Source organism: Pimephales promelas, chromosome 20, assembly GCF_988280905.1.
Source record: "Pimephales promelas chromosome 20, fPimPro1.hap1.1, whole genome shotgun sequence".
NCBI lineage: Eukaryota > Metazoa > Chordata > Actinopteri > Cypriniformes > Leuciscidae > Pimephales > Pimephales promelas.
The window spans coordinates 17,670,817-17,908,858 of NC_142788.1; the positions used below are offsets into that span (position 1 = coordinate 17,670,817).

General features: G+C 37.6%; 11 protein-coding genes across 29 annotated transcripts; 10 read left to right on the forward strand and 1 right to left on the reverse strand.

Annotated features, from left to right (window-relative positions):
• The first annotated feature begins 684 nt into the window (after positions 1-684).
• camkvl (CaM kinase-like vesicle-associated, like) lies at positions 685-43,560 on the forward strand. Of its 6 annotated transcripts, XM_039651511.2 has the most exons (12): positions 6,696-6,927; positions 27,132-27,156; positions 34,992-35,098; positions 35,296-35,427; positions 35,798-35,872; positions 37,475-37,613; positions 38,455-38,575; positions 38,672-38,747; positions 39,101-39,237; positions 39,351-39,429; positions 39,508-39,595; positions 41,169-43,560. In XM_039651511.2, exons 1-12 carry the CDS (start codon positions 6,716-6,718, stop codon positions 42,492-42,494), a joined length of 2,517 nt encoding a protein of 838 aa, XP_039507445.2. In that variant the 5' UTR covers positions 6,696-6,715; the 3' UTR covers positions 42,495-43,560. The 6 variants fall into 6 exon arrangements, with proteins under 6 accessions (XP_088980456.1, XP_039507445.2, XP_088980454.1 ...); XM_089124330.1 differs by lacking the exons at positions 6,696-6,927; positions 27,132-27,156 and adding an exon at positions 685-716; XM_089124328.1 differs by lacking the exon at positions 27,132-27,156 and having other exon boundaries at positions 6,831-6,927.
• A 1,396-nt stretch (positions 43,561-44,956) lies between these two features.
• Positions 44,957-63,517, forward strand: uba1 (ubiquitin-like modifier activating enzyme 1). Of its 3 annotated transcripts, none has more exons than XM_039651507.2 (26): positions 44,957-45,170; positions 51,145-51,261; positions 51,505-51,563; positions 51,673-51,841; positions 52,565-52,699; positions 52,822-52,928; positions 53,005-53,095; positions 53,214-53,346; positions 55,001-55,098; positions 55,193-55,339; positions 55,513-55,689; positions 55,808-55,915; positions 56,072-56,152; positions 56,541-56,693; positions 57,363-57,528; positions 57,614-57,810; positions 57,917-57,981; positions 58,071-58,266; positions 60,291-60,365; positions 60,468-60,669; positions 60,761-60,849; positions 60,935-61,027; positions 61,116-61,307; positions 61,398-61,499; positions 63,020-63,120; positions 63,233-63,517. In XM_039651507.2, the coding sequence occupies exons 2-26, from the start codon at positions 51,145-51,147 to the stop codon at positions 63,366-63,368; spliced, it is 3,189 nt and encodes a 1,062-aa protein (XP_039507441.2). In that variant the 5' UTR covers positions 44,957-45,170; the 3' UTR covers positions 63,369-63,517. The 3 variants fall into 3 exon arrangements, with proteins under 3 accessions (XP_039507441.2, XP_039507440.2, XP_039507442.2); XM_039651506.2 differs by lacking the exon at positions 44,957-45,170 and adding an exon at positions 48,808-49,025; XM_039651508.2 differs by lacking the exon at positions 44,957-45,170 and adding an exon at positions 48,808-49,025 and having other exon boundaries at positions 60,468-60,657.
• A 2,219-nt stretch (positions 63,518-65,736) lies between these two features.
• On the forward strand, positions 65,737-74,209 carry arhgef3l (Rho guanine nucleotide exchange factor (GEF) 3, like). Of its 2 annotated transcripts, XM_039652477.2 has the most exons (13): positions 65,737-65,921; positions 66,099-66,156; positions 66,273-66,335; positions 67,493-67,537; positions 67,762-67,869; positions 68,458-68,622; positions 69,086-69,148; positions 69,222-69,318; positions 69,397-69,473; positions 70,169-70,426; positions 71,913-72,083; positions 72,197-72,389; positions 73,577-74,209. In XM_039652477.2, exons 1-13 carry the CDS (start codon positions 65,866-65,868, stop codon positions 73,822-73,824), a joined length of 1,602 nt encoding a protein of 533 aa, XP_039508411.1. In that variant the 5' UTR covers positions 65,737-65,865; the 3' UTR covers positions 73,825-74,209. The 2 variants fall into 2 exon arrangements, with proteins under 2 accessions (XP_039508411.1, XP_039508412.1); XM_039652478.2 differs by lacking the exon at positions 66,273-66,335.
• Positions 74,210-76,622: 2,413 nt separating this feature from the next.
• usp21 (ubiquitin specific peptidase 21) lies at positions 76,623-83,230 on the forward strand. Of its 2 annotated transcripts, none has more exons than XM_089124542.1 (13): positions 76,623-76,812; positions 77,903-78,095; positions 78,462-78,515; positions 78,603-78,720; positions 79,627-79,741; positions 79,855-79,977; positions 80,063-80,127; positions 80,791-80,894; positions 80,983-81,069; positions 81,148-81,226; positions 81,823-81,930; positions 82,034-82,148; positions 82,385-83,230. In XM_089124542.1, exons 1-13 carry the CDS (start codon positions 76,724-76,726, stop codon positions 82,473-82,475), a joined length of 1,341 nt encoding a protein of 446 aa, XP_088980668.1. In that variant the 5' UTR covers positions 76,623-76,723; the 3' UTR covers positions 82,476-83,230. The 2 variants fall into 2 exon arrangements, with proteins under 2 accessions (XP_088980668.1, XP_039508414.1); XM_039652480.2 differs by lacking the exon at positions 76,623-76,812 and adding an exon at positions 76,915-77,352.
• A 966-nt stretch (positions 83,231-84,196) lies between these two features.
• On the forward strand, positions 84,197-100,159 carry ccdc30 (coiled-coil domain containing 30). 2 transcript variants are annotated; one of them, XM_039652931.2, is made up of 29 exons: positions 84,197-84,220; positions 85,705-85,848; positions 86,857-87,036; positions 87,203-87,323; positions 88,275-88,465; positions 88,759-88,827; positions 88,994-89,068; positions 89,566-89,719; positions 90,522-90,593; positions 90,758-90,873; positions 90,975-91,049; positions 91,168-91,232; positions 91,326-91,518; positions 91,603-91,692; positions 91,799-91,924; positions 92,033-92,170; positions 92,295-92,473; positions 92,588-92,810; positions 93,215-93,337; positions 93,500-93,670; positions 94,468-94,677; positions 94,756-94,913; positions 95,667-95,832; positions 95,918-96,039; positions 96,702-96,843; positions 96,922-97,058; positions 97,127-97,244; positions 97,343-97,407; positions 98,176-100,159. In XM_039652931.2, the coding sequence occupies exons 2-29, from the start codon at positions 85,834-85,836 to the stop codon at positions 98,387-98,389; spliced, it is 3,708 nt and encodes a 1,235-aa protein (XP_039508865.2). In that variant the 5' UTR covers positions 84,197-84,220; positions 85,705-85,833; the 3' UTR covers positions 98,390-100,159. The 2 variants fall into 2 exon arrangements, with proteins under 2 accessions (XP_039508865.2, XP_088980798.1); XM_089124672.1 differs by lacking the exon at positions 88,994-89,068 and having other exon boundaries at positions 84,198-84,220.
• A 3,483-nt stretch (positions 100,160-103,642) lies between these two features.
• znf362b (zinc finger protein 362b) lies at positions 103,643-112,087 on the reverse strand. Its single transcript, XM_039652428.2, has 9 exons — positions 111,980-112,087; positions 109,417-109,483; positions 108,917-109,163; positions 108,116-108,220; positions 107,714-108,035; positions 107,381-107,605; positions 106,972-107,050; positions 106,295-106,453; positions 103,643-106,219 (listed from the first exon to the last, which is right to left on the reverse strand). The coding sequence occupies exons 2-9, from the start codon at positions 109,477-109,479 to the stop codon at positions 106,103-106,105; spliced, it is 1,317 nt and encodes a 438-aa protein (XP_039508362.1). The 5' UTR covers positions 109,480-109,483; positions 111,980-112,087; the 3' UTR covers positions 103,643-106,102.
• LOC120463382 (tumor necrosis factor receptor superfamily member 1A) lies at positions 111,996-121,290 on the forward strand. 4 transcript variants are annotated; one of them, XM_039652431.2, is made up of 11 exons: positions 111,996-112,088; positions 113,883-114,121; positions 114,896-114,974; positions 115,094-115,198; positions 115,304-115,429; positions 115,568-115,676; positions 116,458-116,513; positions 116,625-116,789; positions 116,914-116,954; positions 117,109-117,238; positions 119,167-121,290. In XM_039652431.2, the coding sequence occupies exons 2-11, from the start codon at positions 114,092-114,094 to the stop codon at positions 119,484-119,486; spliced, it is 1,161 nt and encodes a 386-aa protein (XP_039508365.2). In that variant the 5' UTR covers positions 111,996-112,088; positions 113,883-114,091; the 3' UTR covers positions 119,487-121,290. The 4 variants fall into 4 exon arrangements, with proteins under 4 accessions (XP_039508365.2, XP_088980799.1, XP_039508363.2 ...); XM_089124673.1 differs by having other exon boundaries at positions 116,917-116,954; XM_039652429.2 differs by having other exon boundaries at positions 112,000-112,088; positions 113,883-114,019.
• Positions 121,291-121,955: 665 nt separating this feature from the next.
• ttc34 (tetratricopeptide repeat domain 34) lies at positions 121,956-129,361 on the forward strand. The gene is made up of 8 exons (XM_039651443.2): positions 121,956-122,570; positions 123,254-124,976; positions 125,152-125,374; positions 125,482-125,674; positions 126,410-126,576; positions 126,965-127,238; positions 127,381-127,595; positions 128,089-129,361. Exons 2-8 carry the CDS (start codon positions 123,319-123,321, stop codon positions 128,623-128,625), a joined length of 3,267 nt encoding a protein of 1,088 aa, XP_039507377.2. The 5' UTR covers positions 121,956-122,570; positions 123,254-123,318; the 3' UTR covers positions 128,626-129,361.
• A 573-nt stretch (positions 129,362-129,934) lies between these two features.
• Positions 129,935-135,894, forward strand: LOC120463684 (uncharacterized). Of its 3 annotated transcripts, none has more exons than XM_039652960.2 (14): positions 129,935-130,151; positions 130,569-130,671; positions 130,759-130,843; positions 130,930-131,003; positions 131,155-131,214; positions 132,164-132,271; positions 132,360-132,416; positions 132,496-132,626; positions 132,933-132,987; positions 133,095-133,187; positions 133,858-133,992; positions 134,086-134,187; positions 134,877-135,038; positions 135,143-135,894. In XM_039652960.2, the coding sequence occupies exons 2-14, from the start codon at positions 130,579-130,581 to the stop codon at positions 135,275-135,277; spliced, it is 1,290 nt and encodes a 429-aa protein (XP_039508894.2). In that variant the 5' UTR covers positions 129,935-130,151; positions 130,569-130,578; the 3' UTR covers positions 135,278-135,894. The 3 variants fall into 3 exon arrangements, with proteins under 3 accessions (XP_039508894.2, XP_039508895.2, XP_088980262.1); XM_039652961.2 differs by having other exon boundaries at positions 129,935-130,146; XM_089124136.1 differs by lacking the exon at positions 129,935-130,151 and adding an exon at positions 130,334-130,464.
• Positions 135,895-148,050: 12,156 nt separating this feature from the next.
• On the forward strand, positions 148,051-153,481 carry errfi1b (ERBB receptor feedback inhibitor 1b). Of its 2 annotated transcripts, none has more exons than XM_039652762.2 (4): positions 148,051-148,224; positions 150,466-150,648; positions 150,749-150,831; positions 151,143-153,481. In XM_039652762.2, exons 2-4 carry the CDS (start codon positions 150,593-150,595, stop codon positions 152,087-152,089), a joined length of 1,086 nt encoding a protein of 361 aa, XP_039508696.2. In that variant the 5' UTR covers positions 148,051-148,224; positions 150,466-150,592; the 3' UTR covers positions 152,090-153,481. The 2 variants fall into 2 exon arrangements, with proteins under 2 accessions (XP_039508696.2, XP_039508697.2); XM_039652763.2 differs by having other exon boundaries at positions 150,490-150,648.
• A 5,526-nt stretch (positions 153,482-159,007) lies between these two features.
• Positions 159,008-217,630, forward strand: pax7b (paired box 7b). 3 transcript variants are annotated; one of them, XM_089124284.1, is made up of 9 exons: positions 159,008-159,171; positions 166,776-167,011; positions 167,273-167,417; positions 167,650-167,778; positions 185,641-185,837; positions 192,999-193,164; positions 193,725-193,921; positions 211,661-211,910; positions 215,657-217,630. In XM_089124284.1, exons 1-9 carry the CDS (start codon positions 159,138-159,140, stop codon positions 215,770-215,772), a joined length of 1,470 nt encoding a protein of 489 aa, XP_088980410.1. In that variant the 5' UTR covers positions 159,008-159,137; the 3' UTR covers positions 215,773-217,630. The 3 variants fall into 3 exon arrangements, with proteins under 3 accessions (XP_088980410.1, XP_039509071.1, XP_039509072.1); XM_039653137.2 differs by lacking the exon at positions 159,008-159,171 and adding an exon at positions 165,302-165,834; XM_039653138.2 differs by lacking the exon at positions 159,008-159,171 and adding an exon at positions 165,302-165,834 and having other exon boundaries at positions 167,273-167,402.
• The last annotated feature ends 20,412 nt before the right edge of the window (positions 217,631-238,042 follow it).

The following is a 238,042-nucleotide window of genomic DNA, read 5'->3' on the forward strand; positions in this document are numbered from 1 at the left end:
CCGGTATAAGTAGGAAATCTCCGGGAAATCTCGATGGGTCACGTTGGAAGCTGAGTAGCTACTATTTTCAGGCGCTGTGTCATAACATTACGCCTGCTGCACTCATGGTGTGGTACGACAGTGAAGTTTCCTGATTATTACGCAGGAATGAGAGTATAGTTCCTAGTCATATAAGCCTAGAAAATCACAACTTTACATTTTCTGTCTGTCTTAGTGCACGGTGTAACTATAGAAGAGTCAAGTTTTAAAAAGTAAAAATATCGAAAAACTTTGGTAATTTTTTAGGAAGAAATGCTAATGGTCTTGTGCACTTCACGAAGTGCGCGAAGTTTAGCTAGCTAGCGCAAAAACGTAAAAAAAAATTATATGTATTTTTTTTTTCTCCATTTCGTAGTTTGCCATCACTGTGTCCCCTCAGGGACTCCGTAGAAAATTGCTGAAGACGCTTCTAAAATCACCATTTACGATGCAGTGAAACGAACCAATTAGAAAATTGGCTTTTGCTGATATAAACTATTTTACATAATATAATTTAAAATGTCATACTCGAGGTTTATTTTTTGATGCATGTCTGCTGAGTGTAAGTTACATTTTTCTCATTTCTTTTTTTGAAATCATAGCCTAAGTGTCGGTTGTTTTTTAAGTATGTCTGGAGTTTAATGTGTTGGAGTTTGAATTTATCTTCGAAGACGAAGAGACAGACGACCAGGGACTAGGTAAGACAATTCACTGTGCTATTTTTAACACTCAACCTTTCCAGTTGTGGGGGAAAACAGTGAGCAATTGATTTAAGGTGTATCTCTTATTATGGGTCTGAATCGGTCTGAATGTAAGATTACATTATCATTTGCTTGAATAGTGCATGGATGTGTGATATTGTGGATTTTATGTATATAGTGTCTTTTTTCAAATGCATTATAATTGTTTAAATGCTTATTTGTGCTTTAAAAAAAGAAGAAGAAGAAGAAGAGTGTTATGTTCATTTATTAAATTAATTATTTTCGCTCGCCATAGTGATGACAGTTACGACAAAGGCATCACTGCAGCCTGTGTTAAATATTTATCAATCTTTTATTATTATTATTCAGCTAACTAACCACCTCAGTTTTGAGTATAAACATTGGTTAATTAAATACTGATGATTTGTGTGTGTGTGTGTGTGTGTGTGTGTGTGTTAGCACATTGTTTTTTCTAAATTTAGTGTGTCTGCCTGAGCACATGGTTAGCATGGATGTTTCGCGACTAGCCCGCTACAGGAGGGAGGGGAGGTAATAATATTTACGTATTTAAAAGTTCATTATGTTATTTCAGTTTTTGAGTTATTTTAAACTTGCAAATTTGGGAAATTAACTCCATGTCTGTGAATTGAGTTATACATTGCATTAGTCTTCATCAGTCTTTTATGTGAATTTATGGTAGACAATATATCAGAGACAATGAGTGAAACATGCACTCATAATAAAATGACTTGAGTATTTGTTATACATGAGTAACGTGTTAATTCTTTATCAATCTTTAGTTTTTATACTTCTTCTTCTTCAGGGGTATTACATATGAAACAGTTAAACTGTTAAACAGTTAAAAGAACTTCCACTCTGACCCAGTTCATGCGTTCTCTCTTCTGGGTATATCTCATTTTATAGTGACCTCTAAAATCTGGGGGAAAGACTGCTCTGGGTCTAGATACATTCATTTTCTAATACAACCTGTGTCTTCTGCATATCATAATACAGATTAATAAGGAGATGAAACTGGAACAGAGAATTTCCAGAAGGTAAAGTTATCAATTCAGTAATTCTGGGGAGGGAGGTGGGGGTCCTTCTCAATATTTATGGTGGAAGAGGCCCTGGTAGAGTTGCACATGTAACTTAAACTTAGGCCTATGTGTTTTTATCTTGAAATAGACTTTTGGTCCTCATTGTTCTTTGCATCTCATTTAAAGAATTTTTGAAAGCTTTCTTCTTTCAAATCAAAGTCATGTGATGTGACCAGTATGCAGAAATATAGGAACATAGAAACATATCCCTACTATAGGTGAAAAACAGTATGCGACAAAAGAAGTTTCAATTCACAGCACAGGTGAGATTCTGAAGTGTGGTTTCAATTGACATTTTACAATCCCATGGCATGAGGCCATGGGAGAGGATTTGTAAATGGCATGCAAACAAAGTGACACAATTATTTCACATTTATTGCTGGTAGGTCGTGAATGTAGTGCCCTCAGATTATATTCAAATTACACACATTCATACTATATGGAACATACTTTTTTAGCAGTCATGAAGTAAATATTTACTAAAAACAAGTACCTACTCAAGAGAGTATGCGATTTTATTCCCCGAAACAGACAGGAAATATTTTGATTGGTGAGAATAAGGGTACATCTAGCTCCTATTTCAGATAAAAATATACGTGTGTGACTGCGTTTGTGTGTGTGTGTGTGTGTGTGTGTGTGTGTGTGTGTGTGTGTGTGTGTGTGTGTGTCTGTGTCTGTGTGTACTCCGAAAACTAGATTTCAGTGGCCTCCAAGAGGAAAGAGCAGGCTAATTGGAGACCTCTGTCTGAAGATAAGACAGGTTTTGTGCACAAAAGGTCTTAAAATAGTACCTATGTTTTTGGTGCTCATAGAAATCCCAATAAAGTAAAAAAAAAAAAAAAATCCAGTTTTCAAAATAAATTTCACCTTTTTCCAAAATATCAGCCATCACAGAATGTCCCATATTTCTCCTCGCCATTATGTCCACTTGATTAATGAACTTCTCCGACTCACTTCAGTCAATGTGTGCTGGGACAGAATCGAATCGCTTAAATCAGCTTTCACAGGCCAGCCAATTAATGACTTTAAAGTCACACTCACACAAACACTTCACTGTCAGTGTTTTCATTTATTGGATCAATGACATTCAGACACAGATGCTGGACTGGACATATCACTTTATGATTTACCTCTATACTCAGTAAATGTCAGAGTAATCCCTGTCCTACATCCCCATTCAAATATAGCTTCATAATTAAGGCCATTTAGTACATGCGACCGATAACCCATTAGCCAGGGAACGATTCCTTTTAACCGTATTGTACGATCAGAAAACCTGTACCAGACAAAGCACACTGCGTAACTAATTCTGCATCTTTTTAGATTAGAAAATAGCCTATTTCATATATTCTCTGTAGAAGCTTTGCCTTTAACGAAGTTAATTCAAGGACCTGTCCTGCAGTTTCTATTTGTGTTAGATTTGTATTTGAAGGCAGTTAGTTTTACCCCGTTTCAATGGAGCATATTGTTGAGAATTACATCCGTCTGCTTTTGATCCCTGCAGCACACACCATTTCAATATATGTTGCATTTAAGCACATCACAGTTGCTGCACATTTCTATTAGATATTTTTGAAGGATATTATTTTTCTCTGAAGAAAGCTTTGTCACACAAACCCAAGGCCACAGTGTGAACTCATGTGGGCGAAAGCCAAATTTCACCCTGAAAGGCTATCTGAAAAAGACAAATGCGTGTTAGTTCCAGCACAGAAAATAACCGTATGATGTATACTATTGCAACCGCTGCCTTCATCCTTTGATCGCTAAGTCAGAAATGCATGAACAGATGTGTGTGTGTGTGTGTGTGTGTTTGTAAACCACTGCACAGATTTCTTATTTATGTGCATTGAACAGATTGTCGTTTACGTCGTGATCTTCTTCGATTGCAACTACATTTGGGCAATATAATGATTACAATTAAATGATAATGCATGATGCTGGGACACTGTGTGGCTGGTTCAATGGGTGTGCCTGTGGTCCAATTATAGGTTGTCTTACATAGGCCTGTGCCAGTGGGGCCATTTCCTCCCTTCTTAAAACCCAATAGCTAATTATAGAGCTTTTGATTTTATGGATCATGGGTCAAAGAAAAGTCTGACGTTAGGCTTTGTTATATTTTATTCTGGTGTTTTATGTCTGTGCATTCAATGGAACCACTAAAGAATAATAGGTCACACTTTATTTTACCGTGTTCTTGTTATGCATAATGACATGCAACTAACCCCACAACAAACCTAATCCTAACCATAGCCCTATAGTATAGTACATTACTTAGTATTACTCAGTGCTTAAAGGTACAATATGTAGGATTTTTCACCACCAGGGGTCGCTAACCTCTTACAATAATAAGGCGTAGTTTGATGACGCATAGCATTAAGCGGAATTATGGATCTTGTCGTCATGCCGGTGGATCTTTTATGGATGAATGAATACAATGATGTTTTTAACATGGCTGTGGCATGAAGCAGGACACGATTGCTAATGAGAGACAGATATCAGGAATAAAGGAATAAGGACTTTTCATTCTGCCGAACTACACGCAAGTGCTGAATAAATACTCACACAGGTCACTCAGTTTATTAGACAAATTAAATTTGAGGTAACACTGTTTCACTTGCTCTAACAGTTCCACTATCACACTAAACAGCATGTGTTGACTGACAGTGTTGAATGTTGTTAGGTAGATTGTTTGTTGGATAAATGAGACTAGCAGTAAGCTAGCTGTTATCAACATCAGAATCACACACAGATCACATATTTTCTTACTTCACTTAAACACAACTGCTGCCATTTTGTGTCTCAGTTATTGAATGAAGTGAAGATAACCTCAGAGGACTTCACTATTAATGTTATTGTCATATTAATGATTGTTTTGTATATTGTAGGCCTAGCTGAATCTCAAATTAATATTATTTACTGGTATAATTATAAAATATTTTGAATCAATATAGCATGTATACATGTTTATGTATATATTAAGTGTATTTATCATTATTAAACGCAGCAAGATAATGTACAGTCAGTTGGTCACATTATCACAAAATAAAATACATTACATTATCCCTTACATTTACAGTTATATTAGTATTATATATCCATATCGTAGATGCTACTGCTCTGTGTTGCTAGCCATAATGAACTCCTTGAGGCTAAAAGTGTGTTTAGCACAATGAGCTTTGATGTTGAATTTCTTTCCACATTATGTTGCATCACCATCTAAATTAGAGCACATTAAATTTTCTGTTCTGATCTGTCATGCAATTATCATAGAATGACAGAATAGTTGTTTTCTTGAGAAAACAAGAATAATTGAGCATATTCGCATTCGAAAGCTATATGTACAGGGTTAGTTCCTGCGTAATTACACAGCCATCTGTCCGTATCCCATTGGCACACTATAGACCTTGTACAGCATCGCTGCCTTGATCTCTGTGTGGTTCAATGGTTCACCCTATCAAGAAGAAACTTGCTCTTCTCATAGAGATATAATGGCTATAGACTGGAAGAAAGGGCTTCTCATTTCCCAGTCCGACTGATGAACTTCATAATAGCGTGAGAACATGCAGATACCAAACTCATTGGTACATGCTGAGAATGATGCCAGTATTAATTCGTTTGTGGCTTTAATGACTACAATAAACCCCACAAGAAAGTCCAATATATTACGCTTTCCTGAACGAGACTGGACACAGTGAGAGATTTTCACTAGCCCACCATGCTTTTCATCTGATGCGTAGATAATGAAATGATGTTTGTTTCAGTTTAATCCGATGTAGTAATCCTGTCGCTTGCAATCTGCTAGTGCTTCTCAATCCTGGAGGGCCCCAGCTCTGCACATTTTGAACGTGACACACCCAGTTCAGGTTTTGCAGTCTCTAATGAGCCAGCCACTGGTATAAATCAGGTGATAAATAAAATCCTCAGGTCCAGGATGGAGAACCAGCAAATCCGTTTGGAGGCTACTTACAAACCTAAGCATGTTGTCCCATCGATTACAGAAAAGCAAACGTAGTCAATTCAGTCAAATAGGGCCAAATGTGTGCAATATGGATAAAAAGAATTGATCTATGGATTTATTTATTTTTATGAAGGCTCTACTAGATTTTGGGGGCTCACTGATGAAGGGGCCCAAAAAGGTCCAATAGAGCACACACAGCAATGCCAGACTCTTAACTCCTCACTTTTAATATTGTTTGTGTTAATATGAAAAGTGCAGGCCTCATTTAAGGTTGTCATTGAAATGTGACCCAATTTCGATTTTTTTTTTTTTTTTTTTTTTTTTTTTTTGCTCATATGTGACCGATCGGATGTGTTCTATGACAGTGTAAACAGGAAGAAAATAAAATGCAATCGGATATTTCGAGATCGGTTTCAGGTTCTCATTCATATGTGGAAATAAATTAGATATAAATCAGATATGTGCCAATTCGGGTTAGGGTTAGGTACATATGTAGTCCTGGGCCATGTGAATTTTAGTGATGGCTCTGGCTGCAAGCAAAAACAGCTGGCTCTAAAATATCATCCATTTTGGGGACCGGCCATGCTTTAAAAATAAAATGGCTAATTTACATTTATCTGACGCTTTTATCCAAAGCGACTTATTTGCTATATATGTCAGAGGTTGCACGCCTCTGGAGCAACTAGGGGTTAAGTGTCTTGCTCAGGGACACATTGGTGTCCCACATTGGATTTGAACCCAGGTCTCTCACACCAAATGCATGGGTCATATCCACTGCGCCATCACCACCCCTAATTATTTTATTTTTTAAAATTATGATCTAGAAATGTTTGTGGGAGGGTTTTGAGAAAATATCAACAGCGTGTGTGACTGTAAGAGAGAGAGAGAGAGAGAGAGAGAGAGAGAGAGGGTGGGGTGGAGGGAGCGATTCAGTGATCCAGATGAAAGCAGAGATTATTTATTTCTCTGGGGAAGAGAGAAAGAGAGAGGGAGGGAGGGACAGACAGCAGTATTGCTCGCATATCTTGTCAGAACTGCGCCGATCTAATGCGTCTCTCATAAACGAGCCATTAACAGCCGATCAAGGGCTCGCAGTCTTCAAAGTTTGGATTTTCTCATCCATCCCGTGCGTACTCTGTGCCAATCCGAGCAGGTAAAACAACTTTAGATGCTTTGGTAACCTATATTGTCTTTGATTTGTTTTATGTCTTTTCTCTAAAGCGTTTTCTCTTTATCAAATAGCACCGCAAAACAGGCGGAACATCTGTTGAAACAAACTAGGACATCATGATTTCTTTCATTTCGACCCATGTTCAAGTTTATAGACTGCGATAGAGTTGTGAGGTGAGGGAACAGTCGCGAAGATGCCGAATAAAAAATCTACCTGTCAGTGAACGTGTGAGGTTGCGATGCTGTTTCTCTGCGCGCGATTGCCTCAAGTGTTGCGTGTTTTAATTATTCCTGTAGTAATTAGAGCCTTGACCGCGTTTACACCGAAAAGTTGTTTAACACGTGATTTTATGGATACTCTTTAAAGGGGAAGAAAGGAGAATAGAGCGCAACAGAAACAGTTTTGCGATTATGTTGCATCGTTACGTGAGATTTTTCGAAATGTTTTAAGGTGATAGTGGCGAGCAATGCAACGAGTAACGAGAAAAAGCCATCAAAATCAAAGCGAGGCGGGTTTGAAATAACAAAAATAGGTAGGCACATATGACATCACGTTCCCTAATGGGTTTATGAACTTGTTTTTGTGCTTAGTGATCATTGCTCTTTTGTGTTTTTGTCGCATTTTTTTTCCTATTGTCATGTGATATATTCATCCATTTATTGTACAAGTAGGCTTAACTCGAGAGTGCTTGTTTAGGGCTGAGAGAAATTCAGGGTCAGTAAAGCCTGTGTACAGCTTTGCTATACTTGAGGTTCAAATGAAACGACCTCACAATAGTAGTGACATAACATGTTGAACACCAAGTAGGCCTATATTTTAAGTCTTCTAGTAAAGTCAACCTGTTTATAGTGTAGTGTGCAGGTTATGATTCAATAATAGATTCAAAAGTCTTTATGTGTGTGTGTGTGTGTGTGTGTGTGTGTGTGTGTGTGTGTGTGTGTGTGTGTGTTCTGAATGCATAATTAAATATCCACAAGCACACACTGGCATTTTGATGACATTTTTAATTTTTAAAATAAAGTTAGCCTAGCCTACTTTTCCAAAACAGTTGCAACGCCAATGGAATATATGTAAATATATATATATATACACTAATTCAAATGTATTTTTGATCCCATGTAGTGCTATATTGTTTTCATTCATTTATAATAAGAGGTCTTCAAGCTTATTCATGCATAGGGCTTGTTGTTTACATTGCAAAGGCATTAAAATACTCATTACTGCATTTTACTTTTGGTCTAAGTTGTTGAGGTTTTATTTAATCATGATGTGATATTTTTATTTATTTTTAAAACTTAATTTAAGTAATACAAAATTGGGAGACCCGGTATGGTGCATCACTACTTTAATAACATACTCCGTTTAAAACCTCTGGTCTAATTATTATTATCCCATTGGCACATCAAATTCTTTATTAATTGGTTCTGTCAATTGCTAGACACGCTGAAAGAAATTCAATGCTTTGTAGACGGAAAACATTAGACAAATTACATCTGAGATCTTTTAACATTTCAGCTAAACTTCATAAATGAAATCATGAAAATTAGGGATTTGGTATGTGTTTAACATTTATATGCAGAGCCCATCTATTTGATGGCAATACTTCTGTTCTGTAACATCCTGCCTTGCTGTTTGAGGAGGCAAAGCAAGGCCTGCCTTGCTGTTTGAGGAGGCTCTGTCAATCCTTCTAGAGCTTTCAGCTGCAGGTCGTAGCTGCTGAAACAGAGCGGTTTACCCTGTGCCACACTTAAATAGCCTTTGTAGCCAGAGAGGTGTTTGTGAAAGTGACAGACGCACCCACAGGTGAGCTGTGAACTCGACAGAAATTTTGCACATCCTTTTAACACATAGCAGCATGATGCTGGAATTCCTAGCTAACACTCATTTACAGGATTTCACAAATGCTAAGCCTCAGAACAGATCTGTAATAAACGATTAATGGCCATGACAGACTCCAACTCAGAATGTGGCAAAAATAGGGGGTTGAGTGGAAAAGCAAATGGGCCACAGTGGATTAGCAATAGAAATAAACAAAACAAAAAAAAGTTGGTAGTGTGGATACGGGATTGCATTACAAGAATGAAACAGGGGTCAGCTACGGGGTGGAATCTCTGCCAGGATATTTTTTGGCCTTTCGGACATTATTTGAATTGGATAGTGGATAAGAGAGGAGAATAAGATCAGGAAATGACCCTGAGCCAGGACTGGTGACAATGTTTCAGTTATTGCAGGATGGCATATTGTACACTCATCGGCCACTTTACCTGTACTGGGTTGGACACTTTTTTGCCTTCTGAACTGCCTTAATTTTTCATGGCATAGATTCAGCAAAGTGCTGGAAACATTCCTTAGAGCTTTTGGTCCATATTGACATTATAACATCATGTAGTTGCTGGAGATTTGTGAGCTCCACCTCCATAATGAGAATCTCCCATTCCACCACTTACCAGAGACGCTTTATTGCATTTGGGATCTGGCGACTGTGGAGTCCATTTGAGTCTTTAGTGAGAGAAAGTTTATTATCGAGAAAATCGCCTTTAATGGGTTCCATTTCTGTTGGCGATTGTGCTGTATCCACTTACAAAAATAAAACTGATATATTTAAGCTAGGAAATAAATATATTTATTATAGAAAATATTTACTATAAAAAATATTTAAATATCTAAATATCTTCATGGATCATGATCTACTTAATATCCTAATGATTTTTGGCATAAAAGAAAAATCGATAATTATGACCCATACAGTGTTTTGTTGGCTATTGCCACAAAAATACAGTAGCATATCCGTGCAACTTAAGACTGGTTTTGTGGTCCAGGGTCACATATGGTTTAATTGGACAAAACTGTTAAAATACATAATATAAACAATCATCTGGGAGGTATGACGGTATATTTCGTTAAAAAATGTCAACCATTTTTTGTTCAGTCTATACAGCAACATGTAAATAAGTGGGCTTAGTTAACACCCGTGCAGCGTTTGTGAGACTGTAAATTATACACACCTTGTAACTGCATCATTATTTGACCACAGCCCGGTGAACACTGACACACTGCGCTCCTATTCGTTCTCTATAGACTCTATTCGTTCCGGTGAAATCACAAAACAAAATGCACACAAACGTGTCCCTGCTTGATACCTTTGACAAGCTTGACAAAAGTTCTACCACACGACTATGAAAGTACGCAAGCTATATTCGCGGGTCTATAGATTTCTTCACGTGAAAATTCTCGGCACAAACAATATATATTTAGCCTGGATGCCAGCCCGAACTCCGCCCACAACATTTTTTGGTCGGGAAGTTCGGTCTGGACTCAATCCATTGAGGAGTAGTTATGATCAGACAAGAAACGTTCGGGCCAATCAAATTGCCAGGGCGGGCTTTATACGATGATGGACAGATGGTCCTGTCAAGTACCGACTACCGACTTCTATTTACCTTCAGTCTGTGAGGTAAACCAAATGCTATTGGCTCTTTGAAAAGGGGGAGGAGCCATTCAATATGTCCCGCCTTAGATTCCTGTTTCAGTGGAAATTACATCAACGGAGATGATGGCACAACACTGCATTTTTCCCAGTAAACCTGTTTGCATGGACATTGTAAAAAGTCAGGGGGGACAAAGAACAGGTTGTGCTGTTTCTACCGTACATGCCCTTCCGAAGCTCCTGACGACAGACAACCCCAACCCACCGAAATTCAATGAGGGAGGCTCTTTCTTCTCAGGAACAGGGCACAATTTGGCACCCACACCCAGACCTCTGAAACACTCCAAAAGGTGGCTATATGCCTCAAAGTGCCGTCTCTTCGCGGATGGGTAGTTGGATTAGTGCTTCATTCCTGCAGTAGAGACTGGAGAAGTGGCTGTCCTCTCCACCCTAAAAGTGCATATGGCTGCTAAAGTGGCACAACACAATGCAGTGGATGGTTAGTCCTTAGGAAAACTAAAGCTGATTATCAGGTTCCTCAAGAGGCGCCAGGAGGTTAAGTCCTCCAAGAAAAAAAAGCGATGCTGCCTTAGCATCTTCTAGTCAGAGACTGACTCCACGCTGATTCTGAGCAGTCTTTAGCCTGATCATTGCATGGGTAGGGGATCTTTGGGAAAAAACTGGTGGCTGCCCCTTATTCCCTCCTGGGACCTCTGTAGACTTGATGGTCCTACATAGAGCCCCCAGTTGAACCCTCTAGAGTCAGTCGAGTTATGCACCCTCTCATTGTAGATGTGCTCACTTCCATCAACAGGGTTGAGAACCTGCTGGAGTCCTCTGTCAGCGAAACATGCCTGGAGTTTTGGGGTACTTGCCCAAGTTTCTCACTACTCCTTTTAGCGGTCAGGTGGTGAACCTGCAAGTGCTTCCTCATGACAAGACAGACCCAGCCTTATCGTTGCTATGTCCGATATTTTCCCTGTGTACTTGGACCGCACAGACACTCTGAGCAGCTCTTTGTCTGTTTTGGGGGACAGCAGGGAGAGCTGTCTCCAGACAAAAAGAGAGATTGGCCCACTGGATTGTGGATGCCCCCTGGGTCCACTAGGAGTGTTGCTTCCTCCTGGGGACTGACAAAGGTGCCTTTCTTGATTTTATCATATAAAGCTATTCATGGGATAGCACCAGAATACCTTTGTGTTCTAGTTGTTCCTTACTTTCCAAATCGTCTGTCCAAGTCTAGCCCTTTTCACACAGCGCGTTGATCCCGGGAAATTGCCGGGAAATTGCCAGAACGCCTTCTGTGTGAACGCAAACACGACCCGGGATTGATACCGGGACTGATCCCGGGTTGGGGACCTAGGGGAATCAGTCCCGGGACGCTCGCTGTGTGAACAAAAGCCAGGACCAATGCCGTAAATGGTGTGTCATTGTGATGACGCTCGTGCCATCGCGCGACTCTGTTGCTCTTAGAAGAAAGTTTGTGTTCGTCATCAACAAAGAAAGGATGAACAAATACCTGCAAACTGGAGCGAAGCAGAGACAGGAGCTCCTCACCATCCGTACTGAAGCTGAGATCGTTCACCAGCTTTGTGGAACGGTATGCGCGTGTACATGTTTTCGACGCGTCCGTTATACGTCTCATCCAGACGTCATGTGTCTTCCCGGGATTTTTACGGGTTGTGTGTGAACGCACTCACAGATCCCGGCGAATCACTGGCAGTGTGAATGAACCGAAATCAAAAAATTCCGGGACAAATGCTGGGTCACATTATCCGTGTATTTTCTGGAATCTCTGTGTGAAAGGGGCTTCTGACTCTTCTACTCTACAGTAGCCCACATTCAAATTAAAGTCGATGGGTGGTCGCTGCTTTACAGTTACCGCCCCACGGTTGTGGAATAAACTTCCTTTTGCGATTAAAAATTCCCCAACTTTGGACTGCTTTAAGAGGTCTTTAAAGACCCATCTTTTTTAAAATGTTTATCGTCTTCGAAGTGTATTATGCCTTGTATCATCTTGTATGTTGTTTGATTTTTCTGTTTTTAATTATTGTTTAATTATCTTATATTTGTTTACCATACTGTGTAGCGCTTTGGTTTGGAGAAAAGCGCATTGTAAATAAACTGAATCATCATCATCTCTAAACATACATCTGTATAGCTATATATATTGCTATGTATAGCTGTATACCTATACAGATCTCAACACCTAATACCTTGCGAGATGTTACAATAGGTTGAGCCGGTTTCATGAGTATTATCAGGTAACGGTTAAACGGTTAAATTTTGGGCAACTGGCCAGGACTAATGCTTACACACAGTTCCTTTCCCCTTATAATAGCGTGTACTTTTTTGGTCCATATGAGTTTCCTGTTTGGCAAACCCTGTACATATTTCTAACCTTCAGCACCTATCAGTAGCCAAACTCCAACTAAGCCCATTAATTATGTTATACCCCTTTTCAGGTGAGTCTGCGTAATTGAGCTAAGTGCTCCAAATGTGCTGAATCCCTAGCGGTAATCCCGTATAATGTATTCTCCACTGTTCGGCTTTCCTGTCATAAACCCTGTCTTCCACTGGGCAGAGCCTCACCCTACCATCAGTCTCTGAGTCTACAGAGCTCATCCCTATTCAAGACCTGAACAACCATCCTTTGTGACTCATTGATTGTCCATACAAATTAATGATCAGTAAAGTATGCTAAAAAGCCTTGAGCACTTAACTTTGTGCAAGATATAACAGCAGACAAAGCAAATCCCAAATTTTAGTATGACATTTTTTTTCAGCCGTCTCACTAAAGATGCATATCCTCCCATCCAAAAGGGTTAATATAAATCTGTCTGATCGGGCGACTCTCACAAAGGTGGCAATGAAATCAAGTCAAGACAAGCATCCAGACAAGATTAAATTCCCAGCTGAGTTTTCCAAGATGCCTATGAACGTCACTCCATCTTTTTACAGTCACTGACGATTTTGGTTTAAAATTAAATTAGACTTGATCAAAACAAATGTAACATCTTAGACTGTGCAAGACACCCTTGTACTGTTATACTGACACAATGGTGCATTGAATTCATATAAAAGAACCCCAGAGTCTGCTGATATCCTGAATGTCAGCATCATTATATGTTTTTCTACTGGATGAAGCTCTGAATCATTTCAGCTTTTTATCCTGGGTTCTATTACCACCAGCCTCTCGACAAATTACGCCACTTATGAGAGTAAGTGCTGGCAACCTTGAGCTAGACAGAATGGAGAACCTCTGCGAGGAACATATGCTAGCGAGTTCACATTTTTCAAATGGCTTGTTGTCAGTCAGTGTGGAAACATTACATACTATAGTCTCCATAACACTAGTGGAGGGAAATCACAATTAATGAGTCACAAATGAAGCTCTATATGCAATTGGTTATTTATAAACATGTTAATGCCCATTATCACTGTGACACACAACGTTGTTTTCACCTCTTGGATGCTGCCAATTAAGTGGTTACTTAATTTTGGAGTCTCATCACAGCAGTTACCCTCAAGATCTGACATCTGGGTTAAATATATTCAGAGAAAAATAATGCATACACGTAATCCACAATATGAGCATTAAGCCTTTCTGTTGAGTTTCTAACCAGTGAGCATTCAATCTGACTCCTGTGGGCCACCTCGATGCTAGACTACATATAGAAAACACTTTCAAGTTAGATTCATACCTTTTGCCCACACACAACACACCTCCCACAGATGCGTTTTGTAAATGGATGGGTGTATTTCAGTACTCCTGGTGTCTAAGTCTCTTGTCCAACACTCAGCTCATAAACTCAGATGTGCTGTTTGCAGTTTTAAGCAAAGTAAGTAAACACGTTAATCATATCAACCTACAATAAATGAGCTATTCTCCTTGATGGATTTGTAATCTCTATAAACACCCTCCCTTAATGATGAATGAAATAGGATTCATAAGAAGCTTGTGAAACATATTCTCATAGGTTTTATCGCTCATATCTAATGAGCTTTACAATAACTATTAAATTGTGATTGGGACTATTTTATGTGCAGTCTGAATAGACAGACAGTGTGCTTTAAGAATAAACTTAGACAAGCACACGTCCTTCTAATCTCATTAGTATTTTTAGGTATTCGTGCGAAATGGTGACATGTATTGTTTGGATTCATATAATGTCTTTAGGAATGTCAATTTGCCTCTTTACAAATCCTTTATATTATATTTATTTGTTAATATTATTTAATTATATTTAAATGCTTGTGAATATATTTCTAGTGTACTAATATTTAGATACAACAATAATACTTTTATAATAATAATAACAAATTGTTATATACAAATAATAAATGACAAACAAATAATAAATTGACAATAATTTTTTACAATATACTGTACATTTACAGTATTTACTCATTTTTAAGGAAATAAAATTAAAAATAATTTATTCAGTAATGTAATTTGTTTTAAAAGTTAGGCTTGGGTAAAGTGATGGAATCCTTCAAAATGAGTTACACTACACTTATATTATATTTAGAAATAAATAAATGTGTTAAACAAGTTCAATATTCTATTAAACTAAAATATTCTGCTGTCAATTTAGCGCTTTAACAATATAGATTGTTATAATATACAAATTGGCACAGGACTTTTTCATATTTTTGTCAGTTAGATGCTGTCAACACATTAATAATGTAAATATATGTCTGCTAGAACAACACTTTACATAAAAATACCTATGAATGCTAATGCCATATTATAAACACATCCACTCATTTACACTTATACACACATTACCAATTAGCGCGTGTTAATTAATGGACACAAATGTATGTATGTTTTAACATTCCTCTAGCTCAAACAGTAGCATGTTGCTAACAATGCCATTGACATGCGTTTAATTAAAGGCCTTATAACTGATAAAATATAGAATAAGTGTAAGTTAGGATATTGCATAGAGGCCAAGTAGGAAATATGTTTATTGATCTTTTTAGAAGATGTTAATTGTTACTTTTAAGTGCCCCATTACCCAAGCAAATGCCCTCATTCATGCCAGCTGCGGTTCTTCTAGACAGTTGTTCAGTGAACCCTCTCTGGGAGTCATAAAGTGTTAAGCTTAGATCTTACAGCACTGCTGAGATGCCATGCCATGATCTGCTGCAGCCGCATGTTGAACACCAATAATTTTCACCCCCTGTAGCACTCCTCACTATATTAAAGAAAGATAATGTAACATAATTGTTTTTACTAATATGCATATAGGGTACAAGCAAAGGTTGAGTTGCTCCCCTGAAGACCACCACAGCCAAGCCATAGAAATGTCATGATAGCCCCTTTAGCAGAAATTAACACAGGAACAGAGTGGCAATTATATTGTAATTCGAGATATACTGACAACTAAGCCATTGTGAGGGTCATGTGAGTCTTAAAGCTCAAACATTCTCTTTCTCTCCATCAAATTTCTTTCATCATCTACATTATATAATTTGAAGAGCGCTTTCCACCAACTCCACCTTGTTTAGGCACCTTTTTCAGCATAATTTTGTTTTCGATTACATTGAAATAGACAGAGCAGCTTCCACTTCCCCATTTGCCATAAAACAAAGCAAAAAAAAAAAGAGCGAAAAATAATCGTGGATGTTGGGGGTGCGGGGCTTTGTGAGCGAGATATGCAAGTTGAGGCTTTCCACATTACAATGAAGACTGGCGCTTTTGTGTGCGCTTTTGTGATGGGCGACGCTTTCTATTACATTCAAAGTGTGGTAAATACATTCGGGACACGGGAGCAAACATAAATCAGTGATGAGGACCCTTCCCTGTCTCCTCGTTTTGTCCACCATTACTCCAACTTAAGGATAAAGAGAGATGGAAAAAGAGAATGGAGAATGAGATGAGGAACAAAAAGAGATGAAGCCTTTGCCATTGAAATCTTTATTCTCATTATGAGATGCGTTTCCGATGCACTTTACATAGGCTACTCTTGTCATTTTAATGATGCCCCACACTGAGCCATTAATCTTCCTCTTTCTGTTTATTTGTCTAGGGAGGGGGAAATAAAAAACACTGCAGAACTGGAAATTTAATTACTGCTGTTGGTGTCATAATATAACTGTCTGATAATCCAATTCTATTTATAATAAAGACTGTGATAAATCACTGCTTTTTTTTAAACTTATAACTGAACTGGCAAGGTGTCACGATTTGGTTTTGTTTCATGTTCCTGTTTCATGTCTTTTGTTTTGTGATTCCCTGTCATGTGATCCTGCCATGTGTTTCCTTGTCTGATGTGTCATGTTGTCATTGGTTCATTGGTTCATTGCTCACAGATGTCCCTTGTCTCGTCATTATTCCTTGTGTATTTAAGGCCCCATTTACAAGCAAACAATTCCGGGTGAAAACGTAAAAATATTTTATTGGATGTGTCTTTCGTTTACACGGCGACTGTGTTTTTGAGGAAAGAACATGTGAAAAGAACACAATTTGGAGCCTTTGTCCATGTTTTAAAAGAAGATTTGGTAAATTTTAAGCCTTTAAATTATTAAACAGCAGTACAACTGAATTTGTGTGTATTTCTGCACCTTTGTTGGCACCAAACAGAACTGACATTGCCTTAAAGGGATACTGCACCGTTTTTTTTTTCTTTTTTTTTCTTTTTTTCACATTAAACGCTTTAAAAGGAATAGTGAACATTCATACCTCATCAACTGTTGCCAGACAGCATTTACTTTTTTTATACTTTTGTTCTGTGATTTAAAGGATTTTTTCAAAGATAAATGGGGCCCTATTTTAACGATCTGAAACGCAAGTATCAAGCACAAAGCGCAAGTAACTTTGTGGGCAGGTCTTGGGCGCTGTTGCTATTTTACCGGCGGGATAAATTACTCTTGCGCCCAACGCAAATTTAAAAGGGGTTGGTCTGAAATAACTTCATTATTCATAGGTGTGGTTTGGGCATAATGTGAAATAAACCAATCAGAGAGTCATCCAACAAACCCTTTAAGAGCACGTGCGCATGTTGCATGGCGAATTGTTGTTAGTATGACAATGATTTTTTAAAATCTGTTATTGGTTTTAATGTCTATATATTTTTATTTCAGTTTTAGTTCTAGATATGTTAGTAGTATAAATAACTAAATGAAAATGAGAAATGTTGCTTTGCCAACTAGCAGAAATTAAATTTAAAAAAATAGTTTTTGTAATATTTTTGTTTCAAATAATAAAAAATTATTTTATAATTTTTAGTTAACTATAATAACCCTGTCATTATTGTAGGAATCATTAAGAACAATTCTGTTGTTATGACTGTTACAGTAAATGTGGTTGTGCTTTTATTAAGCAGTTTTAGTAGTGCAACTGCATAATTTAAAATTATCAGATAAAAATTCTTTGCAATGTCACACTTTATTAAAGTTTATGTCAGAATACTATACAATATACTTTTACCATTTTATGAGCACATTTTACGTGAAACCATGCAGAAACCAATGTTTCTGTCCGGCTGGTATGGATGTTAAAATAGAGCATTTTTTATGCGTGTTAAAAATGAACCGAACCAAAGCATATTGGGTTACTAATACTTAGAAAGTATTTAAATCAACAAAATTACACACTTTATTTAAATTTCATTGAGTTAATGTTGCAACGTAGCAGATGAAAAATCACATTCCTTTTTATTCCAACCGTAAAAATAAATGTTTGATGTTTTATTTTAGCCTAGCTGTACAGTCAAAAATGTATTGTTTTTGAACATTTTTCTCAATCTGACTCATGTGTTCTGTCCTCCTACAGACGTTCTTCGTATTCTGCCCTTTGGCTTCTTGTCTCCTTGTTTTTGATCACTTTGTTTTCCCTCCTTCTCCTGTCCTCCTCTCTGCTGTCTTTCTCGACCAACTTACCCATCCGTGATAGCAAGTCGAGTGCTGTAGCATCATACGTACAGTCATGCGCACATACGCTCTGTTGTTAATGTATTCTGTTTAAAGCCCATTCACCCCTCAACACACTTCTACACTCTGTCCCTCTCTGGGCATTCTTTAAAATAACCAAACCTTTGATGTCTAATCTAATGTTCTAGATATGAACGAGGCTGAGACTACAGTACTGACAGAGAGGAGAGCTATTGCACAACGCATTATTGAAGTATCAAGCGAATACAATGGGAAGTAAAGGGAAATGAGCCTGCAATGTCTTTCACTGACCTGATTTTAGATAATCCACCTACTTAAAACTCTGAATCGTCACCCCTTGGTCCTATATTTGGCTGCTTTGTAATGATGTGCCTTAGGTTAGAGTATAGGAGATGACGCTAATAGCTAAACTGTTAGCACTGTTAGTTTTTGTGTTGGTGTGACAGACAGCAATGACAGTTTACAGCGAGAGGAAGCAGCCAAACTCTCCAGATGGGCAATTTTCAGTGACTTTGGCCTGCTGATTCACTTTCCTCTGCGGTCGGGACTTCTGATTTCCAGTCAATGTGTTTTTCTTCATTGAGGTAGCAATGTGCTATTTTGAATATGAGCTGTAGAGGCGAGCATTTCATAATGTATCTCTTGAGGAGGCAAACATCAGAATCTGTATTAAAACAAATTAATGAGTTAAGTACCCTTTGCGATAGTGTGGGAATTTTTTTTTATCCCAGTGGTTAATTTCAGTCCGTGAGCACAAAGAGGATAAATGACGTTGAGAGTTTACGCAACATGGCCACCATAATCAGATGTCGCTTCGCAAGGGAGCGGATTTCGCTGCTTAATATTTTACACTGCCTTTCATTTTCCCGTTCTGGTGCTTTCTTGCTGCTTCTCTGGTCTTCGATCTCTGAAGCTGATGCCTTTAGCAGAGGACTTGTCCCTTCATTATACAATCTCCCAACATGTGACTTCTCGAAAACATCTGAGTGCAGTTAAGGAAATTTACTGCAGAAAACGAATTTGGCTGCCTGGTGATTGACATATGATGTACAATGGTACAATGACACATTAGGACTGGGTAAAAATATACATTTTCCAGTTAATCACATCTTGCTTTGAACAGACAAAACGTCCATCTACTGTGAAATTATGGGCATAAAACATGGTCTTTCTATTAAGTTGTTTTGAATGGCTGCATGCAATATTATAAGGGTCGATTGTAATCCGATTAATGACCAAATGACTCTTTTTAACTGGTTATTTGTAGTGAATCAAAAACATACAATATGAGCTATAGCAGTATTGTACAATATAGACCATATTCACAAACAAATAAATATTTAGTTCAGTCATGAAACTCATGAAATCTGCAAACAATCACATCATTACCACATGATACAAGCTGATTGGAATTGGCTGATCCAGCAGCCAATGAGATTGCTTGCTCAACATTTAAATACTCTGGTCAGACCTGTCTCAAGGCATATCGAGAAAATATCAAGTATCGAGAAAACACCTAGCACTGTTTTTCAGGAGTTTTCAGATTTAAAAACGTTTAAAACATCTAGAGATAAAGTAGACCACACTCGTGGCTATGCTTTTGTAACTTATTAGTGTTAAATAAAAACCCTTTTTGCGTACCGTCAGATGAATATGAAATTGTGTAATGTACCAACTTAGAAGGTTCCTTGCATAATACAACATTAGCTGAGAATTGTCTTTCATATATTAGCAAATCAAATATGCTCAAATGAATCAGAACTGAATCTAATGGAATCATAATCAAGAGCTTGTGAATTTGAATCGAATCCTGAAATCTGTAATGACACTAATCCCAAGGACATACACGTTCCCTGTCATTGTTAATTTTAGTACATATTTCACGTTTTTCTGCTTGGCACATTTAAGGCCAGCAAGATTTTCATTTGAAGTTGGGTCCCTTTGGAAGTCCCTTAATATTTCATACGTCTATCTATTCCAGCCACTAACTAATTACCCCAGTACAGTGTCAAGCCCTACAGTACAGAGCGAGAGATGAAACTGTGCTTTTGAATGACTGAGGGGGGAGGGAGGAACACATCGCCGTTAGTTTAGCTGGAGAGCTGTTGTGGTGTGCACAAGATTAGCAGTTTGCTTTTGAAAGACAGTACAAATGTCGATACTCTTGTGTAAACTTTAGTAGTGTAGATTTTTCTCTTTGTTTCATCTTTCAAATGTTATTCCACATAAGCATCTCTGCATCATTCTGATTTGTACAGATACTTTCAGAGTCTATTCAGTAAAAAGTGTTCATAAACCTTAAATGATTCAAGGCAGTAGTTTGCATATCTTGTTCTGAGTTTAATTCAATTGATTTATTCTTTTAGGTCTCATTATGTAAAATCTTCCATAAATGACCACACAAGAAACTGTAAGAACATTATTTCTAAAGCCAGCAATATCAACAACAGTAGTTGACGAAAACTGACAAATGGTCAGTACAACCATATTAATTATGTATGTCCCAGTGCATGCTGGGAAGAGGATGCACGGGACTGAACTACTGTACAAAGCATTTTTTAGATAAGGGATATTTGACCTAACAAAACAAAACAAAAAAAATTTATTATTATTATTATTATTATTATTTACGTTGATAGTTGTTCAAAGTAAACTGAAAAAAGCCTATATTGGTGATGTTTCATAATTAATTAATGCATTTTTTACGTGATCTATGAATCATTTTTGCAGTGTACATGTTTTTTTTAGTTCATTGTCGCAAAGAGACTTGAAGGCAAAGCATTTAAAACAACAAGCATTGCACTTATGTCGAGCTGTTTTCTCTTGGTACCTTCCACTTAAATCCTTTCAGGTATTTCTCTCTCTCTCTCTCTCTCTCTCTTTCTCCTCTCTCTCTCCTTCATCCTTTACTTTTAAACTTCTACTTTGTTCCCTTATCCCCGCTGTCTTTTCTATTTCACTCGCTTGTTCTTGCTCTGTCTCTCTCTTTTCCCTCTGATTCTCCCAGGAGCCCAACTGACCTAATTCTCCTCCGAAGACATGGCTGCACTCGCATGGGCGCGCAAGGCTGTTTCTCACACTTGCATCTTTCATATCCCAGATTCACCTCACCTTGTGAAAAAACAATATTTTTTTTATTTCATCAGCTGCAGTAGGTCCATGCAATGTCCTCATTAACTACCACAGAGCCATTTTTTCCATTCACAGCAACTTTAGCAAAGGTGTTAGTTGTATAAAACTTTGTTTCTGGTGTGAGCTTACTTCCTCAGTGGACCCATTACTTATGTTTGTTGCCAAGTTCTTCATTAGCTTGAAGACCCTTCTGATAGGGAGGTCTGATTAATAAAGATTAAAGTTCTAATTCGGTGGGTGACTTACAAACCAAAATGGGTCACAAGTCTGTTCTAGTTGGTTAACTTTAAAAAATGGTGTTATTGATGTCAAACCCATGTGTTCATTCAAACTCAGATTCACTTTTCACTTGGTAGAATCAATGATGGGCAGCAGCGTCGCTAAATTTCTACATTTCTCAGTACTGTATCGTCTCTGTTTTTTAAAGTCACCATGAAATCAAAATCGACAACTCTTCTTTTATTACAGAATGTTGCAGTGCTTATAATAGGCTAAATGGTTTATATATGCATATAAAAAATTCATGCACCCTCGTAATCTAACCTCCCCTTCCACTCAAAACGACATCTGTTGTCTTCATGACGTGTCTCGGCGGAGGCTGGGGTGTATCCTCCATAACTGCAAAATGGCATTCAGATCTGACACCATTTAGTTAGCAAAGCCCAACTTCTTACGATCCAATCAATTTCCAAACTTAAATTTTTCTCATTCCAAGGCTGTGTTTAACTCCACTTTTAGACATACACTTACAAACGTCTTTGAGCACTTCCCCTTGGGGGAATCCCTGCCGCCATTTTGAAATGTTTTCTAAACATTGTGGGCGAGGGAAGTTTATTTAGATAGACCCTTGACCCCTTGCATAAGTAGAGGTCTGGCGCGTAAAACAAATTCATAAGGAAAAAAAACTGTAAATAATAAATCAGCTCCATATCGCATAAAAGCAATGATGTACTATACATCCAAGTGAACGAGACAGAGGGAAGTTAGTGAGACCTGAAGCCGTTTCCATTTCATGCTGACTTGAAATCATGGAGCTTTTCAGTAGCCAAGCTATTTTATTTCATAGTTATTAAACTCTAAAGTGGAGTATGTATAGGAATAGTTCAGCAATAAAGTGTTCTCTTTATGGTTGTTCAGAATTAGAACAAGCGATGTCCGATTCAATAATGGATGACTCTTTTGAATCTGTTTTATTTAATGAATCGGTCGATCCTTTCTGAATCATTGAAGTTATCAGTTGGAATTTGAATCGATTGGATGGAGCTGTTCTAGCATAAGTGACTCACTCAAATGAATTAGTTGGGACATCTGTCACAAAACAACTGTCTTTGTTTCCACAGTATTTTCAATTTTGATGTTTTTAGGTCAAACCGTTGTTGTCTGTCAGTCAGTCATATAATTGAGGTTTAGGGGGTCCACCTCAAAGAGCATGCACAGAGAAGTCCAAATTAAACATGATTTAATGACTCGTAATGTAAGTACACATTGATGGCCTAAGACACGAAACGAGCGGTTTGTGTGAGAAAACGAACAGTATTTATAATGTTTTTACCTCTTGTAATCACAGTCACGTCCAAATGATCTGAAGGCATGGGCGCTTCTGTCTGCCCATGTGCCGGAAGTGGTCGCTTGCGTGTACGTCACTCATTGTTTACACAGAGATTTCGGACGTTTTACCTTTCACTGTGAAGATCTAAACATATTTAGGTCTTTGTGTGTGGTTTTTGGTACTGTGTTGATGTCTAATGTAAAACTATGACTTTGGATCTATATGATCTTGAATCTATGATCTATATTAGCATGTTCAGAAGTCATGCTATATACTCCTATAGCAAGCAAGCCTGAGGCTCACACTGGAGATGACCAGCTTTTTGAGATCATGGCATTATAATGGCTGACATATAATGAATGAGGCATTTACAGTATTTGACCTGTATTGACCCTATTTCTAAATTTCTGTTAGTGCATCATATAATTAAGCATTTTTGTGATTGTTACAAACAATGAATGACATAACAATTTTTAATTGGCTGTGTGCATAACAGATGCTCTCCATTTCTGTTGCCAAATTTGACTTGACTATAATAACATTCTACACAATGCCTTTGTTCAATTCTGTTTAAAATCTGGTTGTGTCTTTTATTCGCTCTTTCTTTTTATGCGTGTTCTTTTTTTTCCACATTTGAAAACAGAGGCTGACCACGAAAAGGGGGAGCTGGGTAAAAGAACAATAGTATAAAGGATCAAAGCTTCATCAGAATAAAGAGATATAGCATGGAGACAAACTGTTTAGAGTACAATCGCCAATTGGGGTTTGAGGGGAAAAGAATAGGCTATACCCCAGCTTCTGTAATGGTTCATTTTACATGAAAATAATAAAGTAGTGCAGAGTAGCTGAGGCATTTTTCAAACAGAACCTTGAACAGTCTGCAGTGTTAGTTTAGCATCACAGCTGGTGAAAGAAAGTGCCAGAAGGATGTGTGTGTGTGTGTGTGTGTGTGAGAAACAGAGAGAGAGAGGCAATACATGAATGTAGGTGAGCTGAGTGTTTTGTGATTTTACTTGCACATACAGTATGCAATTCAGTCAGTCAACCTCAACATTATATAGCAGATGAGGTTTTTACAAATCGATAATTATTACACCATAAAGCCTTCCTATTCACCACTAAATTGATCAGCTGACAGGCCAATTTAATGACTATAGTAAACCATGAGAGGCTGAACCAAAAATACTGACACATTAGAAATAAGCCATGAGAAGCTGAACCAAAAGAAAGCAGAGCACTTTGCATAATATTATTAAGCTTCAACAAAAAACATTTTTTTTATGTAATTAAATAAAAAATAACCAGATGAGAAAAATAATCATGCTCCCTGACCTGTAAGCAATTTTTGCATTTTCCTTCCAAGTAGCACCTTCCTGTTTTTGCGGGTCTGCAATCTGTTGGGTTGCACATGCGGCCTTGCGTAACATTAGAAACGAGTAGGTGAGATGTATTTTTAAAGAAATGATCTGGATTTAACAAGTTCAGATTTATCGGCAGCATTTGTGTCTCTCTGTCTCTGTCGATAACCACAGACAATTTTTACTCATCCCTCAGCATGTAAAACTGGTCTAAATTATTTTCAGTTTTAATTGACAGTATGTCACCAGTGTTTCCGATAAAGCTTAATTTGTACTAAACCGGAAACTTTCATTATAACAAGGTGCCTGATCGCATCAGTCTAACCTTTACAGTTTGTGCGACACATTTCAGTGTGGTTTGTTTTGTGAACCTGTCACCACTCATTGAAAAGGCTGTCTTTGCTATAACAACTATATCAGACCTGACAGCAAACCCACAACCCATAAGAATTGTTACTCACATCTATGTAAAGGCTCTTTTTAAATGTGACATAAAACAGAGAAGCAAAAAAAAGGCCCATTAATATTTGGGGTAAAGAGTTTATGCTTCAGTTTATAACTGGTTATGTATTATTAATATACATAAATATTTTGAATTATCTTTATTTTTAATGTTCAGTTTTCGTTTAAGTTTTAGTAATTCTGTTGTGTGATTGTCATTTTTCTCAAATGTTTCTATATAGCTTCAATATATTTTTTATTTCAGTTAGTTTCCGAAGCAATATTTAAAATTTGTTTGAATTTAATTTTGAATTAATGATTACCAACTAATATTTAGATTGTATTTCAGTTTCTGAAAATAATTTTTAATTTATGTTTGCACCGTGGAAGATGTTTGGAGTAAAGTGTAACAAAATCAAACTACCATGTTTTTGGTGCAGGAAACCTTAACATTGTAAGTGAGCATAAGGTGAAAACATAAAATGATTTAAAAAAAAATGTGTATATTGGATATTAGTGACAGTGAGTGGTTTTAATTTTGGAGTCACAAACCCCCTTCTTACAAACATAACCATTAGATGTTCAAATCATCAGTGTGTGTGTGTGTGTGTTCAGCTGAGAAAGTGCATCTCAGACCAAAACACCGAGCAACCCAAAGGTTTGTTCGTAATGCTGAAATAAAGTCAGAGTTAGTTGGTAAGCAAGTGCATCTTTGCTCATTACAGCAACAAACATGAGTTACTGCATTTCCTTTCATTGATAATCCACTCAATGCTAATGCATAATTCATAAAAAATAGCAAGCGGACAACGGACATGTATTAACCCTCTCAAGTCTATCACAACCTGTTTTTGTTCCTTATTCCAAATGTAAATCTGTTAATCAATCATCAAACAACGAGACATTACGTTTTATTACACCGTTATCCTAGCTGTTCCTCACTCGTCAAATAGATTTTGGCTTGAGTCAATCGCTGCTTTTATCCGTAGGTGTCCATTGACCAGAGGTTGCACACACCAGCTCCTGTTTTAGCTCCACTCTCTGCCCTCTGGGACATAGACAGTATCTATAGCTGAAGAGTGGCCTGTAGGGAGACAGAGAAAGGTAATGATGCGGATGTCTTGTATGTGGCCATGGCTGTGCGAGACCCCAGGGACCTCATTTAGATTCTGCTAGGACACAGGCATCTGTGTTAAAAAAGCAGCAGAATTGCTGAAAGAAGGCTCTTATGAAGGGTCCTTTTACCACAGCTGCCAGCATGCTTTAAAAACTCGTTATACAGAAAACCGGAGCAATAGTCACATCTCCTGCTGTACCGAGCCGACGAGAAGCCTAGCTTCTTCTAGCTTTAAATGGCTTTGGTTATATTTGATTTCCGCTAATGGCTTTAATGTAGCTTGGAAAAAAAAAAAAAATGTCGCAAAGACCCATTCACAGCCCTGTGTTTCTGCCGCAAAGCAAATGGCACGGGCATCATTTCATCGAAATCCATTTAGAAAGCTTCATTTGCATTTGTTCTGGAGCTTGGTTTTAAAATATGTCCATAATTCTGACCAAAAAAAAAAGAAATAAATACACCCGCTGTTCCTCCCTCAGACTGATGTTGTAAATTTACATCGGCGCACTGAGCAAAGTTTGCTTATTAAAAAGGCGGGTGTGAATTATTTTCTGCTCTGTTGTTGCTCGCAGACAGTTCAGTGATGAGGGAACTATGAACGATGTGGAGATCGCTGATTGTAATTGGGAGGAGAGTTCGCTCATGCAGCGAGCAGGCAAACGGCTTAAGAAGTAGATGCAACATTTGCATTGGCTTCTCAGACGTAGAAAAGAGTACAGTGAGCAGCAGGAGTGCCTCATTATTGTGGCAAAACCACAATGAAATCAATTTGTGTCATCAATGGTAATGATTCCACTTAATGTTAAAGACAATAGGAGCAGATTGAAGCCTCAGACAGAAAGATGAATTAATGCTTTGATGGCTTCTGTCTTTCTAATGGATAAAATCTGTCTTGTTGTACCTGCGGTCTTTTAATACAATGAGCTCCTCTCCTTCTGCCTACACAAGTCTGAAAATACATACCATTATGGTTACTTTAACATTCCTTATGAATCACTGAACTGATTTTTAGAGTAGATTTAGAGATTTCATATTATTTTTCATTCCCTTCCCACTGGAGTAAGAGCGCCTTTTGATATCAAGGGAGTGAGGTTTACCTGCACAGCTCTTACTAGCTGGCCTCAAATACATATACAATGAAAGTTAGCGCAGACCAGTGTTTGTTTTTTTACACCATTGTCTTTCATTGTACATTTCATTCATAGACAGTTGGAACATTTCTCAAATTATCTTTTTTTTTCTTTTTTTTTTTTTTTACAGACGACAGGTTTGGAACGACATGAGAGTGAGTAAATTATGGCAAAATGTTAATTTTTAAATGAACTACCCCTGTTTTGACAGTGTAATCAGAAAATCGCTGTAATGTGGAGGCACTGCCTCCTTTCATGTGACTTTTCACCATGCTTTAGGACATTCATTCTTCTCCAACTTGTGCTGTTGATTATTTTCTCATCCAAATCTTACCCCCGGTAAACATTTGTGTATGTCCTAAGTGGTCTATTCTCTCCCTAGTTATTTTCAATCTATTCTCCTTTTGTGTCTTCAACCATGTGCACTTAAGCTCAGGGATCAGGCAATCATTCTTGTCATCATGTATACATCATGTATGACCTACAGAAACAGACAAAATCACCATCCATGTCTTCAGCATCAGTCTTGGTCAATTCGTAGCATTCCACCTGAAGGGTAACAGATTGATTTAATCCAGGCCTTCACTGCCCTTCCTGTATGGAAGCTGTCCTTTTGCATCAGCTCCAGATTTCTGAGCCTCCCTCCTGAAGAGCAGACAGTTTGGATGAGCATCTTGTGTTTGAATGAGAGCATTTCCCTCCTCCCTCCCCTGATATGTGGAGCATCCAGCTGCTCCAAGCAGCAGCCCAGCTGGACTAACTCAGTCTGGGTGGGGTTAACACTGCCCCCTTTGCATTCATGCCAAAGTCAATTCCAAGAATTCACCACTGAAGTCCGACATGTTATTGATTTTGGAGTCAGTCCAAACCATGGATGGTTAATGAATCCAAGGCTGTATTTACACTTGGTATTAAAGTCTGTCTCGGGTGATCCGTTCACAAGTGGTCAGAGTCAGACCAAGAGAGGTCAGTGTGTTTCTGTATGTTGATATAGCAGAAAAAAGTCTAAAAAGTAAAGTAGATTGAATGTTGCTTACAATATAATTCAAAAATGTTATCTCACCACAAATTTGATGTTTTAAATGTAAATTGGTTGTCTAAATGAACTTGGGACATGAGTGTCAGTACATTATGCCATCTTTTTTATAGTCTCGTGTATGTTTTAGCAGACGAACAAATGACATTTTGAAGAATTCTCTTTTTCAGAAAATTAAAATGAGTAGGGAAATTGAGCTTTCAAGCTTTAAAAGGACAAAAATATGGTAAAAAGTGTCTGTCTGTATACGGCTCATGAACTATACTTCTAATCTAAAGCCAAATGAAAGCTTTGTAAAACTCAGTAATATCATCGACTGCACTGACACTATCAGATGAGGAAAAAACTTGAACTAAATAGTGAATCTGCAGAGCTGCCTTACAACTACATTAAATTTGTTTCATAATTAATGGGTTTGGCGACATTAAAAATGTTATTTTCACAATCTGTATGGTTTGAAGCAGCACTATATAAATAAATGTGACTGACTTGACTTGTGTGAGGAGCAGACAGAAGTCAAGTCTTTACCATCAAATATTCACCCTAGTTCTCCTTGGCATGTTTATGAGAGAAGTAGCAATGTCCAATTTGTGAAGTAATCATTCTTATGAGTCAGTGATTCTTATGATCATTTGATTCAGTTCACAAAAAGGCATTTTTTTTGATAGGTAAATGAATTTGCATGTTTGCGTTGACCACTTGATTAAATCAGATATCGGAAGTTGGCATGGAATGGAAAATTTTCTTAATGTATGTTATTCATCTTATTATGAATGATTGATCCATGCTTGTTTCTTTTTTTTCCTTTTTTTTTACCGTACAATTTTTAAACAAAATAAATCTCTGGTGTTATATGTGTGATTTCTCCAATCATTTACTTTACTTAAACCCCGCCCCTTTCTTACGGCTTGCATTCGTTTTGCCTCCATCCATTTAGCAACTGATAAATTGAACCAAGTCACCTCCAAACTTTTTCCTTTTCGAAAATTCGGATTTACGTCACAATAAGGAAGTAAATATCTGTCTTTAATTACATCACAACTTTAATACTAACTGAAACGGGATCTTGTTTATATTTCTCTTTAAAGGAATCTTCCGAAACTCTGTGAATAAAATTTTTGATTTCACATGAAATGTAATTGTAACGGTATATTTGCTTTACTAATTCGGATGAGTCTTCTCTCAATATTTTCACTACATCTGAGGCTTCATCCGAGGCCCTGGCAAATATTGCGCTTAGTAGTGCCAAAACTCTGTTTCAGAACACCAAATGCATAATAAACCCAGCAGGATGATAATGATTATGGTGTTTGTCTGTGAGAGGTGGACGTGAAAGCGGGACTGCATGCTATAATTTAGCACCAGATTAAGCAAGGGGGGAAATGGAGGACATCAAACTTCTACGCTCCATGCTGTGACTTTTGAACTTGTTGCTGTGCTGGATTGTGAGGAGGTGTGTGTGTGAGTTTGGGTTCAGATGTGTTTGGAGAATAGCACAGCTCCTCTCATCCATCCTGTGGGATTGGCTCTGGTGTTTAATGTGTGTGCCTCTGGAGATGAAGATTCATTGCTTTAATAAGAGCAGTACAGACAGGAGAGAGAAGAGCGTACCATTACAGAGAAGTGTCTTGGGAAAGGCTGATGGCGAGGGTCTTATGGTCTTTAATGATGGAGGGAGAAATGTGTTGCAAGCTAGTCTTTGTTGAAGGCACCCCTCAAACCCTTTGGTGATTCCTCGTCTTTTGTCTTGTATCTTTCTTGAACTCTCCAGGCTGGGCGATTGTTCAAATGCTAATTTCGGATTGTATGTAAGGGGTGGGCGTGTGCAAAAAATAGCCATTATGAATATGCATGGACCCTCAATTAAAACAACATACATTTTTGCCTGAGCTGATCTGAGAAATCACAAGCTCTGAGACAGCAATCCTTTATCCCACCCCATCCCATAATGGCCATCTCTACAAGATATCCTTTTTTCACACGTGAGATAGAAGGATGTGCGATTCCATACGTGCGCACGAGTTCTGTAGCACGTATTGAGTGTAACTAATGAGCGAGGACTGTCAAATGTGATCCAAGATGCTTCCAGTGCAAGGTTCCCATCAAAACATGCACATCACTACCCTAACGTAAGCATGTCACCTTCTGTATTTGCATCCAGCTCCAGAGGGAATCCAAGCTCGTTGTGCATTCATACCATACGGAAAGAGTGTTAGAAAGTGCCTGTAGGAGTGAAGTAGCAACTCTGGCTCATAACTTCCTGCACTACACAGTGGTCTACACTACAGTCATCCAACAGTGACATGTCAGTCATATTTATTCAAATTAGCTATTTATTATCATATTATAAATAAATGTTTGTTTGTTTGTTATAAAATGATCCAAATATGGGTAACACTTTACAATACGTGTGCACTAATAAGCATTAATTCATGCTTAACTAATGCACAGATAATAAATATGATTATTTAAGCTATTCATTAATGATTACCACATTAGGAACTAATTAAGAGTCTGTAAGGTTAATGTATTAGTTCATCCATGAATTGTTGTTAAATAAATATGTAATTGTGGATTAATTCAATAATAACTAATTTTTTAACTAATAGCGTTAATTAATATGTTAATTACCAGAATGAGCCAAAGCCTTGTATTTCAACTTCCAGGTACACTAATATGCATTAATACATCATTAATTACTTCATTGTTAGTGCCAATTCATGTGCAAATTACTAAATGACTAGTTAACAATGATGTGCCCCAACAAGTAAAGTCATAACATAATGATACCTTTGCAAATCATTAGCTAATGATTAATTAAAGCAGACAACTGGAAGCTGAAGTGCATAGCTTTGACTAATTGTGGTAATTAACACATTAATTTACACTATTAGTTAATATTAGTTACACAATGACATGTTGAATTAATAGCAATTAATGTATTACTTAATCTATTAATCATATTGACTCTTTATTAGTTGCTGATGCAGTAATCATTAATTAATGGTTTAGTTCTTCATGAGTTATACATTAACTCATGATTATGTGTGCATTATTCAAGGATGAATTAATGCATATTAGTGCACCCATATTGTAAAGTGTTACCGTTGCACCTTGCTAATACTGGGTTGGACCCCATTTTTCCTTCCAAACTGCCTTCTTCGTGGCTTAGATTCAACAAAGTGCTGGAAACATTCTTTAGAGATTTTGGTCCATATTAACATTATAACATGATGCACTTGCTGCAGATTTTTCAGCTGTACATACATGCAAGTCTCCAGTTCCAGCACATCCCAGAGCTGCTCTATTGGATTGGGATCTGGTGACCGTGAAGGCACTGTTGAGTATAGTGACATAAGTGACTCATTAACATGTTCAAGAAACCAGTTTCAGCTTTGTGACATGGTGCGTTAAGGCCAATTTATACTTCTGCATAGGGTGCTCGCAGTAGGTACGGCGTAGCATACGCACAGAAGCGCACCATACCGCGTACCCTTCGCCGTAGCCTGACGCGCACCTCCTCAAAAATGTAACTACACGTCGCGACAACGCGGACTGCAAGATCTGTGATTGGTCGCCTTGGTAGGATCGCATTTCCTCCTACGCATTTCCGCACGTACCATCTTACGCTTTTCCGCACGTACCATCTCCTCCAACGTCTTCTCTCGTTTCTGCCTTTTAGTTTTAGTAATTTCACTAAAATTAACTGTTTTTCCACCTCAATAAGCTCCAACTCCAACATGATCCGCTCTTTTTCAGTCGCCATTGCTTGTAGTAACCTATCCGCGAGGAATCTAAACACAGTAAAACATTGAAACCCTCCGCCGCCAACTAGTGTTTTGGAGCAGTACTGCAGAGCAACCAAGACCTGAAGGCAGAAGTCTACGGCGTCGCCTACAGAAGTATAAATTGGCCTTTATCCTGCTGGACGTAGCCATCCTTTACAAACCATTGATACAAAGCAGGAAGGATCCATGCTTTCATGTTGTTTGGGCAAAATTCTGACCCAGTCACCTTAATGCCGCAGCAGAAATTGAGACTCATCAGACCAGGGAACGTTTTTCCAGTCTTCTATTGTCCAGGTTTTTGGTCTGCAGCCCTTTATATTTCAGAATTGACGCACTACCCTCTGTGCCACAGCTCTGAAATGAGTGTTGCATTTTTAAGATGAGATGTCAGGTTAAAAATAGTTTAACTTTTTAAAACACGTTCTGTTTCACTGTGCTGCGCCCTATCTAGTTAATTTTGAATGAAAGAAGACATCTTATGTAAAGACCCCCTAAGAAACGTGTCTGATTGGGGTCAAGTGATCCCGAAACCAGCCGATTCAGGAAACTAGACGATTTTATCGAGTTTTCATTTGCCTTTCCAAAGAAATCTGTCCTTAGCAGTTCCTTTTAATTTTTGTGCATGTTTATAAAAAATAAATAAATTAAAAAAAACTCTGCTGCAACATGCACATGAAATATTGTCACAACATTATGTTCTCATCTTAATTTAGACACAAGCCCCATGACTATCTGGCGCTCTTGTAAAATGTTTTTAGTGTGTCATATTTTATTTATTGAAATGCAGAAACTTGCTAACAGGCCTGTCACATACAAATCATTGTGGCACAATTTTGTTTTAATTAAATGTTATGGAGTTGTTTGCGTGGTACCAGAAGGCAGGTAACAGAAATAGCTATGCAAATATAGCAAACATGATATCTCAGAAGTATGCGTGACAATGCCATGTTGACTTTGCTGTAGGATGAACAGCTGTCTAGCAAAAACTAAGACGCATGCCTCGATGATTTGAATGTCTTCACTTCCTTTTCTTAGCAGACAAAACCTCACGATTTAGATAATAAAAAGATATCACAGTATTCCAGTTTATCACTTCATATCAGATTCTCAGCATAAAGTCCTTCACAATTTTCCATTTATGTAAAATTTCACTTGTTCCCGACCTCTCCTACTGTATCCCGACCCCTCCCGTGCATGGATCCATGTGAGGGATTAGGGATTAGGGGCAGGAGCCGGAGCTGGATTACACAGCTGACAGTCCAGTTCTCTCTTTTCTGATAAAGATGATGTCACTCTCATCACGCTCTTCCACACTGATACCATCAGTCTTAAAGATCAACTGTTTCCCTGCACTGAGAAACATGTCCGCCCAACCATCTGTTGAATTATTTTCACATGAGCACTATATTTCTGATTTTTTAATTGTGTGATACATCAGAAACACCTTTTTACAAATAAGATTTTTTTTTTTCGAAACACAATAAAGATACAAATTGTGTTGTTTGGAGTGATAACAGTTATCTATTATCAACCAAAAACACGATGTCCTTGTTACTGCATGATTTTCTCCCTATTTAAAGTGTATGTGTGTGTGTGTGTGGTCCTGGTAAACCCTACCCCCACAAAGATGGCAATATCCGATATCCTTGTCCTTGTGGAGACATTTTTAGTCCCCATGTGGAAAACTATAAATCCTAAATAGTGTTTTTTTGCAGAAAGTTTTCTGTGATGAGTAGGTTAGGGGATAGAATATACAGTTTGTACAGTTTACAAACAAGGGATGCGCGATATATTGGCCACAATATTGGTATCGGCCAAAATATGTTCATATGTTATCATGTACAGTACATATGATATATATCGTTATTGGGCCGATAAGAAAATGTGTCCTATATCTTAAAGCAGATAAATAATGTACTATTTCCTTCAGCTGAGACACCTCTAATGTGCACTGTTTGCCATGATGGTTTTGAATTTCTTTAAATATGTTTGGAAGTCCGACAAATAGGTTACATATTATGATGAGAACATTGTAATTGTGTGCTTGGGACATGGCTTTCAATAGTGAGACTTTTACTTTTGTAATCAGGCTCTCAAAAAGTAATTTTAACAAATTGGATTTAGATTTATTCGCCAATATATATATATATATATATATATATATATATATATATATATATATATATATGTATTAGGGATGCACCGACATGAAAATTTTGGCCGATACCGAATCCGATACTTCTTTATATTTGAAAGCCGATAACCGATATATCGGCCGATAAACTTAAATCCAAATTTTTACCTAATTTTGAGAGCCTGATTACAAAATCAAAAGTCTCACAATTAAATCCATGTCCATGTTATAGTGTTGTATAACCGATATGACAGATTTGCGCTGCACATGTTGTACCGAACCGTATTTTCATTTTTTGAAGAGATTTCAATCATTTCAAAAAACAGTGCTCAACAAGTGTCTCAGCTGAAGGGAATAATACATTATTTTTCGGCTTTAATATATCGGCCACATTTTCTTACCAGGCCGATAACGATATATATATATATATCGGTTATCAGCTTTTAAATATAAAGAATTATCGGTTAACAGTATCGGTCAAAATATCGTTCCACCCCCTAATAAAAACCATTATGTCCATGGAATGTCCCCAACTTGTGTGTGTGTTTGGCAATTGTGTAAACCTTGACTAAACAGTTCATTATTAACTACAAATAGTTACATGGAAAATATAAGTTAAATAAGTATATTAACTAAAAACTAACAATTGGTCCCAAATTAGCCAGCCACTAGTGAGTAACAAATACTGATAACCCTGTCATTCATTGATTGTTTGTTTATTTATTAATTGATTTGTTTATTCACTTGTATGTTTAATTTAAAATATCTCACTCAATTTTTAGTTACACCTCCTTTAAACGTGATTAATTTCTTTGTAGCAAATTGTTACATTGCATTTAATGGGAAGAAATGGACTGGTCTCCTTTCAGTCATGTTGAAACTGCATTCATTAGCATTTCACAATTTCTGTGTAAAACCTGTCTTGGTGAGGCTAGTTTGTAAAGACATGCTCCTCCAGAGTGAATGCCACTAGTTTTATTGAGATTGATAGTTGAATGTGTATGTGTACGCTTCTTTTTCTCCTCTGGACAGGTGGATGCTGTCATGCCATTTGGGTGCCTTGCTCTGCGAGATGGGCGGACATACAACAGCCTGTCAGATGTCACTGACAAATACGAGATCGGACAGGTCCTCAAGGCGTGAGTGTGCATAGATTTGCCATTATAGCCTTAAGAAAGCCAATCGATCAATTACAGACATGTGGTCTCATTAAACATTAATTCAGAACACTTTTCTCCCAATACATAGGTGTTTATCTCAGCAGTGTAGTTCTTAATATAACCGACTCACAAACATAAACATAAAATGCAGCATTCAGAATAATTTCTCTCTACAGGAAAGAATTTTGTGAGCTGTGCCTGGTGAAGGAACGACAGACGGACAAGGTCTATGTGTGCAAGAAATTCCTCAAGAAAGATGGCAAGAAAGTGCGGAAGGCAGCCAAGAACGAGATCATGATCTTGAAAATGTACACGGTGACTCAAAACATCAACAGATGATGTAGTGAGATGAGTTGTGAGAGTGCTGATCTGAAAGGACAAAGAAAACATTTAAAGGGATAGTGCGCCCAGAAATCATTTCAAACATCAAATTCATCTTTCATCTGTGGAGCACAAAAGTAAAAAATATAGCTGTATGTTTTCATTTTTGGGCGCGCTACTCCTTTAAGGATGGTGGGGTGGAGAGAAAGATGGAGAGGGTACGGGAAGCTGAATGTATCACTCGTGGTGGGATTATTTCTGTCCTTTCTCACTCTTTTTGAAGCATTATTTTACTCTTTTCATAGCGCGAGATGAAGAAACTATTCAGCTTTTTGCTGTCATGTGTCATTATTCCAGGCTCAAACACCCAAACATCTTGCAGCTGATTGATGCATTCGAGACCAGGAAAGAGTTCTTCATCGTACAAGAACTGTGAGTCTGACCTTGCGTTTGTCGTGATCAGTCACAACCCCTTCCCTGCATGTGCCATTCAGTAGACCAAGGACACATCTCTCCGCACCATAACATCACTCCAGAAAATCCACATCTTCTGACTCGCTTCCTCACGCAAATATCCACATCTAGCCAGAGCTAAAAATCTATTAAAACCCTGTCATCTGATTGTGCATGAATGACTTTGACATGCTATTACAGCTATTGAGATTAAAGTAATGAGTGTCTATAATAGAACATGCAGTTTCTGGACATTTTGTCATTTACCTTTTTCCGTTTTCATCTTAAAGATATTTTAGAATTATGTTAGCTTGATAGATTCCGCTTGCATTTCTAGCATTCTGCAAATAAAATATTTGAAGTGTTTGAAAAGGTTAAAAAGAGAAAAGAGTTACACCAAATTAGGCACATACGAAGTCAGGTGTAGAATTACATACATAGGTTAATATTATGTTTACTTTGGGGTGTTTTGTCGAAATCACAACATTTTTAACAGTCTGAGAACATATTCTGAGATTTTACAGTTTCACATTTGTGCATTACTGTACACATTGGCAAAATATTCCAATCCGGATTTAAATGTATGACGTTTAGTTTTTAATTTGATTTAAAATATAGATTTATATAACATTTGAAAACCACTAATTTTCTTAACGATTTAGCAAATATGGGCAGGTCTTTATGTAACGGATCATCAAAATCCTTCTAATATAGTGATATTTCAGTATGTTTTATGTTTGGTGACTAACCACAAGAATGCATTTTGCTTGTTTTTGAGGCTCTGGATTAATCCTGAATTATCCTGAATTTACTGAAATAATCCTATAGTTGCCAAAAGTGATGTCCAGAGGGGATTTTTTTTTAACGATCCTACAAGTTTGAGTAAACCAACAAAATATATAATAATTTAAATATTAATTATAACAATTTAAATATGAGGGAAGAACAAAACTTACTTGGTTAAGATATTTATCTGATAAAATTATTTGGCAAAAAAGGGTCAAACTACACCTACAGTTTTATTTATATGCAAAAAAAAAAAAATGCTTAGAAAAACAAAACGTTCACAGAAAAAAAAGGTATACTGACTTGAACATAGTTATTAATATTTCATGAATTCTCTCTAGTGGCCAAAAATGCTTTACACACATTTTCATGTTTCAGTTTCATTGCGACGATTTCATTTTATCACAAATAAAACTATTTACTTCAAGCACAACTTTGCAAAAAGCTTACAAAATCATTAACAGATTTCTAATAAAATTTGAATAAAAGGTAAAAAGTACATTTTCCTTGTTGAGACATCACTTTTGGCCACTACTATACAGTATGTGTCATATATATGTATATTTGAATATGCCAAATATACATGTGTCAAACCATTACAGGGCTGTTGTTCTATCTGTATCAGACTTATGTTTGGAGTACCTTGTTTCCAGCAGTTAGTCAAAGGCCGGGAGCACTGGCCCCATCTCTGACCAACCTTACTACCAATTAAATACAGCTTAAATTGGAATTACACACTATACACACACATATCCCCTGCTTTTATCTCATGTTTTGACTGTGTGTTCATCACAGGGCCACAGGTGGAGATGTGTTTGATTGGATCTTAGACCAGGGGAACTACACAGAAAGAGATGCCTCCAATGTGATCCGTCAGGTCTTAGAAGCAGTGGCGTACCTTCACTCCCTCAACATCGTCCACAGGAACTTAAAGGTTGGTATGCAGTCATAATATGATCATTTGTATTTCTGGAAAGTCCAAATAATGGAGAGCAAAACCATATGCACCATGGGCCGGTTTAATATCTGAGCATGTGACTCAAAGGATGTAACTCTGTTTTAAATCGTGCTAATGTGCATGTGTGTGCTGAGGATGTTTCTATTTGTGGAGCATTAAATGATAAGCATCAGTTAGATTAATCAAATGCCAAGTCCGCTTTGACTCATAATAACACTGTACAACTGTAATATTGCAGGTGCTCCCTGTGGGTGTCATTAATGTTCAAAACAAATATGAAAGGCATAAACAGCATTGCCAGCTCCTGTGGTTCTAATGCTTCATCCTAAAGTCATTAAGGTTATGATGCTGTTTGTCATGAGACAACATGTGTGTATAGTGCCCTCTAGTGCACGGCAGCGACACGCTGTGCAGGATATTAGCATCAGACTTGCTCTATGTGTATATATGCATCTCATTTGCTCTTGTCAGTAATGCATAATTCTATGTTGCTTCCTGGGTGTTTTTAGATTTAGCTTTGATGCATTTCCTTTTAGGGTTTGTGCTTGAAATATCACAGACTGAGATTCATATAGGTCAGCTGTGAGTTTTCAGATTTATCTTTTAAAGACAGAACTCATCGTTCACATTGAGAGCAGGTGAAGGGTGTGTCCTGTCTGGTCTCTACTGGCCAGAAGAAAGTCGAATATCAATATCATTTGGGACACAGCAATCTTTTATTCAGTCATACTTGGGCTTAATGCCATGTCTTTCCTTCTATCAGTACTTATATATTAAAGTATTGATTTTTTGCCCTCTGCCTTTTCTGTAATTTCAGCTGGAGAACTTGATGTACTATAGAGAGAGTAATCACAACAAAGTCGTGTTGCGGGATTTCTACCTGTCCAGGTTTGAGAATGGCTCAATCACTGAACCCTGTGGGACACCTGAATACCTTGGTATTTATTCATCACCACGATCTTTATTTTAATTTACGTTTAGTATGCGAAGCACTGGTAATAATCTTCACATTTGTTCGACATATTTCCTGTCAGCTCCTGAAGTGGTGGCGCGTCATCGCTATGGAAGACCAGTCGATTGTTGGGCGGTGGGGGTCATTATGTACATACTGTAAGTTGATGTTAAGATTCAATTGGTTTGTCAGGGATACTTTATTTTCTTTTTGTGTTTGGTTTTTTAAAAGAACGTTTTTTGTATGACTCCCTGGCCAAAAATTATGTCCGCACACTTTTATAAAATATATATATAAAACACAGTATTAATGTGGTTTAATAAATACGAATATATCTGCCCTTATATTTTAGGAAGGGGGCCCTTTTTGAAATTTTGAAATTGAAACCCCTGATTTAAAACACTTAACAGTAATTTTACAGCACTTTTATACCTAAATTTTATACCTAAAGGGAAATGTAGTACAAAACAGCAGAACATAATACAAATTGTACAAATAATCTCATTTGTAGGTTGTCTGGAAACCCTCCCTTCTATGATGAAACTGAGGAGGAGAACACCGACATGCACAACCGGATCATCTTCTGCCGCATTGTCGGTGGAGAATTTGAATTTGATTCACCGTACTGGGATGACATTTCCCCTGCTGGTACTAAGATCAGGAACTGAGAAGCTCCTGATCCAAACTAGTAATATTTAAAATGTTTATTTTATTTTATTTTGATGCTTTACCCCTCAGTCTCTTTCTTCCATGTCATGAAGCAAAAGAGCTGGTCTGCAGACTTATGGATGTTGATCAAATGCTGAGAATTACTGCACACGATGCACTTTCACATGCATGGTAAGTCTACACACAAATAGTTGATTTTCTTTCAGGGACAACACCTTTACTTTTTTTACTTTTTTTTTTATTTGCTAGGATCGCTGGAAATGGGGCTTCGGAAAAGAATCTGAAGGAAGGAGTCTGTGCTCAATTTGAGAAAAACTTCGCAAAGGCAAAGTGGAGGGTAAGAGGAATTGCATTACTCACTTTTCTAGCAAACATCACAATAAATAATAATTTAATGGATAAGGACAGTATCTGTAAAGATGATAGTGGCAAATTAAGCTGTTGTTTTAAAAAAAGGTTCTGATGGTTATTTTATTAATGTTTGCTTTTTCCTTGCATGTGATACCCAGGAGTTGAAGGTACTGTTGATATTTGCGGGGCAGCCTAGAGGCAGAGATTCTTTTCTCTGTATAACAATCTTTGACTTGGGCACTCATATTTCCTCTCGCATCATATCTAGTGTACGATAATCTCATGGCCTGGCCTGATAGCTACGATCATTCAGGAAATATGTAGTTTAAGTCGGATTGTTGGAAAGACTCTCGCTGTTCTTAAGCCTCCCTGTATCTGCACACCAGTAACTAACAAATTTATCACTGCCCAGCTGGTCCCATGTGCATTCAGTCATATGCCGTCTGGCTTTTACTCACACAGTGTCCTTAAGATTCCAGTTTGAATTCCAGTTAGCCCTTCATTCACTCAGACAAATCTCCAGATTGACTATTCATCGTATTGTATGTGTATGAAAAGTTGTCCCTGTGTTTGTGTGTGCTAGAAAGGACCAAAGTGGTTCTTATGAAAAGAGAGAAAGAGAGTTGTTTGTCCTTTGACAAAGTGGTTTGTCCTCAGATGACTTACTGTAGCCCTGATTCATTTATTCACATCATGCTTTTTGCCAATGACACATACATATCAACTTGGGGATCATCCTGTATGTGTGCTAGGGATGGGGACGAGCAGCAGAGCATTTGAAAGATGGCAATTATCGAGAATGAGAATATTTGCGGTACTTTACTTTTTTATATATAAATAGCAATGGTTGAAAACAGATAAATGACTAAATAAATGTCAAATAAAACACACAAAAAAACATCTTAAATTCTACAAGTAAATTTTAGGCATCAGAAGTTGAAAATTTTGCTAAATATTACATTTATATATTACATTTATTATTAAATTAATAGCGGGGTTTAAAGATTAAGTTTAAGTGAGCTTTAGATGATGGCAAAGCTGAAAATGAGCATTATAGGCAATATCCAATATCAACTGATAACAATAAATATCGACAAATAATCAATAAGGCTCCGTAATATTCTGTGCATCCCTACTTAAAACATTTCACTCTGATCAACAGCCAGTGACAACTAATTTCATTGTTTGGTTCAGACATAATTTATCTTGCAGTTCTTGCGTAACTTCGCAGTTCTTGCATTCTCACATTCGAAAAAAAGCTAAAACCAAACATATCAGAACGGGGATTTGAAAAGTTGAACTATTACACTAACTTTTAAAAAATTTGTTGTTTCGACATTCTGAAAAAAGCGATATAATGTGACGCCTCGCTCTGACAATAAAATTACTAAAACGCCCTTCTGGAATGTGTATGTCTCATTAAAGCGATAGAGGGGAAACTGCTACCACCGATTGCCACACTTTTAACTATGCATTTCACCTCCATAGCAAAGAAGACCTTACATTACTTGATAATCTACCGGGTACTAAGTGTTGCGTGCTTTTCATTTCACTTTCAGAAAGCGATTCGTGTTACCACATTCATGCAGCGCCTCCGAGCCTCCGAAGCTGGATCGTCTGATGGTGCGGTAGAAGCCAAGGGCGAAGGGGTCGGAGCAGATGGATTAGATGGTAAGGGGACACAAAAAGACTCAGGTGGCGTTTCTACTGTGAGCATGTCCCATGAGGTGTCCGTCGAAAGCAGACCCGTGAAGAATCCAGAGGAAGACGAGGCAGTACACAAAAAAGTAGAAGAGAAGGAAGCAGAGACCCTTGCCCAATCAAACAGCTCTTTAAAAGTACAAGCAGAGGAGCCAAACAAGATAGAGACTAACAAAGGCACTTCTGAAAGGGAGGACAAATCACCAACACAAGCGAGCCAAAAAGCAGCACCCATCCAGCCAATCAAGACCTCAGACAGCCAAGGGAACCACATCTCCACAGACCCAGAGGCCACAACTGTTGGGAATGTTGAGAAGAAATCACATCTCCCTGATACTCCAAATCGACGCAAGATGGCTGCAAATCTCTCGATGGATCATAGCTCATGTCCGGATGCCAAAACCGTTACCTTGTCGGTGGAAAAGGAAACACCCCTCCAATCAGAAGACAAGAAAGACACGGCCCATGATATGGCCGCAAGCAGTTGGTGTCAAACACAGCTCCCAGAAGCAGTTGCAGAGAGGCCAGCAGAAGTTGGGGCCACTTGCGAGGTCAACCCCAATAGCAGAGAGTTGAAGAAAGGACGACCGGACAAGGGGAACCAATCGGCGAAAAACATCCAGTGTACGTATGCGGGATTGGGATCTTCGAGTCTCGGCCATGATAAAACGGTATTTGAGCAGGAGCTGCAGGAGATGGTCCATGGTGCATCAGGGTACGGGGGCCCATACTGTCCAACCTACTCTGTCGGACAGTACAGTGGTCTAGAACCAGGAAGTGGAACCAGCGCGGACTGGCAAATGGATTGTGTAATCGAACAAATTGAGAAGCAAATGGCCGCCGTGCTGGAGAAGATCGAGGGGGATATGCCTTCTTTGCTGGAACAGATCAGCGATCATCCTGAGACCCTTCCGAGAGCAAAAAGCGCCAGCTCTTCCCCATCACCCAGACCTCGCTCGTACCATCATTCGACCCCGCCACCCCTTCCCACCACACCTCGCCCAGCAATGCCTTCTCTACCACACCTGACCATCCCGCCTCCCTCGTACCCGCCACCTTCCCCACCCAGTCACGTCCAGGGTCACAGCCATCCGACTGGTGACGAGGGTAACAGCGATGGCCAGAAGTCTACAAAGCGGTCTGGCCAATCACCAAGGGGAAGTGTGTCAGGAAAAGGCTTGTAAATATGCTAAGAGGATGTGAAGGCTCAAGAATGAAGTAGGTGCACCATGGAACAATAAAATCTTTGGGATATGGATTTTATGGATCCATGAGTACAGCATACCTTTTGGGTCTGTACATTGATTTTTGGGGCTTAAACGCCAAGAGCCTTGTTATTGATTGTATGTGACGGATAAGGAGCTTTTTTAATGTGTAAAGACGAGAGTAACTAAGCATTTTGTATTATTAGAGGAAACTGGTTGTCCCAATTGTAAATGGTTCTGCTCTACACTACCAGATCATAGCAAGCTGTAATATGTTTCCTAAATAACAATTTCACAATTGTAATGTAGAATCTGTGGAGAGTTTGGATACAAAAGTTTATATAACTTGAAAAAAAAAACACCTTTAATGAAACTTGTTCCCTTAAAACAAGTTGGCATCCTGCTCTGTTTTGGAGAACCGCTGTGCATTTGGTTTTCACCAGGTTCTGACTTTGGAGGGTGTTATGATTTTTGTCTCTTCATCCATCTTGGATTTTTGCTCTGAGATAGTGAAGTTGAAGCAGTGCATTTGTGTCCTCTCATCAATCATTTACCTTCTGTAATATTTCCAATAAGACTAGTTCATTTATCATTCTTATCGTATATTCTCACATTGTACAGTAGTTTCTATAAGTCTCTGCCAAACATGACAGTCTTTCATTGATTGAGAATGATATTGATAATACTCAGAATGTGATAATTGATGATAACTTTGAGACTACTTTACAGCTATATTCTTTTTCCTGGCCCCCTTTGTTTCTGTTGTATATGTCCATATACACGTTTGTTTAATTCTCATTCTCTCACTCTCTTTTCTCAATTTATGATGCATACTAGTATATCTTTACATTGTATAATACTTTTGCTAATATATCTTAAAGTAAGCTCTAATGTCTATATGTAAAGTCATTGCAAATGTTTGTGAATTGTAATTGTGGCTTCCACCTCCTGAAATATTATAAAATTTTTGGTGATGTGAATATTCTTCCAAGTTATTTTTTGCACTCTCAACACAAATATTTCAATAAAACTCAGATCAAACCAACTTGTTTTATAGGCTTTTCTTTTGGCATGACATCTTGGATTGGTAAAAAAAAAAAAAGAAAGAAAAGAAAAAAGACATAACTAGTCTCGTATTAAATATTACAATTCCATAATGACTTTGCATCAAGTATGCTAAAGTTGCTTAAAATAAATTGTGAAAGGGTAATTGCCATTTATCAAGTTTGTTAACCTAAGTATAGATGTTCAGCAAGGATATTCCAGCGGTATAAACTGTATTTTAAAAGTATTTTATATGCAATTTAACTTTATTTCCAGACTCTGGGTCCATTAGAGAAGAAGAAACCACAATAGTCAGTAAAAAATACAATACAAAACAGACTTTTATACCAATATTTTCTCATAGGTGACTGGTATTGCACCACACTATTGTTAGGGACAACAGCATAATAGCATTCTGTGAATCATCCAGCTGACAAATAAATTTAGGCTAAACATCAAATTTTAGCCAGAAACTCATTAAAGGGGTCCACTTTTTTTTTTTTGAAAATAGGCTCATTTTACCACTTGAGTTTTACCGTTTTCGAATCCATTCAGACGATTTTCTGATATTTAGAAGAATATCAGTAACCAGACAGTTTCTGGTTTCATTGACTGTCATTTTTTCACCATTGTTTAGCAGATTTTCAAAATGTTACATTATTTACCTTTGTGTTTCGCATAATCTGTGTCTGTGATTTGTTTGCATAATATTGTTTGTATTGTTAATGCCCTGCAATCTGAGCCTCCTCAACACCCAGAAAACCATTGAAAATGACAAATTGGCTGTTGACATAAATTTTTTTGACATGCAATGTGGCGTGACATGCTACAGTCCACCTTAAACTGTTTTTGTACACATTTGCATTGCATTATAATGCAAGTAGCTTGTATGAGCTAATTTCTTGAAAAGCATTAGAATTTGTTGCAAAACATTTCATGCACGACCGTTTCAAACGATAGCGAGAAGGAAAGGAACGATATACAATTTTTTAAACATTTTGTTTTAAATGAATTTTAACCTAAAATCTTGATGTTGGTAATAAAAGTATCATGTTCAACACAAAAGCAACTTGTCGCACATTTCAACGTTTAAAAACTACTATTCCCATAGTACATTTCGCTACCCAAGCTTTGGGCGGGTCTATTTTGTAACTCCATGGGGGGATATCAATGGTGAAATTATGATTTCGACAAACTATATAGAAGTTTTTTTATTATTACCGAATTACGTTTCTTATAAAATATTACTCGAAACGTTTGACATTGGGCCATCTATGCAATGCATGTATCTGGGAGTCTAATATGAACACGAGTTTGTGCTATTTCCCTGTATCTTGAATAATAGCACAATCTCAACTCAAACTCTGCACATGTTGGTCGTTCTACTACGCTCATGAACTGAAGAATACTTGCCGAACTGTTAACGGTACTGGGAATAGCCGGTCAGGCAACCGTCCAGCCTCCCCTCACACTGGAAAGTCACGGAGCTCCCGCCACTTCCAGGGATAAAGTTACCGAAACGGTTTTATTTGACCATTTTGTTGTTTATCTTTTGTCCTCGAGGTATTTCTGTCTTCAGTACCGTGGAGAGGCCAAGTAATATCGGATGTGGTGAGTTCTGCATACTTATGTGCCTAGCTAATGCTAACTTGCTAACGTGTCCACAAGAACACAGTTACAGCTAGCCAAAGCCAAGTTTTAACGCTGAAGTTCAGCTAGCCAGGCGCAACAATTTGCCTGTAAAATCTTAACTGGCCACTTTAGGAACAGCCAGTTAACTGCATGCGCGAGACAATGCGCTCCATGCGCGCATCACGAGCCGGGGATGAAAGAATCCAACTCATCCTTGCGGAAAAGTTGGCTAGCGTTAGTTCTCCCGTCATATGGTTTAGGTTATTTTTCAGAATTCCTTTATGCTCTGCAAGAAGGTTGTGCTAAGCTAACAAGCTTCGTTTTTGCAGGCTAACGTTATCGCAAAACGTCCTCGCATCGTTTCCAAGAAAGCTAGCCTGGATAGATAGCGAGATAATCTTGACTGCCCATAAATCTGCACAACTGCTTAGATTACATTTTTTAAAACTATCTCAAGATTCGCATTAGGAAAAATAGACCAAATACTGAATCCAACTTGTAAGTTAGGGATGTGGGGTACCCGGTCATTGCTTTGCTTTTCTGGTTAGATCACCGACCATTAAACCTCAAGCCGTTTATGTAACCCTGTGCATTGTTAGCATCGATTTGCTACACTGTAAACTGCAGCTTCTTTAAATCCCACGTAGCCCTCTTTAGTAATTACGCATATTAAAGAGGGCAACTATCGTTTTGAGATGATGTTTTGCAGCGAGCTAACTGGCTCAAGCAACGTGTGAGGTTTTGACTATAAGTGCAGGTGCGTGAGCGGCACAATGATGCGATGCGTTGGGGGTTGTTTACGTTATTTGTACCTGCTGTAAAGGTAACTCACACAGGGGACATTTGCTGCTTTTATGCACCATAGGCGAGAATAAGCGGCCCACTTGGGCCTTTGTTATAAGTATCATCCCATCCCCCAACGCTTATTCCTCTCATTTACAAGAAAGCCCATGCCTAACCCCTCATTTTAGCAGTCATTGCTTTGAAAAGACATTTTCTATGGGTTTGTTGGTTTAGGAAAGGCAAACTGATCCATGCAGGGCAATGAGGGGATGTTCTTCAGAGGTTACGAAAGCATCATCATTACCTTTAGGTGCATATAAACTTTGGATAAGTGTAGACATTCGTATTATTGTCTGGTCGTATATAATTGCATTATTTTATCCCCATCTGCATGGGTGAAATATTGTACCCACATGGTTTACAGCAATTATGTCTGCTCCTTAGTAAAATATTTGTGACCTACTTAACCGTGTCAGCTGTCAACTAGCAGGTTGTAAGTTGAAATGTGAATAAGTGCAGCACCTGCATTAGTGTTTTGGTACTTGATGTCTATTAAAACATCTCATATATCTCGCATGTTTCAACTCCATTAGCCATTTTAAAATAATCTACAGATTAGAATGATCATTTATAGCAAAAAAGGTTTCGTATGGTTCAATGTACTGTAATTACCAGAATGCTGTTTGTCTGACCTGACGGTGCTTTCCATGACTAGTAATACATATTCATTGTTATCATCAAATGTACATTTAGTTTTGGCTATTATATATATTTACATTTCTGTAGCCTAAGTGCCAGTGAGAGACATTTTCAAAAGTCACTTTTATGAGCATAAACCATCCACAACAAGGTTATAATTGTACTGTTTGCATATAGCATTTGATGGATAAATGAGCAGGGACATTAAATGTCTTCGAAAATGCATGTTATTTTGCAGCACATTACGACTCAGATAATACGTTGTCATATTTTTCCTCAAAACATTGCTTTTACATTCAACATCGCTTGTATCTCCCATGTAAATCGTTTAGGATATAAAACCCATTTAAAAGAATAGTTCACCCAAAAAAGAAAATTGTCATTTTTTTCACACTTCATGTCATTCAAAAATTGTTGGGCTTTCTTCTGAGCACGTGAGTAACCAACATGCTCAGATCGTTGTTGTTTTCGTTATTTGTTTGTGAGTTAGATGATAGCAACAACAAAACGTAATCAGAGTCTGATGTAATATAGACACAATTTAATATCTGGTTATTGCCGTGGTTCTCACCTATGGCTTTAATATTTTGCAAATAATGTCATGGATTTTATGTTATAAGAAATAAAACCATTTTTAACAATGTCAACATGCATTATTTCTGGGGATATCTGAATGTTTTGAAGTATTTGACTGGCTGTAGCCACATTATAATAAACATCCAGTTTAATATAATATCTAACAGACCTACATTACTCTGCATTGTGAAGAGCCAGTGTCAAGGTCCAGCACGCTTCTGGATGGGAAAAGCTACAACCAACAGAACATAAAAAAACTGAATCAAAAAGTTAAACAAACATCTTTAAGATGTTTTCTTTACATGTGAAATAAAGAAAACAATTACAAACTGAAACAGGAAGTGTTTCTGGACCAGTGTTGTTTACATCTTGCAAAATGGTCTATAATGACACCTATGGCATTTTCTCTCATGGTAGTTGACAATATAAAATGCTTAATTGGTAAGGGTCAATTTGTGGTGGCTTGTTTCACTTTTGTGGCCACCTATCTAAATAGTTTTATAATTCCAAATTAAACAGATGAACTGCCAATCTTATGCAAATAGAGAAAACAGGTTGGGTTATCAACAACTGTGTATTTAGAATATGTATTAAATCTCTTTTTATTTATTATTATAAATCTAAATACAGACAATGGGCCACGAGGCAGATATTAAGTATGGAGATGGTTGTTGTAACAATACATTCTGGGATAGAATAAACCCCATGTTTGAAAGCAACCTTTAAATGTCACCCTGCAATATAGTGCATATGTTACACTATCTACAATGCATGGCAGAGAGTGGCATGTGACACTCGGCCAGGGGTTTTCAAACCTGTCCTGGGGCAGCACTGCACATTTTATGTCTCCATGTCTAACACCTGATTCCAATCATCAGGTCATTAATAAATTGGGGCTGCAACACATGAATGGGTGTCAGATAGGGGATACATACATAATGTGCAGTGCTGGGGCTGCTCCAGGACAGGTTTGAAAACCTGGGCACTGGGCTATTAGAGGTGTCACAACACACTGTGACATGCTTCGCAACATTGTCAGTGGCACATGACGCAATCCATCGGCATTTAACACGGTTTAGTTGCACATGCCACGCCAGTGACAACTGGATGTGCTACTAAGCACGGCGGCATGCCCCAATGTCTTCTGTGCCCAAAATGCCATGCCACTTAATGTTAATACCACTTCTCAGGGGGAAAAAAACACATTTTTAAAAATAGGAACAACATGAATGGGGAATAAATTGACAATTTTTGGGTGGCTATCCTTCTGCAGCATCGGGCTCAGGGCTTTATCCACAGGATCTTGACAGTCAGGATAACGTGGTTCAGTTAAAGCGAATCTGAAAATCAATTACAGAACCTTAAATCCCGGCATAAACCTTGTACTTACTTGAAGTGGGCGGGTTTTTCCGTAAAGTCATATCATAGGCAGGGCAGCCAATGGGCGACTGCAGAGGATTGCAGCACTCTTGGCGAGCCCACCTTTTCCTGTTCCTCTTTATCCGAGCAGCTCCGCCCCTGTGCCACAGCTGCCATTTTGGTTTTGTTCCGTTCTCTGAAACAAACCCAGAAACGAGTTATACAGGCAGGCAGCAGACTGGACGACACAGTGACTCGACAGGATAGTGAAGGGGGCTTTCACACATCATCTCGCCCAGCGCTGTTCCTGTCCTTTTTTCCTCGAATCTACATCATCACACAAATCCGCACCATCTAAATTAGTTTCACACGAGGAGCGGTTTGCTGACACTGAGAGTGGACTGAGAAGGATTATTGGTAAGAGGCAAATATGCTAACTCGGTGCAAGCAGCTGTCTGCTTGAATAGAGCTTTGTAGAGAGTGATTCCTCGCTTATGCTCGTATAATTAAGCGCTTTTTGATCGGCATAAATCAGATCGTTGTGTTTGTGCAGGTGCGGCGTTCTTTCATTCACTGGTTATCATGCGAACTTGTGACTGGTGAGTTAGGCCTCAAGCTCAGGAAACTGCCTGCACCAACTATTACAAAGCATGTACGTTAACGTTAGCAGGCTAGCAAGCTAGGTGTATAAAACATCCTGTCGTGTTGCCTGCTGACTTAAGTTATCACCCGGTTAAAAGAATCACATCTGATTAGTGTTTGTTTAATTTAACTTTTGATGTCTTGACATAACGTTACTGCAGATGATTTTTTTTCTGTCTCGTCGAAGCGGAAGTGAATAACGTTAGCAAAGTAACGTACAAAGCAGGTGAAACCGATGGTCTTGACGTGATAATCGAGATTGTAGACATTGTATTCTCTACTTAACGTTATGTCACGCTCGGATTTATTCATGTTTCGGTTTTGCTTTGGTCATCCCAAACCTCAATCTGTCTGTACTGTAATTTTGGTGCGAAAGATTACTTGTGAATTTGTGGGCTTTCTTCTGGTTTTATTAAAGGGACAGTTCTCCCAAAATATATTTAACGTTAGTCGTTTTCTTACCATCACGTTGTTCTAAACCTGTATGACTGACTTTCTTCCGGGTGGGAAAATTGTCAGGTAGAATGACAGCCTGAGTCATTACTATGGAAAAATGAAAGTGAATAAGTGCTATTATTATTATTTTGCCTTATAACTCAGTGTTTCACCGAATTCATACAAGTTTAAAACAACTTGAGGGTGAGTAAATGATGATAGTATTTAACAATTTTGGTGAACTATCCCGGTTAAATTGAAGTAACGTTATTTTCAGTTGACAACGGCACGATTGAATGCGGTATTTCCGCTCGAGCGCAGCTCGCGAGTTTGTCGTCTTTCTAGAATAAACGGTGTGATTCGAGGGCCGTTGAACTCTATGCATCTAATTAAATAAGCCTCAATACAGTTTCTTTTCTTTCCCAGTGAATCATATATCTTAAAGCAAAACACGGTATTTTGGATGGATGACCAACCGTAATACCATGAGTGTTTGTGCTTACACGGAGCCGGTGTTCTTGACATTCACTGCAGCTTTGTTTTAATGAATCAGCGGTTTTGTTAAGGCAGTGGGTGAGCCAGTAAATACACGAGCCATTCACCATAAACAACGCTTCTGTCCGCGAGGTATTTATAGACGAAGAGCTTAATCTTACTGCAGAAATCTGGCTCTTCTTGTGGTGTGGATAGACCACTTGATTTTTAAGTAAATCCTCACATAAGTGATCTGAATGTAGTTTGGAGCCTATGTTCTTTTCATAGAACAAGATCATTTAAATCCATTTATTCGCAAAACATTATTAGTCTTGTTATAATACCTCCGCCTTGGGTTTATAGACCAGATTGTCCTTTCCCCCTTTTGATTGACAATGACTTCACTGCATTGCTGGTACCATCGTTTTAATACTTTTAAAGGAACTGTCCAGTGCTGAAATGACAATTTATCTGCGGCATATTTCAACATTCTCCTGAATGCACACATTACATACACAGATGATAATTTCGCTGTTTTCTTCTAGAAGTCTCAATGTTGTGCTCTTAACCATCTTGGCTATATACTCTGCCTGATCTGAAAACATGTTTCTTCATTAATGAATAAAAGTATAATCAGTAGAGCATTTTCTTTTTCCCCAGGTGTTTGCGCATTAATGTATTCAAACCATCTGGATGTTGCTATTATTGCTCATTTGCGCTACTGCTTTCTAGTTGTTTGTGGGAGTAACACAAGAGCTTTTGGCAAGAGCTATTAGCCTGAAGAGGCTTTTAAGCCTCTACTAAGATATGAATTCATTCATTTGTTTAATTTGGGAAACTGATGTTATTCCACCCAAAATTAAGTGACCTGTAAAATAATTTTCTGTCTACTGTAGTTGTTTAATGTAATCCTAATATTTAGGCACTTCAAGCTCATTATATTTGCTTGTAAAACTCAGAGATTGAGTTTTCTTTCTTTTTTTAGATGTCCAGCTCGCCGCTGTCCAAGAAGCGTCGCGTGTCAGGATCAGAGACGAAGACGGGATCCAACTGCTCCTCCTCTAACTCTGTCAGAACTGAACTGTCTCACACACCAGCTAACGTAGGTTCAAGTCAGGCTTTTTTTAAGCCATCTTGTTTGGATGTAACTTGAACATCTAGATGATCTAAATTTATGTTGATTGAGTGAATTGATATAAAATATTCAGATGTGCATTTTTTTTTTTGGGTCAAAATCTTCATTCTTTCTTTACTGCGCCTGGATGTTGAAAGGCAGCCAGTTTAATAAGTCATGTGCTTGACTGTCTATTTATAGTCCGTTAACTGTGGTTTTCGGTCTCTGCAGGGCATGGCTAAGAATGGAAATGATGCTGAGATCGACGAGGGTCTGTACTCCAGACAGCTGTGAGTTTGGCCTTCATTTCAGTTTGATGTATCCTTGTAACGTTCTTTTTAAGCAAATTAACTGACTTGATCATGTGAGTAGTGGCTAAATTTAGGATGTGTCTCTCAGGTACGTACTGGGCCATGATGCTATGAAGCGAATGCAGAGCTCCAATGTTCTGATCTCAGGCATGCGAGGTTTGGGTGTAGAGATTGCCAAGAATGTCATTCTGGGCGGAGTCAAGAGTGTCACCCTGCACGACCAGGGCATGGCCGAATGGAAGGACCTTTCATCACAGGTCAGTGGATGGGGATGACACATGAGAAATGTAAATGTCAATGCAACACAGCCTTTTCTTGTAAGCATTGAAAGGGAGCTAAAAAATAACAAACTTAAACAACTAAATCTGCATTTTATAGCACAAACAACAATTGAATTAGTTTGTGGTCAGTATAAAAAAGAAATTAATGCTTGTATTCAGCAAGGATGCATTCAACTTGTGAAAAGTTATAGGAAAGACATTGTTACAAAAGATATCTACTTCAAATAAATGTTGTTTTTTTATTCATGTTCTGTTAATCAAGGAATCCTGAGAAATGTATCTCAAAAATGTTAAGCAGCACATCTTTTCAACATTGATGGTTACAAATGTTTCTTGAAGCAAATCGACATATTAGAATGTTTTCTGAAGGATCATGTGACTTGGAAGACTGGAGCAAAGATGCATAAAATTCAGCTTTGCAATCATAGGAATAAAAATCTGTGTTGATGTAAAACAATTAAAAATTTCAAATTGGTGTAAAATGTCACATATTACTGTTTTACTATATTTTCTGATAAAATAAATGCAGCCTTGGTGCGCATGAGATTTAAAAAAAAAATTGAATATGAATGTACATTAACATAAGACAGAATGAGTATGTATGAGTGTTCAGTGAAGTAAACATATGAATACATTTGAAGCATAGCAGTGTAATATTAGTGGTAGTAATAATAGGTGTTTGTTACATGTCTGTCTTAGTTTTACCTGCGCGAGGAGGATCTTGGGAAGAATCGTGCAGATGTCAGTCAGTCTCGACTGGCAGAACTGAACAGCTATGTGCCTGTAACTTCCTTCACTGGTACCCTCACCAACGAATACCTGACCCAGTTTCAGGTACCGCCATTATTCTCCACTGGACTACACCCATCAGCTGAACACATGAACAAAATCCTACTTTTCCCACATACTCGTGGAACTTTGCATTGGTTAAAGATTTGATGTTTGTGTTTGACCAGGTTGTTGTACTCACCAACTCCAGCCTCGAGGAGCAGGCACGCTTTGGGGACTTCTGCCACAATAATGGCATCAAGTTTATCGTGGCAGACACACGTGGGCTGTTTGGGTAAGCTGTTTGGGTATTTGTTGAGCTATTCATGTTTTTTGGATCATAATCTAATTTATGTTCTGTGTTTGATTAGGCAACTATTCTGTGATTTTGGAGAGGAAATGTTAGTGTTTGACACCAATGGGGAGCAGCCATTGAGCGCTATGATTTCAATGATCACAAAGGTAAGAGCCTGTGTCATGGTAGCATTAGACCTTGTTTATTGTTTTAACAAAGTTTCACAATGTCATTAGTTAAATTTCTTGCTGTCTGAATTTGTTTGCTTTTTTTGTGTGTAAAAAGGATGGCGCTGGTGTGGTTACATGTCTGGATGAAGCACGGCATGGATTTGAGAGTGGAGACTACGTTACTTTCACAGAAGTGCAGGGCATGACAGAGCTCAATGGTTGTGAACCAGTAGAGATCAAGACACTGGGTAAGTTATCAGGGGTTTTCTTCCCGTAACAGACCCACCCAGATACTGTCAGCCCAGGAACCTCCAGAATACAAAATGGTGAAAAAAATGTAGTGGTACTCAACCTTTTGAACTTCAAGCCCTTCCAATTATTGGATTCCAAGAGTTTTATAATACTGACCACCAGTTACACAGACAAGGCTTAAACCTAGTCCCAGACTAAAATGCATGTTTGAGCTGTCTTAACTAAAAGGAGCTTGGTCTGACATATCTTAAAATGTCAGTGCCATTGTTTTGTTTCAAGATGCACACCAGTAATTTCTTTTTTTTAAGGCATGTATATAAAAGCTACTTAAATGCCTCAATTGATCTTAAAGGAATAGTTCACTTAAAAAAATAAAAAAACTTTTGCTGATAATTTACTCACCCCCATGTCATCCAAGATGTCCATGTTTTTCTTTCTTCAGTTGAAAAGAAATTATATATAGTCCATATAATGGACTTCAATGGGAACCAAACAGTTCAAGGTCCAAATGAGAGTTTCAGTGCACCTTCAAAGGGCTTTAAACGTCACCAGATGATGAATAAGGGCCTTACCTAGCGAAACGATCGGGCATTTAAAAAACAAGCAAAGTTTAAGTTTATAAACTGAAATGCTCGCATTGATCTGTTCTGTGATGCGCGTTCGTGACTCTCCTGTTCAAACTCGTTCATCAAAATGAACAAATCTTTTTTCGAGTCATGACTCGAAGGGTCCTAGACAAGACTCTTATTCATCGTCTGGTGTCAGGTATAATTATATGACCGCTTACTTACTTTTTTTTTTGTGGTGCCGTGGTGGGCAAGTGATAAAACCGGTTACCGGCTTAAGCCTTGTCTGTGAGGTTAGTGTTCTGAATTGCTAGAAAAATGTGTATTCGTTATAAAACTGCACATAGCATTTTACGATTTTATTAATGTTCATGACAGATCTTGAAATTACATGTAAATGTAGGCTCCCTCATATATCCAAGTTTTACCAGACCGTGGGAACCCTGGTTTTTCATGGTGTGAAATAAGATATATTTTTAGTTTTATTAGCTTGAGGCGAAACAATTCTTTAAATTTGTTGAATAAGACTATATTAAATAGTCATTCTGAGGTCCCAATGGAAGTTTAGCATTACTACAATATAATACTTAGAGCAAAAGTTGGAAAGCTAGATAATATATATTGTAGATGTAAAACAGGTTATTCAGTTATTTTGCTAAGTGACATTCAATAGTTGTTTATTTTGCTCTGCAAAGAGCTTGTTGACAAACTGAAGTACTCAAACTGTGTTGCCTCTATCATCTTCTTTACTGTCTGTCAAAACCGTATGCGTCTTCATCCTGGCAAACTTAAAACCGTTCAGTTGTCTAGAGATGTCTGGTTGTTTGACAGGTTTTACTGCTGTTTATGTTGGCCTGCTTTTTAAAATGTAACTGGATCAGCATTGGACAACATGTCAATCACTTAAACGACTGATGATATCAGTCAACTACCTCTGTCCTAAAGGAACAGGATCTGATGAATAACAGAAATAATATCCTGGAATCTAAGGCCAAAACATTTTATCTGTTAAAGTTTGCTGTTAACCGTACACCATTTGAAGGGCAGTGAGCTGTTTTTTGTGACTGATGTCCTCTGTCATCAGGTCCTTACACCTTCAGCATCTGCGACACAAGCTCATTCTCGGACTATGTGAGAGGTGGTATTGTCACACAAGTGAAGATGCCCAAGAAAATTGCCTTTGTAAGTGGATGTCCCTGCTGCAACTAACCTTCTAGAACTCGTGTAAAATGAATATTCTACTAGATTTCATATGTGCACTTCTTTATTTTCCCAGAAATCCCTGTCCTCCTCCATGGCTGAACCAGAGTTCATACTGACTGATTTTGCCAAATTTGATCGTCCAGGCCATCTGCACGTGGGCTTTCAGGCACTGCATGCGTTTGAGAAGAAGCACAGTCATCTTCCGAAGCCCTGGAGTCAGGTGATGACTTTTTTTTGTTGTCAGATTTCTGACTGCGTATGGATCAATCCCAATTCAACCTTATTCTGACCAAGAACTGCCTAAAATGTTCTCAACCAATACAATGTGTTGAGTTGTGGGCCTCAGACTCTGTTACTCGGCAGTGATGTCTTTCTCTCTCTGCACTGCCGCAGTCGGATTCAGACGAGCTTGTGACTCTTGCTGAAGAGGTGAACGCTGCACAGACCGGATCTGCCAAGCAGGAGCAGCTGGACCAAGCGCTCATCAAAAAACTGTCCTATGTGGCTGCTGGAGACCTGGCACCCGTCAATGCCTTTATTGGTGGGCTTGCTGCCCAGGAGGTTATGAAGGTAATAGTCTCCCATTATTGTCTTTGAGCTTCAAATCAATGAAATGTATTAGGAACGTGTTGCGTTAGCCTCATCTCTCATGATCTGTTAAATGTTTCCCTTTTTTTTGTCTGCTCAGGCCTGCACAGGGAAGTTTATGCCCATTATGCAGTGGCTGTATTTTGATGCTCTGGAGTGCTTACCTGAGGCTGAGGAAACTGTTCTCACCGAGGAAGAGTGTGCACCTGTGAGTGCCCCTTGTCAATCACCTTCATTTTGCAAGATATTTCCATGTCTTCAGTATTTGTTTGAGATTAGTGAAGACGGTCAAATTTTGCCGTTCCCTCTGAAGATTGTGGGTTTCATACAAAGCATAATTTATTCATTCATCTGTTTTCTACAGAGGAACTGCCGGTATGATAGCCAGATTGCTGTCTTTGGGTCCAAGCTTCAGGAGCTGTTAGCCAAACAGCGATATTTTCTGGTGAGGAGCTGAAACTGGCCTTGTATCAAAATGGGAGACAATTACACTACTTATTTTTAAACTAAATTTACAAGAAATTTTAGTTTATTGAAGTTTCAAATAAAATAGAAATAGAAAAATATGATGGCTAATTTTAGTTAAAATTACTAACTGTAAGTAAAATTAAAAAATTTCAAACGGTTTAGAAATATGAATAAAAAAAGTACATAGTAATTACACAAAAGTACATAGAAATTACAAAAAAAATGAAGCTAAAAAGAAATCTGAAAGTATAAAAACACAAGCTAATTCAAAATATAAAAAATTCTAATGGTTTAAGTTATACTAAAAAAAAACACTGCTTCACTCTCTAAAGTGTTAATTTTTGTGACTTATTTCCTGTGTTCAGGTTGGTGCTGGAGCCATTGGCTGTGAGCTGCTGAAAAACTTTGCCATGATGGGCTTGGCCAGCGGTGATGGCGAGGTCATAGTCACTGACATGGACACCATAGAGAAGTCCAATCTCAATCGACAGTTCCTCTTCAGGCCCTGGGATGTCACGGTGAGATTGACCTGAGACATTATTAGACTGGAGGAGAGAGTTTTGGGGAGAGAACTTGATATTTGCAAAAGCCAGGTGCACACTGTATGATTTTGGCCACGATTTGGCTTTCTGAGGCAAATTTTGTGAATACTAAAACATTCCTCTGATCCTAAGCCAAAAGTCTTTGATCGCTAGTTCAGCCAATTACTAACCATTGCCAGAAATTTGTTGGAGGTCAAATTTTCCCACAGTGTCAGAAGTTTAGAGGCACAGTCCTGCAGTGTGATGACAACTGTCAAATCAAAATTCTCACAATTAGTGAGAACAAGAAACCACCTCTTGCTCCACACACACGCACATCTTTGATTTTATTTTTTTTCCAGATGTCCTTTCAAGAAAACCCATGATGAAAATTAACCCTAGAGATTGTTTTTGTTTGCTAGCTGCCATTTCTATCCCACATCCAGATTACAGTCCTTGATGTGAAACGCTTTTTGCTTGCGTCCAATGTTTCTTCACTGCCGTGCAGTCTTGACATTAATAACTGAGATCTCACAGCGTGACGTGGCTTACTGCAAGGGTCATGTTGGTACATTCTGACAAGCAACAGCTGTAAAGGACTATTCTAAAGTAAACACTGCGCACCTGGCTAATGGTTGTTGATGACTTTGATCCTTTTTTGAGCAGAAGATGAAGAGCGAGACTGCCGCTGCAGCCGTGAAGCAGATGAACCCGAAAGTCCGCATTACAGGCCATCAGAACCGTGTAGGGCCGGACACAGAGAAGGTTTATGATGATGACTTCTTTGAAAGCCTTGATGGAGTGGCAAATGCTCTTGACAATGTAGATGCCCGTAAGTTAGAGTTTTAGAAAGTAAAGTGACTGGTCATGCTCTCAAGCTGCTTGTGAAATTGACTTGGCATGCTTTGATTTGCCAGGTATGTATATGGACCGGAGATGTGTGTACTACCGTAAGCCATTGCTGGAGTCTGGTACTCTTGGGACCAAAGGGAATGTGCAGGTGGTCATTCCCTTCCTGACAGAGTCATACAGCTCCAGCCAGGATCCTCCAGAGAAGTCCATTCCTATATGCACGCTCAAAAACTTCCCTAATGCAATCGAACACACCCTCCAGGTAACGAGTAATATTATGTTGAACTTCTGTTGTCTTCTTGAGCCTTAAGTACTTTCATTGACTTGAAGTGACTTTTTACGCTTTGTCCATCCTCTCACTCTCTTAGTGGGCTCGTGATGAGTTCGAGGGACTTTTCAAGCAGCCTGCTGAAAATGCCTTGCAGTATCTGACGTAAGTTCCCATCACCCTGAACAAACCTGTAAGTTTGCCACTCATGGTGCTGTCAGTTATTTAAAAATGTAATGTTTATCCCTCCCCAGAGACCCAAAGTTTATGGAGCGCACCCTAAAGCTCCCTGGAGCTCAGCCGTTGGAGGTCCTAGAGGCAGTATACAAGAGCCTGGTGACAGACAAACCACGCAACTTTGACGACTGCGTGGCTTGGGCTCGCAACCACTGGCAGTGTCAATATAACAACAACATCCGTCAGCTCCTGCACAACTTCCCCCCAGAACAGGTGAGACCTGACTGTTCTCATTTTATTGGATGTCAGTGGAGTGATTGAGGCATAAAGTCAAAATTGTCTAGATAATACAACTGTCCTGAGATCTTGGAAAAAGTCTAATGGAAATTATTATTATTTTTTTTATGGTTGGGATGTGGACAAGTGTAGGTGTTTCGTATCAAGCTTAGATTTGTTTTCTATTTTGATTTGTGAAACAGAGTTCGTGACGAGACATTTTATCTGAAATGTGACGAACAGATCCGTGAAACGGATTTAAAAAAAAGAGTGGGGCAGGGAATTTAATTAGAGGAAGATCTGAATGCTAGCTTGCAGTCAATTATAAGAAAGGGGTGGGAATTTAGCAGACTAAAGGATTGGAGAAGTCTAGTACATTACCCAGATGGTGAGGTATAACATTGACAGAGTTCTAACATTACAAGGTAAAAAAAAAAAAGACTTGTGCATAGACGAATCTTTGATAACAGTGGTCCCTTTAACCTTTTGTGGGCCAATGCCTTCTGCCCATTATCTAGGTCTCTTATTATATTTACACTACCATTCAAACGTTTGAGGTCAGTAGAATTCTTAAAAATAAAGAAAGAAAATGATACTTTCATTCAGCAAGGATAAGTTGATTCAACAATAAGCGTAATAAATTGATTTATGAAAGTTTAATCATAGCATTGTTGATTTTCACTGCTTTGGCCTTTGGCGATGTTGAGGTGTCTTTAAAGTTCTGACATACCCTGTTGCTCAAAGATAGAGATTTGTTAAATCCTTTTTCTTTCCTGAAACTTTTGAAAGGCCTTTTTTTACTAGTGATTTTACCTATATTTTTGATTAAATTTGATAAGTATTAATTTAATTTACCAATTAAAAACATTTATAGAAAATATAATCATATGTATGCCTTAGTTTTAGAAGATATCCTGTTTTGAAGAATATGTTGAGTCCTTTCTTTTTGAAATCTTGCTTTTTTGGATGTTAAGTGTGGTGTGTCTTATGATACAGGTATGCTCTCTGTCCAGCTCTGTAAATGTGCAAAAAGTGCAAAAGACATTCGTTTAAAACATTAATTTAAAATAATTCACATTTCGATTTTTCCATCTCATATTTCTATTTCAATCTTTGTTCATTAAAAATACAAAACAGATTTGATTCGACTGGATAGTTGAAAATATCAATAATTAGTTTGCAAAGAGCAAACATCCATGTAAATAGAAATATTGAGTGTTAAATAAATGCTTAGAAATTTGGCATTGGAACATTAATGGTGTAGATCATTACTAACAGCAGAAAATCAGTTAAACAAGAAGCATTCATATTCATTTTTCCAGTGGAAAACAAAAACAAGAAAAAACATTGTCATGTTAAATACTGTCTAAATGCTAGATGCAAGTTATTTTCACTGAAAGTTTGAAAGTTGGGCTACAGAAAACTGACATACTGACACTGAAGTAAATAATCATTGCAATAGAAATGATACACTGTTGATTCTATATGCATTGGTTTAAATTGGCAGGTTACACTGTCTACATCGGATGCGAAAGACATGATGCATCGCATCAAAAGCACATAAACCTTTATAATCAGTGAAAAAAACACTGGATGTTTTCTAAACTGGATGTGCTCCAATTCGCAGACAGATCAAACGCATCGATCGATTCGCCTGCTTGCCCTGCTGAAAACTCATTTGAAGTGTCTGCTTTATGACCAAGGACGTGCTGGTGCAGATGTGTGCCTGTTATGATGTTGCAGACCATTTTCTTTTGCAAATAGTAACAAGTTTTATCTCTTAAATCTTTAGCATTTACACTCTTTAAACAATCGCCGCCCAAGATCACTTCAACCCATCCCTTGTAGATATTGCTTCCAGCTCCGCGATGTTCTCCAAACTTCCCTGTTGAGAAATGCTAGTTTATAATAAAGTCTATTACATGCATTTAAGAAGTAGGCTACTTTCAATAAGTGGGGTACATTTCCATGAATTTACAACTTTGTTGAACATTGTAATATCTTCCACTATCTTTGTCCAGCTCACCAGCTCTGGTGCACCATTCTGGTCGGGTCCAAAAAGATGTCCTCATGCATTAGAATTCAGCACTGACAATGTGAGTATTCACTGTGTGAAGGCTCAAATAAAACTGACTCCTTTTGAAATTTCACAATTTCATGGTGAAAATGAGTGATCGTGATATTATTGTTATTGGCAGGATCTTCACATGGACTACATTATGGCAGCGGCTAACTTGTATGCCATTTCATATGGTCTGCCAATGTCAACTGACCGCCCGGCTTTGACCAAGCTGCTGCAGGAAATTAAAGTGCCTGAGTTCACACCCAAGTCAGGAGTCAAGATCCACGTGTCTGATCAGGAACTGCAGAGTGCCAATGCATCAGTCGGTAAGAGAAGAGGTGATTGAGAACATTTAGGTAGACGTAGATTCAAAACAGTTGAACGATAGTGAAACGACACTATTATTGATTCAACTCGGCCTCTTTTCAGATGACTCAAGACTTGAAGAACTGAAGACACTGTTGCCTGCTTCAGAAGCGACTTCTCAGTTCAAGCTCTGTCCGATTGAATTTGAAAAGGTACCGCTTATAACTCGACCCCAATTTCCCTGCCACTAGAACTTCTTAACTTCAGTTAAAATGCTAATTATTTTCTCTTACTCAGGATGATGACACAAACTTCCATATGGACTTCATTGTAGCTGCTTCTAATCTGAGAGCAGAGAACTATGATATTCCTCCTGCAGATAGACACAAGGTGAGAGGGCAACTGAAATGGTTTTTCAACTGTCTTGGGCGTTAAGTCCCATCATTGCAGATCCTCACCTTTCATTTTATTGTTTCAGAGCAAGCTCATTGCTGGGAAAATCATTCCAGCCATTGCCACGACGACAGCTGCCGTGGTGGGTCTGGTGTGTCTGGAGCTGCTGAAGATCGTTCAGAAACACACGAAGCTTGAGTCCTACAAGAACGGCTTCATGAACCTTGCTCTACCTTTCTTTGCCTTCTCTGAGCCCATAGCTGCCCCCAAGCACAAGGTACGTGGCAATGTTCTCCATTACATGCGAATGATGTTGGCATCCCTTTAAATGACTACGGTGTTCTCACACTCTCGCCGCCTTTCACAGTACTACGAGATTGATTGGACGCTTTGGGACCGTTTCGAAGTGAAAGGCATTCAGTCCAATGGAGAAGAAATGACACTCCGACAGTTCTTGGACTATTTCAAGGTAATGTTTGATGTTGGTTGCATTTGAGTACTCGACAGATAAATCAACCGATTTATTTATCCATGACCATGAATGACATGTTTTTAAGATGAACAGTTTTGAAGTGTTCAGAACCGTTCGGTATAACTTGAAGAAATTATGACAGAATTATATTTTTATTGTGTTGTAAAAAATGTATAATTATATTATGATTCTGAGAAATACAAGGAATATCATACAATCAAGACATTTTATAATTATATAAGGATAATCATACAATCCAGACAATTTTTTTTATTCATGTTTAATTTACACTGTAAAGTATACAAGTAATTATTTTTTTTTTTACCTTACAAACTAAATGCTAGTTATTGTAAATTATTTATTTTCATTTCAATACTCAAAGCTGCAGTCTGCCATTTTTCCTCTTTGTCGCCATCTCTGTTTGAAATCTGCAATTGCAGTCATTTGCGGTATTATTAACTTTACAAGAGTTATACTTCAACACCCTCGGATGAACAGAGGGGATGAACACAATGTTTGTGGCTGTCGGTCACTGCGCCGGTGTCAACACTGGCATTCAGAAAAACAGATTATTCTTTTTGAAATAACATAAGAATTTTAAGAATTTTCACCAGAAAAGGTCATCTAAACTAGTAAGAAACATCGACTTTTGTTCTGATTCTGACATTGCAGTAAATCGTGCTGAATATATCTTACAATCACTTATAAGTTATCATATCACTCAAAACCTTGCAATTTATACTTTGTTCTTAAATTGTTAATGTTAACAACGTCAGCATTGCGTGACTACATAATGTCTTTCCGATATTATCCTTGTTTCCATATGGGTCTGGTTGCGGTCTTGTTTTTTCTATAGCAGCTTGGAAGTCCGAGCAAATTCTTTTGCATTTTACATGGGGTGAATCTGTTGTCACTGGTGATTGTCGTTTGAACCTTTCTGGGTCCGCCATTAAATTGATAAGTTTAATTATATGAAGTGCTGTGAGAAAAGGCTATAAATCTCTACCTCCAACATCCTCACACACATCATCACTTATACTAGCCGAGACTCCTTTATGTGTACAGATATTTCCTGTGTATCGAATCTCCCGTGGATATCCACCAGTACCACTGGAATTAAAAACATTATTACAAGCTAATCCCTTTGAATCGAGATAAAGCAAACGGGTAGTTTTGAACACTGGCAGATTATGTATTTTGAATAATTTTTAACCCAAAAAAAGCTACGGACTGCAATTTTAAAACATTAAATTAAGAAAGTTATGAATTCATTTCGTTAGATGCCATTTGATTGTTTACATTAATTCTCGAGCAAATGTGTGGAATGCATTTCCTTCCCCATTAAAAGTATGACATGCATATTGTGATTTAAATATGGAATGACATTTCACAAAAAATATTGTGAAATTGGGCCATATCGCCTAGCATTATTTGTGCCCGTCCCTAGTTGAAGCAGGCAAGGTAGGGTATTTTTAATCTTGTGTACTCGTGGTTCACGCTCTCTGTTCCTCCCTCAGAATGAACACAAACTGGAGATCACTATGCTCTCTCAGGGAGTTTCCATGCTCTACTCTTTCTTCATGCCTGCGGCCAAGCTTAAAGAGAGACTGGAACTGCCGTGAGTTTGTTTTTCCTATTTTTTTTTAGATATACTGAATTATCATATGGGCTGAAGTGAGGCATGTAGAATTGCAGAAAATAATGTTTTGCCTCCGTTTTGCTCTTCATAGGATGACTGAGATTGTGACCAAGGTGTCCAAGAAGAAACTGGGGAAGCATGTTAAAGCACTAGTCTTTGAGCTCTGCTGCAATGATGACACAGACGAGGATGTCGAGGTCCCGTACGTCAGATACACCATCCGCTGAGAGGGCTGTTGGGGTAGGGAAGGGGACATGTCAGAGGAGGGAGAGGGCGGCCCACTGGGGATGGGGAGCATCAGTATGCTTGGAGAGCCCAGAGAAATCAATCTTTTTTTTTTTTAATCAGTTACTGAATATTGAGTATTATATCTCAACACCCCTCTTTCTCTATTCGTTGAGCTTTCTAGGGTGTGATTCTTTCAGGCTGGTTATCATTTGGAATATGGGGAGCATGTGAATCTTTGGCTGTAACTTATTTGAACTGGTTGTTGTAACACGGCTTCAGTGAATGAATTAACCTGTACACCGATTGTCACTCCCTCCCTCTGAATAATCTTTCACACTGATCTCTGTTCCTGTCCTCATGATACATTTGTGGGCCATCTTGCTTTGTATTCTGGAGTAAAATATTGACTAATGCCAAAAAAAATGAGTACTTAGGAAAAATATCAGTTATGTTTGCTTTTTTTTTTATTTCAAATCGCTGCCTTGGCTTGATGTCACGTTTAAATGTATCTTGAAATGCCCTTTTTGGCCAAGGTCTTAGAGCGAGTTGGTCCCACTTACTGAACTCCTGCTCTCCCATAGGCCCAGTGGGAACATCCCTTTGCCTCTCTGGCGAGTTGGGTTGGGTTCAGGAACTTGCACATATTTTTATTTTTATTTTTTTCTCCCCATTTTGTTTTTGGGTGAACTTCTGGTGTACACCTTGTAGAACATAAACTCTGTATTCTTTCTACTTTGTTAAACTCCAAAAAAAAAAAAACATACAGTACAAAAAAAGTGATTTTACTCTGTAATGGGAGCACTTAGTGTGTTAGTGAATAAAGTTGAAAACATTTCTTTGCTTAATTGTCTTTTCTTTGCTACTGTTGTTTTTAAAATGTATCTAAGAAGTTAATAAAAAGTATCTGCAGTTAAGAAAAATGGTTATCAGGAATATTTCAATGTTTCTGTCACGTTAAGTTGCGCAGTACACATTCAATCCATAGGATTTTATTTTTTTTAAGAGCGAAAAAAAGACAAAATACGGAATCTCCGCCACTTGATTTTACCACTATTTTAGAGCAAAAAAAGTGTCAGAAATAACTTGATTAGGATCAAGGCTTTGTCAACAATTGGAAAAATATTATCTATATTCAACTGACTTTATGCACAGCTGCACTACTTCCTGAACTTAAGCCAGCTCCTTGTTTCCTGTCTGCCATTATTGGCCAAACTTGATTTAATTCAGGTGTGTCTAATTATTATTGCTGTGACTACTGAAGTCAGGCACACCTGAATTAATCAATTTGACCAATAATGTCAGACAGGAAACAAGGAGCTGGCTTAAGTTCAGGAAGTAGTGCAGCTGTGCATGAGGTCAATTGCTTGAGGTTTTTATATGCTGGATTGTGAGTCACTCAACTTAAACTGGGATGTTTCATGACATTAAGCGTTTTGGTTTAAAGTTTGTGTCAGCGATTGTGGGTGACGTCACTTCTGTTTGTGTTAGAAGTGAGATCCCAAACAAACCAAGTTCGCTTGCCCCTCCCTTACATTTCGCTAATAGTACAATGTTATGGCTACACATCAAAGTAGCCGCAAAACAAGCGCAACTCGCACACTAAATCCCTACAATCTGATATTCGCTAGAGCTATCCAAGTTTAGCTGAGCTTCACTCATATTTTATAAATAATTATAGTTTCACACACAGTTCACATACATAAGTCAGCATGAGAAGCTACTCACCTGTCCAGAAGAAACAGGGCAACCTCAAATTTATGAGTGACCACTAAATTTAAGGCTACATTTTCAACCATGTCTTAATATTTTTTTATGTTCATTTAAATTTATTGCTAGGAAATACTGAAATTGGATTCATTGTTTTTACATTTTTAGATGTCCTAAATTTTGGTAACTCAAACCTGATTTAAATGAACAATAAATGAAAATATAGTATGTAGTTTGTTTCTAAAGGTTTTCAAAGAACATTTTAAATCAGCCTATTTTTGTATAAAAAAGGCCATAATTTCTGTGGATTCTTTTTTGAAAAAACACTTTCTTCCTGACTTTGACGAGCCAAATTTGACACGTGAGCATCTGTCACATTTCTCTGTCATGAACTGTGCCAGTCATGATCTAATCAACCGAGCAGTAGCCGCCACTGTCTCATTTTCAGAAATGGGTCAGAAGATTTGGTTTAACTTCCGTCCTCTTCAGTGATGGAGTGAAGTATGGCTGGCGTAATTACACAGAGACTGTCAGAGACGTTAAAGAAAGGTGGTTTGGCTTCGTTCTGCCTGACAACAGGAAGTGCACATTTTTTTCTTGCACAGGATGTGGTTTCAGACATGCAAGTGTAAGAGGAAGAGGGGAGGGCTGGGAGAGAGTGCACATTAAGAGTTTTGTCTTTTCTTTGAAAAGTTGGAACAGGTGCTTCTAAGATTTCTGGTCTGATTTTTTAATGTAATACTATTTTATTCACCGGCGTTTCTATTTATAAGCACGTCTGAAGATGCTATGAGAGAGGAAAAGATGGAACCTGAAGAGACGGAGGTTGATTCATCACCTTCCTGGTATGACTTTTTTTTTTAGTTGCTTAAATTAAACATTTAAGACATTTTGGTGTCCTCTGATCAGATATTGTACCCTATAGATTCACTATAGTCTAATATCCGATGACTAATGAACTAACAGATGATATATTCATGTCTTTTCAGTGTCATTAAACTACTTATTTGGTCATTTCTCAGGTCTCCTGTATCTAGAGAGAGACTCCTCACATGTGCCAACTTGTCAGATTTTGCAGGGGTAAGATTTGTTTCTGTCATAAATCTTATACAACAAATTTTGATGGACAGACCTTGTACTGTAGGTCTTGCTCCTTTGAGGGAGACCAATGTGTTATCTGTTGGTTTTCTGAGCAGAAGAAAAGAAAACAAGACCCAAGTAGTGATGCTGACAATTCAGCCCGAATCTTGGAGGACTGTGTAAGTTGTTGTCTATGATATAAGATACAACGTCTCTGTTGTAAAACGTTTCCAAATTGTCTTATGGAATAATGGATGTTTGAATGTGATAATTTGAGCATCTGTTACAAAACAGCCGCGATATTTCCTGTTAGTCCGTCTTTAGGTGATCTAAAAATGATCTACTCAGAGGTTAAAGCTCCTCCCTCTAAGCTTGAACCTAATCATTGATTATTTAAAAGAAATTTAATGTGGTGAAAGTGGTCTGCCTGTTTGTGCTCTACTACGGAAACTTGTTAAGATAGACCAGGTGACTCTATAACAATCCACTTTTTACTGCATTATTACACAAGACTTCTAGAGAAGATAGCATATTCATAGCCATTTGTTCATAGAACTGAAGGAAGATTACAGTGAAAGAATGAAGCAACTTGTTTTCAGCTGCGAGTAAAAAGCTGACAGGAAAAAAAGCTTTACAACTCAGTTTCCTGTCTCAATCTGCTACATGCACACACATTGATGTTTGCATTTCTTCAACTACCGGTACTTTAAAAAAAAAAATCAACTCTCCTTAACACACTTGATGATCCATAAAAAAATAAAGATAATGGCTGTGGGAAGTGCGCAGGTGGAATATAGCAGCTTTTGACCAATTAGCATCTAGACTCTGAATTGAGTCAGATCATATTCTGTGGTAGAAATGGCCCAGTTTTTGTCTGGCTGTGGCTAATTGTATAGTTAGAATTTAATACAAGCTAAAAATACTCAATTTTCACACATTTGGAGTAATTTGGCAAAATTACAGCTTTATTGGAAATGACGCACAATATAAATATTTCTTATCTTCTCACATGAGTTCATGTCTGGGTATGAGGTAAGGGTTAAACAGTGAAATCAAGCAAAAGCTCATTATAAAGGCTGTTAAAAAGTGTCCAAAACCCTTGTAAAATCAACTCCGTGTAGCAAAAACAAAACAGTTTTATTTAAAAAAAAAATGCCTGGAGGTGAAGAAACAGCCACTCTGTGAAAGCGATTGTCTATCTTATTGTTCTCTTAATGATACTGATGTATTTACTGATATTTGTAATAAACTCTTTATATATACCGTATGTTTAGTGCTTTCATCTGGTTGTGGTTATTCGCTCGTGCTGACATGCTATGCTTCGCGCCTCTTTCAGGAAGACGATGACTTTCCCATCAGTGACCACATGCAAGATTCTGAGGTACAGAAATGAATTGATATGCATCTTTGTTCCTAGTAGCTTTCTGCTGAATACAGTAATGATACATCGACCTTTATAGTTATCAAAACATCACAATCAAAGTCTGAGAAATCTCAAATTTCTCAGTTTTAGTGAATTTCTTGGTGATGTAGGCATTTCATGGTCCACGTAAACATGTACATTTGAACCTTGACCCTCATTCTCTGTTGCTGCCCTCATATTAGGGTCCATGTAACAAAAGAGTCAAACCAGTAGACAAAAGTGCTTCAGTCACTGGTATCATAACACCGGTGAAGACCCCTGCATTGAAACGCTTGGGCCAGTCCATACAGGTGAGTTATGCACACATACCGAAACCAGTCAGCTCTTTCTCATCCGTCTTATTTAGCCAAAATCTTTAAACCTTTCTTAGCTATCACCAACAATAACAATGAGAACCGCATTTTTGTTTTGCTAGTTTTTTTTTTCAGGGCTTTGCTAGGTGTTTGTGTACATATATATTTAAATCATGTACACACATACATATATATATACAGTAGACCATTTTGCAAGATGTAAACAACACTGGTCCAGAAGCACTTCCTGTTTCAGTTTTTTAACACTACATAAAAGCTGGGATAAAATACAACCAACAGAACATATAAAACTGAATCAAAAAGTTAAACAAACATCTTCAAGATGTTTTCTTTACATGTGAAATAAAGAAAACAGTTACTAACTGAAACAGGAAGTGTTTCTGGACCAGTGTTGTTTAAATCGTGCAAAATGGTCTATATGTGTGTTTAATGAATCATATAAAATATTTATATATAATTTCAACATTTTTAATACAGTACATTTTTTTACATATACACACACTCTCTCTCTCACTCTCAATCTCACACACACATTTAAATATATTTGTGGGGTTTTTTGTTCAGCGTTCAATCAGTTTCCGCACAGAGGCCCGGCCCTTGCCCCCAATGCCAATAAGAACACGCCAGAAGGCCTCTTCATTTCCGCGGCGGCGGAGCAGCCAGCTGTGGAGTGATACAGTGGACACTACGAGTCACGAGCTCAGCACCAAAGAGATCAAACGACAAGAGGTGTGATAAAGCAGCTTGAGTTAACGCCACAACACAATGAAATGCTTCACACTCTAAATGTAGTTTTGCATGATGTAATTCAATCTTAATTCATTCAACTTTTACTTAAAGATACATTCTCGTGACTGGGCTTTAGTTCAAAGATTCAAACTGGCATTCATGTACCTTGATAGCGTTTAAAGAGCTTTCAGCTGCCCAACTACCACACTACTTTAGTTGTGAAACAGGAAGTGAGCTGGTATATGAGGCCATGTTCTCTATTTCAGTGTCAGAATTTCCTCTGAAAGACACTAACTCTACCACACTTTAGCAGTTAGCATAGCCAAAACTGACTGGTAACTTGTGCACAGTTATAAATGTGTGTGTGTTTGCAGTATCTTCTACGAGGCCTCATGAGAACTACCTGTACACTTTATAGCCTTCATTTATGTATGGTTTACCCTTTTATTTTCTTCACCTGTAGGTAATCTATGAGTTAACCCAGGGAGAGAAACAGCTCATTGAGGATCTAAGTCTAGTGAAAAAGGTTTGTCCAGAATTCAATAGGTTCGTGTCTTCTGTCTTTATTGGGTAGATTTTAATTTCAACTGTCCTCGCAGGTGTACTATGAACCAATGCTGAAATTAGACATCTTGACAGAAAGTGAGCTGGGACAGATATTTGGAACCCTTGATTCTTTAATACCCCTTCATGAAGGTAAATGTCAGTGAACTCTTCGTAGGCGTTTCTTTGAAGTGTAATGATGTATTCACTACTATTTGCCTGTGCGATCAGATCTTTTAGCTCGTCTTGAAGGTCTTCGTGGAGCAGAGAAGACTGTGCAAGAGGTCGGCCCAACCATGATGGATTGGGTCAGTCTTACATTAGATAGCTAGTCCATATTTCATCCTTAAAGGAGTAGTTCACTTTTAAAAAAACTTTTGCTGATAATTTACCCACCCCCGTGTCATCCAAGATGTCCATGTCTTTCTTTCTTCAGTCGAAAAGAAATTAAGGTTTCTGATGAAAACTTTACAGGATTTTTCTCCATATAATGGACTTCATTGGGAACCAAATGGTTCAAGGTCCAAATGAGAGTTTCAGTGCAGATTTAAAGGGCTTTAAACCACACCAGACGATGAATAAGGGTCTTGTCTAGCGAAAAGATCGGTCATTTATAAAATAAATAAAAAAGTTTACGTTTTATAAGCACAAATGCTCGCCTGATTCGTGACTCTCCTGTTCAAACTCGTTCATCAAAATGAACAAATCTTTTTTCGAGTCATGACTCGAAGGGTCCTTGATAAGACCCTTATTCATCGTCTGGTGTCGTTTAAAGCCCTTTGAAGCTGCACTGAAACTCTCATTTGGACCTTGAACTGTTTGGTTCCCATTGAAGTCCATTATATGGAGAAAATCCTGGAATGTTTTCATCAGAAACCGACTGAAGAAAGAAAGACGTGAACATCTTGGATGACTTGGATTTTTTTCATTCTTAAATCATTATTGATGCAGCTTCAGTTTCACCCAAGTTCACCCACACTTGCCCTTTGCTCTCCTTTCATAGTTTCCCTGCCTGGAGGCGTACATCACATACTGCTGCAACCAGGTTGGGGCAAAAGCTCTGCTCGATCAAAAGAAGCAAGACCGGCGGGTCGAGCATTTCTTGCGGCTGTGTCAGGAGTCATCCTTCAGCAGAAAGCTGGACCTGTGGAACTTTCTGGACTTGCCCCGCAGCAGACTGGTGAAATATCCTCTGCTCTTAAAGGAGATCCAGAAGACCACCCCACCTGAACATCCGGACGAGGAAGCGTTGCCACAGGCTGTGAGTTTAGATGCTTCCACGTACAAACTGGAGCTATTTCAGCTGACGCAGACACTAATAAACAATTAAAATGTCTCCTTGCTATATTTGAAACATTCATAATCATTACTTTTGCTGGTTCCTTGTGACAGTTTTTGTCACCCTCTGGTTACATGAACACAGTGTCACCACCTAATCAGCACCAAAAACATCGGGATTTTTTTAGACAATAATCGCACGGCCTATTCGATATTCTATAATTAAATCAACAAATCGAGTATTCAAAAATCGTGACTCATCCCTACTGCTTTATTAATGTATCCAGTGTAAAACTCGGACACCCCCACACAAATGTGACTTTTTGTTAATGACTGTCCTACTACAGGATTTAAATTCAGCCATGAATTTTTCATCAATTCATTTCTTAAATTGTCCATTGTCTATGCTCTGCCCGCCATCTAGTGTAAAAATTTTTTTTTGGCCCGATGCCAACTATATTTGCCAACCCCTGGATCGTTCATACTTAAAGCTAGTGGCTTGATTCTGAATAGCATACCAGCATATTCTTACTATTTGCACCATCTAAACATTTGGTAGAAAAGAAATGCTAATATGCTACTTGAATTCAGCCAGCCACTTGTTTGGTTCATTGAGTTGTTATTGTAAACTAAAATTGAAACTATTTTAGGGAGGGAATAAAATGGTGGGAAAATTGGAATAAAAATAAATTTAAGCTAAATAGAAATATGTATTTAAAACTAATACTAATAAAAATGACAAGATCATTACAAAATTACTCAAATTAAAAATAAAACTGAAAAATAGAAATATAAAGACTAATTCACAATTTTAATAAATACAATAATAGCATATAAATAATACTAAAATAACACTAGTATAGTTAATACATTTTTTTTAGCTTTTTTTCCTTTTGTTCTTTTTTTAAAGAGTGCTTTTGTGCTCCAGAGATGATCCTCTTTTTTTGTTTGTTTTTTGTCCTATTTACACAGCCAGGACTATGTACAAACCCAATACTTTTTTATTTGCACATTTTTGTGCCAAATCATCTGTGTGTGGCTTTGAAACATACCTTGCAAACGAGCAGGAATAACGCAAAGAAAGAGAGAGAGAACAGACAAATATTGTTTAGGTGATTTAAATTTTCAACTGTGTTTTTTCTGAAATAGCTTAAATGAATCGATGGAGCGTTTCAAGTATTCACTCATAAATACAGTCCCTTTTTTCACCAGCTAACAATGCAACCAGCTGAAATAAAAGTGTCACTAAAAAAATATAACCATGCACTTACTGAGTCTTTCAGCAATGCGCAAACAGGGAAAAGCGGAGTGATACAAACTGTGAAAAGGTCTACAGAGTTGTTGGATTGTATAGTAGTACTCTTGGAATGCCAATCAAATTCAAAGACTAGAACTAACTGTTCTAGAATGCAATTTATCAATGAAATTATCTAATTATTAATGCATGCTTTGATTTCTTGTTACCTCAGATGGAACTTATCCAAAGGATTATAACAGATGTCAATCTTAAAACTGGGGAGGCTGAGTGTCAGTTTTACAGACGTGGTCTGAGCTACTCAGAAGACGGCCAGAGGGTTCCAGAAATACAGGCCTCTCGTTTTTTGTACTGTCACGGTGAACTGAAGAGTACTAAAGGACAGGTACCTCATACATTGTAATCTGTTTACAAAATGACTTTTGAATTAACAAAGCAGGTCTAATATAACTAAACACAACCCACACGAATATGCTAATCTTCCTTTCTCCTCTGTAGAAGCTGCATGTGTTCCTCTTTGAGCTAGTTTTGGTTTTGACTCGAGCAGTGGCACAGGACAGGGAAGGGCCGCTCATGTTCCAGGTGTATCGTCAGCCCCTCCCAGCTGCTCATCTCCATCTGGAGGACCTTCCCGATGGAGAGCCGAGCAGTTCTGGATCCTTTCGTGGGGCCTTTACAGGCAATGATAAAGGTAACGCATTGCTTCTTACACTTATAATAATTTTAAATAAGGTGATGCAAGCATATGACACATACAGGGTGGCAATATGGATGATATTGAAAATATTTGAATAAACTAATTTTGCTTGAATATGATTTATTTATATTTACATTTACATTTATTCATTTAGCTGACGCTTTTATCTAAAGCGACTTACAATTGCTATATATGTCAGAGGTCGCACGCCTCTGGAGCAACTAGGGGTTAAGTGTCTTGCTCAGGGACACATTGGTGTCTCACACACCAAAGGCATGCGTCTTATCCACTGTACTATCACCACCACTAAATTTATAATTCATCACCGCTACATAAATTTATAATTTATAATATAATTTTAAAATATTTGATTTTTAAGAATATGTTTAAAATTTTTATATATCAGTTATTTAGTTTGGCAATGAAAATGTCTAATTTATTTATTTTCGGGCAACATACCTAAATTATTATATTTTTCTATATTAATTTATATATTATTAAATTATTTATACTATACATTATTGTTTTTGATTTTTAAAAATAAACTTTTTAATATTTTTATTTTTAATTTTGTTTAATTGTTAACTTTTAAAACCAAAAATTAGGGACATGATTCGAAAAAGCTAAATGGTATCTGCCATAGAGCAAAAAAAAAAAATGAAATAAAAAATAAGCAACTAAACAGCCCTATATTTATATATAGGCATTTAGTGGTCACAACATTACATGATTTATTTATATGTATATAGTATTTGTAGTTGTTCCCACCAGTGGGCACTAACCTGCCTCTATTCATTGGATTTTAAATGTATGTTTCTCTATTTTTAATTTAAATAGTGCATAAATGCTTGAAAATGTTTGTCTTTTCTAGAAATAATAATGGACATAAATACATTATTTATTGAATAAATGATAGATCTATATTGTTTAGGACTAATTTTTTATGAAAATATTCATAAAAAATATTATGGAAGAAAAATCGTGGTGAACCCCGACAAGTGTGAGGCCCAAACGAACAGTACCATAGAATTATAAAATGCTTTTATGATGCATGCAATGGATTCAAAGTTTGAATTGTTTATTTGTCTTTTTTACATATCCTTTTCATTTGAGATTGGAGACTTTCTAATTGCTTTTTCATCTCGTTCTAATTCCACATTTTCTGCTTCTACCATCCCCAGTGAAGAACTGTTTCCGTGTGAGCACCACAGGCCGCTCCAAGTCTCAATCCCACAGCCTACAGGCTAATGACTCCTTCAATAAGCAGCAATGGATTTCTTGTCTTCGCCAAGCGATGGTCCAGTCACGAGACAGACAGGCTCAAAGCAGCCACTGCAAACCCTCCGAGCGTTTAAGCCCTGACCCGGCGCTCTATAACAACATCGCTGAACTGAACCTTAACTCTGATGTGGAGATGCCGGACACATAGGCCAGGGCTACCGGTGCACCCCCAGGTCACAAACACAGGATTTCACTTGTGGCCATGACAGCTGACTTTCTCAGGACAAATGAAATCATTTTGATGAAATCTGTCTGGAAACTGTGAGAATAATGTCATGTAGCCATATTAGTGTACTTCATATGTGAATGTTTGTTGCTGTCAGGTCTATTAGATGGAATATTTTGGATTGCATTTTTGCTTTTTGCTTAACCTGTTTTATTTTTTCACATTGAGAATTATGTGTGATATCTGTTTAATGTATGTGAACCATCTCTCAGTTCCTCTTTCCTTTAAATTTTGTTTGAATTGCGTATCATTCCTCTCCATCCGATCTGGTTAATAAACAACAACATTAGTGCAATCTGAACGGTAACTAATCTTATGTGCGGCCAGGCTTTTTCTCATTGTACTTTGGCAGCATTAGGGCAAATAGTAATGCAAGTCTTTTATTGATATAACCTGAATGTAGCCTAAATGCTTATTTTGCCATTTCTCTTATTTAAAGGTACTCTGAGACATTATAAAAAGGTATTTGTTCCCATTTTCGTTTCAGTGCATTTTGGTTACCGTTTTGTTTTCAATAAACTGACAACTTTCATAAACGTGGACCTATTTAGTTTTTAACAAAACAATTAAGATTATTATCTGTTTATTAACCAGTGTAGGCAAGTGTCACCGCTAGCAACTGAACGCCAGTGGGTGTGATATTCTTCGATGTCTTGCTCTGGAGACAGGCATATGCAAATCTGCAAATAGCACAGTATCCAAACGAGCCATTTTTAGAGCTTGATTTAATGAATGGCTTGTTTATAATGAGGAGACATTTTAAGTTATTACACTTCAGGATGTTTTAAAGACCTCTTAAATGTCAAAATATCAAGGCAAATTTGATTTATCTTGTAATTACCCCTTTAATCGTTTTTTTTTAAATTGAATCAAAACTAATCAATAGGGATGCACCGAAATGAAAATTCTTGGCCGAAACCGAAAACCGAAAAAGAGGAAACCAAGGCCGAAAACCGAAAACCGAAACACCGAAAGAAATTATGCCAATTATTAGTATCATTGCATTTATGGCTATGACTGTGTACAAACTTTACTAAAATCAAGGCATTGCAATTGCATAAATTAATATAACATTTTCAAAGAATAAATCAATTTACAAATTATGCAAATATTTATTTAGCACAATGCACAGTATAAAATAAAATTCAAACTAAAATGTTTAATTTGACCCCACTCATGTAAATAATAATCTACTGGCCTGCAGAAAGGTTTTAAAATGAAATGTTCTCTCAAAAACAAAGCCGAGCAAACTTCTCATCACACTAGCACCCAGTTTGCATGTCTAAATTAGTTACATTTTAAAAATGTAGCATACAATAGCATAAAAAGCCTTTTTAAATGAACAATGGTCCATGTTTAAAGTCCCCGTGAACCGGAAGTCGCAAACGATTTTTCTCCAGTGCTGTGACGTATTTCCAAGTGAAACGGAATATTGAACAGAGGGCAGGGTTTTACTCTAGCGCTCCTCCTCTCCATCTCTCGCTCATTGTAAACTAACGGTTTGAGGGGAGTGGTTAAGCGTTTCCCCACCCAAACTGTGAAACCTACGTCATCAAAAAAAGAAACCGTTCCAGACCGGAAGTAACTTTTCAGATTTTGATTAAAGATTACCAAGGTAAAACATTTTTTTAATATATTTTTACTTGCACGGATTAATTGTTCACCACAAGACTAGTAATATGCGCCAACAAAGTAAATAGGTTCAATTTTGATTTCACAGGGACTTTAATATGTACATGAAACTTAATGAAACTTAGTGAATGTAGAAAATATTTAAGAGAGCATTAATTTAGTTCTATACATACATGTCCTCATGTTCCCATATACATATTTTTTTGTAATGTCACAAGTAATAATCTCAGGGTTTACTGGGTTTTACATGATTATTTTTGTATTGGTGGTGGAATACTAAAAAATAAACATTGTCATGTATTTATCTGTCTTCTTCTCACCGATTCCTGATGGTTAGAGGACAGTTACTTGAGTCGTCGTTTCAAGGAATAGTAGCTACAACGGAGAGCGCGTCAAGTATAAACGCCTCGACCGTTTGGAGCGGTGCAGGCGCTGTCTGTGGAGACTCGCGCTGCCTTGTTCACAATCGCCTGCCTCCGCAGCGCGAGTCTTATTTATAATTTTTAATTGTGTCATCCACCTATATCTGCTCTAAACAATGCGTGCCGCCATGACAACAACTCCGGTTGCGAGCGGGTCAAGAGCGGTGCACGCGCTGTCTGTGGAGACTCGCACTGCCTTGTTTATACTTTCGCCTGCCTCCGCAGCGCGAGTCTCCACAGACAGCGCGCGCATTAGAGCAGATATAGGTGGATAAACAAGGTTTCCGTCTCATCGCGGGTTCAGATACACTGAAATACGTCCACACCACAGACATGTTGCTTCAGACAAGCACGTGCAGGTCGCGGTTTCTGTTTGCGTCATCACAACATTTCGGCCGTATTGTTTCGGTGATAAAAGTCTTTCGGCCGAAAACCGAAAATGCACTTTTGGGCCATTTTCGGCCGAAAATTTTCGGCGGCCGAATATTCGGTGCATCCCTACTAATCAAAGGTTTTTTTTTTTGTTTTTTTTAATAGTCTCTGGGCTCACAAGTTCACCCAAAGGGATAGTTCACCTGTTATTCTTTCCTCTGTTGAACACAAAAGAAGATATTTTGAAGAATGTTGGTAATTAAACAGTTGACAGAAATGTGCGTTTTGCTAGATAAGACCCTTATTCATCGTCTGGTGTCGTTTAAAGCCCTTTGAAGCTGCACTGAAACTCTCATTTGGACCTGAACCGTTTGGTTCTCAATAAAGGCCATTGTATGGAGAAAATCCTGGAATGTTTTCATCAAAAACCTAATTTCTTTTCGACTGAAGAAAGAAAGACATGGACATCTTGGATGACATGGGGGTGAGTAAATTATCAATAAAAGTTTTTTTTTTTTTTTTTTAAGTGAACTACTCCTTTAACAACATTCGTTTTTCACACAGTCTTTAGACACAACCTGGTATTGGCGTAGGACGTAGATTGTTACAAAGGCACATCATATGACATCAACAAAGGCTGTGATATTCTTACAACCATCCTGTCTCTTTATAAACATTGATACTGGCATGCTTTCCAGAATATTTTTTTAAACATGTGCTTCAGTTTAATAGTGACTGTGAGTTGCGTGTAGACGCTACTCCGAGTGTCAAAGCTGTTCTTAAGCAAAGGAGAAGACATGGCTAATTATAGAAGGTCCTACAGAGAGAGAGAGGAAAGATTAGCCATGATTAAAGCTTGTTCACAAACACAGCGACAGGACAGACAGGTGAACAGCGGCTGTAATGAGAGGACAATAACGTTTAAATGCTTTAAAATTGGGCTTGATGTTTAGACAGAAACACTGGCGCTCACTGACCATCAATCGGTAAAAAAGTTTGTTGAGACGATACTGGGTTTCTAAGGGTGAGTACACAAAATGTCTGTGTGATCATTTTATCCAATTAAAGCAAAATCAACGAGAAATATACCTTTTAAATAATTTATTTTATAAATGGTTATGCTATTTCAATTTAATATTTCTAAATATAACAGCCAAGCATTGAAACTGCTGCATTCTTTATAGTCAAGTGAATGATCATCTCTCTTTATATTCACTCAATTCATAATTTATTAATCAGTAAAAATAGATGACGTAGCAGGCATTGTAAAAAAAAAAAAGTCTTGACTAAACTTAAAATGTCATGTTCCCATCACTGCAAAACTGACACGCTGTCAAACAATGTGACCATATTACATTTTTAATGTTCTAGTGCATGCTGGGAAGAGGACTGAATGAAAAACGAACGTTTTCAGCAATATTTACTATCTAAGAATGATTTGTTTTATGATGTACACTCTTTCCATTTTGATTTAACACATGTATGGCACACTGTGACAATCCATACAGCCGCTTAAAACACTTAGTAAACAATGTATTCAAAATAGTGTTCATCATTCGTTATTTCATTCACAGATTCCTTGGTGAGGTTGCATGGCGTGAAGACGGAGGAATGCCAAGAGCTGAATCCACTGCAATGGATAACTCGTGTCAGGCCCTGTGCCGCACCTTAGTCTCTCAAAAAGGCCTTCATCCAGAGAACGTTGACATTTCACAGTCTGTACTATACACGTCCATCATGGGACTTCTGCTGGTGACGGACAAAGAGGTGAGACAGTGCTGTGCCATTCACGCAATCTGTTTTTATTAGTTTGTTTGACACATGACACAGATTATTTATAGACCTATCCCGTCAACACATGTTGGGAACCAAAGGCTTAATTAATATAAAAAAAAGATGTGTTGTGGCACCTTTAAAGGTGCTCACCGCCGTTTGAGTTAAGTATATCTGGTCTTAACCTCAGTGTCATATGTGATAGTGCCTTCTCTCCCTTTTTTAATTGGATCAGAGATCTATAAATGGACACTCAATCACTGTAGGAGGGACAGTAAATGTCATACCTGTCAGCGCTTGTGATGTAATCGAGGAAGTCACACTGACAGTCATTTGCTGTCACTGTTTTTTATCCCACAGAGAGAGCTGCAACTGGGAAATGGGCAAGTTGGATTGCATAACGTTGGAAATACTGTATGTTTTAATTAATAAATATGATGGTATGAAAAATGGTATTGTTTTCCATACATATTCACACAATATCTATTCTTTTGTTTTAAGTGTTTCCTCAATGCCATTGTGCAGTGTCTCTCCCACACTCGTAGTCTTCGGGACTACTGTCTGATGAAAGCCTTTCTTCAGGACAAACACTCGAACCAAGAACCTGTGCTTATGAACGGTAGAATAATTTAAACATTATTTTTTGGGGTCTAGTGGTACAGAAATTCTAAATTTGAGTGGCATGGTTTGGGTAGCGTGATTATTTAAAGAACACAAATGTATTTATTATTGTAATTAATTATGTATTTTTATTACATTTTATTTGGTAACACTTTACTTGAAGGGGTGTGCATAAGACTAACATGACACCTTCATAACCATGACATGACATATGTCTTGAATATGATGTAGGGTTTATGCATGTTTATGACAACTGTCATTAAGTGTCTTTCACTCAATAATGACATTTTGAATGCAAATATGACATTGTTTGAGATGTCTTTGTTATGACATCTTGACATAAACCATAACATCATAACCTGTCAGTGTCTTTGTCATGACAACTTGACATTAAATTAAGTTAAACTGTCATGTGGTTGGCGTTGGCTTTGAAATTGGCCGAGGCCATTATAACTATCATGAATATTTTTTGTGACCTCAACTACAGTGGTACTAATTGAATTTGTCATTAAAAATGTTACAATGGCCACATGACAGCCAATGTCACCAACCATGTGACAGTAATGTAATGTTAACCAATAAAGCTAGGTGATTTCTTAAGTTTGATAATTAATCTGCTATTAATCATGTTTATGACAGGTTGTGTTGTCTTATTAATGTCAAGTTGTCATGACAAAGACACTTAAAGGTTATAATGTATTGGTTTATGTCAAGGTGTCATAACAAAGACATCTCAAACAATGTCACAACTGAGCGAATGACACTTAATGACTGTTGTCACAAACATGCATAAAACTTCTTTCATATAAATAACACATCTCATGTCATGATTATGAAGGTGAATGAATTTTAAAATCAGACATTTCTTTTAAAGCACTCTCTTTTTGTTGTGACTTTCTCATAGAATTCTCTAAAGTTTTGGCTGGCCTGTGGGAATGTGATGGTGGGGAAACCACTGTGAATCCTGGGAAGTTTTATCGTGTCTTTAAAGAGTCTGTGCCTTATTTCAGTGGCTATAGGTATGTTCAATACCAATTACCCAAATAACACAGTATTGAAAATATGTGTTAGTGTATTAAGTGTATTGGTATTTACTGTATATAATATAATCCCATTTCTTTTTCTCACACAGTCAACAAGATGCTCAGGAGTTCTTGCGGTTCCTCCTGGACAGGCTACATACAGAAATCAACCGCCGCCCATCCAAACGTCCTGCGGTTATTCAAATGAAGGAATCAACATACACACGATTCAGGTACTCCATGAAGAGACAGATCCTGTGAGGAACAAACTGAGCTGGAGGCACTCAGATCCTCTAAATCCCTCATTCTCTCCTACAGGATTTCAGATGAGGCCTTTGCAATGTGGCAGAGGCATCTTGACAGGGATGACAGTAAAATTGTTGGTAAGTAGCAGCGCTGTTAATATAATGAGGTATGTTTTTGGTTCTTTAATAGCTTTCATTTTAAATGCCATCTGGAGGGCATTACAGCTGTACATCACTGTGCAATCAACAGTAAAATTGACTTAATGTATAAATATTTTGGTTACATAAATTATACAGTTTTTACTTCACTGATGACATCATTTATGCTAAAGTGGACATTTTTACAGAAACATTTGACACACATCTTGCAGTCAAAATTCCAAAGTAAAATAAGATAAAATAACAAACAATTAGACATTAGACAAATAGAAATACCGGTAGTCATTTACTGCATACTGTATTCAACTTCAGGCACCATATTATTATTATCATAATCATTACATATAAAAAATAAAACAATAGAAAACCAATAAAATATAAAAAATACATAATTAATAAAATAAAAAAAAATACATATAATACAATAAAAACACAAATATATATATTTTAAATATTTTTTCACAAAAAAAAAATATAATTTTATTGTTTAATGATTATTTGGAGTTGCGAAGTCTCTTATATTATGGAATCTGCTGTAAACAACAAAAAAATACAACACTGATATGTTGTGCTATGTTTGTATCTTTTTTCATTTCTGTCCATCTTAAACCCTGATGCCTAAACATTTTTCCCTTGTCACAGATTTGTTCTCTGGTCAGTTGCGCAGTTCCTTGCACTGTTCAGTCTGCTCCCATTACTCCAACACCTTTGATGTGTTTTGTGACCTGTCACTCCCCATCCCAAAGGTAACAATCTCAACAATCACGTCCTCACCTTCTCTGGTGGTGTGTGGATGATGTGTCATTCTTTTGTGTGTGTGTGTGTGTGTTGCAGAAGAGTGATTATGGCCGAACTGTCACTCTGAAAGATTGTCTTGACCTCTTTTCACAAGAGGAAAAACTTGATAAAGAAAACTCACCGGTAAGTAAAAAGCATGGCTAGTTTGCTTGCATTGAAAATGGTGTTTTATGCTAATACGTGTGTATTTTTATGTCTTAGATGTGTGAGCGGTGTAGCCGTCGCACTGAGAGCACAAAAAGACTGACCATCCAAAGGTTTCCAAGAATCCTGGTAATACGTATCCTTTTCAGTTTAGTCAGTGCTTTCTTCAGATACACACAAATATTTTAAAATCGAACTCTTTGAGTCCATATAATGCAAAAATGGGTGAGTAGGCGATTGTGACGGTAATCCATTTGACCCTAGTGGATGAATCAATGTCTTATGAAGTGAAACAATTGGTGTGTGTAATATTTGTAACTTTTTTTAACTGTAAAAAGCTTAGAAGTAGCGGTTCTTCGACACTTACATCACGTGTCACAACATCCCTCCCATGATTGTAACAGTAGACCGGAAGCAACGATTAATGGTTTAAAAAGTGGCAAATATCAGTGTTTTTCTTACACACACCTTTTGTTTCGCTTTAGAAGACATTGATTCATCCATTGTGTGGTTTTTCAAGCATCAAGCGAGCGACACCCATTCAATGGTATGATATGGATTTACAGGGATGGTTTATTTATCAAAATAAAGTAAGTCATATACATCTGGATGACATGAGGTTGAGTAAATGATGAGAGATTGTTCATTTTTGGGTGAACTATCCATTTAATCAGAGTGCATGCTTTATAAAAGATACTTGCTTATGAACATTGACTTAACCTACCATCTCAGACTTAAATCGATTTACCATGTCAAGGTACGCAATCTCTAAAAGCACAGTGTCCGTTTCCTTCCCCCTGACCGGGCTGGATTTGGGGCCATTTGGACCTGTTGACTGTGGTGAGAACAAGAATGAGTATAATGTACTAACTTTATACATGATAAAGTTTGAATATTGTTATGTTTAGTGGAGTATGCAATATGGCTGAATGTTTGCTTTCAGGTCCAGTGCTGTATGATCTGTATGCAGTGTGCTATCATTCGGGAACAGTAAATATGGGTCACTACACAGCCGCATGTCGAAAGGAGGAGGGTTGGTGCTACTATAATGACTCCTGGTGGGTGCAGGCAGTTTTTGATCTGACCTTTTCTATACAATAAAATAATGGTATTTAAAGGGCAATTCTCAGAGAAATTTTCTCACATCACAAAAATAGGACCTTTCTTCTATTAGAGATAATAGAAAATTTGTATTTCTTTGTTCAATGACATTCAGAATTTTTTTTATCGTAATAATGAATTAGTAGTTATTTTGATTCACTGAGCCGAAGACAATGTTCTGTTCTTTTCACAGTGTTGATGCAATTTCAGAGGAGAAGCTTCAGTCCAATCAGGCATATGTTCTCTTTTATGAGCTCAAAATCTGCAATATCACCAGAAAATGAGGGTTAGAGAATGTATGTTATTATGAGAGACTTCAATGATTATTTGGCAATCTTCCACTGAAACAAAAGTTGCACTGTGATGCGGGTTGAAAGCTAATGAGCAAGTGTGGTCATTTCACTTCTTTGTTAAATATCATTGCCACATTGAGGTATTTTTTTTTTTACTACTGTAATTATTGTTTATTGACTTATTAACTTAATGCACATTCTTTTAGACAAAAATGTATGTTATAAATGTAAATATAGATGTGTTAGGAATTTTTGTTTGCATCAACATTGTTTTTCTTTGACTTTTCTTGCATGTTCTTCTGCAATTAAAACCTGAATTGTTGTTTCAATAAGAATGCAAAAGCAGGGCAAAACTAAGCAGGGAATTAATAGTAGTGGATGATATAAAACCTTTGTCTGACTGTGTGAGCACATCCCTGTACTTTATGACTGTCTTTACAGTATGAAGACTTCCATCATTTGAAAGCTTTTATTCTTCTCTCATGGAATGACATGTAAAGTACTGTGCCATAAAGGAATGCCCGATTCATCCAATTTAAGCCTGGCGTAGAGGTGACCGTAGTGTGCGTGCGTGCGTGCGTGTGTGTGTGTGTGTGTGTGTGTGTGTGTGTGTGCGTGTGTGTGTTATTTATGTTATACATGTGTAAAAACCACTAATGCTTGTTTTACTTTAAATGTAGAACAATTAGTATATGGAGTACAGTATTTTACTGCAGGCCACACACATATAATTTAATAAATTAATATTTAATACATTTGTCTCCATTCACTTATTTTTATTTACCGTGGTACTGCATTAAAGAAATCTGAATTTCAAATATGAGTGATTTTACAATAATAAAATCACACACACACATAGGTTGGGTTTTCATATGGGGAAGTTACATAGACATTTTAGCGTTTATTAGGACCACTAACAAACACACTCATGTTTACATTATCTAAATGGGGACATTCCATAGACGTAATGTTTTTTATACAGTACAAACTGTATATTTCTATGACCCTACTACACTTAACCCTACCTCTAAACCAGCCATCTTTAAGTATGTTTTTAAGTAGGAACAGTACACAAACAATCAGTCAATCAATCAATCAATCAATTTTTACTACAATATTTGCAGCTTGTAATATTGTTGTGGAAACTGTAGTACACGGCCATTCAAAAGTTTGTGATTACTTAAGATAATCCTTTTATTTATCAAGGACTTATTAAACATTTTATTTTTCAAATACATGTTACTCTTTTGAACTTTATATTAATTTAGAGAATCCTGAAAAAAACAACAACTACGGTTTACACAAAATATTAGCAAAAGCTGTTTGAACATTGATATGGTTAATGATAATCAATAATAGTTGAGCATCAAATCAGCATATGAGAATGATTTCTGAAGGATCATGTGACTGATGCTAAAAATTCAGCTTTACCATCACAGGAATAAATAACATTTCAAAATATATTAAAATTGAAAACAGTCATTTTACATTGCAGTTTCACGATATTACGGTTTCATATACGAAATGAATGAATTAATTGAAAAAATAAAATATGAATTGAATAGTTCAGTCATTTACTGCGCATTGATTTATATAGCAAACACTGCCATCTGCTGGGATAATGTGTAACGTCTCTACGCAGCTTTCTCTCCCCTCTCTGTCCATAATGGTTTAACCCGTTGCCTAGGCACTCGGTCCAAGCTATTGAGAGGAGAGCAGCTGCAACAAAACACTTGGTAGGCCTCATGAGATACGACTCTCTACTGTTGCATCAATATTTACAAACAGACAGCCTTCGTTGACAGTGTCAAATCGATGTTTAAGGATAGCGACAATCTTAATTTGTTTTATTTTTAATAGCCACCTGGAGGATATGAAAAGAGGCTCGTGCGTAATAACGTTACCTGCGAACTAGCCCGCTAGCCAAAGTTAGCGGACTGGGACTCTGCTCAGTGGTGGAGGAAGTACTGAATCTCAGTACTTAAGTAAAAGTACAAATACCCAGATAAATATTTACTTTAGTAAAAGTAGAAGTAACACAATGACAACCATACTTAAGTAAAAAGTAAAAAGTACTTTATTTTAAATGTACTTTAAGTATTAAAAGTAAAAGTACTTGCATAACAATTTATTATCTTAATGTCTATTTTCTAATGATTAATAAAACATTTAATTCTAACTCATTCAACCTAATAGCCTACTCCTATAATGATGTTCAATAATGATGGAAAAAAACGTCACCATTTCTGAAACAAGCTTGCAATTAGGCAATATCATGCTTATCCTTACTATATGTTAATATGTTTGGCAGTAAACGCGATTCATTTATGGTGTAATTCTGAACCTCTTGGCTTGCCATAATCCTAACCAAACCAAACATATATTACACACGGTGTGTTTCCTATGCACGTAAAAACAAATTTTCGCGTATGAGTTGCACGATAAACACACTGCGTGTGAGACGCATTTAGTGTGACCGGCCGTGCTGTTGATATACTGCCGGGTTGATATACTGTATCTATGGCAACCAAACGTCACTGGTGTAAGGGTTAGACCACTAGGGGGCGCCATCTGCCCAAATATATCTGCGTCTCATTTCACGTTAAAGGGTGCCATGTGCGTTGGATATTTACGCTTTTGCAAAAGCGTCCGATATGGCGCTTTAGGATGAGAACGGGCTCGACGGTCACGGTCAGATTACGTTTTGGCAGGGGAAAAACTGATCAGAAAATGTAACGAAAATGTAACAGAAGTTGTAGAAATGTAGTGGAGTAGAAAGTATAATAATTGCTGCAAAATGTAACGAAGTAAAAGTAAAAAGTAGGCACTATTTATTGTACTTAAGTAAAGTAAAGATACGTGAAAAATGTACTTAAGTAAAGTAACGAAGTATTTGTACTTCGTTACATTCCACCACTGACTCTGCTAAGGTTAGAAAACTTTTTTACATTGCAGTAAAAACCCAAAGAAACGTTATTCCTGTCAAATACGCCCGTTTCCGCAGATATATTGTGAATACGAGAGAGTAAGAAAAGATGAGTGATGGTAGCAGTGGATTTTGGATTAGGCAGAACATCATGTTTAGTCATTTGTTAAAGTTGTAACTTCAGTTATATATAAAATTTGTTGCTTAAAGTTGTATTGTGTTCATTTACAGACATGAAAACTACTGTAACATGTTGAGTTCTGGTTTATGCTTTTCTTTATTTTTATAATGAAGTAATGATTAGGTCAGATATTGCCATGGGCGGACGCAAATGCTGGAAACCACAATCTAAACTTTGTTCTCATAAACACTCTTGGCTAATTTGCAAGTGATGCACGGACTCCAGTTCAGCACTATCCGGCCATGGAAAAAAGAGAGGTATGGTGTCGTCGTTTCTGTACTTATAAATATGATAAAAGTAGGAAAGGTTAGTAAATTGAGACCATGTAATATGTTTAAAATGGCCATTGACAGTAGGACTATGTGGCAGTTATTCATCACACACACAATATTTCCTCGTGCTTAAATTGTTGCAAAAAGTAGATTCCCTTATACTATTATCATCAGATATTAATAATCTCAAGATATTTTGTGCTTTATCACGTTTTCCTGATGTAATACAAGTTCAGTGGTTCTCAACCTTTTTGTATTGATATGTCTGGTACTTCCACTGTAATGACAAAGGTGCTTGTTTTTAAAGGTTTTTTATTCACAGAAATTACACCATCAATCTAAAGTAATTAAAAGGAAATTATATTTAATGTTAAAATTATTAAATTCTGTAATTTCAGTAGAGTCAAGAACTGGGTTTTCTTCAGGTTCAATAATGAATTTAAATGACTATGATTGTGGGATAAAGTTTTTAAAATATATATTTTTTTTACTTTATGGCAATTTCTCTGCAAATCCTACGTATAAGAATTTTCAACATATTTCTATTTTACTTAATATAAAAATAGATGTTCACTATGGAAATTTCCATGGCTTCATGAGTAATTGCACAGAAAGATGTTACCACCTGCTGATGAAATTAATAGTTTTCATAACTTTTCCATGTCTAGAAATCTCACATTCAAAATATCCTCATATGCACCATGGGAACCCCAGTTCTTAACAAAAAAGAGAGAAAAATAATGAATTAAATTAAATTTATTTTGACGCATCTAAAAATATTTTGCAGCACCTTAAGAAGTTTAGATGCCCCCTAGTGGGCCCTGGCCCCCCATTTAAAAACTGCTAATGAAACAGCCACCTTCTGAGACAGGGTTCACACCAAAACAATTAGACACACTGTTAACAAGGTGACCGAGTGTTTTAAGATGGTGTCGGGTAACTCAGGCCTCATTACACTGTTCAAAAAAAGTCTCTTGTTTGTCTCCCCTGAAGGAAAAGGAGCTGGACGAGATCACCCTGCGCTTGCACAGGGACGGTGTGTCCCCTGAGGCTTCAACAGTAGAGCGTGAGCAGCACCTGTGGCGTTTGCTCCAGAGCAGTGAGTGCAGCCTGACAGCCGCCACTGAAGACCTGCAGAGTTTGCGCACACAGCAGGCCAGCGAGATGAGAGAGGTGAGCCAGCAGATGGCAGGCTGGGCCTCCACCCCAAAGAATAGCTAATCATGGTCTCCCTCATCAACATTGTAACATGACGACACTGTTTCCTGACCAAAACAAGCTCCTTCTGTAGCTAATGCGTTTGCTGTGCCGACTGGTTGTTTGATGGGTTTTTTTCAAGGTGGAAAATTACGTGGAGCATATTCGAAACATGCTGGAGGAGCGGGAGTCTCTTACAGCGGAGTACGAACGTGACAACGAACAGCTCCGTGCTGAACTTGCTCTAATGAAACACCAACAGGGTGAGGGTTTTATATTAATTAACTCATTTGATCATACTTAAGTTTGTGTTCGTAGTAAATGTTTCGAAGAGCATACTACTCATTCTCATTTCTGCATTATTCATACTTTTCTGTATCCTTAGAATAGTTTTCTGTAGTCTCTGCATTTATCAAATGTGCAGTATATAGCATACTGTGTAGAATCCTGTATCCCGAAGTTATGCTACAAAGTGACATCGCCACCTACTGGGATAAAATAGGATTTTCAGTCATTTCCGCGAATCCGTGTTAACAGGGATCGTTTTGACAATGTTTTCGTCTTTCCGTTTCCGTTTTTAGTATGTTGTTGTGTAAATGTACTCTTAGAATAATTTATATATTATTATAGTATTTATTAATATTTTGATAATCATACAGTTTTATGTTAATAAATATTTTATCATTTTATTTAATATTAGCTATTGTATTATTATATTTTCATTTTAGTTTATTCATTTTATTTGTTTTTGTCATTTTATTAGTATAATATTTCCATTTAGCTTTAATTTATTCTTATTTCAGAGTTAGTTTTAGTAATTTTAGCATTTTCAAGTTAACACTTATTTTATTTATTTAGATGCCAGGGCAACATTTAGAATTTCCCTTAAAGTTTAGAATTTGTTTTTAATCTAATATTTTCTGTATATTTTATTTTAGATTTTATTTTAGCTCTATTTCAATTAAAAAAATGATTAAGTTTTAATTTTAAATAAACAGTAACACCACTTTTTCTTTTCTTCTTTTTTACAATTTTTTTTTTCATATAATTTGATTTCAAATGTAAAATAATGTTTCTTGCTATATTTAGTGCATATAGCACTAAGTAGTATGCTAGTCTTCCATTTGCAAGCCAGCTCTTGCGTTCTGCTCAGTGCTCAACTTGAAGCCACTAATAGTCCAGTCAGTGGTCCTTACGTATGTTGTGTTTGTCAGACTCCCAGTGTAAGGAGGTGGTGGAGATGCTGGAGCAGGAGGGTCTAGCGGACATCAGCCAGAGCAGTGCGAGTGAGCAAGTGGCCTATCTGCTGGTGGAGAGAGTCACTCTGCTGGAGAGACTTGAGGCTGCTGAAAGAAAGCTGGACACCCAGACCCTCACCGGCAACCTCAGAGAGGTGCATCTACAGGTATAATGAGAAATAAACCCTAACTTCTGTAATAATGTTCTTAAAAGTGTAGGTCAACAGGTAGACCATTATGCAAAGGCTATATTTAATTGCATTTTATATTTAAATATTATTTAACTGTGTGTATTTAGGATACAGAAAAGGCTTGAAGAGCACAAATGTAAATATGTATGCGGTATAATGGCAATATACTGTGTGTTAACACATGTGGAGTCTTCTCTTGATAGTAACACCTCGCTTGTGGCTTATCAGTTTGATAGTCATTTTAATATCTCTTCTTTTATGGAAATCAGGAGGAGCTGGATCATATCCGTCACGCATTGGAAGAGGAACTTAGACAGCAAAAGGAAAATATGAATGAGGTGAGACGATCTCAGAGTGTCCCATAAGCAGGCAGCAATTTCCAAAGCAGTGTGCTGAAGTCATGGACTCAAAAATTTGTCCCATATCAACAGTGTCTCATTATGTGTCTCTGTATGTTGTGCATCATAATTAATCCTGATCCGTTGTCCCTCCCTAAATGGACAGGAATCTTCAGTTCAAAGTCCTTGGAGGAAGTTCTTTGGTGCGCGCAAGGCGACACTAAGAGCACAGAACCTTCCTGTACGTTCCCGTACCTTTCATAACTTGATTGGACTCATAAAAAAGGCATCACATGAAGGTTAAATCAAGAGAGGCGGAACTTTCCGTATTGTCCTTGAGAGGATGATCCAGTTAAAGCAGATTAAGGCAGCTCCATGAAATAATGCATGCCTTGGTTGAACTCTAAGCACAGAATAACAACGTGCTGAGCCTAGCATGATAATATTAACACTTCTTATTTTCACTCTAGACCCTAACAGTACTATGGAGCGCTTTCTTTCAGGGCGGTTACTAACCAAAGGCTGTTTGTCCCAATGTTACTGTTGTCTCTAATGGTTATAAGGGAGAGAAGGCACATAAACTCCTGTAAACTTCACACTGGAACATGATCCACATTCAGCTTCACCTGTGTTCTGTGGCTCATGCATGTTAAAAACGCATGGAGGCCGACATGCTTCTTGCTTGTCCACCCACCCAGTGCAGCCAGGTTTATATTTATGAAGCTCTGTCCCCTGTAGGCCCACAGTGAAGAACTCTGCAAAGAACGCACAGAGCGGCAGAAGCTGGAGAGGGATCTGGAAGAGGCATCGAGTCGTCTTGCTATGGCACATGAAGAGATTCGCCACCTGACAGATGAACTAGATCTCGCTCGGAAGGTCCAAAACTTGTCTGGTATGTGAACAACTATTCAGATTTTGATATCATTAAGCTGATAATTATTTTCATGTTACGGTAATATTAAAATAAATGTACATGCATAAATTAAAAATAAAATACTAAAAATTAAAATAAATCATTTTTAATGCTACAAGTGAATTTAGGCATCACACCATTATAATGGACAGTAGGCAAAATTATTATGAAATTTTCTGTGTCCTAGTGTTTTGAAAGGCTGAAGTATTATTTATATACTATTAATATAAAAACATTTTGAATTCAGTTTTATTTTAATTTTTTCAGTTTTATTTATTTTTTCCTTAAATTAATTTTTATTTTATTATTATTATTTATATTTATTTATATTCGTTTCAGTTTTAGTAATTTTAGCACTTCATTTCAGTGAGTTGCCTTTGGAAAATGCCTCATTTTCATTTAACTTTTAGTTTTTCTTCTAATTATTATATTTTAATTCAATTAACGGCTCTAGTCAGATGATGGTAGGTGTAATTTAAATGTAAAAAAAATAAATAAATAGAAGAATTCAGTACGGAAAATTAAATATCCAAACTGATTCCGATTGACTGATTAACTGATAATTTTTTTGTGCATCCTTGCTTATTTGTTATATGCAACTAAACGGACTATTTTCCCCTGTCGAATGATAAAACAAACGAAATCACCCTGAACAACCTGGTAATGGTGGTGGTGAACAAGCATCACTCATACGGTCTTTAGAAAAAATATCTAGTTTTAGATTACCTATTTCTCTAACTGTTTTGTCTTAATGCATAATGTAAACCACATTTTTTTTCAGTACCTGACCTGCAAAAAACTGGAGAGGAAGTGGAACTGTTAAAACAGGAAGTGGACAAACTTAAACAGTGTGGTGAGATTTTGTCTGCAGCAACATTTCGCGTCACACATTTGCAAGCTTAATCATAGTCATTTCAAAGAACAACAGCGCAGACCAAAGTACTGAAAAGTAAGATATAACAAACCATGGAAACATTACAAATGATGTCTTCTGAATGTAAACCCTATGTCTGACAGATATGGTGGAGCTGCATAAGGCCAAGGAACGCAATGAACGACTGGATGGGGAGATTTGTGTGCTGAGGGATCGAGTTCGCTCATTGGACACAGAGAGGAGGACTCTTCTTAAACTGGCAAGAATAATTATTTTTAACATTTAACTTGGTGTCATGACATGTTAGATATTTACAATATCCAAACAAAGAAATGTTATGCAATGTCGGTTGTGCCACAGGTTGATCAATCAAAGCTGCACTCGGTTCAAGGGATCAACGAGACGTTAGAGCACAATAAAACATACTCTGCACAGGTAGATATACATTCAACTACAATCCTCTCTTGAAGGTGCTAGTTTGCATGTATTGCATGACACAAGTCATTTAATGTTTGTAGTTTCCTCTCAGAGCTTACAGATGCTTTTTTGTCAGGGTGTTGGGAATAATGTTAATCCCGATTCATCAGTGGCTCCAGATGATGAGACACTCCACAAAAGGTGAAGCTTTGCCCTCCTTTATCTAACTTTAAGTTGAATATGTCATTGCTTCCACACTTTAAAGATGCTGATATGGCAGTTGTATTTTGGCAGGTGTCGGAGAGAGTCTGAAGACAAGGACAGCCGCCTGCGAGAGCTGGAGAGGAGGTTGCAGAAGCAGCAGCGGGAACACGAGGAGTTGGTGGAGAGGAACGAGGAGCTGGAGTCACTCTTGGGGGAAGCGCAGAACGCAGCGAAAGACGAGCGAGAGCATCATGAGTGTGAGATAGAGGGGTTACAGAAAAAGGTACGTTTTTAGTTGTGATGTTATGGAGCTGAATTTGATAAATAATCACCTGAATTTTGAGAATGACTCTGAGTTTGGTTCTAGGTTAAAAGTATTGAGGAAGAACTGAGTAAGAGGCATATCAAGAAACTTGAGAAGAAAGACGAAGATCAGGTTCGAGGAACTGACTCTGAGGTAAAAGATCAATGGCCTGGTTACACCAAGTACCATAGAAACCACATAAAAATCACTTGCACTCTCTGATTATGTGGTAGAATATCTTTGATCTTTTAATCCAAAGCTTAGTGAGAGCATTCAAGAAAGACTGAAGTTCCTCGAGGGTCGTCTTGCTGAAGAAAAAGGGTGGAGGAAGCAGTTGGAGGTGGATCTATCTGTAGCCAAGGCTGCGCTCAAAAAGGAGAAAGAGGTAATATCTTTGTCACACGTCATGAAAAGTCAATTTATCATATTTTATAGTAATAATAATAATGTTATCTGAAACCATGAATTACACATAAATGGAACATGTGGACAGGTCATGCAAAAGGACCACGAGGAGCTGAAGAGATTACGTGTGGAGGTCCAGAGTCTAGAGGTAGAATGTAGACAAGGAAAGACACTCAACAAGAACCTCACGCAGATTAAAGGAGAAAAGGGAATTTTGGAAGAAAAGGTAATAAAAATTGTTTCATTAAATGTTTAAATCACAAAGAAAGCAATCCATTTATTGTTGGGATGCTGTGATATTCCTTCTGTTGCTTGCAAATACTCACTGAGGCTATGTTTGTACTCTGCAGGTGGCCCAGTTGGAGCGTGCTCATACGCGGCTCCAGGACAACCTAACACTTCAGACAGAGAACAGCCGGGCTGAAGAGGACCTGAGAGACAGCAGGGGGCAGGTGGTAGAGCTTAAGTCCATGGTGGATAAACTGAGAACAGAACTGACTCGACTAGAGAAGGAGCACAACACTCTAAGGTAAGGCAGTCTGACACAGATACAACAGATCAACTCTGTATGCATTAAAATGATAAATAATTAGCTCCTGGACTCAGTAGAAAGCATGTGGTAAGGGGCACTTTGCCCGTTCAGGGATGAGCTGATGGAGAAGCGTGGGCAGGTGATGCAGCTACAGAGAGAGCTCAGCGAGAAAGCCCACGAGAGGCTTCAGACTGACGGGGAGAAAGAGAGACTCAGTCTGGAGCTCCTGCATGTGAGACAGCAGCTCCAGTATACCAGAGAGCAGACACCCAGAGCATCACAGGAGCAGGCGGCCAACCACAAGCCTTCTGCACAGGATGGAGGGGTTTGTCAGGTAAGGCCTGTTTCACTCTGGATGCGTAAGCAGCGCATATTTTTTCAGGGCCCATATTAACAGATTAGAGCATTCACACTGCAGTGCCGCGATTGTTTCGGCGCTGACATCATTCTAATATGCTGATGTATTGAAAAATAAATATTTTTATTCATTATCAATGTGGAAAACAGTTTTGCTGTTATTTTTGAATGAATAGAAAGTTCAAAAGGACATTATAAGTGTAAATAAATTGTCAGTTTCAATCAATTTAATGCATGAATCTCAATGAGAATGTCACTTTTGATCAATTTAATACATTCATCCTGAATAGGATTATACCCCAGACTATTGAACGGCAGTGTACAGCTGTCAGCTGAAGTTTTAACGTATAAACTGCTTGATTTTATGTGCTGCTCCTCTAGCTGGCCTGTGTGAAGTCAGAGATGAGTAAGCTACACTCCACCCTGGAGGAGGAGAGACAGCTGGCTGGCCAACACCAGCTGGCCTTGCAGGCCCAGATCAGTGAAGCTCAGGCCCGGGCTAAGGTCAGCCCTGCTCTCCAATCTTTACACACCCACACAAACATATTCACATTCATTTTTATTTTCATTTATGCACAAACCTTTTGTATAATCTGCTTAAGTGAATAATAACAATATTGTTTTTTGAATTTCTCTGTTATGTGGCCATTATGTGGTTGTGCACAGGCCCAGGACTCACTCCTAAAACAGAAGGGAGAGGAGAATAAACAGCTGAGACAGGACCTGCAGAGAACTCAGCATCTCTTCACCTCTGCTGAGCGAGAGCTACGCTATGAGAGAGAGAAAAATCTGGACCTTAAGAGACACAATTCACTCCTAGATCAGGAAAAGATCAAGGTAAAAAAAAAAGTTACATTTGAAATGAATGCAAGTTATTGCATTAGAATAGATACTAGGAAATGAACCAAGTGACATTTGTTTTAAATAAATATAGTAGATGACATTTACTTTAATATTTATTTACATAACTCATGGAAATGCATGAAGTATGGCATAAGTGTCCAAATAATTGTAATTTTAAAAAAAAAAAGTTTTTGAAAGAAGTCTCTTGCACCGTGTCCTAAATACTCTCGACGCGCGATAAAAGGAATGTTTTCCGTGTTAATCAGAGTTTCTGAGAAACGTGACGTGACACGCGGCGATTCTGTTTTAGAAACCGTTTCTATCAGTCGCAACACGTCACGTCTAATGTAGACTGACAAATTATTTGTCGTGTAATCTTATCACATCGCGTCTGGTTAGGACAAAGCTTAAAATAACTTTTAAATTGAATTTTAACTCAGAAATCATTCTAATATGCTGATTTGCTGCTCAAGAAACATTTCTTATTATCAATATTGAAAACAGTTGTGCTGCTTAATATTTTTATGGAAACCATGATACATTTTTAAGCATTCTTTGATGAATAGAAAGTTCAAAGTAACAGCATTTATTTGAAATAGAAATCTATATGTATTAGTTTAAACATCTTTACTGTCACTTTTGATCAATTTCCTCATACTTTAGAATGTTATTGAATTTTTTTTAGAAAGTAGACATAATTTTTAGTTTTGAAATTATGTTGAACATGGGTTAGATTTACACAGGACTATTCTTGATGCTCAGAAACCTTATGTTTCTGCTCTGTTCTTTAGCTGTGTGCGGAGCTGAAGCAGGCCCAGGCCAAAGTAGCCCAGCAGGAGGGCAGCGCAGCAGGACAGGTGGCAGAGCTGGAGAGACTCCAGCAGAGAGCCAGAGATCTGGAGCTGGAGATGGCCAGAAGCGCTCAGAACCGACAGACTAACAGAAGCTTAATGGAGGAGCTCAATTCAGAGAGGGCACGTGTGATTGCTGCTGACAAGAAGGTGTGTGTTCAGAGCAGGCTGAAATTGTCTTGTTCAGTAGTATACCAATTATGAAGAATGTCTTCAACATGTCTGCAGGTCATAGATCTGCAACAGCAACTGAAGAACGCTCTGCACCAGATACGCTTGGAAGAGGCCAGAGCAGGAGAGACCAGCAAACTAGAAAGAGACACCAGAGACATGTCCGATAACCTGTCTGCTCTCAGAGCCCGACTGCAAGAGGATCAGCTACAGAGGTCAGACGGGTCACTGCACCACAAGCCAATATTAGTGGTCGACCGATAAATATATCACTTTTTTATCTATATAACACCATGGTATTGTGGCAGAAATGTGGGATATTTATATGGAATTTTACTATACTATCAATGAACACATGTATTAAAGGTATTATTGGAATATACTTTTTGTGGTTAAGCTATAGCATTTGTGCATTTGTGCATTTGCTAAATGCTAAATGTATTTAGATTACAGTTTTTTATAAACAATTTTACCATGGTAGTGAGATGCTATATGTGTGGTTTTTACTATGGTTATCAGGATCCAAATGTATTATACTACGGAAGACCAATGGTTAATTTTAATAAAACTCAAACAGTCATACAATTTTTATTTTAACATAAAAAAAATATGGGTGTTGCAATTTTTTCAGATGTTACTATTTTTTCAAGCTACTGCTAAATGTTTGTCATGTTCTGGCAGTAAAGAGTAGCTTAAAACCACAATTAACGGTCTGGTTTCTACAACTTTCACTTAGGAGCAAAAATCTGCCTTTAAAATAAAGAAATAAGTATTTGATAATTATCAATATCGACCTATATGAAAAAAAAAATATGACAATTTTTTTTGGCCTTTTCGCCCAGCCCTAACAATAAGTATATTGTACCTAAAAAAGATTTATGTAAGTGCATGGTAAGTCACTTAATATAAAATGTGACCTTACTCACAATATAGTGGACTTTTCAATGACTTTCTGTGTTTTCTGAAAGGAAATTACTTGAGCAGAAAGACGAGGAACTCCAGCAGCAGGTGCGCTCATTGCGGGTGAAGGAGGCGACATTGACACGCAACAACTTGGAGATGTCACACCGCACACAGGAGCTGGAGACGCGGCTGCAAGTGTTGGAGAGCGAACTTAACACAGCTAGAGAAGAGGTTTGTGAGTTGAAACTATCATACTATTTGCTGAGATGATATACAAGTGGAGCTACTGACCATGAAATACCAATGTTTCCTGCAGCAGAGAGGTGGTCAGAAGAGCTGCCACAGGCTGGAAGAACAGCTTCTGTCTTCCCAACATGAGTCTGAGAGACTGCAGGAGGAACTGAAGCTGGTTGTTCAGCAGCTTGACACTCACATTAGGTATCATTATTCACTGGGTCGACATTATACTATTAAGGCCTGGAATACAAGACTTTTGCTCAATTTTTGCCCTGATTTGCAGTCTAGATGAGTCTATGCTAGTTGCCAAAATATTTTAGGCAGTTGCAGTTCACAGATTTCATAGATGTATCATTAACAAAGTTCGAGAAGAAGCACGTTCAGGTAATCTACCCAATCAGCACGAGAGGAGGCCTATATAGACAACTTACCTCTGTCCCGTGACGGTTTCCCAGCTTCCCTCCTCCACCCCAGCTCCTCACTCTCGATTGTTCATCCCAGCCAGGGATCCGAGGGAGTAATCTGTGTTCGGACCAAATTCCGAGCCCTCTTCTCGGACAACACGCCTAATATGCATTATATCTGGTTATATGTTAATGTAAACTTGTGAAAATCGTGCAGTGTATGATGGACAGGTTTTTTTAAGCTTCAGATTTTTTATTGCATCCAGTCAAAGGATATCAAAAGGTTTAATATTTTGAGCCAATATTATAACATATTGGTTCCATTTGTCTCCTTGTAAGAAGGCGCATGTTTTTGCATGTTCAAAACGACTTGAAAGTCTGGTAGTGTGTCTGTGAAGCTCAGTCGTTTACATTACATGGAATGTGTTAATATGAAATCATGAAACTCGTGTCCTGCAGGAGACACAACGAGAAACAGTCTCAGCACAAAACCAAGTTGCGCAGAGCTAAACAGATCTTCATGAAGACAGTCGCCCAACATGAGCACAGGATCCAGCAGCTGGAAAACGATCTGGCTCTTGCGTCAAGTCTCTCAGAGAAAGTGAGTGTTTTCAGACCCGACCTTCAACACTATGTACTTAACATGAACTTCACCAGGAGTGTTTTCCACTATGAGCAGGAGAAGGACTGGATTAGGACTGTGACGGAAGAAAACGACCAGCTCCTCCTGGAGAGACGAGAACTTCTGCAGCGAATAAGTGAAGCTGAGGAGATGGGAAACAATGGACTGAGAACTGCCTCTACCATCCAGCAGAGGTAAACATCTAAATCTGACAGGAAAGCACAGAAACATACTAAATGTCTCTTCGCCTTATTTCTCTTAGAGTTAAATTTCTGGAGATGGAGAATAAAGAGCTGCAAGAAAAAACTCTAACATTGGCCAATCAGATTGGAATTTTAGATCGTGCATTGAGAAACCTTCAGTCGATGTGTACTGTTGAGGTACACATTTATTTAGCAATTGTTCTTTTTATTATAATTTAAATAAGCATTTCAAATGTGGATTGCACTGATGCTTTTATTTTGTGTTTTTGTCTTAGGAGGTCAAGAAAATGTTTCCTTCTGGAGCTCATCATGATAGCCTGTTGCGAACATCAACACCAAGGTATGATTCAGAACTTTTTTCTTCCAACCTACTCAATATTTCTGTTTTCAAATATAGTCAAAACAAAAAATACATGACACACAAAACATGGTGTAATATAATCTATTTTTATCAATATTTTTCTGTAACTAATTTAAAGTTTAGTGTTCAATATACACTTCCGGTTGTATGTATGCGGTTAGAATTGTTTTTTTTTTTAAATAAATAAATACTTTTGTTTGGGAAAGATGCATTGAATAGTCAAAAGTGACAGAATTTTATATTGTTAAACAATATTTTTCAAAGAAATACATGAAGTATATATTTATATATCTTTTTTTTCCCACATAAATATTAAGCAGCACAACTTTTTTTCAACATTAGTACTAATAAATGTTTCGAACAAATCAGCATATTAGAATGATTTCTGAAGGATCATGTGACTTAATAATGGAGTAATGATGCTGCAAATTCAGCTTAGCCATCACAGGAATAAATTACATTTTAAAAATATTAACACGAAAAATGTTTAAAATTGTAATACTATTTCACAATATTACTGTTTTACTGTATTTCTGATCAAATAAATGCAGCCTGGGTGAGCTTTAGGGACTTCTTTTCAAAACATAAAGAAAATCTTGCTGGTCCCAATTTTATAAAGGTAGTATGTATCTTGTCTCATCTGCCATTTAGATTTATTTTTCCGCTGAGGCTGCAGATCAGTATGGGATTATTTTGCTGTGTCAATGAACAAATGGTGACGTCTTACATTGCAACATCTTGCTCTAGTCCACAGCCTGGGCTCTGTGACTCATGGGGAATATTGGATGCCATTCGCAAAGTCAAAGTGGGTGAGTCTGGAGTGAAGAGCCTAGAGATCTCCTCGTCTGTGCCCGTTTTACAGTCCACTGAGATAGGCTACCTGAACCTGACCTCACCTGTGGCTCCCAACAGCAGGTTAGAGCAGGAAGAGAGTCTCAGTGCCACAAGCGATGAGGCCTGAGGGAGTTACAAAGACTGTGAAATGCCATTACAGAGTTTGCCAATCTGAAAATTCACTGGATCAGTCAAGGTTTAAAAATAAGCGAGTGTAGAAGGGTAAAAGTTGTTTAGATGGGTAAAACATAGACAACTTGCTCAAGAAATAGTTTCTGTGGCACCATGACTGTCATGTTTGAAGTCTTCAGTTCACCTTATACGTCAATTTTTTTTTAAAGTGAGTGTGAAGAGATGTATTATTGCTCGGGCTCATTTCACCTGCATTGAATTCAGTTGCATTGCCTTTGTGGCTCACATAGAGTCAGATTAGAATGCATGAGATTTTATATCATTCACAAACATGATACTTCATTGGATACTATGGTCAATATAGCCTTGTCACATCTGTAAGGTGCCATATGTATTTTCTTATACATTTACCCTGTAATGGTACAACTGTGGGAAAGCACTTAAAGCACTATTAACTATTATGGTACCATCTGTGGGTCTTTACAACTGAAATACACTGTTGCCTTTGGATAAGCAGTAAGTATTTGAGATCAAGTTGAAATCAAGTGTTTGCATGTGTCAGCAGACCTTTTCTCGTATTCTGTGCTGATTTTAGGTGAAAACTCGGTAAAATGTTACATTGAGCGCAGAGTACTACACTCCTTTTATAGCTCAAAGCTTTTACACTACAATTTTAAAGTGGTAGGGTCAGTAAGATGCTTTTTAGTAATATTATTTGAAAGACATGGATACTTGTATTCAGCAAGGATGCATTACATTTATCAAAAAAGAAAGTAGATTTTTACATTGTTATAAAATATTTATATTTCGAACAAATGCTTTCTATCAATCAAAGAACCCTGATGAAAACATGTCACGGTTTTCACATACAAAAAAAAATAATAATAATAAAAATTTGTGCTGCTTAATATTTCCGCATATTAGAATGATTTCTGAAGGATCATGTGACACTGGAGTAATGATGCTAAAAATTAAGCTTGCCATCCCAGGAATAAATTGCATTTAAAAATATATTTACAATAAAAAACAATTATTTTACATACAGTAGTTCACAATATTACTGTTTTTAGATCAAATAAAAACAGCCTTAGTTTGCATAAGAGACTTCTTTCAGAAATATAAAAAAAATCATACTTACCCCAATATTTTGAATGGTAACAAACGCTGTTAAGACTTTATCTATGTCGATAGTCATCATCTATGTGTTGTTACTTTTACATGTCCACTGTTATTTTTTATTTTTTCAGTTGGAGGGCAAAAACTTCAGCCATGAAATGTCAAAATATTTATTTTGACCTTATTATATGAGTTAGTTTATGCTGGAGAAAGGTTGGTCTGCTGGTATTATGTCCCTCTGACAAAAGGATTTGGCTACTGACAAGAAAACAGACCGGGTAGCATTAGCAACCTTACGGTATTGTTGTTTACTAATGAAATTGGAGTTTTTAAATATTCTTTTATTTTGCACTCCCTTTGTGTTTTGTATTAGTCCTTAGAGACTGAAATTACCTGTGATCTGGGAGTAAAATCAACTGACAGATGAGAAATTTTATCACTTTGAACTGTGGCAAAAGGATCAAGATCCTGCAGTTGTGCCTGTACATTATGAGAGCACCGCACATTGTGTCCTGCTGCTATATATTAGGATGCAACTTTCACGAAATATTCGCATAGGGCTCCTGTCATTGAAATTGCGAAAGACTTCAGTGTACACATGGTACACACTGACAAAGCATGTATTTTCTTAATAAACTTATTTTCATGATGCCTGTTTGATTGGTTATGTCAATCTGAGATAAAATTATTACTTCATACTCAGAAAACATTCAAAACTACTCTCAGCAAACAACAGTGTTTTACTGAACTTATTGTACTCAAAGCAACACACCAATAGCTGTTGTTTATGAACAAATTATTGGCAACATGATCAGTGTTGGGACTTGGGAGTAACATACTACAAGTGAAAATGCATTTCCTTCTGACTGAGGCTTATTGATTTCACTTTCAATGTGAAAAGGCCTTTACCATCCATCCATCTTCTTCTGCTTATCCGGGGCCGGGTCGCGGCCGGGTTGGGTATCGAGAATCGAGTATCGATTGGAACCGAGACTAACTTTTTTTTTTCCCGGAATCGTTCAAAAGTTAAAATTTCAATTCCTAGTTTCGATATTCACAGTCCGCCGAGCGGAAGAAGAAACCGCTGAACAACACCAACGAAGAAGCGTCTACCGGAAGTGTTGGCATAACCGCGCGAGTCGAACATGAGTAGCTTATGTCGGCGGTCCAAAGTGTGGCTTCACTTTTCTAAAAATTAACGAAATCTCGGCAAAATGCAAAATTTGTGACAAGTAATTGTGACAGTAGGAGTATTTCCTTCAGAAAGACCGTTGGTTAGCAAGGTTAGCTAAACTTTTTTGACCCTGCCTCTTAAAAAAAATTCGAAATCGAGAATCGTTAGGAACCGGAATCGAAACAAGGAATCGGAATCAGAATCGTTCAAATTCAAACGATACCCAACCCTAGTCGCGGGGGAAGCAGTCTATGCAGAGATCCCCAGACTTCCCTCTCTCTAGACACTTCCTCCAGCTCTCCTGGGGGGACACCGAGGGGTTCCCAGGCCAGCCGGGAGACGTAGTCCCTCTAGGCCTTTCCCGTGGTCTCCTCCTATTGGGACGTGCCCGGAACATCTTCACGGAAAGGCGTCCAGGAGGCATCCGGAACAGATGCCCGAGCCACCTCAGCTGAGCCCTCTCGATGTGGAGGAGCAGTGGCTCTACACTGAGCTCCTCCCAAGTGATCAAGGTTCTCACCCTATTTCTATGGCAGGGTTCCTTAAAATCAGTCCTGGATGGCCACTGTCCCTGCATAGTTTAGCGCCAACCCTGATCAAACACACCTACCTGTGAGTTTCTACTGATCGCGAAGACCTGGATTAACTTGCTCAGGTGTGTTTGATCAGGGTTAGAGCTAAACTCTGCAGGGACAGTGGCCCTCCAGGACTGAGTTTGGGGAACCCTGCTCTAAGGGATCGCCCAGCCACCCTGCAGAGATCCCTCAATTCGGCCGCCTGTATGAACATAGATTGACCGGTAAATCGATTCGCTTTGCGGCTCAGCTACTTATTTACCACGATAGACCAGTACATCAACTGCATTACTGCAGAAGCTGCACTGATCCGTCTGTCAGTCTCCCGTTCCATCCTTCCCTCACTCGTGAACAAAACCCCAAGATACTTAAACTACTCCACTTGAGGCAGGATCTCTCCACTAACCTGAAGTGGGCAAGCCACCCTTTTCCGACTGAGGACCATGGCCTCGGATTTGGAGGTGCTGATTCTCATCCCAGCCGCTTTATACTCGGCTGCAAAACGTCCTTGTGCATGCTGAAGGTCCTGGTCTGAAGGGGCCAACACGACATCATCATCTGCAAAGAGCAGAGACTAAATCGTGTGGTCCCCAAAACTGACACCCTCAGGCCCCTGGCAGCCCCACAACATCCAGAGACTTGAGGTACTCAGGGCGGATCTCATTCACCCCCGGTGCCTTGCCACCGAGGTGTTTCTTGACTACCTCGGTGACTTCAGCTAGGGTGATGGACGAGTCCACCTCCGAGCCCTCAGCCTCTGCTTCCTCAATGGAAGACGTGACGGCGGGATTGAGGAGATCCTTGAATCCTTCCGCCGTCTGCCGACATTCCCAGTTGAGGTCAACAGCCGCCCATCTCCACTGTAAACAGTGTTGGTAGGGTACTGCTTCCCCCTCCTGAGGCGCCAGACAGTTTGCCAGAATCTCTTCGAGGACTGATAGTCCTTCTCCATGGCCTCACTGAACTCCTCCCAGGCCCGAGTTTTTGCCTCCACAACCACCCAGTCCGCTTGGCCTATCGGTTCCCGTCAGCTGCTTTGGGAGTCCCACAAGCCAACCAGGCCCGATAGGATTCCTTCTTCAGCTTGAGGGCATCCTTTACTTCCGGTGTCCACCACTGGGTTCGGGTATTGCCTCCTCGACAGGCACCGGAGACCTCACGGCCACAGGTCCGAGCAGCCGCTTCGACAATAGAGGTGGAGAACATGGTCCGCTCGGACTCAATATCTCCAGCCTCCCTCGGGATCCGGTCGAGGCTCCGCCGGAGGTGGGAGTTGAAGATCTCTCTGACAAGAGACTCTGCCAAATGTTCACAGCAGACCCTTACAGTATGTCTGGGTCTGCCGAGTCTGTCCAGCTTCCTCTCCCGCCATCGGATCCAACTCACCACCAGGTGGTGATCAGTTGACAGCTCCGCCCCTCTCTCTACCTGAGTGTCCAAGACATACAGCCGCAGGTCAGATGAAATGACCCCAAAGTCAATCATCGACCTGCGGCCTAGGGCGTCCTGGTGCCACGTGCACTGATGAACACCCTTATGCTTGAACATGGTGTTCGTTATGTATATATAATATTAATAGGATAATATATTTTTCAATATTTAAGAAGCATTAAAAGCTATCTCTGTTTCCTTGTTTTAGAATCACAAATATAGGATTATGCACTCTTTCAGTAGAAAAAATACATAAATATTTACAATATAAGCCTTGCCAGTGACATATGAGAAGAAAAATAATAATAATCGTTCAATAATCGTAATCGAGGTAACTTGTTAACTTGTAACTCCAGCCCTAAAGTCGCCCTGCAGAACGACAGAGTCCCCACTCTGGGCGCTTTCCAGCACCCTTCCCAGAGACCCCAAGAAGGCCGGGTACTTTGCACTGCTGTTTGGTCCGTAGGCACATACGATAGTGAGAGACTTATCCCCGACCCGTAGGCGCACCTTTACATTTGCCAAAAAGAGAACCTATTTTTTGTTATTAAAAAATAAACAAGGCAAGCTCAGCCCAGGTGAAAAAAGTAAAGTAGTAATGCAATTAGTTACTTTTTGGGCTATGTCAGTATTGTAATGCATTACTTTTAAAAGTAACTTTACCCAACGCTGTGCGTGATAAATGTTTATGTAGGTATGTTATCACAAAAGTGTTGCCACATTTTCTATTTTTTTTTTTAATCTTTTTATATACTTTTACTTTTATATAACTTCATTAAATGAGTCATGCCATCCTTCAAAAGACAAAATCCAGAAATCCGTGTCATGGTGTTTTCTCTTTCTCTGTATTTTACTCTCAAGAGTCCCAGAAAATCAAGGTTCAGTCTAAAATCCTAAACAGGATCACAAATGATTTTTTGATCTCAATGCGTGTTTAAAAAAATACAAAGGCTCAGGTGTAACAGTCTGAATTTATTAAACAAGATAGAGATACAAAGTGTTCTTGACATTGATATTTTCTTAATTCACCTATCAGTCATGTCTGTGCATATTAAACAAAATCATTATATGGAACCACAATGCAAGACAAAGGAAAACGTGAATTATTTTAGAACATATGTAACAATGTCTTACATAATACATGTTAACAGTTAATTAATAACGATTACAGTGTTCCATGCGGAAAAAAGGCTTAAGAAAAAATGGAAAAACATCAACATGGAGGAAGGAAGAGAAAGAAACCGGTCTTTCAACGATGATAAAATTAAGGCGTACATGTAAAAATGACAAGGATACCTATAAAAACAATGATCAGTACTTACAGAAAAACAAATATTAATAAGTTGAAATATACTAAACAGATACAAAAATGAACAAAGTACAGTATCTAAACCTTGCAATTTGCACTATTAATGAATACAGGGTATATTTTATAGTAAATGTACATGTCTTACTGATTTAAAGTGGATTTGAGGCTGAAAAAGCCAGGATTATACTGTAATGTAATAACCGATTCCTGGCAATGAGCTGAGGTTTTGTAGAAAGCACCAAGAAGTAGATCCTCATCAAATTGCTGTTATCTAAAATGGCGATATTGTTCATATTTCCAAATATTAAAGAACAAAAGTCCGGTTTGATCCAGTAAGCCATTGCTGTGTAATAAACACATACTGTATATATATAAATCAATATTATATATATTTTGGGGAATTTTGAGCATTTGAGAGCAACAACTTGGTCCTTTGCAAACAGAAAAAAAAAAAAAAAACTAAATAGACATGAATTGAACACAATAAGCTTAACAAATGACTGGTATGAATGACCACTAATGTAAATGAATGTTGTAGAGCTGCAGTGTTGTGGCCTGTTGATGTAGCATACATCACATATGGCAAATATGATCACATATGATCAAATTTGGCTGGAATAATTCAATAGAGCAAGTGTGCTTTAACCCAGTAAGTAACATTTTAGACTGCTGCCCACTCTGTTAAAAACATATTTTACCAGCTAGTTAGCTGGTTTTGCTTGTCAAAGCAACAAACAAAAAAATAGATAAACATAACGGATTTAGAGTTATTTCTTTTGGATGACCTTGTGTTCATTTCAACCAGTGTGTTTTTGTTACATGACTACATTCAAAATTAGATTTTTGACTTCTATATTTTCTTTAAACAGCATTACTGATATTTTTGGTGCACAAACTTCCAATTTGAACAATAAAAACATTTCAAAATAGGTCACTGCAATTAGATAATGTCACCTAAAAAACGAATGAAAACTTTCAGCTATCCATCGGTGTAAGTTAATGTCTCAAGGTGCTTTTGTATCGCTTATCTCGGAAAGAATAGAGGGAATAAACACTTAACGGAGTTTAGAAGTCACGTTACACTCTAAATGTGTAATTCAGTTAACACCACTGATCCCATGTGACACTTCTTCTGTTACATCACAAGAAAACCCCATTTAATGGACATTGTCATGATGCAATTATGCCATTTAATAAAAAAAAAATGACAAAAAAGGACACTTTTTCTTCAAAATACTGTGATTGGAAAGCATGGCATTTGCATTGCACACAAAAAAGGCCTTGTCTGAAAAAGTGAAACTAGTAAAACATCTATGATGCAAATAAAACAAGCCATTATTTTAGAGAGCGTCATATCATACTGACCCTCTTTTATGTAAACGAATCGTCTGGGGGATTTTATTATTATTATTTATTTTTTTTACAGTTCCTTACTTGGGTCTTTTTTGCCAGTGTAAAAATACTGGGGCAAAAACCATGCTCATAAAATCGGACCTCAACTCAAACATCATTTTTCATTTCTCAACCATGACCTAATACCCCTTATAAAAGGATAATACAAGCTTAAAGTGGAAGAAGTGTCACATCCACAGTAAAACAACACAATATCCTGTTAAAACAAACGATAAAGAGTAGAAGTGGAGACGGAAACCAACAAAATCCCCCCGACTTTCTAAAACTATGCTTGAACTCTCATAGCTGCCCAAAGCGAGAAGCTGCTCCCATTCTAAAAAAATCATCTTACTTTGAGCGAAACCACGAGGCTGAAAAAGTGCTTAAAGAGTATCTTTGGAAGTCTCCCTTACACACCTTTGAAACAAAATGTAAAATGATCACAACTGTGACATTCTGTTTTTGAAATAATCAATCAAATCCTTTTTGAGTGGTGTCTGTAGTTGAATTGAACAATTCAATTCAGTTCAGACAGCATTTCTTGAGTCTGTAGCCTATAGGCTTAATATCACTAAGAGCTAAAATGGGGAAAAGACAATATCAGACTCAAATGTCCTCCGAGGTCTCATCACATTCTTCTTTTTTCTCAACGGAAGACCATCGCGGCGAACAAAATACCTTTTCATGGAAGAGAAACGTGAGGAGGGAAGCTCAAATTAGTGAAATGCGTATGGGGATGCTGGGAGACTCTGTTCTCTGCGGGGAATGGTGGCTGACGAGATGCTCCACCACGGTGTGTTTGGACATGTGCTTCATAAGGTAGGTTTCCTGAAAAACAGAAGATGGTTTTATGATAGGACAAGAGAGGTATTTTCCCATACGTTGAGGAAGATCGGTACTCACTGAGGTGTATGCGCGGCCACACATGCTGCAACAGTATGATTTAGCGTTCTTGATGGCATGTGCGGAGAGATGGATCTGTAAGGAGGCGGAGTCTGTGTAGGCTCGGTAGCAGTTTGGACATTTGTATGGCTTGTCTTTGTTATGTTGTCTCTGGTGAGACTGAACAGGAGAAAAAATAAGGAAAAACATTGAACACGTATTAAGGCGGTAGTATAAAGTATTGACAATTACATTGACAATTAAAAAAAAAAATATATATATATATATATATATATAGCATTTCCTGTCTTCAACAGTTTCAATGTTGGCTCCGAAACTCTGGAATAGTTTGCCTTTGCATATTAGAACTGCCTCCACATTGGTATCTTTTAAATCTCTTTTAAAAACTCATCTTTTTTCTCTCGTTTTTATGTCTAACTCTAACTGCTGATATGTTAGTAGCTTGTTTGTTTTGTGAGAGTTGTTAGATATATGTATTATAATACGTATTGTATTATGTATTATCACTGTATAAATGTTTCTCCAAATTGTATAGCACATTGGTCAATGTTGTTTTACAGTGTTATACAGTGTACAAGTTATTGTATAATATTCATATATATATATATATATATGAACATTATTTACATTTGTACAATGTACTTTTAATCCAGCCCTTATCTTTAAGCTGTCCTCACCTGTAGGTTTGAGAGTTGTGTGAATGCCTTTTCGCATCCAGGTTGGGCACATTTATATGGTCTGTCACCAGTATGAATCCTTAAAAGCAAAGAGAGATATATTAACACTCTAAACTGTTTTTTTTTTTTTTTTAATATATATATGAAGAGTTCAGATGCAAAAGCCTCTAAGTGCCATTTGAAATTTTCTTCTAGAATGATCATTTTTATCAAGCTTGTATATTTAAGTTCAGTGATTTCACTTAAATGGCAATGATAATTACCTATTAATTGTTATTTAAGTGAAATGACTGAACTTAAATATACAAGTTTGATAAAAATCATCATTAAAGAAGAAAATTTCAAATGGCATTTAGAGGCTTTTGCATCTGAACTCTTCATATAGTTTTCAGTTTAGAGTTTTTCAGACCTGGTGTGCTGTTGGAGGTGTGATAGCTGGCGGAAAGAGTTCTCACAATAGGAGCAGTGGTAGGGCTTAATGCCTAAGTGAATCCGTAAGTGCTGTGCTAGGTATGAGGCGTTGGCGAAGGACTTTGAACAGTGAGGGCACTTGTGGGGTTTGGCCTCCGTGTGGGACTTGGAATGAATCTGCATCTCTGACTTGTTGAAGAAAGTGAGTGGACACACTTTACACCTGTTTGAAATGCAAAAATGAAATAACGAATAACTGAAATTAAAGTTTATGCGAAATATGAGATGTAATACAGGTCGTAAATTGGTGTGATTCATTATTGACAGTGACCTGTATGTTTTTCCTTCTTTGGCGATGGTAACCGCCTGGTCAGGGCCTGAGGCCAGAAGCGGGTAGGGCAACACCAGCAAGGGGCCCGTGTTGTTCTCTGCTTTAATCTTCTTGCGGCCCCGTGGAGCTTTGGGCTGTGGTCCCAGCATCCCTATCAGACCTCCGCTTTTCATGTGCTCCATGCCAGGGCCGCTGGCCAGGCCGGAAATGGTGTTTATGGAAGGTGCTCCACCTAAACGGTTCTGACTGCTAGATGTCGGGGTGGTGGGAGTTATAGCCTCAGAGGTGTTGTGGCTTTCAATGCGTGAGGACAGCATGAGACCTGTTTTTTTAAAATCAAAAAGAAGGTTAATAACTTGTCTATGGCAAATGGAAAGTTAATGACTTTTGTGTGTCTACCACCTGAGCGATGGTTTGATCTGGAGGCTTGGTCCACTGCTTGTCGCATATGCCAGTCTTCCCATAATCCTTTTGCCTTCACCGCAGACTTGTCATCAATATTCAGCTCTGAAATCATGTAAGAAAATAGCACGGATGTCACTACAGGGTCAGTGACATACAAGAGTGTGCATTGGCCAAATTCTTAGAAATGTACACTTTGTATTTATGCTGGTTTCACATGGTTTTGGTAAGTTACATTTATTTGACGTATAAATGTATGGAGTATAAAAATGATTGTGTGGTGTAACCATTTTTTTTTTTTTTTTTTTACAGATATCATGAATTATTCATTCAAAAATATCATTATGATTTTGGTGAGTTTCGCTAAATGACTCATATTGGTTGGACCACATGACTTTATTAAATATTAATTAAATATTAGTGAAGCTTTAATTATATATTATATTATAATTTTACACCACACAATTTAAGATTTTCTCTGTTTTTAAAAAAAAAAAACAACCCAAAAACGAATTATTTTAATGAGGCATTTTTTCCTTATGATTTCAGGACAGGTCTAAATTGATTCACAATCTTGTTTACAGAGATCTCCTATGATTCTGAATAGACAGCTAAACAAAAAACATGTAATTTCCTAGAGGTTCTGTCAAAATCGTAATTCCTGCAGAAGATGTAAAAACACATCACATTGTTGACCCACATAAAAGATATCTACATCCACAAAACTAAAATGTACAATACACAATGATGAAGTGTGAAGGTGAACTTTGTCATGATAATGCACGGGAGGGCTATCGGTACCTGCAATGGTGCTTGACGCTGGGCGGGCGTGCAGGGCGATGTCAGGCTGAGAGGAATTGTGGGCCTGAAGACTCGCTACCTGCTGCAGTTTGGGGAGAGACATTAAATGTTGCCCAACGTCTGTAGGTGGAGAGGCCACCAGCAGGGTCTGCTGAGAGGGAACAGTGGTAGGCGGCAAATGCGAAGGTCTAATCTTTTCTGCCATCAGTTGCTCTTTGATCTTGTCGATAAGAACCAGGTTATCCAACTGTAAAAATTCATCGGTTAAGTTAGACACGAGACATCAAGCGACAGGAGACACTAAACCATCCGAACAAAACATGGGGGGAAACTTTTATCTAGGTTTCGTTGCATGTTTTGGCAAACCACATCGAGTTGTACAGATTTGCAAAAATGCCCATTGTCATGTTTTCTTACATTCAAATGCCACAGTTTCGCTCTGTAACGAAAGGTACAGTATGACTAAGTAATCACACTGTACTAAAAAACACAATACTCACTTGGCCTGGCATAGATGGAGGTGGTGGCCAGAAATATGGGTTATTGAATCGAGGCTCTGCCATCCTTCTAATAAAACAGAGTGCGGGTCAAATCACAGTTTAAAATCACACATCAGCCTAAAAGCTTTTAGAAACATATTTCTCAACTAAATCTCAGTGTTCGTAACACAAATTGAGTCTAGTTAGGAAGTATTACTAATGAGATGTAAATAAATCACGTTTATTTTAGTTTTGCTTTTTAGTAATTTATTTAAAAACAATACATACCAGTGCAAAATCTATAATATAAAGTAATTTTTTTGTACTAAAAATAAACATAAATACTCAGATCTTTATTGTTTTCAGTCAGATGATTTATTGAATTTATTTCAACTGTATGTGATATGCTTGTTTCAGTTGTTCACAAATTGATGAAAATAACAATTCTGTCCTCATTGACAGGTCCTTCAAATCTAGCATGTCTTTTTTATTTTTAAATGTATTTTTTCCTTTTAATGAAAGTGAATGGTGACTGAGGCTGTCATTCTGCCTTTTGTGTCTAACAGAAGAAAGTCAGTCATAGGGGTTTGGAATGGAATGAGGGTGAGTAAATGATGACAAAAGCTCTTCCTTTAACACTTTTCCAAAAAGTTTCCTGTACAAATATTCACACTGTAATTACTTGAGTTGTTAACGTTACTACTGTAAAACCAAAATAAATTGATTTGGGAATTAAAGGGATAGTTCACTTTGAAATTACTTTTTGATATGTTTTAGCTTGCCTCAAGGGCATCCAAGATGTAGGTGTCTTTGTTTCCATAGAATTTTCAATTTTGATAATGGAGTTTTATGGGGTCCACCTCAAAGAGCATGCACAGAGAAGTCCAAATTAAACATGATTTAATGACTTGTAAATGTGAGTACACATTGATGGCCTAAGACACGAAACAAGCGGTTTGTGTGAGAAAACGAACAGTATTTAAATTGTTTTTACCTCTTGTAACCACAGCCACGTACAAAAAAAAATCAACATTGTCTGTTGATATATCAAAATCGTCTTCCATTGCAATTTCCTGTATATCTAAATATGTTTGGATCTTCACAGTGAAGGGTAACACTTCTGAAATCTCTGTGTAATCAATGAGTGACGTACACGCGGAAGAGATCATTTCCGGGGCTTTCCGGCACTTGCACAGACAGAAGCGCCCTCGCCCTCATACTTGGACGTGACTGTGATTACAAGAGATAAAAATTATATAAATACTGTTTGCTTTCTTACACAAACCGTTCGGTTTGTGTCTTAGGCCATCAATGTGTAGTTTACATGTATGAGTCATTAAATCATGTTTAATTTGGACATCTCTGTGCATGCTCATTGAGGTGGACCCCATATACCTCCATTATATGACTGACAGACAAGAACGGTTTGACCTAAAAATATCAAAATTGAAACAAAGACACCTACATCTTTTGTGGTGGATTAATAGCCAGGTAAGAATAACTGTAATAACATATATTGTGTTAGAAACTATTGTTAATAGTAAAAATCGGGACAATTTCTATAACCCTCAATAATCGTAACTTAAATAAACACTCAATCTCAATTAACAAGTAAAACAAAACAACATTTGCTACACATTCGACAACTATTTTTAAATATCAGTTATTTTTGACCCATTTCTGACTTTGATGGTTAACATAGTGTTTTTTTCTTTTTAATTGGTAACAAATTGAGTCATCAGCTCAAATGAAGTGTCAAGAATTGTAATTGCCATGTGACTCATAATCTGACTCGTGTTAAACATCCTGGCCCAATGTTAGATTTCAAATTTAAAAGCATAATCAAAACTATTTAAACAAGTAATTCAACAGATCAATATCTAAAGTAGAAAAAAAATCCTGACGCCTCTTTAGAGGAAAACAACAGTCACTAAACTTTAGTGATATGATTCCCCATACAGCAGCACGTCGTGGTTATCTCGGTATCTACTGATTACATAGAGTCTCGGACTAATTCCTGCACAATTTCACCAAAAACATTTCAGACAAAAGAAAAAACAAAACAAAAATGGCAGCCTGTTATATTTTCATAAGGACGCCATATTCTGCAGAGCCTAATGATTCACACTGAAGTCGGTCAATTTTTTTTCAGGGAGGAACCGCTCGCTCAACGAGATGTTTGTGGTTTTAAGTGTGTGTGTGTGTGTGTGTGTTTGTTTACGAAGACTAGCACCTTTGAATTGCCCGGCCCCCGTGAAAAAAACTGACACTTCCGACAATCATGCCGTGCAAAAATGTCTTACAATTGGAGAAAGGCTGTGCGCGGCTGTCATTTTTTACAACATCTGCCGTCCCGATCGCTTTATAACAGCGTTATAGCGAATGCATATTTAAAACATAAGTACATGCATGTACAATGCATTTAGATAATGCCATTTATGATGTTATATTCCGCTTTTTGCAACCTGTGGTAGATCAAAGGCGATAAATCGCTCCCGTCGAACACTTATCTCTCGTACAATGCTGTAATGTGCACGATTGCTCAGTGTGGGCAAAAGGAAAAAGACGATATGAGTGCACAAACCTTTTATATCGATCAGTCAGAGTGTTTTTTTTTCTCGCAGGAGAGGCTTTAATAAAGCAGTGAAGAGGCTGAATGTTCTCTATGCGCCTCCAGACAGCACAGCTTCCGGGTCAGTCTGTTCACTTCTGGGTGCTGTACACCAAAATCTCTCATTTTAGCTGGTAGCCTTCATCTGAGGCTGTTTTTGCTTCCTACTGATCATTGCTTTAGGCTAAAGCAGTTGGTCAGGCATCTTTATCTGTTTAGCTCTGCGCAGCTGCTTCTATTTATGAAAGAAGGGACACAGAATTGAGACTTCCCCATGCAAAATTGACTGTAGTAACCAGATTAACTATACTTAGGTCTATAGTTCCATATATGAATTAATATTTTTAACTTAAAACATTTTTATAAGCAAGTTAACCCAGATTGTTTTTTTTTTAAATTATTATTATTAGTAGCTAGTTTGGTAGTCTGTGGTTGTTTTGGGAAATTTAAAGGTGCAGTAAGCGTTTTCTGAGAACTGGTGAAATAGAATGGTGCTGGTATGGCATCTCTTTTTTGGGGCCAAAATGCAGAAATGAGTTAGTATTTTAGCACTTTTGATTCCATCGTCAAAGTCAATGTTTTTTTTTCTTTGTTAAATGGCTTAAATGAAGTCTTGACACTTCCAAGTTTTATTCTATGACATACATCGGTATTACATCACTTGTGATGTGATTTGAAAAAGACAGCTGACAAGTGACTAAGACTGTCAGAGACTGTCTGCTTTTACGACCTCATTATGCTTCTAATTGTGCTCTTATAAACTATTCTAACTCAATCTTTCTGGGAAAATGTTTTTAGATAAAAACTGAAAGAGTGACTAGAGTCTAACATTTGTAGACTCTTTATTAACATTAATTGCCATTAATTAAGCATTTATTAATGGAATTTAAACCTTATTGTAAAGTGTACACTATTCAACATTAACTGCTGCGTTACTAACATTTGTAGATGCTTTATTGACATGACTTACCATTAGTAAAATATTTATTAATGGAATTTATAAACCTTTTTGTGGTAACACTTTACAATAAGGTTCCATTAGTTAACATTAGATGTTAGATGCATTAGTATATGTATGAGTTAAAGGGTTAGTTCACCCAAATAAATTTAGTTTTATTATTGCAAATAAACGTATTAAGGTTGATTCAGTGATGTGAAATAATATTTAGACTTAGTCAAATCGTTTGGACAGTTCACAACAGATAGTTCCTGTTCTCGAATCTAATTGGCTTAGCGGCGTTTCCTCAGCACTCAGACTCTTCGCCGATTGTATCACTCCTCTTGTGACGTTAGAAAGGTGGTGAGGTTTCTCTCTTTAAGTTTCCTCTCTCTTTAGACCCAGGACTCATGGAATCATACATTCAGCATATTTGTATCCAACATTTTTATACATTTAAATGTTATTACATGAAGCAAATTTTAGGCCTAAAGCAGACACCAAGCTACAGTGAGCTAGACCAAGAAGCAATTAGCCCACAACATGTTTGCAAGAGACACAAGAGAACTAATTTGTCTTCTTTGCTTAGCTACAGTATAGGTAGGACAATCTCAATTGTACTCTATGAGTATCACAGAAGTGAAAACACAGAACAAACTAGCATAGTTTTACTTCATCAAATCAAAATTCTATTCCCCACCATTCAAACTATAAATATTTAACTGAGGAAAAGTTAAAATGATCCTCCACTGGATGTCAATATGGTAGTTCATAATTTCATTCATTTTATTAATGTTATGGAATGTGATATAGCTTATGATCAAATTAATGACTGTGTGGGATAAGTTTATTAACCAAACGATCTGATATTCAACTGTACCACGCTGAGGTTATTGGTCTGACGTGTTTTCCTGTTTCTCATCTGTCACTCTCTCTTAGATCTTGTACATAAAGCTTTCTTGGTTGGTTACTCACTTTCCTGTCTGCACGGATACTCTGTCAGAGTGAGGCAGGTGGTGGATGCCACAAATGCTGACATGAAGCAGAGTCGGAATATTTCATGTCCTCTTCAATTTGTAAGTCTATGAATTCAAATCATACTATTACTCGACATTCATGACTCTTTAGCTGAAACTGAGCATCTCATTATGACTGTGTCAACACTGTGTTTTGATTGGGTAAGTCCTTTTTATTTACCAGCATTGCTTTTCCTTAGACATATTTTGTTGAAAATTTCAATGAAAATAACAGATATGTGTAATGCAGACTTATGTTAAATTAACATGGCTAAGTATATATATATTATAGTGATATATTTAACAAGTAACAACATTTTATTTTTAAATTAATGAATCAAATGTGGGTCTTTAAGCCTGAGGGTTTAAGTCCTCAATGCAAAACATGGATTCAAAGGGATTGGGTATAAGGAACAATATTTAAAAAAAAAAAATGTATTAGATTGTTAGAATTAATATTTAAAAATAAAAAGATTTTAAAGTCCACTTTTCCCAACTTTGGAGGGATCTTTCTGTCTGTATTTATTTTTGTCCTCCCTTACTCACCCTCAAGTTGTTCCAAACCTGTACTACTGTATTTTCTTTCTTCTGTTGAACATAAAAGATGTTTTTAAAGAATTTTGAATGAACGAGACGGAAGCCATTGAATTCCATGGTTGGAAAAAAATTAAATGAAAGTCAATGGCTACCATCAATTGTCTGGTTACCAACATTCTTTAAAATATCTTTTGTGTTCTACAGTGTTGTATCTTTGTATATATGAAAATTCACAAATATTTGAAACATATATCTATTCAGATATATGATGTTGGGTAGATATTACATTCAGATGCTAGGTACAGTATATACGTAAATATGATGGTATTTAATATGTTCAGAAGGTTGTTAAACCACATGTTTGATTTATTTGATTGCAGTTAATTGTGTTTATTTCAGGTATTTATACTATTTATTGCATCCCAATGCCAATGCCAAAATACAAGAGCACTCAATGCAAATGGAAAATGTTCAGCAGGTAACCAGATCTGCCTTGCACTGCTTAAAATAAAAGGAATACTAAATCCACAGTGAAACACACATAAAAGATGGACCTCCTCCACCTCTCTGCAATAAGTATTGTATCATATTTTGCAGGATTTCACAAAAAAGAAAATTTCTGTGTAGAGTGTCAGCACGATCATTACATGGACATTGAAAATGGACTGACACATTGCTTAAAATGTGAACCTTGTAGTGGTGGTAAGTAAAATATTAGAATACGCTATTTTGTAATTTATGTAATTGTAGCAGGATGACCTTTAAATCTGGATATACTGTAAGACAATGACAATCATGGTTTTACAGTCAATGAAGTAGAGCTTACCACCTGCACATCAACAAAGAAGCGAGTCTGCGTTTGTAAACCTGGGTTTTACAAATCAGATTATTTTTGTAAACCCTGTAATTGCCAAGACTGCAGTCCCAATGAATGTAAGTACCACTAAAGGAAGTTTACAAACTTTTGACCAAGGGACACAGATGATGCTTTCTATTGTAATAAAAAATGCTGAACATCTTGTGGCCAGGAAACCATGACTGATTATTTTTCCCCCTTATATCGTCACTCAGGTTCGAACTGTAAAGAGACATGTAACCAACAAATGACTACTACAACCACAGCAGTAACTTGTAAGACTGGCGATTTTCTGGATGGTGGACGATGCCAAAGCTGTGTAGAGTATGTGGCCAAATTCACATTTTTCTGTATTTTGAATCTCAATGTAAATTACTCTATTTGTGGAGAACAAGGATTTTTGAAAGTTCCTGTTTGATTATTATAGGCTTTAGCATGTAGGTTAATGTGTTGTGGTTTTCCTGTGCATATGGTGGAAATTCAGCATCAGAATTTCCTGCATTTGTGACTGTTTATTAAGGGTATGGACAGAGCGGAGCTAGTATCTGAATTGGTAATTGTCTCAAAAATTATTTGTATCTATATCTGTATTTGGATAAATCCGGAAGTGAGTTGGGCTTTAACCGGAAGTTTGTCAAATTACATGAGTAGGCCATTTTAAACGAATATAGATTTGCTATCGCAAGCTCTTTTTTTTAATTCATTCATATAGTAACTCATTCACTTACACAGTAATTATTGTGTAGTGATTTTAGAGGTTTATGCAGCTATAATATCGTGCTAGCTAACCTGTTATTACTGTGTCGGCCGAATAATCTTTTTAATTATTCGGTAGAATTCGTTATTCGTTTTTGTAGCCATTATAATGTATTCGGCTTTGGGCACATCACTATTGTATACCCATGATTAGCAATAAAATACTATTTCAGTTTCCACCTCACCAAAGAATAGAATAATTTTTTTTATAAGCTTGTAAAATTGTTTGTGGTAAATCGGTTGGTTGTTATTTTATAGTTGAGCCTACAGTTTGGAGATATTTGTAATGAAAGTGATTTAAGGCAGAGTAAATGTTAATCATCCTATTGCTTAATGTAATTTGTTTCAGGTTTGGCTGCAAGAACGAGTCGTGTAAATCTTTTTGTACCACACATGAACCACAAGGTATCACAACATCCTAACATGCTCATAGAAATATTTATGCAAACCATAAAAAATACTAATCTTATTTTTGTGTGTGTGTGTGTGTGTGTGTTTAAATAAATTGTCCATTAGTCTTAGGATTTCCAAAGCTGCTGTTGCTGGTGTCTCTCATCATTGTGGTCTTATTGGGTGGTCTTCTCTGTCTTCTACTCATCCGGTTCTGTAGATGGAAATGGCTTTGCTGCCCATACAAAACCTGGCAAATTGGCAAACAGTCAAACATTCACATTCAACCAGGTTCATATACTGTCACATGTACTTTTTTTTTTTTTAAATAGGAAATGCACTTTGATTTAGAAGATCTGTATGTTATATTCCAGATAATCTATGTAGTGACCAAATATTTTTTGTTTTGTTTTAGCAGACCAACCTAATGATGTAATCAACATTCCCATAGCAATGGTTTGTAATTTTTTTTAATTTATTATTATTATTATTATTATTTTTTTTTTACATTTTTCTATTATGCACAATGAAATTACAAGGTGGAAATGTTGATCTCTGACATGTTCTAGTGACAGTCATCACCTTGATAATCATTTGTTTGTCTTTAAAGGAAAGATATACCTCAGCCTGCGATGAAACCTCTATCAAAACTTTACCAGTGACCAGCTTCCCACGCAGTGTCTTCAGTGGAGACTTACAGAGCATCATGACACCCCTGATAGCAAATGGAAACCCAAAATGTAATTATATGAAAAATGTATATATTGCAAATCTTAATTAAGTGTAGCCTAGGTGTACTTTGTTTTAAAACCATTTGAATCTTTTGATTCCTTTTCTATTCAATTTGAGTCTTTTACACTCTAAAAAATGCTGGGTTGTTTTAACCCAACTTTGGGTCAAATATGGACTAACCCAGCCGTTGGGTTAAATTTTTACATTACATTTTTAACCCAACATTTCGGGTTTGTCCATATTTGACCCAAAATTGGGTTAAAACAACACAGCATTTTTTAGAGTGTAGTCTTATCCCTTTTGCGACTCGTGTAGGCGTATGAGATATTGTATGCTAAGCCTGGAGGCTAGGTGATCACAATCAAAGGCAAAGAACTTCTGAGAACTGTCTAATCAGATGGTAACTTCTAATGACTCGCACACTTAGTTGCTTCCTTGGCGGTGTGGTAGGAGCCTCACAACTTCATGTTGAAAGGGCGTTAAAATGGCTGATTAAATGCAGTAGATGATTTTCAGAGTAGATACGAATAAAAAAGGAGGGATTTTTGTTTTAGATCTCATTAAACATCCTTAATTTTATTTACCATTGGCACACATTAAAAAAAACTGTATGATAGGCTACAATTGCATGTTAAAAGTTCATATCACACGGCTCTCTGAAATACTGAATTCGGATTGGAGTATTGCACTATTCAGCCGTCTAATATTTGATAAAACACTATGTATCAGTCCCCTCATGCGGCGCTACTTTCATGTCTTTTGTATCACACTTTCATAAAAACGTGCTTTTCTATGGCTTATTTATTGTATATCCGTAGAAAAACAGAGAATTGGTTTTGGTCATTTTCTGTCTGGGGATTTTTTAAGATTACTTGTATTTCATTTAACCCTAAAACACTACACACTAAAATACATTCAAACAGAAAAACTCTTAACACACTCCGCGGCCGCCCATCCGCACAAAACAGTGCCTGGTGTCTCGAGAATGCACTCCCTGAAATTGGTTCGAAGTTGCAAACGATTATTCGTAATCTCATCCTAAACCTCAAAAACGCAAACCCTAGAAAACGCAGACGGCGTAAACATGCAAATCTTGTATTCAGTCCAAAGGTATGCGTGTTTAAATGTGTAGTCATTCACAAATCAGCACTCAACAAACTACTTGTTTGTTCTTAAAAATGCGTAATTCAGAATTTTTTGTCACGTCTGCATAGCCACACAAACCAGAATTATCCCGACAATCTTTACAGAGGTAAAGGGAAGTGATGGAAGCCTTCACAGGGGAGAGACTTGACACTTCAGGACTGCGTTGTCCTTCTTCAGATCTGGATACGGCCTGGATCCGGGCGGACTGTGGCAAACCTCAGGATACTAATATTAGAGAGATTAATATTAGCGTAGTATTAGCTTCATATGATGTACCAAGTACATCAGGATTTGTGGGAAGAGTTCCCGGTTCCGGCTGATCTAAACTATGTAGCCGAACATTGAACTATATGAGTTTATAGTGTGTTATGTGTAAACTAGGTCAAAGAGATGTGTTTTTAGTCTAGATTTGAACTGACAGACTGTGTCTTCTTCCCGGACAATGTTAGGAAGATTGTTTTGGTGCTAAATAGGAAAAGGACCTACCGCAAGCTGTATTGTTTGTCTTGTTGCTAGACTGATTGTTATCTTGTAATGGACTATTTGTTTCAACAACATTTCAAATCTCCGAAAAGCTTTTTTTAATGGGACTTTTAAATTGATGTTTTGACTCGCTGTTTAAATGTAGTTACGTAGTGTACATTTAAGTATTTTCAACTCAAATATCAAAATGAACCAACAGGAGATTTTACATGACAGCTCGGGGTTTCTTGACCTTTTAAAAGCATTTTACTCTGTTTAATCCAACTCTGTATCTGTATCTAAAGGCCATATCTACATATTTCCCCAGTGATGCAGGTGTTGCAGAAAGAGACCTGGCCAGCACCAGTGCTCTACACCATCATAAGAGAGATTCCTGTGACACGCTGGAAGGAATTTCTGCGACTGCTTTCCGTGTCAGATGATCAGATGGAACGTATCGAACTGGAGGCAGGGCCGTCCTATCTAGAAAAGCAGTACCTGATGCTGCGTCTGTGGAGTCAGAGCAGTGGAGCGAAGCTGGAGAATATCTACTCAACATTACACTACATGAACCTGTCTGGCTGTGCCCAGGAACTGCAAGAGAAGCTAGAGCAACTGCAGTCTAGCATGAAATCTGCCTCATCTTGACTCCATCTCCTCATGTGTGAGTGCTGCAGTTGAATTTCACAATCATTTACAGGGAACTCTGCGAGGTCTTCTGTACTTTTAACAGGAAACGCTCAGTCATGGTTAAAAATGTGTTGTTTTATTTAAGCACACTGTAAAGTAGAATAAATATAGAATAATTGACTGGTTCTAACTTTGAATTTAAAAAAAAAATTTATTGCCTGGTTTCACAGGCAAGGCTTAAGCCTAGTCCCAAACTAAAATGCATGTTTGAGCTAATTTAACTGAAAGCAACTTGCATCTCAAGATACACACCAGTGATGTTTTTTTTAAGGCACGATTATAAAACCTACTTAAATGTCTTAACTCAACTAAGGCATATATGGCTAAGTTGAAGCACTGTCTGTGAAACCAGACCTTTATCATCCACTATTAATTTAAGGACGTACTGTACTGGTTTTCAGGATAAACATAGGTGCTTACTGTGTTATGTTTCACGCTAAAAGTTATATTACAATGGGCTATTACTTAATTCACATTGTCACACCAGTGTATATTTGTAACTTTTTTTAATAAAAACATAATTGATTGATTCGTATGTTTCAGATTCAGTTGTTATAAAAATAAAAAGTGTGACAGTGAAGGTGTCCTTGCTGTGCAGAAAGAGAAAAGTTCTGACATTAAGTTTAGTGAATGTCAGCAAACAGGTGCTGTGGCCTCTGAACAAGGAATTTCCCCTGCTGTGGAGATTCATCTGACTATTGTATAAACCACATCAAAAGCATTTTTTTTATTTTGTTTTTCCAGGCTTGTATATTACCATAACCCATTTGCTCGTTGTCAGTTCAAAGAAATGTACTGTATGTTCTCTGAGAATGTAAAATGCCATCCCTCAAACCCACTTTGGTGATTCCAAATGACATTATTTATTCATTTTTGTGATTATTAAATAAATGGGAGAATATTTCATTATTAGGCCTATTGGATAATGTATTATTTTTTCCAATTAGTAAACAGTAATACTTTTAACTAATCAAAAGAAAAAACATTTTACATACAGCATTCTTAAATACACCGTAAAATGTATTACCATGTTAAAATTAAAAACAATTTAGTGTTCAGAAGGTTCTGTCAAAGTTATGAGCAAACATTCTTGCTGTAACATCACATAGTGAATGCAGTCAAACTGATTCAAACCGGTAAGTTACTCGTCTTTTTGAGCAATTCAGTAAAATCATTTTTTGTTTTGTTCGTGACTATACTTGCCCTGCATGTTTGTTTTTCTATGCAGGCCGAGATGAAAGCTTTATTGTAATACTTGTTATTTTCCATTATTTTGCGATGCATAACCCTGTTAGCCTTTTATATGGAAGTAATATTTCTACATGGTACTTTGAAGTACTTTGGATTTGTGTCATGATCTGCATACTGACATAACCAGACAGGTGCAGAAAGTGATTTCTGAGAAACACTGTTGATATTTGAAATCATCAAAACAAACCCGCCCCCTAAAAAAATCACACTCCTATCTTGATAGCTCCTCTGCTCCAAAATTCTGGTACATTTCAATCTCATGTGTGGACACGCCCCTTATTGCTGATTGGCTACACGTCTGTTTTGGTGCTTGGTCAGATCCACTTTCAACAGCTTTTCTCAGAAATTGCTTACTGCATCTTTAACTAACATGCCCTGTGCCGCCTACTATTTTGAGTATTGCATACATTAATATTAATAAGTATTGCAGGTTGTACATAAATCAGTCATTTGTCACTGTCAGCGATGGAGAAATCTGACATTTGACTGGTGAAGAAAAATAAGGGGGAAATACAGAAATAGTAACCATTTGTTCGTGTTCTGGAGTTTTATTTTGTCCATAAGCATTATAAAGACAGATTTATAGATAATCAGGTCTCACTGATACTTAACTCCAGTGTTACATGATTCTTCATCCTGTTTGTCTCTATTTCATCAGCACTTCTCTACTCTCTGTAGCCTGAGGACCCATTCACTGAATGACCTACCAAAGAGCATTATAGTATCGAGATATTACAGTTTTTATTAATATTTTTAATGTTTTTTTATTAATGTAATGTTTTTTAGCACATTTTTAAACTTAATTTAGAGTGTTCCATTATCTCTACTGTTTTCATTATTTTATGTTTACAATTGTTACTTTTGTCTAATCCTCTTTAAATGTTGCAATTTCAGTCATATTCAAGTTTGTGTATTTAAAAAAAACACTTTTGTGGACAATTTTGGTGTAACAACTGGGAAAATAACAACAGGATGTACATGACAAGATTTGTGTGTTTGATGTTGATAACGTTTTCTAGAACGCTTTATAACCTTTTCTAGAACGTTTTCAAAATACATATTTTTTTAAAGTTTAAAAAAATTCCTGACTTTTGGGAAATAACGTTTCTATAACGTAATGGTTAGGAAATTTCAACTTTCTTAGAACACACATTGTTAGTTGATCGTTTCCATAGCAACTAGTGAACACATCATAGACTGTGGAACACATGCAGGGCGAAGCGTGTTTGCCTAGAGCCTAGGTTCTTGGAATTTGGATGTTACAAAGAAGCGCAACAGGACGACTGAATAAAGACCCTAAAGACTTCATTACATTTTTGCCCTATACGTTGCTAAGATATTAGAAGATAACTATTTAATTTAGAAGAATGTCGCGTTGTGTCACAGCTAGTCTAAAGTAGGCTAGTCTAATTATTAGTAGTTCTTGCTAGAGTAACGTTAGAGCACCTGCCCAAACCTATCACTTCCTTAACGTTTTACATTTTGTGTTTTCTCTGTTTTAAAGTGTTAGTTTTCTTTGTTTCGTCTTCCTATCGTCTTTCACTTATGGGGTCGGCATATTGAGTTTCAGCAAGATGTTTTTTCGTGGCCAAGCTTTTCTATAACCAGACAGTCGCACCTTTTGACAGTTATTTTGAAAAAGAAGAAAAAAGCCTACGAAGATTCATATGTGGTTTATCTAAATAGTGTTTGCTGTACAGCTCAGGAAATAATGTTTAACTCGTTTAAGATAAGACAGGAGCCGACCAAAAGTGAGTGGACCCCCTCTCTCAAACTTGCAGACACAGAAAGGTGAGTAAATCATCACTGATCTCGATATAGTGCCTGCTGTTTTCATAAAAGTCTGATTTACATTGGTGTCTGCTGGAAGCCATGTTAACATTTATTGCTTAGAACTGATAAGCCATCATTGATACTGACTAGTATCTGTAGTATTTGTAGTACAACAGTTCATTAGATAGCCTATTGCATATTCCTATTTTTTTAGTGAATCACTAGCCTACTTATGGGATGTTTGCTCTTCATTTGCTGCTAGTCACTATCCGAAATGGAACTAGTAACATTTTTAATCTTGTAAAAGCCTGTAGCCAAAAATGGGATGTTAAATGGGATAGATATAATTACAAGCTACTACTATTTAATAAATAAACTAGTAACGCTGGAAATGATACTTCTCACTGGAATCCTAGCAACTAGGGAAGTAGCCTAGCTGGTACAAATGGACTAATTTAATAGGTAGCCTAGAAAATACTATTGTCTATGAACAGTGTTACTAGTACTACAGTTACTACTTTAAAAAAAATTAACTTGTAACAAAAAAAGATACTGTTATATTTTAAAAGACATTTTAAAACAGTAATTTAGTGTCATTTATTTATGCAATTCATATTTACAGTTACTCATTCAATGCATGATATTAATAAGAGCAAGAGAAAGATGCTTTTTTAGTAATTTGCTTTCAAATTCTTTCAAAGATCTTTGAGGACCCTTGTGGAGGAAATGTCCAAATGTTCGCGAAATAGCATTACAGAGAAGAGAGATGAATGGCATGCATAAAGGTGCAGCTGAATTGTGCAGAGAGGGAGACAAAATATTGTTCTCTGGGGACCCTGGCAGAGCTGCTGCTCTGTACACCCATGCCTTTGGAAATCATGCAGGATCCACCATAGGACACATGCGTGGCCTTGACAAAGGTTTCTTAGAGGAGGTGATCTCAACTCTGGAGGCCTGGCTTGATGGCGTCTCGCACAACTCAATTGACGGCCTGAGCAAAGGTCTTGTTGCTGTATTTCTGTCTACATTATGCCCCAATAATATTTCTGCTTCTCTTTATAAAATGGAGTCTGTCCTGCAGGGGACAGGTCATGCCTCGGACGAGATTTTCGCACGGTGTTCCGCTCTTCTAGGGGGAAAACAAATTCCCCAACCTGAAGGTCACACACGGTTAGTTCTGGAGTTAACTAGAGCTCTAGCCTGCTTGCTCTCAGACCCTCAAAATCCCAAAGGTCCTCAGCTTTATCTGCAGGCCTTTAATGGAAATAAAGCAGAAACTATTAGACTTGTTAAAGAAAGGCAAACTAAACATGTGGAACTATTAATTAAAGCCTTTTACCAGCAAATGCATCTGAGATATTCCATACTTCATGCTAAAGGGCAGATAGAGAAAGCATCGAGTTCTCCACAAGCAAGTGACGACATTGATCCCACTAAAACGGTTGAATTTTTACTTGCCATTTCACCTAATGACATCCAGGTGAGAGAACTTCAAGCTGCAGTCTTGTTTTCAACAGGAAAGTTCACAGAAAGTGCAGAAGCTTTGTCGCTGGCCCTTAAACTAGATGAATCACAGACTGAACATGTAATGGCACCAGAGAAAAGAGCTTGTTTACTGGTGGGCAGAGCAGCTGCTCATTTTTCAGTAGGAGGACGGGCAAGAGAAGTCTGCAAAGACCTGGGTGACGGCTTTGCACTTCATCCGGCGACAGCAAGACAGCAATTCCAAAGCCTTTTCTCGGACAATGGCATAGGGTTGGCTGCTCGCATCCAGCTGCGCCAACAGGCCGAGAAGGGTGTCTTGGAGTTCAGGGAGGCCGTTCTTATAAGGCCTGACCTTCGGTCTTCAAAAGGAGTGGAGTTGTTGGATCCCGTTATTGCTCAGCTGCGAGCTCTCTGTCACTTGGAGTCAGACGGAGGAGGTAGGGAACTGCGGGTGCGTCTGGCAGACTGCCTCCTCTTGCGTGGGGAACATAAAGAAGCCCTTTCCATAAGTAGCCAGCTAGCCGCTGCAGCTCCAGCCCAGCAGAGCTACCAGAACACCGTGCAAGTGCTCAGAGGGTTTTCACGACTCTTCACCGAGGACCATAAAGGTGCTCTGGAAGATTTCCAAGCAGTCATTGAGCATAATACTCCTCACCCACCCAGCTGTGTCCGTGCACTCTGTGGCAGGGGTGTCCTGCGTATGATGGGGGGCTCACACTACCTTACTGCTCTAGATTACGTTACGGCGAGCCGATTACAGATGCAGGACACCGCTGTAACTGTTCGGTGCCTGGTGCCGTGGAACTACCGTGGGTTGCTGTGCACTGTGTTGCTGGAACAGGGAAGGGTTATGCTTGAGGGGACTGAAGAACAAAAAGCTGACTCAAATCCCACAGCAAAACAAGAGAACGAGGAAGGTCACACCAAGAACAAACAGAGGTACTTTTGCATTTTTCAGATTCTGAATGAAACTTAAAGGAGCTGTATGCAAGAAATTTATTTCAACTAGAAATACAGTAATTATGACATGGCTTGAACGCACCTCAATACCATTGGCCCTCCCAAAGCATGATTGGACACCACTGTCATATTCTTTTTCCTGTGCTTCCTTTAGGTCTTCCGTTGGAGTGCACGCTCTTGCTCTTCTACTAATGGAGTTACAGCCCGGTGACGATGGACCCCAGATTCTCACAGCAGATGCTCTGTACCAGTTGGGTCGTGTTGAGGAGGCTTACCGTCTTCTTCTCAACATTGAGCACACAGCCCCACGTCCACCGATTCTCGCACGTCTTGCAATTCTGCAGCTGCATCGAGGTTTCCTCTATGATGCCTATCAGGTGCCAGAATATATGACTTAGTTCTAAACATTTAAATGATTAAATATTTCTATGATAATAGTTTATTCATTTTCTGCTTCGTATCAAGTAATATCTCTGTCTTACAGCTACTGAAAAAGCTGATTAATTCAGGAGACACCAGCTGTCTACGACCCCTTCTCTCTGTGGCATCTTTACAAGACCGAGCACTTCTAGAAAAACATTGTCACACCGCTTCAAAACGTATACTGTGTGGCCAACAAGCGGAAAGTGCAATAAGGGAAGCTGTGGCCTATTTGTCCATTGCCATTATGGCTTCAGGTAACAAGGACATTTTAAATTCAGACACATGCAGTAATATATTAATTGACATTACAAAATATATATGGTTTTAGGGTCAAATGTAGAGGAAAATGTGCAAATGCAAACAGGAATTCACACTATTGATTGTATCTGATCAACGCTGTTCCTCTTCAGCTGTGCAATTTTCATTTACTTTCTTAACTGATTTCCCACTGTAAAAAATATTTTCAAGATTTGTTATCACAACAGATTTTATTTTGTCAAATCAACTTTATAATAATTTATTTAGTTGAGGTAACTTATTATTTTGAGTTTCTAATGGTTAAATTAATCTACTTCATTGTATTAACTCACTTTTTCCAGTTCAATCAACTTAAAATTTTAAGGCAACCCAGGTTACTTACTTTTTTAAGTTAAACCAACAAAAATGTTTTACAGTGTAGAAATCACAACATTTTTTCTTTTGTCAAATCAGCTTAAATAATTTATTTAGTTCAGATAACATATAATTTTGAGTTTCTGATGGTTAAATTAATCTCCTTCATTGTATTAACTCACTTTTTCCAGTTCAATGAACTTAAAATTTTAAGGCAACCAGGTTACTTACTTTTTTAAGTTAAACCAGCAATATTTTTTTTACAGTGTGGCCTTTATGTTTCATGTAACTCTCATAATCACTTAGAGCAATTATATTGTAAAGAAAGAGATGAAGGTAACTTAATTTTCCTAACTGAGTTAACGATTATTCTTTAGGTGGTGGCGCAATAGATTCCCTGCTGGAGAGAGCAAAATGTTATGCTCTATTGGGCCAGTGGAAGACGGCTATCTTTGACTTCACGGCGATCCTTAAAGAGCACCCAAACCATGTGGAGGCTTTGTGTGGAAGAGGATTCACTTATCTTATGCTGAACCAGCAGAAGGTGTGGTACCAGAAAACAAAGACCTCCATCTATGGGAGCCAAAAAGTATTTTTAAAGATGGCTTCATGATTCAGTAACACATTACAATAAGGTTAACGCATGGTAAATGCAATAGATCACACAAACAAAAAAAAAAACGTTTAATAATCTTGGTAAATGTTAACTTCTGCATAGACTAATATATTTTTTAGACATTTAAATTTAGATTTATACATATGACATTATTTCTATAAAAATTACTGTAATGCATTATTTAATGTATATGTCAAGTTGAACTCGATTGTAATTTATTACCAATATTTGAAGATCAGTGGCTGAAATAACAGACACTTAAAGTAATATTTCCTATGCTTGTAAACTAACACTATTAACATCAATAATTCACCAGGAATGCACACTAGACATACTAGTTGCCCTTCAGTGTGGTGCTGAGGAAGTCACTCAGAGCATGCTGTCACTTAAAGAAAAAGCAAAGAGACTGGTCAGTGAATGGTTGGGTCAGTACTGTCGAAGACGCCTGTCAGAGACTCTGTTGGCTAACCCTGTACCCTGCCGGGAGGAGCACCTTCGAGAAGCCTTTTTGATTGGTGGAGCACTAATGAACACTGACTGCAGGGAACCCAGGTGGCACCTCCTGTACATAGATACACTATTTGCCAAAGGTAAGGGAGCAGTATATAGCATAAAAGAGTCAAGTGTGTGGGCCGGTAGGTTGTTTATTTCACATCAAATGTGTTAGTTAGACAAATTAAAAATGTATACATTAGGTCTATGTAAAATGTGTGTGAAACGATGTTTGTAAAGGGGAGGTGAATGCTGCAGGAGCGCATCTGAAGCAGGTGTTTGGTCAAGAGCCTCGAGATGTCGCAGCTAAGGCCAGGTGGGGTGTCGTGAAGGCCTGGCAGCAGAACTACGAAGTGGCAACCAATTATTTGAGTGTGGTGGCTGAGAAAGATCCAGCAACTCTAGACTTTCTAATCAGTCTCATGCAGTCAGCTCAAAGAAAACGCTTGGCACAGGTAATCACTAGTCACATGTTTGTACCTGGTTTTCCCTACGTGATGGGGAATAAATATCGTCACAAGGATAGTAATACCAGTAGATTTGACCTCATGGGGACATTTGTTTTGGTCCATATGAGGAAAACGGCATATAAATCATACTAAATTAAGTGTTTTGAAAATGAAAAAATGCAGAAAGTTTTCTGTGATGGGTAGGTTTAGCATAGTGTATTTTGTAGTTTGTGTGTGTGTCAATGGGAAACCATGGTAACTTATATGAACACAGGAAACAGAACTTAAACACATGCGAATCCCACCCAAAATGGGCACAGATACAGATAACCCATTACAGTTAAATTGCACATAAATTACACATTTTATCCTTGAAAACGGAAATTCTATTATTATTGTTATTGTGCAGGACTGGCACTGTTCTTTTTCTATTTTCTTTTCGGTATTGATGACTTTACTTAACTCTACAGTGTCTCATGAAATGATTCTGTGCTTCCAGGCAGCATCCCAGCAGGCCGGCATTGTGTCTGAAAGTGGCCAGTGGGAGCACGCTTTAGCCCTCCTCACGCTAGCAGTGCGAGCGGTCAGTGAGATGAAGCTTCAGTACCTTAGGCAGCGTGCAGCCTGCCTGGCCCACCTGGGCCTCCACGACAGGGCTGTGTCTGATTTAAATAAGGTTATTCAGGGCCACAATGCAGATGGGAGTGAGGAGCCAAAGGTTTGGGCCGAGGACCTTTGCCGCCGAGGCCGTAGTCTGCTATTGTGTTCCCATGAAGAATCTGGCTTACAGGACATTTCTCAAGCCCTGGATCTGCATGAGGGACAGGCACTGCTGTGTGTGGAGGCTGGTCTGGGAACACAACGCCTTGCTGAAAAGTTCCTGCGCTTTGCCCTGCAGAACTATGGAGAGCAGAAACTGGACAAAGCTTGGCTTCTGACAGAGACCGGGCTTAAAGTGGACAGTGGCCATGTAGAACTGCGCAGACTGAGGGCTAGAATAAAACGAGAGGTCTCTGGTCCATGTACTGTCCACTAGAGATGAAACATGCTCAAGATGTTTAATTATGAACTGATGGTGAGAATGACTTTAGCAGAATGGTTCATGTATTTATATTGATTTGTTTAATCAGGCAAGAATTTTTATAGGGATTTTGTGTTGGAATTTTTATTATCTAAGTTTTCAAAATTTCACATTTGGTGTAGTCTTGTCAGACATGTATATTACTGCTTGTTCGGGGCAGTATGATTTTTTATTAAATTTAATTATTTAGCATGGAGTGACAGTAAATACATTTACAAGACATTTACAATGTTCCAACACAAATAACATTCAAATAAATAAATAAATTAAAAAGAATTTTGAACACTTTCTATTCATCAAAGAATCCAGATTTTTGTTGGTCTTCAGAAATCATTCTAATATGCTAATTTGCTGCGAAGACAAAGTCTACTCAAGTTGAGTCATTATCCCTTTCTTTCTTGTCTTTCTTGAAAGAGATTCCACTCTCCACTCACCTCTTTGTACGCTCTTTCGAATGATGAGTTTCACAACCACTGTCTCGTCAGCAGATTTTATAAAGTGGCTGCTTGGTGTCTAGTGAGTGACACTTGTGGGTGAGTTGTGAACAGCTAAGCGCTAAAAGAAACCCAGTATATGGTATAGACAGAGAGTACAAAATAAATGTGCAGTTTTTTTTTAAATTATTGCACCTTTTGTGTGTGAATGGATTTTTGTTAAAAACTAAATTAAAAGTCATTAAACATCACAGATTCAATTTGGAGAGCTGTATGTATTCCTACGTCCACAAGAGGGAGTACTACCTCAGGTGAAATTGATGCATCTCTTACATAAAACCGATACATTCATCCAGTTCACAAATGAACAAAGTGAAAGTAGAAGTAGAAAATACTCTAGTATCAGATATGCATTTGCTGAAAAACAGTTACAATAATATTTTAAAGAATAATTTAAAAACCTATAAACCCGTATGTTGAGATGTAATAAATCAATGCAAATAGAGGTATATATATATGAAAAAAACTAAAAAAAAAAAAAAAAACATTTATTCGTTAATTTAGCATTACTATGTAAGAACATCAATATTTTTCTTAAGATTTCTGTATCGGTCTGTCAAAGACTGACTCATAATAGCCTATAGGCCATAAACCGTGTATCGAAAGTGCTTTTATGGTGTTTTGTTGTAATTTTAGGCCAGGATGTTCTTAAAACCATAGATATCATATAGAGACGTATATAATGTCTATGCTTAAAACTGCTCAATGGAAAAAAATGAGTTGGTACATCATGGCATGTTCTTTCGAGCGTTGCTCTTGCGTCATTAGAACGTCATCGCTCAAACGTAAACAAGGAAGTAACAAATGTGAATGAGCCGTCTTCAGAAAAAGATGCCGTCAGCCTAAACTGTCTTTTTGTTTTAGATATATGCATATATGTAACCACATGCGAAGTTTGTATTCATACACGTAATCAAGCACATATATGACCGTAATCCGTTTCAGGACCAAGAAGTCCGATGTGAGGCGCTGATAACTCGATGTAAGGTAACGCATGAAAACACGACGCCCGTCCCTTATTTCTTCAGATAATATCTCAAAGCGTTTGATCTGTTTACAAAAGACAAGTTCACTTTAATGTCTCTGCCATTTAGATTCACAGTCTATTGTTTGTCTCTGCAAAGATTTGATTTATCAATACCATGCAAAAATGCCTCTTTGGACTTAATAATTTACTGCAATTTGGTAACCAGTATCTCTCACAATGACCTTTATAACCCTGTTAAGTTAAAGCAAGACAAACCTATAAAGCAAAGTCCCAACTAACGTTACAGATCTTCAGTCTTGGGAATTTTGCATGGTAAGATGTCAAATGCTATGCAATAGGCTACAGATCTGCATTTTTAGTTGTAGGAAGAATGAAACTATGAAACCTAAAAAAAAAAATCTATATTTTGTCTGCAGATCTGCTATAATGCCATCGCCTGTGGATGTTATTGTGGTCGGAGCTGGTAACAGAGGAGAAAATTATTCGGACTATGCTGTGATTTATCCTGACCGCATGCGGGTATTATTTGTGTTTTAATCTCATATCGACAGCCAGCAACTCTATTATTTCAAAAAAATAACCATGCCTATAACTGTTTCCTCATAGGTAGTAGGAATTGCTGACCCCAGAGACTTTGCTCGAAAGAAGCTTCAGGCTCAGCACAAAGTAGCTGATCTCAACACTTTTAATGGTACGTCCAGCTTTGTTTCCCAGCTTTATGTTACAATAAAAGTGTTGGTTTCTTTTTGGAAGTACATTTGTTTGCTTTTTACGTAGATTGGCGTTCTATAGTAGAGAGAGAGAAATTTGCAGATGCTGTATTGATCTGCACTCCCGATCGTCTTCACAAGGTTTGTTTGGTCAGTGTTCAATGATAGAGTTGTTTTTAGCTCAGCATGCTTAGCCACTTTTTACTTGTTAATGATTATGACAAAACTTGCACTTGAAGTTGTCTGCTTTAAATGGGTTCAGTCAGTGTCCAATCATTGTTTTGTTCTTCAGGACCCTGCTGTGGCTTTAGCTAAGAAAGGCTACCATGTATTGCTGGAGAAACCAATGGCTGTAAGTGTCTTTTTGCCAAAAGGCTCCATGACTGATTCATTTAAAACGGCTTATTCATTCAGGAACGAGGCAAGTGACTGACTTTACGAGTGAGTCATTGAATTATTCACTCAACCGATTCTTTCCAAACGCCCATTCATTCATGAATGAAATACCAGTGTGTGTTGCTCAGAGATGCACAACGGTTCTGCTGTGCCTTTGTTTAGAACTATTTTCATAGAGCAAAAAAGGCAATATTTGATCTAAAATTTAAGAAATGTAATATTATCTTCTTGTTTATTGAACTGTTGTAGAAAGTCAATATCACATTTGCAATTGTGCTTATATTTGGGAAAACAGCTTTTTTGCTCTGTTGATTGATTTAAAAATTAAAATGCATTTCATACACTACATTCATTATTTGAATACACCTCTTATAGTCATTTCTGAATTAAATTAAACATCGTTTGGATATTTTTGGGGGATATAAAGTAGAAAAATGGTACAAATATCCTGCTATTATCATTAGAAAAAAAACTATTATCATAGTTTATAATATAATATTATTATTATTAAGTAGTTTTGTCATAAACTTGTATTCATTCCCCCCCCCCCCTTTAAAAAAGAAATAATAATAATTCACAATATTTGCAAAAATGTGTTCTAATTAAAATATTTATTATACATCATCATATATATTAATAAGTTGGAAAATGTGTGATTTTATTTATTGATTTTACACCACATGACATTTTTTAGAGTCGCTAAATTTAAACCTCTCGAAAATAGTATACTTGGTTTTCAAAAGCATATTAAACAACCTTTGATAAAGAGAGTGCATAAACAAGATTTTTCACTCAACCCCCTGTGGTATTGTTCATAATTTGTTTATCATTTTATGTTGTTATTCAATTAAAAATATGAATATTTGTATGAATATTTTATTATTTATATTATATTGATGTCTAAGGTTAAAGAGGAGGACTGCACAGAGATTGTAGAGACTTGCATTCAGAGTGGTGTCATGCTCACTGTGTGCCATGTTCTCCGATACGACCCTGTGATCCACAAAATAAAAGTAGTTACACTTTCCTTTAAATCCTAATAAACAACCATATTAGCTCTCAGGCACAAGAAAACATACTTTTTTTCTTTCTTTAATTCAGATGCTGATTGACAGCGGAGTGATTGGAGATGTCATCCACATTCAACATTTTGAACCGGTAGGTTGTGTTTAAATAAACTTGCAGTGTGCGTGTGCTGCGTGCAGTTGTGTTGTGTCAGCCCTGTCTTCTCTGATAGGTGGGGTTCTATCATTTTGCTCACTCCTTTGTCAGAGGGAACTGGAGAAACGAGGCAGAAAGCTCTTTTGCTCTGTTAGCCAAATCCTGTCATGATTTGGATCTGATTCATCATTGGGCAGGCGGACGAAGGTACACTTAATCTAACATGATTTGCGCACGTGCACTGCTGAGCTGAAGACAAAGTAATAGTGAATTGATAGAAAGAATGAATGGAATGTCTTATCTTCGTTTATCAGTGTTTCTCTATATGTTCAGACTGATAGCATGGGAGGGGTCTTTTTTAACCTCATGTTAGTGGGTCACTCATATAGAAAAGGCTCTCAAGTCTAGCTCGGTATTTTTCCACAAAACATAATTTTTCCAGTATCAATATTCGTGATGTTTTAAGGTCAGTCTTAAGGTTTAGATGGTTTTGAAATTAATTTTATTTTACAGGTGTTTAAAAGTTTCATCATTTGGGTCACTTAGCCACTTCACAAAAGAGAATAAGGTTGGACTTTGACTATTATGTATTGTTATTTTTTTTTAACTATTCAATTAAAAACATTGCCATTTTGAGATCTCTAAAATAATACAATTATTTCTCGATTTTCCTAGCCAACAAAGGCTGCAAATCGCTGTTTAGACTGTCCTGTAGAGGGGGATTGTGCGTACTCTGCTAAGAAAATCTACCTGGATCGAGTGAAAAGAGTAATGTGTTTATGTACACTACCACTCCAAAGTTTGGGGTCAGTAAGATTTTTTAAAGAAATGAGTCCTTTGATTCAGAATGGTCACATTAAATTGCTCAAAAGTGATAGTAAGGACTTTTATAATGTTACAAATTATTTATTTTTCAAATATTTTTTTCTTTTAAACTTTCCATTTATCAAAGAATCCTGAAAAATTAGTTTTTACAAAAATATGAACCATTTTCATGATAATAATAAGAAATGTACAGCAAATCAGTATATTAGAATGATTTCTGAAGGATATTGTGACTCTGAAAACTGGAGTAATAATGCTGAAAATTCAGCTTTGCCATCACAGGAATAAATTACTTTTTAAATTGTAATAATATTTCACAATATTACTATTTTAAATGTATTTCTGAATAAATAAATTCCTACATTTCTGAAATGCACTTTCTGTAAAGCTGCTTTGAAATAATATGTATTGTGAAAAGCGCTATACAAATACAAAATTCAATATTTGACATAAATGCAGACTTTGTGAAAATATAATTCTTCCTTTAAAAACATTAAAATATCTTACCAACTCCAAAACTTTATTTACTATGCTTTTTGAAGCTTACAATCATATGATGCATATAAAACAAAAAGAACATTTACATTATTTATTTACGTTATTCATAAATCAGGGGAATGATGGCTGGCCGGTTTCAGTAATTTGTCGCAACTCGGTTCCTGATATTGAATCTGTGACTGAAGCCCTCAGAACAGGACCGTATGGACGCTGTGTCTACGATTGTGACAATGATGTGTGCTCAAACCAGGTTGGTGAATCTCATACAGTTTATATATGCTTGTAATGATGTTTCCTGTCATTAACAAAGAATATTATTTTATTGTTAAATCATTTATTGCAGGTAGTGAACATGGAATTTGAAGGAGGCTTGACTGCCGCATTCACCATGGTAGCATTTACAGAGGAAATATGTAAACGCAGAACATCTATCTATGGTAGTAAGGTGAGACGTCCTGCTCATTTGTGTCAATATTCCAACACTTTGAACTTGAAGACTGTAAGGGGGTTTAAAGGGATAGTTCACTTCGAAATTAAGGACATCCAAGATGTAGGTGTCTTTGTTTCCACAGTAGTTTCAATTTGGATATTTTTAGGTCAAACCGTTCTTGTCTGTCAGTCATATAATGGAGGTCTATGGTCACCACGTCAAAGAGCATGCACAGAGAAGTCCAAATTAAACATGATTTAATGGCTCGTAGATATAAGTACACATTGATGGCCCAAGACACAAAATGAGCGGTTTGTGTAAGAAAAAGTTCACCGAATCGTCCGTGCCCTCAGATCACTTGGACGTGGCTGTGTTTACAAGAGGTAAAAACGATATAAATGCTGTTTGTTTTCTCACACAAACCACTCGATTCGTGTCTAGGGCAATAAATGTGTACTTACATTTACAAGTCGTTAAATCATCTTTAATTTGGACATCTCTGTGCATGCTCTTTGAGGTGGTGACCATAGACCTCCATTATATGACTGACAGACAAGAGCGGTTTGACCTAAAAATATCAAAATAGAAACTACTGTGGAAACAAAGACACCTACATCTTGGATGCCCTTGAGGGAAGCTAAAACATAGCAAAAATTAATTTCAAAGTGAACCCTTTAAACCCTATTTGTTTATTCTCTCACAAGGGGGAACTGTCCTATAATGGAGATGATATCAAAGTGTTCGACTTCCTAACTAATCGAAGCACAAAGCACACCGCAGACATGAGAGTTCCAGGAAACTTTGGTAAAGGAGGTCACGGCTCTGCGGATTATCACCTGATCGACTCCTTCATTGCCGCTGTGATGGTAAGACGATAGATCTGTAAGATCATTTTCTCTGTATTTGCTGTAGAATCATTGATTTGCTGTAGATCATTGTAGAGTAATTGTTTCCCTCTTTCTCAATATAGAATAAGGACCCAACTCTGATTAGGTCAGGTCCTAAGGAGACATTAGCAAGTCATAAACTTGTGTTTGCGGCTGAACGTGCCCGTTTGGAAAACAGAGTTATGATTTGTGGGAACCCATGTGATGGCGAGAGCTGATAAATGTGTATGAGAGAACCAAATCTGCACATTGTCGACTTCTTTTATATTCCACTACGTGTTCACATTTTCTTTGTCGTTCTAGACGTAACTGGCATTCTTTTGTGATTTATTCAGTGATTTTAGAAATAGACCAAAATGTGCTTTTTTATGTAATCATGTCTGTTTTAATTAGAAGATTTATAAAACAGTACATGTTGAATCACATCTCATGTACCTTAATACTCGTATTTATTTAATGTAAAACCTGATGTTTCATATTAAAATTCATCTAGATCAAGTTATGTGACCATGTATTCAAACTAATCATGTGGAAATATGAATTACCTAAATACAAATAATCACATTTTGGACATTTTTGGCCATGGAAAACTTGAGATAACAAAAAATAATGGTCTTCTGTGTTTGTACAAGAACTAAAGATGCATAATCATTTTTGGTTATGCCGTGGACTATATAAATGGCTCGCAGTCAATTTAAGTGGCTTGTCTGCCTACCGCTATGCTTTGAATTGATATAAACGTAAAATCTGTAATTTTTGATGAAATGAAAAGTGAATATTTCTTAATTCAAAACATTTAGCACTATATATTAAACCAATGACAAATAATAACACATGGAAATGTAAACACTGGTGGTGTGGCAGTGAAATTGTCTATTGTTATATAACAAACATCTTTTTTTCTGACATTAGTCACTGTATGTAAATGGAGTTTCAGACTGAGGAGAGGTGCAGTGTCACAGTGAGTTGTAGGGTGTCATAATCTTGTAGTCTGTCCACACAGTTGTTAGTTTGGTGACTTTGTGGGCAGGTTATCTTACTTGAACAGATTGCAAGAGCATTGCATTTGACGTTCATGAAGGTAAAAAACCTTTATGACTGTCTTTATGAACACCACGTACCACCTTTGAAAATGCTCTGTAAATAGGTACATTATGACTGATTTACAAAACATTTTGTTTTCTTACAAAAATCAAAAATTGAAACACTGGCAGAATGAACTTCGTTAATCATACACTACATCCAGCAATGATGCAATAGTGACCTAAAATGTTACTTTAATGTTTAGAAACCATTTATATTTCAAATATATGGTTCTTTTGAACTGAAGAATCCTGAAATAAACAAAATCTCTCTCTCACACACACACATAAGTTTAAGTAGCACAACTGTTTTTTTTTTAAATGTATTACAGTATAATAATGTTTCCTGAGCAGAAAATCAGCATATTAGAATGATTTCTAAAGGATCATGTGACACTGAAGACTGAAAATTCAGCTTTGCCATTACAGGCCATTTATATATATATATTTTTATATTACTGTTTTACTCCATTTTTTGATGAATAAAAAATGCAGCCATGGTGAACGTAACAGAAAAAAAAAACACTTCTTTTGAATGGTACTGTGTGTGTAAAGCCATTCTTATGTAAATAGTTGAAGTAATTCAATGGATGTACGAATGATTTACAGAGAAAACATGGTTGAGGCATAAGGGCATAACTGATGTCCATATGGTAGAGCTCATGAAACTTTATTATATCGCTTTCCTAAGCTTTGTGGTTAAGCCCCACTGTTGAAGTCATTATTTCATTCTCGTGTGTATGAATAAGTGCATTTTGATATCTCTGCCCTAGCTGACTCACAAAATGTCAAATAAATACTCTCTCCTTGCCACAATGTCTAAAATACAGGATATGCCACATTGCGTCACTGCTCAGTAGCCACTTTTCAACAAGCATAGTTTCGTTATGACTGTGAGGGAGGGTGAACACTGAACTCATTGGTTGTGTAATGAATCGGATGACGGCTAGCTCCCACCTCTAACATTGCATTGCACAGATGGATTTGATTATTTAGCCAACAGTAAATGTTCTTTTCACTATGGATTCTGACCAGGGAGGCCAAAGCAAACGATTTCCATTCGAAACCAGAATGCATCATCATGAGCTCAGCTTTGAGAACCTCGTGACTCATAAAATACAGCTGTTGACTCAGACAAAAGCAGGCTTTTTATCCTTTGGAAGCACAATTGCATTCTTACCGAGCTGTGTGATACGCTTAGCTAGTTATCAAGGTTTAGTGATGTCACTAGGATGTGTCGAGGTGCATAACTTATTGTATATTCAAAGTTGCACACCTATTTTTTTTATCTGGATTATGTTGATTTATGGTGTCTATCGAGTACAAAAGTCATTCAAAACTATACTTTATTGTGAAAATCCATTTTTAAACTGAAAATTGCTTGTTCAATAATCCTCAAATGGCTCTTATCATGCTTTCTGTGAATCATAGAGTTGAAACAGCAAATTATCCATCCAGATGTATTGTTTTTCTTGTGGTCAGTTCGTGGAAGCAGTGTGTGTTTTCTGAATAATTGGTTAGTGGGAGTTGAAAGGTTTAGTATGGCAAACTATAAGCCACAGAAAACCCAAGTAAAAAAAAAAAAAAAAAAAGTGCACATGGCCTAAATCTGTGAGTGGCATCCTGAAGTCTCTGAATGACTCTCAGAATCCATTCTTTTGATGTATGTAGGTCACGCTGATGGAATCAGGAAAAGGCCATGTCAGGAACTAATGTTACTGTTCAACATGACTCTGATATGGTGAGTCACAGGATGTAGCTTGTGAGGTGAGTGTTGGCTGAAAAACATGGAGGCAGCAGCAGATTCCAAAACAAGTTCCTGGCTGGGATCTCAGAGGAAATCTGTTGGACTGCACAGACAGACCGCTTCCGTATTTACAACCGGATACTCCTTTCCACACATGACTAGTCAATGTCTCTCACTTGTTTAATCTCCTCTGGCCTTCAGTAAGGATAAAGCCAGAAACGATATAGACGGTTTTGTCGTTATGATTTTTAAAGCTTTTTTTTATGTCTCATGCTCACCAAGGCTGCATATCTCTTTAAACAAAAATACAGTTTAATACAGTTTAATGTTAAAATATTTTAAAGTTTATTCCTGTGATGGCATAGCATCATTACTCCAGTCTTCAGTGTCACATAATCCTTCAGAAATCATTCTAATTATGCCGAAGAAACATTTCTTATTAATAGGTTGAAAACAGTTAAACTGTTTAACATTTTTGAGCAAACTAATAGATGCTTTCAGGATTTTTTTGATGAGTAGAAAGTTCTAAAGAACAGCATTTATTTTAAAAAGAAATCTTGGTCAAATGTTACTGTCCAATTCTCAGTATTAACTAACTATTAAAGGAGTAGTTCACTTTTAAAAAAAACTTTTGCTGATAATTTACTCACCTGTTATTCTCTCTTCAGTCGAAAAGAAATTAAGGTTTTTGATGAAAACATTCCAGGATTTTTCTCCATATAATGCACTTTACTGGTCACCAAATGGTTCAAGGTTCAAAAGACATTTTCAGTGCAAACTGCAAACTGTTCAAGGGGCTTTAAACGATTCCAGAGATGAATAAGGGTCTTATCAAGCGAAACGATCGCTCACTTGAAAACAAAAACAAAACTAAGTTTAAGTTTTATAAGCTGAAACACTCGCCTTGCTCTGTTCTGTGATGCGCGTTCGTGACTCTCCTTTTCAAACTCGTTCATCAAAATGAACGAATCTTTTTTCATGTCATTTGGTTCATTCAATAAACGAATTGACTCGGAAAAGGATTCGTTCATTTTGATGAACAAGTTCGAACAGGAGAGTCACGAACGCGCATCACAGAACAGGGCAAGAAGAGCGTTTGTGCTTCTAAAACTTAAACTTTGTTATATATTTTTTAATTGAGCGATCGTTTCGCTTGATAAGATCCTTATTCATAGTCTGGAATCGTTTAAAGCCCTTTGAACAGTTTGCAGTTTGTACTGAAACTGTCTTTTGGACCTTGAACCGTTTGGTTACCAGTAAAGTCCATTATATGGAGAAAAATACTGTTATGTTTTCTTCAAAAACCTTAATTTCAGACATGGACATTTTGGATGACATGGGGGTGAGTAAATTATCAACAAAAGTTTTTTTTTAAACTGAACTACTCCTTTAATTACAACTTTTATCTCAATAAATTCCTAATTACTGCTTATTAATAGTTAGTAAGGTTGGTTTTGGATAAGATTAAGGAATGTAGAATATGGGCATGCAGAATCAGGAATTAATATGGGCTTTAAAAGTTCTAATAAACATCTAAAATCCTAGTATCCCAGATAGCATACCTATCCGGTACGGCTATCCAGCACTTTTGTCTTTACTGCCACTTGATCAGTTTCATGCATCCTTGCTGAATATTATTAATTTCCTTTAAAAGTTAATCATTAAATAAACACAAACGGTATGTTTCTTATTATTTTTCCCTTTTTAACTTCACATAGATATTAGCTGAGCAGTTGTTGCTCAGGTTGCTGAACTGGTTGTGCGGGTGACAATATATCAGGTCATTTTCTGTGGTATTTTTTATTGTATGTGCACCATTTCAAAGTGCTTACCCTTGGTAAATATTCACATCATTAAAAGCACAATATTCATTTCAACGTTTTACACTATAAAACGAATGCTTTTTAGCAGTCAAAACACATGTTCCTTCTAAATGATCCAAGGAAGTTTGTTCTCTCTTCTTATTCCTCTAGATCAGCCTCTTTTGTATTCCTCTCTGAGTTTGAGTCTCAGGAGCTCAGCCTAAAGACAAAAGGCACTTTTCGAGGAGATTAATGTGCTGGTCTTTTCTTCACAATGCACTGCGGAAACCTCCCCTCTGGGTGAGCAAACCTCATGGCCCCTCTGTTGCCTAGAACCATGGGTAATTGAGTGACCCGTCCTTCTATTGCCGTATCCCAGGCAAACAGCAGTAATTACCTCTTTCTTTTCTACGATCGGCCTTTCATAGTTTCTGTTGCCATGAAATCATTTGTTTTTTGTCCTCAAATCATTTGCTACTTCCCAGCACACTTATTCAATTAAATGACTCGCTTTGTCTCAGTTCCCTTAGCATCCTGGGAAAGTGAGCGTGACTTGAGAATGGATGCCCTTGTATGCCTGTGACTGGAGCTCAGTGTTTGTGTTTGTCCCAGACTCCTCTTGAAAGTGGCTGTTGTGATTTTTGAAAGTACTTTAATGAAAGGGGCAACAGATAAGCATTTTTGCCTCATGTTTTTGTTATCTATAATACAACCACTTTTTTTGTATGAGCAGCTGCTTTGGTATAAAAATACACACATATACTTCCGTTTGCTCTTTGGTCCTGCTTGTGGTTGATAGTGCCGCACTTACTGTCGCCGCAGCTGCTCTCGCTGCTCAAGGTCACATTCAAGTGACTCAGAGGAAACTGATCCTCCTCGCAAGCAAACCTGCTCATTCATTGAAGAAATGAACTTCCTTTTCATTAAATATTACAAGCCTAACAATATCTTTTCACGTGTGTTTCCCGTTTTTGGTCAGTTGGAGTTTTGTGTGGTTTGCACATGGCAGCCTGACACATCCCAGCAACCTTTGTTCAATACACAGATGATGAAATGCAAATATTTCCAAATCAACCTTTGGGACTATTTAAATGTCCAACTTTGGGACCATTTGTCTTACAACATATCCTAAAAGTGGGGCTGTTTTGTTCATGCACTTTTACAGCATTGATCCTGGTTAATTTTATTGTCTAAATATACTAATATGGGTTTTTTAACATTTCAAGTTATTTTAACATTCAACTGTATATGTATAAATAATAATATACATTATGTATACGTACTACTGTTGGGGTTTTGTAAAGTCTCTTATGCTCACCAAGGTACTCAGTAATATTGTTAAATCTAATTCGAATTTGCTTTCTTTTTATATTTGAAAATGTAATTTATTCCAGTAATGACTAAAAACTCATTACTCCAGTCTTCAGTCACATGATCTTTAAAGGGGTAAAAAATTGGCTTTTTAAATTTTTTTTATATTGTTGTCTGAGGTCAGCTCATGACGTTCACTTGTTTTTTACATTAAAAAAAACATCAAAATGAATAAGTAATAGGCTATTTTCTACCCTAGTTTTGAGCCTATCCCCAAAATGCTCGGTTTTTATGGGCGTCTCGCACTGAAGACCTGGAAGTAAACATCCACTGCTGTGAGTGGATAACAGTTTTGCATATTATAATGAGTTTCACTCGTCAGTGCATATTTATTGCTCGGTTGTCATCTATGCGTGTAATACGCGAATCGGTGGGCGGGGCTAAACCGGACGTGTTGAAGTAGGCGTTGATCTTCTTCTGCGGGGGTGGTGTTTTATCCTCTTTGACGTCATAGTTCCCCACTTTGAAAAACGAGTCGTTTGCTGAGCCTGGTGTCAATAAAAGCTTTTATTGGACTAGTAAGGACGTTTTCAGTTCTGAAACTTACAGGATATTCTTATAATATGATGTCAAAAGCTCAAGGAAATTTAGATTTCTCAGTTCATCACCCCTTTAAGAAATGCTCAAGCAACTTTTCTGATTATTATCAATGTTGAAAACAGTTATGCTGCTTAATATTTTTGAGGAAACCATGATGCATTTTTTTCTTTAATGAATAGTAAAAAATAACAGCATTTATTTGAAATAGACATCTTTTGTGACGTTGTAAATGTCTTAACTGTCACTTTTGATAAATGTATAATGCATCCTTGCTGATTAAAATGATTAATTATTAAACTTATTTCAAACTTTTGAATAGTTGCGTATAACACACACAACATAAGGTTCTATAGTCATGATCATATTCTGAGTAGGAAATTGTGGATCCATAGGGCATTATTGAATTTTTCAGCTATTTGACCTCCTTTCATTAGATTACATTGTGTGAGTGTGTCCACACACAGACGTGTAGCTGTACATTGGTGCTATGGAGTGACAGGGGCAGCCAGTGTGTTTGCATGACCCTGCCTTTCCAGTGAAGCTCACTGGTGCACTTGGTTACAAAGAGACTTACTCATAAGAAAAAATGCAGTGGGTGATCTGAGCCTCCATGACCCATTAAAACAACAAGAGAGAAAGCTACTCCACAGCCCCGTCAGGTTCCTCCACCTAAACTAACTCAAGTCGATCATGTAAAAGGGGTAAAAAAAAAAAGGTGATGGTATATTTGACAGACTATTTTGCAATCAACAACTAAGCATTAACAGAAAACAACAGCAATAAAACATTTATTTAGCACATCTCATTTCCAGATATCTCCTCCAATGCACTAATGTCCTTTCCATTCAGTTGTTTTCCTCTATTGCTCTTAAAGATAAAGAGTATCTCTGGAGCACAGAATCAGGACAGAGGAAATACTATCATTCCTTTCTCTATTGCTCTCTAGAGAACATGCAAAGGATTCTCAAGCTGCCATCATTCATGTTGTAGGGAACTCAGCCGGAACATCCAGAACAGAGGGTGAAAAGATGTGTACGTCAAGGGAAGCTCTCTGTGAATCGACAAAACATGCACCGAAAGCAGTCATCCTTGTAAAACATTTGCCTTGCAGTTTACGGCATGTAATTCCTCCGTGTGCACCAAATGTATGCAATATGCTTCAGATAATGGGTAAAATAGCAGATACATTTGGTATTTTTGCATCAGGAGATAGCATTCAAATATAAAGTTCCTGTAGAAACAATTGGTGGTTTTCAGATATTACTCTGCACTGTGTTCGCCTACCTGGGAGCACTTCATTTCGACCACACACCCACAACTCATTTCCACAATGGGCCTATATTCCAGATAAGCTGTTTCTCAAGGCTGATTTGGGGGTTGTATAGAAGGCCCACGGGGTGCCTATTGTTCACGGCTTTCACAGGAAGTTGGTTGATGTTGGATTCAGTTCACAATTGCAGGGTTATATTAGGTGATTTCAGATTTGCTTACATTGCAGCCAGTGTTGTTATTGTTAACTTAAAAATCGGTTTCAGTAATTGAAACTGTGTTCCAAATTATGCAAGTGACATATCAGTGGGATTTTAGTAAACATTCAGATTTGAGTTTTGCAAAGAAAATGGGTCTTCTTTTGTAAATCCCTTAATAAGCCTTTATCTGACCAGGTGTGCACTCACAAATCTTTTGACAATCTCAAATCTCTATTCAGTTTTTCCAAAATATAATTTGTTATGCCTTTTGCAAGACATTGCACTATTTCATGCTGTTTATCTTCAGAAAGATAAGGCTTGAGAACTGTGACTTGCTTAATAATGTGGCACAACCTCTTTTCCATTTACATAAGACCTGGCAAACAACTTAAACCTGTCTGAGACTGAGATTGATATAGTTGCCAAGGATTTTCATCTAAAATGTACAGCTTTATTTATTTTATTTCAGCTTTATTTCAATTACTGAAACAAATTTTTAATAATTTAAGTTTAAGCTAACAATAACAACACTGGCTGTATGTAAGCAGACCTATTGCCTATTTTGTGACATTGATAACTAAAACCATAATCATTTTGTAAGGTATGATACACAGGATTCAATAGTAAATGAATAAAGGTTTATTTAGAAGTAGCAAGTGAACAAGGCAGGCTGGAGAATGTCTCAGATCGGCAGTTCGGCTCTTGGCAGCACAGAGTGGCCTGGAAATCCAAGAAGACAGGAAAGGTGTACGAAAAAAAATGACAAAACTAACCGGCCACAAGTCCAAACTCTGGAACAGATGAGGAGAAGTAATCCAATCAGACCAGTACACTCAGAATGAACAGACAAACCTGCGAACCGTGACATTACCCCACCCCCTAGGAGCGTCACCTGGCACTCTCAGAGGGTCTACCTGGCGATTGAAATCATTGATAAGGGAATGATCCAATATGTCCCGGCAGGAACCTAACTCCTCTCCTCCTGACCGTAACCCTCCCAGTCCACCAAACACTGGAATCCTCGTTCCCTCCACCTTCAGTCCTCTACGATTTGCTGCGAATAAGGGGCTTAATCTTTGAAACATGGAAGACGGGATGAATTCACCGGTATGCTGGAGGAAGTTTGAGGCGGACCATCTCCGGACTAAGGATCTTGGTGACGGTGAACAGGCCAATGAATTTAGGAGAATATCAGTAGATGAAAGCCACACCTTTTTGATCGGTAGCGATCGGCCTGGGCCTTGGTGCGCAAACCCACCTGGAGGAGAGCCTCCTTGGCTGTTTTCCAAATTTGTCTGCACCTCTGGACGAATTCGTGAGCAGAGGGAACCCGGATTCCAGACTAGGAAAAATTGGTGGCTGGTACCCTAAACCACACTCAAACATAGACAGGCCTGTAGACGACACTGCAAAGAGTTATGAGCATACTCAACCCGTGAGATATGCTGGCTCCAAGAGGACGGATTCTGTGACACCAAACATCGCAACCCTCATTCCAAATCTTGGTTGGCCCTCTCCGTCTGGCCGTTGTTCTGGGGATGGAACCCAGAGGAAAGACTGACATTCATCCCCAGCAATCGACAAAACTCTATATAAACTGGGGACCCCTGGCTGTTAGAGACCATATCGGGAGGCAATGAATACAAAAAACATGGACTAAGACAGCCACCGCTGTCTCTCTGGCACAGGGTAATTTGAGCAGAGGTATGAAGTTAGAAGCCTTCAAGAACCTGTCCACCACAGTTAAAACCACCGTGTCACCCTGTGAGGCAGAGAGGCCTGTGACAAAATCCCAGCAGGGGGTCGAGTAGAAGTCTTACAACTGGCACAGACCGAGCAGGCCAAAACAAAACAACGAGTGTCCCGAGCTATAGTTTGCCACCAGAACCATTGCTTAATGAGAAAAATAGTACGACTTACTCCAGGATGACAAGCCACCTTGGAACAATGACCCCACCGAATAACGTTGGACCTTAATCTCTCTGGCATGAATAACCGACCCGGTTATGTAAGGCCGTGCAGACCTTCGATTCGATCGCCCAAGTCAGCATTGAACAGGACAATGGCTTGATGTTCTCAGAACCTAGACGGTAGGAGATTGACAAATCGAATCGACTGGAAAAAAAATGCCCACCCAGCCTGCCTAGAGTTATGTCGTTTAGCGGACCTGATGTACAGTGTTCAAGGTTCTTGTGGTCGGTCCAAACAATGAAAGGTACCCCCGAGCCCTCCAACCAATGGCCCCACTCCTTCAAGGCTAACTTGACTGCCAACAATTCCCTATTACGAATGTCGTAATTGCATTCGGTGGGTGAGTTGAGTGCAGCGCGTGGGCAGGCTCGGCTCTCAGATGTTGAAGCTGGGTGGCAAGTTCCGAAACCTGTGCTACCAAGGCCTGAACTGCTCGACCGGTTGCTGTAATCTGCTCATCCTGGATATCAAAACGAGCGTTGTTGTTCCTCAAGATGTCTTTTAATTCAGTCACATCCGCTGGATCCATGACTGGTCAGATCGTTATGTCTGGTATGGAACACAGGATCCAATAGCAAATGAATAAAGGTTTATTTAGAAGTAGCAAGTGAACAAGGCAGGCTGGAGAATGTCTTCGATCGGCAGTTCGGCTCTTGGCAGCACAGAGACTACGGTGGGCTGGAAATCCAAGAAGATAGGAAAGGTGCACAAAGACAATGACGAACCCAACCGGCCACAAGTCCAAACTCTGGAACAGATGAGGGGAAATAATACGGTAGACAGGAACTGGAAACAGGCGAACTGCACAGACAGCGAGACAAGGATTACCAGAAAAAAACGATTTGACAATGAACATGACAAACACAAGACTATAGGATTCATAAATGAGACACACCTGTGACTGATCTGATTGCCAGTCAGCACAGCCGACACTGATAGGCAATCAGACCAGAACAGTACACTCAGAACCTGCGAACCGTGACACATTTGCTTATTACATTTGTTTATTTAGATAATTATGAGAGATTATGTGTCATTTTTACGATCACGTTGAATAGAACAATCAGTTCCCAATTAGAGAATTTCAAAACATTCACAGTTCAAACTTTGTATTCAAATCGAATTAAAAAAAGAAATGTCATCATCACATATACAGTGGAACAATTAAAGGGTATAAGTATTTTAGATTTCTAGATTTTCTGTCACCTTGCATCCTTATTTAAAATTATATAAACTTCCTATCACAAAAAGGCAGTGATGAATGATGCAATCTTTATAGAGATTGTCTGTAAACAATGATATAATTATTCACTAATATTCCTAGAGGAATTGTGGGTCAACTTTGATATAGTTATCTAAGGACGCTGTTCACATGGGATGCATGACACCAGCAGCTGTGTGGGACTAGGGACAGGAAATGAGTTGACCCTCTCCCTGGGACTCCACTCTCTCAACAGTCATCACAGGCTTCAGGGAGACAAACAGCACAGCACATCAACATGCTGGCTGTTGAGGGGGGTGTTTTTCCACTATCATTTACTGTTCAAACATTCATCTGTGAAGTTAACATGCTTCTTAGCAATCATTGCGACTCTGTTTCCCACACATGATTTGTTGGAGCTAAACTGACAGTGGCCCGACAGGACCGACGTTGCCCATCCCTGATTTAGGCTATTCATCCACACTTCATAGTGAAAAAAAAAAAAAATTATATATATATATATATATTCTGAGTCTGAATGTTTTATTCAATCTTATTAATGGGTTATGTAAAGCCTTCTGTGACTTCAGTGGACATGATTCATCACACATTAGTATAACCCTTTTCTGTAGCCTCAGACTCAAGAGTTGTTTGCGTTCTAGAGCAGTGATTCAAAACCACATATCTCCATATGGAAGAGAGATCCAGCGGAAACGTTCAACCTCCACAGTCCACAGAAAATTCCACCCTCACACTCCCACTTTCTACGCCCACATGCTGTGACAGCTAGACATGCCCACGTGTGCCTCCCTATTACAGGCTGTGCATGTGGAGAGTTTAAAAAAAACATCCGTGCAGCGGTTTGGATGTGAGCAGTGTTGCCAGATTTTGCTAGAAAGATAAGTGACGTGATCTGACTAAACAATTGCAAAATAAGCAGCTTGCCTCACCAAAAGTGAACCTTTAGTTTATGCATTTAAACCTTTTTCCTCACATTTCTTAATATAGGCTAATTGATCTGCTTTATGTGAAGAACTGCATCTTTCTGCAAATAAATGTTTATGACACAGTTATATCCTTTTGCAAACGTATCTAAAAAATTTCACAGTTTCATCAATGACTATCACGATTCACGAGTAAAGACTCGATTAATTCTGAAGAATTGATCAACAGAAAAATCAGAAAAAAATTGTCTTAAAAATCTTTAAAAATTCATTCTTTAATGGTTATTTGTCATGACAGTTCATTTGAATCATAGGCTTAAAAATGAACAAAAATGAACTATGTCAGCAAATAGTTGGAAATAGGAGAGCTGAGCTCTTTCTCTTGCTTTCTCTTGATTTTAACACAACCCGACATTATAGAGAGAAACATCTGAAATTGCACACTGAATAATGACCAAGTGGTCATTTTGTGATGCAATTGTAATCTGGAAATGATCCCACAAAAAAGGCAACCCTACTGCCCATATTTGGGCTTTATTAAATAAACGAGCTCAGCGTCGATCATAATAAATGAACTTGGTAACTCTGGATTTGAGCCACCTCAACATGCAACAGAATGTGAATTAGCCTGTTAATTAGCCTATCTCAACGACTATTTGGGATTTATAATATTATCATGCGAGACTGAAATGAGTTTTATAATAATGTTTCAATACAGAGAATCTTTCTAAGTATTAATAATTTAGTAAATATCTGAACCAGAGGTGTTGCATGTCACAAGGTCGCACTAAACGGCCCCTTTAAGACAGAGGGCGGTGCCTATGGTATGACGTAAGCAGTCCTTCCTTATAAATAGTTTCCAGCTCGCAGCTTTCCATGATGAAAGCGAGAAGTTGTTGAGCGGCAGCATCTTCTACAACACGTGCGTTTTGTTTAATAATAAATTGTTACAAAGATTCGCTTGGATTACTAACAGCACTTTAGTTATACCGGACATAGGAGAGCAGTTTAATCACAACCCTACAAAACATTTAACCGGTAAGTAGCTTTAAATATTTTTAAATTCTTATGGTTTTTTTTTTTCAGATAAATATATCAAACAATTAAATTAGGTGCAATTCACAATTCCGTATAGGCTAATAGTTGTTCTTTGGACCGGAATATGAGATGAGTCGCACCTGAGTCAGAAAGGGTTTGTCAGTGGGTGTGTGTTGAAACCGATGTAGAAAACTGTCCATATATCAGAAGGATCTTATTCACACTGCAATTTCATACTTTACACGCGGCCCTGCGTCACTCATAGAACTGTTTATAAGGCAACAACCAGTTGAGTAAGTTACGATCTGCCCCGTGTAGTAGTAGTAACCTGCTTTATCATTTACAAACAGATGTCTGTACTCTTGCACGTCTTGTTTAGCAATTCATCTCCTGTTCGCTCGAGCGCCTGACAACCTCGTGCTCCAGATGATCCTGCTTTTCTGTAGGCTGCGCCTCTCCTATATAAAATCTGTTCCTATCTTTATTCACGCTGTTGCTTATAGCCTACCATTTCTTATAGGCGTTAATGATATATTATTGCATATTACATAATTAAGATAAATAATTAAGGTGCGGTAAGGTGATTTATCAAAATAATTGAATGGAAAAAATGTGTCTGCACAAACACCATTAAAAACCCAAATCTGGATGGAAGAATCAGCATGTACATAGTCATACAGTAGTTAAACAACACATACACGCTTTTTATTATTATTAAACCAAAGTTGTGCAAGGAAAAGTAAATAGACTTTGTTTGGACAGCAAAACATTTGTTTATCTCATCAGGTAAAACTTCTTCTGTCTTCTAGTAAGAAGAAGTTTCTAGTGGAAGCTATTTTTTTTGTGTGCGTGTGGGTCCTTCTGTAGCGTTACTTTTTAAGATGTAATTTGCACCACTGTGCTATTTGGCATGTTGATGGTGTTCCTCTGAGTAGTAGATCAGTGCGTCCTCTGGCTCCTCTCCCAGGCCCTGCTGGTGACGTCCTCACACCTCTTTCATGCCTTAACCTCACGGATAAGAGCTGCCTGATGTTGAAAATGCACAGGCACTCACCCCAACGCAAACGCACAAAGAACCATTTATACTTTAGCATCGCATCTGCATTGAGGTTTTTACTGGGAGAATTGACGATTGTTAGTTACTGCCTTTCACGGTTCTGAGTGAGGCAAAGCAGAGGCAGAGCATGTGATAAGTTGCATAATGTAGCCTGCATGGGTATTTCATTGATTACATTCTGACTTATGCCCAAGCATTCCAGCACATTTCTCACTGAATGGTTTTGTTTTCTAGCACAGATGCTTTATTGTGTTTTGGTGTAGTGTCTTAAGGAACTGTTGCATCACCGCAGCCTCATAGCTGAGCTGTTTGTTGGAACAATGGAAGAACTGCATTCATCTTAAGGCGCAAGACTTTTTTTTTTCTATAATGATTTTTTAAATAGGTGATTTAGATTCGACATTAATTGCTTCAAGTGGAGATTATTTTTGTCTGCACAAATGATTACTTGCAAAGGCTTGAAGAGAGATAGTTCCTTATTGCTATAAGGCAGTATAAATAACAAATTTTTCTTAAATGTATACATGTATAAATGTGCGTGTTGTAAACGCACATTTTTATTTTGGATGCGATTGCTTTTTTTTTTTCTTTTTTTTTTCTTTTTTAAATGTATTTTAAATATCTTATGGTCACCAAGGCTGCATTTGTTTAATTAAAAACAATTATAATTTCGAATAATTGTTTATTTTAAAATATAACTTATTTCTGTGATGGCAAAGCTGAATTTTCAAGCAGCCATTACCTGTCTTCAGTGTCTCATTATCTTTCCAAAAAAATGTTATGTTGTCCTGCTTAATATATTTGTAGAAACTGTCAATTTTTTCAGAAGTCCTTAATAGAACGTTCAAAAGAACAAATATTTGAAATATACTTTTTTTTTTTTTTGGTTAATTATAAATGTCTTCACTGGCACCTTTGATCAATTCAGTGCGATCCTACTAATTCCAGTCTCTTAAACAGTACTATATATATATATATATATATATATATATATATATATATATATATATATATATTAGCCTAAATTTTATTGGAGGGACAATGAAATGTGTAACTAACTTTTAGTTAGTTTTTTGGTGAGAAAGAAAGATGGAGACATAAAATGACCATTACTGTTGCATTAAAAAATAACCATTTTAAGATGGCTGAAAAAAGTGGCCTAATAACCCCCCTCCCCCATGCAGGTTTTCCCATTGCTGCTGGAAAAGTGGAGCACAAAAGTCCTGTCTTGGTTGCCCATGGCTGGATTGAGTTCTGCAGGATAGTGGAGACCCCCACAGGCCTGAACTAGCCTCCACTCTCCTAAACATTATGGCCACAGCCCAACCATACTGGGATCAACGCTATGACCACGACACCATGGATAAGTGAGTGTGAAAGCGGTCCTCAGCTCAACTAACTTGTGTATTATGAGACATTCTTCTCTAGTCTCTAGATTTTGACACTTTCCATTTTTGTGTTTTGCAGGCTGTTTTTTGGATTTGGGTCGGAGTCCATGGATCACAGCTTGAGAATGTATCAGCAAAACTCCGCAAACGTGGGCTTTGAAAGTAAGTGAGTCGTGATTGAATTTTATCAGCTATATCAGTCTGGTCACCCTGTGTTCTTGGAGCATGATGCGGATGTTTCTCAGGAAGTGTAGAAGGTTAGAGGAAGTTATACGAATGTCTGATAAGTGAATCCTTTGATAAGCTCTCTATGTTGAGGCTGGCGATTGATCCATCTCAAGAGATAAAGTCATTGAAAAATAACAACTTAAATGAGGTTTGACACAATTGAGCATGTATGTCATATGGTAATTGATTTAAATCAATTAATTTTGAGTTTAAATCATTTTCTTTTCTGTATTTTTACTTTATAGCAAGGACGTCTGGCTTCAGTTCTCCTCCATGTTTATCTCCCAAGACTCCAAATCCTACACGGCTGCTGTTTTCCTCCCAGTGCCACCCACCAGAGGAAGACCAGGTGGTTCCATCCTTACAAAAACTGTCTGTTTATGAGCACATACCCCCTTGTTCGCCCAGGAGAACAACGAAGCCCCTCCCACCCCTCCCAGACATAGGTGACCTGTCATCTGATGAAGCAGAAGACAACGAAGTGGAGTTTTTCTCCAGTACCTCTGAGAGCCAGTGTCTGGTGCCTAAAACCTCAACCTTCCAGTATGGCTTGCCAGGGAGGCGCAGTTTTCGGCGAAGCGGTCAGATAAACTTTGCGTATTGCGAAGGGGTACAAGAACATCAGAAACTTTGTGGGGTGAAGCCCCAGTGGGAGCAGGCGGTAAGGCAGAACCAAGACCGACACCAACGCCGGCTGCATCGGTCCCATTCCGGCCCTGCTGGATCCTTCAAGGCCACCAACTTCAGGCCAACCAGCCTTCACCATTCTCCCCACAGCCTCCTGCTGGAGAAACCCGAGGTCCCACCTCGCGTTCCAATCCGTGCTCGCCTCAGTGAGAGCACGGATAGCAGGCGGCCATCATCCGATGACGTTGATACGGACAAACCCCCTAAAGTTCCACCCAGGGACCCCATCCCTCAGGTCATACCACGTGCCATTAGTCCAAAAAGTCTCCCGATTTACATCAACGGGGTAATGCCACCTACTCAGAGCTTTGCGCCCTATCCGGAGTATGTCAGTAAGGCTCAACACAAGCAGAGCTGTGAAGGCTTGCCGGCTCCTCGCAACCCCTGTATTCTGCCAATCATGGAAGATGGGAAGAAAGTCAGCAGCACGCATTACTTCCTCCTCCCTCATCGACCCGGGTACTTGGACAAGTTTGAGAGGTTTTTTAAAGAGTCGGACTCATAGTGATTTTTAGGGATTGAGCGGTTAGAATCTGAAACGATTTCCTTGTTTAAAGTGGAAATAAGGACGGCCGGATATAAACCGATATGTTGTTTGCTTGAACTGATTCTTCAGTGTTCTGAATTATTGGTCTGTTTAGGGGTTGGATGTCCTCAGATTATACGCAGAGAAAGACAAAAATAATTGGTTTACCACTGCTGAAAATTGCAGAGCAACTCTGTTAAAAGTGTCCTATTACTGTAGGGCTGCACGATTAATCAAAATAAAACCGTCATGTCTTGAATCCACAAAAGATTTAAGGTCCCCTGCCATAAAAGCTAGATGGTTTAAATTTTATCGGGAAAATGGCAATTAGCGTTTTCCCCCAAAACGTGGTGCCATATGTATTAGTGTCAATGCTTTATTTTTATTCTTTTTTTTTTACGATTAATAGAATGTACAAGTATCCTTTTATGAAGAAATGGGATGAACTGTGTAACCCGAGTATAAGCTGGTCTTATAATATTTTTTTTTTTCCTTTCTTTCCATTCTGCAATATGGTTTGGTAAAGGTGCATGTTGGTTTTCCTTAAATTATGCACCAACAGTAAAAATTCAGATATTGCTGAAAAATGACAACTGACTATTATTAGCTGTAGGGATCACCTGAATTCCAGATAATTAAAAGAACTGTCAACATTTATTGGATCATTTTAAAAGCCAAGACAAGGACTATGCCATGTGTTTTACAGCAATGAGAAGTGTGGTGATCAAAACTACTTGCAAGTAGTGATAAATGGAAGGGACTGGGAACAGGGGTTCGTATTCTAGTCTTCATGAGAAGATTAATCCATATGTTTTATCTTCTGTTGCTTGCTTGCTTTTTTCCTTCAGATGTGTGACAAATTAATCCTTTTGATTTTTAAAGAATGGCACATGCAGTTTCATTTATCTGTTACAAGGGTAGAAATGCCACTGCCTTGCCATTTGGTGTCAAAATGCAGGACACTGGTTGTAAGTGGATAGTTGGTGAATGGTATTTTGCTGTATTTTTGTACCATTTATCATGAAGTTGCTTCATTGAAGCATTTATCATAAAGGAAAATTATGAAAGGAAGAAATGGAAGCTCCATGACTGGTCCTGGCCTTGTATTTCATGTATTTCTCACTAAAAGTTGAGCACATTTGATGTTGTTTTTTGTTTAAATTTGTTATTATCTTGACATTTTTCAGACCAGTAACCGTTTACGTTTTTAGCTACTTGGGTTTAGTCCATCCAACAAAATGACTGTTTTCTGTGAGAAAGCTAATGTTAACTGACTTTGTTTCATCTGCTGAGGAAACATGCACTTCTAAAATGTACAGTATTGGTGTAGTTTTTCACACCAGACTATTTAAATAAAGTAACTTATTTGTACACAGATTTCTTGAATCATTTCAATTGCAGTATGTTGAATTTGAAAATGTACAGATCACAGCAAACCTTGTTTTATCAAAAGACTGAATCCAATCTCTCTCTCACACACAAGTAATTCAGTGAATGATACAGGTATCTCTCTGGTTGAGTCTGGCGTCTACATCCCATCGGTGGGAAAGATATTGAGAGGTTAAATCTGTTTCCTTGTGATTGCTTTGTCTTTATCTCTGTTGTTTGCTATAAGCTGTAATGAGACGGGCAAACTTTTGGAACTTCAGCCTGACCCAGACAGCAAGACGACAATATTTGATCTATATCAGCATTATGGTTGATATTGAAATATCCATGCAAAGTAAATGTTGACTCACCATTACCATATCGATGAAACCTGACGTTATTAATGTTGATGGCAACAACATTGGAACAACAATTCATTCTAGTTATCTTAATGACTGATTAAGCATTAATATTTGGTTTACCGGGCGGTGCCAATCATTGCTTTATAGTTGACCGGAAAACGACCTGTTGTAAGTCATCATATAGTCACTTCCTTTAAAATACAATCGCATCAATGTGCGAAATGTTACAGAGAAGTGGAAGATTTCTAATGTAAGCTGCCCTCAGTGAGTCACCGCTGTCGTCTAACCTAACGTTAGGGTTTGTGGTGTAGGCAACCAAAATTAAGTGTCATTTATCCTTTATGTTATTGTCAGATCATGTGTGTGCCACATAATTACCAAATGATTAAAATATTGTCTATGCATGGATCTTTATAGCTACCACTTTATAGTGGTCAGCGCCTTCGTTTAAGTAGAAATAAAACTGAATATGAATTGAAAGCTAAACGTTTACCGTAGCAAGTTGCGCCATCTACAGCTTATCAGCAATATAGTTTTGAATTCTTGGGAGCCTTATTGAAACAGTCGATCAGCGCCATCTCTTGGCCTAACGTGATGTGTGCAGAAAAATGGGCAAAAAAGTCTGACAAAGATATCAATAGCAGGATTAGTTTTAACAACATTAGGTAACTATTGTATATCGACATTAAATATTAGTTAAAAATCCTGAGAATGCCTTGCCCTTGACGCTTTTCAACAGCAGCTAAGGAAATGTCTGCCAATTCCACTAACAACTGCGGTAAACGTAGCCTATAACATACTTTCAACTTTTTTTAAAACAAACGTTTTCAAATTCCAAAGCTTTAAGGTTCCTTTTTGACAAGCCTACTGACCAATGGACAATCGAGTAATCAGTGAAATTTTTCTCACACAATCATCCTCCTCCTCTTTATTTTTTAAAGTCGCATGTTCACTTCTAGTGCAATCACATTATTTTTCTTTTATATTCGATATGAACGGACAGATAAAGCATAATTAATTTTTTTACGCATTCAGTAATGTTTCATAAGATTCGCATCCTCTCTGACATGCGTCACTGTGCAGATTTATTTTTCCTTTATCCAGTAGATGGCGGTAAAACATTCTTTTATGTTCAAAATTCTAATGCTGTAGAGCAGGGGTGTCCAACCTTGCTCCTTGGATGCTACTGTCCTGCAGAGTTTAGCTCCAACCCCAGTAAACGCGACCAAACCAGCTAATCAACGGCTGTGTCCAAATAAGTAGGCTACTTATTTTGAATCATGGAATCGTGTGCACGCACACCTTAGAAGAAGTACACTCGGGTACTTTCCCCTTACTCTTTTATAGGCTACTGTGTGTGTGAACATTCGGACATACTTCTGTGGTCACATATACTGTTTTTCGCCTACTATACAGTAGGGAAGTGTTTACAGCCAAAGTCTTACTAAGTATAGGCTATGTGACTGGAAACTTCCAGGCATGTGTGTTGTTGAGGCCATTTGGGCACCTTCTGTAGACAGTTAAAAAGCAACAGGGAAGAACAGCCACACTGTGGAACTCATCAACCTTTATAATATATTACCAAAACCCATTGAGATGGTACATCGACTTGCAATAGGTTGAATGACTCGTCTGCCGTATCCTGAAGGTGTCTGTATCGCTTTTACAAGCACTTTGTAACTTTTTTCGGGTAGGAACCCAAGCACAAAAAGAACTGCAAAATTCAACCGCTATACGGCATACGTCACTTCCCCCGCGCAACCCAAACTTCCTCTAATACTGACGTTAATGCTCAACTCGCGTTTGATTGCCGTCTGTGTGTTTTCGTTATGGCCGAACAACAGCTACAAGAAAGAAAGCAACGGTTTTATCAGAGGAAACTAAAAAAAAGAAAATGGGAGAGTGACAAATTCAAAGCAAGGACGAGGATTAACAACACTGGTCCAGCTTTCGCTTCGCTCGCTGGCGGGAGCTAAAAGAGGAAGGGTGCTCGATCAATGCGGACGCTTGCCTGCACACAGATGTCGTTTCCAAGGTAAATTCATATAAGCAGTGTAGTATTTTCTACTATTCTGGCCACAGCCGATGGTGTTATGAGTGTAGCTAGGCTAAAAAAATGCCCATGGCCCAGTGTTCATTTCTACACACAAACACAGCCCGCCTCAGTGTAGGGCTCGAACTAATAAAATCGACTCATGCCAAATGTAACGTTACATTAAATGTAGTTAGTGAACGTGCCCACGATTCAGTAGTACCCACAAACACTACACACCACATGTCCCACGGTTTCAAAATACTATATTTTGGTTCAGAAATGAAACAATTTGGTTAAAAAATGTTTCAAATGACATGAGGGTGAGTACATTTTTATTTTATCCACCCCTTTAAGGTACAGTCAACCCTGTGTAGTATACATGAATCTTTAAAAAATGTCTAACATATTAAAATTATTTACATCACTGATGGTGAACCCTTTAGACTCAGTGAAATGGTCATATTTTAATTGCCAATGGATTAATCATTTCAAACTTGTTAATAATTATAAATATTTCTATATTGCACTCTATTTAGTGGGAAATTGACATTAAGACATTAAACAAATAAAGCAAAGCCAAAGCATGCAGTAAATAGAGAAGCACCAGAAGCCATCTCACTCTGTTAATCACCTATTGTGCCAAATAAAGACTGAAGATGTTATTCAACCATACAACGTCATTATCATGCATTCTGTTTGTGTGTGAAAAATCTGCAAATGAATAGAGACTTCAGATAATTATTTAGCAAACAAAATGCATCTTGCATGGTGGATCTGCAGTTCTTGATCAACAAAATGCAGACATTGATCCCGGAGGTGGCTCAGCCCCGCATGAAGGTCCCATGCTCTTTTGGATTCCAAGGCTGTCTGTTCCAGTCATAATCATCTATGAACAAACAACTTCGGGATGCTGGGATGACCTGATAACACTCTGAAAAGCGCAAAAAATACACCACCGTACTAAATTAGCTATGTTTTCAACGCCTGCGCAAACACAAGACTGTGTGTTTAGTGGCTTGTTTGCAAAAGTTAAACATGAGTCCTGTCTGATTGCTATATTCACATTGCATCTGGTGATTTCTGCTTTTACAATGTTACAAAATCTGATTGTGATTAATTATGAGTGCAAAAAAAATGAAAAGTCACACATTGTATTGAATGGTGGGATTCAATATGCACATCTCAGAGCCATATATCTCGCATTTACAATTTTTAAGGTGAGTCAAGACTAATTATTTTATTTTACAATCCTGACTGATTTCTCCGAATTAAATTTAAGATCATTCAAGATCGTAAAATATGTATTTATTTTACTAAAAGTCATTTTTAGATATTTATAAATACATCTACCTTAACTCCCTCTAAAATAAGAACTAGGACCTTCTTGAGTTTTGGGGGATTTGGGAAATGCTCTTCTTCAATTGGATTATCAATTGAACTAATATTTGTGTTTCAGTGTTTGGCTGTAACCTCCACGCTGCTGAACAGTGAATGACACCAAATTGAGACAAATTTTGCTGAGTAATTTAATTGGATTCATTGTCGATGAGTGAGTTGGCATGCCTTAAACAGGGCAGACGAATTAGGGTAAAAATGAGGATTAAATCAATGTTTAGGCTTTCTAGACATATTGATTTAGTTTAGTAATCGCTTTTTTTCTTTTATCATTGTTACTGGCATGTTATGTGATTGAAATTACTCTCAAATTCTACATGCTTAATCATAAAAAATATAACACTGACTAAACAAAATCTGTGAAATGAATAGATTAAACATTAAGGTTGTTGTCTTTTCATGTCTTCGCCTTTTTAGAAAGGAAGTTGAGTGGTAAAGCTGAGAAAGGTTGTTCGCTTGTTTCAAAAAAGAACTGACAAGTCATTTGATAAAACTTGGACACTAGAATATCATACATCCTTTTAATGCCCTCGATTTCTTTTTTCCATAACCTTTTAAAGGAGCAAGTACACACGCAAGGGGCAAAAGTCACAGTTAGGAGAGACACAAGGGGCATCAAATGATTCTCTGCATGCCCTAGTCTTTCAGATTGATTTAGTGAAACCAATTGGGACAGCATGTAAAATTGGGGATGTTACTTTCATCTACATGAAACAGACTTCTTTCTTCTCTGACATTTTCTGGGAAGTTCCAGACAAACTGATTACGGCACAAAACAACCAGTCTATCACATGCTGATAAAGCTTGAGACATGTCTTGTTAGAGGAGGTAAACCTCCACTCTCATGTAGGCCTAGATTCCCCTCGCCGTATACCACGGAACACAGAAGAGATTCAGATCATATTGTACCACAACATTTTTTCTCAGTATTTATTTACATTTTTCTATTTGTTTTTCTATTTGTCCGATCAGTTAATTTATTAAATAATGCATTAGAAATGCAATACTTCCATTCAATGAACGATTAATACTCCTTTTCTATGATCATGTATTTAATTTCTGATTTATAATTAAATATACTATTTAAATTAGTATAATTGACTTAATTTAAAGTCTTTTAATATAAAAGATAATATAACCTTTTCATGAAAGATCAAGGTTAGTTCAAGTGGTAAAATGTCATGTTGTGCAGGGTTATTTTATCATTAACTAAATAATAATAAAAAAAAACATTACAGGTCTACAGCGATATGGCGTATTAGTTTTCAAAGCCTTTTATTTCATATTATTATTTATCCGTTTTTTCCTAAAATATGTTGTATTACTTACAGTAGGCTATTGTTCATAAGTTTGGAGTCTGCAATTTGCTGCTCAAGAAAATATTTTTTATTATAATCAATGTTAAAAGTGGAAATATATATATATATATATATATAGACCGACCGTTTCACTAGTTTCACCTTATTCATCGTCTGGTGTCTAAAGCCTTTTGAAGCTGCACTGAAACTTGGACCTTGAACCGTTTGGTTCCCAATGAAGTCCATTATATGGAGAAAAATCCTGGAATGTTTTCATCAAAAACCTTAATTTCTTTTCGACTGAAGAAAGAAAGACATGGACATCTTGGATGACATGGGGGTAAGTTTATTATCAGCAAAAAAAATTTTTTTTTTTTTTTGAAAGTGAACTACTCCTTTAAGATTGAGCCACTGTAGTCACTTGAACTATTTTAATTTTGGACTATTGTCTTTAATAACTTTTCCAGGCCGGCAAGTTTCAATCCCTCAAGAAGCCTATGGACTAGTATATGGAGGAGTGATCCAGCTCTCAGATTTCATCAAAAATATCTTAAATTTGTGTTCCGAAGATGAACGGTCTTACGGGGTTGGAACAACACGAGGGTGAGTAAATACAGACAGAATTTTCATTTTTGGGTGAATTATCCCTTTAAGTTGTATTGTGCATTATTTTCCTTTTTTTTTTTCTCCATGGACACTCAGAAGAGTCATTGACCCAAATAAGCCTGTAAATTGTCCTAATTTACGATATATCTTGCCCAAAATGTGTCAAATGCAATGATTGTTCATCTAGGGTCAATTACCTCAACATCATACCAATACCAACATGATATTATTTATCAAGTTATGAGTGACACAAAGTCATTCCAAATCAGCTGAGTTACTGAGCCTGCCCATGACCCCTGATTTGTATGTTGTTAATAGTCTCAGTGTATTCAGGGTTAAGGGAGAAAGAAACACTCCACGCAGAATGACCTTCCTGGTCACGACCTATTCACGCTCACACATGCCCCCCGTCAGACTTCACAGCCCTCACCAGCACATGAAAGGGGATCTGGGGCAGAAGACGTATCATGGCAAAAGACGAGACACATGAGTTCATAGTGCAATGGTTTGGTGTTCCATGACAAGATCACATGCTTGGTAGACGAGAGCCTTCATGGTGTATTTTGTGTCTGAATAAAAGATGGAAGGATATGGTGAGGATAATAAATCTACCGCTACCAAATAATAAATATAATAAATCTACCAAACTCAAAATTACTTTATTTTATTATTAGATGGTAGTTTTCAACTGTACTTGCAAGAGAATAAAACCACAGACAGTATTGTAGTATTCAAATACAGTGTAATGTTTGAATTTTAAAGTAACATTGTTTTGGATTAAATATGTGGTAGTTTGAAAATAGTGTCATTCTTCATTGTGTACAGTCATATATTATGACATATTCAGCAATATTATTGATCTGACTGACACTGTTGTATGAGAACTGAACTGAGCTGGACGCTGAAATCATTTTTTTTTTGCAGAACAGCTTTATGAAATTAACTAATTTAATAATTGAAGATGTAAACTTACTAGGACTAGATGTTAAAATAAAGATTTTGATCTTTACAACGGAACTGAAGCAACACTGCAGCTAAACAACAGTAAAAATGCAGAATTTTCCTGTAATTACTGTAAAGCTGCTTTGAAACAATCTGTATTGTATAAAGTGCTCTATAAATAAGTGACTTGACTTAGTTTAAAATAATGTTTCTATTTGGATATATATATATATATAATAGGCTATTAAGAAAAGATGCATTTAAATTAAATTGTTAGATGTTATGGCTAAACTAACGAAAAAGAAAGCTTCAAGCCCAGAAGTGTCCAAGCAACACAGCAATGACTTTATAAATTTCTTTACTTAAAAGACTGATAATATCAGGGACAAAATTATTACTACGCAACCGTCTACTACAGTATCGCATCAGGGGGTGCATTGTAGTCTCCCTGAGGAAAAATTTGGTTCATTTTGAATTTTGCAAACTCGTTAATTCATCTAAATCAACAACTTGTATGCTAGACCCTATACCAACTAAATTACTGAAAGAGATTCTTCCAGAGGTCATAGATCCTCTTCTTAATATCATTAATTCGTCTTTGTTGCAGGAAACCTACCAAAAACCTTTAAGCTCGCTATGATAAAACCGCTTGTTAAAAAAACGCAACTTGATCCTACAAAATTAGTCAATTACAGGCCAATCTCGATACTGGAAAAAGCAGTATCCTCACAACTGTGTTCCTTTCTTGAAAGAAATGATATCTGCTTGGATATTCAGTCAAGATTTAGACCGTGCCATAGTACAGAGACAGCTCTCATTAGTCACAAATGATTTGCTCATCATCCGATCGTGGTTGTATCTCTCTATTAGTGTTACTTGATCTTAGTGCTGCATTTGACTAGAAAACTATGTTGGCATTTGTGGAATTGCATGGTTTAAATCATACCTATCTGACCGTTAGCAGTTTGTCTTATCAATCACAAGTTCAGTATGTCGTACCACAAGGCTCAGTACTAGGACCGCTGCGATTCACTCTGTACATTAGGAGATATCATTAGGAAACATGGAATTAGCTTTCACTGTTATGCTGATGATACTCAGCAGTATATTTCTTCAAAACCTAACGAAACTTACCAATTCACAAAATTAACGGAATGCATAGCTGATATAAAAAGTAATTTCCTACTACTAAATTCGGAAAAAACAGAGATTCTTATTATTGGACAAAAGCTTCCACACTTGATGGCTGCCCTGTTAAGTCTTTGTCTAGTATCTGTAAAACCGCATTTTTCCATCTTAAAAGTATATCTAAATTACACCATATGCTCTCATTGACAAATGCGGAGCAATTAGTTCATGCTACTGGGTGGTTGCCCTGCATGCTTAATAAACAAACTTCAGCTAGTTCAAAACGCAACAGCTTGAGTTCTTACCAGAACCAAGAAGTATGACCATATTAGCCCAGTTGTGTCAACACTGCATTGGCTGCCTATTCAACATCATGTATTGTAAAATATTGCTGATTACTTACAAAGCACTAAATGGTTTAGCTCCCCAGTTCTTGAGCGAGCTCTTAAGGCATTATAGTCCTTCACGTCTATTGCAATCTCAAAATTCCAGCCAGTTGATAATACCTAGATAACAAAATCGACTGTAGGCGGTAGATCCTTTTCCTATTTAGCACCAAAACTCTGGAACAATCTTCCTTGTCCGGAAAGCAGACACACTCTGTCAGTTCAAATCTAGACTAAAAACACATCTCTTTGCTCTAGCATACACATAACACACTATAGACTACCTTAATTCAAAATTAGGCTGCATAGTTTAGATCAGCCGGAACCGGGAACAGGTCCCAGATGGAAATTGATCCGATCCAATTTGTCTTGTAATGCTGCCCGAATCACTGTTCCTTCATTGGCCAAAGGAACTTCTTCCAAGGTTTTTTTCTCCATTCTTTTCTGATGGAGTTTTGGTTCCTTGCCGCTGTTGCCTTAATTGACTTTTGGCTTGCTTAGTTGGGGACATTTAATATTCAACAATATTATTCTATGTTGTCTTATTTTCATGTTATCACTGTGAAGCTGCTTTGATACAATCTGTATAGTAAAAAGCGCTATATAAATAAAGGTGACTTGACTTTGATGAACTCTTTGATGAACTTTTGATCCACTTCAAATGTTGATTAAAAATTTAATTTTGAACAATTTAATGCACAGTTTCAAAATATAATAGCCAATTATATATATTTAATATTATTATACAATTCATATATTTAAAAAAAGTCTTACTGACCCCATACTTTTGAAAAATACTGCATAATTTAGCCAATCATGGTTTAATAGTATGCCTCTAATAGTATGATTTGTTATTTACAATAGCGGAGTAAAATAAAAAGGGTTTGAAAAGCTGCACCAGACCTCATCTGTTTTGCTAGTTATTTTGAACTATCTCTACATTCATCTACGCTTACTGTGCTGTGGGAATGGGTGGGAATGCCTATGAGAAAGACAGACATTCTTTCCCTCGCTTTCTGTGATGTATGGGGACAAAATGTCATTACCAAGCTATTGATTTAACACTCTTAAACGCTTCCAGCTGAATGCTATTCTGCCCCAATGCTAAAAGTGTCATATGGAACTCAACCTTAGTCTGCTGGGCTTTGTGTGATCTGGTGCACCTGCTCTCTTTCCCTCAGCCTCTCTCTCTCCTTCTCTTGTATTCATGCTTCAGATATGCAGCAGTGCTGCACTTTCACTTTGCTCTTCTTCTCACTATACATGTAGGGCAACAAAACAAAACTTATATTTAACTATAAAATGATTGGTTTACTATAATTACTGAACCATACATAGTAGGCTATATGTTATGACGTCAGCACTTTTTGCTTGACTGGGTATGCTGAACAAACATCATGGGACATAAACTAAAATGGAACTAAATCCTGTTGTTAAAAACTGAGAAAATCCCGAGGAATTATATTTGGTCCTTTATCGCCATCTAGTGGCGTATAAGTTATAGCCAAGTCCCAAACTTTATGTCATTCGAAGACGTAATGTGCAGCATGTTTTCACATTAGACCAACAGTGGCCACGTGTGAATCTACATATATATATATATGTGTGTGTGTGTGTGTGTGTGTGTGTGTGTGTGTGTGTGTGTATGTCGTGTAGATCTGGTATGATTGGAGAAAGAAGTCAAAGAAGGATCTTGAGCAAATATAGCTTTCAGTGGTGTTTCCTTACTGTAAGTTGACGCCTTAAATGTTTAAGCAGCCTACCTGGATGTTTAAGTAATTTCAGCTTAAATGAACTTAAATTGTTAAGTTGAATCTTGTATACCTTATAAAAAAGTTGAAACCGTATTTTGATTAATTAATGTAAAAACATGTTGTCATAACTTATGTTGTCATAACATATTTTTTACAGTGTCTGTTGTAGACCATATTTAAATGATATTTAATGCACATGGAACCTAATTGAAAAAATAAATAAAAATAAAGTAAGATTTTTTGTTATATTCCATTCATCGCTACACGTTGTTCACTATAACTGTCTTGGTAAACCAATTAAAAAAATTAAATGGCATTTGTAATTTTTCTTTATCTTTTCTTTTTACATTTTATTGAATAAAATAAAACATGCAGGCCACAGAAGCGATGTAAAAAATGAAGGGACACATTAAAGCAAGTGTTTTTGAAAAGTAATGATGATCCCAGACAGTAGATATGTCTTCTACACCTCTGCCAATTAAAATATAGATTCATTTCCTCACTCTTTTTCATAGACTGATATGAAGATAACTCCATGCAACAGGAGTTCTTGCTTTACTCCGATGTCTATTTAAGAGACCAGTCCTTTCTGGTCCCTTGGGATGTGACATGCTTAGTCACGTGGAACTATGCCTATATATTAACCAGCAATGCTCACAAATGAATGATATTGTTAAAATCAAAGCAAGGTTCTCAAGTCATTACTGCATGTTTGTTCTTCATGTTGAATTCTGATGTTCCTGCACACACACGGACACTTAAACAATCACTGCTAATTGGAAGGTTAATCACAGAGACACTAAATGTAATAATTCAAATCCATTCTATCTTAGAAGAAGAAGAAGAAGACTGAACTGTCAATGTATGTTCATAAACAAGAATTTATGCCTGATTCAAGGACTTAAGAACTTTCAGGAGCCATTCTTTGAGACTTTCAAAGATAGCCTAACACATTTATGCAATTACATAAAAGATCTATATAATGTAATGGGATGTTTATTTCTTTTTGACTGTAATGTTAAGCATTGTAATGTAGTTATGATTTATTACTGAAAAATATTATAAGGCGTACGCCTTCATGAGCCGCACATGTTTAAAAATACAATTGCTTTGTTTTCTTTTTCATCGTTTAATCGGTAGACTGACTATTTTATTGATAATTATGGAATTTAAAAGAGGTTTACGATAGCCTAAATATTTTTCTTGCAATACGAATTCTTGCCCTGTCTTATTTTTGTAAATTGTCTTTTTCGTTTAGTGTTGTTGTGTTACGTTTCTGCTCATTGTTTTTAAACTATAATAAGTTTTTTCTTGGGTTTTCTATCAGACTCGTGATGTCTAATGTAAAACGACGATTACAAACGACTCTGTTGCAGTGCTTATGCAATTCCCGGTTTGAACGTTCAAGTCCTACTGGGAACATTATTAGCTTATCTGTAGGCTACTTTAATTAAAGGTTTTATGTTACAGCAAAACAGAACAATTCAATTAGCACAGACACAAGATTTATTTTATTCGACGGACTGGGTTAAAATAAAATGAAAACGGCCTATTTGAGTTGCAATTGTTTTGTGTCGAAAGAAAAACCAAGTAGGCCCTATACCGTGAATATAGGCTAGGCTATTGAGACTATGGATAAAGAAAACACACGTATATAATTTTACATGAAAAAAGTAAAGTATAATTAGGCATATTTAAACAAGTGCTGTTTTATTAGTTTATGACTTTTAGGCCTTGTCAACAAATGGCAGGCGATCAATCAAATGCTTAGATTGTTTCCTGCTCAAAGGCAATCTGATGGAGTGAATGAAAAGCTGGGCACTCCGCGTGTTCGTGCGTGTTTGTCTTACCCTGTGCTTTTTGTGATTGGTCGAAAAAAACTTGCTTGTTCCCCTCCATGCCCACATGAATAAAAGAAGACTGCGAGAGCCTATCGGCGCGCGCGACACCCCTCCTACACCGCGCGCTAAAGTTATCCACTTCAACTACTCCCAACCCCTAAGCAGACTTTGTCATCCAAAACTATCAGACCTTTTAAGAAAACACTGCAAAGAATTAAGTAACCTTTGTTCACTCGAGAGCGTTTGGAGTACCCCCTCCCTGGCGCGCGCTGCATCTTGTTCTTGCGGTAGTTATTTTGCTCATGACCCCCTCCGCACGAAACGGCAGTGTTTATCTTTGTTTGATTTTTTTGGAGGTTTCACATCCCCGCGATAGTCTGGCTGGATATCATTTCCCCCCCTTTTTTGAAAAGAGGACTTAAGTACATTTCTAGTTATTAAGGAAACTTTCAACAACAATTCTGGACTTGCTTTCCCAGTTTAACCATCAGCCTTACTGTGCCTCGTCATTTGTTAATAGTAGAATGTCATCTTTACCGGGAACAGTACCGCGAATGATGCGACCGGCTCCGGGACAGAACTATCCCCGCACTGGATTCCCCTTGGAAGGTTGGTTGGACAGGTGTAGGGTAGTAGCATACCTTTTTTTAGGTTGAAATTAATTGTTGTAGCCTAAACAATATCAGGGCTGCAAGATTTATTCTAGTCAAAATGTTTTATTTTTATTTTTAAATAGCCTACTTTAAGTGTAGCCTAGGCCTATTTTCACTTGCGAGTAGGCTATACCAAATTATCGAATGTATTGAGATACTGTACGCAAAAGATTTCGCTTCTGAAAGTTTTTTCATGTTCATTTTTTTGTGGCTTTATTTACATTTTGATGATCAGCGTGCGATTCAGTGCATCAGAATAAAATATATATTTCCCAGGGTCATTGTCTTGCTGGCAAAGATTGTCTTAAAGTGGTTCAATTAAAACTTTCAAATAGCCTACTAAGTCGTACCCGTCACTGTATTAGTTGACGTGATCTAATAGTGGCGCAAGTGAATGCAGAATGCACAAAGAATTATACTAATAATTGAACAACATGCGAATAATGAAGCAGGGTCGAGATGACCACTCAAGAGCAATCTGTGAAATTACATTAAATGCAAAATTCTTTAGTAGGTTTTCTTTCAGTAATTGCCAGAAAACACAATTTACAATTTAAAACTACTGCGAATTTTAAACAGCTTGTCAATAAATTTAACTAACAGGAGAATTATGTTTATTCAATTTTATTTTATTAGCATTTTTTTAAAAGAATAAAAAATAATTATTTGTGTTTTTGTAAGACATATTTCAACTAAAAAAGTGTGATTCCATTAGTACAAAGTGCTTCTCGTGCAGGCTATTTGATATATCTGTGTAGCATATCAAAAATATTTATTAGGCTATTATTACTAGCCTGTTATTTGACGCCTTTTGACGAAAAAAAGGAAAATGTATGTCTGGAATCTTTGTGATAGCTAGCCAAAGTTAGATTTAATTCCCATTTCTCTATACTGCAGTTTCAACTCCTCTGGGTCAAGGTCGAGTGAATCAGCTTGGCGGAGTTTTCATCAATGGCAGGCCTTTGCCAAATCATATCCGTCACAAAATAGTTGAAATGGCTCACCACGGCATCCGTCCCTGCGTGATCTCCAGACAACTTCGCGTTTCCCACGGTTGTGTGTCCAAAATCCTCTGCCGGTATCAAGAAACTGGTTCGATCCGTCCTGGAGCAATAGGAGGAAGTAAACCCAGAGTAAGTTTATTATTATTATTATTATTAGTTGGGATTTTGTGCATTTTATTTGTCTAGCTTATGAATGATTTCATTTTAAAACCTACGTTTGAGAAAAGATGATCAAAAGTAAAAGGAAGAAAATTATATTTACACTGGGCAGGTTAATAGGCTTCAATTTGTTCTAAAATTGGTTCTGCTGTCTTTTTTTCCTCTTCACCCACACTTTCTATTTTTTCCATTCTCCTTGTATCTCATCTCCTTTTCTACCAAACACAAAAGCAGGTGGCAACACCTGACGTGGAAAAACGAATCGAAGAATACAAGCGCGAAAATCCTGGCATGTTTAGTTGGGAGATTCGGGATAAACTGTTGAAGGACGGTGTGTGTGACAGAAGTACAGTTCCCTCAGGTGAGGCCTCATCTGGTAAGCAAACCCCCTTTTTTATCATGTCCTCCAGCGTAATTTCTATGACAATAATTTTGTACATAATTTAACAAATTGAACAGAAAATAAAAATAAATTATTTTATTATTATTACCTATTTGTAGGCTATACTAGTTGAGATTAATTGTAAATTACAAGTATAGGTAATGTTGACGTTATTATTATTATTTCCCTACTATAATAATTATTATTATTTGAATTATCCCATCAGTAAGTTCTATCAGCCGGGTTCTACGTGCGCGTTTCGGCAAAAAAGACGATGAGGACGATTGCGACAAAAAAGATGACAGTGGGGAGAAAAAAACCAAGCACAGCATTGACGGCATACTGGGAGAGAAAGGTAAATCATTTAAATTGTCTTCTGATTGTAGGCTATATGCAGACGTATAAGAAAATATAGGCTACACCTGACTATTTGTTTAAATAAATTTTGCGCTTGAGTTTATTGGGCATCTGTTAAATCTGCACCATAAATCGGTGCTTTTTTGTGCAGTGCTCTGCGTCTTTCCCATCGCTTGAGATTTCTCTGCTTGTTCAACTGTCATTTAGTCATTTGATCTAGTGTGTATTTATACTGGCTCTGACGGGTTGTATTTAGGCCTTGATCTATTTGTATAACAGACTCATTTGATTTGACGCCGAGGAAACGTTAACTGACAGATGACCGATGTGGCAATCAATATCAATTACAGCCCATAAGTTCAGCATTGCCCGCTGGTTCTCGCGATAATTCGGCACGCTTATTCGCACGTTAACAGACCTTTCCATCTGGCAAAGAGTAATGAGCATTTCCTCTAACAACACTGTAATAATATGAATAATTTTAGGTAGTTTCGATTTAATTTTTTCCCCCACTATTATGAAATAATAGTTCCCACAATAGCTATTTTTTTCTAAGCTATTGAGGCCGTGTCCAATGTTTTTATCTCGGTAGAATAATTAACCACAAAAATACAAATCGTGTTGTTTGCTTAAAATTATAGTGCTAAAAAAAACATTTTCCTTTTGAGACAGTCGCTTTTTTTACACTTGAAGATGAACCTCAGTCCAAAGATCTTTGCTTCACTGAAGTTCTTTTGGAGCGAGGACTCTAAAGCAAGGTTTCGAAAGAAGGAATGAAGCCTTCCTTTCACATTCAAAAACCGGTAAAGGGGGGGAAAAACTTTTAACAAAAGGCCAAGAGGAGGACTATAGAGAGATGAATTATTCAATACACCCTGCTGGTAGATAGTTTTGTAATATTATGGAATCGTCTGTTGGAATAGAATGAGATTTGGAGGGTGCAAAATGTTTTATTCTTGTTTGGAAATGCCCACTGCTCTTTTTGGAATCACTATTGTGTTTCTATAGCTGACGTTTAGAGAGGTGGTTTAGGAGGTGCTCGGCCCGTCATTACGCTTATGTTATTTCAGCATTAAAATTAATGCAACATTAATCGGTTATTGGTTGGCTATAGGAAATTCGTCAATATTCTTTCTATTTTTACATGAAAATAATAATGTTTTCATTTTTGAAATATGGCAAATGGCTTTTTATTATTTAGAGGATACATTCTGCACTATTTAAAATGGCCTTTAACATGACTGTGGGCTCGATTGATCTCAAATTTGTATCGTTTTAGAACCCACGTTTGTGTTTACGCGTATGTGTGCGTGCGCGCAACCCAAAACCCTCATACAACCTCTGTGGACTTTATGGCCAGCAGGAGCCACAGCTATTGGATTACGGATATGCGAAGTGACAATCCGTGATTAGAAATTTTTGCTATTGCCTTAAACGCTGTGGTTTGAGAATATGAATAGGCCTATTTAAAACTTATGAATGCATGCATTTCTGCTAGGATTCATGAATAATTTGTGTAGCCTAAATATCAGTAGCCCCATGTTTATTTACATTTCCAAATTTACTCCACATTTGTCTTGTGAAATGTCTTTTCACGTTTAGCTTTATCCAGTGTCATACAAGTGAGATGGGGATAAAATGCAATGTTTTTCAAGACGTAAAAATATTTTTTTCTCGGGGCTTGTTTCACTTGATCATCCAACTGGCATTTAATAATGTTAAGACTTATTAGAGTTCATAATGAAAACGTGTCTTTTGAACAAGCGGCTGTGTTGGAGATGGGTGTAATAGCTCAAAGGCATAGCAAGAAACTTATTTATCCCCAATCAGCTCTCACTGCCTGAGTTCCAAGCACAACGTTATTTTGAAAGGTTTTAAAGCAGATTAAATTGAGCCTTTTCTTTCTCTTCACTTTCATCTTTAAACGGCCCTCACTGGCTAGCCTTCGGCACAATTTCTTGAGATTTTTTTCCCCCTTTCTCACACTTGTTCGTATATTTGTTGATTGTATTTTTTTTTTGTTTAGTTGATTTGACGCACAAATACATGACAAATTAATGAGACCCCAAGCAGACTATTTGTGGATAAATTGGACAGTTTTGTATTACTATGGGTGTGAAATTATTGAACAAAGAGAAGAGGGTCCTGGCATCATAACCAAGCCAAAACCCCACTATTTGTCTAAAAATGGGTCTAATCATGCTGTTTTAAAACATAAGTCTGTCTATTTAGTAGCCTAACTTCTAAAATGAGCTGTCTCCACAGCATACCTGTCATTTTGTAAACGAATTTTCACAGTTGTTGTGCTCCTATTTTTCACATTCTGACATTCACATAGGCTAACACTTAAATCAGTGTTTGTATCTATGAAAGGCGGGCACACATGTGGTGATTTAGCCTTCTCGACCAATAAAATGTCAGTTGACCCCGAGAAAAATTTTTCGGCCAATTAATGGAGATTGACTGATTTGCCCATTTGACATCAGCCGGTTAAACAAATTGGCGTTTAGGGACTAATCCCACAAGAACGATATCGTTCAAACGGTGAATTACGTTCATTTTTTTTTACCTGATAATGATATATTATTAAATTACTAAAATAATAAACTAAAATATGCAAAAATGAATTTCTTTTTCTTTTTTTCTTTTTGCTGTGTGGCGGATAGGCCTATTTGCCTTCACGTGCACTTCTGAAGTCGTGATTACGAGCTCATCGCATTCAACTTTTGACTTGAGAGGGCGTTCATGTCCAATTTTTTAACTATAAAACTATAGATTATTTACGATAATTGCGATGGCAGATGAAGGCGGCATTAATGAATGTTTAATGAACATTCGTCATTCTTTTCGAGAATGCTGCCGAATACCAATTACATCGAAAGAATGCAAAGTGTTGGCAAGCGGGTACTTCCCAGATATTTGTAAAGAAACTGAAGTTACTGTATACTTGAGACTTTGAAATAAGCTTCGTTTGAAGAAAGAAGACCATAGGATGAGTCGGGAGACCACTTCAAACAAATCCGTCTGGAATGGGAGGAGAGAGAGAGAGAAAGAGAGAGAGATTTAGTGAAAGTATGGGGAAGTTATTTAGCTATTAATATTTTTTCCTCAGGCATCGAGAGTCACTCCATCTGCACTTTCTCGCAGCTATTTGGCTGGGCTGAAATTGAGGGAGACCCAAATGTTGGGAAGAGATAACACAATCATCACAGCCGCGGTCCTGCGCTGTGCATCAATGTATTAAACTCGGATTAACCTCCCCTTTCCCACTGCTATAGCCAACACATTTCATTGGAAGTTTGAGATGGGGGGCGTTTGGTAATAATAATAATAACAATAATAATAATACATAATTATTATTATTATGATTATTAAACAGTATCCAAATAGCCTAAATGTGTATTCACAGAATTATAGTTTAATACAAAATACGTTAGAATAAGTTCATGTGTAATAGGCTATTATGTGTAGCTTCTAATTATACATTTCTCTTTTCACAGTTAGTTAGACATAATTAATCAAAGTAAAATGTAGGTAATGTTGTAACGTGGGCACTGCTAAGCGTTTCCTGCTATTCGCATGCTTAGCAGATGTTATTAAAATGCACATCTATGCCTTAATAAAACTGTTGTTGAACATCAACGAGAGGCAGTAAGAATTCTGTCGAATAACAGAACAAGTCTGACGTTTATATAAGCAATCTCTTTGTACGATCATCGTCTAATGATGAGACTGTGAAATATGCTAATCCAGAGATCATGACACCAGAGCGCCTGTTTAGTGTCAACGACATTGCCTCGTGAAACATTTGCAATGTAACTGAATTACATGCTAGTTAACTTCAGTCCTGCACTTTGCTGAGGAAATTATTTTCCAAACGTATACCCAGGATGAAGTTCATACAAAAACCAGGCCTGCACCAAATCTTTAATTCGTGGAACCACTCGAATGTCGGAAAATGTCGAGTTTCTGTTTTTCCTCACATCTTTTGACAGCTTTTAAAAATCATGTTTACACCTCTCTCCTTGAATTCGTTTTGGGATCGTTTTTATAGATTATTTACGTCTATCATTGATTAGGATGTGGATTGCTTAATAAATATTTCTAAATATTGTGTTCCCTCTACGAGAGAAATATTCGAGACGAAGAGTCTAAATAGCGTCATCACAGAATATAAATTTGACGTTAATCATTTAGAAAATGTCAAAAGATTCCGCAAGTTCCCTTGGACAGAATATTAATATGTAATTATTTTCAACAGCTTTGCTGACCTGTTAACCTGGGGCGGATCCTATATGCAGTGAAAAGGATTTTGTGTGTTTCAGATGTTTAAGGGAGAGAGGAAGGAGAAAAAAAAAAAATAGAAAGTAGGTGCAGAAAAGTCGAGGCTGGAGGAAATTGAGAGGCTTAGTCTTTGATCCTTGGGTGCTTTTTCTTATCGGAAACATTGGTGACACCACGACAATGGGAGTTCATCATATTACAGACTGCCAGTGCTGCTTTCAAGACGGCCTGTCTATTAATTAAAATATTTCTTGCCATGTGGGACAAGGACTAGCCTATCTCAGGGCACATAGGCGAATGGCTTTTAGATATCAGCTGTTTTACCCCCTTTATAATTTATTTATTTGTTAAAGGTCTTACATTGAAATGTCCACTGTAAGACATGGCGATTTTCCCCCGTAAAAGTAAGCTTGCGCATAATCCTCCTTTTCCATTCAATAACTATCAAAACGAATAAAGAAACCAATACGTTTTCAAATAGGAAGTCATGACATAGCTACCTGCAACCTATAGGATGTTTTGGGCAATCATTCAATTAGATGTCAGAGATTTGCACTGTGCTATAGAGTTGGGGGGTGCTGGCATCCTGTTAGACCAGAAGAACAAAACTAACAGACGACTAGGGGAAAACTCCTGCTGACACTAATAAAAGTATTGGCCTCCGGGCTTCCAAAGTAATTTCACAAAAGTGTTTTTGATGCCCTGGACTGGACTCACCATCACGTTAGCGCTATACGGTGCCCTGTATGTAGCCTATGAGTGGAAGAGCACGGGACTCTTGGTGACCCCATTTAAAAACCTAGATGTTTCATTCATTAGTCCAAAATACATCTAAATACCATTTCGAAATCAGCAACGCGGATCGGTTGAGAACTAATTAAGCCAACTGTTAGGCTAGCCTTATTTCTGAAACTACGTGAACGTAGCATGACAGCTAATATTTTATAGCAGGCTGTAGCTGCAAAAAAATTAGGAATGTAGGCTATTGAGTAGGCTAACCGCGAGTAAAAATAACCAAATGAACGCATTTCAACAATAAAGGATATGCGTAAAAAAATCATACGGAATTATTGGCAAAAAGGTAATTAATATATTTGTATGCTTTAATTGCCCCTTATGGGTGTTTAAATTAAGGAAACAGAGACTTGCAAACGTTCAACATACGACGCGACTTGTTGATTTTGATCTTATTGTTCGTATCGCTTTCAAACCAGCTTTAATGGCCTCTTTGGGAATACAAATATACGAAAAGAGGAGTAACCAAAGTGGAAGGGTGGGGAGGGGGGTGAATCGGGGGAATTGCTGCTCTCCTTTACCATGGAGTGTTCAGTAGCCATTCCTTAATCCTTCTTTCATTTTTGCCGACAAATGCCAAGAATCCTGTCTGGAGACCCAATGGGAGACTGATCATCTAACAAAAGGGAATCCTTCCACAAAGAAGGAGTGCCAAACGTGGTTCAGGGCACTCATAAACAGACCAAAGCAAAAGTAACCATTTGCCGATAGATCTAAAACTTTTTGAGCACAAATGTTGATACGTATAGGTCCACGTATGTGTTTTGGGCAAATGAGTATTTGCTCCGACATTTTTTATCCACTGCAGGTGTCCATGTACAAAAGCGCCAAATAAACACTATTAATTTAGGGTCATTGGATAGACAAAAATAACGGGATTGGCTCTGTCGAAATAGCCTATTGACCATAATGTGTTTATTTTTTTTTTTAAGAACTAAGACAAAAAGTATGGCTCTGTTATTTTATTAATAACAATTTAAATAAGCAAAAATTAAAAAGTGAACTCATTTGTCTATTTCAGTGTTGTTGTTGTTTTTTCTGGCCTGAATTTTAGACTAATTTTTAGTAAACGTTTTTACTTGACCAATACGCCAAAAAGTTCTAAATAAAGTAGCCTTGAAATCAAGCTGCTCTGACTAAAATCCCATCAAGATTTGCATACACGAGGCCATTAATGATCATTTAGCTCATTAATTAATGTAAGAACAAATCTACCATGTGATGTTAGAGAGTTTAAACCATGTTTCAAGGTGCACCTCTATCAGTTTCATTAATAAAGTCAAGTCCTCCATTCTTCAGTGAATTAACTTTTGTTCCTGCTGCGGTTTGCTTTTTTGTTTGACCAAAAATTATTCTGGTGTCTGACAGCCCTCTTTCCTGATTTAAAGACAGTCACTTCAAAAGGGAGAAAGAAAAGGGGAAAGCCAACCGTCTGTTATTTTGTGTCTTTGGCCTCTCTGCGTGGCTATTCAGGCAAGTTGATGAACTCCTCCAAAAGTTTATTAAGAGGAGCAAAACAATGGTGTCTAAAGCCTTTAGGCAGCCAAAAGAGACAGTTTATAAACTAGCTGCCATTGTTCGTCAAAAGCAGATGCATGAATACCTTTGAATGGGCTCCCTCAAACTGACACGATCAAGCTAGACAACAGCATGTTAAAAGGAACTGCCTTTCTTTCTGCTGCCCAGATTTGTATTTCTCCTGCATTAATGTACATCTGCGGTAGGAGGGGTCCAAGCTGGACGAGCTCAGTCCCAGTCAATACCCAAACCCACAGCCTTTTGGGCTGTTTGAAGTAAAGTCCTATGTTCTGCACGCCCTCAGTGGGCTGCAGGTGTCACAAGCCTGAGAGAAATATGGTAATCTAAGAGCACAAGAAAAGAGTCACCCTCCTTTTGACATTTTAAACAGAGCATTTTCCAAGTGAATGACTTGAAATTGCCTGTTTGTAGGATTTGAATTTTGTCTTAATGCAGGCAATGGGATTTATTGGGCTTCCATGTAAAGGTTTAAGGTTTCAAAATGTTGACACGTGGTGCATGTGTTTAATTTTTCAACTTTAGTGCCATATCTGCTAAATAGCACTGCTTGAATAAATTAACAATCTACATTTCACCAAATAACTAAACATATTTTATTTTCAAATGCTTGTTTGCAATTAAAAGAGCACGAGACACAACATTTATTTATTTAATAGTTTAGATTATTGGCAGTGTCTAATGTCTGTCTTTATTTTGAGTTTATTGCTAAATATTTAGTTGTCATGTTCAGGCAGTTTGATGTTAAAAAAAAAAAAAGGCAAGAAACTTTGTTTCTTTCTGTAACTTCTTTGTTTTAGACTAGCATTCATTCTGGTTGTCTTCTCTGTGTTGTTTTCAAGCAGCCTTGTTTACTTGTCCCTTTAACAAACAACATATCACATCTACTGTATATTGAGTTATTTTTTTCCATAAAGAGGACAGTGAAAGCTGAGGGAGCATGCATTGCTTTCTGTCTGGCACGTTAATTACATTCTTCTCCGGTCCACAATGTTGACTCTTTTTAGACATGAATCAAACCAATTTAGTTTTGGCTAAAAAATGAGAGAAATTGCTTTCACATTGCCAGCTCCAAAAACAAGTCTTTCAGAAACAGAGCGATGTGTACAAACAAGTGACTTATGTGTTTTCCTCATTATAGTTGTTTTGTGTGAATTGTATTGGAAGATGCTATGTTTGTAAGGGAATTGATACTGAAAATTGATTTAATTACTTGATTGCGGCACATTGTTTACACCATAATTAGCTGTATCTGCTAACAAGTTGATGAATCTCTCTAGGATGAAATGCCATCTATTGTGAAATTATAACATATAATTATGATAATATACAATTTTTGTTTTGATTGTTGTTTTAGTCTTGAGCAATAAATTAGTCACTAGATCTTCACAGATTACTCAATCTGGCTCAAGATACAAAGTCAGCACAGTAATATAAGGGTACATTTACATGATGCGTTTAAAACGGAAAAGGTTTCCCTCGCGTTTTTCGCGTACAGACAACAAAGTTGTCAAAACGATCCTCGTTCACACGGATCATCAGTGAAAATGACTAAAAACGCTGTCTTAAGGCCAATTTATACTTCTGCGTCAAGGGTACACCGTAGTGTAGGCTACGCATGTAGGCGACGCCGTTGTGAGCATTCATACTACTGCGTTTAGGTCTTGGTTGCTCTGCAGTACTGCTCCGAAACGCTAGTTGGCTGCGGAGGGTTTTAATGTTCCATTGTGGATTCCTCGCGGCTAGATTACTACAAGCAATGGCGACTGAAAGAGAGCGGATCATGTTGGAGTTGGAGCTTATTGAGGTGGAAAAACTGTTAATTTTAGTGAAATTAGTAAAACTACAAACTAGGCAGAAATGAGAGAAGACATCGGAGGAGCGCAAGATGGTACGTGCGAAAATGCGTAGGAGGAAATGCGATGCTACCAAGCTGACCAATCACAGATCTTTGTAGTTACATTTTTGAGGAGGTGTGCGTCAGGCTACGGCGAAGGGTACGCGGTATGGTACGCGTCCATGCGTATTCTATGCCGTACCTACTGCGTGCACCCTACGCAGAAGTATAAATTGGCCTTTTGCATGCTAGGCCTGCTAGGTGGTGATGCCACTTTGTAAAGAAACACTACAATCTAAAAAATGCTGGGTTGTTTTAACCCAATTTTGGGTCAAATATGGACAAACCCAATTGTTGGATTAAAAAATGCAATTTATAAATTTAACCCAACAGCTGGGTTTGTCCATATTTGACCCAAAATTGGGTTAAAATAACCCTGCATTTTTAAGAGTGTATGCACCTATATAGACTGTTCACGTAATATGCGCATTACTAATCGTTTTGAAAAAAATCATGGTTTTGCAGTTTGCACGAAAACAATAACTGAATAATTTTCAAAAACGTGCCCCCAAAATGACGCTGATTTGTAAATGAGCTGCCAAAACAAATAAAAAGTTTTCTGTTTTTAGTTAAACGGTGTTATGTAAAGCCCTTTAAAGTGTCTTTTAACCTTAAAATTCTCATGGTGGAAGTTAGATTTTCAATCTAAAGACCATGGTTACGAATAACTGTTGGCATTTCCATTATATGTTCTGGTCAAAAAAATACCCTTAGAAATCTGCCCAAGCATGGCCCATTTTATAGGTAATAGTAATTAAGTGAGGAGGGCAATTGCGCTGTATCAGTCCCGTGATTAGTGCCGAACAACATGGTCCAATGGCTTAAAAATCAGCGTCAGCCCACGCTACTTATGGCCATAAAATTTCTCATTTTATGCTCTTTAGCGGCTTCACCCCGAGATTCTTCATTAGCTTTATTTATATGTGTGTTTTGCACTCACACAAAGACAATAAACATGTTCCTAGAGTGTTGCAAATCAGAAATTTGCTCAGATTTTTTCCACCAACTTAAATGGTGAATGTGCTGGGCAGTGTGAGAGCAGCAGAGGGGCCAGGCAGCTGTGAGGGAGTCTAGCCCGCTCCCCTCTCCCCATGCTGGCTTCAAACAGGGCACTTGTCGTACATTTTTAACTAATGGGCTTATTTATGCAGCCATTGTCAGTTTTTCTTCAGGCTACTCTTTCCACATGGACTTTTTTTCTCTCTCACCCTGCAGTATACAAAAGCAACTACTGCTCACAGTTTTTTGCATCTCATGATATGAGATTTGTCATTTCAAAACTGTTCAGGGTGCAGTGTTGCAGTGTTGAATTATTATGCCCCCCCCCCCCCCCATTGAATTGTATTTAGCAGGTTTGCACGTAAAGACATCAGAGCCCCTCATTTATGTTAAACGGTCTGTGTTTTGACAGACCGCTCAAAAAAAAGCTTACCTCTTCTTTAAGATGCACTATATAGATGCATTTCAAATCACTTTTTCTTCATCTCTGACTATTTATTTGCTTTTCTTTAGGAAATATGATTATGCCTTTTTATTATTATTTATTTTCACTTTTGGCATTTGTATTTAAGCCCTAGGCTGTCCACTTAAAGCTCACATTGATATATTAAGATTTATTTCCCATAAGCTAAGTCAGTGGTAAAATTGACATTCAGCATTTTTTTTGTTTATGCAACTGTTTTATCTCAAGAAGAGACACACGCCACCGCTGGGAAAAGCGGATAAAGGCTTTGCATTTAATAAATGGTAGTTTGCTAAGACATAAAGCCATGATAACACAAACATCTTTGTGAGGATGGAATTAAGTTCAGCGCCAGTTTTACTGTAAGTATTTACAGGGAAGGCCACACTTGGAGAAGCATAAAGTTTTCTGCAAATTTACTTTATTGCGGTAATGCAAGGAAACTTTTATCTGAGGCCAATGGATATTTACAATGTCATTTTGTGTCAGAGCTAGTTCTAATATTTATGACTGGGGAACGGGATAGTTCACTCAAAAACAGAAAATGTATTTATTCACTCTATGACTTTCTTTTTTTCTTCTACAATGAAAGAAAATGGGCCCAAAATAACATTGTACCATATACAGTATTTATATGGACAAAAATGATTTTTTTTTCTAAATATATATTTTTTGTATTCCATACAAGAGACAAAGTCATTGAATTTGAACTTGAGAATAAAGTAAAGATCGTTAGAGTACGTTTTACAAGAAAATACTGTTGCAGTCTTTCTACTTCAATTTCAAGATTAATACTGTTACTTGCCATTTCTTTGTAATTATTTGTTGGAATTTACTAAGGATTTCTGGGCAACAATTGTTTTAAAGTATTTGTTTCAGTTTGAAACAACATGAAGATGAGTAAATTAATTTTCTGCTTATAATGTATCATGAGGGGCAGTTAAAATCTGACATGGTGTACAGATTCCTGTTCTAACTGATATGTGCTGAAGGATAAATTATGCACATTTTTCGGTCCTCTCTGACACACACACACACATACACACACACACACACACACACACACACACACACACACGCTGTAGTTTAATAAGCTATAGGCACGGTAGGTTAAATGGCTGATTTTGTCGTCTTTCTCACCTTTTAGATATTTGATTAAGTTCCACGGTGCTGATTGCTTTTGACCTCAATTAGCAGGATCTCAATCCCAGGAAATGAAAACTCAATATGAAAAAGAAAGAATGAGATGGGAAGTAAATGGACACCTGCCTTTCAGTTTCTCGCAGAAACTAAATTAGAGCTCTCTCCGGCTTCCATTGACCAAGTTAAGTCAGCACTTCCCACCAAATTGACAAGCGCTGCACATATCTATAAAGAACCCCCCCCCCATTCCCAATTGCCTAAAGATATTTTAAGAACCATTTCAGAGTTGTTCTTAAACAGCAGTGTAGCGAAATTCAACTAATACAGCAGAACAGATGTGATCTTCACATTCATGTTCTGTGTGGATCTGATAACTAAAGCAAAACATGATTTCTTTAACATGATATCCAAAGTAGGTCTTATTATCCTAAAATATTCCACATTCTTTATCCTATCTGTCAATAGTTATAGTTTCATTGTCAAAACTCCCTTTCAGTTACCACATTCCAGAACGTTCAAAACCCAAGAGACACAAGCCATCCTTAGAGTCTCCATCTCGCTGTCTCTCTACACAGCGAACCCCCTTTCCCCTGCTCCTAAATGGATTCATATTCAGGCAGCATTTTCCAGTGGAGCTTGGGCACAGAGAGTCAATATGTCAGCATTTATTGATGCCCTCAGAGCTGCACAGGGTTGTCAGGCCTCTTTTCAGGCTTAAATGGCCCCCTAAGGTGCGTCTTCTATTGGGCCTGAAAGGCCACGGAGGCCCCCGAGTCTCTCTGTTGTTTAAGGTGAGCACACTCTCACACAGGCACGCTGGACAAAAAGCCCACTGAGCCTTCATACACATGACAGGACCTATAAAAGAGCATCACCCATCACCTCTCCTTCACATCTTCCCTCTCTTTCTCTCAAATGTTTTTGAATGCTACAAAAAGAAAAGAGAGCTAATTGTTTGTTGTGGGAGCCAAAATTACGTCGCTTTCCCTCTTTTATTCCATGGAAATTAATGGATGTGAAGCAGAAAGCAAATCTGAACTGAGCAGGACTATTGTGTTTTGGTTTTGTATGTAGTATTCAGTTTAATAATAATAATAAAAAAAAACTAGTAGTGTTGAATAATAAAGGCTATAAAGTTTGACCTTTTTTAAAGTTTTGATTTGATTCATCTTTGGATAACCCAAATTAATAAGTAACATCACCATTACTTTACTTTTGCTCATACTTTTATTATGTAAATTCCTAACCTTATAGGTATTAAACTGTGACACATAACCTATCCTACATTGTGCTGCAAACATAAATGATTCATCAAACTTTGGCTTTTTAAATGTATGATTATTGGACAATAAGGCAGTGAAAACAATATCATTGACTGACACTGAAAAAGGGTCCTCTAAGGCCCATAATAACATAGAGACTATGGGATGGCATCTTTTAACTTGGGCAACCACATAGCAACCAACTTACAGCTAAATTAAAACACCAAAATTAAAGTATTTTTTTAGCCAAAAAATGCAAAAAAAAAAAAAGAAAAGAAAAAGTAATTGTCTGCACTCTAAAAATCTTTTATTATAGACAGGAGATAAAGTTGAGAAATGTTTCAGTCATAGCCCAAAACTGGAAATACATTTTCTGTATTTAAATTTGTGTGACTGGGCAATTGTACTCCCTATGCTGCTCAGGGTGTAGTGTTTAAAGATGATAAACCAGTCGTAGTACAATTGTTCGCCACCTGTCGATATTTTAGTTGTACATTTGTAATTTTACTTATTATAATAATAATAATTAATAATCATAATTTTGGGCCACTGTGTAATGCAGCTGAGCTACTACTCTGCTAACATGTTTACTTGTAGTCCATTTTGTGTGTACGAAATAGACACTGAAATAGTCCAAACGTGTCTTTGATCACTGTTTCGATCAATGATTTTGGCTAAACGGAAAATTAGTTTTTATTGTTGCAGTCAAATTGTTTTTTGTTTATCAAAATTTAGGTGTATCACTAATAACGACCTAGAACCTCCTTGCATTGTGGAGATTGGCAAACACCACAGACATTATCTTTAGGAAGTTATGGTTTTTATAACCCTAAATCGCAGATTGTTTGGAAGCAAGAGCAAATGACTGTGCAAGCGGCTGCAAGGATATATACAGTATTTTATTCATATAACCCGAGAGAGCAGATATGTTTGAATGAAACGGTTGTAAATAGATCCACATCTGAATTTATATGTGTAATAATTTAGAAATAAATGGGACAATCATTGGTGGGATTTGCCCAGTTGGACTCTCGTGTGTTGGAAACAAGAAGACCAGTTGTGTGCCTCAGAAATACCGGACCAACCTGACTACAATATTGTTTTGAGAGCCAACTCTGATGAAGACAAATGTGTAAATGTGTGCTACCATGCTAAGCTTAGTGGAATGTGCAGCTGTGGACGAACACTTTACCCCAGGCCCTTTAGTTCTTTACACAGAGACTGTGGCAGGAAAGGTTAGGGCGAGAGAGAGAAAGAGGGAGAATGAGGGAATGAAAATAAAAAGACAACAGAGAGGAGAAAGAGGTCTGAGTGTGGCCGTGATGATGAATATCCCATCTGCTCACAGGCTCATCGGTGATGGAAGTGGTCTGAAGGCTTATGTTGGGTGGTCATGACTTCTCTTTGGCCTTAGTCACTCCTCACCCGTAGCGGTTAATCACTGTCCGCAGAGTTTTATGCCCAGCTGTCAACAAAAAAAGCTCAGTCAGGTTGGCTGTATGAAGCAAATCTACGTGAATCAGGTTGAAAGTGTTACAGCCACTCTTCTGGTTCAGTTTCACCAAAGGGCTTTTAATCGAATTCCTATTCAAGATATATTAGGCCAATTCTCCTCTGATTAACTGCCTTTGATGTGTAAGTGCTTCAAATCAGGTTGATCCCATGGGGCACGTTCACTCTTAATAACTGAAGGGATGCAAAGAGACAATTTTAAGTTCGGAAAATAATAGGATTTGGGTTCTTGTCAGAGCTTGTTTGAATGAAAACATCGCTCATTTGCTGTCAGATTATCTTGTTCGGTTCGAAAATCATGCCGTGTTTTTGCATCCTTTTGCTTGAAACATATTGAGTTGAACAATATCCTGGGAACCCTGGAGGACTACATGGATAAAGGAATAATATTCACAGGGAATTTTTTTAATTAAGCTCACATTTTAAGATAAAAAACATTTTATCAGCATCCCCTCAACTTTTTAATAGATTTAAGAGTGTCGTCTTATTGTAATTAAACGTTCCTGTTCTTTTCCGATTAGTGGTTTGGCCAAAGTGTTCTTTTTCTTTTTAAAACCCAGTTTTTGCTCTATTTACCTTTCATTCAAAAGCTTTCGCTGCTGTCTGCTCCAGGCCGTCTGAGACAAAATGTTCCATACTCCGTTATATTTATGCCGCAGCACATTCGACAGATCTGGGTACTTGCCATGGTCTCATTCGTGTGATGGGACCCAGCATGTCAATCGCGGGATCTCGCAGAGACAAAGATGAGGTCCAGGTTTAGACGCATATCTGCATCAGCGTCTGTTTCATTTCCATAATCCTGTCCTCATTATACTACGAGTGGGAGAGCGATAGATGCTGACCTTTAGCAGGAGAGTGCTGTCAAACTTATTCTGGTTTTATCTGTCTCTGCAGGGCTGGCTGAGGAGCAGCTTGTGGGTTTTCTGTTATGGCAGCTAAATGACATCGTAATTGTTGTAACAAGGGCAGAATGAGATGTGGCAGAATACATAGTCATCAGTCATGCAGGGACCATTGCATCAAGCTTGTAGACTTTAAAATTGGGTTTCTTAGTTTTGTACCCCTGATTTTCATTCATCTGCCTGAAGGTAAAAATGTGGGGAAACCGAGAAGCTGATGGCTTGTGCTCAAAATATTTCTGCTTTGGTAATTGTGGCTGGAGATGCACTGTTTAAAAGTTTGGGGTCTTTAAGATATTTTTTTTTTAGAAATCATTGTAAAAGGCTAATTTGCTGCTCAAGAAACATTTCTTAACAATGTTGAAAACAGTTGTGCTGTTAATATTTTTGTGAAAATTTGACGAATTGAAAACGTTTTTACTGTCACTTTTGGTCAACCGAATTCCATTCTGAATAAAAGTAATAATTTCTTTGAATAAAATAATTGTCCCCAAACTTTTAAACGGTAGTCAATTTGATTTTCTACCACTAAAATAAGTATACTAATAGAACGCTTGAATAAACTTCTTTTTCGTATTAGCGCTAGCAGCATGTAGGGAAGAAAAATAAATTCCATGTTGTGTCTTCAATGAAAGAGGTGGCTACCTTTTGTAAAAACAATCAGTATAGATCACTGTGCCACCCTTAAGTGGTCGTCATGGCGAGTCAAAACCAAATCACTTCGTCACAATTTCTCCAAAACCAACAAAGGGATTTAAAGAACATGAGTTCCAATTTATATGTATACTTATAGTATGTTTTTAGCTGAGTGTTTGGATGAGGGGCAAAATGAATCTTAAAAGAAAAGGCAAAGGAATTGATTTAATTAATGCGGCCTCATGTCCTACGGCCATGTGTAATCCGTCAGGAATTCCTGAGCGTGAGCTCTGGGAGACAAAAAGACATCTACCAGAGGACTCCTCAAGTGGCCTGTAATGAGAACCTCCCTTTAATCCCATAATTCCTTGTTTAATTAAAAGACAGAGCTGGCCTGGAGTCGAAGCCACTTTGATGGCTCTTTCATTGTTGGGCTTTTGTTTGGAGGCTATTTTTGGGACTTGGGACTGTCCAATTGTACAATATTCATGGGACTGTCCAATTGTCCAACAAACAAATATAGTGACTTGAATTCATTCTGTAATCTGGTGTTGCCCTTGATTAGCATTTATTGTTGTAACCAAACCAATATCAGGTGAGACTGGCAAAGAAAAACATGACATCTTTATATGTAGAAATGTAAAATCATTCAGAATAATTTAAAAAATACTTTTTTTTTTTGGTTAAATTAATCCATTTTTGGGTTTTATTCTGTGGAATGGTGTAGAATCCTATGGTGTAGAATCAGAATGAACAGAACTGCTGTCATCTACAAGTGTTACTGTAATTGAATTACTTCTCAAGTCCCTCTTTTCCTAGCCTGATAAAAACAGTTCTTACTGTACCGAGTCTTTCCAATTACCCAGGTAAAAAGCGGATGTTTATCGTGTAAAATATATGTTCTAAAACTCACTGTTAAATTGTGTAGGGCTGGACTTTGATAGAGATTTCCTAATTCAATTTAATTTTGATTATATTCCAGGATCATTTCAGTTAAAATGTCTATTTTGTTAAAAAAATTGAAGGAATACTCATTCTGCTAATGCTAAAGTACACAGAGAAGAGTGTCGACCAACACGCACTTAAACAAAAGGTTACAAAAGGGAATTTCCACAGCAAAGACATAGAATAGCAATTTTCAGTACCCCACAGAACCTTTTACGGAACAGTTGTTAAAAGATTTTTTTTCTTTAATAATCTGAAGAACCTTTTGTATATTGAAACAGTTCAATGAATTTATTTGAATGAATTGCGATTATTTGGGTAAAAAAAAAAACATCCCTAACGCATAAGGAAAGGCAGAGAGCAGCCCACTCGGCTCCTATATAATCAACCATATTCAGAGGGGCCAGTCTTAGAAGCCCACACCAGCATTAGCCAATAAGAAGCCAGGGTTCAGCCATCACTAATGTAGAATTGCTTCAATTTAGCGGGAAGTCATGGCCTGGATTAAGGCCAGTGTCTGCCGAGCTAGGCCCCCAATGCTACTGAAGGGATTTTCAAGGATCAGCCCAGTGCCAGCCAAACTGGAAATAAATAAGGAATCAACTCAAATGAAAAGATAAAAACAGGCTGTAAGATCTTCCCTGTTATATGTGGAAATGGTCCTTATATGTGGAACTTCTATTGTTAGTGAGTATCAATCTAGACCTATTAATATTGCCTGCTGCAATTATTTGCAAAGTTAGCAATGACATTCACACACCTATATAAAAGGTCACTGTTTTGCACAGCACGGATAAGCTAATGTGTCATTTTTGTTTCATCACTAAGCTACTCAGCTTGAATTGCCACCCACACACCTCTGGTTTACATTAGATCAGATTTGGGCTTATTGTTTCTCATCTTTTCTCCAGCTAACCACTAAACAGAAATGCTATAGTTGACATGGCTGCATTTGACAGATAATCCACCGCTCATATTTTAAAGACTGCAAGAATATATTGCATATGGCATTTAATGAAATATTCTCAATCTTATACTTGAGTTATTTGCAAAGTGCCAGTTTTGTTTCATTTTTAGCACAGAATACTGGTACAAGGATCGCTAAGGTGGTCTGTGGAGATTAACTCCCCCCCTTTCCCTCAATGGCCTCGGGGCGAACTGGGATGCGCACTGATGTGGGATTGTATTTACAAGAGCTTCGCTTATATAAATAGCTGTGCATTGAAATAATATTCGCTTGAAAGCCACATGAATCCATTACATTTCACCACACCGCCATCCATCTGTTTTTTTTTTTTTTTTGGTGGGGTGGGGAGGGGGGGGGGGGTCTACATTCATTTACACATCAAAATTAGTATGATCCTGACAGTGTTCATGAGCAGAGAGCTTTCTGGGAAGTGCATCTCTATGGAAAGGAGAGGTCTTATACTCCAATAGTGGTGTTCACATCGCACTCAGTTCTTTCGTTCTCTATCTTCTCTGATAGGTCGAATGGATGAAGGCTCGGAAGTGGAGTCTGAACCGGACCTGCCCCTGAAGAGGAAGCAGAGGCGCAGTCGGACCACTTTCACAGCCGAGCAGCTGGAAGAACTGGAGAAGGCCTTCGAAAGGACACACTACCCAGACATCTACACCAGAGAGGAACTAGCCCAGAGAACCAAGCTCACGGAGGCCAGAGTACAGGTATGACACTATCAAATACTAAAGTAGTATCTGCAGTTGCTAGAGACACACATCGTTTGACTGAAATGCAGTTCAAAATGTGTTTTACTGAATCAAGAGCCATTATTGTCATTCTGCATACAAAACTTAAAATCATTTACTCACCCTCATGTCATTCCAAACCTGTATGACCCACATGGTAAACATGATTTCACCAAGTGTAACATGTTTCAGTAACGGGTATACTAATTATACTGTTAATTGCATGTATTGTTTAGTAGAAATCACACAAAATTGATACATACATATACCTGATGTAGCTTCCTGATCGAAACGTGTGCTTTCCCCTTTAATTGATGTGTCAAGAATCAACATAACTTCCTGTTCTGTCTCTGCCTCTTCCTTTTTGCATTGTAACTGAATGGGAGAGTTTGTTTCGGGCTCCTCTTTTTCTGTCCCTTTTGTATTCTACTTGCATGGGAGAGGGAATAATATATAGAAATTGCGTGATGTCACGTGTCCAACTCTACAAGCAACACAATGCAGAACTAAAGTGTTTGGAACTGGTGTTGCATATCACGCTTGGCATCACAAGCCTCTGGATACACATAGTGCGTGACCCGGACTCAAAACGGGGTTGCTGAGTGGGAGGTGGGTGCTAATAAGCCCTCTAGTGTCAGTTCCTAGTGCGTTTCTTGAGGTTTACATGCACAGCTCTTACTGGCCTAGGTCTGTTACTGTCACCCCCCTAAACCTCACTCCCACCCGGGTCACGGCACCAAATGTCACTGGTACTACTCTACCTGGTCAGAGCAGGATTTAAACCAGGGTCTCCGGCGTGGGAGGCGGGTGCGCTAACAAGGGCCCAATAGACCACAGCCTCTTGCTGCTGATGTGCCACTTGAGGCCAGGGGAGTGAGGTTTACACGCAAAGCTGTTACTGGCCTATGTCTCTTATGCCAGGATTTTAACAGAACAGATTTTAAGATTTGAGGGGACAAGTTTATAGTTCTATCTAGTTTAAGTTTACAACCAATGTTATTTACCTATCATTTCCCTCTTATTTTAGGGATAAGTTGGGTAAGTTTAGGCTTAGGGGTAGGGTTAAGGTTAGGACTAAATTTTCTGAAAGGAATGTTGTTGAAAGCATACATACAATCAAAGTCAATGGGGTCCAATATTGTCCATTCAGTTTTGACATATCTTATTTTGAAAAAAGAAAGTCATTGGAACTAACAGAATTTAAATTATTTTGGGTGCATTATCCATTTAATTGTGCTCAACTATGAAGTATGTACTCATACTTATGGTACTCATAAGACTGATGCTCTCAGTTGGAGATGTAGATGGCACAATGAGAGCTCAGTAAGAGTTCAGCTATGTGCTCTGAGGTCTATAGAGCTCTAAAGTGTCACTGGATCTGTTGAACTAAGGTTGTCTGATTGATGATGCGTGTAACAATGCAACTGCTCATCTCAAAGAAAGTGATAAAAAACACAGCGGGCCTCTTCCTGTCAGCCATATCAGAGAGAAACACAATCAGGTGGCTAACATGGCACTATGTCTGTTAAAGTTGGCATGAAGGGAAAATTCACCTGATATATTTTCTAAATGCATGTAATTGATCTTAGTGTGAAAAATTCATCCATGCATGTTTTGTTAAATTTCTTTTTCTTCAAAATGTCATAAATCGATCCTCCAGTGAAACAGCAGACTTCTCTGGTGAGGTTTACTGAACTTCTCCAATCATTTTTTGCGTAAACTCCGCCTTTTTCTTGCAATCAACTGTTAGTTCACATAGTTGTGCATGTGCTGTGCAGCCCACACCGATGAATTGAACCATGTCCTGCCCTACGCTTCTTTTCTTTTTGATGACCCGTTTCACTCCGATATACGTCACGATATCGGATCTTTTGCTTCTTCCATTAGTACAAATTTTACCGTTTCATCAACCGTTTTGATGGAAAACTTTTTGAACTTTTGGAATTTTTCTATTTATAGAAATATATATACAAAAACACGTTAGAGGATTGTCAAACTTGGCAAAATGTAATAATTTTTTGAAGATTATCTGAGGGATAAAAGTGCATTAAACCTTGGCTCCTCCCACCACTGGTCCTGACAGCTTGTCAGTGTGGATAGTTGAAACAATGAGAGGGGGAAAATACAGTAGAGTTATGGCAGCAGCTGTTGGGAGCAAAGGGAGGGGGATAAAAAGAGCGAGAGTGCATTCCTGATGGATTTCTCACTTCAGCTTTTGGCTGAGATCTTTTCTTCCCACCACTTTCAAGCCCACCACCGCTCCTTGTAAAATTTGCTGCATATCAGAGAGCATCCCACACACTCTCTTGGGAACCCTTCTCCACCAGTTACATTAATCAATCAAGAGCTTGTAAAAAAATATGACCACTAGCCATGCCCCTGCTGCCTACTTCACCTCTGCAATGGTACAGGATTGTCCCCTTCAAATGCTCTGGACATTATGAAATGCCATGCAAGGTCAATCTGACTTGGTTATTCTATTTTGTGATACAATATTATATGGTTTAATATGTTAACACTGTTTGCCAGATCTTTGCAAGCTGCCTAAATGACATCATTTTGTAATTGAAATGCAGCTGTCACTCTCTCTTTCCCTCTCAGCCACGTTTTGGGGGGCAAAATTGGCGTCAAGACCTTTCAAGTTGTCAAATATTTTACTCTTTCTGTGATTACCTGTAGACGCTTTAAATTGCTTTGTTTTACTTAGCAGCATTTCGATTTATGAATTGTGCTCCAAACAAATCAAATGATAAAACATTGAGGTAAAAAAGTTGACCCAGAGTGTTTTTTTGGTAGAGAGAATATCTCTCGCTGGCCATGTCAGTGATTCAGCTTTCCCTGCAAGGAGCCCCATGGGCCCCATTTGGCCCTTTTGTGTGTTTATGGTGACTGATGCTAATTAGACAAGTGAATAAACATTATATCACTTCTGACCTGCGTATGTCAGACCTGAGTTATATTTGTAAAAATTGAAAATCCAATCATGAATGTGAATTCAAATGCTCTTTATGACCATTTTGGCACTGTTTTGAATGGAATGTCCAGATCATTCAAAGATCATATGAAACCACCACGTCCTTGATATATTGGCCCAACAGCGCATGTTTTGTTTTCTCAACCCTGTCACAGCCCAGCAGTTGGTTCTTGAGAGGCCAAGCAGAGGATGTGTGAGGATATCTGGCTCGAGATAGCTCACAAGGAGATGCCAGGGCTCTGGGATCATTGCTTTTGTGGAGGGGAAGGTGTCTGACCCTGTTGGCTTTTGGCAGACCCCACGGCCTCAGTGTCAACCCACTTGAGTGCAGCTGCGCTGACATAGTATCCAGATGTCTGAGAGAGAGAGAGAGAGAGAGAGAGAGAGAGAGAGCGAGAGGGAAGGAGTGTTCCTGCTGCCAAAGAGAGGAAGTCAGACATGGATCAGTAATGATGTCAAAGGCATTAATTTATGTGTTTGGTGGTTTTCTATTAGATGTCATCTGTCTTCATTGAGCACTGTCACTGTGGTTATTCTTTAATAGACATGTTACTCATGCTTTCACTGTTTTACTGCTCTGTATGACAAATTTAGAGGAAGTGATCCATATCTGACTAAGAAGAGGGATAAGTGTTTCCAGGTCTCACTGCAGTGCTGCCTGTCTCTCTAGTTTACTGCAATCTGTAAGGCCAGAGGAAGGAACAAGATGAATTATCTGAGATTTACAGGAAATTTCATAGGCAGTAGCAGTTATGTCACTTTAAACACTGTTAGACATGAAACCTTTGTGATGTGCTGAAGTATCACTTTTGGGGTTGTGGGTATGACAACTCATGGAGGATAGACAGAATGACTTAGATGTGTAATCGCATTGAAAACTTCCTCTTTATATTATATCATAAATAATGAATTCAACTAGATATTATGGCATAGGTTTGACCGTTCAAAAGGTCGGCCTGGATTTTTTATAAAAATACAGCTAAACATTATTTGATGAATTCAGTAAAACAGCAATATTGTGAAATATTATTAGAAGAAAAAAAATGGTAGTGTATACTTGTCAGGCACGAAGTGAGGAGAGTTAGTCCTTCCACGTGTTACACACAAGCAGGTTTGAAGATGTCTCCACTTCCCCTCTATATAATCCATACCCCTTTGATCCAATCTGGAAACAAGACTTCCAGGGCACAAGTGTCAACCCCCTGATGTGGAGTCATATCACGTGCGTTTTGATTGATCCTTGCAAATTCTGGAGCCAATAATTCAGTTCTTATGCTCCTGACCTACGTAAAAATGTGTGATTTCAAGGAATGGATAAAAAAAATGTATTATAATGATTACAAAAGGAAGAAAGAGGATGTGCATGTACTTAAGTCTTCTACAATTAGAAGTTAAATTGTTGAAAAATGTGACATTTTATAAAGTCTTGCTACAGGACCCAGTCCAGCCTGTCTCAACCCTTTATCCCAACCCATCCTGTCCCACTGCCCATCCAGATTCCCTAAACCCCTGGATGGAGTCCTGCACTGAGATTGATGTCAGCCTTTTTTACGCTTCTCAGCCTCTGTTATGTTCTTTTTTGCTGTGAAATTCAATCACGTTATCCAGGTTTTACTCCTCGTCTTCCTGTCTGTCCACCAACCGCCCTGTGCATGGCAAGCGGTAATCCTAGGAAGACATATAACCATCGTCGTCCGAGAGAGACGGCAAAAGAAAAAGAAAGCAAGAGGAACTGATAGGGTGGCCCGGGTGATTGATATTGGATGAGAGCATGAGATGCTGGGCCGAATGTGGAATGTGAAATCGGGACACAGTCCACAATCAGATTTGTCTTCCATTTACCTCCCTTCCTTTTGTCTCTTCCACTCCCCCTGTACACTCGGAGATTGAGAGTATATTGAATTCAATTTTTCGACTTCCATTCCCTCCGAACCGAATGCAATCAGACAACAGGCTCCTTCAGCCACACTCCAAGAAATCTCCTCTCTTAAATGTTTCGCCAAGTGACTCCGCTCACTTTTAAGGAAATTATTTTGAACTCTTTCAGAAATACGAAATGAGTTGGCCATCTCAGTTGGGCAGTGTGCTTTGTGTCTCGGCTTGAGCAGGGAAATGAGAAGAGCGGGGAATTAGAAGGAGCGGCAGAGAGAAAATCCCTGCTCAAGGTGCCTTTGCCATCGGTTCCAGAATGGCGCATTCAGAAGCCCCAGCTCGCAGCAAGCCTCTTAGGAGATCCATTGAACGCAGGGCGGCAGGCGCTCTAGCCTCTAACACTGAGATACACGCTTTCTAATGCCTTGTGCTACTCTCCAGTTCTCACTAATACCAGAAGCCATCCTAACCTAAGACATGTAAAATAATGGGGCTTGTGTCAGCGGGACTCGTGGTTTTATGGGAAGGGTCATTGATGCACGGCATTGTTGAAGGAGCAGTGTGGGACAGCTAATGGGGGATAGTTTAGCACTGCTGACTTTTATTCGATTTAAACCGATTTTATTTTATTGATTAATACTGAAAAAGAAAACCGATCTTGAAAAATTCCAGTAGACTATTGTTGAGGTCAGGATGGGTGTTGGGGAACAGGCTTACTCAAAGCATGTGTGTAATTAGTCCCCCTGTGTGTTAATAATTATATAGGTCTTATAGGTGTTTCCCCAAGTCTTCTATAGGTGTTTCCTAGTTTTTGTTTAGATATGGGAAGGAAGTTTTTAAAGGAATGCCAAAATTGTTGCTTTTTATGGGCGAGGTTTTATTCTATTTCATTTTTATTTTAGTTACCATGAAAGACATATTTTTGAGAATCAAAATGCTGTATGAATGCTGTAAACAGCTCTCTGTGCCTACAGATTTTATGAAAAATAATCAGAATTGTTCTCTTTTTTTTGTCATGATGTATACAAAGAGTGAAGGGCAGCCTGGGAGGATAAAAGAGAGAGGCAGAGAAAGAGTGTGTACTCATACAGTATGTCTATGCCAGCCCCTTGATCAATGCCCGGGCTGAAAGCGTCATTCTTGAGGAGCTGTTTAAAAAGGGACGCCCTCTCTTTGTGGTCCGATTCATTGAAGGGCCATTGTCCCCCTCTTTCACTTCCACTCACAATGGAGGGGACCATTTGAAAAACAACAGTAGATTAACTGCACTGCCAGTGTATTAAACTCTGAAGAATGGCCCCTCTGAGGCATAGATCAATGTCATTCACTCTTTTGCATACACAGGGGCAGTGCCTCGGCCCCAGAGAGGTGCAGGTTACTGGCCGTGCTCCCCCTTTCAATGACTCACATTAGAATGAAACTTTGATAATGTGTCTTAATGTGGCAAAGGCATTTCTTTCTTTCTTTCTCTTTCTTTTGCTCTCTCTTTCTTTCTCTCTTTCTTTCAATAAAGAAAGGCTTTTTGTTCATTAAATATCTCAAACACGTCATATCCAGAGATATTTTCATTCTATTTTACCTCTAATTGGCACCGTATTGGTTCTTGCCAGGTTTAATTCATCATTCTCTGTCATTGTTGGATCTTGATCTTATTAATTGTAAGATTTTAGGTTTAGATAACTTTGCACTAAATTTATGGGATACTAATAGATTTTGGCAAAGATTTGACCCATTTTACGGGTTACATCTTGAGGGTGTATTACAATGTAATGCATGTAACCCTGTTATATCCCACAATATAAGGTCTTTTGTTTTAGTTCTTTTAGTTTCCTAATCAGTGTTATTTTAGTAACACTGTATTATAGTTTTATAGTTATTATATTATAGGTGTCCATATGTTGATTGTATGTGTACAATTTTTAGTAGTTATGTTTTTGTTTTTTTAAAATGTCTATAAATTTCTTATCACGTTTTATGACATTCTGCCTTGTCAACTAACTGAATTATTATTATTTTTTACATTTTATTTTATTTTAGTTAATTTCAAATAAATGAAAATGTTTTTTATTATGGTTTTAGTTAACGAATGAATAATAACCTGGTTTCGAATTCAAACAGATTTTAATTATATTCTTCAATGTTTTCATTTTAATATTTTTTTTTCAAAAATCAAGTAGAATCACTGTATAATATCACCCATTTATTGGTTATCGAACGTGAAAATAATTAGCTTATCATAGCAGCCAGATTTTAGTGAACTTATTATTATTGATTTTTAAACTTTTTAATTTTAGGTTTGGTTCAGCAATCGACGAGCCAGGTGGCGTAAACAAGCTGGGGCTAATCAACTGGCGGCATTTAACCACCTGTTACCTGGAGGATTCCCACCAACAGGCATGGGCACTCTACCAACATACCAGCTTCCTGAGTCCAGCTATCCTTCATCAACATTACAACAAGGTAAGCTGATCAATGTTTTTGAGCTTGTTTACACCTGGTCACTTCATGCATTTTCTCTGATCAGGTCGTAAAATGCCCTCTGAAATGGATTTAAATCCGATAACTCACTTGAGGAAGTGGTTTGAGATGCATTCCAGATAAAACTGGCCAAGTTTAGCAACGTTAGCAAAAGTTTAGCATCGTGTCCAGGATAACACAATCATCTGCATCAAAAGTATAGTGATACTTAATTATCTTACCATCTATCTCTATATTGCAGTCTTGCTTTTGAAATTCTCTGACGTAAATTTGCATATAGCGTGGGAACTGATAATCGAATTTATACCCATTTCGCGGAGACGCATTTATAGTGGCCCAGTGTAAATGGACAAGTTTTAACAAACTTGATGGCTATCCAATCGGCAAAAATGCATGAAGTGATCAGGTGTAAACAGGCCCTTTGTGAAGAATTTGACCTTTTTTAATGTTTATTTAATACTCAAACTTATCTAATACAGGAATGGCAATACATTTAAAGCTCCCATGATGCACTTACTAATTATATATGCTGCTCTATCCAGATGTCAGTGGCACAGTGCATCGGCCCCAGCCCTTGCCTCCTTCCACCATGCATCAGGGCGGGCTCTCGAGCGACAGCGGCTCCGCCTATGGCCTCTCGTCCAACCGCCACGGTTTCTCCAGCTACACCGACACCTTCATGAGCCAATCAGCGTCCAGTAATCACATGAATCCCGTGAGCAATGGACTATCTCCACAGGTCAGTAAGGGTCACTGGCCACAGTGTTTAAATACTCTTCTCTATAGCCACTCGTCAAGGAGTCTTTCAAGTGGAATTATGAGACCTCTCTGAAGATAAAACAGCATATTCTTTGTGCGCTACCGTGTTCGTCTGGTGATTAGATGCGTCTCCTGTGTACGGAGCAGACATGTTTTGGAGAAATCGTCTTCTAGTTGTTGATACCCCCCTTGTGCTCGTGAAGTCTTCATAAGATAATGTTTTCTAATTAATATTCCTTTGTTTTACCCACTCTCCTAATTAAAATAAAGATTTAATTGTTTGATTCTGAGAAAATTAGTTTCAGACAATACAGGGTACCCTAAAGAGAATAAATCCCAAATGCAGTCAAAGAGCTGCCAGCACTGCGCCTCGTTCAGAAAAGAGCATAATCTCACCAAACTAATGGATCTTAATTGTCTGGAAGTAATTTTCAAGAGTTAGCAGATGTTTAAATAAGTCTAGATGTTTTAATTAACCGTAACAGTGCAAAAAAAGCATTGCCTTGTGAGGCTCTGGTACATCCTATTCAATTTCGGTATGCTATAGAGGAAAGTATAAAATGGGAAACCAGTAATTTCAATTTAAGGCGTTTTTTGTGTCTGTTTCATAGAATTTAAATAGACAGGTTTTGTTTCAGTTTGACGGTGTTTCTGTGTGAAGGTTCTTGTTATAGACATTAAATAGCATTGTTACCTGCTACCTTAAACAATGCGTGTAAAAATAAGACTCTTTGCTCAGGGTTGATCCCACCCTGAGCTAAATAATAAGAAAATGGCTGCTATTGATGCACATCATTGGTGAAGAGTATATTACAAGCAATTATTCACCATTAGTGGGCAGTTCTGCCCACCATAACCAAGAAGATCTGACTAACAGGCAGAAAATAAGATTGAAATGGTGTGTAAGGAGTTGAAGATGAAATTCAATACTGCGTTTGTCCACAATTACCCCCTTGTTCACATGTTTTATGGCCATTTTCCCCCCTCCTCACCAAATATTTCTCAAAGCAGATTGGAAACTGGTATTACTCCATTTTTTCCAAAAGAGAGGAAAGAATTAGGGATTTGATGACAAAAAAGAGATTTTCTCTTGTACTGCGGAGTTGGGATAACATAAGCGTTTCTCAGCATGTTTGATTGTTAATCGTGGTGGAGGGGCTTTAAGTACTAATGCTCTCGCTGCAAACCTGCATAAATAACTGAACATGGCTGGAGAATTTTTCTGCATTTATTGGGGGAGTACTTGCAGCCGGAAATATAAAATAATAGCTTTCTGTTGTTTTACACGCAAGTAATTTGTTTTATTCTGGATAAATACAAATGCAGTCTGAGTAAATACACTATTTTATGGTATGTTATTTTACTACAGCATATGCCCTTGCTTTTTATGAATCAAATTATGGTGCACTGCTTCCTCATTTAATTTTCTATGCATTTAATGAGGATAAAAGAGCAATTATACTTGTGAAAATGATATTTTTCTTCAAGAATGTTTGCATGAAACTCTCTCTAAGATGAAGATGGTTCACCCTCCATCTGACCCCTCCTCAGCCCCCTAACCTCCCCACCCTTGTCCAGCCCCTCTCACCCATCTCCACATGTCACATGTGGCTATTCCATCAGGCCCTTATTGTAGGAAAAATTAATGTTCTTTTTGACAGGAGTATCATAGTTCAACCCAAGCATCACACTGTGCCTCAATGTCCATGAAAGGGCCGCCAGTGCCCCACAAGGCAAACCCCCTCCCCATTCTTCTCAGCTACAGGGAGTCCACATGGCAGTCCTTACACAAGCTTGTTTTTGTACATGACGATTTTCTCCATCATTTGTCTAGTCTACTGTCTTTCTTTTACTTATAAGCCCCCTCTACTAATTTATTTCAACGCATTAATTTATCCTTCAATGAAGACAGTTCATGCAAATCAATGCAAATAAGCTAGTGTGTGCAAGAGTCTTGTGTAGTTTGAATACTGAGAGTGCAAATGTCAATTATTTTTCCTAATGCTTGTCAAATAGTAGAGGACTGTGGGATTGCACAGTGAGCTTTTTGTTTGCTTGGGAAATCTTATCAGACATTTTTTAAAAGCTTCATAGCCTAAAGTTGTTGTCATAGTAGCCTTCTCTCACTTGTCTGGACAAACCCTTCATTGACGCTGGTTCACTGATTCTTTGAGGCACATCTAACAGTTTCAGTTTCGAAATAATCCTGCTTATTCTTTTCATTTACCTCAATTTCCTTCAGATTAATGCTTTATTTAATTTAGTATCTTATTTCTGAAGTGCTCTTTTGAAAAATCCCATTCTTAGAAATGGGCAGAAATAGAACAAATATTTCTATTTATGCCACTGGTTTATTCTTATTATGCAGAACATTTTGAGCTCCTGTTTTGTTGACATTTTTTTATAAATATTCTCATGCACGTTTTATTCGGAGAAATTACATAAGACAAATACGATGCAAAGTAAAAGGGAGGAACAAAGACAATATTCCCAAGGCAGTTTCTTTTAAAACATTATACTAAATACATGTAGAAGCAACTAGAAAATTTGACAAGTTAAAGCACAAAACCTGCAGGGGCCATGTAGCAAAAATGGCAAAATTCACTGGAAGAAGGTGTTAAAATGCTGTAAAATATACGACTATAATCCATTGTACTACATGAATTGAAATGACCTGGGTTTTAGTTGGCGAAATTGAGAGGGATGCCCATTTTTAGATGCGCTTTTGCACGATGGTGTGGATGGACTGCTTTACAGCCTCCATCGAGTGGAGAAAATGTGCTGTGAATCAGTAAATGTGCTATGATGGCTGTGTGCCAGAATGAAATGCAACCCTGCTGGGTTCACAACACCAACAGGTGCACACCCCGCTCTCACTCTTCTCATGTGCCAGCAGAACCAGAGTGCTTTCTCACTGCAACCTCTGGAAAACACATTAAACAGCACTGCAGCTTAGTTTGGATGAAAATTATGCAATGCCAGACCTAATCTCCATTAAGCCCGCTTTTGGACCGGGTCAGAGCTATGGACAGATTTCTATGGCCTTGAATGCATGTCTTTTCAGTGTTTCATCCTCTGGTGGACATTGAGACCAGTCCAAACATTGGACACGTGGAGAAGGAATGAATGCGGTAATAAAGCTGTAGCCTGCTTTACTACTACAGTCATTCCTCCTCCTACAACAGATGCTTTGTGCAGGCGGGTGATTGGGTTTTACAACGAGAGACGTTCTGCTTTGGTGCGTCTGATATGTGCAGGTTTGTTTTGTTGTTGTTAGATGTCGTAACTGGAGAGGAACACAACACACACCCGTTTTAATGAACAGGTTTTACTAAAACCAACCATTCAGTATAATCCGTCATGCTTTTTGTTTTGGGCCTCGTAGCAACAACGCCAGCCCTCAAGGCACTCGAGTCATCTAGTAAAGCTTCTAGTAAGTGTCTCATTATTATTATTATTATTTTGAGTATTGCATTACATTAGTGTTAGGTTGATTAGGCCGATTAAGCCATAGTTATGATGTCTGAATACAATATTCACAAAATTACCAAACAATTTTTTTTTTTATTTTAGTCATTTTGGTTTATTCATTTTGAAGATTTGTACATTTATAAACATTAAAATGTTATTATAATACATTTTATATTTGTGTTTGCATTTTATATTTATTCTTTTATTCTTATTCTTTTTATGTTTTTTTTATTTTATTTAATTCTCTTACAAGATTTATATTTTATTAATCTTTTTTTTTTCAAAGAGAACAAAAACTGTTAAATGAAACAATATAGGTGATTCATAATGAACAGACAGTAACACATTTTAAATATACTACAAATGTAAAAAAAGAAGAAAAAAAAGAAAGAGAAATAAATTCTAGTAATACTGTAGTACTTGGCCAGTGAGGGTACGTTTACACGAAACCGATGTACTAAATACCAACATGACGTTATGACTTTTGCGTAAATATACACGCCACTTTCAAGTCAAGTGGCGTCTATATGTATTTGAGTTATCCGCGTGTATGTCTATCCCGTTAAATGTCCGAGCAAAACGAAGCAAAATGTAGATCTACATCTAGGGAACGATATTTTTTTGCCTAGGATGGTAGGGGAAGACGCATAAATGGTATTAACCCCAGTGCCGGGTAGGTTTAGGGACTGGTTCGGGTAGGTCATATACAGTAATGTAACGTTAAGTCAACGGCGTTCATGAACACGCTGAAAAGCGATTATGTGTGTTTATAGCATGCTAAAAATTGAAATACGAATTGGCGTATCATACATACGCCATTTCATGAGATCAGTCTGTAAATACAGTAATGTTTTTCCATCACGTTTTTTTGCGTTCAGAAAACAACTTCGTCAAAACGATCCTCGTTCACATGGATCTGCAAAACAACTACCATGTCACTATGTAAAGCAACACTGCACGTCTATAAACTGAGCAGTGTTTATAGACGTTTTTTATAGTTTACATGGAAACGTAAGCGGTATCGTTGTCAAATACTTACAATTTAAATGAACAAAACCCATAAACATTTTATGATTTAGTTGAAAATGGTGTTGTGTAAATGGCCCCTGAATGAAGTATATGCATATATATATAATGTGCTATGATTTCTTAATTAAAGAGTTTTAAGTGTTATTTCGTTTAATTCATTTTGCCTATTTTTTTCTTTTCTTTTTTTTTTACACAGATTTCAACTGAAATTTTTAAACCGAAATGTAAGCATTAAAAAAAAAAAACATATCCATATATAATATACATGTATTAAATGAGTATTTGGAATAAACGAAAGTCTATCAAACAAATACATCCACACACTTATAACCGAATTAAAAGAAAAATGGCAAAGGTAGGCTATCTTTTTTTTTTTTTTTGAGCCTCTCCATTGCAGTTGGAAGATTTGTGTTTTGGAATGAAGGAACTTTGGCTAGCATTTGATGTTAGGAAGGGAGAGCGAATAGGCTGGGTTTCAGCACTGGGGGATCAGAGGCAGAGCAGTGCTCACCAGCACTCCCTTTGATCCGTATCCCCAGGCCTCCCTGCCTGAGCCACGCGCAAAACTCAGGCCTCACCAGTGATTCCTGACAACTGTCTGCTAGAGATAAGGGAGGGGGGACTCCAACCTCTCTCCTCTCCTCCATTAGCACAGCAGCCACTTTAAACTGGATGAATTATATTTAAGAAGCCTGCACAGGGGTTGCCAAAAAAAAAATGATATGAGCGAGAGAGAGGGGGTGAGAAAGAGAAAGAGAGAGAGAGAGAGAGAGAGAGAGAGGAAGAAGAAGATGATTGAGTTTTGGTTCACTCCTTTTCCCTTCTTTTTTTATCCAGATTTTTGACTAGACTTTGTGCACCTGAATGTCAGCGAGTGAATCTGTGCCGTCTCTGCTATTATTAAGACTGCAGCATTAAGCCGCTCGCCGGGCACGGTGTCAGCTGGCATGTGTCACCATCGACAAATCAAAAGACTAAATAAATGCATATTTACATCACCCCCCATGCTCCGAGAGCAGAGGAGAAATACTTGTTAATTAGAACCCGTCTTAAATACAGATGCTGTTTCAATTTGGCAAGAGTTAAAAAGTAAGAGGCTTTAAAAAAAAAAAAAAATGAGACCTGCTCAGAAGCTGCCAAGAAAATCAGGGGAATTTAAATCATATCCACTGGCAGAATGTTTTCTGCATGAATTTATTTAGTTTCTCTCTCTCTCTCTCTCTCATCCTATCTTTTTTTCCCTTCTCTAGCGCAAGCTGAGTGAAATTGGAGTCTTGTGCATGTGTTAATGAAACATAGCAGGTTTCTCAGGTCACTCAAATACATATGTAAATTTCACATTCAACATCTCCAATGGCTCTAGATGGAAAATAGTTTTTCAGAGGGTCTGTCGTTAAACCGTATGTGGGGGAAAACTGAAAATTATTAGGAATGATTTAATTATGATCTCCACAAGGCACGTTTCAGCACTGGGTTTCAGAGAATTTTAATATCTGTTATATGCATTAATGTTATTATTTGGATGGCAAATGCCTTTTGTAATTTTTTCGCGAATGAGAACAAGGCTATAATGTTGCAAAGTTTTTTTTGCTGTCTACTTTGCTGTCTGTCTCTTGTTTTTGTCTTTTTTTCCATTCATTTTACTATACATGGCGTGTATATGGTCCAAACAGTCTAATTTCTCAGACTCCTTCCTTTCCTTTTGTTTATTTTCTTCATTTCAGCATCTATTTCACTCTCTCTTCTCTTTTACACAAAGGGATTCTTATTCTCTTGCATAGATGAAAGGCTGTAAAAGACAATGAAAGCACAACATAAATTCAAGAGTGTTTGTGTGTGTGTGAGAGAGAAAGTGAGCTGTTGCATCCTGAAAAATACGGGATATTAGAGAATGTGATTTGCATTTATCTCACGGGGGCAGCGCAAGGAGATGAGCATTTAAGCGAAGCCAATACACTCATAGCATTGTGGGTGACTTAACTGTTAGATGGAAAATACTATTACCTTTTAATATTAATTTAGCATCTCTAAAAAAAAGAAGCTGATTGCATGTATGAATGAGGAAATCCTAATTATAGATTTATTTATATCTAATTATATTTAATTATATCTATTAAAAGTGCTTGAACAATATGAACGTAAATTTCTACAAGTATTATTTTCATAAAACGTATTTAAAACGAAAAGGCATACTTTTCTCAGTGTTTACATGTTTCTAAACAAGGAACAATGCATTTGACAGATTAGTAATCACAACATTTTTTTCTTTTGTCAAATCAACTTAAATAATTGATTTAGTTCAGATAACATATGATTTTGAGTTTCTGATGATTAAATCATTCTCCTTCATTGTATTAACTCGCTTTTTCCATTTCAATGAACTTAAAATTTTAAGGCAACCAGGTTACTTAGTTTTTTAAGTTAAACCGACAATATTTTTTACAGTATGGGAACAGAAAAAAAAAATAGTTTAGCTCACCAAAAGACTCAAAGTTTCACTAAGGAGTCAGGGAATATATAATAAACAGGCCTGGATGACATTTGTGGATATTGCATTTGGTGTGTTGATTTTTGGTGTGGATGGATTTGAACATGGTAAACTTAGCTAAAATATTTTGTAAACAGAAATGTAAAAGGTCTAGACTGATGGATTGGACTGGAGGAGATTTTCTGTATGATCATGAACGTGAACCTCTGTGTGAGATCACTTTTCTTTAAAATGAGCAATCTAGCTATTTTAGTTATTTTATTTTAGGGTCATACAGTGAGTAAGTGTGTGTGCAGGGTCAGTGGGTATTAACAGAAAACTTCCAACAATTATGAACCTGCTCAAAACACAATGGATCGGGGAGGTCAGCTTTGTGCACATGCTTCCTGTTAGCTCCAGATGCCAGTCTGACAGGTGTGAAGTTATGATTAATACTACAGCCTCGCAAAAACTACAACTGCCACTCACACTGCCCACTCCTGAGTTAATGACAGACTTTTGTACGCTTGTCTCATTGTTTAGGATTTTCTATGTAAATCTACAAGTTTTACAGTTTCTGGGATGTGGTTTTATAACATCAGAGAGTTTTTTTTCACCTCTGTATCCTTCCCTCCCCCTCCCTAACCATCCTTAGCGATGGAGTCCCCAGCTGGCTGACACTAACTGCCCCGTTCTCTCGCCTCAGACTCCAGCTGAGAGCTATTTCACTATTTATTTACATGTAATTATCCCTATGAGGAGCAGATATTAACTCTGTCAAGAACAATTTGACTTGACATTCTTCATAGGCCTGCTCCCTGCTGTTTTTAGCAAACAAACACCCCCCTCCTCCCGCCTCCTATGCCAACTCTCCACCTTGCATTATTCTTGGACGGCGTCAGCGGCTGCCGAGCCGCTCCTTGTGAAATCATTTAAAGCAGACGTTTCATTTGGCAGAAGCGGAGGCGGCGGCAGCGCGAGGCGTGAAAAGATCGGCGGGTGGGATGAGAGGTCAGAGGGGGATGTTTCTTTCCTTGTGACTGAATCTATCTCACACATCCGCAAACACTGAATAAAATAATCAGATTGCACCTCACACTTTTTCCTATATCAGCTCATTAACCTTTGGTTAACTCCAGGCCTTGTAGCACTTTGGGACATTTAGGGTCCAGTAGTACTGAAAAGCCTTGTCCGTATTACACTAGAGTGAGTTTAACAGTGATTGTTGTGCAAGATCTTTCAACTAAATAAAATAAAAAATAAAACTAAGGGTTGTATATAGTGACACTGGGCAGAGAACCAGGCCTTCATTTTAAAAGAAATAGTACCAGACAGAATCTGAAGAATTCTTACAAGTTTTCTGTGCTGATTTGAGGGGAGAATATGTCAAATTTTGCGGAATGCATGTAAACCTGGTAAAATTAAGTTGTAAATACCACTTTCTATCATTCTAAATACTAAATATAATAAACAAACATGCAAGGGTTAGATGATATCGAGAACATATTTAATGAAACGTAACCATTTTAAGAAATTCTCCTGAGCATTTTGTTGCTTTACATCATGCATAATAATATAATAATTTAGTCTGCACCTATTGGCCATGTGGTAACACTTTACAATGAGTAGTTAACAGTTAGCATTAACTTACAATGAAATACTTCTAAAGTATTAATTTCAACATTTACTATAAAATCAAAAGCTGTCTCTGTTAATGTTACGGACCTGTGCACACATGAACTAACAGAGATCAGTTGGATTTTACCTACATTTTGTATTAACCAACATTAACACAGATGAATAATACTATAACAAATGTATTGCTCATATCAGTTCATCTGTTAATGCATTAACTATCGTTAACAAATGGGATGCCATTGTAAATTTTAACACACCATGCTTGTTTTATGTAAGTGATTTATCGTATTGGTATGCTATAATGTTCTCTCAGAGCCCTGAGTTACTATACAGGGTTAAAAGAGCCATATGCATAATATTTCCTAAAGATAACGTGTTGCGAGAAGTGACAGCTTGTCTGGTTGCACGCTAATCGTTCTCATCTGGGCCCAGCTTGTCAATGCCCACTTTCTGTCAGTGTCAATCACATGCCTAATTTGAAACAATTAAAGACTCCCCAGCCACCTCACCCTCCGCTTCCACTCTATATCACAGTCAAACGCCCACCCCCACCCTCTCCGCTTTTGGCCGACTCTTCTTTTCACTTTCAATTAATGTGCTGTGGCCAATTAACGCAGTGACATCGAGCCAGGACAGGAAATCATCTATGTCATCTGCTCCCTGCCACTAGGGGAGAGAGAGATCCCACAAAGGTCCCGCTGTAAATAGACGGGTCTTCTAATTACCACCTCTGCCTCCAGCCGTGCCAAAACCACTAATTGATTTTATGCATAGTGTTTATTTCAGAAATGGCCATTTTGTCTCTCAAGTGGGGGTCTTGGGTTATTGTGTCTCAGGCTGCTCATCTTTCTGATGTCATGATGGTCTGATTCTGCTGTGTGAGAGCATGCACATGTTTAGAAGTGTCTCCCTTATTAATGTTGGGGATGATATACGGAAACAAATATATATTGCATGATTAGCCCCTTGCATTGTTGATATCTCGAGGCTTTACATTGAACAATATCACAGAAGACACTTTATATAGAGTATTTATAATGGTTAATGCATGTTTAAACGTGATTGGTGTAATTTCTGGAATTGCAATCTGTTTGTTAGAGTGTCCTGAGTGGATTCGACATATACTACCACTTTAAAAAATGTATTGTTACAACATATTTCTATTTCAAATAAATGCTGTTCTTTGGAACATTTTATACAAAAAAAAAATCCTAAAATGTATCATTGTTACCACAAAAGTATTAAGCAGTGCAACCGTTTTCAACATTGATATTATGAAATGTTTCTTGAGCAGTAAATCATCATATTAGAATGATTTCTGAAGGATCATGTAACTCAAATAAATGCAGATACTTTTTTTCAAATACATTATAGAAATTGTACTGACCCAAAACTTGAACGATAGTGTAAAAATATTGTCCTCTGGCGTGAATTTGGAGAAAAGACATTTGTATTTTACATTATTTTTAAATTGTTATTAGGGCTTTCAAACGATTAATCGCGATTAATCGCATCCAAAATTTTGTGTTTACATAATATATGTGGGTGCAATGTGTATAATTATTTCATATATATAAATACACACACATGCTTGTATATAAGAAATATTTTCATGTTTATACTGTATATAGATTTATATATATAATTTATATTATATATAAATATAAATATTTTATATATAAATAATATTTTTATATATAAAAAATAATATATATATATATATATATATATATACAAAATAATTATACACAGTGCACCCACATATATTATGTAAACACAAACTTTTATTTTAGATGCGATTAATCGTTTGACAGCCCTAATTGTTATATTTTGTGTTAAATTAACTATTATTATTATTATTATTATTATTATATTTTTACAATTCTGTTTGGTTTCACTTTCACACAGAAAGGCACACTTTGCCTTTAACTAATCAGCACTGAGTCATGATTGTGTTTCCCAAATCTGGGTGGAATTGCATCACTCATCACAGGATTCTGGAACTACCACGCTCAAATGTCCACATTTCCATTTAAGCATTTGCCTGTTTGCTATCTTGCCTCTTGACATTGTTTGCTAGTTGATTCTGGCATTGTGGGTGTTGGGATGTTTGAGGATTATGTTTTTTCTCTGGAAAGCGACTTCCCGACAAAGAATGGCAGTGCTTCTTTAATTACGGTGGCATTGCATCATATTGCCCCTGAAATGTAATGCCGAAGTCGCTGAGTGTTTTTATACTCGTGTCACTCAAGAGAACATTGTGCTCTGTTTCCTAATCCTCAAATCCAATATCATTTTTGGAAGTAATGCCTTTTTTTATGCATGTACTGTATTCATACCGCATACATCTCCCTTAAACCAGTTCATTTACTACAGCTGATCTATGTAAGTATGATATTAAGGTCTAGAAGGGTAGGACATGTAACCTTTAGCTGTGCAAGATAGCCTTATGACATCAACCCTTGTAATTCCAGCTTCCTGTACAGGTGACATTTTCCCAACATGCCTGTGTATATTCCAGTAAAATGAGAGCCGCTCTCTTACACACCAGCAAATCCAGTCTTGGACAGATTAAGCGGAGTGTGAATGTGCGTAAAAAGAGAGATTTTGTGTGTGTGCAGGGCTGAGTTAGCTGGCACATAGACACACACTGTCCTCCTAGAGTCTCCACCCACATTTGTCCTTCTGTGCTCTCTCTCTCTCTCTCTCTATCTCTCTCTCTGAGCAGGTGGACAGGCCAGATTCTGGGCTGTATTGTCAGGGATTCTGAATCTCTTTTTATGCTATTATTTATGCTATTATTATGCTATTAACTCACCTATAAAAAACTACAGCATAACACTTGTTATTCTCTGACAAATCAGGTTACGGGAGTATTTTGGTTTAAATACAACATATAATCTTTTGACAACTGGAAGCTTACTGTTGATTATCACAGAAAGCAACTTCCTTTGATTGTAAAAATACAAAAACAGATTTTTTTTTATAAATTATATTTTATATTATATACGTGTAATATATATGATACACTCTGTATTAATATATGATGAAATGTCAACACAGATTTGGACAAAAAATGGTGTAGGATACAATGTAGAAATTGCAAGTAAATTTCACAAATAATTACAGTAAAAATTTAAATAGCAACAAAACCCATTGAATCACATGTGATATAGAAACAATTACAACTAGTATTTTCTCGTAAAAGAATACTCCAATAATTTTGGATATATTTAACATCAAAATGTATATATTTGTTTTTTTTTTTTTACAATGTATATTTAATTTTTTTATATATATATTTGAAGTATTTATTTATAGATTTTCAGTCAGTTATTTTCTATGGGCATTTTTAACCTTTATTTAACATGGAACAGAGGGTTAAAATCTTGTAACATTATATTGTACCATTTTTCCAGCAAGCCCTAAAACTCAATAAATTACAGTGGTTTATGTAGTGATTTAGCGATTACATTGTTAACAATGTACTGTTATTAAGCCGTCTGCGGTGGAAGTGTTTAGTTCCAGTTTTGTTAAATTAGCCTCTCTGTTTTCCCCCTTTTAGAGACCAAAATCACTGTCATCACACTTCAGTTTTGTTCCAGCTAAGCATGAGCCTGGTTGCATTTCGGCACAAAAAAAAAAAAATTCCAACAAAGAACCAAGTCACGTCAAACATTGACTCAGACAAAAAAATATAATTTGACAGTTAAGGAAATTATGGTAGTGTGAAAAGCTTTCCTTTTTATTGCCGCTTCACTGTTTGTTTATCTGAAAGGATGCACATTGTATCAATTTCCAGTTTTACATTTACACTGCTGCAGGCTAGAGGGCTCTGAAGTTGAGAGAATTAATTACTTTTTATTATTATTTATAAAGTAATCTATCTGTCGAGAGACAGAAAGTGAAGAGGAGCAAGGGAAAGGAGAAATGCCTGCAGCTATGTCCTTTAAACTGGATCCTGCCTGGCATTATCTGCACTAGCAGCTCTCACACAGACCGACAACAAATGAAAGCCTAGCTACTGGGGGGATGCTTCACAGAATGAAAGCGAGCGCACGAGTGAGAGAAAGAGGAAATAGTTGGGTGGGGGGGTTGAGGGTTGTGGGTTGTGGGGGGTTACTTTGAAAGGGCTCAAGAAAGTTAAGTGTGTCTCAGCCAGGGTGTACGTACTGTGTGCCTGTGTGTGCCGGGCTGGATTTCTCCTCTGGTGTTTGTTGGCCTGGAGAGTCGCACTGCCTGGGGATGTTGTTTGTCAGCCCGATTGATTGGCAAATATTCCAGCATCAGATACAAAAAAGGTTACACATGTGGAAAGGATATTGATTTTTACTTAGCAATGGTAGTATGGCAGGAAATAATAGATTACAACTCTGCGCTTGTAGTCTTACTCTTAAGTTATAACTGCAGGCAAGGTCATCCAAGTTATTATTAGTTATAATTTTTGCCCTTTAACAGAATCTTCGACAGATACTCAGTTTTTTTACACAATATAAAAAACGAATAGCACATTTGGCATATCATTTTCTCAAACCCTGATGCACATGGTATCCCAAATATACATTGAGATACATAAAAATGTTTATGTGGGCAAATGTACTATTATTTTATTATATATATATATATATATATATATATATATTTTTTTTACCATTTCATTTTATTTTCAAACTGAGGGCCAACGTTGTTTTCTATATATATGCTAATCGTCTAACTTGTATCCTGGAACATTTCATTTCATCCACTTCTTAAAGTACTTGAATTTGACTGTGTGAAAATGAAGTCCTGGAAAACCCTTGAAAACAGCAATATTCATGAAGGGGTACTTGACAAGTGCTTGACTTATTTAAATAAAAGATATATGACAAGATACAAAAACACAAATACAATATTTACATGCAAAACTAACGCTCCAGCCCCCATCAGACGTATGCTTGATACGAAGTATGCATAATAATAATATAAAATATTGTTTAATGAACAATAATAGCCATTATAAACTTTGTATTTAATATATATTACAAATTGAATTTTGGAGACCCAATATCTGTAATTTGACTTTAAAAAAAAATATAGTTTGATAAGGGCCATCTGTGATTGTAGCCCTTGAAAACCAAAAATCAGTGCTTGAAAAGTCCTTGAAAGTCCTGCAATTTAATTTGACAGTATCTGCGCAAACCCTGAAAAAAAGAAAAGAAAAAAGCTTTTAATTGAGCTCGGCGATTGCCTTGACAGAATCGTGGCTGAGAAACGAGCCCTTTCTAAAACAGAGCCAGACTCTGTCGTTTCAAGCCCTTCTGTTTTGCGGTTGTCCCACTGTGAGTGCAGTAGCCCATGTAAAGAGTTCACAGGCAGTCCTGCTGTTTGTTAGTGTTTGTGTTGTGGCTCCATGTGCACTTTAAGTTGAATGTCCTAATTACAGCTGGCTGGGCGCAGCGGTTTAAGGGAGGCCTCTCTCCGCGGTGCACTGTGCGGCGAGAGGATTGAGCTGACAATAGCCTCACCACGTGCTGCCTCTCGTGATAAAAGCCAGGCTCTACCTCTCACCGGGCTGGAATATTCTCCGTTTGCCACTTTAATTGATGTCAATAAGGTTATGCTAAATTTGAAGATTTGAATAATTTGTCTTCCAGCACAATAATGGCATCACCCAGGCTACAGGCTGCTTAAGCGAAGGGCTGAATGGAGGTGTCAGGCACCCGGCGCTCTCCCACCTCTCTGCCCACATTCTGGGCTGACACCCCTTGTGTTAGCGTCCCCCGCTCATCTGATTAAAACTCCACTCCTGGGGAGATGCTGAACTTACATAGGCTCAAGCTTTACTATTAGCTCAAATTACCTCATATTACAGTGAAACGTCAGTATTTGGGGAATATAGAGGATTACAGAATTGCACGACTTCATTGCGGAGTGCTGGAAATTCTTGTTATTCCTAGTTTAAATGAGCTGAGGTATAGATGTAAAAAAGATTAAGAGCATTACACATAATAAATGTGGGTATTATTTAGTCTATTTTCTTGACCTAAACCAATTTGCTGTTATTTTTTTCCCAAAACACAAAATGAAAATCTTCATCCAGCACTTTCCGCACACAAAATTTCTATGGACACGGTGACTGTCGTGATTGGATGTCACACTTTTTTTTTAATATAAAACAAATAGCAATATATTCAAAATGTAAAATATATTTAATCTACCCAATTTTTAATTCAGCTAAGAGGTCACGCCATGAAGTATCGATCTTCTACTGGTCACACGTCTTCTTGTGATGCGAATTCGCAGGTCAGATTTCACCAAAGTTGAACTTTGGAATTCGACACTTTTCGCGTGAGCTTGCGTTTCCAAACTGAAGCATTCGCATGTGTATGAATGGAAGTCGATGGAACAAAATGTGTAGTGTGACTGCCCCAGTGTGTTTAAAGTGACCACATCTGTCAATCATTCACATCACATTTAAATTTCACAGACACTATATTCTTTTTCCATTATTATATATTCTCTAAGTCTTTTTTAAGTCATATAATAGCTTTTAAACTGAGTCATATGAACACCTTTATGATGTTTTTTCGTTTCTTTTTTGGAAGCTCCAAAAGCATAACGTTTCCATTTGTCTCAGGCACTATGTCCCAAGGCGTATAATAGCTTTATGTGATGAACACAATTTGTGATAATTTGTTAAACCAGACATGGCACCTATGGGGAAGGTTGGATGTCAGTGCTTGTCTAATGATTAAATGTCATTGATGTTTCATTGATAAAGACAAATAAGACATTACTTGTAATTTAAAGTCGACTCATGATAAAACTGAAGTAGAGACCGATCTTTTCTTTTGTGTTGTATATTGTGTAGTATATCTGAATGAAATGGATTATAAGAAAAGTGAAAAATTTGGTGACATGGTTTAATCCATCGGTTGTTGATTGGATGGAGGCAGATCTGAAAGTGAGCTGGGAAAGAAAAGGGCGGGGTTTAAACAATGGGTTTACTGCAAGATCTGACATTTTGATGAAAATTTACGAGACAAATGTGAAAAATATAAGATACCTGCATTGATGAAATGTTTACAATAGAAAATATATTGGTTGAATTTCATTTCATACCGACTTGAGTTTCATTTAAAACTGCATCCAACACATTCAACACAATAGTGCTGCATTCAGACCTGAGCATTTCATTTAACGGTTAGAGCTGAATATAATCAGACCTCAATTAAGCGCCTGTTAAGTCTGTCTCCCCTCCATCTGCCCATTCAGCCCCCTGTCGGGCAGGCGGTTTGCCCCTGACCCATCGCCCCGTGTCCAGGGTCAAACACCAGCGCTCAGCGGTGTGACAGCCCGCCATGTGCTGCCCCGTTAATTAACACATTTCCCTCTCTCTCCTTTATCACAGGAAGTCTTCTTGGCCTGCTCATATCATATATCACATGCGCCACAACTGAGAAGAGGGACTTTCCGCACTCAAATAGTCCAACATGCACTGTTTCAAGTGCCCTTTTATGTATTTAATATGTTTCAAGTGCTCCATATTTTCCTGGAAGCTTTGGGAGGATATTAGTCTAAATTCACTTATCTGTTTAGGCCATGCGTCTGAGCATGTATGCACACTGGTGGGTTGTTTCCTTGCGTTGGTACATTGGTTTATTTCCCAATGTGCAGCTGACTATTCTGGAGTCCTCTGTCAACTCCTGGGTTGTATCAGACTTCAACAAATAGCCCATGGATGTTGTTTTGAGCGGTGCATGTGGGCTTGATTTCGCTCGCAGCAGCTCTGTGATGGGCTAATTGGTTTAGCAGGTTGGGTCCTGAGACGGCCAAAGGGCAGTGGGGCGTAGCGAGCCACAACGTGAACCTGATGTTCAGGAGGATGCTTTGTTTCAGTCTGCGGATGGGGAGCATGTGGCAGGCAGAGCAACCTCCTTTCACACACACTCCCCCCCCCCTGTCTCCACCCCTTATATCCTTTTTTTTTTTTTTTTTTTTTTTGTGAATAGGTGCGTGTGAATAGGTGTGTGTTTGTATGTCTAAATATATAAATGTGATTAATGTAGTTTTATTTAGTTCAGTTTGTTAGTTAATCATTTATTGTCTCCCTTAGAATAAATTTGTCTTAAACACCAGAGAGCAGGACAATCGAGAAAGCACGTCAACACCCAACAGTCACACATCCATACTAACACACATAACATTTCCAAATGGCATATATCAGTCGTTTCACAATTGTAATATTACACTATAACTACAAATAAGACATTACACAATACCCCAAACACACCAATATTGACTTATTGTTCAATAATTTAATTGATAATGGAATAAGAGACAATTTATACCCATTCAACTGATAGGTTGGTACCGTATATCTCCTATCCAATGGCATCAGCGCCAAGTTAGGAGTTGCTGAAAATTCAGCTTTGCCATCACAGGAAATTACATTTTAAAAGAGAAATTATTTTAAATTATTGTAATATTTGAAAATATGACCGTTTTTACTATATTTTGATCAAATAAATGCAGCTTTGGTGCATTAGGCTTCTTTAAAAATACTGAATGATTCCCAAATTTGGGATGGTGGTAGAAAATATTAAAATATCACTATAGTTATTATACAGTACTATTGCACAGTTTACCGGGTTACATTTTGCTGTACGCAATATTACATGAAACAAGGACAGATCTTGTCAAGTGTCTAATCTCCCAATCTCTGGGGGCATCTACTGTAATATGAGTGTTTATTATTTTAATCATTCATGAGGGTTGAGACTGTGGGATGGCTGAAGGCTCCAGATTAAACTCACCCTGGGAGCTTGTTATAAATAAAAGCCTTAGGATAGACAATCCTGGCACTCTCTGAACACCCCCCTCTACCACCCAGCCCTACACTGGTCCCTTCTGTCTCTGTTATTTAGGCTGACACTGTTTTCAGGCTGGTAAATGCTCCCTTGGGATGCAGGAAAAGGGTCGTTGTGAAGATGTTTAACCCCTATCAGGAATGAGGCCTTGAACTTTTGAGTGACATGCAGGGACCAACAATGATTTGTGACAGATTTATTGCCTTTATGAAGTGTTTTCCATGTGTTTTTACTGATCCTGCCTCTTGTTCTTTTAACCCACCAGGTGATGAGTATCCTCAGCAACCCCAGTGCCGTGGCCCCTCAGTCCCAGCATGAGTTCTCCATATCCCCCCTGCACAGCGGCCTGGAGGCCTCCAACCCCATCTCAGCCAGCTGTAGCCAGCGCTCCGAGCCTATCAAGACCGCCGACAGCCTCACCTCCACCCAGTCCTACTGCCACCCTACGTACAGCACCACCAGCTACACCGTGGACCCCGTCACTGCAGGCTACCAATACAGTCAGTACGGCCAGAGTAAGTGCCTCTCTAATCTTTCCTTAAAATGCTTTTTTGTCATATTTACCCCCACAGCTCCATCGGTAGGACTTTTAGTCCTCGTTTGTAAGTTGCTTTAGATAAAATAAGCATCAGCTAAATTAATAAATCTAAATGCAAGTTACCCCTTCATTGACAACAAACCTAAAATGTGTCCCTTTAAACTCCAAGTAGTAACTTATTTTGAATATTATACTGCAGTGATTTCTCTTAACCATGGTGCCGAGACCAACTATGGGGGCAAGGAAAACTTCTAAATGGACTTTAAGATGACATGATCATGACAACATCTAAAAATCAAGCTGTAAACGGAAATTCTATTGTTGTTCCTTCAACAATTGGGATTAAAATGTTTTTTGTTTTTTTTTGTTGGTTTAACTTAAAAGTAAGTTAAATAGTTGCCTTAAAATGTTTTGTTTCAATGAACTCAGATGTTGATACAAAGACAGAGATTGGTTTAATCAACAGAAACTCAAAATATTATGTTATATGAACAATATTAGTTCATTTAAGTTGATTTGACAAAAATTATAATGAAAGTATTTTTGCAGTGTCAGGTCTTGGATATAAACTGAATATACAGTATGAGGGAATTTTAAAAGTGTGTAATCACGGGAATCTAGTTACGAATATCAATGTAAATGTAAATCTTTATAATAAATATATATTTTTTCTAGTTATGTCAAGCTTAAAATAAATTTTCAGGTAGTTTTCTATAAAAAAATCTAGAATTACTAGAAAAATTCACTGGTAATAAAGCATGTACCCTGAAGAACATTTATTTTCGGTACTTTTAGTTTCTGTAAATAAAAATATTTGAATGAAAAAGCATAAGTACCAAGAGTATCTTGGGGTCTTTTGAATTTCGTCTTTGACAGTGGAAGTCAAAAAGGTTGTGAACTGCAGTTATACTGGATTTACTTCCATAAAATAACTTAATTTGTTAAGGTTAAACAAGAAAAAAAGAAGAAAGAAATTGCAAAAAAGTATTATTAACTTTTAAACCCGGGACCATTTTTAAGATTTTTATTTTTAGCTTAATATCCTAACCACTAAATATCTTAGCGGTAAAGCTCCAAAATCTCCCCCACAAAATTCTAAATAAAAGTGGTCCATACAACTTGTGCATAAGTATAAGTATTTTAAAGCCAAACAATAGCTTTGTTTGAAAAATAGACTGAAATTTATCAAATGAAATTATGCACCTTAGATCATGAGAGTTCATGAGAAAAGTAACAGATTTTTCAATGAATCTGTTAATCAGTTACGAAACTGACATGAACGATTCGTTCATTAATTAAGCAGATCTGGTTCTCGAGTTCAATTCACTGACTTAAAATGTAGATCTGTTCCTATAGACAAAGCTAACATATAACATAAGAAGACTTGCAGTATAATGTGTCATGAACCACTTTTATGGTTTCACTTTCTATTACATGGAAAACTGTACCATGTAAGATCCATTAAATCATATACAATCAGTTTATATTCAAGTCAAGTCAAGTACAGAAATTTGGTTTAACTGTTCCTTTAAATGCTCCATGATGTGCGAAATCACTGATTTAGCCCAACCTGTCTAATATTTTATTGAAATTCGTGAGACAGCTTAGGGGCGCACTTTGTAGAGGCGCGTGTTTGCTGTGACCGTCAGTGTCAGAGAGCAGATTCTGGGCTTCTCTTAGGGAAGGTAAAGATTCAGTCTGAGCGGGATTTAAGCAGTAAACGGTGCTGACAGGAAAGGAAGGCTTCCTGAGGGAGAGAGGTTAAACGAGCTGTGATTACTCTCTCTGCTAGCTGTCAGCACCAGTGTCTCCAGTACAGACAGCTAGCCCACCCACAGGTATGCGGCAGCTACCGTACGCGCCGCCGTTCCCTGACAGCTTCCTTTTTTGCTCTTGCTTATAGACGCTAACGTGGGGCGCTTACTGTCACGCTGACAGATGTCTGGCACCGTCCGCACGCACCCCTCGCTCTGCCCCGCCTCAACACTTCTGCTAATGATGAATAAAGGAAGGAGAGGTTCAAATAACACCTCCTCGACTGGGGTAATCAAAGGGCCTCCGACCAAAAAACATCAGAGAGACTTGACATCCCAGAAGCTAATGCCAGTGAGCTAATGCTCACCCTCAGAAGCTTTTTTATATCCATTAGTCATAGACGTCTCCGTCGTGATGCATTTTGTCATTGTTGTTGACATTTTTGATCAAATGATCACTGTGTTTACCACTTGTCGGAAAGTGGCTGTGTTCGTGATGCCAACTCCAAAAAAAAACAACCAAAAAAAAAAAAACACGCAAGTTGTGGAAAGTCAATCCTGTCAGTTTCAAAATGCAAAGCCCTCAGGTTTAACCTCCTCCGCTCGACGGTTTCTACTTTTAATTTTTTCCATTTCGGCTTTGAGGATGTAGGTGGGAAAGGTCTATGCAAATAATTACCTGAAGGTTACAGCTTGCGCTGTGCTAACTTAATAAGTTAGCCAATTCCAGTTGGACTCAGCGAGGGTTGCTTTTCTGTTTTAAAAGGGAAGTGGCTAGAGGGGTTAATTGGAGCTTCCACGGTTTGTGCGCCGCACCACTTCCATCCTGTCCTTGGTATGTCCTCGCAACCCCAAACCCGATTCACTTGTCTTTTTCCACCAATCAAACGTCCCTGATGTCTTTAGCTTGTGTATTTAAATTGAAGCAGTGTGAGATGGGAGGCAGATCAATGCCGAGGTCCTGGGTTGCGAGCGGGACTCGGGGTGCCCTCTGACCCTGGATTAGCCCGCGGGATAGAGTCGACACGTGCTCCTGATAAAGATCTCCCAGTAAAGCCAGACTCCAGATCAATCCAATGAGAGTCATGCCCTCAGGTGATATGTTAGTCACACCATTTTGTCTGCTACACCTATCTGGTGGGAATCTCTTCACTCTTTCTGCTGTCTCTCCCCTCTCTCTGTTGCATTTTGAGCAGCCGTATACAGATACTAATCTCGATCAACAGAAACCATTTTCACAGGCGTAGAAAATCGAGTGGACTCATTATCTAAATCTACTCAGTACAGCTGAAAAAGTTTTAGCTACATCAACTAAACAGAACTTTGAAAAGGCTGGTTTTGCATTTATTTATTTACGCGTTGTTTATGGGTGGCATTTTTAAAAGAAAGATGGATAGATGGAATAGACTGGCATGTCGCAACGGGATGTTATATGATGGAAAGTGTGGAATTCTGAGAACAGGGATGACAGACATAATGAGGAATGTGCTGAGGAATACTCACTATGACAGGAATGAGTGACAGTGGGGAACAGGTGCTCCGTGTCTCTGGAATCAGCAGCGTGTTCATGAGAGTGATGCGAAACTCAACTCAACCCAAAACTAAACCCATCCTAGTTTGTTAAAGATGTCCAAGATTTCAATTTGGATTTAATATTTTCCTAAATGTAATCATCATTTTCAAAAAAAGTTTTAAAAGATCTAAAAATGAAAATATTAGTTCGCTAATATGATACACTGACGATGTCTGAGTCGATGTAACATTTGTATTCATTGTTTCATTTTAATTTAGATTCAAAGGCTCTAAAAATGTCCAGTGGTACAACTCTAAATTTAAAAGTAATATAATATTTTCTTAACCTTAAATCATGTTTTTTTTTTTTTAAATATTTTTTATTCATTAAGTTTTTAAAAGTTAAAAATGTCATATCTCTAAGAAATGAACGAGTTGTTTTGGCCTCTTTGTGCAGCTGCGGTGGATTACCTGGCTAAGAATGTGAGCTTGTCCACGCAGAGAAGGATGAAGCTCGGAGAGCACTCGGCTGTGCTCGGACTGCTACAGGTGGAGACGGGACAGGCGTATTGATGGATCTCGAACTGAACATCCACCCACGTGTTTCACCAGCATCCCTCCATTCTTTCTGCACCGCCCATCTGACTAGGAGTGAACGAGACCAAGAGAAATTAAAACAACACAGGCAGCCCTAGACTTTCTACTTATAGCAGTGTGAATACAAAAGCCATTCCTCATTAAAAAAAAAAAAAAGAGACACTATTGTGCCGCATCTCCTTATTCGTCCCGATCCTTTCTCTCTTTCACAACAAAGAGACCCTTTCAGGGCTTCAGAAAGAAGCTGAGGGAAAAATGAGCATCAATTGTCTGATCCCAAATCACTAAAGCCCTGCCTGTCGGCATCCAGTGTTAGCACACATAGGTTACCGCTTGCCCATTCCAAACTGTTCGGACCATGTTGTTTATAGAACTGAAAATGATGGTATTATAATTATATTTGTTATTATAAATGTGGTTGTTCCTATTGCTGTTGCATTTACTATTGTAATTACTCTTTGTTTACATGTTTCATTTTTTCCCCTCATGTTTAGTTCCTGTTTCTATTTTGACCACAAGGCCTTGCTCTGCAACATTACATTTCTGATGGATATACACTGGCAGGCTGTTTGCAAAACGAACGTATACGATTGGTTCATTTAGATCTTAAACCTTACATTCCACAAAACCTGGGCTAGTTATTGGAGCAGCCTTGAAATGGGGTTAAACAGCAGTCTGTGACCTGCTCTATATGGGTAAATTATCAGTGTTATTTATGATCATTTCGTCTTAAAAACATACATTGTTTGGAATATGATGACCAAATGACAAAAATACTGTTTTTCACAGACTAAATTATTCTTTGTGGTCACTTTAATTACCATTATAAAAAGCCCTGATGGGCAAGTACCATTTTTAGCATTTTATGGCTTTTTATATACTTTCCCATATGCTTCTTGGCTATTCATGGAAAGATATAGCTTGCAATTTATCAAAGAACTTAAAAGCAATCTGATATTAGCCATCTAAAGGCTGAAGGCGATTTGTAAATTCATGTTTCAGATATTTTGAAGGGGGATGTACTAAATTGGTAGCACTTTTTTTTATTCATGAGGAACTTAATTTGTCTCTGTGGTCACTGTAAAATTATGGACTGAAACTGTACAATGGGAATCAATAGAGAGAAATTAACTTTTAAGTCTTATGGCAGGTTACGTTTCAGAAGTGTGAAGGTCTCTGAATAACTGTCTTAAGAAATTTCCAAGCTATAATAATGAGAGATGGAATATATGACCACATTTATGGATCTGTGTTTACATTTAATGTTAGCCACAATGGCTCCTTATTCCACCTTTCCTCGGCTGTGTTTTAAACCTCAGAGATGATTTCTGTGGCTAACATGAGCTGAAACTGAACTGTCACTACAGACGTGCCCTAAAATGCCATACACATTCAGGACAATATTGATACATGAACACATGACCATGTGCCAACAGGACATTTCCATTTTAACACTTAAACTATTTTGTAGGAAATAAAAAAGACAAAAAAGAAGTGTGAAAAAAAAGTCATGTTTTTAGTGTATAGCATTCATTTCTGCAATCATTAATCTATCTTTGGGATATTTAAAGCACTATCTGACTAGGCGATACACATTTCCAAAATATCGTTTGAAACTCAGTTGCTCTTTATTCTTTCGTTGTTTACTTTTTTATGCATTTTCCTTTCCGTTCAGCATGTGTGTATATTATCATGGCATAATTTATTCAGCTGTATGAAATACTAGCGTAGTGGGAACTTGTATTGGCATTTACTACCTTCAGCCTGTTGGTGTCTTTACTGTAGCACTGGCATATCTGTTATGGATTAAAGCTCAAAAAAGTGGACAAAGAAACACAGACTGCTTCTTTCTTTCTCATCACCCTCTACAAAAGTCAAATATGCTATATTAATATATGGTAACACTTTGTAATAACTACACGCTAATAATCATTAGTTAAGCATGAGTAATTCATCATTCATAAAGCATTAATAGACATTAATAAGCAGTTCATAAATACAGCTATAAATGCTTTCTTCTTGATTTAAAAGCATATCTATAATTTGTTTAATAATTGTATTTTCATCCTTTATTAATGATCAATTTATCATTTCTAAATGAAGAATTGCATTTTTTATGAGCCAGTTATTTAAGAGTTTTCAGTGGTTCATACGATTACTTAGAGCGAGTAAGTAAATGATTAATAAACTATTTAAATGTACATTCATACATCTTATTATTCAGACATATAGTGATGGTTACTTAATGTGTTAATAAATGCTTTATTAACATGTATTAATGCTGTAATTAAGGGTTAATTTGGGTAGTTATAAAGCATTTAGTAGTGGTCAGTTAACTATGTTCGTGAGCTCATCTAAAGTGAGGACTAGTTATGCCTTGTAAAGCATTTTTAAAGGCTGTTAAATATTTCTATGTTCTGTATCACTGCGTTGTGTTTGTTACATTTTACTGTTTAGAAGATTGACGAGTCTTTAAATCACCTTTATAAATGATTTACAAAGCATGAATAGTCCTCACTTTAGATTAGCTCACAAAAATAGTTAACTAACCACTACTAAATGCTTTATAACTACCTGTATTTACTACATTTACTTACACTTTCTAAGTGATCTTATGAATGACTGACAACTCTTAAACAACTGGTTTGTAAATAATGCTATACTTAATTTAGAAATTATTAATTGATCATTAACAAAGTATGAAAATGCAATCATTAAACGCATCATAGATATGCTTATAAATCAAGAAAAAAACATGTATAGCTGTATTTATAAACTGCATATTAATGTCTATTAATGTTTTATAAATGATGAATTAACTGTTTACTCATGCTTAACTCATGATTAATAGTGTGCAGTTATTATAAAGTGTTACCTAATATGTTACTGTTTAATAATATTTTTTTAAAAAGTGTGCATTTTAGTTCACTCAGTGATTATATATATGGTTAGAAGTAGCATGTACGCTTGCTTTACCATCTACTAAATTTACGAAGAGCTTTTTAATCTGTAAATGTTCATTTTCTGTAATACTTAAAACATGAAAATCTATTGGCATTTATCACATACACTATTTTCATTGCTTTGATGTCGCTGTCAGCTATAATCATGATTTAATCCCCATCTTAACAATGCTGTATTTTTAAAGCCACTTTGAAGTCAAGAGCATCATGACAGTTGTGGTGATTTAAGATACTAAAAATATCAGTTTCCAGTAATTGAGTTGCGCTGGAAGTGAATAGAGTGAAGTGTTGCAGACAGTGTCACAACAGAGACTCTCAGAGCAGTGCATTCACAGAAGAGCTGCAGGGCCTGAGGGAATTTACTGCACTTCTTCTGGGGGCACAGGCTTGGGCACTCAATACCAGCCAATGTGTAACGGCATTACTGCCTCAAGATGGGGGGAGAACGCGTACGCGTTGCACCTCCAATCTGAACGAGCTCCTCTCTGATGATGGATTTTAAACTCTTGTGTTTATATAAGATCTTTAAATGAATATTCATTGTAAACAACTTTGAGTGTGGCCATCTGGGTTCACTTAAAGGATTCACACAGCGAGGGAATGTCTCTGGAATGTGATTTTGCACTGAAGAATCCTCTTTATGATTCAGCTGTCCTTAAAATGATGTGATGTCATAAATGTCATTTCAGCTATTTCCAATATTACTATTATGGGAGCAGCTGCTCGGATGATCTGATAAACTCGCTTTTTGGAATGGTCATGATTATTATATTAATGCATTTTTTTTTTAAAGCTGCAGTCCATAACTTTTTTTGGGTTATAAATTATCCAAAATAAATTTGAGCAAGTACATAACCAGCCAATGTTCAAAACTATTTGCTTGCCTTGTAATAATGTTTTTAATTCCAGTGGTACTGGTGGATTTCCGCGGGAGATTCGAGCATGTCTTTGCGTCATTACATTACATCTGCACACATGAAGGAGGAGTCTCATGCAGCTGGTAGGCTATATTGTGTGTGAGGATGCTGGATGTGGAGATTTATAGCCTTTTCTCAAAGCAAATGATAAAATTAAACTTCGAAATTTGATGGCGGATCCAGAAAGGTTCAAATGACAATCACCAGTAACAACTGGATATTCACCCGTTGTAAAATAAAAAAGACTTCCGAGTGGCTACAGAAAAAAAAATGACTGCAACCGGGCCCAAGCAAATATCAGAAGGGCTTTTGAAAGGTGGCGTGAACTCCGTGTTTTGAAGGGGTTCAAAATGAACGCAGAGACAGATTTGTTGTTGACAGATTCTTAATTCACGGAGTACTGAAGTTCAGGTAGCCCTAATACATATTAAATGTAGTCTTACAATGCTGATGTTGTTAAAATTAACAATTTTAGAACAAAGTATGATTTGCACAGTTTGACTTGATACGATAAGCGATCGTTAGATTTAATCAGCGCAATTCTTCTCAATTCTATTCTCTATGCGAATGACTCAATGGCAGAATTCGAACAGAGATGGCGATAAAGAGGAAAAACTACGGACTGCAGCTTTAACTATATTTTATTTTTACATAAAAATACTTGAAAATTTGTGTAGCTACTGTATGTGATAAGACATAAAAAATCAAATACAAAAGACCCTAAAATACAGAAGATTTTTTATTGATAAATTTGGACAACAGTATATTTAATATTACCCCTCCCCCACCCCACAATATTATTATATGAACAAAAACTGATAAATATGATTTATAAAAATTAAACAAAATTAATTTGTTACATAATGACTAAATAAATGGCCAATATAATCAATTGAATGAAAGAACTGACTTTCCAACTGAGGGAGTTTTTAAAGAATTTCTGGGACTTGGTTCTTACATGATAATGAGTATTTTGGGTCACTGGCACGTTGTTATTTTGAGGTAAGTGAATGCCATGAGGTACAGACTGATTAAAACATGTCTGAAGAATTTCACCACAAGACCTCCCTGCCCCCTCCTTTGGCTGTTATTATTATGTTTTAGAAACTCTGCAGTGTCAACCTCTTGAAAACGTAACAAAGAAAGCACTTACAAAGCCTAACATCTCCTTAAATCCCATAATTATTCCAGGATACATTATGTACCTGAGCCTGGGTGTCTGATCTTCACCGAAGGGATTCCACATTCCTACAATCAGCTTACACCGACAGATCGCATGATTGCCTAATAACCTGGATGGGTAAGTAGAGCGCTTAGTAGAAGATTGTTACAGAGAGAAGAATGTATCCCTTTGACAGACTCCATTGTTCGACATATTCTGCTTCTCCGAAGTATTATAGTCTTCTGAAATGGATTTTTTTTAGTACAGATGTCAATAGGGTAAGACAATTTTATTACTCCTTGCAATTCACATGAACTTTCCCTTTTTAAACCCAGTCTTTCATTTGCCGTTTCCAGGCACCTAATACAAGATTATAGTCCCCCATAGTAACCCTGGCATCCCTCACCCAAGGCTCCGTGTGCCCCTCCTTGCCCCCAGACTCTAATCTCCACACTCCAGCATCACACAAAATTAAGCTGTGAGAGAGCTGGGAGTCGCTTTAACCCCGCTCGGTCTAAAAGGCTCTCAATACACCCTATTGAAAAAAGTCTCGAAGTTGGAGCAGTCAACAATTTCCCCCCTATATGTCTCATATCTCCCTTTACTGTCGTATGGCATCAGTTTCTTTCTGTCCTCTGTGCCATCTCACCTCAGTGAGGAAAAAAGGCGGGATTTCAAGGTGAACATGCAGGTATACATCCAAGAGATAAGGCATGGAATCTACAGTCAGCTTGCAGACTTATTCATAGTCCAAAATGGAGGTGAAATACTACAGAATGAAAATAGTGAGCACAAGCTTCTGCATTCTGTGGGAGATACATTCATAAACCTTTTTGAAAGCAGTCAGCTCTTAACAAGCGTGACGCCTGGGTATAGACTCTGATACACAAAGACAATTTTTCTAGATAATAGCCTATCACGCAGGATACAATTTGAATTAAAAAAATGCAATTTTCACCTTGAAATGAACAAATGATTACAATTTCTATACAAATTAAGGCATCCAGGCAGCGCCTCAGTGCACAGCTCAGGCCATGAAACCTGACATAATTACCATGAAATACATTCTCAAATATTTGTATTTTGTCCATCGCTTTAAAGCACGCCAGTCAGCCTTCTTCTGATCTCACCTTCTGGGGCAAAAGCAGAAAAAACAGAGTGGAAATCATCTAAGATGAAAAGCCCTTTAACAGGCCAGATAAAAATGTGTAAAAAAAAGGGGATGGGGAAAAAAATAAAACAAACAGTAAATTGCTGCCGTTCAGCCTGACAGCCCCTGGAGTTATCTCTAAAAGCCAAATTACAGTCTTATCATGGGAATCATATCTAATGGTTATCTATACTCAGATGTGTTTCTCTCTCTCGCTCCTCTCTGCACCCCCTGTTCTTTCCCAGAGATTGCATTTACTTATGATTAGGAATATCTTTAGAAGAAAAGATGTTAACTTGAGCATTTCCTTTGGAAAGTTATGGTGAATTGCAAGTGGCACAAAAGAACAAGGCGTGTAATTCAGAGGTGAGTGTAGTAGCCTCCAATGATGAGAGAGATGCATGCCGTAGCGGAGTGGCAATCGGGAGAGTCGGGAGTTTTCCTGGTGGGCCGGTAGTGTTTAGAGGCCACGAGGGCCGGCCCGGTCTGATAAAATGTATTTATTGGAAGTTCGCCATGGCCCAAGCTAAGGGAAGAAAACATTTTTTTTTTTTTTTTTTTACATTTGATTATTTCACGTCTTGTCGTGATACCGGGTTAAAGAAATGTTGTCTTGGCCACTTTGTTTGATATAATCACAACAATTTAACGTAAGCAAGAACGGGTTTTGAACTCAGGTCTTCTTGATTAAAGCCCAACGCTTTATCAATTGAGCAACTGAGTCTGTTATGCTCATTTGTCTATTGAATGGGTTTTTATTGAGGGTTTGGTTTTATTTGTTGGAAAAATAAATATAGAAATATAATTTGACACAAGAGGGCAGTATAGCCCTATTAATGGTTTTGAGTTAAACTAAACCGTGACATCTACACGTTTTCCAAAGTGGACCAACATGATTATTTCACGTCTTGTCGTGATACGGGTTGGGCACTGAAGTTACAGGAGTTTCTTCCCGTTGCTAACCAATGGAACTAGGTCGAGTATTTAAAAGGTTATGGTTAACACGGTTAATGTGGTTTAACGTCGATGTAATACGTTGTTTTATTGTACCTTTTGCTTAAACGAGGAGCTGGGGGACGCCGGAAAAATAGACATTTACACGGTCTCTTAATTATTCATGACACCACGTGGATCTTTCCAACGACAGACATGTCAAACTGTGAGATCGATCGCAGATGAGAGAGGCAATCATCATGGGACGCAAGAGTTTTTGTTTTCATGGTGCAAAGTTCAAGTGCGTTGAATATGTTTCCCCGCGCGATGTTGCCAGGGCTAGACTCCGGCTCTGGACGGTTGGTTTGCCATCAACCACGGACACATCTAAACAGTTTCTCGAGAGAGCTGAGAAGTGGATTATGGTGGTCTTCGCCTTGTTGACAACTAATCCAAGTTGCTGTGGTATCCCGAGGACTTTTCTATCCATTCAGAGGTATGTGTGTGTGTGTGTGTGTGTGTGTGTGTGTGTGTGTGTGTGTGTGTGTGTCAAAAATGAGAAGTCATCCACCTCAGCAGAGCCATCTTTATTATTATGAGGGCTTGTACAGTAGATCTATGCACAGAATGATTTTTTTAAGCGGAAAATGTATAATTGTTTTCTGAAATGCAGTGTCTATATAAACCACTATATATTTTATAATGACATAATTATACATGTAGCCAACATTAATATGTTTTAAATATAATTACGATTACTGTAGGCTAATATATGTAGCAGGGCATTCAGTTACTTTTGAAAGGACAATAATAAAGTGTCAGTGTATTTCATAAGACTTTAATTTTGCCAGCTATATAAAAAAAAATCTAGCATTTCCTCACGTTTTACCACTGCTTTTTAGTGACAGTCAATATGCATGGGACATTGACAATGATGGCCATACCACACCCACTCCTTCATGAATAAGTCCCGAATCATAATAGGCCTAAAAATATAATAAACATAGTGACAAACCTAAAACAGAGTGAGTGTGCTGCTGTATTGTATGACAGTAGCCTATTTCTTCTCCAAGCAAATTGAAACATATATTACAACACCACTTTACAAACAACATATGGCCTCGTTGACCTTTTCTTTGATGGGTTTTCATCTCACACACTTCTGAATATTGCGGAGGGAGAACAGCAGCAGTTGTCTTGGAATGATGGAGGGTTTTGTGGATTTACTCTCTCTCTCTTCTTCACATGTGAAGGCTTGCTTCATGCCCAATGAAGCCTTTAACAATGCTGGAGAGAACTTGTAGAGTCTTTTCCCTTCCTATCCCTCCCCTCCCACTCCTCTATCTATCTCTGCGCACTGTCTGCCTGAGAGGCGCACATCAGATTTCAACACTTGACCTCATAATGCTGGGGGTCAGCGCCACACCAGCAGCAATTTCACACACAAGATGAAAGGGAAATTAACATTGAAGTTGTTTGAGGCGGCAGCTCTGGGCTCTGGCCAGCTCAGGCGGCAGTCTCCTAACCCCACCACACTGTGAGCCACAAAGAGGGCGAGTGAAGAACTGGGCTGCTGGAAGCTGGAGGAATGCAGACGTCCTCCCGCTGGAGGCTTAGCCCCTGACCACCTCAACTCAAGGACCAGAAGGCTAAAGAGAGCGAAGGAGAACACAGCGCTGCGGCATATCAGAAACAAGGTATTAAAAACAGGGCTTTGTGACCTTCAATTTCAACCAAGCCGTGTTTTTGATGGTCTCCTGTGGAAATTCAATTTTAGTTTTATACTTTGACAAGTGCATGTGGAAAAAAGAGAGAGAGAAAAAAACACGTAAATTTATTTGTAAAAATCCTCCTGGATGTAAGGAGTAAAAAATGTTTAGAAGAAAAACATACAATTCTGATTCTGAACCATCGAAAAAATATTCCTCTTCTTCTCTCCTCCATTCACGTCATCATGCAGGTGGAAGATGGATAAACTAAAAAGTTCATTACATTGTTAAAGTGTTACTAATCATGTACCTGCCACTGAGCACCTCCGAAAATCTAATGTGACACACTGAGATGGAAAATCTATTCTTTTCGTCAGCGTCCCTGACTGTGTTACCGTTGCTCAATGGTAATTTCCCTCACCTTAACCAACCCTCCCCCAAAAACAATTTACCATTCTGTTGCCGTTATGTCTTACCAAGACCAGTGCAGATTCAGTCACGACCTTCATATTATGTGAAAATTGGACTTTGCAAACTTGACACAAGCAGGAGAGCAGGCAAAATTGCTTTTCGCTCGAAAAACCCAGTATGAGTTCTTCAAAATTCTGCTTCCTATAGGAGGAAATGCAGCACACACTAATATCACCATCCACTCACAAAACCCTTAAATTAAATATAGAAGTATTTGTTACAGATTATGTTGAATTACTTAAATTTTAAATAATTTTAAGTCTTATTTTAATCCAGGGGTTTTCACAGCAATGCCAAGAAAATTTTGGTTCCCCAAAGAACTTTTCAATCAACAGTTCTTAAAATGACCATTTTTATTTTAAAGAAACTTTATTTATATTTATATATATTTTTTGCCATAATAACCTAGTTGTCTGGTGAGCTCATTAAGAGACCATGTAAAATATATAGATCCAAAAAACATCCACATACATACATTTCCACTACCTTTTGTGGAATGGAAAGGTTCCATGGATGTTGAGGATTCTTTGTGGTAACCATCAATGCCAGGTCATTTATCATCCAATAAATTTAATGGTAATGTAATTAATTTCCTTAAAGAAAACACATCACCATTGATTAGTTCAGGTTTGAACTAATCAATGGTGTATGCAAAGCATATGCTGGACATATGCACATTAAAAAGTTGAAATATTCAACAACGATTTGTCCAATTATTTTTTGAGTATCATGTTCTGATTCACACATTGTACCCTTTGCAGCGTGTGACACATATTGAGGTGGACATTTCCCGTTTACATATATATTTTGTGTGACATGCTCAGCGTCGACACAGCTGGGGCTCAAGAATTGTGTCAAGCGTCATCGAATGTTTCTGTGTTTCATTTTGTTTTCCCCCTACAGCGCACTAGCATTGTTGACTGTCGCTTCTTCAGCTTTCTAATTTAATCAGTAGTCCCATCGGGCTGGAGAAATGAATCAAGCGTTTGTTTATCCAACATGTCTGTGCGTTTGACTGATGTTCAGCTTGTTTGTGTCATCCCAGAGCTGTGCCCACTTTCTTATTAATTGAGCTCTTTTTGGCCGTCGTTTTGCCTTTTCTAATTCCCTTTAAGGAAACGGGTTTCTTTTCAGATCTGCGGCACTGTGGGTCATTAATTATGACGGTAATAAAAGGTGCTTGTGTTGTGCCAGTCAGCCTCTGCCAGTGCAAGGAATCTTTCTCTGTTAAACGGAGGCTTGTCTTTCTTTGCATTCAGGCTGGAGGGACAGCATTGTATGCGGCACCAACAGGCTTTTGGACACTGAGGCCAATTGCTACGTCTTAATGCAGTTTACAATACGTGCAGCAATAGTTCTTCCAAGGCGCACAAGCGCGTTTTTCTTTTGTAGAGGACAAGTTTGAATGGAAGGAAGAATAATTGTGACGAGGGGTCCCATACGTCGTGTAAAGCCTGCGGTCTTGAGAGATGAAGAGTCTTAAGTATGGTTTTATTCTGCATAGATCTTCATTCCACATTTCTTGCTAAACCACATTGTTTTGATGTTCTCACAAGCTTTGATTGTGTAAATATTAGATAAAGAATAGAGGCTTACAAGTAATCTTAAGAACGTGAAGTCTCACACACATAAATACTATGGAAGACTTTCTTGTTAAGCATTTAAAGGCTTAGTTTTCATTATTTGTGGATGCAGTGATGGGCGATATTGCTAATCTTGCTATACAGCATTGCCATGGACCACAGAGATATTTTAGCAAATAGCTGAATGCCATGATTGGCCAGTCAAGTATTTCAGAGAGTTCAGGTGCTCTATTTTTGAGACAGGTGAAAGTATTAAATCATTTATAAATTTAAATAATTTAAAATTGATTGTGACCTTGATGGTTCGTTGTGGTTTGCTATCGCTGTGATGTCATGTGAGTGACAGGTTGTCCTGCCCTCACGCCAGTAAACACATCATCAGACGAGATGTTGCTGTTTAATCTAAGTTATGCTACTTTGATTAAAGATTTCAAGGACACATGGATAATAATAATAATAATAAGCAGAATGCACAATATCATTTATAATAAATATATTCCATAAAAAACAAGAATTGTCCATTTTGATGTAGTCGATTGTGACTTAAAGCCCTGGCCTACCCTACATCTTTTTTTAGCCCACTATTGAGCATGCAGTATTTAAATTGTTATTTGTAAGGTTTGAAAAGCCAATACCACTGTATTTAAAAATGACTGTCATATACTCTATATGCTACTTCTTTTTACCCCTGTGCAAAGAATGAAAAGAACATTGTCATCATGAATATATCGGGGCCTTTAGCAGTAATGACTCTTTAGAGAACATATTCAGAATGTCTTGTGGAACTATCCTTCACTTCTTGAGAATATGTTAATCCCTGAGACGGCAAATCAGTTGCCGTCTGTCTCATGCTCAACACCTGTATTAAATCTCGTATGCTCTCTGGAGTCTCATTGGGATGAAAATAAGAAATCCCCCTCGCATTGTCCCGCATGCAGTCAGGGGAATAGTGAACGTCTGCAGACCTGTGTTTGGGAAAAGGGCAATTACAAATGAATTTAACATCTAGACGAGAGTGGGATTACAAGGCCTTATATCAGTTATAGAATTCTCCTCCCTCATTACAATTGCGCACACAGGCATTTGGTACTGATTTAAGAATAGCACAGAAGGGGGAGAACATTTTAATTTGAAGGATTAGAGCCATTCAGATCAACCTGATTGTATAGACGTGATGCCGTCAAATGTTTCAGAACACAGTGGGATGACTGAGATTTAGGTACTTATTTTTAACCACTTAACTGTCACCGTCCCACAGGTGGGACGTTTGCCACTATATTTTTAAAACAATAATATCTTAGTAAATACCTTAAATAATATTGACAAACTATATATCATTTGAAAGCTTACAATCTCTAGTTTCCATATTTGGTGACTGATTTTCAAAATATATTACAGAGGAGCCATAATTTATCAATATAAAACAAGAATATTTTCATACTCATAAGGCGTGTTCAGACCTTTATTTTAAAATAGCAGTAAACATGAAAAATCATGAAAAAATGGTAGATACCTCAGTTTGTTTTCATGCCAAAAGTTCAAAAGATAGAATCCATTCAATTATTTTGGAAAAAAAAGGTCTGAAAAGTTTGAAATATCAAGAAAAAAATAATAAATTCACCATTTGTGATGTGGCAGCTAGCTATGACTTACATGCGTGTTCTTTGTATGTGTTTCTTAGAGGTTCAATTCATATCAAAATCTGCCAAACTTCCCATGCTACTTCTGAATAGGATCTCTACTTCAGAAATTGTATGAAAATTGTGAAAATAATGGTTCATATCACTCAAAACACGAATGGAAATGCAGGCGCCCTTATATGGGCAGTAATGGAGTCTGATTGTGCCCTAGTGAAAAAGTTTGGTACTGCGCTCAAACAAAATCTTACTGAAAGCTCATTTTTTGAGATATCAACCTAAAATTTGAAACACAACTTGTTCTGATTTTTGGCTTTGATCTTTCTGACATTTTAGAGTAGCCCAGGTTTTGAAAATATATATTTTATGTAAAATATGAATAATTAATATTTTTACATTGTACATTTCCATAAACTCAAACTTCTATAACTTTTTTTCTGTTTCACTTTCTTAATTTATTTCACTTCTACAAAAATCTGCCAAATGTCTTCTTTAAAACAAGACCAATCATATGTCTATATTCCAAAGCATTCTTGAATTACAACCATTTAAGTTCGAAATGTGCATTTTCATGTCTATTCAAAAAAGGGGGGGTGACAGTTAACAGGTTAAAGAAGGAGCTCAAACCTTGACAGCTCTTTGATGAAGAATATCGTAAAATGTCTATACATTTTGAAGGAGAGGCACAGCTGAACTGCTTAGTTCCTCGACCCTGTGAACCATCAAAATGATTTAGTCACATAGTTGCATTACACCACTTTTGTCTATAATCAGGACAACAATATTTTAACCACTTTTTTCACATTAATCTCATTCACATTTCTTTCACATTCAAATTCAAATGTATTTTAGTTACAGTATACTTAAGCTACAACTAGAAATATAGGCCTACTGGTTTCACAGACAAGGCTTAAGCCTCGTCTGAGACTAAAATGCATGTTTGAGCTGTTTTAACTGAAAGGAACTTGCTCTGACATAACTTACAATATGTCAGTGCCGTTGTCGGTCTCAAGATGCACACTAGTAGTTTTTTTCTAAGACACTTAGAAACTTAAAGGGTTAGTTCACCCAAAAATGAAAATTCTGTCAGTATTTACTCACCCTCATGTTGTTCCAACCCCGTAAGACCTTCGTTCATCTTCGGAACACAAATTAAGATATTTAGGATATTAAAATCGCTCCTGCATACAGTCCATAGGCTTCTTGAGGGACTGGCTCTTGCTGTCCTCGAAAAGTAATTGAAGACATCGTTAAAGTAGTCCAAGTGACTACAGGGGCTCAATCTTAAGTTTATCAAACGACGAGAACACTTTTGTGCGCAAAAAAACAACAAAAATAACGACTTTATTTCAACTATTCACTTCCTTCTCCATAAGCCTATAGTCCGTTAACGTAGTGTGAATGCGTAGAGCTACGTCACACGTAGGCTCACTATTGGTCGACGCTGGTCATGTGTGTGTGATGCGTGTGACGTACAATAACAGAAGCTTACGCTATTAAACTAGTTAGCTGACTCGCGCAGAGGGAGAAATAAACGAATAGTTGAAATAAAGTCGTTATTTTTGTTGTTTTTTTGCGCACAAAAGTGTTCTCGTCGTTTGATAAACTTAAGATTGAGCCCCTGTAGTCACTTGGAGTATTTTAACGATGTCTTTAATGACTTTTCGGGGACGGCAAGAGCCAGTCCCTCAAGAAGCCTATGGACTGTATGCAGGAGCGATTTTAATATCTTAAATATCTTAATTCGTTTTCCGAAGATGAACGAAGGTCTTACGGGGTTGGAACAACATGAGGGTGAGTAAATACTGACAGAATTTTCATTTTTGGGTGAACTAACCCTTTAAATGCCCTAATTGAACTAAGGCCTACTCCTGGCTTAAAGCCCTGCAAAACCAGGCTTATATCACTCCACTAGGTAGCAGTAGGTAAGTAACAAGTTCATAAAATTCAAAACAATGAAACAATTCAGATGACTTAAAATGTGTTAGTTTTATGAATTCAAAAGAAAAGGAAAGAGCTATATATACTCATAAATGTCAATTTGATTGAAATAATTTGTTTAAATTACGTTTACACTACTCAAACCATTTAATTATTTTGAGCATTTGGGTGGACAGTTGCAGAAGGCAGCTGTGACTTTGTTTAAAACTATATTTATTTGAGGAGTAAAGCTTTAAATAGGAATACTGAATACTTAAACTCAGCATGAAATCAAATTTGACATGCTTTTATGGAAAATTGTGGTGTTTATTATAAATATGCCTAACAAACAAAACAAAAAACATTAACTTCCCCTCCTCGCAACCTGCCACTCATATGAGATCGCAGCTGTTAGCAACCAACTACAATCCAATCCATTCACGATGGACAAAATCAAATCATTTTTTTTTCTTGTTCAAGAAGCCGTTTCGCTCGGCTGTACAGAGATAAGACGATCGCAATTTACGCTTAAGGACAACTTTACAATGTAAGTCAACTTAAAAAGTTGCCATTTCAGTGATTATTTACTCCCACCTCAATTGGTTTTGCTGACCAGTACATTCCTATGTGTAGGGCAGGCTATATAAGACAACAGCACTGACAAAATGTGTCCAGCTGTAGCAAACATCAAACAGATCCACCTGTTCAATTTGAGGTGGGATCAACATCACAACTCAAAGCAGAACCAGCAATCAATCAAATTTAGAGGGATCTCGTGCCTCAGTATAAATGTTCCTCTAAGCCTGTTGGTACCTCGCTCTTTCCCCTTACTGGGTCTTACTTAAAATTATGATCAAGGGCAAGTCCTCGGGTTTCAGGGCATCAAATATGAGGCATGGGGGAAGGGATGAGAAAAGAGCAATAGGGAGAGAGGGCATAGAAAGAGGGAGCAAGAGAGGAGAGAACACTTTCCCAGGGTTCTGACAACTACAACAGCTGAGATTCCGTCCTCCCCCATCCTTTAGGCCAGAGACAGCTCATTGTGCCCACAGATGTGTGTGAGGGAAGGTTGTGATGTTGTGCCAGAACGGGGAAAGTTGTGTAATGAGAAAAGTGGGGAGAATGCCCATTCCTGCTTAATGTTTTTTTCTCCCACATGCATAAAGAGAGATCGGCTGAACAGCTGCGGCCCTTCCATGTGTCGGTAAGGGTACCCAAGCAGCCGGGCTGAAGCTCCGTTTTCGGAGGTTTCAGTTTTCCCAGTTTATTTTTTATTTTTATGAACAATATAAGAATTCGTATTTTATACACAAGAGAAACAGCTGATTATATTTCATTAGAATATAATGGTGCCAATCAGGACTCTTGCTAAGATCTTTTATAGTTGTACTCTTGACCATGTTTTATTTTATTTTTTAAAAATAACTTTCGTGTAGTCCCTCGTCACAGGACCCAGGACAACATTCCTAGTTTTCCCAGTGACGGCGCTCAACAACAGTGATTTTGTTTCAATAGCAGGGTTAAAAGAGGATACAAAAGGTCATCTGCTGATATCATTTGTTTAATGTAATTTGAGTTTGCCCAAAGCAGGTCATTATCAAACCTTGGAACCCAAAAAAAATCCTCCTGTGTTAATCCCCCGTAATATGGATAATACGATTCATATGCTCAGTTTACCTATATCAGTTTGGGACATGTGACTCCTGGCAGTTTGAATGCCCTGACTATTTTAAATGCATTTTTGGATGCATCATGAGAACAAACTTAACTTCATAGTGCCATCAAAAATGAAACGCATTGGACGTGGCAAGCTGGAGGGTGGTTTCCCACAAATTTAGCCCTGGCCAAAGGCTTTATTATGAGTGAAATGCTGAGAGCAGATGTCAACAGTACTCTTGGCCCTGTAACTGGAGGTGGGTAGAGAAAGTTGTGGTTGTCAGAGGACACAGGCCCCCCCAAAAGCCAACATCTGTTCCTATCACCATCAGTTCTGCAGCTGGAAGGGTGTGTGATGTCATCAGAGGGCAGCTGGCCCCCAGTAGACGATACAGTGAGAGGCTGCGAGTGTGAGCGTGAGAGAGATCTGGATGTCAGGACAGGTGAGGTGTCTGGATTTGACTTTGCTACTGATTATGCCATGATGCTCTCTTTTTTTGTGTTATATCAATTGAGAATAATCCCTGAAGATCTTCATGACTGTGTCAAGTTCAATTAAAATATATAAAATTGTACCAGACCTTTTTAAGACAAGACACTTAGCTTTTCCCTTTGAAAAATACAACATTGTGAAAATTATATAGAGTACTTAAGATCACTTAATATGTGTAGAAGACATACTTAAAAATATCTTGCATTATATAACAAAATGTGTGTTAGTTTTTTAATGATAAATCAATAATACTAGGGACGCACAGATATGAAAAATTTGGCTGATCGAATAGCCAATAATACTCGAAAGCCGATAACCATCATATATATAAACCGATAAATCTAAATCTAATAAAAAGTGTGTTAGTTATTTAATGATAAAACAATATGTAATACTAGGGAGGCACAGATATGAAAAAATTGGCAGATCGAATAACCAATAATACTTGAAAGCCGATAACCATTAGCCCATATAAGCCGATTAATCTAAATCCAAGTTTTTATACTTTTTTAGAGCCTGATTACAAAAACAAAAATCTCACCATTAAAATCCATGTCCCAAGCACGCAATTATAATGATGTTCTCATAATTTTATGTAGATTATATGACAGACTTGCACTGCACATGTTGCACTTTTTCCTTTTTTTGAGCTGATTCCAATCACATTTCAAGCAATTCAAAAACTTCATGGTGAACAGTGCATATCTGAGATGTCTCAGGTGAACTGCATTTATCGGCCGATACCGATATGGTGCGGCCGATATATCATGCATCCCTAACTACTACCCATCCCTGCTAATTATATGTTTTTATGGAGTAGCTACACCTAATGATCATCACACTAGTTCCCATCCAAAAGCAGTGGCTTTATAGCTTATTCAGGAAATTGAGAAATTCAAGTAAAGAGTGGGCTTTACCCAAAAAGCTACAGACTGCAGCTTTAAGCATTAAGTCTTTATTTGCAAAGAGAATCCATAGATCTATATCACATATGTCATCAGAGGAGATGTGATGTCTGATAGGGCCCCACTGTGATGTGAGCACTGAGAAGGGGCCCTCTGTTTGAGAGAGACTCGAAGGCTTCGTTATGGAGTTTAGATCACCGCCCATGCTAATATGAACCACATAAACCAAACATCTCCCTTTCTGTGCCTGTGTGTATAGACCATACCGAGCCACCTCAGGGACCCCAGCATTGCTTTTTAATAAGTGGGGCATTACAAAGCAGCTTCCTGAGACTGTGAACTACCCTTCGGTCCTTAACAGGGAGAGAGAGGGGTTTTACTGCAATCAAATAGGAGGGATGAGACTGTCACTGGAGCTAAAGAGAAAAGGCATTACTTTCTAAGAATACTAACTTAAAGAGCCGTAGAGCTTTTGTTTATTTTCATAGATGAAATTTTCCGTAACATAACACTTAGAAACCCCTTGACCCCATCACATCCAAACATATTTGCGTGTCCACGTGAAGCATTTGAATATTAGAACGATTTGATGGATCATGTGACACTAAAGATTGGCGTGATAATGCTGAAAAATCAGCTTTAGAATAAATTACATTTTTAAAATATATTCAAATAGAAAACGATTTTAAATTCTCGCTGTTTTATTACTTTTACTGGATATTTGATTAAACAAATGGAGCCTTAAGAGACTTCTTTCAAAAACATTAAAGAAAAAATCCAAATTTCTAATAGCCTAACTGTTGCGTCACCCATGGTCATAATAATTGCACTGTCTCATATTGTGCAGAAACCACAACTGAAATGAATTTGACAAATTCACCAGAGCCTCAACTCATTTTCATGTTATTTATTTCAGATGTAGTCCTTATACAGAGGGTGTGCATTTTTGTTTTGTTTTTGTTTTTACCTTACCATCTAAGTCTGAAACAATTTGTTGTATCACGTTTGAGGAAACTTGTGTTTGAGGTCTGTTTATTCTGTTTCATATTGACGCTTAAGGTTACGACACCATCAAAAGAAAAGTTGTAAGTAATCCAGATACGTTTTAGATGCCGCCAGGGCATTTTGGGGGCTTTATTCATACAAATGTGGTTTTTACACTATTTGTCAATCTGTTCTGGGGGGTGGTTGGTTGAAAAGTTTTGGACTTTTCATCTTAACAAATTTCCCACCATCCACCCTCATCCTTAAATAATTTATCTCCTTCAATCTCCACCAGAAAAAATTTCTTAATTTTCATTTTTGGGTGAACTAACCCTTTAACAACAAAAGAAACCCTATACACACCAAAGGTCCAGAAGGAAGCAGAAACACATTTTTATTGTCAATTAACATTGTTTATTGTTAATAAGATGTTCTTTTTTTACTTCCAAAAACAGTATTTAGGAGTATTTTACTATAAAATTGCATGAATGGTTAGATTATTGTTTTACAGTGTACAGTATGTCTGCTAAAAGAACTACTGTAAGTGAACCACTGACATACAACGCCAATGCCCCTTCAGCTAATTTTTTTGGGATTGTTTTTGTCTGTAAACATCATATCCAGCATCTATTTGTGTCCCACAGTTATTTTACATGACCTTGCTCACATGGCCGTCTCTCCAAACTATATCAAAACGTGGTGTCTCACATTGAGGAGTCTGAAAACAAGTTGTTGTATCTATAATAGGACTAGTGCTTTGTGTCAGACTGCTCTTGCCCCAGGAGATATTTTCCCCTCGGACACTGGGCTCACAAAAGCAGCCAGTGTACTGCGGCAATTCCCTTCCTAATCTTCAGTATCCTCTTAAACCCCTCCCCACCCGAACCCTCCCATCTCGCCCTCCTTCATCTTCTCCATCAATATAATAAGTCTACAGTGCCCATAATTTGGTGTCATGTCTCTGACCTCTGGCTCATGAGCAGCCACAGTAAGCACCACACTGATAAGCAGAGGGATCCATTTTTCTGCATTGGATTTGGCTAATAAAGATACAAGCAGCTTGTCGATAGCCCTCCGCTCATGACGTTGAGCCTGCAAGGCTGTGGAGGCTATTTGCGCAGGGTTTCTCATGTCACTTAAACTCAGACGGATGGGGTGTTTGTGACAGTGCGTTTGGTGTGAGGATAATCTTAAAGCAAAATATCAATGAAAATTTACTGTGAGGTTTGACCAAACACCTGCTTGAAGTGCAGCTGTTTCTATCAGTTAACCTAGCATTGTAAATTCCCTGTGATCAGCCAGTAACATATTTTATGTCTGGAAAATGTGCACCACACATCATTTTGTGCAAGTCAAAAGTGTCCAGAGGAAAGTTTGTATGCAGAGTTTTAAGCCTAATTACATTTAGCTTGAAAACGTGAATAGAATGATGTAGATTATTTTAAACATTTTTAGGGGGTGGATGAACTCCTCAGCCCTGAACATATTTGGGTCATATCCACTGCACTAGCATATATCTTTGGAGCCCACTATAATTGACAAGGATGCCCTCTGTTGATTTGATATTGTATTGCACTTGTTTAGGGATTATAATTGTATTGAATTACATATTATTCTTAAAGGTTCCATTTACGATTCGTAAAGAAAAAAAAAGGAAAAAGGAAAAGCCATTCCATTGCCAAATGATGAGAATTCCAACAATAAATGTTACAAACATTTAAAACAAATATGTGTTTACATGGCTTTAGAGGCAGCATAAGTGGCCTAACAATAGTAAACATGGGGTAACATTTAATTAATTCAGTTCGCTTTCATGAACTGATATCTACATTTGGTTTTGACTTGAAATGGCTAATATTATAAAATTTTCACTTTCTGAGTTTTTTAACATTAATATGAGTTCCCCTAGCCTGTACAGTATATGGTCCCCCCAGTGGCTAGAATTTTCAATCGATGTAAACGTTGTGCCTTTGAGAAAAGCTCAGACTCGCTGATCTTGAATCTCGTTCAGATGACGTCATACGGAGGAAAGGTAACCTCCCCTTTCTCTTCTTTGCCCGCCCAGAGAATTTGGCCCGCCCGTGAGAAAATGAGCTAGGAAGTATGAACGCGTGAGCGCGATTTGAGTTTTTCCTCGAGAGATATAATGGCTTGCAAACGAGCGAAACATGGCAGTTGATCAGTGTTCGGATGTACAAATTAACACAAAAGTATTTTTTAGTTCCTTTATCCGAGCCTCTGAAGAAACAATTGGTTAATTTTATTTTCTCTTGAAATGCGCTGACACAATTTCCCAAAGTTTTGTGTGGTCCAACTTGGGACAAGAGCTGTCCTCGGTGAAAGTCAGAAAATAAACCATTGAGTTACCAAGCAACAATTTCTGATGTGTAGCCTAAGTGTTCAATTTCAGACAGGTTACTCTTTCTCTCAAAATAATCGTTCAATAATGTTTATGCATCAGTAAGTCAAGCCAGTGACTAAAATATCTAAAATAAAATAACTTCACATCATTTCTTTCAGTAGGAGGAAACTGAACAAATTATACACAAAGCGATTAAAGAACAATATCTGGACAACTCATTATGAAATCAATGACGCACGTTACACTGCACAACGAAGCTCTTACTGTATGTACATCATTGTGTTTGCATAGGTGAAAGCATTAGAGAGAGTGCAGAAACTGCATTGCAATGATAAGATCTTCATTCTCGCGATCAACAGACTGTCATCTTGCTCAGTGCTCATCAGTAAAAGTATTCGAGAGAGTTTCACATGTAATATATAGCTATTTCATATGCAAGCATGTCAGCCAATCACAGCAGTGGCCGGTTACACTGAATCCCACAGCAGACACGCCCCTTCAAACAGAGCGTTCAAATCAGAGGCTAAAATCAGGCTTGGAAAAATGCCTTTTATTTCTAAATTATGACTATTTTCATCTAAAGAAACAGCATTATAAGGGCAACCCAGGAAACATTATAAAATAATAAAATAACCCCATGTCAGTGGACCTTAAAGATATTCCATCCGAACAGGCAGAAGAATGCGAATGCACAAACTGTTTACTGAACGTGATTCAGTTGCATTTTTTATTTATTTGTTTGTTTATTTAAAATGCATATAACTCGATATAATCCTGTTCTCATTTCCTCTTTAATCTTTCCATAATCACATTTATAGACACAGCACAGCCATGTAATGGTTAAATCACTGACAGTAGCCCACAGCAGACATCAGGGAGCAACTGGGTGAGCAAATCCTGTGGAAGCAGAGGCGCCATGCACAGCACAAGCCTGAGATAGCAGCCGAATTCCACTGTCCTTCCAGCGCATCCCACGATGCACACGTATTGTATAGCTGCATGGCTACCGACACGGTTTGCTTTGCACGTTGAGCGAGAGAGGCCTGTAAAGATGGACACACAGCTCCACTGACCTGCAGTAGAAAAGTTCAGCCAGCCTCTCCAGCTGTGACGCACGGACAGTGACTGGATGTCTTCATTGGTCAATTGGCTTAAACATCAATTTTCACCCTTTTAAGAGGGACAAATAGCCGTTCAAAATTAAAACAAACTGAATCAGCGCGAGTTATTTTTCGGAGGCATTTCCTGACTGTGACTAGATGAGATATTTTCAAACATAGACGTTGAGCTGTAGCTATTTTTGATATGTGTATACTCTAGATTCCATGACTAACACTATGGTGTTTAGAAGAAAAAAAATAGCAAAATTCCAAAGTGATTTTGGAGAGCATTTCAAAGTCA

Bases quoted from the DNA above. Each gene is read 5' to 3' on its own strand.
- camkvl (XM_039651511.2), top strand. From the start codon at position 6,716: ATGAAAGCAGAGATTATTTATTTCTCTGGGGAAGAGAGAAAGAGAGAG. The intron at 35,099-35,295 runs GTGAGTGTGCAT...TTCTCTCTACAG, and splicing joins ATCGGACAGGTCCTCAAGGC to GAAAGAATTTTGTGAGCTGT. The intron at 39,238-39,350 runs GTACTAAGATCA...CATGTCATGAAG, and splicing joins GGATGACATTTCCCCTGCTG to CAAAAGAGCTGGTCTGCAGA.
- uba1 (XM_039651507.2), top strand. From the start codon at position 51,145: ATGTCCAGCTCGCCGCTGTCCAAGAAGCGTCGCGTGTCAGGATCAGAG. The intron at 51,564-51,672 runs GTGAGTTTGGCC...TGTGTCTCTCAG, and splicing joins GGTCTGTACTCCAGACAGCT to GTACGTACTGGGCCATGATG. The intron at 58,267-60,290 runs GTGAGACCTGAC...ATCTTTGTCCAG, and splicing joins ACAACTTCCCCCCAGAACAG to CTCACCAGCTCTGGTGCACC.
- arhgef3l (XM_039652477.2), top strand. From the start codon at position 65,866: ATGAGAGAGGAAAAGATGGAACCTGAAGAGACGGAGGTTGATTCATCA. The intron at 66,157-66,272 runs GTAAGATTTGTT...TTTTCTGAGCAG, and splicing joins ACTTGTCAGATTTTGCAGGG to AAGAAAAGAAAACAAGACCC. The intron at 72,390-73,576 runs GTAACGCATTGC...TACCATCCCCAG, and splicing joins CTTTACAGGCAATGATAAAG to TGAAGAACTGTTTCCGTGTG.
- usp21 (XM_089124542.1), top strand. From the start codon at position 76,724: ATGGAGAAAATCCTGGAATGTTTTCATCAAAAACCTAATTTCTTTTCG. The intron at 76,813-77,902 runs GTGAGTAAATTA...TTTCATTCACAG, and splicing joins ACATCTTGGATGACATGGGG to ATTCCTTGGTGAGGTTGCAT. The intron at 80,895-80,982 runs GTAACAATCTCA...TGTGTGTTGCAG, and splicing joins TGTCACTCCCCATCCCAAAG to AAGAGTGATTATGGCCGAAC.
- ccdc30 (XM_039652931.2), top strand. The intron at 91,233-91,325 runs GTGAAGCTTTGC...GTATTTTGGCAG, and splicing joins GATGAGACACTCCACAAAAG to GTGTCGGAGAGAGTCTGAAG. The intron at 97,245-97,342 runs GTACACATTTAT...TTTTTGTCTTAG, and splicing joins AGTCGATGTGTACTGTTGAG to GAGGTCAAGAAAATGTTTCC.
- znf362b (XM_039652428.2), bottom strand. From the start codon at position 109,479: ATGGCAGAGCCTCGATTCAATAACCCATATTTCTGGCCACCACCTCCA. The intron at 106,454-106,971 runs GTGAGGACAGCT...TCTCCTGTTCAG, and splicing joins CACAACTCTCAAACCTACAG to TCTCACCAGAGACAACATAA. The intron at 106,220-106,294 runs GTGAGTACCGAT...TCTGTTTTTCAG, and splicing joins GTGGCCGCGCATACACCTCA to GAAACCTACCTTATGAAGCA.
- LOC120463382 (XM_039652429.2), top strand. From the start codon at position 112,052: ATGTTCTCTATGCGCCTCCAGACAGCACAGCTTCCGG. The intron at 112,089-113,882 runs GTCAGTCTGTTC...ACTCTCTCTTAG, and splicing joins CCAGACAGCACAGCTTCCGG to ATCTTGTACATAAAGCTTTC. The intron at 114,020-114,895 runs GTAAGTCTATGA...TGTTTATTTCAG, and splicing joins TTTCATGTCCTCTTCAATTT to GTATTTATACTATTTATTGC.
- ttc34 (XM_039651443.2), top strand. From the start codon at position 123,319: ATGAATGGCATGCATAAAGGTGCAGCTGAATTGTGCAGAGAGGGAGAC. The intron at 125,375-125,481 runs GTGCCAGAATAT...TCTGTCTTACAG, and splicing joins TCCTCTATGATGCCTATCAG to CTACTGAAAAAGCTGATTAA. The intron at 127,239-127,380 runs GTAAGGGAGCAG...ATGTTTGTAAAG, and splicing joins AGATACACTATTTGCCAAAG to GGGAGGTGAATGCTGCAGGA.
- LOC120463684 (XM_039652960.2), top strand. From the start codon at position 130,579: ATGCCATCGCCTGTGGATGTTATTGTGGTCGGAGCTGGTAACAGAGGA. The intron at 132,272-132,359 runs GTAGTTACACTT...TCTTTAATTCAG, and splicing joins CTGTGATCCACAAAATAAAA to ATGCTGATTGACAGCGGAGT. The intron at 134,188-134,876 runs GTGAGACGTCCT...TTCTCTCACAAG, and splicing joins CATCTATCTATGGTAGTAAG to GGGGAACTGTCCTATAATGG.
- errfi1b (XM_039652762.2), top strand. From the start codon at position 150,593: ATGGCCACAGCCCAACCATACTGGGATCAACGCTATGACCACGACACC. The intron at 150,649-150,748 runs GTGAGTGTGAAA...TGTGTTTTGCAG, and splicing joins GACCACGACACCATGGATAA to GCTGTTTTTTGGATTTGGGT. The intron at 150,832-151,142 runs GTAAGTGAGTCG...TTTACTTTATAG, and splicing joins CGCAAACGTGGGCTTTGAAA to CAAGGACGTCTGGCTTCAGT.
- pax7b (XM_039653137.2), top strand. From the start codon at position 165,750: ATGTCATCTTTACCGGGAACAGTACCGCGAATGATGCGACCGGCTCCG. The intron at 165,835-166,775 runs GTTGGTTGGACA...TCTATACTGCAG, and splicing joins CACTGGATTCCCCTTGGAAG to TTTCAACTCCTCTGGGTCAA. The intron at 185,838-192,998 runs GTATGACACTAT...TTTTAATTTTAG, and splicing joins TCACGGAGGCCAGAGTACAG to GTTTGGTTCAGCAATCGACG.